At 40.7% G+C, this 214802-nt stretch overlaps 2 protein-coding genes across 10 annotated transcripts in view; one reads left to right on the forward strand and one right to left on the reverse strand.

The window, feature by feature from the left end:
• Positions 1 to 15144: 15144 nt before the first annotated feature.
• On the forward strand, positions 15145 to 164268 carry ARHGAP22 (Rho GTPase activating protein 22). 5 transcript variants are annotated; one of them, XM_027672265.1, is made up of 10 exons: positions 15145 to 15690; positions 35705 to 35904; positions 45243 to 45330; positions 126837 to 127013; positions 145799 to 146006; positions 149767 to 149899; positions 154557 to 154630; positions 155615 to 155736; positions 158449 to 159352; positions 160871 to 161176. In XM_027672265.1, exons 1-10 carry the CDS (start codon positions 15657 to 15659, stop codon positions 160881 to 160883), a joined length of 1953 nt encoding a protein of 650 aa, XP_027528066.1. In that variant the 5' UTR covers positions 15145 to 15656; the 3' UTR covers positions 160884 to 161176. The 5 variants fall into 5 exon arrangements, with proteins under 5 accessions (XP_027528066.1, XP_027528064.1, XP_027528065.1 ...); XM_027672263.1 differs by lacking the exon at positions 160871 to 161176 and adding an exon at positions 163538 to 164268 and having other exon boundaries at positions 15149 to 15690; XM_027672264.1 differs by lacking the exon at positions 160871 to 161176 and adding an exon at positions 163538 to 164268 and having other exon boundaries at positions 15151 to 15690; positions 126837 to 126965.
• A 6411-nt stretch (positions 164269 to 170679) lies between these two features.
• The window catches only part of MAPK8 (mitogen-activated protein kinase 8), a 137691-nt gene continuing 93568 nt past the window's right edge, over positions 170680 to 214802 (reverse strand). Inside the window, exons 1-12 of one of the 5 annotated variants that reach the window (XM_027672268.1) lie at positions 214713 to 214797; positions 193753 to 193919; positions 190964 to 191093; positions 189699 to 189757; positions 189440 to 189578; positions 184547 to 184712; positions 179857 to 179928; positions 177834 to 178016; positions 176922 to 177046; positions 175892 to 175955; positions 174189 to 174266; positions 170680 to 173210 (exon numbers count right to left, since the gene is read on the reverse strand). In XM_027672268.1, the coding sequence (XP_027528069.1) occupies positions 173065 to 173210; positions 174189 to 174266; positions 175892 to 175955; positions 176922 to 177046; positions 177834 to 178016; positions 179857 to 179928; positions 184547 to 184712; positions 189440 to 189578; positions 189699 to 189757; positions 190964 to 191093; positions 193753 to 193874 (1284 nt within the window). In that variant the 5' untranslated portion in view covers positions 193875 to 193919; positions 214713 to 214797 and the 3' untranslated portion in view covers positions 170680 to 173064. The other 4 variants (XM_027672272.1, XM_027672271.1, XM_027672269.1 and 1 more) reach the window with 4 other exon arrangements.

The following is a 214802-nucleotide window of genomic DNA, read 5'->3' on the forward strand; positions in this document are numbered from 1 at the left end:
CAAAAAAGCACTATAAGCTCATTGACAACATAAGTGAACCTAGATAGCTATGGGCTTGGGGGAAGATTATTTCTCAGTTGTCTAGTTGCTTTTTTTTGTTTCATACCTGTGAAAGGCTTTGTAACTATTTTGTAAGGGGAGGTGGAGTTCAAACATTTTTACATGGGAAATTCAAGTGTTTCCAACTGCTTCTCCCCAACAAATTTATGGTGACCTTGAGAATCAGTGAGATCATGGCCTTAAAGTGACTGAAACCTGAGGGCATTTTATCCTAGGTGGTTAAAGTCATCTGTTTCTCTTAACATCTACTTCACTCAAATGCTTGAAAAAGTGTTCAGGAGGAAAACTAACTTTCTCTTCGAGCTAGGCTGCAATTTAGCTGGTTAACATGCAGCTAATCCAGGCTGAAGACTCCTGATAAGTAATATAAACAGGACAGCAATTGCCTGTACACCACAGGCACCTTTCTTGATGCACTGGTGTTCCTGGAACAGAACAATCCCAGAGGACTGTTCTCATCCCTTCCAGCAGAAATGCATTGTATTGATAGAAAGATAAACAATAGAGGCAGCTGCAAAATCATGGGTTTAGTTCATCCATTTACAGATTATACCAGGAATTAAGCCTCTCTGTAGCTTTGTTACTAGATTTCGGAAAGCATTAGCTAAAATAAGTATAATCTATAGGGTGTTTTCCAAGAAGATACAAGGTCATACTGAGCTACCCACACCCAGGGCAGCTCCAGTGAATGTTGCATTTGGCCACTTTAGTGAGCCCCACTGAGCTCAGTGCTGCACTGGCATGGCTGCGAGACCTCTGGGCTGCTCTGAGCACAGGCCAAGCAAGCTCATGCAGCCTCTGAAAGGCTGTGCCAACATTATTTTTCTGCCTTAGGCCGCTCACATATTAGCTGATACGTTCCCAGTGGCAATCTAGCCACAGTGGAGAGATGAATGGCAGAAGCACAGAGACCAGAAGGGAATATTAATACCAACCCACCCAAAGAGAACATCGTCTTCAACTTCCTAAGTCAGAAACAAGCCTAAAAGTGTTCCATTTCCACCCTTTTACTGTCAGTTTAAAATCACAAAACAAAGGTTATTTGCAGCAGCCCCTCCATGCTGTTTGATCAGAGAGGTTTATTTCCAAGAGCCTTCCCTATCCAGTGGTACCTCCTCACTAGATGCTGTTAGGAGTCAAGCAGGCACACAGTCGTTAGTAGATTTCTAATCCACACAGCAGAGGAAGCACCATTTCTCTTTTTCATTCTGCACTAACTGCTGCTGGGCCTGAAAGTCCAGTTTCAACATGCACACCCACTTAATCTCTGCTTCACTGGAGCAAAACAGATGTAACCAAATTAGCTGCAGTAAAAATAACTCAAGGGGTAAAGACAAGCATATAGATAATGTAGTAGGAGACAGTGTCACAACGCCCTTTGTCAGTTAGGGTTGTTTATATTAAAAGCCCCTTGCACTGTGCCTCCACCTATAAAAACAGAGATAAAAATCCTTCCTTTCTTTGTCCTTTTCCCCATAGTCTCACAGGAAAAACAAAATTAAAAAATATATGTCTCCCACATACTTGCATTTGCATCTACGTGCAGGGTATCTAGTTCAAAGGAAACCTCATCTTGGTTTAAGGTACCTAGAAAGGGCACTAAAACTCCTGGTCCAGGAGCTAGCTCTTCCAACACCAGATGGAAACTCTATCTGGTAATGCAGCACTCTGATGTAGATCATGCATGTCCCAGTGGAGATGGTGTCCTGCCTGAGCCAGACATACAGTGGGCTTCCTGAGGCAAGGATTTGGAGATAACTACAAGGTCCACCTGTATCACAGCATCAAATAATTTCCCTTATGTTGATTCATGCCAAACTTCTTGCTTCTTTGCCAATCCAACTTCCACACACAAGAGGAAAAACCCTGATTCATGCTTTACATTAATGATATCACCTACACCAAAGTATCTTAATTATCTTAGTGGTTGAGAACGACTAGAATCACAGGACTTGAGGCTGCAGGTCAGTGACTGCAGGATTCTCCAAAAACACAAGTTGCAGTACATTTCAGTTGCATTAGTTTCACCAAGTGGTTTACTGGTTACAGCAAGACCAGAAATGTCCTTTGGCTGCTGCTCTGCAGTTGCCATTGCCCAAGGGGCTCATAGTCCAGCCCAACTGCAAACTCAAGTGCGATGGAGCTTTGCTGAAAAGCCTACATTTCTCTCTCTGGTAAGTTTCTCTCCTTGTAGACATAAAAAATAAAATTCAGCTGAATTTGCTGAGACAATACATTTTTCTGCTGCACATTCATAACCTTCAATCTAGTGGGGGGGGAAAAAAGTCAGTTAAACACATGTCCCTTTCAACATTTCAGTGTCCAAAAATTGAATTAGCTGCAGGTTTTTTTCCACTCTTCGCCCTTTCTTGCTAAAATCCATCATTTTTCTTGGTAAAAAGAATGTTGATTAAAAAATGTTCATAGCGTCATTTTTCATTTCTTTAGGGAAGCGGCTGTGTTTCATTTTCCTCCCCTCTTTTCAGTGGCAGAACAGAAGCTGACAGAGAGACCGCAGAGAAACTCAATGCAAAAATTTAAACCATCTGCTTAACCATCATTTTCACTCATCTTTTTTCTCAGCAAACCTTGAAATCTGCAACAAAGGATGCATTCAGTTTCTTCAGCACATCTTCCCAAAGAAGCCAAAGCAGTGGGCTATGAAGAAGCAGCAGGACTGTGAGCCTGAGCAGCTCAGCTCCTCTCCCTCTGGCACACGCACAGGGTATGCTGGGGCAGCAGGGGTATCATCTCTTTGGCCAGGTTTTCCCTGGAGGACAAAGCCCTTGGGAGGTGGGAAGGAAAAGCCAGCTTCTGCCAGGGCTGCCGGACAGCCCCAAACTGAGCCAGGGCCCTTCCTGCCCGTGACTGCTGCCCTCAGGCAGCATCACTGCCTTTGAGGAAAAGAAGGCAGGATGTGCCCGTGCACAGCCACACTGCACAGATGAGCACACTTGGGCACCTGCACAACTAAACTTTGGCTTTAAATTAAGTGGAGCTCATATTGATGAAGCCATGGGACTGGCAGCTAGTACAGACCCACAGCGTATCCACAAAGCAATGTTTCCTGTCCTGCTGCCTGCCAGCTACCCCTGGCACCTGAGCACTCTTACCAGAGAGGCCCAGTTACCCCTGACTACACTGGCACCATGAGTGAGGGGTGTAAAAGGACAGAGCAGTTTGCAGCCTTGGTCCTGGAGTCAACCTCCTAACTTGTCTCAGGAAAGGGTTCCATTACCTTCCCCAGCATTTCTGCCTGAGCAAGGCCAGGCGTTTTGCAGCCCTTCTGTGCCTCCCGGCACACAGCCTGCACCTGGGCATTGGTAAGTTTTCATTAGCAGTAGCAACATTGTTTAGTAAGTACAATTTGTGACATAAACTTCTCTATTTCAAAACCTTTCAGTGGAAATTGGAACAAATTCCCTTCATCGACACAAATCTGTAAATCAAAATGGAATTTTTTTCAATGCTTTTGTTGTTTAAACAGGAACAAATCGAAGTTTTCAACAGCCTGCATCCTACAGGTCAAGCTGCAGCAGTGCTTTTCAGCCTTTTGAAATCTGTGCAATTCCGAAGTAGTTTCCTACAAACCCTTACACAGCACATGTAAGTCTGCTGCTTGACAGCTTCCCCCTTTGTTAAACTTTTTTGGCTATGGTAAAAGTAGTTGGGGGGAATCACTAGATGATATAATCACAGAAATACCCTAAATAATTTTAAACTACATTTTTAAAAAATTCTATGCATAACTTAATGCCACCAAAATGATTCCAGAGTTATTAAAACATCAACTTTTAAAAACACAAGAAAAAAGAAGCCTCTTTTAAAAATGGGTTTGTAACAAAAGTAAAAACATTTTTGTTTGAAACTGTCAGACCCAAACATCTTGACCAAATGAACAGAATATTTTTTTCCCCAGAAGAAAGAAGTATCAAATGTAACAGTTCCTCTGGGAAACTGCTACTTTGATTAAATGTCACCTACTGACGAGAAAAATGTGCAGGAAAATTTTAAGGCAGCTTGACTGAACACATGATCTCCACACTGGAAGGCATATTAGTCTAATGAGATTGAGGAAGTCTAAAGGCTAATGCAAAATATAATTGGCATACCAATGGCATGCCCCCTCCTGTAGCCCAGATTAGCTCTCCACTACAGGATACACCAGTAATTCATTGTTTTCACGATCAACTCAAAAGTTGTTGAATTAAAGGATCATGATAGAAGTTCTGCAGGAAAATTTTTCACAAATATTTACAAATCAGAAAGTTAGACTTCAACACATAGTGCTTATCAGGAAATAGTACTCACAGACAGCTCCAGATGAAAACACAAGATATAATTTAACAAACAAATATTGACCAATAGCTATTTTCTTGGGAGAATTTGCTCTTCTCATTTTCTCTGAGGAAGAATTACCAAAATCTCTGCAGACAACAACATATTCTTAAGTTTCAGAAATTGCTACTAGTTCCTGTTTAACACCCCCTTTGCTTTTTGCAAGGATGTTGTGTAGCTTGCATAGCCTACAGCAATTCTCATCTTCATCTTGGAGGAAATAGCCTGAAGTTCAGGCTAAACAAATCCTTGCAACTCAAGTGTGAGAGCAGACATTTTTCCATCTTTGATGTGTCCCCTGCTACCTACTATTACTTTTTCTTTTGCAGTTCCCAAGTCTATCTATAAACTCCGTCTCCTGTGACCTTGCTCTCCAATAAGTAGAGACTCTGCATGTATCCAGTAAGGCTGCTTTCCCACAGTGATAAGTGCTCAGGTACCTTCAAATACCTAATAACCCAGGCTTAATAAGCTGTCACACCCTATTCATGCATAAGCCTGGCTTTTCTACAAATATTCTTCTAGCTCTCTGAACTAGACTCATGTATCTTTCCTTCTTCTTAATTCCTTATTTACAGAACTAATATTCCAATTGCATTTGGTTGCTAGGCTTTGCCATGTCATACAAAAATATGGACAGAAGGATGGGGAGAAAAGCAGTAGTTTTGCTACCTGTTATGGTCTGGTTTAAAAAACAATTCTTGAAGCTGAGTAGCTTCCCAGGGGACCATGGTTTTCTTTTTATTTTCCTAGGAAAGGACTGCTTTTAGAGTATTCAAATGACTGTTCTTGGCTGGTAAATAATAAGAAAAAATCTCCTTATTCTCGACTTAATTTATAGCCAGATCCTACATTAGTGTTTTCTTTATGCTAGGAACTGAACCTAGAAGGATACACAAAAATGTTGCTGCTGCTCAGCAGAGAGGTAATTTTAGTCTTGAAATTAAACTATGGCACTACACATGTAGAAATACTTTGTTAAGAGGCAAATTAGAGCAACAGAGTCGTTGGCTGTGTCATCATTTGCAAGCTCAGTGTATTCAGCAAAACTTGAAAGCACAGCTTTCACATTCACAGCAGAGACTGCTACCACATGGAGTAAAGGAGGAACTGATACAAGAATGCAGCCCGTACCTTGCAGAGAGACTCACCACAGGAGGGAAGTGCAACAGCAGCAGCTTTTGGTCAGATTGGAGTTCTTTTTGAATGTAGTGGGTTGACCTTGGCTGGACACCAAATGCCCACCAAGCTTCTCTATCACTCCCCTTCCCAGCCGGACAGGGGAGAGGGAATAAGATGGAAAACACGCAGAGGTTGAGATAAGGCAGTTTACTAAAGCAGAAGCGAAAGTTTGCACATGCACAAGCAAAGAGGAAAATAACAAGGTTTATTCTCTACTTCCCATTAGTAAGGGATGTCCGTCCACTTCCCAGGAAGCAGGGCTTCTGCACACAGAATGGTTTCTTAGCAGGCAACCATTGTAAACAATGAATGCCCCCCCTTCCTGCTCCTTTCCTTACCTGTTATATCTGAGCTGACATCGTATGGTACAAAATATCCCTTTGGTTAGTTTGGGTCAGCTGGCCTTGTTGTGTCACCTCCTAGGATCTTGCCCTCGACTGGGGAAAGATGCTACAGTGCTGATGCTGTGCTCAGCAGTAGCCAAAAGACTGGTGTGTTATTAGCACTTCTCTAGCTACCAATGCAAAGCACAGCACTGTGAGGGCTGCTATGGGGAAATGAACTCCAGCTCAGCCAGACCCCATACATTGCTGCCGTACCATTCCAGGGCTGGAGAGCAGTGGCTCAGAGCTGACAAACCAGCAAATTCCTGTTGCAAGGCTAAATGTTAGGATGCCAGTTCAGACACAGGGTCTCCAGGCCTGTCACTGCCTTCAAGAATTGCCTCTCTGTAAGCAGAGAAATGTGAAGGATTCACATGGAGGTCTAGGAAGGCTTATTCAGAAATAGAAATTGTTAAGCTGTCTAAAAAACAGACACCAGTCCTAAGGTGAAACTTAAATAATTGGTTTGTATCTCAGTGCATCAGTCACCACACAATACAAATCTGCTTACTTGAAAGAAGCAGAAACCTACCTTGTAAAAGTCTGGGACCTAAATACATTCAGAATGTAATCTGCAAGGTTTGCTCCCTTCCTCCAGCTATGTAGCAACAAACTAGTACCAGGAACCTGTGCTGAGACCATTGACAGAGTTACTAGTGGGGGAAAATAATGGTCAAAAGCAGGTGCATGGCTTGTATTTTATTGTGTACAGCTGGAAGAGTAGCTCAGAGATGGGATCCATCTTACAAGACATCTTAAATGCACAGATGACAAGTGTATGACTAAACACTTTGTGTAGACATCCCAGGCTCTAGTGATATTTTTATTTCTATTTAAAGTCTTGTCCTTTTTCATTTCCACTAAACTTTTATTTTCTATTTTTAGTTCATATTTTTTTCTCAAATGAGATGAGAATAAAGATGAAAAATTCAAACACCCTCCCTCTGCCCAATACAGACATTTCTGCCAGAGATATTCAGAGCTCTCCCCTTCCCACAGACCTTTTTTGTTCATACAGATCTTAAATATGAAACTGTACCTTGGAGCCTTTTAGCCTCTGCCCGAGCTCCAGAGAACACTACTTGGTTTGGGCAGTCCTAATCCTGAGCATCTTTTGTGTTGGCACCTTCCTCCCCGAGCGTCACGAGGTGGCAGCACGACAGAAGGGCTTGCAAGGAGCGCTCTGACATCAGGCAGCCGAAATCTTACATAGCTGTAGGTGCACAGTTCATTTCCACCTTCTATTTGCAGCTTCCATTTCTTTTCCTCAGACCATCTTAGAAAACGAGACAGGAGAGTGTTACAGCACAAAATAGAACCACTTACTTTCCTGTTTATTTGCTTTCAGCAATTTGAGCATTTATAGGATTACATTTTCATACTCCCACCAGCCTCTGCAATGGACAGGTTTCAGCTGGGCAGCCAGCAGAGAAGCCACTTAGAAAACAGTGGGCTACTTTGACCTTCTCACTCTAGGGACACAGATTATAAAAATGTCAGCATGTAGCAGAACAGATAAAAGATTGTGAATGGAGAATGGAACTCTGGGGGGAAGCAAATTATTTGTAAATTGTGTCAGCATTGGCAAAGGAAAAAACCATAAGGGATATTTCCATACTTTCAACACTAAACTAGTTGATGTTTTGTTTTGGAAAGGCATTTTTTCATTTAAACCTTGAACAACAATATTAGGAAGGCTACAAAAGGAGAATATAAACAAAAATATCCAGAAACAAATGTCATTTGTTTGGAATTAATGATTCTTAGAGGGTTATTTGGTTGATTTAAACAAAAAAATAATCCTATTCATACAACTTTAGTGAGTAGTTCAGTTCTTTCTGTACATCTAGTAATATAGAGCTTTTCAGTAAAAGGAATTTTCCCAAGCTGAAATTCCCTGCAGAAACACAAGCTTAGGAATCTTGCTAAGCATTTAGAACCACAGGATTTTTTGGTGCTAAAAGTTTCTGACTTTTTAAAAGAAGTATCTCTATGCAGACTCATCACATTACAGCTGCTATGAGTGGACAACCTCCTCAGTAGGCCATATCTGAGAAGAATTTGTATAAATAAACAGTTGAGTAGTCCAACTAATATCTGTTACACATATTAATACTGGGGCAGGGAAAGGGAAGAAGTATTTTTCATCTTCCAGGAAACTGGTGTAATTGTAAACAAACATTGTAACCAAAATTAAGACCACCTTTATTAGGTTTATATCTGCTCTAAAATGAATGCTGCTATAAAAGACCACAATCCCTAAATTATTTTTCCCATAGAAAAGCTGATATTAATTAAAAAAACCTAAAGCTTTTCACATTTTTCTGCAACATTTTGGTCCAAAAATATTCCCAGGAAGAGATTTTCAGATCACTCTTTTGCTTCATAAGTAATATTGCTTATATTGAACCCATTTTATTGGGAATTTTTCTTCTATACATCTTGAAAACCTTATCAGAGAGGTAGATGTTACAGTCTCCATTTCACAGGCTGGAAACAGTGACATTAAGAATTGAACTGATATACCTATGGCCACGTTCCCAGACAGTGGTAGAGCCACAAATATTACCTGGGCCTCAAAACCCCAAGTCGGGAAGTCATTAATAACTCTATTTTAATCTCATTATTTTCTTCCTCTCTGCTTAAAATTATTTGAAACGGGAGAAAAATGGGCCAGTGTTAAAATAACAGCACATTTGAAATTTTTAGCTCCCTCCTAGTTTTCACCTAGCCTCCAGTTTTCACCCTAGTTTCATTTTGAATCAGATCTACCTAAATGACTATATTTTTCCCCTGAGACAACAGGAGGAGAGACATTCCTGAGGATGCCAGTTTCAGTCCCCAGTGTGTAAAATATGCATGCACTGCTCTTTGATTCCTGCCACTAAAAGAAAAAAAGTAACATTCATTCTGCAGAGAGAGCATTCAAGTTTTAAATAATTAATTTCTGTATATCCTCTCTGAACCAAGGACCTCATTTCTTCTAGGGCCATAGGTGACAGATGGGATAAGTGATTGCCCAGGTTACTGCATTTTATGCAGCTGATTCCTGAGGTCCTGCATCTCCTGAGTAAAGCATATATTGCTGTCACTGTTCTCAAAGGTGCAGGGAGGGTCTGTGGGTATGGAGGAACAGATGAACAAGGGAGATATCAGTAATCTCTCCAGGCTTTCATATCCTACTTGTCCCAGGAATAGCAGAGAAAATCAAAGTGACAAATGTAGTTGGGTGATCAGAGCAAACTGAAGTCAGATACAACTAGAGGCATAACTGTGTAGGTAATACAATTAGAATCACAGACCTGATCACAACAGCACAGTTAACTGTGCCTGGGCCATATAAAAAACTCCACTTTGAAGTTTGATATGCTTTGCTTACATAATGCAAAATCCAAACAACGTGAACTACTCCAACAAATTCTGATCCAGCAGGTCAGTTAAGCATGTATTCTGTTGTGAAGATTTTGTGTAGTCTCTCATGGTTTAAACTAAGCTTTTAAATGCTTTTCTGTACTGGAACCAGGAAATTAAGTTCAGGGAAAATCAGAATTCATTTCACAGAGAATTTCTGTCAGAAGAATCACCCGACTGAAAATGGCAATGATGAAGGGAAGACCTTCAGCTGTGACTTCCCTGATATGACAGCAGTAGCAGCTCTGTTAGAACTGTGATGATCTGAAGGTGATTGTATAGCAAGGGTTAGAGAGAAAAGTAGAATTTTGTTACACCAAGAGATAGCAGCAGAAAACAGACTTTCAGACAGACTCACAAAAATGTTAACAGAAGGGACCTCTGGAGGTTACTTAGGCCAGCCTTCTGTGTGGAGCAGAGGTTGCACAAAAACCAGACTAACCTAGTCATCTTGAAAACCTCTGAAGACTGAGATCACCTCTGCTCTGTACGTATCTGTCGCACTGCTGCACCATCCTTCTGGTGAAAAAGTTTTTCTGGGCTCCAATCTGAGTTTCTAAGCTCCAGACTTAGGGGCATTGCTTTTTTGCTTTGGTATCTGCACTACCAAGTGTTTGGTTTTACACTCTGAAAATGTCCTTTAACTAATTGTGGGTTGCTATTAGATTCCCCCATTAGCCCCTTTGCCAGATTAAGCAAGTCTGTCTCCCTTAACCCTTCCTGGTAGGAGATGTGCCCTAGTCCTCAACAGTTTGAGGAGCCCTTATCCAGACGTGAGACAGATTTCAAGCCAAGTACAGTTTGGGAACAATTCATTTATATTTACCTTAATTGTGTTACTCAGTATTTTATCTGGCTGTAAGACAAGCTGCAGTGTCATTGCCATTCTATTTCAGATTGGAAAACATCCACTAGATCTTGTATGGAGCAGAAACAATTCAAAGTCTCTGATCTGCCCTGAGGTGTCTCCAGTAGATATTGTAAAGGCTGAAAGATTTCTCTCTGCCTCATTAATAAAGCTATCATCTAGGCTCAAAAGTAAGATAGGCACTGGTTATTCATATAACCAGTATCCATTTTATATTTAATTTAGTTCCCTGTGGAAAGCAAATGAGATGTAATACTCATGCATTTCCTTACTTTTCAGCCAAACCTAAAGAAATTGCTCCCTTCCTTATCTCTCAGCATTAGATAATCCCTGAACTAAATAATTATTTTTTCTCAAAGATATCTTTGAACTTCCAGTTGTTTCCATAGCCACTCTAGAACATCTGCATAGCTTTTTCCCTCCTGCCCCATCAGCTTACATGATACTAGAGAGGCCATCTCAAAAGAAGAACAGGGAAACTGTGCCTTCATGGTTTGAATGTTTCTTGCTATATCTCCTAAGACTTCAGTAAAATCACTGGTTACTGACAGCTGAAAGGCCAGTGGCCTTTCTGACCTGGAAAACCAGCTGAAAAACCATCAAGAGGTTTCAACTGGTGATCACTCAGCCTGTAAGCAAGGCTCATATCAAACTGAAATTCTTTGTGGTCGTTAGATACTTGTAAAGTTGTCGATTTATGTCCAATCTTCTTCAGCAGAATTTCCACAGTTCCTGTATATATAACCATTCTAACTTGCCTTGCAGAAGAAATGCTACTGCAGTTATTGATCTCAAAATGCACACCATGGTCTTTCCTTGTTTCTTTGGACTGTTTTCCATCAACTCCATTTTATACCATACGAGAGTAGTTTGTAACCAAAATTGAAATCTAAATAAACTGGATATGGAGTTCAATGGTGCCAAAGTCCAGGGTGATTAGATCTTGGGCTTTGATCCAGATGCATCTTGCTGATAAGTAAAGAGAATATATCAATCAGCTAGTTACAACAAGTTCTTGGCCTGTATATGGAAGCAGAAGATGAGGAGGAGGAAAAAAGGATATACCGTTTGATAATTGGTAGGTGACAGCATGCTGTATGTGCAGCCTGGGGAAACAGAGATCCATTCAATCCGCCTCACAACAGACTCAGTAACTTCACTGGCCCACGCACTCTTCCGTCTCAAGCACCCAACATGTTTCATAGCCTCCAGTCATCAGCCTTGGCGCCAACAGATGAATCATATCTCCTGTGAGTGTCCCTGCTGCAGTAACTTATTACATCCTCTGCAGTTAGATAGCACTTGCCAATTCCAGATCTCAAAACACTGCATTAATGTGGATGGGATCAAATATCTTGCATGTAGCCATGGGAAATCAACCAGCATTAAGATCAGAGACCACACCTCCTCACTCTCCTTAAATTTTCTGATCCCTAGGTCACAGCACCTTCCTTCATTACGTGTGCTTAACAATCAGTGGTAAGCACTTGTGATAGGCAGAAGAGTTTTTCCACATTCCAGAAAGGCAGCAGATAATTAAAAGGCACATTTATTTTTAGATTTATGTTAGAGTCAGATAGTAGCAGTTCTCTAGTACTTGGTTAGCCAAGTTATTTCTATTTTCTAGCTTAGTACTCTACAACAGACTACCATTCTGGATTTGACCAAGCAGAGGGATATAACCATGGGAGCAATGGTTTCCACCATCTGGTACAGGCTTTGTATATCAAGATCATTGGTATCTCAAGTCATCAGGGATGCCCCTCTTGATTCAGATCAGTCATTCATAAAAGCCTTATTGCCTACTGCCCAGAAGCCTACTACATTGGGCCATCTTTAGCCTAGCTCTGGAATAAGATAACCAGCAACATCCACACCCTACCTAAGGGAAAGGGAGGGACAGCACAGCACAGTAGGGCACAGTCCCCACAGTACTTGAACAAAGTAAGGATAAAAGACTTAGAAATAGCCAGATTCAATCAGGAATCCAGATCATAAAACACATTCATGATGATGAAGAAGCAGGTCTAGGGTCAAGCCAGGAAAATAATCCACAGCTGAGAGTCAGAATTAGGTAGGATAAAGATTACTAATATCAGACCCAATCCTTCAATTACTAGCTAGATACACAGCAACAAGGCAAATGTAAGGTCAAGCTGAGAATTTGATCTATAGATCACAATCCAAACTCACACATCACTACAGTTGCACTCAAAAACAATACTCCTACAAGACAGCTGAGACTAGATGTGAAACCCAAGCCTGAGCTTAAGTGGACCTATGGGCAGAGGGTGTGGGTGGTGGCCATGTGAGGTGTGTCAGGGCTGTTAAGGCTATTAGTGTACTTCAGGGCCACAACATAAGTTTCTGTAGTCTTTGTAGAGTGTGCTTAGGTGCAAGAACATCACTGGTGCTTATTGTGACTCTGCTGTAACTCCTTCTGCACCTCTACTCCAGAATTTTTCTGGTATCATAACCCCAGCCTTCAACAGCAAGGACACAGATGAGTTGTGGTCTGCAGCAGCAGGTAGGCATTATTAAGAATTGCTGGTGTTAGGACTCAGTGTGAGGGTCAGTATACAACTTCAGGAACTCTCAAGCTGGGGAACGTGCCCAGATGCCTCTTCTGGCATTCCTGACTGAATTCTCTAATCAGGGTATTTCAAACTCTCCTCGAGGATACCTTTGCTGCGTGAGAGCAGAGAACTGGTGTCACAGAACTGTAACTCTATTTTTCTCAGTTCTACCACTCCTGTAGTCGCCATAGACTATTCAGAGCTCTGTTACCTTTTACACAGGGGCTTTTTACATAGAAGGGTATATATTCAAAACCCCTCCTTGCAGGTTGATGGTTTGACTTCATGATCTTGGAGGTTGTATTCAACCTTAACAATGATTCTATGATTTTTTGTGTGTTGAAAGGGCAGATGGCAGTGGTGTGGGACAGATTCATGTAAAGAATTGACTTGGACTACAAATAAGTTGCACTCCCAGCCCTGTTCAATGGGTAGGGCCCCTGTGGGATGTGATTCTGTGGTGTTGATACAGCTGAGGAACTCGTCCCCTGAGAAACTACCTGTGGGATGGAAAGGGGCTGTGAAACTCACAGGGGAATTAAGGTAAATACAAACTATTGAGATATCTTGTCCCAATTATCCTGCTCAGTTTAAGCAGTTCAGTACACAAGCTTCAGGAATTAAACATTCACATAAGTCTGGCTCCTTCTAGACATTTGTTAGGCTACCTTTCTACTGGATCTACTTTTCAGTGTTTCTTTCAGGAAGTATTTATTTAAATTGTCAGACCAAAGCATTGCAGCCAGTATGGAACCATTTGCTTTTTTTTTAATCTCTCAGCTGGCTTGTTTGGTTTGGGTTTTTTCTCTGACAAAAAATTTACTTTCCCCAAATAGTGTATGTGAGAAATTCAGACATGAACTTCAAACCAATGCTCAAATTGGGGGAAAAATTAGGACATTTCCAAGTCTTAAAAAATCATTTAAATTATGTTTACCCTTTGAAAATTGCTTTAAGAAGGCTGAAAATGTTTAAGTCAAAGCAAAACATTTTTAACACGGTCAAACTGAATATTTCTGTTTACATTGAGAATTTTTTATTTAAAAAAACAAAACCTTAAAAGTTAGAATTTAGTGTTGAACTTGGCTGTTATTTGTTTGAATGTTTTCATTTTACCCAATTATTTATATGGGTCACATTATATAATGTCTTTTCCCCAAAGGGAAATCAAGTTTTTGTGGGAAGTGACTTTGCAGGATGAAGTGTTCCATGCTTCCCATGAGGTTAAAAGTACAGTTAATTTTATCCCTTGTCATGTTTACTGTACACCTTTTGACTTCCTGCTCAAATTGCAAAATGATGCATATAAACAGCATCAAAGCACATAAGAAATGCTAAAAATATGGAGAAAGACTTCTATTAAATAGTTGGTAGGAATGACTTTTTGATCCAGGGTTTGAGGTTGGGTAGAAAGGCAGAAGTGTAACTTCCTTCTGCTGTTGCTGGTTATCCATAGTATCAGGATGCTTTCTAAGTTTGTTGGCCAAGGGATTATCAGTTAGCTAGTCTTCACTGTGCTGAAACCCTAATACAGATGGTTAGTGGGAAAATAACTGCAAGAGCCTGTGTATTCGAAACAGAGACAGTGGTTCGGATCCCACTTCTATCCTCACAAGTGTGTAAATCTGAGTTCATGACACCATGAACTCAAAGAGTTACACTTATAAGCAGCTGGTTCCACTGGCAGCTAAAGGTCCAAAATATCTTAGCCATTGCTGCAGTCTGCACATTGAGAAGTACAATCTCGAACAAGAGCCAGAGAACCTCTTCCAGTATTGAAGATACAACTTCATGGCCAGTATTCAGTATCCAGGATATGACAGATCATGGCAGAGGAGAAAGCTGCCAATCTCAGATGCCTTTTGTCAGCATACCTCAGCAATACAAACCTGCAGGATGATACTGCAGGGCATGTACATTGCTAGGGGAATATTTACCCCCTTTTTGACACTTGCAGAAGGACCTGCTCAGCAGATGGGGATGGAGAGGAAGGAGGTTGAGCAAAGAGGAGCCCAGGATCAGGATGTGCCCATTACTCATATGCAATTATGGTGCAATTATCTATCTATATTTTATAGATACTGTTGAACAGTATCTACCTATTTCAACAAATGTTTGTCTTTTCCTCCCCCCCATTACTGACTTCTGGCTTTGCCTCCCCACCAGGGAGGGGTGAGGGTGAGCTTAGTAAGCAGTACAAATAAAAATGATGGGTGCTAAAATGTAACCCTATCCTGCCAGGCTGTCCGTGCAGGCAAGAGATATTTTTCCCTCTCGCAGAGAGCAGTAGGTCGTTTCTCCCTCAGCTCACCGGAATGCCTCCCCGTGAGGGATGCAGTGCGCAGCAGGCGGCCCAGCACGCCGCTGCCCTCAGGACCAGCGCACTTGGTATTTCTTATAATGCAGAAGAAATCACGACGAGTCAGGTTCAGCTCCTGATCTGATCCTTGTCGAGTCAAAGCATCTGTTGAGCGCGACCGGAGGAAGATGCAGACCGGGAGCGGGGATCCGCGCCGCTCCCTGCAAGCGGCACATTGATCATTGGCCGCGTGGCCAATTAGCGCCAGGAGCCAGGTCCAGCCCTCGTGTCTGCGCTCTGGTGATCTATCGCCAATAATTACCGACACACTTAATGCCTAGTTTGGATGGGAATTAATTGGAGGCTGGATAAATAATGCATTAGGGTTTATCCAGCCCCCATGTGAAGCGTCTCCCCCGAGCCAGAGCTGGAAGCGGCGAGAAGCGGCGAGAAGCGGCGTCTGAGCGGCGGTGGCGGCGATGCGCGGGGCGGCGGCCGGGCCCGGGTGCTGATGCTGCGAGCAGCGCCCAGCCGGGAGCATGCTGAGCCCCAAGATCAGGCAGGCCAGGAGAGGTGAGTGTGCCTACCCCTGCGCCTCGCGTTGTGGGGAGGGAGACCATCTGCCGGCACCGGGAAACTTCGCGGCGGTGGCGGAGAGACCCTAGCGCTGCCCGCGGAGTATCCCCCACCTGGGCTGCAGGGGCTGCCCGGCAGAGCAAGGCTGATACCCCGCTGGCCGAAGCCAGCCCTGGGGAGTTCAGCGGGAATGAACGTTCGGGGAGAATGAAGCGCAGGAGGAGACCCTGGGCTGGTGTTCACCAGCGTGGTCTGCAATTTCAGGGCTGAGCAGCAGGGACCATTAAAAAAATTGTACTCTGTCCTGGGACTCGACGGAGCCTTTTCACCCCCGTGCTGGTTGCTAATGCTGGTTTCTAACGCTGAATTCATTACAACAGTTGGAGACAGTTGTGACAAGTTTACCTGCAGCATCTTGGAGAAGCAGTTTGCTGTAGCACGTTATCCTTCCAGGGCTGGAAGCAGGAGGTGGAGATACTCGTTCTGTGTGAGCTTGTGGGCAAGACAAAAGGGAGGAAGGAAAACATACCCTAGGTTTGCAATAGCTGCTTTGAGCAGACCTCTGAGTGTTGTGTGCAGTGTTTGTAAAGCAATTAGCTGGGGCTGGGCACAGCCATTGTCTCCAAGTCAGGTCACCTGGAAGAGATGCTCTGGCAGGGGATGTATTGTGTGATCTTCACCAGTTGCTCGTTTGACATGGCGTTTGTTGATCATTGCTGCCACTCACAAACTAATGAGAGTCTCAGAGGGATACATTTTCCTGCACATTGGCAGCAGATTAGACTACTGTCATTTAGGAGCTAAAACAAACACAGTCAGAAGAGTATGCAAAGATTAGGGTATTCTTCAGCCTTGCCACCAGTATAAAGTAGGAAAAGCATCACTGCTTCTAGCTACTGTGATTCTGAGGTACTTTCAGCCAAATGTCACTTGACTTCATATATATGAAAGCAGTATTACACGATGAACAGTCCTTAAAATACCAGCAGCCCATTAAACAGCTGTTAGCATCTTGGAAGGAAGAAGCTTCTTGCAGTCTGCAGGTGTCAGGATCAGATATGTACTACCACACCCTCAGTAAAGTCATAAGTACTTATTTTTTAGTTACGCAATTTCGTAGAAGTTCAGCAAGTCTTTTGTAGATGCTGCCTCTTTGCCATCCCCCTTCTAAGGGGTGTCTAATCTCCTTTTAATACATGTGTTATCCAGCATTCCTGTTTGCTATTATAGCTCTGATGAGACAAGCTAGATGTTGTTTGTAGAGTGGTACAGGAATTCTGTATCAGCACAAGGAACACAGGGTTTCAGAATGGCATGTTTGCCATTCTGCCACTCTCTTCAAATCATCTGGAAGAGACTTAAGTTGAGCATTAACAAATATTGAAATCTAGTTATGGGATTGTAGATCCCTATGGGCTACTGATGCTTGGGGGACAAACTGTAGTGTAACTCTGTGACTCAATTTATAGGGGTATGTGTCATTCTCTCATTAATTGTGCAGTGGTAGGTTTATTTCTGAATGAATTTAGAACTTGTGAAAAGAGCTGACATGATGGGTTTTGAAACTTTTGAAACTACTTTTGCAATGGTGTGGCAAAGCACTGCTAATCTCTGGCAAAGGTTACCAAGTAGGACCTAATCCTGAAAGGTTCTTCTATAGCTCTTGTTCACAGGAACTGTAATCAGGTGGTGCTGAAGATGCTGAATGCTTCTTGAAGGTAAGAGTCCCACCCTGCGAGACTAAGGTGAATGTGAAATGGTAGATCATGCTCCCTGGTGTCTCAGTTGGGATTGCTAATGAAGGTTCAGGTAATAAATGGTGGACAAGCAAAATATTCAGAAGGCTGCAAGAATGTGCTGTGTACAGTGAGGGCAGGAGATCTGCTGCAAGCTGCTGCATGAGCTTGGCTGACTTCTCAGAGTAGTGATTGTCAGCTCTGCCACTGAGGACTTAGTTGTGTAAGAGAGGCAGTGTGAGTTCCCTGAGCAGACAGAATGAAGAGAAGGGAAAAGGAAGGATAGTCTGGGTACAAGTCTGTGGTTTCACTTGAGTGTGACAGGAAGCAGCAGTTAAGCTGAACCTAGGGATGTATTTGTAGAATTCTTGAGGTTCAAACCCCTCTGTGTGGCTAGATAACTCTGCTTCAGGCTGCAAATAGGAATGCTTCACTGACGTCTCTTTTATTTCCAATTCTCTGCTACAAATGTACCTTTAAACCTTCAATCATGACATCTGATGCTGTCATTTTTGTTTGACTTGTGGATTGTCCTTAAGAAAGCTCCTGGGTTTAAAGACATTCAGCCTTTTGAAAATGCTGAGTCTGGACTTGAGCTTGACATCCAGTGTGTAGTTCTTAATATCTTTGAAAGGTATGGTAGAGAACAAAAATAATTTGCCTTACTAAAAGTAAATGTCAAGTATAACACAGTCCTTGCTGTTCCATCAGCAACCTTACATCCGTAACTCAGAAATATGCGTATAGAGGTACATTGTGTTTTCATAAGACCTAGGAAGGTGTAAAATCTCACAGATTGAAAATCTTAATGTGTATAAATTGTCCTCTGGAAAATCATTCATCCTGGTAGGCCTGAATGGATTTTGCATTATTTTTTCATCTAGTGGTTTATGTACAGCAACTGGAGGAGTACAGGAGCCTGAAATAAGTGACTGCAATGGAAAATATCTATTTTCACATTCTTATTAGGTGATGGGGCATAGAAATACTGCCTTGCAGAGTGGAAGCAAGAAAACTTTCAGTATGGAGAGGAGGGAGAGCAGTTTTCAGACTACATCCTTCAGTCTCAAGGAATGCATTTTTGTGTCATTGTTTTTAAGAGATTAAAAATGAAACAAAGCATTTTTTCCTTGGTTTGAAAAGTCTCAAACAGGGTATACCTTCCCAGTTGTATTTAAATGTGCTTGGAAATGGAAGCTGGACTGAGTAGAAGCTTATGCATTTGTATTTTAAGGAGTGATGTGATGGAATTGCCCTCTATAGAAAGCAAGTCTGCTGGCACGATAGATTCTTTACAATAGTCTTGTCTTCAGGACAGTCTGTCTCAGCTGTAGAGGTACTAAGGATAAACCTTCTCTCCTTACTGGGACTTTGTATGACTGCGTACCAGTGACCTATTATTTCTGTTTATGGTATGCTCATACATATATTACAGTATGTTGAAAATTTTCTTCACAGTCGTAAGAATTAAACTTTTGTTTGCCTGTTTTAATTAAAACGTAGAGCCTGGAAAAAGTGATAGGAGACATTTTGGCTAGTTAGCCTGCTGCAAATGAACTGGTACTCTTCACATGCCTGTAGTAGAACAGAGGTATTTATTTCCCTCTCTCTTTTTTCCTTCTCTGAAACTTTTCATAATTCAATTTTAATGAAAAGTGGGCTTTAGCATACTTAATGTGTTTCTAAGGATGGTGTATAGTAATGCTGCCAGGAGGGACTTCAGGGGGTAAAGTACTAGTATAGCCCTCTGGGAGTGTGCACATTTACAATGTAAGCTTCACGTGCTTGCAGTGAGCACAGCTAGGTTTTAATATTCAGTGCCTTTGTAATGGTGTCATTGTATTTTTAATGAAAGTTCTGTGTCTTTGATTACAAGAGCATGAATACTCTATATTTAGATTGCTTTCTTATGGCAGTAAGGATACATGATTGCATGATTTCTCTATCAGTTTCTGTCCTAAGAATTTTTATGTTGCTCAGCTAAACTGAATCTTGTTTTCAGACTCCTTTACTTCTTTTAAATAAGATTTGGCTCCTATAAATTCAAAGAAAATTGGTGGCAGGACAGAGGAAATATAACCATATGTACACCTAGGGAGAACTGTCACTTAGTACTCAACAGGAATATATGTTCTGAAAGATAATGCCCAACTGACCATCCTAAAGACACATATTGGTTGTCCTGTGAGAGCACACATATATTCAAGGCAGACAAACAGCTAAGGGATATAGGAGTGTGTGGGGTTGTTGGGGATGTGGAAAGAACTGGGTATTTGAGCAAGATGAAGAGACAGCACCATGCAAGAGGAAAGACCATGCAGAAGAACTGGGGTTTGTGTGTATCGTGGTCTAACCCCAGCCAGCAACTAAGTGCCACATGGCCCCTTGCTCACTCCCCCACCAGCAGAATCAGAGAGATAGCTAGAAGAGTAAAAGCTGGAAAACTGTGTTCAGAACAAATCCAAAATGCAGCCATGTAGCCACTGAGAAGAACGTTAACTCTACCCCAGCCAGAACCAGCACAGTGTTGTAGACTACAGACAGTAATCAGTGAAAATCCAGACTACCTTAATTCTGCAGACTGAAAGCACATTATTTAATGCAAATCCAAGTGACAGTCATGTCACAGTAGTACACTTCGTAATCTACATGAGCATTTTAGGGTTAGAAGTGAGCTTTTGAAACAAATCTATTTCTACTCACTGCATTTTGATTGTGTCATGAAGCAGTCTCAGAATAAACAAACAAAGTAGTATTCCTTTTGGATTAAACTAGGTGGCAAGATAATTTCAGGAGCGCACCTAATGCTCTCCAGCAACTAGTGGGTGTTCCAGTCCATAGGATCAGAATAGAACTAGTCCAAAACAGAGTCCCTTGTAATGCATATGTGGACATTGGTTCCCTGCCATTAATGAACAGATCCATTCCTGATTTAGACATCTTTGAAGTTGTCAGAGTCACAAGAGTTTGTGTTCAGAACTGATACTTTTATGTTAATCCATTACTTAGATGGCCGACAATTTACTACCACAGTATCTCAGAGCTTAATAATTCAAAGCATATTTACCTTTACATGTGCCACATTTCACAGGTAACATTTATTTTCTGTGGATTAGGGCAAAACCCTAGGCCACATGTGAAGTCCAAGGCAGAACCAGGACTTGAAACTTGTTTCCCAAAGCGTAGTGTATGTGAAAAAATATTATGTTATCCTTCCATCTTATTAAACAGCTTTTCACTGGCCACGTTTTGTTCTCGCAACACATCCGACTCCATAAAACCTCACCAGTTAAGAACAGCCTAGACATATAAATGCAACCTTCAGCTTTATTTCTTGAGTAAATGGAGAGTGTCAGCATAATAGGATGAATATACCGGTATGAAATTTTGGGGGATGCCTCAAGGAACATTTTTTTCTGTACCAGAAACATTGGGTCATCCCTCTAGAGATTTCTCGTATAAAGAAAATGACATTATTAATCACTTCTTCAAGACAGTCTCAATCACGGCAGAAGGCTATCAACCAGTCATGGCTTTTGGGAGTTCTCATCTCTCCTGAGTTTTCCAGGCTCAGGAATAAGCTTTGAAAATGATGATTAATGTCATCTAAGGGAACGTGAATTAGGCATTTTTAGACCAGTGAAGGTGACCTCTCACTCTATTAGAAGGTTCTGCTTGTTCAAATTTATATTTGGCCTGGCTAGTTAATAATTCTAAATCATCTTCAATGCACTTCAGGTTCCAGGAGTTGGACCTCATGTAAGAAGAAACCCCAGAACCACAGTAGCAGACACAGGTAACAGGACAATCAGTACAAGATGCACAGCTGATATGACGCTCAGCAAGGAAACAAAAAACAGTGGTTAAAGGTGATTTCAATGAGAGAGTAAAAGAAATAGTGTGCAACTCTGTTTGTTAAAAGGGACATGGCAGACTGAAGGAATTAGAAACAGTGAAATAAATGCATTTCATAGAGACACAGAGTTAATCAAACAGTCCTAAGTGTACTCAGTCTTCTCTGTTTACCAAGGCATCAGCCCTCGAGCTTCTGGCTACTCTCCAAGTCCTCCACAGAGAGGAGGCAATCCTGCTGCCCTGTGCCCAACAGGAGTTCACCATCCTGTTTTTATATTCTCCTGGTATTAGGGACTGGTGGCACCTTTTCCCTTGACTCCTGCAGAGGCCAGCACCGTGCTGCTGGAGCAAGTCCTGGCCCTCGGGGACTGTACAGTGCAGGCAGCTCCTCAGGCTCTATTCCCTTCCAAACGACGCTTAGTGAAAGAGCCCTCCTTTCACTGGTGAATGAAAGGCAGAGAAGGGCAACTCTCTCATGTGTCTATTCCCCCTTACCAAATCACAGCTCAGCACCTGCAGCCTCTTAGCTCTATGCAGAGGAGTACCAGAGCCTCCACAGCCCCACGCTGCAGCTCTGGTTTGAGGAGCTGATGATGTACACAGCTATCCCAGAGCACGTGGGAGGCCAGCACCTTGGCACCTCCAGCTTACCAGGCAAATAATAACACCCAGTTTCTTACTCCTGGAACCAAAGTAAACAGCCCTAAAGCTGTGAACTCCTCCAAACACTTCCTTCAGCCCTCAGAGCCCACCAACATTGCTGGGAGCACACCAGGCTCCAGGGCAGGGAGCAGTCAGTGTGACTAGCTGCAGCTGGCATGGCAGAGCCACCATTAAGGAGGAGCACCTGTGAGGGGGAGGTTCACTACCCCACATCCTTAAATGAGTGATTCTTTAAGGTAAGAGAGGCAATCTCAGGAGCTGTTCTCTGGAAAGGTATGTGGGTAAAAGGCTAGGATGATGTGGTGGTAAATAGGGTTTGGTTTATGTCTCGGTTTGTGGAGGAAGGAGTCTCTGAAACACTGGGGAGGAGGAGGTGGCAGTAGCCCTGGGGCAATGTGAGTTTGGGTTTTGTCTTTTTGCTTTGGAGTAACTGGAGATGAAGCTGGTGAATTGAGTTTAAAATCCTAAGGCAACAGCACAAGGGCTGTAGTAATATCTCATGTAGAGGGAAGCATTGGGTCTGGAGCTGGTGCACTGGTGAATTAACTGCCCTGGAGGCAGTGTGAAGAAATAGGACCAGACTAAAGGTAAAGTGTAGGGGGCAAGTAAACCAGGAGGATCTGGGTGTTCCTTCTCACCATGTGCTGCCCAAGGGAGGTGAATGAAGCAGGGAGTTACTTCTGCTCCTTGGTACCAGGCCAGGCTCCTAGTATTGTGCTGCTTTCGTGCAGGGGTGCATGGCAGTGAGCTGCATTATGAGCTCTATGATGTAATTTCTTTGTCTCTGTTATCTTGATACAGAAGGAGTCAAGAAAGTGATGTTTGTGGGATTCCTCCAGAGACAGGTTCAGATTCCCACTCTTATTTTGTGGTATGTCCCATGAAGAAGCACATGATTTGTTCAAAGGTGTAATCTTCCCATTGCTGTTGAGATGCCCCTCTCGAACTGGTTTCATGGTTTGTGCTGGAGTAAGTGCTGCTCTTGGCAATAGCAGCTTTCTGTCCTTGCCTGAAGGCTCAGGCAGGCAATCACTCTCCATAGAAAAAGCCCTGAAAAGTTTGCAGGCAGGCACCAGCTTATTAAGCACAGGCAATCTGAATTTGAAATAATGAGCCATGGCCTTACCTCCTGGGGAGGGGAAAGGGCCATGAGAAAGAGCAGTAATTCAGCTCTAAGGATAGCTGGACTGTGGGAGCAGAGCACTTGTGGGGAGGGAATTAAATATTAAAAAATTAAAAAGCCATAGGCTCTTTAATTACTTGTAGAATACCACTGAGTGAGTACAGGGTAAAACTGACAGGATTGTGAATAGTGCAGTGGAAGCACTACAAATGGTAGCATCTCTCTCTGAGAGGACAGTCACCTGCTACTTTTAGTACCTGTATAAATGTATTACTCTTTGCTGCAGGATTGCTACCAGAATGACTACTTCTCCTTGCCATCTTTCCCTTTATATTCATGGTAGTTGATAGGCAAGCACAGCAGCATAAACAGCTTAATTTGTTTTCTCCAGCTCCCTTCAGTATGAGCAGGAGTAGTTTGAGGTATTATAAGGGCACACTGTGGTGGGAAGGGGAAACTCCTTGATGAGGCTGTAGTGTGAGCTGTGTGCTCATCTGGAAGAGGAAAGGATCTGTGCCTAGACTCTGCCCAGGCCTGCACATGTTGAAGGTATTTAAAACTAACATGGGGGAGGGAAGCTGCTGCTGACAGTCTTTCTAAACGTGTGTTCCTTCCACGGGGCTTTTCTTGTGCATCCCTTGTGCCCAAAAAGCAGTAAATTGTTCTTTATGAAGAGCTAAAGAGAGGAGATACTAGGTTTTCGGTATGGTCGAAAAGTGTTTCTTGTAATAGCCTTCCTCTTAAATGCAGGTGTTAAGAATTGTTATGCTTCAGGTAAGATTGTTGTCCTGTGAACTGGTATCAAAGTTACCAAAAAACCCAAAATCTGTGGTTTGGGGATGAATGACAAGAAAGATGTATATGTTGTTTCTAAGGTGAGAACTAATTTTGTTTTAGGAGGAAGAACTGGGCTGATTTCTATCTCTTTGGGTGAACTATAAGCACAGGGTTAATACTCCTTTGCAGACCTCCAGTTTACCCTATTAACCAGTGACATGTTGTCACAAATACTTCCGGGTAAATAATCTGAGTACTTAGATTCAGAGTATGAATTAGTGTAAGGATAAGGATTCCTGATTTTCTTCTGCCTTTGTCCCCCAAATCAATGCGGACAGTGTGGCAACTGTTGTACAGAGAAGGAAGCACAATTCAGTTGCAGATTGAAAACAGGTACAATGATGTTGAAACGGGCACACCAAGCTGTTGGTTCAGTGCTATGCCCTGAAAAGTAGGGTTGGAACGAATACCTCCCTCATCTTTGGATGAGGGAAAGAAGAGAAATACAATGTTATGGTTGAATTTGGAAGGTTTATTGTTCAAAGTGGCTGGGTCATCGTATCACTTCATTTTATTGCCCATTCCTGGCTAAAGGCCTTCAGAAAGTTTTCTGTACTCTAGATTATTTTTTTCAGTCCAGAATAATTTGGGGAAGTAATATCTCATGGAGCATGGTGGACAAAGGTCTTTGGTGCTCATAGCATCAGTGTTAGGTATCAGTGATGCTGGCAGGCACTGTATGTCAGAATAACATGAACCACGTGCTTGGCCTGGCACAGACATTAGTATTTATCAAAAACATGGGTGACTGGGGTGCCTCTGGCTAGTTTGAGTTGTTAACACTGCAGTGAACCTATGTTTGTGCTGCACCTGTAGTGCTGTAGAGCTGTGGTCTTGATCAGAACTCCAGTGTATTTGATGCTGTACAAGCTCAGGTTACAATCCCAGCTCCAATCTGAATGTTATCATGGTCAGCATATTTTGTTTGCTCCTTAAGCCACTATGGCTGGAAAGGTTATTAAAAATTAATAGTCATACCCATAGGGAGGATTTCAAGGGGCTGTTGCTGATTGCAGAGGGAGTACAAAGTATTCATTCAGTTTTCCTTCTGTGACCTGATTGGACTCATTAAAATAGCAGGAAGAAAAAATCTTAAATATTTATTGGAATTGTAGAAAGTTAACTTTTCTTATAGAAAGGTCTCACCTTGTCAATATAATGTAGGAATGTAAGACTGGGTGTATCAACAGAAGGGAAGAACAGAGTGGATGTAGAAAGAAAGGAATAAGACTTCTCTCCTCTGGCAGCAGTGAGCTGTAGTTCAGTGTAGATGTCCACGGAACTACGAGAGCTTTGCCAGCAATAGAGATGCCTTCAGCAGTGCTTGTCAGGAAGGCAGTTCTTACCAACCAGATGGAGAAGATTTACAGCATTCAAGAGATTCTGCCAGGGTTCAGTTGGAGTGGAGAGCTGGTGTTTAGGATTGCTAGACAGTTTTGTAGGCCATAGTATGTGACAAGTGCATGTGCTTTAGAGTGACACACCAAATAGCTGTGACCTAAATGTTGATCCGTCCTCTGAATAGTTTGCAGTGGATCCTGTTGAGAGCACTCAGAGGATGGTGCAGATAAAGGGACCTTAAAATGTGATCTTTCGCTGAGAGCAGTTCTGTACTTGGGCAACCTATCAATATGGTTTGTAACTCTGGCTTTCCAGTAACAAAGGATATGGTGTTGAATTTAGTTACACTGGTTACAGTCTGCTCATGATCAGCAAGATGAATAAGTAAGAATATGCTTGACTATGCCCCCAGCCCTATGGAAAAAGAATAAAAAAGTAGTAGACTTGAACCTGCTGTCTACTGGTGTAGATTATCATAAATCTGTAATGGAGTGGTCCTCTAGGTTCTATGTGTCCCTTTCAGTACATAAGAAATAATTGAAGCATGTGAGTATTACTTGAGTGACTAGTGTTCAAGTCATGGAACTTGTAGCTCTCTAACTTTCCCTCAAGAGTACAGGGTATTATGTTGTTGTTCCTTGTCTTCTGTGTTTATATTCATGGACTTTGAGAAAGCTATGCTAAATAGAGTGCTTAAAATATGACCTGCAGCATCCTCCTATTGCTAGGAGGGAGAGGAGACCACTGTTAAAGAAGAAAAAGATGGGAGCATGATAAATGGTTGTGTTCTGATGTATTTTGTACAATCTGTTATGGAGAAGCGGGACCCCTGGTGGCCTAGTTGGGACCCCTGGTGGCCTAGTGGTTAGCATGCAGGACTCTCACTGCTGCGACGCAGGTTCGAATCCCAGTCCCCTGGGCAGATGGAGCCTGTTAGCCCTGTGAGGCCATCCATCTATGAGAAGGTCACTCTAAACAAACCTACGTCCTGAGGACCTCACTGCCATTGTCCAAGCTCGCTTGGCCCCGGCAGATGAACCTTAGGATTAAAGGGTGGGCTCAGTTCAGCGCATGCTGTGTCTCACCTAAAAAATCCATTGCGCAGGCTGGAAAGGTAAAAGACCTTTCCCAAAATCTTCGTTCGCGAAGACTGGCCATTATTATTTTATGGAGAAGCTGACTCATGCTGCTGCATGAGTTTGGGTTTTTTGCTGTAGCGAAATACTGAAAGGCAGGCATAAGAATTGCACCACTCACTGTGATATCCTCTATTGAGAAGTAAAGAGCCAGTACTTGGGGTGCTAAATGAATGATGTCTTTATTCCTTGTCTTATCACAGATGTGTTTGCAATAGTTTCTCTTAGCTGTTCTGTATGCATTTTTATTCACATTTTACAGATGCAGCCATGCTGCTACTACAGATACAGTGGAAGCAGTAAAAGTAGAGATGGGAATGGTGGAGTTCAGCAACCAGGACTTAAACTCTTCAATGAAGAATTTGCACCTCGAATACTATGTCCAGTTCTGGGCCCCTCAGTTTAGGAAGAATGTTGAGGTGCTGGAGCATATCCAAAGAAGGGAAGCAAGGCTGATGAAGGGTCTGGAGCGCAGGTCCCTGTGAGGAGTAGCTAAGGGAACTGGGATTGTTTAGCCTGGAGGTTAGGAAGCTCGGGGAGACCTCCATGTTGGTTTGGATCAATGCCTTTGCAGCAGATCTCCTGACCTCTCCTACCCTTCATGCTTTGGTTGGTGTTTTAGCGTAGTCTCATAATCACAGAATATTTTGATTTAGAAGGGACCCCCAAGGATCATCGAGTCCAGTTCTTAAGTGAGTGGCCCACATGGGAATTGAACCCTCAACCTTAGTGTTGTTAGCACTATGCTCTAACCAGCTGAGCTTATCTCCAATCTTGGATTACTTTTGAATGTACTCCAATGTCGGCAGTACCAGCTGTTCCTCCCTACTTGTTCTACCCCACACCCGGTGTGCTGTACTACTTTATAATACAGCCCTAGCCAAATGTCCTAGTTCTGCAGAGGAGATGTAGGCCACCTCATCTGAATGCTGATAGTTCTCAATGGTTTCCCTCAATTCACTGCAGTTTTTTGGAATAGAGTCACTTCACTAGATCAGTTAATCAGTAGGTCAGTAGCAGAAAGAATCAAATCATCACCCTTCCATCTTGGTGTTTTGGGAACCCATCCAGTGGTTTGGGAAGATTGGCATGGCTCTGTGTATTTGCAGAGCACCTTTGGGAACAGCTGGTGGTGGGTTGTCTTTGCAGAAGTTTCTTTGTTGACAAGTGCGAAACCCCCCGCATATTCTCACAACCTGGGACAATAATTAAATTCTTTTTTTTTTTTGGAAAATACAAGGTTAAACTCTTTACTATTCTGTGGAGTTGAGACCTGCTGGCTTCTTGCTGCTAGTGATAGCAGCAGTTTGGGACTTCTTTGTACAATAGGTCAAAGGTCTTCAGAGGTGGATTGAAATGTCAACCAACAGATCAATGCCCCTTTACTTACATGATGGCAGCAATGGATTGCCAAAATCCTTAGCTGTTCCTGAAGTCCAAGATGCCATCAATTTTGTAACAATAGTTTGAAGATGAATTTAAATTGTTCTTAATGAGTAAAGGACTAAATTCTCCCTCTGACTATATGGATTTTTTTTGTTTTTTTCATTGTGTGTGTGGAGTTGCATTGATTATCAAACAGATTTGAGTTTTCCTTGACTTGTGGAAAGGCTGTGCGTTAACGTGTATCAGTTTGTGCTACTGTAGGTGTGTTCTCTTATGCAATAAAGACATTACCAGGTCATCAGTTGGCATATTTCACAGAAGCCTTGAACCTTTGTGTCACTCAAAAAGAGAACTAAGATTAAAGTTGATTCTTGTCTTTCCCCTTGATGCCTAAAGGTGCTGAGGAAAAAATACTCCAGAGCAATTAACTGAGGATGAGATAAGAAAAGGGTTTAATATGCGCCTAGGCATAAATATGCAAGACGCATGCCCAGGATGTGTTCGGGTGTTACAATTTATAATACTGCCCGACCAATCCAAGTTTTGTCCATCCCGTAGCTTTTGCCCTGGTCCAGCTCGGGGTCAAAGTAGCACTCCTGGGACCTCCCGTTGCAGTCACAAGGCAGGCACTCGTTGGCACTCTCTGCTGTTGCTCTCCTCCATGGACGGTCATTGAAGAAAGGAAGGCACTTTTCACAGTCGACCCCAAAGGTGTTGTGCTTGCAGTTGCAGACCAACTTCCCAAGCTCGTTCTTCACACGCTCGCGTGCCCGTTGCATTTGCACCTGCCACCCACAGCAAAGTCAGAAATTGCGTAGTAGTAAGACTTGAGAACTTTTGGGTCATTGAAAACTTCATCTCCAAATGTGTTCAGACGATTGAGGGTCACTCTAATATCTGTAGCTGTCACCCATTCCTGCAGCACAGGACTGTTGTCAAAGTGTGCTACCTGCATACTTTTGCAAGTAACTCTGATCATTAAAGTGGCTTTTATGGTCACATCACACAGGTCGCTGGAGTATAAAATTATTTTTCTTATTTGGAATGTGCCTTTTACAGAGCTGACAATGCCATTTGTAAGCTAGTGAAAAGTTATGGCTGTTGAACAACGCAAAGAAGTCCAAGATTAATTTCTTCATGCCAGTCAGGAAGCAACTTCTCTCAAAATAGTGTGTCTTTGCCTTTTGTTTCTGACTGTGTTCCATAAATACTGTACTGTAGGCGGAACAGAGGAATAGATTTTTTTGTGTTCTACAAAGGGAGTGCTGTGAGATTGTTGAAGAGTGATGCAAAGACCTGAGCCAGCTCCATGACTCTAGAAAGGGTAAAGGTAACTTTAAATGTGTCCTGCTGTGCCGGAGCTTATGGCATGGTAGAGCTACACAGCTTTTAGTACCAGATCCAGTATGTGTATTTTAACAGTGTTGTTTGGGTGTGCTAACCTGCTAGCTGGCAGGAAATCTTGCCTCCTTTGCTGCCAGGTATGGTTAGCACATTCACCCTTAAAACATGCTGATATAAAGAATATATGCAGTCTGGTGTTATTCTTCAGAAGTCCTTGGTGCACCTGCAGTTTTCCAGTGAAAAAACCACTGACTGACTGATCTGGCAGTGCAAAAGAGATGAGAGAATAACCTTTATAAAATCTTGAAAGCAGAACCTTCAGGTTTTGGACTTAGAAGTTCTGAGAGGGGATGAAATTGTTCTGGAAACAGAGTGCTGCTTCATGAAGAATTTGGGCCCCTTTTTGGGCATGCATCATCTACTACAGTATATAGTTTATTTCTTGTTAGAGTCCTTCAGGCTGGCTCAGATTCTTTGGCCATAGCTGAAACATGCTTTTTGGTCACTTCCTTGCTGTTCAGATCTTCCTTCATCCCTCTCTTAGGTATCTTTCTGCTCAAAAGAGTGTCTGTTTGGTGTGTGGGGTTTTTTGTTTGTTTTTAAACAGAATGCACTTATCTATAGGTAAACAATCTGTAACAAAAGTTTGTGCCCTTCAGTGAAGGGCTGAAAGGTATTTTTGACAGTATGTATAACCAGTTTCTAACAGCAGTTATCCCTAGTCTGAGAGTGCAATCATACTATAGTATAGTGAATTGTACTAGTTTATGTTGGATTTCAGGTTTATGAATTGGTCTTTGGGAATGCAGTTGTTCTTGCAGGCACTTAATATCAAATAAATAGCTGTACAAACAGATCCTTCCTTCAGACTTTGTCTTTTTTTTTTTTTTAACCTGGTTTGGTACTTTAAGTCTGGTTACCCAACCACTACAGAAAATACAAGGTTAGTAGACTAACATATGTAAAGCTAATTGTCTCCTTGATTTTCCTTTGATTGGACAGTAAGATTACAGAACTGCATTGCTTGTAGTGTAATGCGTGAATGTTTTCTTTTGGAAAAAATGATGGGTTTCCAGATCCATTTATTTTTCCTTTCATATTTTTATTTTGGCTGAAAGAAAAAACAAATTAAGGGAAGGAAGTAGAACATAGCACATCACCTTGCTCTATAAAATGTTCTGAGTAGATGGGTGGAGCTTTACTGAATAGAAGTGATGGAGCACAACCTGCTCTTATGATAGTGTTTCTGAATGTGGTAATTGTGCTCCAGATGAAAAAATGTGAGCACCCTTTTGTTTCTGTACAGATTGCTGCTCTGTTTACCTTAAGGGAATGAAAAGCCCTTGCCAGTTCCTTATAACTGATATCCTTCTAGTTGCCTAAACACATCTTGTAACCAACCACTTCAAACATTCTGTCTTTAATCTTTGCTTATTGCGTTTCAAGATGCTTAATTCCCAGATGGTACTGAGGAAGTGTCTTGGTTTCGTTTGTGCTTACTGATTCTGGTATCTCAGCTATCAAATTCAAACACAAATACAATTGTGTGATGGACACAGAAAAATCTAAACCAAATATTTTATTTCCTACAATTTGGTGAAAGGAAATTCAGTTTCTCCTTCTAAAGCATATTACTTGTGTTTCCAGTGAATCCTTTTTTAAGGCCAAGTTTGAATTAAATAAAATGACTGAGAATATTATTTATAGGATGTGAAACCACTTCCCTTTGTGGATAATACTTTAAACAAAGACTATATTACAAATAATTGTGTGTCACTGTGTTGTTAGACTGAAGACACACTAGAGCAAAGTGCCTTTACTGTAGGACAGTTGTTGGCCAAAATCAATTATAATGACCATATTGATTTTTAGCTAACTGCCTATGAAATTTCAAAAGATTACAACTTTAATTGATATTGAATTGTGTTGACTTGATTGATTTCCACATCTGGTTTAAGTAGGTACTTACTGAGTGCTCAAAACTCTAGTGGTGTTCAGAGCTGGGAGTGGAAGAAGGAGAGGAGAAGAGATTGTATAATGTTGCCAGGCAGGATTGAACTGGGAAAGGAGGAATGGAAAGGGAAGATGATGTCTCTGTTATGTGCATGTTCAGGGTAGAAAATAGATGTGAGAACAGGAATGTGTATGTAGCTTGGAGGCAGGTGCCCTAATAATAGGGAAATGAAGAGAATGAAGAAAGATTAGCTTTAGACAGGGCTGAGTTGGGATGGGGATAGGGATTGCTACTTCTGTAAGGATTAGCAGTGTGGCTCCATCCAATTTGACCCATTCACTCCTGGGGATATCTTTGAATTTACTATTAAAGGCATGACAACCAATCGCGGGGTTTTGGAGGGGAGTTTATTTAGTGTAGCCCCAGGTATTTGCATACTGAGTGTTGAAGCATCTCTTCACTGCCTTTGCTCATATTCTTTCTCCCATAATCATCTGGATATGAGAAATTCCATGTGTCAGTGTCACTTCCAGTCAGAGGAGTATTTTCAAGGTCTGTAATTCTGATTCTTGCCTTTTATGACTTACCATTTCAAAATGGCTTGACTCGTTAGTGCCATCTGTGGGGCAGCAGGAATATGGGTCCTGTCTGGTTTGTTGTTACCTTGCTGTGCTGGAATTGCCTTGTTTCCCAGCTTCTGAGTGAGTATGGAGTGGGTATATGGTATTTCAGTACTGTCACACTGCAAATGAATCCTAAACCTGTTTCCAAGGAGGATTTGAATCCTTCCTACACTGATTTCTGTTTACAACTTATATGTATGACTGAATCAATAATCAGCTAATGACAATGTGAAGAGCGAAACTAAATTGTGTGGTGTTATTGAAAAGGCATTACTGGATCAGAACTCTGGGGCATGTAAAGTATTTGCTGAGTTGTTGTGAGTCGGATTTATTGATTTGTTTTCTTCCTTGTGTTCTGCTGATTCCATAATTCTGTTCAATAGATGAGCATAAAGAATGTATTTCTACCATTAAGAATCAGGGGCTTGATGTACTGCATCAGACTATCAAAGCAGATATTTTGATCCCAGTAGTATGAGATACCTGCTGCTTTAGAGGAAGGCTGTGCTCATCCGTGAAACTTTCCTTCTGACCTCTATGCCATTATTGTATTCTGTGAAGCATGCAGTGTAAACATCAATGCTGTTAATAGCCATAAATAATTCCTCTTTCTAAAAATTTTTTTCTGATCCATGTTGTTGACTTGCAGATGAAGTTGCTAAGTATCTCTCTAATGAAATTAACTATTACAGTCACAATTAGAAACTAAGGAAATGGAAAGCTAAGACAGCATGAAGAATTGACAACCATAGCAATTGACTGAGATGGGGTGCTGCATAAAATAAAATAAAGATACATTCTCCCATGAGTGATCACGAAAGCTTTTACTCTTGACTAAAATAAATAGTTGCTAGGTGAACTGTACGAATAGCACTGAAGGGTGTGTGGAAGTACAAAGTAACTTACTTAGAGTTATTGCAAAGCAAGATGTTTGATGTGTTTTGTGAGGTCTGTCAACATAGATGGTAGTTTTCCAGGTACGTAAAACTGATTTCTTTTTAGGCGGAGGGGTTAAATAGCAAAGGGTGCATGTAACTATATGCAAGTGAGGAAAACTGGAAACTGATGGGACTTTCATGCTTAAGCTGGAGAGTGCTAAGGTACTTCAGTGTGGAGATGACTTAAGTGCTTACTGAAGTATGGATTTTGGTATTATTAGACTAAATGGTTAGGTTAGTAGCCAAGATGTTGCCTAGGAAACATTATAGTGCTGTTGGTAAAAGCAAATTTTTGGGATATTTGCTCTTGTAATAACATAAGTCGTAACATGAATGTGGAACAGATTCTGGACAGTCTAAACCAGATTACAGTTTGGTCACAGTTGTAAAATGTGGCCTGGGATGAAGCAGAGAAGTTTTGTTCAACTAAATTTTTGCAGGCCTCTGCAATAGAGACTCAAATGTGACCAGGGAGTTTCTTACTGTGTGTGTATGAAATGGGGTCCTCTAGGACCTGGTGGTGATGGGGGTGTGGGAAGGGGATGGGTTTTTTGGTAACTGTGTCCATCTGTGAGAGGTGCTGTGCTGCCAGAAGGGCCGGAACTAAATCCTGACGATCTTGGCTGCGTGGTGGAAAGCAGTTGTTGATATATTTACTGGAATGATAATTCCTGTCTGTGAGAGCTCAGACTACAGCACGCAAGCTTAGAGAATAAGCCTGGATACATCAAAGCCTGATCTTGAGTGAATTCTTTATTATGATTTTTTTTTTTTAATTCTTTTGACTATGTAAAAATAACCAGAATTGAGAAGTGCTGGGTTACTTAAGAGAATCCAGGGGTTGCTGGTAAACTTTGCTGATGTAGGATTAATGCTGTATATGAGCTCACGTTAAATTCAGCCAGCTATTTTAGCCAAAAATAAGGGAAGTATAATTCAAAAAAAGCTATGATGCTGCAGCAGCACTTTTTAGAATATTTCAGCTTTTAATTTACGTTTTTAAGTGAAGCTAATAACAAAATAAAAACTTGATTTCTCATAACAGGATAGTTATAAGTTGAAAGCTAATTTCTCTTGATTGAGTCACAATACAAAACCAGTTATTCACAGTTCTGTTGATAGTGCCAGAATTTACCTTAGCAGTTCAGAGAAGTGAAAAAAAAAATCCATTCTGCCTATCAGACAGGGCTTTCACTGAATCTGACATTTAAGACTAACCAAGTGATGTCCTCTTTTGCCTATAAAACTGGGAAATTGTCAGGGGTCAAACTGAGTGCCTATGGGATGGTTACAGGAGAGGTGAGCAGATCCTTAAGCCACAGTGAAAGGAGAAAGTATATGAAACTGTACAAGTGGAGATAGTGTCACTGAGACTTTTTTATAATGGGAGGACATGGTACTGTTCAGATCTGCCCTCTGCTGACAGAAGTGTTTAGTGTGTAGATGTGCTGGTTTATATTTCTTTATAAAGCAAAACATGATGGCCTGACTGCCAGGTCACAAGGAAAGTCAAAGTAGATTTTATTACAGACACTAATGGAATTTCCCTCACTGGATTACACCGAAGAGGCTCTCCAAAGATCTGACCTAAGTCCGTTATCTGACTCTCCTTATTTTGTGGTTTGCTTGATGAAAGACAAGAAAAAGGATCAAGTTTGATGTTGCAATTGTGATTATTTTAAATTATTTTTTTCTTATAATTGTTTTTTATTTCCCAAACACCACAGCCTCCAAATGATTTTTCTTTCTTTGGTATATGTTTTCAGTTTCATCAATGTGTGATGAGGCACCAGGAGCAGAAACCAGAATCGAGTGGTAACATCAAGATCATATTGTAGTTGTTTGAACCCAAAAGAGGCAAAGCTAGACAGTGCTCTGAGAGGCAGAGAGTTGCCCTTTGTTGTGACAATCTGGATTAGCTGTAGCATATCAGGGATATGTGAATTAGAAGCTTGCCTGGTTTTTAGCTGCCTGGTTTTGTTTTGTTTTTGTTTTTTACAGTGTTAATGTAAGACATCAGTGATGTAGATTTACTGGTATTGGCCTCTAAACTAACGCCTTGTTCCAAATGAGCAATTATAAATTGTGCTTTAAGTTAGCTGACTGTAGAAAATGGGAAGGAGCAGGATCATGTTAGCACTAATGAAGGAAAATGGCATGAAATATTAAATAACTATTATAATAAGATACTTCATAAATCCAAAGGAAGTAGAGGTGAAAAGACCTATAAGGTCACCTAACCTATCCATTCTAGGGAACTGGCTTGCTGCCTGCAATATATAATCATTATCTGCTACGCCAGACTAGCTCTGAATGCCCAAAACTTTAGTGCTCTTACTGCAGGCATGTGGGAAGAGAAAAGAAAGGGTGATACATTCCTTTTCTATTTCTGAAACCTTTAGTCAGATTTACATGTTTACATTTTTTTCCCCCTTTATTTCATCTTTTGTTTTAATTTTGTTTTTCTGCTTCAATGTCAGAAAGCCCTGAAGAGTGAGATGACTTTAATCATTCTGGATAGCTATGCTATCTATATCTCTTTTGTCTTTGTCACTTTGATTGACAATTCTCTTTTTGAATCTTTCCCAGTTTTTAATCTTTTTTCTTCTGGCAGCTGGGTTCACTGGCTAATCACCCCACAGTGGTAGTGTGTGGCGTAAGAATATTTTCTTATACTTTCTCCTTTTTTTCCCTTTTCTGTCCCCCCTCACCACACTTTTTGCACATCCTCATTGGGTAAATATGCCTTTAGGAGAAAGCAATATCATTATTATAGAGCTGGAAGTCAGTAATGATTTGCCACAAAGAAAGGTAGTGTGAGCAGTGGAGCCTTAGTGGAGGTATTGTGTCACTTTAGAAGGTTGCTGGAGTGAGCAGTACCAAAAAGGTGGTTTGTCTTTTGTTTGACTGTCATGAACTTGAATGTACACCCTGAAAAACAAGTACTTGCTCAAAGAAGGTAGCATCCATGTAATGCTCTATCCATGTCTGAGAAGAAGGCGTAGAACAGTTATTTAGCCTGAGTGTTTTTATTCTTATTTCTTTGTTTCATTTACTCTGTAATTGCCTTTTCAGCCCGGTCAAGGAGTTTGGTGATGGGTGAACAGATTGGGCCTCCCTCCAGACCTTCTTCTCCAAACCCTCAAGAACGTGTGCTGAAGTGTGGCTGGCTAAAGAAACAAAGGAGCATTATGAAGAACTGGCAGCAGCGGTGGTTTGTGCTGCGTGGGGATCAGCTCTTCTATTACAAGGATGAAGAGGAAACTAAACCTCAGGTATGACTTACTGGTTGTGACTTCTGTGTAGATCACAGTTACTGCTTTGATTGACAGCTCATTTCAGTTGCTTTCTATCCTTGCCAAAACCATACATGCTTAAGAAGGTTCAAAGGCAAGAGACATGGTAAGGAGACTTTTATCAGGAAAGTCATAGAGCTTGGGAAAAGGTTAGAAGGTGTTTACTTACCCACTAGGGCATGCTGACCTCCAAATCTTAGTTTGGTCATCTGTGAGACTGGAGTTTGACAGGAAGAGCTATGGAGTTCCAGATTCCTGAGGCAGGAGTGATTAACCTTGCTTAGTCAGCTGGGACTCATTATCTCCCAGCTAATCCATTGTTTGCTGAGAGGTGAACCAGCTGTGTAGGGCTGGCTTGTGTGTGTAGAGTGGGTGGATTTTGTTACTTGCTGGCATGAAGGGCTTGAGAATGGGCTGTAATATGTTTTAGCATTGTGGGGGAAGGAGAGGGTGTTGTGCTATGGGATAAAGCTTATAGAGGAGATAAAGAATTTCTTATTCATCTTCTTCAAATGCCTGTAAAATACTCTTGCAGTGTTTGAGCTAAGGTCTTCCCTAGTTGCTGTAGTAGATTATGTATCATAATTCATGTAGTTATTGTTTTGACTGTCAGACCTTTAGCCAGAGTCATTGAACAGAGGGAACATAATTGAATAAGCCAGACAATGTCCCTGTACTGCTGCCTCCTGATGAGTCAGTACAGGCATTACAGAGTGACAGCCTGTGTAATATCATCACCATCCACACGCTCATTATAGATGATTATTGAACTGCTTGATGCAGCTGTGTGCTTGACTGTCACATAAATTTCATTGTAGAGTGAGAATGGAAATGAATATTCCCCTGTGGGCCTGATATAAGTATGGTAGATGAATGAGGATCTTATATCTTGCACTCTCCTAATCAGTGATTTGGTCCATCATTATGGACAGCCTGCCCACAGAAACCTGGACCTGATGATGTAACCTGGTTACTCAGGATGCTGCAAGCAACAGCTGGATTTTGTGCTTTGGTTAAGCCAAGCACCTTATATTCATGTGCAATGGATATGGAGAGCTGGGCACTTCTGAACTGTGTTAGTGACCATGATGAGGAAGAAACTGCCTCAGTAGTCATGTTGTAAAGCATTTCTTTACCCCGGCCCTTTTGGGGCATGGGGTTGCCATACATTTATCACCATGGGAAGCAGTTTTCACAGAATCACAGATTATTATTTTGTATAGGATGATAAAGAACTGTGTCCTGACTATTCTTTTAGGAATTGCAAACTAGGATTTGCATCGGACTTGAGCTAGGACTGTATGCATCCCACAGGTGAGATGTACTTTTGGAACTTGTAGATAGCTATTGCTTGGGATTTTCTGGAATGAGAGGGCAATGGCACAGGGATGCCCACAAAGAAACACAATTGAGACCTTGGGAGATCTTTGTTACAGGCCATGGAGATATTTGCATCAGTTGATATTAATCCCTAATTTCCTTTAGCCTGAAAGGTACTCATGCTTAATTTAAGTATTTTTGTTTTATATATCAAGTGTGGTCTGCAAGCTTGTGCGCAAAAACTAAATCAGTAGCTGCACCAAAATTCCCATTGATCTTCTGCCTACTTGATTATTTATACATACTCTGGAAGAAAGTTGCATTCTTATTGTTTAGCTGATAAAGTCAAGTGAGATTTATGACATAATGTTTCAAAAGACAAACATGAAATAACAGCTTTTTGTTTATGGATGTTGCATTGCCTATTTTTACAAAAATCAGATTCTAAGAGGAAATTGCAGATGTTCTTCCCTTGATAATAATGCTAAAAAGATGGAGCTGTAATCTAATGGCAGGAGAATCACACAGGCTTTCTGGAGTGAAGAGGAATTACTCTGTGGTCTTAATGGATTGAGTACTGTTGAAGGTGTGTGCATTTGTGTGCCATATGACATAGTTGCAGTTGCACAGCCCACTCGGAGTCCAGTGTTTAGAGGGTGGACTTGCAGACGTTACTTTTCTTGAGTGTTTTCTCAGGTTGCCCCCATGAGGAAAGGGGGAAGGGAGGGCTGACCTGCAAAGAGCTTTTGATGCTCCTACTGACTCTGTCAATATATTGGTTGGTTTTTAAAGTAGCTTTGGGTTCATTTCTATTCCCAGGATAGGAGATAGCATGCACTCCTCCGCAGTTTCCAGGGGAACAGAAGCCACTGTGCAACTAATTCATTAACCTTTCTTTCAGTATTGACTTGGCATGATAAAAGGCTTTAGTGCATTTGCAGTGGGATTGAATTTTGCCCTCTAGAAAACAGCAGAATTTTCTAGAATGTGTTCTGGCCACTGGACTCCAAAGATAATGTTGTATGTTATACTTTTTTGTGCCATTTGGAATAATTTGAAATGCATCTGCATTTTTGTCATGTTGCCTTTCCAGTGTTTTCCTGTTATCTTTGGAATGCCTTCAACATGTCTTCAAATTTCAGTGAACTTCAAAGTCAAATTGTAGGGCAATAGGATTGGGAGGGGAGGGTGCTGAAAGTTTATCCTATTCTGTTGACTTATTTTACCTTAATTTTAAAACTCGCAACCATTCTAGATAAACCTCTCAGTGTGGACTTTGCTAAGTGTCCTCCTATATTGTGTCCTTCCACAATCTTACCCTTACACTAAGTAGGGGACAGGAACTGAACCTTGACACTCTTCTGCAGCACTACCTGAGGAGCCTACTGGGGATTAGTGTTGATCCTGTTCCAGTCAGTGAGCAGAGATGGCAACGATGTGATCTCCACATAACGCTTTGTAATGGGACACACAAAAGGCAGAGTGAGAGTCGCAGGGCAGCTGCATCTGTAATGTGAAGTGGGGGTCATAAAGCACAAACTTGGTGAATATTTTTATTCATTATACTGAATACCTGGAGAATGCACATTGAGAATGATAATGGGAGTTAACTAGCTGTTAGATATACCTAGTAATAACAGGACAGCTTTACGTCTCCTTCTCCAAGGGGACTGCATGAGCCTGCACATGGCTGTCCTCTCACACTATCCACAAGTTTCCTGAGCATTTCTTGTCAGTAAAATCCACCTAGTAGCTGTCTGTTTTTTCATTCTAATCTAGCGTGTACTTTGCAAGGTGAAGGAGCAAAGCTCTTCTTACATTTGGAACAGGCTGGAATGTCATCATCGTGCAACTCATTGTGGAGAGTATTATCTGCTAATGAAGATAAGTTTGGTTTGGTTTTTTTCCCCCTTGTGGAAACAGACATCCAACACCTGGAAAATATTTGAAATAACCAGATGTCATTTTTCTGTTTACTCCATCAGCAGGCTGGACTGTTGCTGTTACTCATACCTGTAGGTGCTCCTGTAAGCCTCAGGTCCAGTATGGTTTGTAGGTACAGCTTGACTGAAAAAATACATAAAGCTGCTAAAGCCTTGGTTTAGAGGTTTTGAACATGCATTAAGCTTGAAAATCTTTTGTTCATTTCCCAGTACTTTACGGTAGATGAGTTGGAGGGGGAAAACCTTCAGGCCTGGCTTCAGTCCATTACCTGGAAGGTGTATGCCCTTCCACCCTGCCCCCCACCCACGTGGCCTGTGACCCCACAAAGGAGCACTCACCAGACCACCAGGGAGAGACGGACGAAAGAGGAAGTTTATTGTGAGGTGGGGGTTTATATAGCTCTTGGGAGGGTCAAAGGGGACCAATCACAGGTGAGGGGTCTTACAAAAACCAATCAGGTAGGGAGTTAACAGCCAAATAAGGAAGGGGTTAACAAAAGACCAATGAGAACACCTTAAGGCATCTTCCCAGGACACTCCTGCCTGAGAGATAAGGGGTCTTACAGAAGGTATCGGGAAGGAGCAGCAGTGACTCTGCAAAAAGCCATCTTAACACGTGTTTAAACGACATTAAAAACTTCTGATTCCCCAGTCCATCTTTGGCAGGACTTTTTCCATACATCCATTGCTACAGTACTGACTCTAGAAGTTTTTAAGGGCTGTTATTAACAAAATGTTTCCCTCAAACAAAACCTAGCTCTAGTAATGTTAATGCAGCAATGTCTGCTGTCAGCCTGAGCCAGCAAGTCATCCTTCTTTGTCTGTGATTGACACAATCATTATTGAGTGTCCAGGTGATGAACAAGAGAGGTGAGAGAGGTCTTTTAAAAGTTCATGCCTGACTACATCTGGGAGCGTTCTTCACAAACAACTAAGAAAGTTTCCCTTGTTACATTTCCTGGTCTGAGACAAAAGGATCTGAGACAACAATTGACTTATCACTTGAAATGTGGGATCTATCCTTTAGCCTGCTTTAAATCTGAGGCAGTTTGGCTTCCATCTCTTTTACTGAGACTATGGCTAAGTCTGGTCATGGGTTAGCTTGGACTATATGATCCTTAGAATTCAGGGTTGGAGATTATTCATTGGTATGAAGCTGTTGCAGAAATTTTGTTCTGTATTTAGTTAAAATAAAGATATTCCTGTATTCAGTTCGTCATCCTTAGCCTGGGATTCAGAAGCCCATACCCGAGGGCAGATTTGAGTCCCACTATTTCCCCCCTCCAGTCTTTTAAGGATTTGTAACAGTGACTGAAGTGCTATTTTAAAGGTAAAGGTGTGAGAATTAGGATGATCAGTGTTTTGACACCAACTATATTTGTTGAGGGACTCAGACAAGTAAATGAAGCTTTTCAGTCATGTTTCCTGTGTCACAGACTTTCTTTATCAAGTACTGGCTCTAGAGAGCCTGGTACAGGCAGGATTTCTCTGTTGATCTTGTTAGGGAGAACTACAGTAATACCATTAATATATGAACACTTGTCCTCTTTAAGATTCTCCCTCAAAGCACCAAGGCCCCCAAAGGGTATAAGGTGGTGCTATCATCAAAAAAGGGTTTTGAGCCTCCAGCTTAGGAAGGTCTGCAACCTTTTGCCTGCCCCTTGAGCTGTTCAACCATCTCAGGCTCCCAAAGCCTGAGGGAGGGAGGAATAACTCGGTCGTGAGTTGACGTTTATTTCTGGAGCATGCTTTGGCATATATCAAGTTAGACTTTGGGGAATTTAAACTGATTTAATCCATCATTAATTTACTTCCCAAGCAAGATTGCTAATGCAGTCTGAGTGGCTGCTGGAGAAGGACACATGAATCTGTTTGAATTTAGTCATGTCCTTCTACCAGTGACAGCAACTGTCAGAATTGATACACCCTCCTTGTTAAGATAAATTACTTTTTTCTACCTTTTCATCTCTGTTTGTTTGGAGTTCCCCATAGCTTGCCAGGGCAGATTGGACAGCTGTGAGCTAGGCACTCTGTTACCCTCTGGGCAAGTTTTTTGTCCCCTGAAAGGACTGGTTATAGAGAGAAATCAGCAGAATTTGCTGGGGTGCAGAGGGAAAAGTGCAAGAAGCTGATCTGAAAATCTTTGCTCTATATACGCTTATGACCTAAGAATACTTTCCAGACATGGGCCTATTTTTCAGGCTTTTCTTGTTTTTCATAGATGAAGTGAGTGTCTCTCAATTTTAATTTCTGAAAAATCATTCTTCTTGGTCTTTTACACATAAGACCTACTCTTTTCTGGTTTGTTTTGCTACCAGCTCAGTTTGCTGCTGCTTCACTGCAAAACTGAATGAGGTGTGTACTGGTAAGGAAAAAGTAGCTTTACTGATGTACAATACACGTTTAATTGAAGGTGATTAAAATGAGAGTAAGAGACAAGTCACTTCAATTAAAACTTTTTAGAGAATATATGAAATCAAATATCTTCTAAAAAGGATCAAAAAAAGTGTATTTTGATTGGGAAATGCTTTGGTTTAGGGTGTTATTTCAGGCAATTTATGCCTCTGTAATCTCTTCTAAAGTAAACATCACCCTCTTGTCGAAGGTGTGTCTCACTGAAGAGGGGGCAGGTGAGATTGCACCATATGGTGCATCAAGCATGGCAAAAGTCCATTTGCTTAGTTTTGTTACAGGAGAATGGTGACTGAGTCAAGCAAAGTACAACCTTTAGAAAGCATCACAGAGTGAGAATTTGGTTTAACCCTTTGACTTCATCACTGACTTCAGTTTCCTGCCGGAAGATGGATTTTCTGAAACTCTAGCTTGACAGCATTCTTCTATGAACTGCTCCTACTCTTCACTGTAAATACACTCTCCTCCTGTATATACTGCTATGCATCTTCACCCTTCCATACTATAAAACAGCAAAAAGCTAGCTTGTATATCACTGGGTTCTGCCTAAAGTATGTGTGACCCAGAAATACATGTTTTCCAGGTTTACTAATTTAGGCTAAGGGAAAGAACCCTCCACAAAAGTGTTCCTTTTTCTGAAGTAACAGAGGACTTGATTCAGAGTCCTGAGTTCTGCTTGATTATAAATGTGAGGTTTAGGTAACCATTTCAAATGGGAATTTCTGCTTGCTTTATACTATACAATAAAGAAGGCCTAACTTTGTGGGTTTTTTGAGGGATTGTAGGCACTTGTTTTGAGATGGGTTAGTTTTGCTTAGAGGGCTTCTTAAGAGAGGACTGTACCTTAAAATAAGAGATAGAGTTCAGTTACTGGGTCTCTAAGAGATTTTCTTTGTACAAAATGTAATTTTTTTCCTCCAAAGAAAGCAGCTGTTAACATTTAAGAGAATTACATCTTGTGATGCAAAAGTGTTACCAGCTTTCAAATGATAACTGAAGCTCTGAAAGTCTGATCAGCTGGGATCAACTGATACCATATTAGTTTTTATTGCCATATTTGCAGCTTCTGTTAATAAAATAGTGACCTGAAAGTGTAAATTTACAACTGAGAATGCGTAAACATCAAGTTTAAGTTAAATCGACAAAATAATTACTTGGAATTTGATGGGTTTATTGTTTCCTTGTTTGGCTTTTTTTTTTTTTTCCCCCACCAACCAGCTTTCTGATTTTTTTCAGGATTCTTGTGTTTTCTGAACATTCTTGTCTTAGGCTATTCTGAAATACTTTGTGGTTTCATTTGTGTAAGTAAGATTTTTAAATTTTTCTTCTGCTTGTGCTACCAGTTCCCTAGGCATGTTCCATATATTCCTACAAGTGGGAGTTGTCTGAATTTCTGTATGCAGCATTAAAACTTTGTCCTATTCTTCATAAAGGAACTTTTTAAAAGAAAGAATTGCGACCCTACCATCTATCCACGTGCCCTTACTCATGTGCTTCAGCCTCAGATTAACATAGGAACTACTTCTTTTGCTCCCCTCTCTTTGTAGAACTTTGTTCTGTGGGAAGGCAAGCAGATACTTTTATTTAAGTTTTGTTCATTTTACCTCTTCGATATGGTGTCTCTAGGAGAATGCTATGTAGCTACTTTATAACTTTTGCATTCAGTATGAAGAGGAGATGAGGAGGGAGCATGAACCTCTCAGTGTACATCCCATTAAATCATTTTCGTTTCAAAGAACTACCTGATAGAAACCACACTAAGAAAGCAGTCCTGCTCAAGCCACAGTTTGAGACTGCTCCTTGTCAAAATATCCTAAGCACTGGGTAAAAGAAAGACTGAGGGTCTTGTCTTCAAAAATCATGCTGTGGTCAGTTGGTCACTGTTTGGTCCTTGTTCCTGGCTGACATAGTATTCCATGACACTATCTCTACTTTGTGTGGATCTCATGACTTGCAGTACACACAGGGCTTTAATTTGCCTGATACCCCTGAGGGATGGCTAAACATGGAAGTAGGTTGCTGAGTGTACAGTGTCATGGGAAGTGAGTTTTGTTTTGTGAAGAACAAATTTGAGTACTTGTGAGACATTTTCAGTTTCCAACAAACAACTCCTATTAAAGCAGCAAGTCTCTTTAATAGGATGGCTTGTCAGAACTGAAATGTCAACTTGTAAACCTGCATGACTTGGAGCTTATTTCCTAGCCGAAGTATTTTCCATCTCAGGCATTACTGTTGTTTTGTAGTAGTTTTTGAATGTTCTATGTTCAAAGAAAAGAGTAAAACTTAATTCCTTTACATTTAACACAAGCTGGCTCCTTGGACAATTTTAGTAGTTTTCTGAACAAAGCATCTTGAGGAAAATGTATTCCCAAGGGGCAAAGCCATAGAAGTTACACCATAATAGTTGGAATGAAAATTAACACATCTGGCTTCTTTATTTTATTGAGAAGATTTCAAAGGTCCTATGATGAGTTGTCTTTTATTAGTTAAAATTCTGGATTGTCTGTCTCATGAGACACTAATTGTATTACTCAGTTTTATATGGATTCGTTTTGATTACCAATATTATGATGGTCCAGTGTGCCTTGGATTTGGTTGTTGCCAGATCGGCTGGTGAGAATGTAATTATACACATTTACTAGAGAGATGTGTGGAAAAAGAAAATTACCAAAACAACTTTGTTCATTTTCTGTTCAGTGAAGAAAAAAATGTTCTTTGGACCCAGTTTCCATTCCAGGTCAGTTCAGTGCATGAGTAGGAACTCCTGATTACCCCATTCAATGGCTTGACTCTTGAGAGTTCCAGTTCTTATTGCCTTTTGTCTGCCTTACTGTGAGTATATGCTGAAGAATGTTTGCTGGAAACCCTTTAAAATGTCAAAGATTAAATGCTTGTTCCACTCATGTTTCTAGACAAGAACTCCCTGTGATCTCTTTTTCAACTTTACACAGATGAAGAGGACTTTATTCACTTTGAAGATACTATGTCACCAACTATGCAGAATTCCCAAACTGGAGTAGAGCATGTTAATTATGCTTGGGCTCAAAGTGGAAATGAAGCCGAATATTGGCAGCATTTGAACTTGGGAAGTAAAGGGGCTCAGGTTTCCTTCTAGGGAAACTATAGTCTTCTGGGATAAAAGGAAGTCCACTGCTTTGCAAACCTGAATTAGCTGCTTTCCTCCAGTATCTCCCTGGGAACTTCTATGTACTGAGGATCTCTGGAAAATGGTTCATTTTATTCAATTGCAGAAATAAAGATATACCTTAGAACTTCAGCCATCTTGTTGGTGACTGAAGTTTCATGCTGCAACCTGAAATTAAAGGGTGAAGGAATAGTAGATGTAATGTGAGACAAAATTATCGCAAAGGATGATTAGTTATGGAAACCAAGGCGAATCACCTCCACATGCTTGGAGTATTGTTATCCCAGAGGAAAGAGCGTTTGACCAGAAGTGTCCAGTGTGAGAGAAAGGACAAGTGAAGCAGGAGCATGACCAGCTTAATCTTTTCTTGCTCAGAAATGTGGAAAGAAGTTGGGTTCAGTCGATGAGCAAGGCTTAAATTTGCTATGTATCATATCGTCTTTTCTTTACTCTTTTGGTGGCTTTTACCTTTTCACTAATGTTTGTGTCCCTTACAGGGTTTGATATTACTGCAAGGCAATCAAGTGAACGAGCTGCCACCTAATCCTGATGAACCAGGAAAACATCTCTTTGAAATTACCCCAGGTATGCCACCATTTCCTAGTGCTTTCAACATAACATCACTTTATTCCCATCAATTCTCATTAATGATAATCAAATTGTACTGATCATTTCACTCCTAAGTGTTCTGATACACTCACCAGATTATCTAGTGAGGCTGGGAAATGGGACTTGACAGATTACATGGTGTTCTTTGTTTTGGATAAAAGTGCTGCTGTGGTATCTCATTTTCATTTCATGGTAGTTGAGATGCATAATGCTCCTTGATTTTTCTGTTTGGAGGGGGCTCCTTGCTTGGAGTGCTGTGTGGTCTCTCAAGCTGATGTATTTTTCTGGTTGTTTAGGGAGAAACTGATACAGAACACACCACAGAATTTATGGAAAAGGGGCATGCAGTATCTGGATTTAATTTCTTTCATGTATACTAGCCCTCATGTATAGTAGTTTCAGAGGTCAGGGAGAGAAAAACTCTTCAAAACATTTCTTTTTGGATGAAAGGTTAAAGAGAACAGGTGACCTGGCAGGGAAGAGAGGTTGAAATTTTATTTGATAGAAAGTATAATGATCAGTTTAGTGTAGTATTAATGTAAAACTTTTGCAGTTGTTTTAGCTCCCATGTAAATGCTTCTTCAGGACAGGATCGGTACCTCCAGTGTATATTTGAAGTTGAGTTCTCTGTTGTAAGATAGGAGCAATTGTATTCACTTTATTCAATTCTGATTGTATTTGGGAGAGGGCCATCCCTGTGCATAGATTTGAATACACTTTTGGAGATAGTTTCAGATGGCAGGATCTACAGAGAAAACAAACAACCTATTGCACCACTAGCAGTTTTAGAGCAGAGGAGTGAGAAAGATGAACCGGCTTAGTCCTTCCACAGCTCTCTCCCAATACTTGAAGACTGAGTTCTGGGAAACAAGAAGGGACACAAGTGTGACTGTGTTAAAAAATTATGTGTGTGCACTGGCTCAGTTGTGCTTTTACTCTATGGCCAGCTTCTCCTGCATGGGCTGCCTGTCCATGCTGCTTGGCATTGTCTGTTCACCCACAGTGGGGGTGGTGTCAATAGGGTAGATAAAAGTAATTACATTAGGCTGCCTCTTTTTTAATGGAAGGGACAACACTTGTCCCTATATTTGAATGTTATTGCTGTGGAGGCACGTGTGTTTTTACCCATTTCTTTGGGGTCGCTGTCCTAGTGCCCAATTAGGCTGGTTTAAAATGCCTGCATTGCACACCCCTCTTGACACAGTATCAGGCAGAGCAAGAAGAACAGGCAGTGCTGTAAGGTTTTCAATTACATCAGCAGACACCGTTATGCAATGATTTAGTCACAGAATTCTGTTTGACACACAGGAAGCTATTTGGGGAGATTTTCTTTTTCCTCCTCCTAATCACTGCACACTTTCTGTTAATCCCTTTTTTTTTCCTTACACTGCACCATGCCCTCATAGGCAGGGCTCCACAAACAGCAGGGCATTGGGCTCACCGTGTTTCTTGCTTGGAGGATCTCCAAGGAAATGGCATTCATTGTCTGTCTGAATGTGACACATCTGCATTGGTTTTCAAAGATTGTGCACTGTACTGCTGTAGAAGGACTGTGGACCTGCAATGTGAAAGCACTTGGGTTGTTGTGATTGTGAATGATCCCATGTGTTGTGGCAGTGATCTGAAATAACTGAGCCACAGAGTGGCTTGGTTGAGTTTCCTGCAGGTTTGAATTTCCTCTGGTTCTAGATGGGAATATAGTCATTCTGCATGTCTTGCTCAACCTGTCAGGCTGTATTACTGTAAGCTGCAAAAGACTGTCCTAAACTGCAGTTAGCTGTTACTTCAGTGGACTTGGTAAAGCAGTGCCATGTGGCTACTTCATAGAGGCTATACAGAAGGGTGGCAAAAAGTTACACTGTTCAGCATAGTTGTGAATCCCAGGACATTTGTGTTCAGCTTGTGGTTTTGACATTGCCCTTTTATGTGTTCCCTGGAAAAATAATTCAGTCTTAGTGTTCCACTGACTTGTCTGCAAAATGAAGATATTTATTCCTAACTTGTAGAGTTAATCCATTCATGTTTGTAGCAAACCTAGTTGCTACGTGGATAGCAAGTATTGACAACTGCTATAAATAGCCAGTCAATACTGAATGTGATTGGCACAGACGTCACTGGAGAATGTGGCCTGAAGAGTTCCCCGTTTTGTTCACAGTACATTTATTCTGTGCTGGTTTTGGCATAAATGCCCTTTCTTTTTTGCACGTGTTCTGAAATGACAGTGTTCTGCATGGCTGCCAGCCTGCAGAACACCCACATAGTGAACTGCTCTCAAACGGATGCCAGACAGGAAGGGGGGCACAAATGATCTTGCAGGACCCTAATGTTTATTTTCCATAATTTCCTATCTCCCTGTGTTGGATGAATGGCCATGATCATACCTCTGCCTAACTGTGCTTCAGTTCTCCCACTGTAAGCTAGGACTCTATGGTTTCTATAGGGATTATGAGAATTTTTAAGTTGTCTTAACTAAGTTTGGGATTTTGTGAATACAGGTACACTTGATACCTGTAAATATAGATATGGGATTTCACTATGCTAGTAAGCATCAGAGCTTTAACTAATAAAATTAAGAATGGAGTGCAGCATTGCTAAAACATTCCTAGAGCTGATACCAGCCAAGTCTGTGGTACCAGTTACCTCAAAAAATTTATTTTGTGATCAATATTTAAGGCTCTCAGCATCTTTGTTGTGGAACTGTTGGTGGGATCTTCCCACCTTTCCTCTGCTGCAAGCTGTGTAAAGCTGGACTGTGGGAGCTACTCCCTCAGAGTGCAGGGACTAGAGTAACAGCATGTCCTGTGCTGTAACAGAGCATGTATTGATTTTCTGCTGAGTAACAAGAACTAATGATGGGCATTGTGTATTATTCATGTTTCATCAAGTTCATTTTTAAGCTGTATAGAGCAGCTGGGAGAAGGGTTAACTAGGGACATGAGACTGCGGAACAGTTCTACAGTCAAACCAGTGTTAGATCTGGTGACAGGACTTCCTGAAATATGTTCTCTATCTTTTTTTTGGGGGGGGGGAACTCTTAAATTCCTGGACCCTTTTTAACCCATGCATGCTTTCCTCTGTCATAGCTAGAAGTTCAAAGTGGAATGGCAGAGTAAAATAATGTGGCCTCAAGTTGCTCTCATACTCCAGTGCAAATTAGCAAATGGGGGATGTTTTTATAAAATTATCAGGGTAGTATGAGGTCAGATGCAAAGTAATTATCCCACAGCAGCTGGTATTTATGGATAGAAATAACCAACTGTATGTTGCCTGGGAGAGGAGTCTTAAAGCTGGCAACAGAAACAGCAGCTGACTGATTACTAGGGACAACAAAACAACCTAGTGTTAGCCTGGAGTTACAGTGCACTTCAGAATGGTGTAATGCAATGTGTAAGAAGCCACAGGGATTAATCTCTGAAAATGTCTGAAGGAATATTGATGACTTAAATGCTCCTGAAGTCTCACCTTTTAGGAAACTGATGTTTTTAATTAATGTCTTATGGCAAATGGTCTGCCTAGTTTTATTCCCTAGTTTTTGCAGCACTATGAGGTGCTCAAGTTTCTCTGCAGTCAGAGATAATTCCCTGATGTAATAAGGTTTTCAGAGTCAAGGAAGGGAGTGGTAAAAAGGTTCAGAAGTTAGGAGGTGAAAAGTGTTGTCTTTTGATAGGTATGGCAAGGGTTGCTACAAACTGCTTGGAGAATAGCTTTTCTTTGTAGAACATTTGATGACTTTTGAGGATATTCTATTCTACTTCAGCATGGATTTGATGGAGAGTAAGAGAAAGAAAATAGAAACATGAACAAGAAATTTTCTATGGATTACCTGGTACCTCTTTGGCTAACATCCTCACCTGTAGTGCAGGAAACCCAAGTTTGTTTCACTGGATTTAGACCAGGAACCTAAATTTGTCACCTGTGTAGTGGCCAAGTGCCCTCAGTGACTACTGGTTTGTTGGGGGGTTTGTTTTGGTTTGTTGTTTGTTTGGGTTCTTTTCTGGGGAATATTTTAACAAACTGGTATGTTATGGTTGAAAGCAGCCTGAGAAATTCCTGACCAAAACTCATGGTACACATCTAAGTGTCTCCTTGTCACTGATGATAGCTGGTTCCTGTTTCTTGCCATAGTGCTTTATGCCAAGGTGAACAATCACAGCTCTTAGCTGAGACTTTCTGTGAGTGCAGTTTTGTAATAAGTTTAATTTTATTTAAACTGGAAGCCGCTGCTGGAGGGTTTGATCTTGCTTTCTTCCTTTCCTCTTGGGTTCTTCCAAATATCTAATCATATCTCTCACTTCAGCTCTTATGACTGTAAAACGTTTTAAGACCAGCTGGACTTCAGGTCAATCCAACTAAGCCTGAGAAAAAGTGGTTGCATTTTGTGCTCCAGTCAAGTTATACCACAAACCCTCTTTTTAGGGAGGCAGTTCAGTCCTCTTCATAATTTTTATTTTGGTCTTTTTGCAGACTCAGCCAGAACACGAATGATTGCCTATACTTGATTCACATGTAGAAGGTTATTTTCAAAACTTTACAAGTCAGATCTCTATGACATGGTCTTCAGTTAGTTATAAAGGCTGAGCTCAGTATAGGCAACTCGCCCTACAAAAAGGATTTGCATTTAATTCTGACTCTTTTAAAGATTGACCAGTGGTTGCATTATGCCAGAAGTTAGGCTGCAGCAAAGTAAAATGCCTCATCCAGGAACTTGCTGCTGGGTTTATGTAGAAGCTACTTCACTGCCTTTGTTGTGCAAAATAACAAGAAGGAAATCAAGAAAGGCAGAATCAGAAGGTGGGAGTCCTAACTCTTACAGGGACGGTAGTTGTTGTCTATTTGTTCTGTAGAGGTCTGTTAGTGTTGTTGACAGTGTCTTACAGAGAAGTTGGAGTGGCAGCTTGTTTTTCTTGTGCCAGTAGGTTGAATGATGCCTACAAAGCTGTCTGCTCTGTGGTAATCTTCTGTGTCTCAGGAGATTGACACCAACTAAGTTATGTTTGTTGCCTTTTTATCTCTGTTCCTGTTGAGATGATGTGTAATTAAAATACCTGGAGGGGAAATGAGAAAATCATACATTAAAAATCATTCCATGTTCTCTATTATTCAGTGCAAATTGTAATTCTAACTAACAGCAGGAAACTGAGTTTGCTGGTAATTAAGTTTTCTCCCGAAGTCTACAGCTGAAAACTGACTGTGCATATCTGAATATGTGATAATGTTGGTATTTAAGAGTTATATTTAGATTTCTGTGTTTTGGCACTCAGGATATTGACTAGAGAAATGGCAGCAAAATAAAGTAGTTCTAAGTCCTACTAGAAAGACTAAGACAATGTAGTTGCAGCAGTGCACTATGGAAACACTTAGCAAGTGAGCTGCAGACACTACAATGTCCATGGCATTGCATTGACCTGGACAAGAACATTGGTGATATTGGTTTTGCAGTGGAAGGCCCTGTCTAATCTGTGTTTAGTACTTATAGATGTCTGGAGTGCAACTGAGGGCATACAATTATCTCTATGTCACTGAAAGAGATAACTTTTTCAATTTTTCAATTTAAAAAGAGATAGATTTTTCCATTAATTAAGGAGGGAGAAACATTGAATGTCTTTTCTAAACTGTCTTTCCAAAGGAGTGCCCAGAATGACAAAACCGCATGCCTTCTTTGTAGTCACAGTCTGTAAAATGTTGTTCATTGTTGCCTTATAGCTTGGGTTAAAGACCTTTAAGGTAATAACGTCTTAGCACTAAGATAGTGACAGGTCCATCTCCTTGTCTTTTGCCAGATGCAGAGCCTCTTTGTATGTTCAAGTGCAGTTTGAGACTCCTTGAAAGTGTATCCTGCACTTCTCTAACTGAAAGTTTTTGGCGCGTTCCTCTTTCTATACGTTCTGCTTGCTCCGTCTCTCCTGAGCACTAGATGGTGCTGGTTCTTTCCAGCTTTTGCTTGGACACTTGCTGCCGGTTATGGTGTGTCTTGAATCACTGGAGTGTGTGTTGATCCTCCTAGAGGAAATTAGCTACTCTTTTTCGTTCATTGGTGTCTCCTCAGAAGAAATCAGCAAGCAAGAGTTCCCTCAAATTGTCATTGCCCAGCCTGTCAAGTCAATACTATGCTCAGTAATGACTATGTGGGAAAGCCACTTGAACCTAGATCTCCATTGTTTCAGGTTAACATACTGATCTGGGGGTTACTGGCTATTTAGTGGCATCTATCTGACTGTTCTCTCCTTCCCCCATTCTGAGCTTGATGCATATTTTGAAAAATAAGTTTATCTGGAGACTTTTCCTATTTTAAAGAATTGGTGTTTGCCAAAAGATACTAGTTGTTTTCCTTAGGGCTACTCCTTTCCTAACTATACCGAAACTATTTTATCCAGCTGAAAAAAACAGCTTTTGTGGTCTGTCCAGAATTTGATAACTTCATTTAGCATCAGAAGAAGTATCAATCAGCTGTCAATATTTCTAGGCTTGTTTTACAAATGCATTCCAGTTGAACAACTGTTATTTGGATAAGTTAGTGGAGGCCCTCATTTCCCTCATACTGATACTATACACTAACAACTGAAGTCTTCTGCAAGCAAGGCATATCTTACTGATTTCCTGATCTGTCCTTTCTCTCTACCATGCCACTGAATTCTTCTGAGAACATGAAAAAAAAGGCTGAACTCTGCTCTCAATTCATGTAACGTTACTGATTTCAACAGTGTTGTGTTCAGTCCAGTGGTGTATCCCTGCAGCTTGACCAATACACTTCTGCCTACTTATGGTGATGACTCATTGCAGGTGAAGGTCTTCGGACTTCATCCAGACTGTTGTACAGAAAGGTTATTAGGCTCCCTCACAGCCCTTTTCCCCTGAGGGCTGTGAGACTCTGATAGTTAAGGATGTTTTGGCTTACCTTACCTTATCAACTTAAAACATCTTGAAGGGCATCAGAAGGCACCTGCAGTCTGTAAATTGCTTTTTGCTTTGGGTTTTTTTTTCCCTAGTGTATGCAATGCCCAAGGCTTATGTTTGCATTTGGCAGCAATGATCCTGCTTCATGAAATAAACAAGATCCTGCTTTTTGTTTTATTTTGTTTGATCCCTCAGTACTCTAAGGCCCTGGGCAGTTGAAAGCAGAACTGGAAATGGGCTGTGACAGCATACATGTGTTCTGCTGTCCTGGAATTTGTGTTCCAGGAGAAGTTCTGCATGTGATCCCTGAACAGTAGCACCTAGCTGTCTTTAATGCACGTGCTGACTTTCAACAAGAATGATGGTTTTCACAACTTCAATTGCAATAGCAAGTCCTGCTGGGAAAGGATCATGAGGCTTAAGAAGTTTCATGAATAGGGCTTTTTGCTAGTGCAGATCATTAAAACATAACCTCTGACCATTCTTGAGCAGTTTTCCTTAACCCATTGTATTCCTGAAAGACAAATACAGCATAGCATTTTGTGTAGGCTGCCCTTTGGGTATAGAAATGTGGCTTTGTAGCACGATGGCACATTGCTACTGGAATCTACAAGGCACCATTTGATCCCCTCAGGTTGTCCTTTTAGTGCAAATTAGGTAAGATTTTGAATACTTCCTGCTGAGACCTTCCAGAGTGAGCTCTGCTATTGAATATTCTGCCTTGAGGATAATATATTAAGTCCTAAGGCATATGTAGTTAGTAGATGGTTTTTTAAAGTGTCTTGGTGCAAGAACAGCTTTGTTCCATAAAGATATGCTTATAAAACTGTCAACAAGATCAGTTATGTAATACCATCTCTATATTTATTGCTAGTTCGTCAAAAATCAGATTTTCAGTGCCATGTTGCAGCTTGTGTGCTCTGGTGCTGCTGTTATAGGTTAAGCTTTTTTCAGCATCAGAAGCAACTGAGTTCCTATTTGCAATAAGAGTGGATTAATTCTTCACAAGATTTATGCAATGTCTGGGGTCCCTGAGGCTAATAAAGTAGTCTTGTAGGCTAGCATGATAAAGTAAAATAAAATAGGTCACATGATATATGCCAGTGTGCTAGTTCACAGCACACACCAAATTCTAGTGGTAATGAAATAAGTATTATAAGTCAACCTTAGCACAAAGAAAACAAAACATCAAGCTAAAAGTAAGTTTACTGCTTAGGTGCCTGCCCCACAAATATTTTACCAGCTTAATAATCTTACTGAGGTGAGTTGATCTTCTAAGTCTTGTGGGATTGGGCCCTTTATTTGAACTTCATATTCTTTACCTTGTGTGTCCCTACAATACCTACAGACCAAGTGACCTGCCTAGTGGATGAGGTTGTCTACCTGGGCTTCAGTAAAGCCTTTGATACTGTCTCCCACACTGTTCTCCTGGAAAAGCTGGCAGCCCATGGCTTGGACAGGTGCACTCTTTGCTGGGTTAAAAACTGGCTGGATGATCGGGCCCAGAGAGTGGTGGGGAATGGTGCTACATGCAGCTGCTGGCCGGTCGCTTGCTGGGTTCCCAGGGCTCAGGTTTGGGGGCCAGTCCTGTTTAATATCTTTCTCAATGATCTGGATAAGGGGATCGAGTGCACCCTCAGTATGTTTGCGGATGACAGGTACTAATTTGGGTGGCAGTGTTGATCAGCTGGAGGATAGGAAGGCTCTGCAGAAGACCTGGACAGACTGGATTGATGGGCTGAGGCCAACAGGATGAGATTCATAAGGCTGAGTTCTAAGTCCTGCTCTTGGGTCACAACAATCCCATGCAGCATTAGAGGCCGTGGGAAGAGTGGCTGCAAAGCTGATAATGTGCTGATCCAGCACCTAGAAGAAAATATAATTGGGAAACTATCTTGGGTGTTTATAATTGGTGCACTAATGCCAGTTGGAAGTAGCAGCTGGCCCACTGTCAAACACCTGTGAGGGAAGGTTCACAGGCAAAATCCCCTCTGTGTTTGTTGTGGCTTTAGGGATAACTAGTGTGCTATCAGTGAGAACCAGGTTGCACTGGGCTTTCTGAACTTCATAGGGAGGAGGCGGAAATATGATGGAGATGTATTGCCTATGACGTGATATAAGACTTATACTTTGTTAAATAAATCATCATGCTGTAAAGTAACAAGAACCTAATATTACTGTAAAAGCTTTCTTTAGTCTGCTACTTTGAGTATATCTGAAGTACTGATTAGGTGTGAGAGTGGGATGTTGAAGTAACTTATATGCTTCTTTTTAATGATTTTCAGATTATCCTGTGCACATGCCTCTACTTAGCCTTACCCCTGGTTAGAGTCCTATCTGCTTGGTTGCTCACAAAATATTTGCCTGACTCTGAAGCTGCTCATAAGATTCTCCTGTGTTACGCAGGAACTTGGACGAGGTCATCTCACAGGTCCCTCTTGCTTTTGACATTTTTGAATAAAATTTAAAAGATGCAAGTTACCACAGGGGAAACAAATTGGTCTGACACCTGAACTGTTGAAAATTCAGGCTCTAAAGAACTACTGTGTCAAGAAAAATGGTATAACATGAAACAAGCAGAACAGTTTAGTTTCCCTGGTGTAGCCAAGAGAAATACATTAAAGAATGAAGCACATGCAATTTTATTACTTCAGTTTGTCTTCAGAATATTGCTTCACAGGAATTAATTTTGTGTTTGAAAATTAATCAATTATTATATTAGTGTCTTTCTCCATCAATTACTGTTGTTCAAAGAAATTGTTAATTCAAGGATGGAGGTAGAACCTTTGACATGTCTAGATACGGTATTTTTTTGTAATACAAGCACTTCTGACAGGTAGGATCCTGTAGATGCTTGGATACTGGATTTACATGCATTTCAGGACACTGGGAGCAATTCCTCCTTCCTGATAGCTTTATGCTCTGTAGAGAAGTTACTTCCACTGAATTTGAGTAACTTGACCATAGCCTGTTGATGTGGTTAATCCTTTTGGGCTTAAAGAGAGGTTTCGTGAGAGTTTTGATGGAGACCTAGTTACTAACCAGCATGTCTGTGTTTTACTTTTCTGTTGTTGATGGCGTTTGGGTTTTTTTGTTTGGTTGGTTTTTTTTCTTTTTTTTGTGTGTGTTTGTTTTCTACCGGGAATAGTTTTAACTCTCTGTGCTAGTTATCCAGGTATAGTTTCACTATAGGGAGTGCATGAGTGCTGAATACATTCTGGCAGTGTGGCTAATCTGTGTTGGATTTAATGGCATTACAACAACTTTATTCTCTGAAGTTCATTATAAGCTTCACAGCATCTCTACAGCAGCCATCACAGGAGCTCTGCTCAAGGTACTGTTGTCTAAAGGTAGTGAGGCAGCTGGGATCAGGACTATGATTTATTTAGTGTAGCACAGTCTGATGAGCTTAATCTTCCATACTTTCTTCAAGCATTCTAATTGAAATGAATTATTTCTTCAATTAGGAGGCCACAGTTCAGGTCATACATAATTATAGAGCTTTTTCTTTTAACAGACTCTGTGTTCACTTGCTCCAAGTTTATGTCTTCTGTCTCTGTTCTAGTAGGTGCTCAGACCAGTGCACACACATTCTTTCAAAATCTGTCTTTGAATCTCAGCCAGACACCGTTGCTCATCTAAGCCAAGTCCACTTAAAAAGATGCTGATATCCATGCTTCCATGGGGTATCAAAGATGGTCTGTGTAATCTTTGATTCATGAAGCATTGTTATTAGTTCTGGGGTTTGCTTTTAATCACCAACTGTCAGACAGTCATGAAAACCTGGGGGAAGGGGCAGGAGGAGTTTGATATAACAATGAAGAGAGCTCTGAAGTCAAAAGTATACAGTGTTAAAAGGGAATGTCTGTAAGGCAATTAGGAAAGCCTGTTATACCCAACCATATATTGTTTGCATTGAAGGATAACTGTACAAAATGTGGTGCTTCCCTGGATTTGGGGTTATGGATTTTAATACATGGATTTATGAGTACACTGGCAGCTGCTCACTTGAGAGATGAAGAGCCTTGTCTACATTAGGAATGCTGTCCCAATATAATTACATCAAAAGAAAGCCTGTACTGGCATATTAGTGTAATGAGGAGAAAGATTACTTTTTGTAGACACTTTTATTTGTGTTATTAAGATCAGTACGGTCTGAGCATCCTTCTGCTCCACAGAGGCCATCAAGACTCTGCTTTTACAGCATGTGGTTTGCATATGAATCAGAGAGTCAAAATGATGCCTTTGAAGGGGGTGGAGGGGGGAGGTTTGTCAGCAGAAGATGTTTTCCGGACTAAGTTTCCTGTGGTCCATCTGTGGTCCATTTTGAGTAGATAGGCCAGGCTTCCGTGACTAATTTCTGCCCCTGTGTCCTTATAGGTCTTGGCCATGGATCGTAAGGGCCATGTGTTGCTGATACTGGAGAACATGAAAGGAGATATATCTTTAGTTAGCTCTGTGACCCAAACACATCAGAGCAGGGAATAGAGAAAGTTAACACAAATGAAAATATTACACTTATGATCATGCTTAGTAAGAGAAATTTTAATCACCTTAGCCTTTGTTCCAAAGCTGGTGGAGATCTGTGAAAATGTCATAATTGTGGCTGTGGATGTGTAGGGTGACTGTCTTACTAACAGGAATACACAGGGATTGGGGTGGACCGGTGAGAAGGAATTCAGTGTCCTCCCTTAGTAGTGCTTTGAGGTCACAGTTATTTCCTCTTGGAAAGATGTTTTGCCTTCAGTTGTAATGCCATCATCATCACAGGGTTCTGCTGTGGTCTTTGATAAAAATATGATTAAATAAGGTGGTTATTTCTTAACCACCTCCAGCAAGGCATCCCAGGCTTTAGGAGTCCAGATACTTTCTATTGAGGTCAGACTTTCTCACCATTAGCTTAAAATCCTGCAAGAGTTATGTGTGTCTGTGAGCCAAAGCAGATCCTCCCTTTTATTCTAGAGGCAAGGGTTCTTTGCACTTAGTAAGTGCAAAAGCTTACATATGTTAGTAGGCTGTCAGCTCTTTTGTACACTGGGATCTGTTAGGAAATGGTTCTTTTTACAGCAGTTTAAAGTGCTGTTGGGGAGCAAGATTCATTCAGGTATTTGTGGTAAAACTGTGCATCTTACAATCTGTGTTCTTCACTGATCTTCCCCTTTGGGCTATAAGTCAGTGTGAACTGTGCACGAGCAGCTATGGATCCATGGCAGTGCCAGGTAAGAGTTGGTGATGTCAGCCAGTGTGTTTACCTGTTGCTGAAAGAAATGAAAGCACAGCACTAAGAACTGCCCCAGCACTCTAATCAACACTGCCTTTCTATTGACAAAAATGGAACAGTAAGGACGTCAGCTTTTCTGGGACCAGTTGCAAAAGATTCATTATGAAGGGACTTTGTCCATGTGTAAGGCTTGACTATTCAGGGATTTTTTTCATGCCTCCTTGGTACTTCAATGCCAGAACCCTAAAGAGCTTGATAATGCCTGCAAAGCGAAAACCTTGCGATATACTCCCCAGCACAGTGTGGCTAAAGCTCTATTGGAATTTACAACCAAGCTTTCTTTATTTGTTGATGCTTGCACCTAAAATTCTTCTGTTTTGAATTTGTATGGGAAGCTGTGAGCTTTTCGCATACAACAGATGGTCCATCAGAATTCGTGGGATTCCTTTTTCACTTCACAAGTGCATTAGGCTGCAGAGTCATTATTTGAAGGGAGGGAACAAAGACAGTGGACACCTGGGTATCTCTTAAAATATGGCCAGTGGTATGGAAAAAAATGTCAACATGCCAGTGCAAATTATTGTCATAGGAGTGTCAGAGAGTATGACTGAACTTCTCTTGGAATTATAGTGATTGGAGGGAGAAGAGAAGGTAATCACAGAATGACAGAATATTTGGAGTTCAATCCAACTCTTTGAAGTGAATGGCCCATACAGCCTTGGCATTATTAGCACTATGCTCTCACCAGCTGAGCTAATGGACTTAGTCAATTCAGAAGAACTTTTTATAAACTCAGTATCTTTTTACTCTTTCTGGATTAGAAACTCTTCAGTAGGACAGTCATATGTTTTGATGTATTATTCCTGACAGAACCAGGTGACTTTTGATCCTTTCCTTTTTTTTTTTTTCTTTTTTAAACCTTTTCTTAACAGAACTGTGCCCTATTATGAACCAACCTAGCCTGGCTAACAGAAAAGCATTGTTATATCACTTGGGAAAAGGCGCCGTGTGGGTACAAAATGTGTACTTTCATGGTGTACCCACCTCTCTTACAGTCTGGTGATATATCTACATCCAACTCGTGTTTTCTGTGCCAATGTGTTCTGTGAAGAATAGATGAACTATAAATTTTCTCTTTAAACCATGAAGGTATGATTCTTCTCTCAACAGGTTATTTTTTGTAGTTTTAGCAACCCAGAGAACTGGAGTTTTCAAAAACATTTCCTTTGCAGTTTATATTAAACGTACTAGAAGTGTGTTTTTGGAGGGTTGAGATTTTGGATGCAGGGAATGGTGGAGACTGGGGCTTGAAAGGGAAGAATGGCTTATATTTTTCTGCTCTCACATGAAAACAAGCCTTAGGGGAGGTAGTATGTAAATAGTAGTCTAGAAAACTCACTTTCTAGTTTTAGGCTCTTGTAAGAGTTGCGATAGGTCTTTAAGGGAGTTTTGTACTCTTCTACCTGTGTCAAAATAGTCTTTTTTTTTTCTTCTGAGTTCAATGGCTGTTAGGAATTCAGTGGAGAGTCACGGGGTGTTGCCAGTGTGGCCTCGCAAGCCACTTCTACTTGAGCTTCACCATGTATTTTGGAAATCATGGGAATAATCCATGTTGAATCTGACTTTTCATAAAAAGTAAACTTTTTGTTTTATTTTTCATTTTAGGAAGGCTCTAACTTGTGAACAGGAAGTTTGCCTTGATTTGTAGATTTTTTGATTGATATGGGGAAGCTTATAGTATAAAAAGTTTTGCACATTAGACAAAACAAGCTTATATTGGCCAAACTTGAAAATTTTAACACATTATTTTGAATTTCGAGCATGGGTATTAGTATGAATTGTGAGCTTTTCACAAATGCATCTGTTTCATACTGGCTGGCTCTGATCCATTGTCTGTGTAGCCCAATTCACCTGTTTAATTGTAACTATTCAAGGTGGTGTCAATATTTGTGTTCTTCAGACCAGTTTGTGCCTTTCAGGGAGGAGGGGATGGTGAGAAAAAACCCTAAACTTTATAATCTGTCCTTGTGTCTAAAAAGCTTTGAAAATGAATGTTTGCCCAGCTCTAGAGATGCAACTCTGACACATTTGGGAATCACAGAAAACATTTATCTTCTCGTAAGGGAATGCTAATAAATACCATCAGCCACCAGTGATCTGTCACATCTGGAGTTGAGAACTAGAATAACATGTTCCTCTGCCATCCTGTATTTTTTTTTAAATTGAGTTGGTTGGGTTTTTTTCCCAAGTGGTTGGCTTAACTAAAACTGAAGTCTTTACCTCTGGTTTCCAGATCCTCAGCTTGGTTCAGGAATAGGAAAGTTCAATACTCACACAGCAGTGTTTAGCCACCAGCTTTCCTTTTCAGTGGCACCCAATACACTGTTTTATTTCTTAAGAAATGGGAGGGGATGTAAACTTTAAATCAAGAATTTCAGATGGTGAAGCTGAGAGCTATGTCTGGAGAAAAAAAATGTGCAAAGTGTATCAGTCTGCACCAGTTCATTTTACAGGGATTCGTTAAGTACTTAGTGTTTTTGAAAGATCAGCCTAATGGTTTAGTACTTGAAATCCAGATTTAGACACTGAATTCTGAGCTCCTGATTTTGTAAACCCTAGTCTAAAGTTGGTGTGTGCAGTTTAAGGAGAAAACAGTCATAGTTTACCATGGATCTAGAAGGTCAAATTGTTAAGAATTATGGAAATCCCACCTTGAAAAGCTCCTGCTATATAAATTGAGTTATGTATATTAACAGAAATGAGCCTCAAGAATCTTACTGCAGAGTAAGGGGGTTTTGTTGTTGGAAAAGTGCAAGCATATCCACCTTTCTTATTGCAGGAATAGGCTGGTACCTACTTGAAGTTTTCTGTATGTAATTATAAATACATTTTATATAATATTAAAAATTTTATATAAATCTCGATTCTGTTTAACCCATACAGGTTTGGCTATCTCTGATATTATCTTGTGTTGAGTCTTTAAACCCTTCAGGTTACGTATCAGACCTTGTACCTCTATCAAACAACACATTAGGGTCTAGGATGAGAGTTTCTAGGGTTGCCTTTATATTTAGCCAAAAGATTTGGGTGTCAGTTCTGCACTTCATTAGCTGACTGCTGAGATGATCTGCCTGTACCTGACAGCATTCAAAAGAGAAACTAAGTGTGCTTTAGCCATTGAAGAATCTTCAATTTCCCATGGGATGACAGATCTAGAGATAGGACTCCTCCATCTCACAAACCAGTTATCTCAAAATGCCCCTTTTTTTAATCTTGACTATGCCCTCTCCCCCCCCCCCCCCCCCCCAAAAAAAAGGTGTCTGGTTTGTATGGCTGCATTCTGCTAGCCTGATCCCCTGCTACTTCTGTCTGGCAGGATTTGGACTGGCAGTGTGTTTGACAACAGACACATATTGGGTTAAGTTTTAGGAAACTTTGTGCTCTCTAAAGCTAAAATGACAAATGATCTGCAAAGTGCACTGAAGGTAAGCAGAGCATGAATGTCCTAGTTTATATTATTTATATGGATTTTTGAGATTAGAAAAGAGGTTTTATAGAAGAGATAGTGGTTATAGTATTTTACTTTATTAGAGACTACAGCTCTGACTTAATCACATTTTCACCTCCACTTCTTTGGTTGAATTTTCAATGAACAACTCTTTAGCTCTGATTTCACCCCCCCCCCCCAGAGTTTTGTGTTTCCTGAGTGTATTTTTTCACACTCAAGACTGACACAAACATATCAATAAGTCACCAATGCAGTGAAGATTTTTCTTAAATGGATAATTTTTTAAAATATTTTTTGAATGAACCAGTGTGAAAGAACTGCTTTGTTTTGGATGAAATTTTTATTTTGCTGTGAAATTGCAAGTGTAGATAGTTCATTTATATGCAAGCTTTGGATGGCTTTCTGAAAGCTGTCAATATTGACTTGTTTTATTGCTGAACTTCACTGCAATTAGTATTGCCATCCAGAGCAAAACTGAGGGAAGAACTAAGTGTTCTTTCACTCCATTTTATGTAATGATGCTCTTGGGTAATATCCTTACCACGTGGGCATAGTGTCACATCAGAGGTTCTTCCTCTTGCAGTGAATGCACCTGAAGATTGTTCTTTTAAATACATGATAATGGTTATTGCAGTAAATAAATCTCGGCTATTTTCATCTGGGACCTTTTAATTCCTTCAGATAATGTCACATAATCTGAAGGAAGACACATTTTTTGTCAGTTTTTCAAATACTTTGTGAAAACAAGGAGAGTTTAGAATTATGTTTCAGTAATAAAAACACAAAAATTCCTGATATGCTTTATTGAAGCTGTCAGCTTGTCTAAAACACGCATGTGTGTTTAACTCCACATCAGCCTCTGTCTGTCCATGTGAGGTGATGTACATAGTAGTCCTAAAACTTCTTAAATACTCAAATTTCAGTAACTTCTAGGTAGTCCAGGGGTTTCTCTGAGATACAACATCTAGTAACTTTCCCCACGGAGCAGGCTTGACTGCCAGGCTGGAACAGCTGGAGAGCAGGGTGCTATCTCCATACATTCTATCTACCACTGATCTGGCAGTGCCATTAGTAAATACTTTGGGTATTCTGAACTTGGAAAACTTACCCGTGCTGGGGGCTGCCTGGAGTTTGTTTTAAAATGAAATGCAGGAGTGTTGCCAGGAGAGTGTCCAGCCCCTCAAGCAGGTGGTTTACATGCCTCTTCTCTGAGATCAGATCACCCTCTAGCCAAGAAGAAAGAGTATCTACTGTTTTACAAGGGGAAGGTAATGCTTTGCACAAGAGGTGGATTTCCAAGCAGCTGTCAGCTATTGGCATTATCTGACAAGTTTAGAGGCTCAACAAAACAATTCAGTTGAGTTCTCACACATCTTTCCAAGAGGAACAAGTTGGTACTAGCAAAGCCAGAGTAATGTATTTCTTTCAGCTCTTCTGCAAGAATATCTTGAATTTCCTCTAAAATGTTTGGTGGTGATGGGAAAGTTTTCCTATCCTGTCCATCTTCCATCCTGTGTGGGATTGGGTTTTGGTTAGCTTTTTTGTGCTAACTAATGAATGCTCATGATCTGGGATTGCTCCAGTGTGCAGTTAACAGCAGAATACTCTGCAGGAGGACCTCTCTGTAGAACATTATCATAGTCTTTTGTTGTTGTTTTTGTTGTTATTTTAGATGGTGGGAGACCCGGTAGACATCTGTCCTTTAGGTTATTCAGTTTCTCTCATGGAAGTCCCTTCTGAAGAACTGGTTCAGTCTTGAGGCTGGGATATGTATTGCGAGCAGGAGCTGCAAATAGTCATCAGCTCTTGGGTTCAGGCTGTTTCTGGTATTTTAATTGTATTCAAAGATGTAGGTCCTTGTTACTTTGCTCAGCCCCCAAGCTTTTAGTTGTGTAGCTTTCTCCCCTCCCACCCACACTCTAATTTTTGTGCATTGCACACTGCAATCAAAGAATGTACTCTTCTGCAGTGTTCAGCCTGAAGAAGACTTAATCATTCAGTCTCTTGCTTGTGACATCTAACTTTTAACACTTGATCCAAGCTTTGCAAAGGCACCTGGTTTGCCTGTGAGTTGATGTATAAAACAAACTGTGTAACTATGCTGCAGTGCTTAGGGCATTGCTGTGCCTGGGCACTGGGTCTTCAATAAGCAGGGTCCCCGCTGGGTTAAGTGAAGTGCTGTGGGGTCTAGAAAACAAGCACTGAATGATTAGAGAATCAGTGAACATCTGTTCTAGGGATGTTGTTCTTTCTTTATCCCAAAACAAAACTCTTATCTTGTCTTTGTGGCTGGTGATTTAGTTAGGTTAATGCAATTAAACGTAAGTGTTTAAACAAGCCTTCTGAATATTGCTAGAGTAGTGCTGACCTTCACAAGAATGCAAGGTCCCTGTAACTCTCAGTATCTCTGTGGAGACTGAGATACATGGAGAAGTGTTTACTCTTGAGGGGGAGTGTGGTGGGGGGATGTGATATGACCCTGTCCTGTGCTGACATAATTTTGCAAGAGGTGAAATGGTCTTTCTACTATCTTTTTATGCACACTGAAGGTTTACGTTTGGTGTCTGTTGCCCTCTGGCCATCTGAGAGCAAGCATCTGCCACTCGCATAAAGCAGGCTCCGGTGGCTCTCACCCCTTCCAAAGGGCGACTGTAATTAATAAGCCGGTGCAGTTTAACGGGCAGGGAGCCATGAAGCGCTGAATTCTGCCTCGAGGCCGGCTGGAAATACGGGCGACAAAGGCGGGGAGTTCCAGGGCACCAACCTGCCCCTGCGTAGCCTGTTAGGAGCCCGGGCCCGGCTGCCCGCCCCGCTGCCAGGGATGCTGGAGGCGGCCCCGCCTGGCAGGGAGCGGGCTGGCTGGGGCTGCGAGGGACGCTGTCACCTGCCATGGGGCTATGTTCCTGCAAAGGCTGCCGTGAGGAGCCCAGAGGTAACTAACTGCCCCTTCAGAGGTGACACGGAAACACTCTTTGCCCGTGTGTCCCGGCGGGGGTGCGCGCAGCCTCGGGGGAGCGAGCGCGGCTCGGGAACCGCCGGGCGCGGCGCCGGGATCCGCTGCCTTCTGCGGGAACGGGACAGGGAGGAGTGGGAAACGAGGCCGTTTGCCCCCTCTGTGCAGCACTCGGTTTCTAGTCCTTCGGGAGGTGCGCTGACTTCTTTTGTGGTTGAGTAAAAAAAAAGAATAACAAACAACCGTCAAGAAACTAAACGAAAGTATCTCTGTGTGATCTTATACTTTAAACACAATTCCTCGTTTCTTCTTTTTCTTCACTAACAAGTGAAATCTGGTGGGGAGGGGACTGGTTCGTTGTTAGTTTGTTTTTTTTTCTTTTCAGAAAGGCTGTCAATGTGGCAACAGTCTTTCCTCGTCTATTCTTACGTCCTGATGGACTTGAATACTTTCTGAAGGGTCGAGCTCCCCTTGGTCTAGAAGAAGCTGCTTTAGGAAGCTGAGATGGTGTCTCCAACCCACTTAAAGCTACTGTATTTCTCCTATCTTTAAGGATTTTTGTTTACTTCTAAAGTGGCTCCTGGATGGATTTACATGTTGGGACCAGCCTCTGACATCCTGTCTGCTTTGGGGAAAGTTGTAGTTTGGATTCAGGAGCTCTAAGAATAGGTAATATGTGAGCCTAAAGAGAAGTGATGCTTTACTCAGTAGAAAGCGGTCTCCTTATAAGAATAGTGTTCAAGAATATGCTTGGAGTTAGTAAAATGAACTCTTAATGGTTTTAAATTTTTGACAGCTGAAAATAATTCTCTTTTAGTAATCAGAATCCTCTGAAGTTGTATTCTTGAGAAAATAGGGAAAAAATTGCTTATAGTACTAACCTTTGGGAAAAGCACCCTTATAGTCACTACACTGAAAGTATGATTCCAAAAATGGTAGCTATTTAACACTCTGGTTTTGAGACAAAGGGAAAAATAAATACATTAGTGGAAATTTGGTGAGTATGTGGATGCATCACAGCTGTGCCAGGGTAAAGTTTATAAATACACATAAGCTTCACAAAGTTAAAGAATGCAGTATAAAAATAAAGCTAAAGGAAAAGTGTGCTGATCTGAAGTAGTATCAATCACAGTTATATTAGAAAGAAGGATAAACACTGAAATAAATTTTCCCTGTCAGGAGTAGAGAAGGCCAGGTAAAGGTGTATGTAGTATTTCACTTATTATTGAGTTGACTATGTCCAGATTCTCTGTGTGAATGGATCTCTGTGTGAATTTCCTCCTAAAGACAGGATCAGGAAAAAAACTTTAGGCAAAATACCCCTGAATTTTGGATTGAGAATGGGATTTTTTCATCTGCTTCTGTTTTTAATCTGTTGAGGAAGGGGAAGCTTAGATTGGGTATTATCAAAACACATTTGTCCTAGTTCCTGGCATGAATCCAGTCACCTCATTCACTTGAGTGAAATTGTATTTATCTTCTTCGGGGAGAGCTTCTACAAACAATGGGTATTTCAGCTAGCATATTGCATTCAGGCATGAAAGAACACAGTATGTTTGTGTCAGCTTTGCACATTTGGGTAAACCTGCAGACGGTGGTGAAACCACACCATTCTCTGAGACTTGGTATGGTTGAGATGGATATTTGTGTTAAGCTGTACTTTGCCTATGAAGCCCTACTGAGTATGTAATATTAATTAACTTTTTGAGCACTTCTTTCAAGGGTAGCCTATTAAAGGTCCTGCCATGTTTTTTTGGTCTTATTTGAAAAATATATTCTTAAGTCAGTCCTGTGTAACAGAATAAATCTATCTCCTAGTTGACTCTTAAACTGTGTAGAAGGCTGATGCTTGTTGCACAAAGGTTGTGTGGCTCTATCTGCATGAAACTCAATAAGGCTCAAGTTCAATACGACTTTGCTGTTGGTACTAATGTGATCAGTGAGGTAAAAAGTCTATGCCCTGTCTTGCTGGTCAGTCACTGTGAGGGAAGACCTGAAGTGCCTAGCTGTTACTTGTATTCTTAATTGGGACCAAATTTGGCTTTGTATGAAGCTGCTGAAATTCATCTGTTCCTTGGTGCTTGGCATGGGCCCCTTTAAAGCAGTAAGCTTATTTTCCTGGGCTTTTCAGATACCTCTAAGTTAATAAGATATGTAAAGAAGCCACTAATTTGGATTGCCCATGCTGCTTTGCTTTTCTGACATTAAGGAACGGTTTAGGCTACTGCTGCACTGGCCTTTTGACCATGAGCTTCAACTAGTCCTTCTCTGCTGTGAGAATACTTTTGGCAAATGTGGGACAAGGGGTGTGGCTGGGGACCACGGTACTGATAATATGTTTTGTGTTACTGCATTTGCCCTATCTCTTGATTGCCTTTTAGCACATCAGGCACAGATAGGGCTAACTGATGACTAGATTTGAATTTCTTAGAAGTTGCCAGCTGAAGTGTCTCCCTGAATGCAGCTGGTTATCTGCAGATAGGAGAGACAAGCTTAATGAGGGGGTGGGAGTTTAGGAATATTTGCATTTGTTTAAGGCCAGAATGGAGATGGAGTGTTTTTATCCTTTCTCACTCATCTCCATCTGTCCTTTTAGTAGAATTACCCTACTGTTAAGTAAGTAACAGATTCCTAGGCAAGAATACTGAATTGTCCTTTCACCCTGTCTTTAGATTCAGTCAAGTGCTATGTGCTGAAATCACAGTGTGGGAGAATGACATGATTGCTTGTAGGAATTGGAAGGTAACTAGAAATAAAGTCCTCCTACTTCACTCTCTAGTACTGTTTGGTCCTGCTAGCCTGGACCAGACTGGAACCTGAAGCTGGTGGGAGAGTGTTTTCCATGTGCTGTGGTTGATTATTTACACTTTACTATTTCCTGAGCTTGCTTGTTTCAATGTGATTGTATTTCTTGGTGTTTTTCACAATGACAGTTGTTCCCAATCAGATGATCCAAACAAATCTTGCACTCTGGTGTTACAAAGGTTTCAGGTGACTTTCCAGGGATGCAATATAATCAAGATTGTGAGTTCTTCCTTTACTTTCTTTAATCTGGTCATCAATTGGGCCTGCTCAATTTAGTTCTCCCAGGGAGACCCCTGTGGTGTTCATTATGGTAAAAAGTTTCAAATTGGTGCATTTTCAGCCAAACAGTATTTGCCCTTTCAGTCTTGTCTGATGCCAGCTGCCAAGGTGTGTGTTCTGTTACAGTTTTGTGTTTAAGAAGGTGCAATGTGTATAGGGCTTGTAAGACTGGGAACACTGGGATAATGCAGCTTACCTAAGATACCAAAAGGATTTTAATGATGGTTGTGCTTTGTGTAAAAGGAATAGAAAAGGAAGTCTTGAAAAAGACGGTTGTATCTGTTGGGTGACCTTAATGCCTTCCAGTGCAGAAGCAGAAATGGTGAGGATTTAGGAGAAGACCATACTTGAGAAGTGCGTAATTCTTAATGCAAATAAAATATGTTTAATATTTTCCAGTCTGTCATATTGAAGTGCTTTGGGAATGTGCTCTTAGGGTCCATGATACTATCTCAGAGTCAAGGAACTAATTTTCCTGTTTGTTTGGGTTTTTTTTTGGGGGGGTGGGTGTTTGGTTGGTTGGGTTTTTTTGTGTTTTTTTGTTGTTGTTGTTGTTGTTGGTTGGTTTTTTGAGGGGAAGGGGGTTTGTTTGTTTTTTGTTTGGTGGTTTGTTTTTTGTTGGTTTTTTTTTTCCTGGATGCTTCTTGAGCTTCCACCATAACTAGAGATACCTTCTAACAGAAGTGCAGAATGAATTCTCACTAGACCTGTTGAGTAGGTTTTGACCACAATCTTATACATTGTGCTCTCCCGCAGATAGTTTGATTGGACGTGCAGTCATTTGAAGCACACAGTGGCATAGCTGCCGCTGTATTTTAGAGTTATGCAGTCCTCAAATGAGAAAGCATGTGTGTGAATACACTTGTGTGCTCATTATTTTGCACTCTTTCCTTTCTGTGAGAAACAGTTCTCTGTGATGTGACTTAAGCACTGTGAGAACAGCCTATGTTGGTTGGGAATCTATATTAAGTTAGTATGTGAACTCATTCCTCATTTCAACAAGGTGGTCAGTTTGCATTATAACCATCGTAGCAAAAAGAACTTCAGAGTCTTCTGAACATTCTGTATCCTTTTTGAAAACCCAAGATAAACAAAGGAGATAAGGAAAGAACTCACAGTCTCTTCCAAGATGGAAGAAAAAGTGAATGGATTCTCTCAGTGAATACAGCAGAGTATGTCACCTGCATGGTTCTCCAGCTCATGTTCCTTGGTGTGCACCCAAATGTGCTTACTCTTACTTTTTCCATGTGCCCATACCTACGATGGGTGGAATTTCAAAGGTATGTCTTGAGGCATGTGGGACACTTTACTTATTTTTGCTGAAATTAAAAAATTACCTAGAATTTTGAAAAGTTGAGAGATTCATTTTAGGAAAACATTATCCTGAAGTTATCTGGTTAATGGCCAATTATTACTCATCTAGAAAATTCCTCTGTGACTGATTTTGTCAATGAAAGCAAAGAGTAACCTTTGGCCTAACACAGCAGAGCTGTTCCTGTGTTAGTTGATGGAAAAGTACTGTTCACCTTTATGGTGTCTACTACTTATGCTCTGAAGAGGAAAGGAATTAACTGATAGCATTTCAAAGGCTTGATGATATATTCGGTCATTTGTCCGATTCACCATCTGTGTTTTGATATTGGCTGGTTGCTAAGCAGAACTAGTTGCAATCATTTTGTTGAGACACTGCATTAAAAAGACTTTCTAACAAAAGTTGTATTTCTCCAGTTTCTGATTACTGTAACTTGGAAACATCAGTTTCAATTAAAAAAAGAGAAGTTTATTTCTTCCTGTAAAATTAATACTTTAGCAGAAGTGCTAGATATTTTCTGTTGTCATTTTTGTCCAAGGAACTAAGTGTTGTTTTGTGCAGTGCTGGACCATATCCTTCAAAAATGAGCACATGGCATATTAATTTGAGTGGGATATAACCATGCAGGACAGGAAATGTGGTTTCAAACCCAGAAATGGTGCTGCTGAGATTCAGCAAAGCAGTGGATCGCTGCCTGTATGTAAAAACAGGAGAACTATGGAATACAGCTATGTGGAAGGTAGGTGCACAGAGTTTTTCAGTGTTTAACAACTGCATAAGCTGAGATGCTTAAGCAAGTCTTCCCTTAGTGAACAGTGTCTGTGCCCCTTCAATGAACTGTCTTTTGTGGGTTAAATTGCCTGCTGTGTTTAATCTGTACACAACTGAACTAACACCTGAAGATTTGATAACATCTGCTGTATATACAACCTCTGGCTTGTATTTACTGTCAACAGTCTTGTTACTTGTTGATCTAATTTCAGGCGTTCATAGCGAGACAGCTCATAAATGCTGCATGAACCCCTGCAGTGACATTGCTTCTGCTTTCTGTTACCACATCATTCACTCATAACAGGAAAGTTTTCTGAACTGCATGAAATGGGATTGTGTGCTCTCTCTTCTCCAACTTGTTTTATAGCCTGTATTACCTATTTTCCTAACAACACTGTTCTACTATACATAAGGGTTTCAGCCTGGTGTCCTACCACAGGTAGAACTTGCATTCCTTGTTCTTGGGGATAACTCCTAGGTATGGTGACTCTACCGCTTCCCTGGGGAGTCTGTTCCAAAGCTTAACTACTCTTTTAGTGAAGAAATTTTTCATAATATCTGCTATGATCCTCACCTGACATAACTTGAGGCCTTTTCTTCTTATCCTGCGGTTAGTTGCCAGGGAGAAGGGGCCAAGCCCCGCCTTGCTACAGCCTCTTTTCAATAGAGCAGTATGGTCTCCCTTGAGCCCCCAGTTCTGCAGGCTAAACATACCCAGCTCCCTCAGCTGCTCCTCATAGGACTTAAGTTCCAGATACTTCACCAGCTCTGTTGCCCTTCTCTGGACACACTCCAGCACCTTAATGTCCTTCTTGTATTGAGGGGCCCAGAACTGAACACAGGACTTGAACTGTGGCCTCACCAGTGCTGAGTACAGAGGGACAATCACTGCCCTGGTCCCTCTGGCCACAGTATTGCTCATCCAAGCCAGGATGCCATTGTCCTTTTGGCCACCTGGGCACACTGCTGGCTTATGTTCAAACAGCTGATAACCAGCACCCCCAGGTCCTCTTCTGCTGGGCCCCTTTCCATCCACTCTTCCCACAGCCTCTAGTGCTGCATGGGATTGTTGTGACCCAAGAGCAGGACTTAGAACTCGGCCTTGTGAAATCTCATCTTGTTGGCCTCAGCCCATCGATCCAGTCTGTCCAGGTCTTCTGCAGAGCCTTCCTATCCTCCAGCTGATCAACACTGCCACCCAAATTAGTACCTGTCATCCGCAAACATACTGAGGGTGCACTCGATCCCCTTGTCCAGATCATTGAGAAAGATATTAAACAGGACTGGCCCCCAAACCTGAGCCCTGGGAACCCAGCAAGCGACCGGCCAGCAGCTGCATGTAGCACCATTCCCCACCACTCTCTGGGCCCGGCCATCCAGCCAGTTTTTAACCCAGCAAAGAGTGCACCTGTCCAAGCCATGGGCTGCCAGCTTTTCCAGGAGAACAGTATGGGAGACAGTATCAAAGGCTTTACTGATGTCTGGGTAGACAACATCCATGGCCTTTCCCTCAAGCATTAAACCAATCATCTGGTCATAAAAGGAGATGAGGTTGGTCAAGTAGGATCTGCTTTTCCTGTTAGCTGGCTACCGATCCCCTGGTTGTCCTGTATGTGCTGTGTAATTTCACTCAAATTAATCTATTCCATAACCTTCCCTGGCATATAGATCAGACTGACAGACCTGTAGTTTCCAGGATCCTCCTTCCAACCCTTCTAGTAAATGGACATCACATTTGCCAACTTCCAGTCAGCTGGGACCTCCCCAGTTTACCGGGACTGCTGATAAATGAGGGAGAGTGACCTGGAAAGCTCTTCCTCCAGTTCTCTTAATAGTACCCTTGGGCAAATACCATCAGGTCCCATAAATTGTGTCTAGGTGGCACAGCATCTTCTAAATATTTCTACCTGCATTATGGGGGTTTTATTCTGCTCCCTGTCCAAGGATTTGTGATCTTCTCTGACCTCATCTACTTTTTATCTAGAATATTTCATACAGAGCTCAATTGATTAGTTTCCATGTGCAGTAGAATCAGTCTTTTAGGTTATTTGTGTTTTGTGTAACAATCTGAGCTATGCCTTTTGCAGAGCTTACACTTACTATGGCAGGAATTGAGGTTTCATGGAAAACTGACTTTTGTTCCGATTGTGGCATCTACCTAAACATCCATAAAAGTTCAGGTGGCAACAGCATGTCATTCCTGTGACATTAATGCACTCAGCATGTGCAATCAAGCACCTGGGCACGCACTGATCATGTGCCTGATGCACCAGTCCTGCTCCTGGCACACGCCTGATGCAACTATCATGCTAATTACACACCTATCAAATGATAATCACCTGCCTGACATGCAATAATCATGTGCCCAGCATGAGACAATCAAAAACTCTCTCCCAAGGCTTATGTGAATCTTTTATTAAGGTTTATTTCTCAGTGACAGAGACTATCAAAAATCTTTACTTAGTCAAAAGAGACTGAAGTGAACACACTGTTTTCCAGCTCTTCTGTGAGATTTATTCTAAATCTCTTGTTCTTACTGTTCTTCTATGATTCTCTGTGGTACATCCGCCCACGGCTCTGTCTGGTCTCCAAACCTAGCTTGCCATTCTAGGTGAGACCTCATTAGGGCAGAGAAGACAGCACAAAATATGCTGATTCTGGTAATAAATTTCAGAATTACTTGCCTTTCTTCAACAGTTAAATTTGTTTTCTTTTTGTTTGTATTTCACCTTACTGAAAAGCTAAATAAGGCAAGCTTTACTTTTCTTCTCTATTGTCTTCATTTTATGGTACAGGGAAGGAAAGTGAGTCAACAAAAGCTACCTAGCAAATACTCAGGAGAAGGAAAAATGAGTTCTCGTTTCCTGATGAAAGTTCAGAATAATTTTTTGTTTACTGTTACATTCCTGATTTTTTTAAAAGCTCTTTTGAGTCAGCTCAATATGATGCGGTAAAACTTTCAGTGACTGAAAAATACACATTTTCATTGGAGATATGGAATCAAATATTTAATATACATGGCAATGTTTTACTTCATGTTAGATATAGTTAACTTTTTAAAGAAAAATTCAAAAGCATTACCTAGTCTAAACTTTTTTTAATTAAAACCCCTCATTTATTTCATTTGGATTTGAAAAACCAGTGCTTGAGTATCCTGTCTTACTCTTCTGTAACACAAGGCACTTAATTAAAAACATGCTGAAATTTGTTATTTAGTTCTGTCACTTGTAATTTTGTCCTGAATTTGCAAAAGTCTGAAACAGTAAAGAAAGTATTTCTCATGCAGGGTCTTTTTTTGTTAATTGGAAGAAAAGTGTGCCAGACAGTACTTTTGAGGTCTAAAGTGTCATTGGAAACAAAGGGTGGAGGTGTGGTGAGCACAGCAGTTCCGCTGTTTTTCCTGCTGCATAAATGCTCACTACCCTGCACACTCTCTTAAAAATGACCGTGTAATTGGAGGTAAAAGTAGGTTAGATATTTGATTTCCATTCTCTTTTCTAGCCACACATCCAGTTTGCTCTGGAGCATTTATGTCGATAAGTAGCAGTGTTCTTGAAAGCACATACAGGTAAATAATTAGCTATTGCTGACTGGGATGATCCAGAAATTGTTCAGTTCATATAAATTAAGCAAATGAGGCTTCTGGGTTTTATAACCAGTGGATGATGTAGAGAAGAACCCTCTACTGAGGTATGTGGGAACTGAGCAAAGAGGTGGTATTTGGAGAAGCACGGTAGTTAGAAGCTGGCATAGTAGTCTTTCTTTTTCCTTTCTTTATTTTTCCTAAATAATAATACCACAAACTATAATCTGTATTCTAGACACAGTACTCAGACTGAAATGACAGTAATGGAGCCTGTGTCTGAGTACCCCAGCGTGCCTGTGGAGCAGTTGTGGGCTGTACTGAGCAAGGTTCAGCACCACTGGATCCCCTGCTGCCTTCTGGGGAGCCTGAAAAACCCGATCTCTCTTTATCAAACAAGAAAGCCCTGAGTATTTCTGGAAACAGCATAGATCTCACCTGTCCAACTCAAAATGTTGCTGAAGGAATGTTGCTGGTGTCTACCCTGCTGCTTCTCTCAAGACATCCTGGGATATAACCTCCAGGCTTGCTGTAGTCCACTGACTGCTGCAGGTATCAGTCATCGGAGGGGATTGTACAATGCAGCCTGTGAATTACAACCTTGTTGAAACTTCTTGGGCATGCTTGCAGACTTGAAGGAGTTAATGCTTCCGTTTCATATGTTGGAAACAGCTGTGCATCAATTGGTTTAACTGTAATTAATATTTGATGCTTCGTTCAAATGTCAGCACTGGGTGTCTTGCATCTGTTTTAGGTGATCACATTGCTGTGAGCAGCTGCTATAAATGAAGGGGTTTTTCAGATGAGTTACTGACTGTGTTTAGGGATGTGACTCATTTGACAAAAAAACCCAAACAAACCCTCTGTTGAATGTTTTTGGAATAATAATGCTGTTTTGTTTATTTTTGTTTATTCTCAAGAAGTATAATGTTAGCATTATTAGCAAGTATAAATCTAGCAACAAAAGCAGGTAGTGACATTTTTAAGGAATGATGTTGTCTAAGGCTTTGAGCACCTTTTTTTGACTTTCAGAAAGCCTCATGGTATAATCTGGCAATTCATTCCATGTAAGAAGGCATGTTGCTTTACAATGGGATAGTCCTCTCGCTGCTCCCTAAAAAATTTCCATAAGACAGGCTTTTAGAGCATTTGAACAGAACAGGACTTAAGTCAATCCTTTTCCCATCATTAATATTTAGGTTGTCAAAGAAGTTTGGACTAAGCGCAAATACAAATCATATGTGAAGCATTTTGGGCCTGTGATATGGGAATTGGCACTTTGAAATAAGATGGTAGTCTGTGTTCCAACAAATCTACATTTTAAAGCATAAAGCAAACAATTAAAGAGCGCACAAGGGGAGAATGAAGAACAATGGACTGTGTTATAGTAGAAGTCTAATAATTATTTTGCCTTTCGTAAGTGTCACAGAAAAAAGTTGAGGAACTGTTCTGATCTTTGTTCAGGATACTTTGTCGTAGCAGATAGGCTCTTCATTTTACTGCTTTAGCAGGTAACTCTTTTGCTATTTTACTAGAGACTATAAATTTCAGCAGTTTCCTCAGTGTAGGCAGTGAAACAGCTGCCTGAAAGGTAAGTTTTGCACTCTGATGAAATTAGTGCGTTTTTGCAAGGAATAAGTAATTAAACTGGGGTTTTAACCAAGATGAGGGCATGTCACATAAAACATTAGAGCAGGTGTGTGCTGTGTGGGTGATCCCATGGCTGCATTTTCTATTCTACAGTTGGTAGATGCTACATGAAAACATGGGATGGAGTTTACCATAGCTTAACCTCCTAGACAGGATGGTCCTTTTGCACTTAACAGGAATTTCTGTCGTAAAAAGCTGGTAATAAGGAGAGAGAGTTCAGAACGCTCTCTGGCAGAGTCTTTGAAAATATCTGTAAGTGATTTGCAGACTGGTTCCTGAAAGAGCAAAACCAAGGAATTTCAGTATTGCTTTAGAAGCAGTTGGGGTTGCAGGAGAGGCTCTCTCTCCTCCTACAGCCTTTGCAGCAAAAGCATTACCTCTAGACTTTCAAAGTGCAGTAACATCTCTTGACTAGAAATGAATATTCAGTTATACTATGTTGCCAGGTTTAACGAACTGAGCAAGTGAAGCTGGTGGAGAGTTGGAAAATGAATGAGATGAACTATTTCAAATTCTCCTTTTAAACTAATTCAGTTCTAACAAATCCATAAAAAGGCCATTACATTTCAGCAGAGAAGTATAATGTATGTGCCAGTTCATTAATAACCTGTGACACTGAGCTAGTAATTCAGGCCTCTGCTGTAGCTGGGAGTATGAGGTAAAATCATTGCTTCCCAGTAATTTCAGATATGGTTCCTCTTGGCCATGTCATGGCAGCACCAGCTATGGCTCAGTCACTTACTGTGAGTTGGCCATTACCAACCAAGTGAATTGGGCTCTGCTACAGGTATGACTATGAGAGGGGAAAAAAATCCTGTATGAAAGATTCCCCCCCTCAAATCTTGTTTAATGTTGTTGAATGAGCAGCAGACACACTTCACCGGTTTGATGGTTACAGCAGTATCCCAGCACTGCTTTGCTGGGATAGCCTTGTCTCCCAGGACCTTTTGTTTATAAAAATATAAATCAGAAGTGCAGTTGGTGGGGGAAGTCATTATCTTCATAGACTGTAATGTCTTATCTACTAAACTTCATGTTTTTATGAGGTTTCTGGGATATGCAGTGAACTACTGCCATCAGAATGAGACCATGTGTCACCACGGTGTTTCCACCTATGTTCTTGCCACTGAGATACTGTGGATGAAGGCTAGTAGAGGGGTAAGAGAATCTAAGGAAGTCCAGTGGTTAGAGCACTAGTTTGGGAGACCTGAGTGCAGTACCTGGCTCTGCCTCAGTCCTTGCTGTGATCCCAAACCGGTTGCTTAGTCCTGTAAGGCCTCACTTCTTATTTGTGAAAGACATTTAATGATGCCTGGGGTTAAGATTGAACACTAAAGATTGTGATATGCTCAGATACTGTCATAATGAGAGCTATGTTATTGTCACAAGTCTGTGAGATTGTATGTTGTATGAATAAATGTGTTATGGGAGAAATGGAAAGACAAGGTAAACTTTATGGGTTGAGATAAGAACAATTTAATAATCATAACAAAATACTATTCTAATAATACGAAAAATGCTAATAATATTAATATTAACTGTAATAATAAGGGAGAGAGAGAGTACCTGAACTCAAGAGAAACAGGTGATGCTCAATACAATTGCTCACCACCCACTGACTGGTACCCCCCATCCCAGAGCAGCAGTTGGTCCCTTCTGGGTAACTTGCCCAGTGTATGTACTGAGCATGATGTTCTGTGGTGTGGAATATCCCTTTGACCAGTTTGGGTCACTATCCTGCTGTAGTGGTTTGAACCAGGTTTTCCCCCTGAAACTAGAAAAGTGGTAACCCCCAGGGGGTGGTGACCCTTGGGGTCTGACCCAATCAGTGCTCCTGCAAAATATAAACATATCTCCCCACTGGAAGAGAAGCAGTGGTACTTGTTGTTGGAGAAGAGGTGGCCATGTTGTAGAGGCCACGAGGAGAAGGGGCTCTGGCCCCTTAGGGGGCTCTGCCCCCCCCAGCCCCCGGTTGGGGGGGCTGCAGGGACTCAGAACTGAACTAAGTGCCTGTGTCTGAGATGCCGAAGGAGTTTTCTCCACTGCGAGTGGGTGACGGAGCAGCAGGGACAGCAGCGTCCGAAGAGCAGTGGCAAAGTGGCAGAAGGAGGAACATAAGCCAGTATGCTGCATGGAAGACACAGAGATGTCTGAGGAGAAAGGAAAGCAGAAAGGTAGCACCTGAAAGAGGACTGAGCCAGCAGCAGGAACAGAGTTTCGCGGGGTAAAAACTGGACAAACCAAAACCCCCAAACTCGCTAGAGACCCCTCCGAGAAAGAGGAGGGGGTGGTGGACTGAGAGGAGTCCTAAAGTGCAGTATGCACTGCTGAGAGGAGCGAAGAAGCTCCGGCCTCCTGAGAGATAAGGCAGGACGGCAAAAGGAATGTGTGTGGAGGGGGTGACCTTGGGCTTTCCCCCCGGCTCCAGCTTCAGAGAAGCTGGCAGCCATCTTTGAGGCAGAGCATGGGAGCTCTGAGAAGGGGCTTGATTTCCCCTGAGGATACCAGACCGTCACGAAGACCCCCGTGCTTCGTGATATGACCATGGTGTAGCGGCCGTGTCTGGGGTTACGCAGCCCATGGAAAGACCCCCGTTTTGAAGACGGAGGGCCGAGGGGCTTGGAGACCCCCTCGTGTGTGCTGGCAGAGAGCCAGCAACTACTACTGCTGCCTGGAAGAGAAGAAGAAAGCCTGCTACCTAGAGAGAGACCTGCTGCTCAGAAACTGGAAGGGGTCTTTTCTTCTTCTTCTCTCCTGGACTTTTATTTTGAGGGAGAAGAGATTTGGCCCATTGTAAATATTATTGTCATGGTAGAGATAGATATAGAGTTAAGATTGTATGCAATGTATTATAGTATTTATTTATGTGTATAGTCTTTTGTAATATATTCCTTCCCCCATATTGAGTCTCGTGTTTTTGTCTGGAAAACCCATCTCACATGGGGTTGAGATGTGGGAGGGGGGCTAGGAATCGGAATTGGATTTTGGGCCTTTTCAAACCATGACACCTGCCTATGTTCCCTCCCAGCTTTCTGTGCAGCTCATCACTTGCAGAGCACAAGACACTGAAAAGTCCTTGACTTAGGGTAAACACAACTTAGAAGAGCCAAAACATCAGTGTGTTATCAACATTATTCTCACACTAAATCCAATAAACATAGCACTGTGCCAGCTACTGAGAAGAAAATGAACTCCATCCCAGATGAAACCAGGACCTGGGACGACAGTCAAGTAACACATGAAGAAATATAGTAACAAACCAGTAACTGATCATTTTAGCAGTGGTGGGTAATCTAGAATATTTATTTTTTTACTCTCTCTTTGCTGCAAAGTATTGTGGTTTGAAATATAATCACACTATTTTGCTCCCCATCTTAAACTATTTATGGTTCTCTGTGAAGTTCACTGGGGAGATGAAACCTTTCTACACTTCTGACTTTTCCAAGGGAAATTTGTATTAAGTATGGAAAGTTTTGAAAGAAAATCAGACTAAACACTGGAGAGCAAAATAAGAACGAAAGCTTTATTTTTCTCGTTACCAGTAGTTTTGTGAACTTTTTTGAATATCTGGTAATGGCAGGAAATTATTCCTTAGCCTAGAGAAGTTTCTTTCACTTCTCTGATTAGGTATTGGTAAGATTTGATAGTAATGACTTGTGAAAATGGTTCATAAAGTTAGTTCTTCCTTGCCTCCTACCCCTCCTCTCCAGAGTGGCAACATAATAAATGAGTCTGTCTAGTCACTTTTGGGAAGGCACCATCTATTTGTGCTTATATATAGCAAGAGCTGAGAACATGAGTTACAGTCAGGTTCAGAGATCTGCCCATATAAAATTTCATGGAATTTTATTCTTAGATATGTTAAACATTTGAAAACACTGTTGGAGGCATGATGAGTTGGTTATAGCCATCTCAACACAAACTCCTTAGGGGGGTTTCAGATGTGTTTGACACAATGGTTTTAATGTACATAATTGGAAATGGGGAGAACCACAAACCCGCTTCTAAGTTTTAGGCAAAGGATATGAAACTCAGGAAATAAAAAATATAAGAATGTTTTTACTAATTTTTGGCTTTTACTCCTGTTTTGGAGTGATCTGCCAAAAGCCAAGATTTAGTAAGGTGGTTTTGATTATGTAAATTGGATGTATTGTTTAAGTAATTGCATTTGTGTGCCTTGGAGTGTTCTACCTGTCTAGTACTAGGGTGTTACATGCCCAAGAAGCTGTCTGACCTCATGCTCATAAACCCCATTCCTTTAGCTTCCAATGTATGCAGCCAGCAGCCAACATCTATCACCCCACCTGTATACTTGGTGAAAACCCTTATATCGTACTCCTAAACTCAGGTCTGCCTATTTAGCTTTACATTATGTCCTTGCATTTTTTTGGGTGAGGTTATTTAAATGTAACCATTGGACTCTCTGGTGTTTGTCCCCGACTTTAAGGAAAGTAGTCTTTTTTTTTTGTACCTTGAGCCCTTATACTTGTCACCTGTACTGTCAGCACTAGCTGCACTTGCTTTTGGAATGAAGCCTTCCTTGTCCTGTGGCAGCTGCTGTCCCACATAACCCAGACTGCCCCCAGTGACATTCCGCAAGGTACTCCAGGGCACCGTTAGCAACTAAGTAAGGAGCAGGGATTGTCCAGTTTGTTTCCCACCACAGTCTGTTGCCCAAGATGTTTTTGCTTAGAGCAGCTCTGGGTGCAAAGGTTGGTGCTAGGATCAGAAATAGAGAAGAAAGCAATCCTTTAAGGAAAACCCTTGGACGAACCATTCCACTTTACCACTGTATCCTCATACTCTGTGAGGACTGCTTTCCTTTCCATATGGAGGGCAGCATCTTGCTGAAGTTAAACCACTTAAGCACCTTTAAAAAGGTGGAATCAGGGACTTCACTCCCATTGCCCAAAACATGTAGGCCTTTTGTGTCTAGCTCTTGAAGTAATGCTTTGAAAAATCAGTGTTTTGGCTTTCTGTGTGGGAAAATCTGTGCGCGCCAATGTGTGTGCCCTGCTGATTAGCCCACTGGGTCAGACACCCCTCCAGAGCAAAGAGTCGGACTGAAGGACGGTGGGAGGGAGGGCTTTGACTCCATCAATCCCTTTCTGTCTGGAGCTCTCAGGAATGCTGAGAAACCATATGCAGTATTGTTCCCCTCGGCATATTCTCATGTGCTTTGACTAGCTTGGCTGTAAGCAATTCAAGTGACAGGCATCCAGCTCTCCCTTGGGAGGCAAAATATAGTTCAGCCATCGCTATAGGGAGAAGAAAGATTCCAAGAAAATGAGGGGAGCAGCAGCAATGTGAAGGGGCTCTTAGACTTTACTGTCAGGGGTTTAACAATCTGAGCCAGAGACAGACTTGGGCAGTTTTGTACCTGCTGATGGTGGCAGTGACTTAGAGCCTTACTGTATGTTTCTGTTTTATGTTGTAATTTTCTTCTGGTGTTGATTCTGAAGATCCAATATTGACATGTATATGGTAGAGAGAGACTTTAGTATTGGAGAAACACACAAGGGAGTTTGGGACTTGAATAATCTTTTGAAGAAAAGGGGACTAGACTGGTTGAGAGGCTTCTTAGGCAGCTGTTTAGAGGGCTGGAAAGGGTCCCTGAGCACACTGATGGTGAGATGCTTTGTGAATTACTGCTTTTAAGCATCCTGGTTCCATTCTTATTAATGCACGATGTGTATTGCTAGATCACCTGGCAGTATAAATCTGATTCTGATCCATGTGGTCAATTCATGTTTATATGGGATTCTATATAAACACACAGGTAGAGCATGTGCTGCCACTTTATGCCTCTGGAAGTAGACTGCGTCTGATCCAGCATAAGGCAGTTTATCCTTTCACAACATTTTAGTACATCTGAACATGGCAGACAGATTTTGCACCCTTGATTTGTACTGTGCAACTTGGAGTGTTTTCTGATATAATGGAAACTGCCCTAAAACTTGCTTTACTGCCTCACAGGACAGTAGCATGTTGGCATTGCCCACTCCAATCTCTCACAATGCTGTATCTTCTTGACTATACACTACTAAGCCTCCCTCGTGAATTCATGGTGGTCTTAATTAACCAGATCATCCTCTCACTCACAACATCCCAATAATTTATCCATACTGAGTTTTGCAACCTGTTAGAGACCCAAGCTGGTGTTACTGGCAGATTTGTCTAGTCCAGGGAGGGCAGAAGAATCATCCTCTTTTGTTTCTCTGATGTTGTAGGTGAGCGGTTGGTAGTGTATAACTGAGTGACAAACATTTGAGTCAAAGAACGCAAGTATCTTTGGAAGTTTGTGGTTTCTGCTGAACAGAAGTGAAGTATACTCCGATTTCATGATTTTTGAAGCTGTTTTATGCACCTCTCATCTGTTCTCGACACTCCTTTCTGAATTATATTAAACAGGAGTAATATCATACATGAAGAAGTCTCTGCAGTAGTAGCCTTTCTCTGCTACTGGGTAAAACAAAGCATGATCAAGGTCTGTTTTCACTGATAGCTCAGTTTCCCTGGACAGAACCCTTACTGTGCTGTCATTATCAAATTATTAAGTCTGTTGTTTTCTTTTTCTGAGAATGCAGCAGTTGCTAGACTGGATCTAACCCAAGGTCTGGTGTTCTGTCTCTGACAGTGGCTAGAACCAGATGTCTCTAAAGCGATTGGGCTCTGGAGTAGCAGGTGGGAGTTAATCTACCCCTACACTAGGTTTTATTGTGTCTTTAACAGCTAGCGATAACTTAAGCTCTGGAAAAGATGTTTCAATATTTCTCCTAATTTTCTGTTGTTATAGTGAAGTGATCATTCTGGATAGTCTTGCTAGCACTAGGAATATACAATATTTTTGCATCATGAATTTTGTGGCATTTGCCTTAGTATTTTTTTTTTCCTTTTCTTTCTAGTTTGGTGCCTCAAAAGATCTGTTGCTTTTATGTGGTGGCTGTGCTCCTGTTTACAGAACTGTCGGTTCTTCCACTTGCTCTTCCTAGCTCCTCAGAGAAGTCATTAACTCTTTTTCTAATGAAACAGCAATTTTCTTCTTTATTTAAGCCAACCCAGCTGCAGTGATGGTAAAAGTGCTGTTTGCTATATACTGCTTTTGGAGGCTGCTGGGCTGAACAGTGTTAACCTGCTGTTGCCTAGATGCCACCTGGTCACTCGTTGAAGCATAATCAACTTTACCTACCCGAATGTTTTGTTAGCTAGAATTCAGTTCAGTAAAAATAGCTCCACTTCTGTAGATATATTGTCTCTATTTCACACAAAGAAAAACTGAAGCAGAGGCCAAAAATGTAGTTTTATCTTCTGGAATTTGAGCCAGGCAGTGTGGTATCTCAGGTCCAATAATGGGAACAATTTCTTAAAAGAAAAGTCTGGTTTTGAAACCTTGATCCCTTAGTTCAGCTAAGTAAGAAGTGTATTATCTGAGAATCACCAATTCTAAGAGTTGAATAGCCTCACTAACATTGAGCATCACCTAAATGTCATCACCTACTGTAGTTCAGATTCAGGTCCCAGCTGGACCTGTTTCGTTGCAAATTTTAACTAGGGTGATTACCCTACAGCTGCTTGTGAATATCCTGGCACAGGCAGCTGGAACAACAACTTGAATTTTCAGAGCTGTATTGCTTGATGAGACCTCCTGCAGCAGCTGTAAATCTGCAGTTGTTGAGTGCTCCATTGATTCAGAGCACTATGAAGGCAGAAAATAAATGATGCTGCACATTACTACAGAGTACAGGAGTAATTCAACTGAGTACAGATCTAATCTATTCCTATTTTACTGATGAGATTGCTGAGACACTGAGCAGTTAAGGGACTGACCTTCAGAAACGCAGTTCAGAACACCCACTGAAGTCAGTGGGAGATAGGAGTTCATAGCAGCTCTGAAAAGCACGACCCAATGGACACACTCAAAGTTGTGTGTCATGCCCTTGGCAGACTGCAGGAGAAAACTTGGGATTCCTGTCTCCCAGCATAGATTAACATTCAGTAGTCTGTCCAGAAAAATATGTTCTTAAATGCAATGTTGATAGATGTCTTAACCTTATGCTTTGCTGAATGACAATGCAGGTTTGTTTCTGTCTGTTCAGTTGTGGAAGGAATGCAGAGCCCCCAGAGGAGAGAGGAATCAATGAATACTTATGTAGACTAATCTAAACAAGTCCCTTCGCTGTCTTCAAGAATCACAAGGTGCACATTCTTTCACGGGGTGAATGTGTGGGATAATTTTTATTAAATGAAATATACTGAGGCAATTCTCCTTAAATAGCAGCAGTGCTTCAGGGGTCTTGGTGTCCTTTTGTCCTGGACACTGGGAAAGTTTTGCATTGAAGTGAAAACCTCCTGAAATAATTTGCTTTTGTTTTGTTTTTTAAATTTCCTTCATATTGTGCACAAAAACCCTTTCTGGGTTAAGGTGTAACATGGCTCTGAGGAGTGATGGTTTAATACCATCAGGGTAGGTGGCAATCCCTGAAACTAATGCCACTGAGTGAGCTCCATAAGACATCTAAGTAAAACTGAAGAACAGATCCAGAGGCTTGTAACACAGTGCTTTTTACTTCATCTCTTTCCTTTTAGCTTCTTTTAATTTAATTACATCAGTCCAGGTCTGTAACTGAGAAGAACTTGTGTGTAGGGCACAAAATGTGCCTGTGTGTGTGGCTTTTTGGCAAAACCTCTGCTGCTGTTAGCAGACCAGGTAAGCCACAGAATGCTGGGATGCCATATTCATCATCCCAGGAGGTAAAGCTTGCTGGTCCAAACCTGTGCCATTCAGTAGCACAATAGGTGAGATCTGTCTTCTGTCAGTCTTAAGTGAAAGCCGTCTTTAGGGCAGCAGTAGCCAGCTGTTACTGCTTGGGTCCAAATGTGGCTTGATGATGGGTTGGGAGGGCATGACAGTCTCAGCAACCAGAGTTGATATTTTAGTGGCAATTTCATAAAAGATATGCCCTTTAGTGTCCAATACTGATTCTATAGTGAATACTCTTCATGTGAATAAATGTCATGGTCACTAAAGTCAGGGGTATGGGGCCTGATAATCTGGGTCAAAAATAATCATAGAAAGGAGAACCTCCTTTAATGTGTGCTTGTCCAGGGGGATGAGGAAAGGCATGATTTTCTTGTATAGGTTTCTCCTTGGGGGGAATCAGTCAGTTCTGACATCCTCATCCAGTGCCAGGATGTTGTGTCTAGTCTGATCTGTAAGAGTAGTAGTCCCAGTAGTTTTCTCTTGTGGCAGTTTTGTTGTGTTCTAAAATCTAAATGCCAATTAGAATCAATGTGAACGAGATAATAGCTTTCAGCTGCAGCATCCATCAAGGTCTGCTCCTCTGGGAGTTTCATAATTACTACCGTATGAGTGGACTTGTTGTTTTGTGAATTGTGTGCAGAGCTAGTCGTGGTTGCCATACAGAATTTGGCAGCCATGAGAATTGTCAGAAATTGTAATGCTAAATAATGCATTAAAATAAATTTTTTTCTTGTATGTGTCTCTGTGATTTCTTCATCACTGAAACGGGATGAGCCTCTGAAAATGCAGGAGAGGCAACTTCTGCTTGTGGGTCTAGAAAAGGTTATGTACGTTTGATCAGGAATTCGAATCCATGCAAATGAACTGGAAAGCCTGAGACACACAGTATTTAGGGTCCAGTTTAGAATATGTTACAGGGAGGAGGCGTAATTTTGTATATTAATCTGGCCCATTGCAATCCTCAAATATATCCATACCTACGAAATTCCCCTGAGACATAGCTATTTAATCTACACTGAGTGTTACAGACAGACATTAACACCACATCATCATCCATGTCAGGTTTATATTTAATACTCTGGTTCATTTTGTGCAGAAAAAGAATGGCATAGAACCAGTTCGTATCTTAAATAAGCCATGCAAATGTCTTTTTCTCCTACTACTACTGGTGTTTTTCTACCTACTGCAATACATGGGTGGCAGCTTCAAAGCAGCCATTCTGTTTCTACAAGTGGATGTGTTTGCTTAGAGAGCTCTGTTTTTATCCATTGGTTTGTCCAAAACAAAAACCTTCCTCATGTAACCTCCCTGAACACTAATAGAGGGTGTATAAAAACACATATAAAAGTTTGTGGAGTCTGATGTTATCCTCCTATGGAGGAGGGTCTTTACTGCAGGGCAATGTAATGAGGAAGATGGTGTGTTTGTTGGGACGATGGAATCCAAAACTCACTCATGAGTCCTTGCTCTTGGACCTATGAGGTTGTGTCTTTTGTTGCTTGGTCACTTCTGTTCTCCCCTTTGCATTCTTTCTCCAGTTAATCAGATGCAACTTTCTGCTTCTTTATTCCTTATGCATAATTCAAGCTCTTTTGTTAAAGCTTTCAGAACCTCTGCTTCCTTATCTTGATATAATGAGCTTTCTTAAAAATAAGAGGAAAGTGAGGTAATTGACTATAAATCTTCCTCAGTTCTCCTCTGTTATAATCATCACAAAATCTACTATTCTCTTTTCAGGTAAACTTATTGTTCTGCACTTAGTATTAGGATCAAGCTAGCAAGTATTGCTGGCTGCTCTTAGTGTTAAGCTAGCAAGTTAATGCATCTTAAACTTCCATCATCCTCAGAAGCGGGATAACTTATGGGTGTACCTTTGTCTGGTGGAACTGCAAAGTAAAATGCATTCGCTGAAGAATATGCAATGGTGTGTTTATGCATCTCCCCTAAAAATGAAGACTGCTAGATATAAGGTTGGTAAATCGTGAAGATGTGCTGAGTAGAGGGTCCGACCATGACTTCAGCATTTTCACTTACTCATTGCGTGTGCACTGCAAGAGCTGCCTCTGTTCTCGTCTGTTCCTTTGAGGCAAAGACCTTTGCTTTGGTTTTATGGTAATTGCTCAGAGATATGAAGGAACAGAGAGATTACCCCAATAGAGATGAAAATAATGATATACATTTTTCCAGACTAATCTAAACATGCAGACGGTATTCCAAAAAAGTAGACACTGCTTTTGGATATATTCATTATCCTTAGCACTAATCTATGTTAATTTTCAAGTAGGGAGCCTGTTTGGTTTGCTTTGACTAGGGTTAGCCTGTTTGTTGAAGGTTTTTTATCCTTTTACTGCCTTGTTTCCAGGGAAGCCAGGGTCAATAATGATGATGCTCCTCTAGAACTGCTGCTTATTACAGTGAGGCACTGTTTCAGGAGGGTACAAAAATGCTGCCATCCAAAGTGTCCCCTCAGGATGGGGATAGTTGAAGGGGCAGGACGAGTTATTTTGCATATAAAGCATTTTCAGCCCTTGGCAATACTGACAGTGTTGTAAAGGACTTTCAGAGCAAAGTCAGACTGGTGCTGTGAGGTGATGCTTCGTGTTGTGTGTCACCCTGCTCACAGTGTGCTAAAGTAGGTAGTTTTTACACTGTCCCATTAGGGAAGAGGTGTGTTGCTTTCTGCTGCACACTGCTAATCCACTTTGCCTTCATAGTTGATTTTGGGAGGGGAAGAACCAAAACCAACAAATTCTCAGTTCCTACTATCTGGCTACCTAAAATATATGGACTGCTCTCACTTTATAGTTTCTCTAATTTCTTAGTCAGTTATTGCATCTGGGTAATTTAAAGTGCCACGTGAGTGCTAAGTCATTTTAGTGATGTTATCCTAATGGACTAGCTGAATTGTGTACATGCAAATAGCTGTTGTCATGTTTAATTGAACAGGACTGCTAGTGCTTCATAATCATAGGGAGGAGGCTACTGATTTCTGGTAGTGATTTTTCTGTTTTCTTTATTTTAGTATCTGTATTGAGGAGGTGAAACTTTGGTGTTGAAACCCTACTTCTTGTTATTGTCTAGAAAAAGTTCAGTCAATTGAAGTCTGTCACAGTGTTATGATCAAGTTGGGTTGAATGGAATTTATTGCAAGTATTAATTGTTGAAGTACAAGTTGAAGCTCTATCTGGAGCCACTATAGCAGGCAAACTTTCTTAGCAATACATGTCAATGGATATGCCTTCTCCTGCTGTGGAGTTGACGGTGGGTTTGTGGGTGGATTAGACCAGCCCACCATGCACCATTTGAAAAGAATGACTTTCCAGATTTGCTTCAAATCCAGTGAACCTTCATCAGAAGGACTCTCATAGAAGGTAGATATAGCAGTACTTAAGGACCCTAGTCATTACCTACAGCCCCAGTATGCTCAGCACAGATGCCTAGGAAACATGACTGTGTAAATGAATAAAAATCTTCAAATGTTGGAGAAAAATGGAGGAATGCTTCTTCAGACCCTAAAATAGTTAATAAACTGCTCAGGAGTCAAGGCTTTTAGCCCAAGTTAAAAAAAAAGTGTTGAATAAAAGACACATGGGAAAGAATAAATATTTTGTATATAGCAATGAACCTTTCACCTCAGTATCCAAACTGACTAGAAGCTCTAGATCAAGCTTTTTAAGCTAATCAAAGAATAAAAAATTATGCTAGAGGCTAGACTTATTAAATCCAGAGTGGCAAATTAGGAAGTCTTTATATAACGGAAGAAGGGCTCTGCCCTGATTACGATTCCTGTGGTGTTAAATTCCTGTTTCCACTGAGGTTCCCTCCTGCACTGGTTTAAAATCTTCCTAGGCTTCAATTGTTATTTCTAACAGACTAAGTTGCCTCTTAGTTTATATGCATGTTAGACAGGACACGTGCAAATATTCACATGTTGCTTGCTCACTATGTGGAGGCAGCAGCTGCAGCAGAACAGTTCTTCCTAGTGTTATGCTGGACTTGTTTTCCACATCCTTAAGAACAGTTCTTACGCTTGTGTAGGATCTAGATCTTTCTGGGTATCTGTCATGACTGCCTGGGCTTGCAATTTCCGACCTTAAAGTAGAGTATCATCAAAGTATTCAATTTGCATATGGTTCTCAAGCTGTTTGCTTGTACTGAAGCTTTCCTCCACTCTGTTAGATTATAAGGTCTACGGTCGTAATGACATTCCAGTCTTATGGGAAGACTTCTAGATTAACAATTTTAATATTTAATGCCTAAACGTTAAATAAGGGAAGGAGAGCATGAAGCAGTTACACCTCTGGTATTTAACTTCTTGTCTGCTTTATTTAATTCTTACAATCAAAATTCAGTATTCAGCTAATGGTCTTCACTTGGTGACTTACATGGGCTTGCTTGCTTTCACTTTGACATTCATTTGAAAAACATTTTAAGGAAATTGACTGCTACAACTTTTTAGAATAAAAAGTTCACACATAGAATGAAGCTTGTAAACTGTGGACAGTAGAATAAAATGGTTGTAATTTGAAGTAATACGTTGTTAGTGTGTTCTTGAACCTAAAAATGTGATACGCTAAGATTACTCTGTATCTGAGGGAGAAATTTTATTTTCAGTCTTTTGGCCCGACTCCACTATCTGTAGACTGTTTAAAGCTGCAGTCATTTAAAGATATGTCTGTCCCTGCAGTGATATGGTTGTTTTCTATCCCAGTTCTCAAGGGCATGTTGGATTAGCTTGAATAATGAATGTGTCTAATTGAGGGGAGTGGACATTGGATGTAGCTAATACAAAATAGGGTTGGAAACAAAGTGGGTATAGTGTAACCTTTGAGAGGACATACTAATTTTTCTTTTGAAATGTGTGTCATGAAAGACCATTACTACAGGTGTTGCTATGCTATGATTTTTAATATCCCATTCTCTGAGACTTCATGGATACTAAATCTGAATTCGATTCATGGATCCTTATTTTCAATTGCTTGGCAACAGATTGAGGAGGATTGATATTTGTCCTCTAATCTGTTCTCTACATCTGCATACAGAGAAGGGCCTTTGATCCTTCTCTTTCCCACCTTCCTAACTCTTTACTCATCTGCTTGTTTTTCCACATAAGTAAATCTCACTCCTACTAAAGATGAAAGCTTACAAGGGAATGAGCTTCAGAGGGTAGTGAGTATTGTTTGCAACACAGTCACAGAGGGGCAAATATGAGTATCAAAGGAGTTGTTTAAAACCACAGCTATAAAGAAAGGAGGTAGTGTGATAGGATTTGAGATTTCTGGTATCAGCACTTTGCCTGGTGCAAGTGCCACTATTAGAAATGAAAAGATGAGGTAGGAGAGAAGTCTCTGTTTTGTTTCATAACAGCCTTTGGTTTTTTTTTTCTTGTGTTGACTCAGCAGTGTGTGCTGGCTCATGCATAAAGTTGTTCGTTGAATGTATTGAAGATTTTACTTTCTGAAGGAAAAAAAGTGAGTCTCTTTTGCCACAAGAGGGAGAGCATGAGAAACGCCAGAGAGAGGAAACTACACTGTTACACTTCTGCTCATGTCTTCATTTTAGGCCCCACAAAGGGATAGGGAGGTTTTGGAGCTGAACTCCTTCATCCTTATGCCCATACTTACTGGAAAGCAAAGATGCTAGAGATGGTCAAAATCTAGCGAAGTATTGCCTAGTGGTTCTTGCATGAATTGTGATTATATCTCAGCTTGAGATGCATATCACTAAGATTTTATGAATCAGACTAATTTATTCAGCAAGTCAGCCCTAGTGCTGGAGCTGGGGCTTGGAATCCAGGGAAGAAATAACATCTATGGTTAGAATTCATCACTGCTTGTGTCTGGTTGGCACTCTGAACCCATTACTGAACCCATTTAACTAAATGGATATTGATTTTTAGTTAATTCACTATCCAACCAAGTCATGTTGATATACTTTTAATGTACTCTGACTTTAGTTATGCTGAAGGGCTGCATCTGTTCAACTGTGTTGGATTTTGTGTCAGTTTAGTTAAATATGTATAGAAGTGAGTATTGACAAGACCTAAGTGTTTTGTAATGGGATTTTGTTTTGTAAACTACTTCTCTTACCAGGCCAGGTTTTACCCCATCTTTAGTTTTTCATTTGGTGTTTGGTGATAACATTTTCCAGGTTTATCTTTTATTTTATAAAATCCAGCACAAGTGATTGAATATTAACACTCCAAGAATCAGCACTTTCAAGTCAAGAAATAGTCTTTTGTTTTGCTTTCATTTCCTTTCTGGAGATGGGCTGTAATAATAGACATCTCAGTTATTTTGTCTCATGGCATTCTTTTTTCTTTCTCCTTTGATAGTAAGTTTAACAGAGATTTTCTGATCTCATGGTATTGTGATTAACTTGCAGAGTCCGTGAAAGGCATCTGCAAAAGTTAATTGCACACACTGCTCAGCTCCTCTGAGGTGAGTGGAATATAAAGTAGAAAGCAGATGTCCTGGGAATGTGTATATTTGTGTGTGACAGGTTCAGGTTGTGGATAGTGGATTAGGCATGACACAGAATGGAGCAACGAGTTCCTTCTCCTGTCTCTACTGATGCCTATTGTGAGGCTGTGAGCACACACTGCTCTCTTTGTCTGTCTGCAATTCTCTGCCTGCCTGTTCTCTAGTCTGTTATGATGATAAACTCTGCAGGGCATGGACCAATGCTTGTTGTGGTCTAAAAAAGCCATGCCAATCCTCATTAGATACCGCTCCCTCCTTAGACTATTTTTAGTCCTTGTTTGTCTCAACCAGTTGTTACTTCTATCTTGCAGACAGCAGAGACTGCCAGCTGCATGTTTAGACGGCACCTAGCACTTGGTAGCCCAGGCTTGGTGAGCATCTTTGGTCCCTACTGTCACTCACCTTCCACCACTCTGTATTTTAGAGTGCTATGACACAATGGAGTTCTGATACCATCCAGATTTTAACTGTGGCATTTGTGTCAGCTGTTTCAGTGGTGGTAGCATCAGCCATACTTCAGTGCATTTCAGGCATCAAATTCATAAACTAAGTTGAGAGAGGCAAAGTTTGAGACATAAACTGAGGGGACAAATTCCATAGTTGCAGTGGTATGTAAATGAGCATGTTAAATTCAATTTCCTGAAAACTGAGGAGTGAAAAAAATCAACTTTCTTTAGCTAAAGTAAAATCTTCACAGTTTAGGCAGGCATATTAATTTAGGACACTTCATCCTGTATTTACAGCTTTTTTAAACTGTCAGGACAGCCTGAGGTTTCAAAAAGATTAATCCAAGGATGCCAAGCATACACCACACAGGCCAGAACATTCCCCTCCCATCCTGTTTGTTGGTGGTTCTTCAGATGTGGGCAGGAAGTGGGCCCAGGACTGGAGGGATTATTCTGTTAGTCCTGTCACTGCTATGCTCCTACCCAGAGGCTCCATAGATTTTTCCTAGCTTATGAACAAAGTGAATCTTTTAGGTGAATGAAATTCCAACAGCTCCTATGCATACCATGAGGACACATCTGGTGATGCGTTGGAAAGTGCTGGGAACACCTGCATTTGACTCTGTATGTGCACGTCCCATTATGAGATGTCACGTGTTCCTGCTGCGTGACACCTGTCATGTGACAGATTTCTAATGACACGATGGGGTGGGATACGATGCTTAAGGGCCCTTAGAAGAGGTGATTTACCCCATTATCTAGGGACATTATTGAACCTTGGGGGACACTGCTAATGACAGACCTTCAACTAGACCCTGTACCACTGGGATCTGCTGTTCATCCAGTTCTCAATCCACCTGACTGTCTACTTATCCAGTCCACACTTACTGAGCTTGCCTGTGAGGATGTTGTGACAGTGTGGAAAGCTTTGCTGAAGTCTAGGTAGGCAATATCCACTGCTCTTCCCTTGTCCGTTCAAGTAGTTGTTTCATTGAGGTTGGTAAAGCATGATTTACCTTTAATGAATCCATATTGACTACTCCTGATCACCTTCTTGTCATCCATGTGGATAGAGATGGCCTCCAGAACCAGACACTCCATCACCTTTCCAGGGATTGAGGTGAGGCTGACTGGCTGGTAGTTCCCATCGCCTTCCTTCTGGCCTTTTTTGAAGACAGGAGTGACATTTGCTTTCTTCCAGTCCTCAGGTATCTCTCCTCACAGCCTTTCAAAGGTGATTGTGAGCAGCCTAGCTCTGGTGTCTGAGCACTCATGGATGCATCTGGTCAGGGCCCATGGGCTCATGGATGTCGAGATTGCCCAGGTGTTCTCTAACCCAATCCTCCTTGACTAAGGGGAGGTCTTCTTTCTAACATTCCTTTACCCTCCTTTGTTGGGTCAGAGGTTCCCAAGGGCTGATCTTGTCAGTGGAGACCAATGCAATAAGGCATTCAGTAACTCTGCCTTCTCTGCAGCCTCTGTTCCAGGGTCCCCCCTCCATTTACGAACATTATCCTTTGTTTCCCTTTTGCTGCTGATGTATTTGAAAAAGCCCTTCTTGCTGTCTGTGACATCCTTGGCCAAATTTAATTCTAGATGGGCCTCAGCCTTCCTGGTCTCATTTCTACATACTCTGATAATGTCTCTGTATTCATTCCAAGTGACCCGACCCTGCTTCCATACCCTGTGTATTTCCTGTTTACACTTGAGTAATGACAGACATTAATGGAGGAGACTGTGAACCTTGAGTAGCTCCTATGCTGAAGAGCTGGGTCAACAGGAGATCCTTTGACTCCTGGCTGCTGCCCTCTCTCCGGGAGCTCACTCACATGCTCAGCAGCTCTAGTGCTGCAAACTGAACTTCACAGGTAAGTTAGTTTTGCAAGGTAAGGGGCATATGAACAAGGAAAATGGTGTCGTGTCCTGGAGGTGCTTGAGATGCAGCCTGTGCTTCGTACGCTGAAGTCTGTAATATTCATCTGTTTGAATTATTAACCTCTACTCCAAATAGACTTACTACTTTTTTCTTTTTTTTTAATGTGGTAACGGCTGCCCATTTTTTTGTAAGCTTATGGGAAAATCCAGTATCTCTTGAATTAGAAGTAATTCTGAAACTGTTCAGATAGCTGCACCCATTGAAAAGGCAGCCCAGCAGCCAAGGCAGTAGCAAGGGTTTGTGCCAAAGACCATGAAGAATTCCAGCTGTGAGCAAATGTGAGAGAGCAGCCTCTGGGTACCCAAGCACTGCCCCCTCCCAGCTATCATTTCTTTCACAGCTGTGGGAATGCTTAAAAATTATGGATGGCTGGGGAGGAGGGGAAAAAAGATCACAGTGACTTTCAAATCTTTGGCTGAAAGCCAGAAACGTTGTGAACACAGATTCAGCATTGCAACTATAACCATGAGAGAGATTCAGAAATGGGTTTATTTTTAAAGTGCACTTAATTTCAAGTTTCTCAGAACATAAAGCCCTTGTTGGCATGCTGAGGTCCAGCCTGTCCTGTCTCACTCTCCTGGGAGTCTCACTCTCCCAGTCTGTCTCATTGATTCCACTCAGCTGTTATTAATAGAGATCAGTTAATTTTTCATTCTCTTTCAGCTATTCCCACTACACTTTCAGTGTTTGAGGAACTTCAGACAGCTGAGATGGAAGTGAGAAAGCTGGGGTGAATAGAGAGGTTGCTGTCTCTAAAAGATGTTTACTTGCCTGGTTATAATACCAATCCTGCCCCCACAGCTTTGGAGAGATTTTAGGGACTTTCTTGCAACAACTGTGCTTAGCGAATGAGATGACTCAACCTGCCCTTCCTTAGGTATCAGTTTGAAATGCTCAGTCCATATAACTGCTATTCTTTTCAGTACAGGTATCCCTTTGGGTGTTGGAGCTGGGAGAAGAGGGATATCCAAGGCATGTGAAATCTCACTGCTAGGATTACCCTCTGTACATCCAAATACTTTCTGGGTTTAGCTTGTCATCAAAAAGAACGTTTATCATCAGAGTTAGATACTAAGTGATAAAGTTGTATCTGCTGCATGTTGGGAGATTTTTTTGTGTTAAAAAATGGGGGAGACAGTTTAAACTTTATTTAAAAATGTTATTTTTCTTTGAGTGGGTGGAAATCGTATGGGTGATTTTTCACTGAATCACAAAATGGACAAGGTGTTTTGTGAGCTCCTCTGAGAAGTATCTGAGCATAAGGAGATATTAGGATAAAAGAATGTATTTACTTCCCAACAAATACTACAATTCATCCATCTATATTTTAAGTAGTTTCTAAGAAGATCCAGAAACTCCCTGCTATTTGTAACTTGATGACAGATTTGGTTCTAGTGTGATTTGGGCAGAAACTGCCTCTTAGCTTCTGTGTAGGTGTTGGCCTGTGGGCCACAGTCCATCCAGACAATAGGTAGCATGTAGTACCACTTAGCTATAAACATATTAATTATCATCTCTTAGAAGGACCACTCCTTCCTGCCTCAGGAGTACAGTATTCAGCACAGTTCTTAAAACCAAAATATATTTCTATATAGAATTAAAAATACACATCTATATTTTTATATAAACATGTAAGTGAGAAGGATGAAAGGAATTGACTTGTAAGGGTATTTGAAATTAGATATAATAGCAGCCAAATAAGTTTGGGGGTAAACACAGAAAATTTTGAGGGACAGGGAATTAAAAAAACCCTTATTCAATGACTGTGTAGACATCAGTAGTCAATTATTTTATTTACATTGTGTTCCCTACCATACAAGGATATTGGGAGAGCAGAATCCACTCACAAGCAGTGAGGTGTAATAGATCAAGTAAGACTGCTAGAATATGAGATCAGAGTAGATTTAATCTTAAACCAGCAATGAGAAGGTGAGTCAGTCTCTTTAACTGTGACTCAAAACACAGTCTTGCCTTTACTAGGAAAACCAGTTTTGGTTGTTGCATCACATTGATTTGTTAATATTGTAGGAATTGAGCCATTGAGGTTCACTTTTGTCATAAACAGGTAAGTGGTGCATATAAATTGTAATGAAGAGTTTTAAATAAGTCAGTCAGGAAATGTGTGTGCCTCACTGCTATTAACACCAATCCAGCTAGAGGGGATAGACAACTGTTGCTGTGGCTTCCAGCAAGGGTTCCCTGCAGGCAGGGAGCAGGTGGGGGGTGGGGGAAAGCAGGGAACAATGGATTCCACATTGAATCTTTATTGTTCGGTTGTTCTCCCATGTAAGCCCAAAATGCCACCCCAGTTGTTTATGGTGGGAGAAATCTTGCAGGAACTGAAGGTCCAAGCAGGCTTGTGAAAGAGCCAGCTAGCCCTCTTTCCCTACCACTTTGGCCTTTGTTGCTCCAGGTTGTTGGCTTTCCAACCACTTCGGAATTTTTTTCTGACTTACTGTTAGTAGCATAGCCCAGTGATGCTTTCACATCCCTTTTAATAAGTTCTGCATCATCTTTTTTTTCTGCTCACTTTCATGTCTCGAAGCCATGGAGTACAGGAGGGCAAATGCTTCAGGCAGACATGATTGCCTATTCAAGATGAGGGTCAGCTTGAATTATTCCTTGCGTATATTCTCCATGGTTTGAGGTTTGGATAATGTTATCTGGCTTATTTCTGGGTAGTATTGTAGATGTTAATGCTGAAGTTCACTTATCAGATCCCATTCCAGAACATGCAGTCTTAAAATATAAATGGATAGCTTTACAGAAAATCTCAGAGAAATGTGAAACAGATTAAGAAGTGTGTCAGTGCAAGACAGTAAGGTTTATACCTGCTGGTGACAGCTACAGAACTGCCTGTCTGGTTGCAACTCAGCACACTCCATAGCAGTAGTTCATTAAAAAAAACATGTATGGTACATGTGCAGGAAGAAGGGGTAGAATTAGTTCTGAATCACATAAGTAGTTGTGATAGCCTTGCCAAACTGTTCATGTTAGCTGCATATAGGCCATATAGTAACAGAACAGCCAGTAACCATTTTATTTAACCTTGCTTTTTCACAGGTGGGTCATCTAATAATTTTGTTAAAAAGGAAAGCTTTCACAAAAGTCTGATTTTTCACAGAAGTTAGGCTTTTCACAGTTTTAGTAAAATCACTTAATTCAGACAACAGTAGCAGGGAAAGAATCCTGGCTGTGAGGCTGGGAAAGGTGTTCAGCTGGGCATACAGCAGGTAAGTGTATAACAAGATCTAAATTCATAGAGCCATGTTGGAAGAGGATTGATGAGAGATCTCTTACTTTGCAACCCAAACAGAGCTTTCTTTGCTGCTTTTATCACATACAAATTCCTTTGTAATTAACCATTCCCTGTCAACTCTCATGGTTGCCAGGGTTCATTTTTCCATAACATAGCATTGTTTTCACATAATACATTGTTTTTCATCTCCTGTGGTTATTTTTGTCTTTGTAACCTATCTAGGATTCTTTGTTCTACTTTTGTCACTGCAGTTTGCAACACTTCTACTATCTGCTATGCTCTCACACTTTTCTGCTTATAGGTCTTTATGAAGATATTATTTGAGCACTAAATAAAACATTAAAAGGTGTGTTCTCTAGGGAGAGAGAAATCTTGGAAGCCTCTAAATGGAGATGCAAACAAAAATCTGGTTACAAGACCTGAATAACAGCTGGGACTAGAGCCTCATACTGTGTGTATTTGATGAGAGGTTTAACGTGTACTGAAGAGTTGACAGTCTAAGGCTGTTCAAAAATTTAACAAGATTTTGGAACTGTTAGTACCAAAGATATAGCCATGTGATCCAAAGTACTGCTCTGATATAAATTCTTTCTGATGTTTCAAATTAAAAAAAAAAAAAAAGACATCCCCCCTCAGGCTGTAAACTAGCAGGCTTTATTTTGACTCAGATATGGTCTGCTTATATAGATATGGTCTGCTTATATCATTCCATTTTTATGTTGGATTAGGTATCTTTTCTTCTGCAGTTGACATAAAGCTGATGTAAATGCTCTATTGTGTGCTTTCCCTAACATGACAGAAATGTGATTGTGTCTGTGCCTGATCTAGCTCAGTCATGCCTTAAGTGATTTGGTAGCTTAGAGCCAGCATTAATTGTTGTGGAGCCTCTGCCACATTACACGAGACAGAAATAAGTTGTCCTCTTCACCATTTTGCATACAAGGAACTGTGGCAAAGGGATCAAAGGCACGTTCCAGTTCAGAGCAGAACTGGCCTCCTCTCTCTGAGCTGCCTGCTCTGCTGCTGGCTATTGCTTATTTTTTCTCAATTTTAATCCACTGATTGCTATGATAATGCCTTTTTGAGAAGCCCTTCTGAGTTTTGACTACCTCTGACAGTGTTCATATTCCAGACAACTTGAGTTACAGTACTATGGAATTCAGGAATTTTTGTACTTTAACAAAATCCAAACACATTGCCCCTCCTGTACTTCTGTGCTTGTTTTACAGCCTCCTTGTGGCAATCCAACCCATTTTGTCTGGAATATTTTGCCCTTTATAAACCAACACTGTCTCTGAAATCCATCATTTACAATCTTCCAGTTGATTAGTGATTAGTTGTCTTCCTAGTATTCTTTCTTGGAGGAGTGATCTGGCTCAGGCCAGTAATTACATGGATAATTACTCTTTATGTCTGCTTGTAAAATATAGGTCATGATAACATTAAGCTTTGTAGGTAGCTGGAAATTTTGCACTTCACAGTAATGTAAACTTGACCCTAGTGTTCAAACGGACTGTCAACCCCTGGTTCCTTTATGGTGGAATTTTGACAAGTATAGAACACAGTTCAGTGTCTACCCAGCAAACACAGTGTCATGTGTAGAAGGTCGTTAGAGCAAAATGAGGATGCCTAATCGTTAGAAATATTGTGTGGCCCTGCAGGTCCAACCAGCAGTCTTAGCTCTGTTTTGTAAGGTCCTGGATGGAGTAGGCCAAATACCAGAGAGTTTTCCAGAGTTGCCAGACTGGGAATTACCCACTGGCCTTCAGGAAATCAGTCTGGGGGAAGAACCGTAGAGGAAAGTGCTGAGGAAAAAGGTAGTGCTTTAGAGGACAGTGGGAAAGACCTAAAAGCTAATTCATACTGAGTGGCAGGTGAGAAGGCTCTGTCTCCTGATAACATGACCATCTCAGAGGGATGTGTAGCAGAGGTGCTCTTCCTTCTGCAGCTCCCCTCTCTAGGTGACCCAGTCAGACTCTTAGCAGAATTCGCTTGACTCCTTTCCACCAGAACAGAAAGACTTGGACAGCTGTCAGCACCAGGTTGGGGTGGCAGATCCATCCCAGACAATGCAGCCCTTATTACCCAGGGTGAGCTGGCCAGCCTGTGAGACACAGGCAACTCTGTGGAAAACATTTGTGTTGTAGGCGACTGAAGAAGTCTTACAACGCATAATGCTGGGCAACAGTGCAAAATACTGCATTTAAGCAAGAGTTGAACACAGGGAAGTTGGGCATTGTGAATTTTTAACCACACTTATCTTGCTCAGTGGATTATTGTGATATGGTTGCTGGTCTGATCCAGAGCAATATTGTTGCCTGCTCTTTTTCCGGCAGTGCTTGGATGGAGTTTCAGGAAAGGTGGCTGCAGCTGAGCAGTGGCTTCAAAAAAGCTCCTTGTCCATGCATGGTGATCTGTGTGCTGGCAGCTGCTGTACAGTGAGGCATCCTTTCAATGTGTATGAAAATAGGAAAAGTCTGAAGCATTCTCAGCTAAGGTACTGCTTGCTGTTGCCCTAATTACCATATCAGAAAAGAACTAAGCAGACAAGATGACTCCCAAAAGTGTTCCCACGCTGTTTGGTTGCAGCAGCCTGAGATCCTAAATGTAGCCACTCATAGTTCAAAGCCATGAGCCCTATGACTTAAAATGCAGACATCCTAGTGCTGTATTCTGAAACCACACTGCACACATACACTGCATGAATGGGGAAGAAACATCAAAGCAAAAAAAAATTTATGAGGAAACATTTTATTTCCCTTTTCCACCACACCACCAGCAAGATGCTGCTATCCTGGAGAAGACCATCTAACTCTGATAGGCAGTTCCAGAGTCTGAAATGCAAGAATAAGGTGGTACAAATGTAGCTTCTCTGGTGGGAGTTGCATTAGTCATCATCACTGTCATGTTAGTATTGAATGTCAGAAGCTTTTCCTACATTCATTGTGCATGTTGGCATTGGTTTGATTTCACTTTCACTTGCTTCCTGGGGGTCATCTGTCCATTTTTACTCTACACATATATGCCGTCCTGTAAAATAGATTAAGGACTTTGATCATATTCTGATATCCCTTACTCTCTTATAACAGTTTCTAAAAGGTACATACCAAATGTAAAAGCAACAGGAACAGTTTCAGTTGTATGGTTTCCATGCAGGAAGAAACTGCTTGGGTCATGAGAAGATATGATTGAAAGGTGGGTACAATAGAACTGTATATAACTGAACAGGATGGGCAAAACAAGAATAATTAGATATTCAGTACTACTCACAACACAGCAGCTATGATCACGTAAATGTTTTTAAAAATTAACAAAAAAGTATTTTTTTTTACTTGATTGTTCACAATAAGATTGCAGCTCTCCTTCCACAGTTCATTATGGGAGCTAAAACTTGGCTTCAGAATGGGATTAGACCCTCATGGGATAACAAGTCTGTTGGTAGCTGTTACGTAGAGCTGTAACATACAAATGTATACGTATTATACAACAACAAAACCCCCCACATTCTCTACTTGTACTTTTACTGTGCCTCCTCCCTATACATCTAGCTCTGATCTCACTGAATATTGCTTTCTTCTGCTTACTTTAGTTTCTTTGTTTTAACTAAAGTCTCGAGTCTGTGTGATGTTCTAAAACTTGTTGTAGCTTGCAGCATTGAGGAATACGATATATATAGCATATACCCTGAACTGAACAATTTATTTATTCCTGATACTGGGGGTTGGAATTGTGAACCAAGGTATTCCGGGCAGGTTCATTTTCCAGAGTGTTAGACAAACCCATGGGATCCGACCCGTTTGAGCCTGAAATATGAGAAGCTTTTGAATACTCCTGCTCTGGTCCTTCCTCCATCCTGAGGTCTCATCCCCCTCCCTCCTCATCAAGGGGCTGTACTTGACATAAGTAATTGATGCACTGATATCAGATTTAATGATTTCTCTGTCTAAATATTTAATTCTCAGTCTTTGAAGGAGTATCATGATAGAAAAACATGATTTTTTGTCATCTGTGGGAAGCAGTTGTTCCCCCCTCTAAAATGGAAATTGTCATTGTGCAGCTGGGTCTGAGTAATTAGCAACAAATCATATTAACCTGTTATATGAGAAGGTTTGCATCACTATTAGATATTCACAGAATATTCTGAGTAGGAAGGGACCCACAAAGATAATCAAGTCCAACTCTTAAGTGAATGACCCATATGGGGACTGAACCCACTACCTTGGCGTTATTAGCACCAAAGAGGTTTTCGGCCATGCAATAGGGGAAAGAAAGTTGGAGAAGCCTGAGTGCAATTTAAAGCAAAATGGTGATGAATTTGCATAGTACATCAAGCCTCACATCCCCCATATTCAGTATGAAAGGTGGAGAGACTGTTTCACTTTCTAGGGACAAACGAGTAAAGCAAAGTAATGCATTCTGAGAAGTCACACCTATGGACTGTGGACCCCTGTGCAGTAGAAGAGTGATGAAGATGCTGACAGTCCTTATCAATGAGGCTAGTGGTGTGAAATGTTTAGCTGGTGAGTGTTGATGGATCAAAGCAGTTCAAGCACAGAATGTGCAAATGTCTCCTGCTCTCCACCTCATACTGGGAACAGAGCTGTCTGAGTCACTGTAAGACTGTCAGCTTCAGGGCCTTTTCTGAACAAAGAGAAGCTCTTAGGGCCTAATCTAGGTACCACTGGAGAAAAATAAAATCTCTTTTTGTTATTGTTGTTTGTGGGGGTTCTATTTTTTTCTTTTTTTTTTTTTATTACTTGCCTACATTTTTTTACTAGGAAAGCAGTGATCTTAGGGGAAGAAATCTGGGGAAAAATATCAGTTTAGACTTCCTGGGGAAAATCAGACAGAGATGTTGAAATTACTTTTCAGCACAGTAACAACAAAAAATTCATTTTGGGTCATCCCAAGACAGTTTGCTGTCTTTCAAATGTTTTTAGTTTATTTTTACACTGATTGCTTTTACCTAAGTTTTTCTTCTGCTGTAGATCATATCTTAGGTAAACCCCCCCATATTTATCAGTAAAGATATTGAAATACATTATGCAAAATGCAGTATTTGATAGGTTTTAATTTAGGCCAAAGCAATTTGCATTGAATTAAAAAACTGTTCTAATCTCCTTGAAATACATCTTTCATTTCTTCTGGCTCTGTTCTGTTGTTAAGATGCTTCTGTGGATAACAGTGTAGTTAAATTACTCTAGTTGTACCAGCCTGAAGCTGAATGTACATTATACTCTTTACTGGTCAAGGGTGAAAATAGATGTCTTCTCTGATGAACACAGCTGCCTTAGCAGACGCTGCCGAAAGAGTTAAGTATCCATTACCTCTCTTCACCTGACGGTTTTGTTTGGTGTGGACTACAGGATGCATTATGGTAGCAGATCTGCAGCTCCCTTAGTCTAAACAGAAGGTATACTAAGAATGATGCTTCAGTCTGCATGCTGATACCCCTCTGGCATCACTGGAAAAGCTCCGAGTACCAATCTAGCCCTGGAGCTCAGTGAACAGGCCCAAAGGTCTCAACTGTGGCTTTGCTGGAAAGAAGTGGCGTCAGATCCTCAGCTGAGGATAAATCAGGCTTTGCTGACATCATTATTGCTGATTGAGAATTTGGCCCAGTGTTATGGCTGTATTTATTTCCCTTGCTGCACCTTGAAATACAACCAGCTTTTGCTTGATTGAATAGGCTTGTTTTCTAGCAATTACTGTTGTAATTACCAGTTCTCAAGAGAAGGTGTTTTGCCTGCTGTCAACTCTGGTAGAGGAAAAGGGAAAACAAAGTTAACTGTGAAGTTGCTTCCCTGAGGAGGAGTCATCCAAACATAAGGGATCGTGGCCTGAGTGCAGGATTAAAGGGGTGTGCGGGTCCCAGGCCAGCAGTGGTATAACCCTTAAAGAAGGTGCATCCTTGTTTAGGAGTCTTACAGGAACCTGTGCTGTCCCTGTTTCCTCGCATCTGTGCATGAAAGAGAAGTTCTGTCTCATTCTCTGCCCAGAGGAGGGATGTGAAAATAGAAATATTGAAGTATAGTACCTTGATTCTTCTGCCTGACTGTAGCCTAGAATTCAGATCCTGTTCGAAGCCAGTGACTTGCCAAGGCAGATGTTATGGTTGAATAAGTTTAATGAGATGATCAGGACTCTGTTTACCAGTGTGGCTTGCTTAGAGCAGTGCTCCAAACACCCAGGGAAACAGGAAGAAATTGTAATTAAAGGCAGCTTTGAAATTCAGTGACTGATTTGCATTTTACCATTTTATTCCTCTTTCCCCTTGCCCCTGTAAAAGCCTGGGGAGGTTTGCATGGTGAGACTGGCATTGCTGTGTTGCATTATGGATGCTTGAGGGACTGTGGAATGGCAATTGTGTAATGAGGATGAAAATCAGAGCTTATGGAGAGAAAAATAAACTTTTCCCTTAACTGGTGCCTGGAGTGTGGGGGGTTTTATCCTCTTGGTTGTACACATGGGGCAAGGTTGTGGCTCTCTTAGCTGTACTGGAGGATTTGGTAAAGGACTATGTGATGCTGGAGGGGTTGTCAGGGGCTTGTAACCTGTGGCTCTGCAGCTGCAGGATAAGAACACCCCACAGAAGATGTGCTGCTACCATATGTTGCACATACAGTCTTTCTTTTCAGCTCCCATCTCTCTGTCCTTGTCTTTATTTCATTATCCTGTCTAGAGTGGAGAGTACATGTGTCTGTGCTAAACTTCTTGCTAGTAGGACTAGGAACAAAATTGCACCTATTTCCTGTGTTGAAGCTGTAAGCAAAGGCTTCTTTCTCACTACACTTACTGGTTTAGTGATTTATTCTGTTCTGTTTTACTTGCTGTGTTACTAAAAGCCACACTTTGCCCTCCATTTCAGCAGTAAAAATGTGTTACTGAATCAGTTTGGTGTATCAGTGTCTCTTAACTAAGCACTATAGACTTACTACTTTGTCCTGTTCTGCTTTGTAAGTGCTATAGTTATATTTCTGTCCTCATTTGATTCAGGTACCAGCATAATTTAATTTAATGTATTTAATTTTCAAAGTGAATTAAGAAAAATGTAGCAAGGCTGTATATAGACCTGAATTCATATGCTATGTCTCATGTGTTTTCCCTTGAAAACCCTAATTCTGAATACTATGATCATAAAACTTGCAGCTTTCATTAATAAAGAACAAGTTTCTTACTGCTTGTGGATTTAAAATTAAGATACCAAACAGGATCTGTAAAGTCTCAAAACAGAAGATAGGTAGTAATGAAAAATTCCCATTGGTTGGAAGCTAGTCTCCTGATTTTGGTGAGCTGATCTGAAATTTATGAATGCCTGGAGCGGCAACAATTCAGAACCCAGATTGTGTTCAGGCTGGTTGACCAACAAAAGTCACTGTTACTTTAGAAACATGTCATTTAAAAATCAATTAAGAAAAAAATGCCTCCTAGAGAATGTCAGTGGACTTCTCACTATATTGTAATCTTCTGAATCAAGTGGGTTTTCATTACACCACCCACCCTCTACATCACATCTGTCCATCACATATATTTACCCTCTGTGTACTAAGGAAATAGCATCTCTTCCCCTACCCTTGCCTGCCCTGTTAAACTGGGGGGGCTGGGGGGGGAAGAAAAGTAGGGCAAACTCTGTAGCCTTTATGCAGGGAAAGTCCCATCAACTTCAGTGGGAGACTTGGCTCAGAGAGAAGTACAGGAGCCAGGCCAAAGTTTGCATTCTGGTTTTTAGGAAGTTAGTATCAGATGTTTGTAGACTAAAGCCGCAGAGCTTTGCAGAAGTGGCCAATGAAATGTCTCTATCTCAGTGGACCTCTGGCATTTAATTCCTGCAACCTCCAGTCTTTATGTTTTGAAAAAATCTTTTTTTCATTGGAACATGTTTACTTGAATGCAATGTTTGGAATACAGCCAGCACTGCTCGAATATACTCATAGCATAGGCATAAATTAAACCCCAGTTTTGCTAGGGGACTGATAAGCATGAAGGGTCTCAGTGTTCTCAGATGAATCATACTTAGCTCATCAGTGGGTGCCTTGATTTAATGAAGCCATAGTATGTTAATGTTAACACTGCAAAAAAAGCTGTAAAGTTACAGGCAGCCATGCTAACTAGCTACAAGCATTTAAAAGCCTGGGCATGAGCTCCTACTTGGCTATTCTGGCCATAATTAATGATGACAAGTATGTTGGAAAAATAATTATTTTGCTTGCTTTTAAAGACAATTACTTGCTTGAGGCAAGTGAGGGGGTGGGATTTATGTGGCTGTAATAAGCATATGTAGATGGCATCTTCCCAGAAGAATATTATAGCCACAGGATCTTTTTAATTGACCTGAGATTCCTTTGTTCTGTAGATACAATTTATGTATGTGGTCACAGACTAAAATGACCCTACTTGTTCTAGGGCAGACTGAGTTCTAAATTGCTAAAAGGAAAAAAAGACTGCCTTTATCAGCCCAATCAGCAACAGATAGAAATCTCTCCTGGTCACTTTGTAGGGAGAAGTCTTTTTAAATTGGTACCCTGAGTGCATGCTCTTTTCATCTGATAAAATAGTAGTTGGGGGTATGGAAGCATGCTGAGGTGAGTATTACTGCAGTCATCTGGTATCCTTCCTGTGTCCAGGCTTGCATAGCACAGCAGCTTTTGCCTGGCAGCCACCTGCCTGCTCATTTACCATGTTGGGCTGCAGAGCCTTGGTCGCTTTCCAGGCCAGACATGGTGGTGGAGTCAGGGAGGGAGCACCTGCTTCTCTATTGCCTGCCATTCTAGAGCATCACGTGTGATGGAGGTCGCCTCTGCTCCTCCTCCTTTCCCTCCAGTCACTGACATTCTGGCATTCAAGGGCTATGAGAGCGATGTAGTCTGATCACATAGTCTGTGATAAGGTGCTTTAACAATAAGATAGAGACTTTCTCTCAGAGTTTCATGCTAACTGTGCCCAGGTGGGAAGTAATAGCAGAAAATCTCCCAAGGCTGTAATTCAGTGGAAAATTCCATGTGTCCACAACTAATGACCTTTAAGAGAAAGCAGGAGTTTTCATGTTTGTTGTCAATCATTCCATTGTTCATCTGAGATGGTGAAATCCTCTTGGGCCACAGGAGAGAGAAGAGGAACCAAAAATCTGTGTGCTGCTCACTTATGTATCAGAAAAATCTCCTTCTTATTCCCTTTTTGAATCTTGTGGTGATTGTACAGAAGTCATAACATCTTTCCCCAGTTCCCATCAGTGAGGTGGGGAAGATGATGCTCTCTTTCTTAGTGAAGTGTTTTGAAACACAATGCTGAAATTTGTAAAAGAAAATGCAGTATGAAGAGTCGTGGGTGCTTCTGTCCACAGCCTGCTGCTTACAGTAAAGGTTGTGCTCTGCGTGCTCCACAGTCAGTTGCTGGGAGTTGAGATCTGAAGCTGGGGAAGGAGGACAAATAAAAGAGGGGAAACCTGCTAAATATATATTAATGTGGTTTTGGTGAAATGATACATAACAGAAAAATATTTAGATTTCTTGCAGTCTCAGTTCTATCTAGTCCTTTCTAAAAGCATTACTAAAGGAAGCAGACAAAGGTGAGTGAATGATAACATTTAAGGGTTTGGATCCAATTCAGTCTATTGATGTCTGCAGATTTTTGTCAGGGTAGAAATTTTTACCTGATTTCAATCTGTTTGGAGAGCTGAAAAATTAAAGCTGTGCCTCAGCAACAGAAGAGTACTAGAGAATAAAGGATAAACAGTTCCCCCATCATGAAGATAAAAGGTCTTCGGGTTCCTCAAAGTAGGTTGTTGGTGGTAGGAAATGAGGAGTAGAAGAGAAAGAGCCTGGGTTTCATTGCCCTGGATACAAATGAGAGATACAAATGTTTGTTTATATAAGTTCAAAGTTCTCCCTAGAAATTACAAGTCTAACAGGAAGACAACCTCTGCTTTCAGCTCCAAGGGCAGAGTGAGTTGGAAATGAGGCAGAATATAGGGTACTGGAGTTAAAAGCAGTAAGGTTTTGTGCAAGGTCATTCAAGGGCCAGGTTCTTAGGCATCTGGGAGGGATTATTGCATTAGTCTATATTTGACCCTATGCTAAACTGGCAGAGAAGGGAGTTCCCTTGTGGTCGTGCTGTGGTTTTACTGGGTATTTCTTTCATTCTTTTTTTTTTTCCTTTAATTTACTGAGTGCAGAGAGGCAGACTTACTGCATCAGAAACTCCAGCCTGGTGTGCCACTGAGTGTGGGACATGTCTGCTGGCAAACAGGAAGCTGGTGTTTTGAGGGCTGTTTGGGCATTACATCTTTTCCCACGTACCACACAATGATAGCAAGAGGAAGTATCATGAGGTTCAGAGATAATGCTGAGTTTATCCTGACTGCCAAATTTCTCCTTCAAAATAACCAGATTCTAGTGTAAATCTTTGTTTAGGTCTTCTGTAAGGAATTAGGAGTGATGGAAAGGTCCTACCCACCCAATCATTTCCAGATATCTATGGAAAGATTTGTGAGATTGTAAATTGTGTTTAATCTGGGAGAAAGTCTGAGTTTCTTTGACACAAGATTAGGTTCAGGCATTGTTTCCAGATTAAATATTTTGTAGATTGGTTTAACCTGACCAGTTCCTTCCGTACTCACACATTGTGGTGCCTCTAGTCTTTGGGGGAGTGATGTGTGCCAATCAGATCATGGAGGGAATGGATGTGCACACATTAATGTGTGCAAGCCTTCCAGCTTCTGAAGCAGATGGTATTGGGCCATCTCCAAGGGAGAGCAGTAGCAAGCTTGGCCCCCCATTCCAAGGTCATGTGATTTCCCAAGTCCAACCCACAGCCTGCAGTGTTTCACAGGTGGCAGTTGCTTCTGTCACTGACTTAAAGGGACCCTCTTCTCACCTCTTTTCTTTCTACTGTTCCTTTCTGCTCTATACACAGTTACATACAAACCGTTTTTTTATATAACGATGTTAACCTGACCCTAGCTTGAAGTGTGATTCAGAAGAATTGTTTATGTGTCTGAAAGCTTGTCAGCTGATTTCCAAACTATCTGATAGTTACAAAGAGCAGACCGTTGCTGGCTTGTTTGGTTTGGGCTTTTTCTGTATTACGGTACAGATACAAGAACAATGGTATCCTATTAAGTATCACAGGATTTATGAATACTTAACTATGGTGAAGTTTTTCAGATTGCACACTGAATGGATTTTCCTCAAGCATAAAACTTGGCTTTCCTGAAAAAAGCATAGTATTTATTTCTGTGCTGACAAAAAATAGTTCAAGAAAAGCCACTGCTTTCTACCTTTTGGAGTCTCAAGGCCAGGCTTCGCAAACAAAGATTTAGGAAGGGCTCTACCCACGTTTGCTACAAGCGCACTGGTGGCTAAATAGGCCAATACAAGACAGGCATGCCCGGTTGCAAACCTTTTGGAGTGCACCCCTAGCTTTTACAGTCTTCATTATAGCACTGTATATTCTTTTACTTTATAAGAATAGCACTACTTTTATTCAGATCAGTTGCTTTGCTAGTATAGAAAGCTGGCTTCAAATCTAGTCAGTAGATGGTTATAGATTATAAATGTTTTCTCTTACAAGTAACTGCTTATTTGTATCTCGGTGCAGTTATGACTTGGCAGTATCCCAATGGCTGGAATCAGTAAAAGCCAAGTGCTGAAGCACCTGTGGAAGTTTAGATCTTTTCTTTTATGCATTTTCCCATCTTCTAATCATTACACATAGGAAGATTTGAGGCATAGAAACACTAATGTGCCCAAGAATGTGCAGTCAAATTTCTGGCATTGTCCTTTATATGCCAGGGAATGAGGTGTTGTCTGCCCAAGCAGTAGGCTGTGGTTGAGTGTCTTAGAGGTAAATGACTAGGAGGAGGCAAACACAGATAAATGTCATTGCTATTAAATGTACTGTCCCAACGTTATGGAATTAGAAAGGATATGAAGTCAGTACCAAACTGCCTTAAACTCTTCAGAGGCAGCAGATGCAACGGGAATAAGACTGAATTTCAAGATCAGGTCATCTTGGTTGAATAAAACCAAAAGATTTTTAGGAAAATTAAAAGCAGCATGGTGGAGTAAGGGGAAATAAACAACCGTAATCATCTAGGGCAAAGAAATGGGATTAAGCTCTGGTTCTTCTCTTATTACCTACTGCCCAAGAGTCTCAAAGATTTTTTTAAAATATAAGCAATGTCATACTGTGGCCCAGTTTGAAAGAGAGGGAAACTGAGGCATAGGGTAGTGGGATGACTGTCTGGAATCAAAACCTCCTGAAGCAAGGCTCCTTTTTTTTTCCAGTGGTGCCTAAGAAGAAAATGAGGAGAGAGCCCAGTGACATGACAGGAGATTGACACTGATGCATTTTCTACTCTAGACAAGAACTGGTTAATAGAATCAGTTTTGGTGTGTTTTTTTTTTTCTTTTTCTTTGTTGTTTCTTTTTACATTATCCAAACCTGTTGTGTTTTTTTTTTTCTTTCCTTCTCACCATATTGCTGGTTGCTCTAACAGCTGAGCAATGCAGAAGTTCTGCCTGAAAAAATGCTTCCTCCTTATATGATACTGTACATATTGTCATGGAAATTGTCCTCATTTCCCCCGAGCACACTTTAAATAACTCGAACAGCAGTGCTAATGAGCAGAAAGATATCTGCAATCCCCACCGTGCAACTTGACATACTTTATCCCACTCTGAATTCCCTTTGCTCATCTCTGAGCATTTTAAAGATCTGGTATAATAATTTCCTTTCTCTCTTTGGTCCGTTCATTTTGGTCTTAGCACTTGGTAATAAAAGGTCAGCTTTGGCTGAAACCTTAGTGTTGCAGCCATGCCGTTTTTTACTGCCAAATATCTTAAGAAAAGCAAGTGTCTCCGAAAGGGTAAGTCATGATGTTTTTGGTGTGTTTAGTGTTGTCTGTTTTGCTTTAAATCACAGTACAGGATTTATTTTGAATTAACAAGCAGTGGAAATGGATCTATTCATACTGCTGGTCGTTTAGCACTGGGGGTTTTATTATGCTGTGTGCATTTTTGGTTCAAGATACAGTGTATGTTATTATCTTGCGTTTTACATTCAGAAAAGCCGACTAAGCGAGAGGATGTTTAACCCTTTAAACGTGGAGCATGTGTTTTGCATAGGGATGGAATCCCTAATGTAGAACAAAACCGAAAAAGAGAATATGCATTTGTTTTTACAGATAAGTTTAGTTAGGCAGCTGAGTAATGCTCTAGTATTTTTTCTTTTTCTCCAAAAGGAGCATTTTTTAAAAATCTACACTGAAATAATAAATAATATTCCTAAGTGAAGGAAAAGCATATTTCCTCTCAGCATCTTTCCCATGTCAGGCTACTTGAGTGCATGATTCCACATAGATTTTCAGCTTGGTGTTGTGAGGTTCTTTTTGTGAATTGCTGTGTGGGCTTTTCCAGGAGATGTAATTGTTTTTTTCTCCAGATACATAGAAAACTCTTCATGAGAACAGTCTGCTTCTAGCATTTTAAAAATTGACAATGTACTAAACTCCTAACAGAAAAACACATTGATTGTTCTTTTGCATGTGTCTTTATTGTGACATTTATTGTTTAGCCAGCAGTCCAGATGTGGGGTTTGCATAAAGGCAAATATCAGTGATTTCTTATAGCTGGTACATGCAGTAGTTCCAGAGAATCTGAGCAATCCGACTTGCTTACCTGGCTAGTTTTATGACCTGGAATTTATATATATGTTTTTAATATGTGCATTTCCCTAATTCCTGGTTTGAATATAAATTGTTTCCAAGGTATACATACAAGTGAGGTTTTCATCACATGTGTAAAGTTGAGGAAAATGTTTTTAAGAAATGCAAATTTGCTTTCTTTAACCTATCTTTGTGTTTACTAGTGGGTTCCTATTTTAAAAGGGGATTGCACAATCAGAACTAGCAGTTTAGGTGTGAGAATTGAGTTAAGCTGACCTGTAGCCACTGGTACCAACTATTTGGTGTTTGTTGAGTGAAATGTATGCACTTGTACACAAATTTACACAATAGTTCAGAAATTCTTAAGGATAGTCATGTCTGAAAAGTTTTTCTTAGAAAGAAGAAAAAATATTATAATTGAATTTGATTATTTTAAGTTCTTTTTTAGAGTTTTGTTGAATGTGTGTACATATAAATGCCACTTTACAATGGGGGCATAGGACAATTTTTGGCTCCCTCTTTTTGCTCATCTGCTGGGGGCACTCAGCTGACAAGTGCTTCTTTCCTGTATAGCGTGTGCCACAGTAGGAATGTCTCTCTAGAGAGGGGCTGAGGGAAGGTGGCTGCCTTACCTGTGTATACAGAAGGCATTGCAGGACAGGGCTAATGGTACAGCCAGGAAAGGTAAGGCTGGGACTTTAGGGGATGACTGAGGTAAGTTCAGGGAACAGCAACCAGTTGTACTCTGAGTCACTACCAATGTGAAAATTGTCAGCTAACTGAACTGAGGGTGTTGTCCATCTGAGCCTGTTTCTGTCCAAATCTACCTGATCTGTGAAATCCACCTAGCTGTCCAGAACACCACCTGGTTCAGGCACTCTGGCAGGGTAAGGATCCTGATTCCTTCTGACGCCCACTCTGCTCTTTGCTGACTTTTCTCCTCTTGCTTCCGGGACAGTCTAGGAAGGGAAGTGCCAAAGCATGAAGGGAGAACCTGTGTCTGAGTGGGAAGTGGTGAGATAGCTGAGCTTTTCCATGAGCTCTTTAATGTCGGTCTATTGCTGATGTTGCTTTGAAGAAGCTGAACTCCTGACAGCTTTTGAGCCACTTTCCATCCAGTTACTTAAGGCAATTCCCTTTAGCACTTTTTCAGAAACCACTTCATTTGCAGAGGGTTTTACTATCATCTGAGTAAAGATATCCTTCTGATAAGTAAGTGTGGTCATTCAAAGGCATTAAATGATTAGGGTGCTCAAAGCATGGCATCGAAAGTGCGGTTGCATAAAAACTATAGTAGCCACAGGCTCCAAAGGATCTGACCTGGCTATTCTCTGTGTCTCTGAACAGGGAAGGAGCAAGCCATCAAGAGCAGCGAGGTTTATGCATGATCTGTGATCTCTTTTCACAGGTTCAAATGACCTGGGGACAAGAACTGGGCTGTGGACAAGTTCACAGCTAGAAATATTGATTACATGGGAAACAAAACTCCCAGGTAAACACTCCTGATTCAGCCTTGAGAGGGAACTTGCCCAGATTACTACAGGAAGCTGCCAGCAGAGATGGGAACTGAAACCTGATTCTCCAAAGTTTTGTAGCCTGGGAGTTCATGCTTTTGTATCTTAACTGCTTTGTACCAGGTTGTAGCTGAAGCCTGTTTCTCTCTAAGTGAGCTTTATTCTCATGATGCGCCATTTCACCTCCTCGCTAATATTCCAGGCCAGACCTACTGTGTTTTGGATTAATTCTCTATTTGTTTTTGTGGGGGCTGAGAGAGTTTCCAGATATGCCTGAAGTGAAAAAGCAAAGCCAAAGTAGAGTGTTCTCTCTTGCTGTACATCCTTTGCTTTGCAGACAGTTGTGCCTATGGAGATTTCCCACAGGTCTCATTTGGTGATGTATCCTTAGCCTACTCATACCCTCTGGTAAACATACAGCAATGACAGATTCTGGAAAAATTCAAGTAAGGGTTCCTTTATTTTTCCTATTACCAGTTTTAATTACCATCAAACTCCTATCAGTTACATCCCCATACACACTTTAAATAAGGCATCAAAACAATTAAACTATTTATTAACCTCTGCAGCCTGTTGTTAAAACCCATTGTTTTCTCATATGACTTTCTCCCATAAAAATTTTTTGTTTTCTTTGGCCGCACCCTGAGCACTGGCTCAATACTGCTCAAAATTGGGTTATAAAATGTCATATAGTCATAATTGTCTCTGATCTGGCAAGTCACCATTGGTTTTTCACATATTTCTTCATTTCTAGTGGGCGAAAAAGAATATTTCAGCTTCGGCCAAGCCTTTTCCACTTTAATTCAAAAGAAATTAATAATGAATGTTTTATTGCCAAGTGGTCCTTACTTTTCTGCAGCTGTAGATTTACAGGACTTCAAAGCTGGATGATTAAGGTGCAGTTTTAGTTTGTATCTAGGCAAACCAAACAATCTCAACTTCAAAGGAGGGGAGTGTTCTTTAATGTTGTGGGCTCGCTCTTTGTGCTCAGCAAACGGAGCTGCTGGGGAAAATGCCATGTGCGGCAGACAAGTGATGTGGCTGCCACTCCTGGGAGGGAGTCTGTGAGCTGCTGCCTGAGAAGAGCAGCCCGCACCCAGCAACCTCAGGATATTTGATGGCTGATGATTAGGTCATTTTTGCATGATGTTGATGTGTAAGACTTTCAGTGTTTGCTTTTAGTATGCTTAGAGCTTCTCTCTCTGCGGACCTGTGGGGATGGTCATGCTAAAGGCAGGATTTGGGGCTGAGCTCTGTTGCCTCTCCTGCTTTATTCTGCCTGTGCCTGATTGTTTTCCTCCTCTGATGCACTCACAGCATGGGTTTTATACAGATTAGGGAAACTGAGAGAGGCTATCTTGGTGAAAGGAAGCATTCAATCCCTACAGCACCGTGGTTTGAGGGGTGTAAGGTCCAGGACTGGAGATGAGGATGCTCTTCATCTATGGCAGTCATGTTGAAAAGGGGCCATTCTGATTTTGCTCTTATATTAATACTTTGTCCAATCAACCACATGTCACCAGTTCAATATAGCAGGGCTAGTGGGGAGGAAAGAGGAGCTAGATAGCTCCATCATTTGGCAGACCTGGAAAGTGTGGTGGTGTGTGGCTTTGCTTTCAACTCTGAAGCCCAGGCAATGTGACATAATCCTTTGTGTTTTATTAAACTCCTTATCCACTTATCTGGTGGATGCTCCGGTTCAGAAAAGTAGAACAAAAGCCTCATGATGAGACAGAAGAGGGACTGGATAACTGTTACCTCTTGAACTGGTGAGGGTGTTATTTACAAGGACTGTTTTCTTGACTAGAAATCAGTCTTAAAAATCCCTACAAATAAGTTCATTCCACAGGTTTGGAATGCAGCAAGGTCCAAACATGCGGTGAGATATTTGGGATCACAGCAAGGCACTTGGGTAGAAGATGAGTCCACAGACAGCCTGGATCCTGGCTGCACACTTTACCATTTCGGGCGGTTGGAGTCTTCAGGAAACAGTGTACTGGACTCCATGGGCCTGGAGATATGAAAGGAACTGGCAGGGCACCACAGAGACATGTCCGTTGCTCAGTAAATGACTTGCACGGCCATGTGGCTCTGGTGCAATTCTCCCTCATCAGTATTAAAATCTGAGTGGAATTGGGGCTTTATCCAATCAGTGTCTAGGCTTTTGTGGGATCTGGGCCACTCTCTCCACAGGGCTCTGGGATTCAGCAGCCAGAGAGGCCAGCGCTGCCAAGAATCATAGTGCTCAAGAGGCAGAGTTGGCCAACACACTGCTGTGCCTCTCAATGACCCATGTGCACACTGCTGAGAGAGTGGTGACTTCAGCTCACCAGTTAAAGCTCTCCAAATAGAGGAGGTGCCAGGCAACCTCTGGAGCTGCTGAGCAAAGGAGCAGCTTTTAGAGGCACAGTATGCTCCTAATTTCTGCTCTGATTTCCCATTTTGAGAGCAGTGCTTTGATCAGAGAGTGGCCTGCGTTCCATCCAGTGCTAGGGGAACAATCTTTTTGCTGTTCAGCTTGTTTTCTCTCATTCTGTGCTTTCTGCTTTCTAGGGCTGGCACTGCCTTTGCAGTTGCACACAACCAACCTTCTAAACAGTATTCCTTGCTTTATGAGGGTTGATGTTTGAATTAATCAGGGTGCCTGAATGTGGGAGTTATGTTTTTCATTCACAACTCTGTCACTAGCCAGTATCATACTGGAAATCAGTTAGTGTCTCTGTATCTCTCTGTTCTCTACTGTTATGGAGGAATTTCTCAGTGTGGAATTTGAAGGCTTTTTTCTTTTTTTTTTTTTTTTTTTAATACAGAGAAGGCATTTTCCCACTAATGCACAATATAACCTTGAAAAGCAATTTCAGTATCTCTGAGCCTGTTCTCCCAAAACACTAAGATTTAATTCTGTCTGAAAAGCATACTCCAGCAATGGGGTTTATTTTTTTATTTCTTTTAATTTATTTGTTACTAGCTAAAGCATACACTGAAATCACTTCTGCTTTCATATCCTTGTCATAAGATTGGCTTGCAGTTACTGTTGTGTGACTATTCCTTATCTGAAAAAGGCAGTCCAAGCTGTGTTAGATGTTTTTAATTGGACAGAGAAGTAATAGAACTGGACAGAATGAAGCTGATTTAGGATAAGGTGTATGATATAAAGAGTTCTTTTTACTGTCAGCCTCCTGAGCCAACAGTAAATTATGAGAATCAGCCTTACTCATATTTAGACTCTAACATGGACAGGACTAGAATATCTGCAAACAGGAACACTTAAGGGTTACAGGTGTTTAATAATGCATTTACATATATGCTCATTCATTATGATCATTACATACATATAGTGCTTTCATAATTAGGTACCCAGATCACCTAACTTAAATTAAATAAAGCAAGAGAATTAAAACTTCTCTCTGGAAGGCTGGAGGAGCTGTGTCTGTTTGACAAGTGCTTGCAGATTTACTTCAGAGACCATAGATAGAGTTCTCTGTTAAAGACAGATAACTGGCAGAGACCAGATTTTGAAGACAATAATTTACTACTGTCTTCGATTTCTGCTTTCACGTGATGGACCATTTAAATAAAAATACATAATAAAATGTAACTGTCTGTGTCTTTAATGCTAGAGCAGTGAAAGTGGCTGCAGTCACAATCTATACAAGCTTATAACTCTGTTATTTTCCCCCTCATTTTAGATTTGTATCTCCTTTTAGGGACTTTCAAACTCACCTCATTGCTCTCAAAAAAAAAAGTGCAAGGGAAGAGGAGGAGCACTCACCATGCTTCCCTTGTTCCCTCTGTTACATGACTGGGGCTCTGACCAAATCACGAAGCCATAAGTACCTTTTTTTTCCCCCAGCCTTGCAGACCATTAACCCAAATGGTTCTTCGATTTCCAAACCATGTCCTCACACCCTCTGGATACCACAGCTTCACTATAGATACATAATTCATTATCTGGAAAGCTGCTGTTTTAATGTAATATTAAACAGCCAGCAGCTCAGCAGGTGTCCCTAAGGTAAGGAAGGCAACATGCTGCTGGCAGCAGCTGCTGCCTTCAGGCTTATCAAGATTTCTTTGTTTTGAAACAGAAGCTGGAAGGCTTTTTAATATACCCTGTCATTGGCTGAGCAGATCCTGGTTGCTGGCTGTTACTCTGCTTTTGACTACAAAGACAAAAATCCTTATAACACATGCTGCCTGCAATGGCTGCAGACTTCTGCCTTCTCAAGGAAGGAGCAGGGTGAGGAGAGAGAGGAGGCTCACGAGGCAGATACATGTGCCCTATTTCCTGCTCGCATTTTTCTTAGTGGACCAACTGGGCTCAGTATATCTGTGCAGCAACCCCGCTTATGCCAGCATTGTTAGAATGGGCTTTCTGCTTCTATAAGCATAAAAATACTCAAATATACTGCCTATAGAGAGCATTCCAAACAGTGAGGGTGATACTCTTCTCGTCTCACCCAAGTGCTAGTTCTTTGTGGCCTAAATCTGTGTGTTTACATTTGATTTATGTAGTTAATACCACTCTGGCAAAAGCAGCTCAACTGCCAATGCTAATATTTCTGTTTAAGTAATATATCACAAGATGCATGGTGCAAGGCTTTTTTATTTCTTGGAATAAGAACTTGATCTTTTGTACTTGAACATCATAAAATATGTTGGTGGCTAGGTTCCCCCAGAGTATGTGTGTCTTCAAAGGACCATGTGTAAACTGCATGTGATAAACCTCTTCTGTTCCTTTACCTGTTACTTGATTTGAAGCTTAGGGAAAGTGGAGGTTTTTCATAAGGTAACATTTCTTGCTCTAGAGGTAACTGAAGTGTAGTTACAGAGTTTGGCTAGCCAGTGTGAACATCCGTGCTGCAAATATGCGCTCACACCAGGAGAAAGTTGCACCATCACACTTGATTACTGTACATACCGATGGTAGTCTTCAGGACTTTTGAGGGGTGTTCATGTGAGTTGTAATGCTGAGCATTTGTCTCCTTTCTGTGCTCCTTTGTGGAAATTCTTAGTTTCTCTTGTTAGTAAAGAGACTGTTACTTTGCTAGGACTGCGACCTAGCTTTGGTCAGCCTTTGCTTGAAGAACGACAGACCTGTAAACTATCAAATAACATAAGATGGTTTGAAGGACCTTCTGGCAGTGTAACAGAGCTCTCAGTAGGTGACTGTGTGCTTTTCTAAGGAACTCTGCATGCTCTTATAGTGGAGAAGAGGCTGCTGATCCAGGTTTTCAAATACAAGGATTTCCCTTCTGACAGCTAACCATTCTGGAGGAAGACTGTCAGGACAGAACACGTAGACTACAGCACATTGCAGATCTAGGAAGACAGAAGAAGTTCAAGAATTTCTGCAGGAAGGATATCAATTTACTGGAGTTTTCCCCAGTCCATGAGTACTGAGACATACAGACAGGACTGTGCTGTACCAGCTCAGAAGCTGTTGTTTGGAGGAGCTGGACAGCAACAGCTCAGTGGCTGATTGACTTGGTGCTGATGAACTGTCTGCACTGTGGGCGTGGAAGCTTGCACAGTAATGCTTGAGGCAGTTCTGCTACGTTTGATGAAAATTCTGAATAGTCCCACATCATAAATAGTCTTCCTCAAGCAGTCATCCTGAAACGTGGTCTCTCATGTTATGCACCTGAGCTTTACTCTCTGCCTCTAAAATATAAAGGTGACTGTCTTAGCTTGTCAGCTGAGACATTAGCTATGTGCAGGCCTTTGACCTAGGATGGAGGAGACATACAAGCATCAAGATGGGATGCAATGGAAAAGTACATCTGTATGCAATAGTGGCAGTGAATGCTGCAAGACAGGACTTTCATTGGGAAATCCAGATTCTCAGAGGAAAGCATTCTGTACAACACTCCCTTGAATTTCAATGGGAGCAAGTCCACCAGCTGAAGACGTCTCTTAGGATGAGTTGTTTACCTAACAGGCTCTTTTCTTCTCTTGTTTAAGTCTGATCTAAAACAGCACGTTTCTGGAAAGTGAGGTTATATCAGCTAGTGATTAACTACTTCAAAGGAACTTTTATGGACATTTTGATAATGCTATTAACTAGGAGGAGTCTGTTCATTGCCAGTGAGTGTACAGAATTAGAGCTGACTCTTCGAAGGATTGTTCTGCTCACAGTTCACTGGCAGTTGTCCTAAAGCACAAAGAATATAGGTCCTTGCTTTTTGCATTACCACAGCCTGGAGTCCTCTAGCCATCCACACTTGTGGATGTTCTGAGTGGCTGCAGTGCTGAGCACAAGTGACAAGTGTGTAATTCCCCTTTTTTTCCAATGAGCACTGTTGTGACAGGGAAGAATTCTGTGTGTTAGACAGTCAGGTTTAGAAGATTCCTTGGCTACTCCATGCATAGCCAGGTACAGGAGGAGACTGCTCTAAAACTGTTAGTCTGTGCAAACTATAACAAGACTACAGACTTGGATCAGAATATCCCTGAGCTCTTAAAGTTTGGATGTAGAACAGTAATACTTCCATATGCATTGTCTCATCATTAGTATTGGCCAGGGTTTTTTCAAATTTGCCAATGTTTTGCCAAAGGCCTACAGTATATATGCCTTTGCATTTCAATCCTTTTTCTGCATTAATGTGACAAATAGCTTTGTTTTTTGTAAAAACAAAGTCTGCAACTGTTGAGTCCTTAATGATAGTCCATTAATTTGCTGCTGCCAAAACTGTGCTTGTAAAGCTTCAGTCACTTTACTAAAGAAGATAATAACATTTGTAATTGGTTGGCTCGAATTTCTGCAGTACTCTGTATTCATTCTACAGAGAATCAGCGTCTTTGCAGGCTCAGCCAGAAGCTCTGGCATCTGCAAACCAAGCTGTACCAGCTGATGGCTTCCTTTCCATTCTTCTTAGTTCAAAGTCCAGAGCATTGGCTAAGATGGGAGACATGCAGTCCTTTAAAGATACGGTGAGGATGCCTTTGGTTTCATGGTGGATTAGATGCAGGAGAAAGAAAACATAGGCTTTTGAGGGGTGAGGAAGAGGAGTAGGTGGTTGTAGAGAGACTTATTTAAAAGGCGCATGAGAACCACTTCATTCCTGTCATTGAGCAGACCTGGAAAATGTGAACTCAACAGTTCCAAAAGAATGCAGAAGTTGCATGTTATCTCTCCAGTATGAAATTGTTAAAGAAAAATAGATCAGGCTTCACCATTCTAATGTTATAGTAAGTAATTAATTGTCAGGACTTAAAATTTTCCTCAAGTTTTGTCTTCAGTGTTAAAGATTTAAAGAAATTTATGAGAATTACCAAATTGCTCGTGGTTGCATGGTAATGGATAAAAATTATCCAGTAATTTTCATTCAGATTTTTCAAAGCATGAAGTATCATCATCTTTGGTCAGGAAGGAATTTCCTCCCTTATAATAACATGTAAACATAACCACAGTTGGAAAACATAATTTGATACATTCTTCAGAAGCATTGAGCACTTGCTGCTTTGGAGAACCACATGGAACAATGTGGCCTGTTATGCATAGATGTGCTACTATTTTCTGAGTCTTTCATACATATATTTGTAACTTTTTTTTGAACCCTCAAATTCACAGTTGCCTTAATTCAGATGTCTCCTGCAATGTGCCTTGTAGGGACAGACACACAGCTTCTGACAGATGGCTGGCCTAAATTGCTTCCCTGTGAGTGCGTGGTTTCTGCTGGCCTGAGAAAAATTCATTTCCCTTCCATCCAAATTGGAGGTCAATGAAATGACTGTAGGCACGTAGTGCAGGCAATTCCACACTTTATCACCATTGAGGACTGGGCTCATTGTAACCTTCTAGATCTCAAATACATTGAGGAAAGACTGCAAGGGTTAGTCTTCTGGAGTGGAAGAAAGGAGGGTAAGGGAAAGCAGTTGATACAAGGCTGTCTATGGAACATGCTGGTGAAAAAGCTGTGCAATCCTTTCTTGTTCCCCCTTGTCATCCCCACTTGCCATCACCAGGTCTTTTTCCACAAGGGGAAGAAATAGTGGGGTTTTTTTGGTTTGGTTTGGGTTTTTTCGCCCCCTAGCACACCTCTAGAGAGGGATAGAAGTCCTTTTGTCATTCTAAGACCCTTCAGAGGTGAACAGCTCCCTAAGAGCAGGTGGCATGTCAGACAGATTCTGAGGGAAGGGTTTGTGAGTTTCTGGAGTTCAAGTTTGAGCAAATGGAAGAAACTGAACTGCACCTATGCTTAAGCTCTCAAGGATTTCAGTTTCTTTTCCAGTAGGAACTTTGTCAGGCAAAGGCAGAGTTAGGCAACACTATACCCTAAATATTCTGCTTTGTCAGTAGATATGGCTGTAAGAGGCCACTGCACAGTGAGAGCTCCACCTAAAAAGCTGCTGTCTCTGTTATGATCCAGGTTTGGAAGTGGACATGCTCAGTCTCCACAGTAACCTATCAGGAAAAATTATTTGAGTCAAGAGCCAGAACAGTTTAATTGTCATTTGTTTGACAGTCTAACCCCTGAGGCGTCGTTGGATGTAATTAGAACATTGGTACTCTAGAATTCCCACTCAGGATGAAACGAACAAGCAGCAACAGAGGTGAAATGGTGTCATGCAGCTCCTAGAAATTGCTGGTGTAGTACTTGCTCCTCGTTAATTATGGTTGATCAGTTCCTCTTTGGCATCCTCCTTGCTGGCCTCCTAAACTATCTGTGACCATGTTGGAGAGTTTTCATCTCTTGCTGCTAGCTAGTAGGAGCTGATAACAAAGCAATAATAATACAGCTTGCTTATAGGATTACTGCATGGAATTGGGAGCACATTTCACAGTCTCCTGAAACCTCTCTAGTTAGGGAGGCAGTGTGATCGTTGTTAGTATCTGTTTCTTTTAAGGAGCAAAGTAATTGTGGGCAGAAGCTGGGGAGAATACTACCTGAGCTGTGTTGATACAAGTGAAACGCTTTGTCCTTGGAAAAAAATGTACTTAACAGTTGCATGTTGTGCCTGGGCTCATCTGAACTCTAAATATTGGGCTGCTGCAGTAGAGGTGACTTTCCCTCGTTGTGAATTCACTTTAGCCATGATAAACTGTACTTTTGGGCCACAGCGAGCAGCACATTCCAGGCAACATGGAATGTAGTCTCTTCTCTGAAATTACAAATCACTGAAAGCGAGGAGATGTGAGACCATTGGTGTACTATTACAATAAATATGTTTTAATGCCAGAAGTATAACTTAAAAATAACTGAAGCTTTTTTACTGAAACTTCTCACAGTTCAGCTGAGGCCAAACAAAGCACATTAAGAAAAACTCAGCTCAAGTAGACTCAAACATTACAAAGCACTGAACTCATGTAAGCAGGTTTTACAAGCAAGGGTTCAAGGTGAAGTTTGTGTGCAGTGCTACTTACTTTCCCTTTAAGAGTACTTGAAATTATTTTTCTCTCTTCCTCTTATATTGCATCTTTTTTTTTCTGCTTGCCATAGTTCCTGGGGTATGACATCACTTACCAGTGTTTAGCCTAGCTGGAATATCTCTTGGTTTATTTTCAAGGCATTGGTTTATTTGAAGTGATTGGTAGTCCTTAACAGTTCTTCAGTTTAATAAATAGATAAGTCTAGACTAATAAGGCCACACACATTATGAAGAAAGGCATCTCCAGGCAGGAGAGTCAAGCTAGCAGGTACGATTTTATGAATAATAGGCCAGAGTTTAAACTAAATCCTCATTTCTTCAGTATAGTTTTAGTAATCATACACTTGATCCTGACAACTGAAACAGATCTCTAGCCTTAGGTTTGTAAAGGTTTTCTGTAGTCCATGTACCTGTATAGAGAAACTTTATTAGTGACTCTGTTCATGTTAAATCTTGTCAAATTTTTTGCATAAGAAACCACAGTTCTGAGGTCTGATCTCTTTGTTGGTGCTTTTTTAAAGCAGCTTAATGGCTTCTGAAACCACAGAAGGCATGGGAGGGGAGAAGAGATCACAGGGCCTTTAGATTAGTTTATAGATGGCAGTGCCTTTGCCTACTTTTGCTTTATTCTCTGGGATGAGGTCTAAGATCTGGGATCTAAAAATCATTTATGGACTCATGAAAATCCTCTACAATGATTTTTAACTGAAAATTTGATCATCTTCTACTGGTAGCGATCATTAAACCTGTTAAATTGAAAAATGTGTAAGGAAATTAGGCATTTATATTTGACTGAGAAGTCAATGAGATTTTAGTGTATGCTTGTAAATCCTGTCCTTAGAAAATCTGAACCATGTCAATTTATGAGCTGAACTTCCTCAGTACAATAAAAGGTTTTTAAGATTTCCCTTTCCTGATTGACACAACCAAATGAATGTTAAAATCCTCTCAAACTCCTTCCATACTGTGGAAATAAATCACCTTTCACCTACAAAGGTGCATTTTTCCTTAGGAAGAAATGCCACCAACTTTAGGAAAAGTTTTCCATTGGAACTGTGACACAGTGAATTTATTTTGATTCAAAGCTTCTTTGTTCGCACTGCACATGACACTAAATCCCCATGCCTTGTATTTTCCTAGTTTTGTACGCTTTTTAAAATACGATCATACATTTACTCTCTCAGCTCCAAATCAACTTCAAACTCATATATTCCATATATAAATATATGGGTGGATGGGGTTACATAGATAGATAGATATAAAAAAATCATGGCAAGCACACAGTACTGTTTTCTGTACAGCTTAATTCTTCACAAATCTTACCCATACTGAGAAAACTCCAGTTTTCCTTATTTTTATCTCTGCCTCTCTGACTGCTTCAGATTTTTCTTGCTGTTATTTTCTGTTCTCCAGTAGCCTAAATGGAGCATTTCAAGATGAGTTTCGTATGCACAGCAAGTTTTTCATTCTATTAAAGAATCATCCAGAAAAAAACAGCAACAAAATAGTAGAGTTGTTATTGGTTGTAGTGAAGTTTAAAATTGATGCTGATGGCAGGTTTACCCAAGATTCAGTTGTGATAGACAGGGTCTATCTCTGGCATTCAGGCTCTTGAAAACCTTTGTTTGGGGTAGAGAGTACTCAGGATAGAGGTTCAGCATTAGCTGGAATCAAAGGCAAAAAGACTGAAGAAATGGAATTAGTCTTCAAGAGTCTATTCCAAGCAATCTTAATGAACTTTTGCTTACTCACTGATATTTCTTTTGTCTCTTCTCATAATCCAAAGATCAAGACTGGGTTTGGTTTTTTTTTTTTTCCCTGCTGTGCTCAGGAAGATTCCCCCTAATAGAGCTGCCCTTAATCTTGACATAATTCATCTCATTTTTCACCTTCTTTCATTATCGGGGAGATCTTTGAGCCCTGAATACTGATACTCACCTTTAAGTCAATTGTAAAGAGCAAGTCAGGGAAGATGAATCACTGCAATTGTTCTGTTCAGCTATGGGTGCTAGTTTTTGTCCATTTGTCAAGATCTTTGTTGCTGCTTGTCTGCAATCAAAGGCTTCCTGTCACTACCTGTTCTAGTACTGAGGGCAAACACGTCAGCTGGGCCTTGTGTTACCCACCAGCCACCCCTTTCACAATTCAGCCTTGAACTGCCATTTGCCTCCCCGCATGCTGCAGCAGCACACGGCCAACTAAATTTCACTCTTACTGAAAATAGTAGAGTTACTATCCATGCCAAAGCAATACAAACATATAATCAAGCATGTAATATATAATACAAACATGCAAATATATATATACATACACAAGTTATTGTAATTGTGTAACTTTTCAATAGTGTTGATGTAATGGCAATATAGAAACACATCAGTAAGCGGAATGACATAAGAAATGGGTGAAAGGCAAACCAGGTGGGGGGTAAAAGGAAGAGAAATTATCTAAGCAAAAAAAAAAGAAGCTGCCAACTTCAGCAGAACCCAAGAGCATCTTTACTTGAGAGTATAAAAGTTCCTCCTTTTACATGCAATGGGGCAGGAACATCTTCTACATGGAAGTCTAGTCCTGTTCCTCTTGAACTTTTCCCTCAGACAAAGGGGACCTAAGGTTTGGCTTCACAAATGATCTTAAGAAGGTCAAGCTTGAGTAAATGAGGTTCAAGGCAAATAAAAAATTCCAACTCTTCTTCATTGCAACAGCTGTATAAAAGGAGAGATGCAACTGAATGTTTGTTGCAGGTTCTTTGAACCTGCAAGGCAGGACAGGTAAATATAACATAATGGCAGCCTTCTGCTTTGCACTTTCCAGTGAATGCATACCAGACTAAGGATGGTCAAAAAAAGAAGAATTTTCAGTAAACAGAGCTTTGTAGATTGTGATTCCTGCTTCTGCATCTGACCTTCAGCAAGTTGCTTAGTCCCAGTCTTTCAGTATTTAACCTTCCCTGTTGTGGGGCATGAGGGAGAGCTGAAAGGAGGACTGTTTCTAAGGATTAGGAGGTGGCACATTACTCTGAGGTGAATGCTATATGGCTGACACTAGCAGGAGATGGCTCCCAGGCCACATGAAATGCAATTGCAGAAACAGCATAAGCAGGTGCAAAGGAGAGCAGTTCTGCCAGCTTTAGCTAGTCTGAGCCTGGAAGAGAGAATTTGTGCAGTGCAACTGGGGGCCTAGAGCTATGCTGTTCCCTCCAGGCAAAGATACCTACCGTTGACAAAGATACCTTAAGACAGGGGTGGCAAAGCACTGAAGTCAGCTGAAGTCAGCCCTTTTGATGGTGAGCAGTAACAAAACAAGTCCCTTAATCTTTCTAGGCTCTTACGTTTACTGTATATGCTTACATGGTTGCCATCACCTTTCCCAGTTTCTGTACACCCAGATGGGAGGCAAACTGCACTGCCAGCTTGCTTAAGTATGGAATCTAGTGCATCTTGTACAACATGCACTGCAAGTCTGCAGCAAAGCAGGCAACTGAATGCAGGATGCCCTGGTCATAGGCTAATGCTGAAGCAGATGGACTATTCATCCCCAAAGTTAAGCACCCTGTTTCTGCCACATCTGTTGAGGTGCTTGCACTCTGTGTTTGCAGACAGTTATATTTTTCTCTGGTCTGGAGATGGAAGAAGCTTTGAGCAAAAGGATTGGAATGTCTACCTATGGCAACCCTGAGCTATGCAGGGTTGGTCTCTGAGACCCAGTCTTGTTTGTATGGAAGCTTGATTAAAGAAGAGCAAGAAGTTCAAGGGTGTGAAAAACCCTTGTCTGTGTTTAAAATCATTAAACACATTAAGCACCCTGTTATGGTGCTGAGTAGCTAGAGGCCTTTTTGGTTCACAGAGTAGAAGTGGTGCTCGTGTGCTTCAGGGTTGGAGTTTAACAGCAACCATAGTAAGAGCTGAAGCTCTGTTAGTGACAGAGAAGATGTGTGAATGTAGTAGCCAAATATGAACTTCATCCTGCTGTGGGAAGCAAAATTAAAATTCCATCTCCAAGTGTTTCTAGGCAGGAAGGTTTGAAATTGTTTTCCTAAAACAATGTCTAAAGTCTAGGGTGTTTGAATTGATACAGTGTTGTGTTGCCAACTCAAACCTGAAATCCATAAGGAGATCCTTTCCCGAGCCCAGAAAAGAAACCATCTATGGATTTCAGGTAAAATTCTGGACTTCTGAAGAAGGTGCATGTGCCATTGTTCATTGTTTTCTTGGGGATTTTTGTTGGTTTTGGTTTTTGGGGGTTTTTTTGTTGTTTTTCTAAAGAAGATCTAGGTGTCTGAATTTAGTAATTTCTTATTCTTTTGACTTCTAAGACTCAAAATGTGTTGAATATTACCACAATGTAGAGAGATACGTCTGAACTCTGCCTTTTGGGGATCTCTCGTTCTGCTTGTTGCTTCAAGGATGTAGTGAAAGGAACCAGCCATGTATGCAAAGGAATACAAGTAAAATGTTACTAAAAAAGAAAAATGTTTCCAGGTGGGTCTACAAACTCTGCCACTGCAATATTCATATCATGCTAACACGTGATGCTTTCTTGAAGAAGTAGTTCTGAAGTGCATTCTTGTTTCTAAGCTGGCCTCCGTGTGTGGAGTTGCCTTCATTTGCTTGTAGTTACATGTCTAGTCACTACTGACTCTCCCACAGGCAAATTGTAGGGTCATGACCTTGCTCCTATTTAAAGTTTCAGTGGGGAAAGCCAAATGTGGAGGAGCTGTATGTAGTGTTTGGCAGAATCTCAGGTCTTGTGTGTACAGGAATCTTTTTTTCCCATCCAGATTTTACTTTTTAGAGACTCAAATAGAAGTATAAATGTGTTTTTTTTTCCTAAATGATTTCATGAAAAATGTCTATGAAGGTTTAGAAAGCAGCTGGCTTGTCCAAATAATATCTTGGGGAAGGGGAATTGTAATCAGGTCCCTATGGTGCAGTGATTCTTTGGGAAGATGCTGACACCACTTCTGCAAAAGTACAGTAAAAAGTCTTCCTTGTCTGTTTATTGTACTTCCTATGGCAATCTTTATATGGGTTAGTTCAGCTGTCCCAACTAAATTTGCAATCTATGATAAATTCTGGTCTCTTTTTGCCCTTTGTGGTGTGAGTAGGCAAGATCTCAGCTGGTCCCTTTAAACTTAAGGACAAGGTGTGTTTTTTACCTTGACCAAGCTCAGTTGTTTGCTGATGGTATGACCCATACAGTAATTGTTTTTTTGAGACTGTTTCATTCCACTGAAGAGCTAGCTTGAGCTCAGGCCATCTATCTGCCAGATGCCACATCCTGAACCCAATTTCTTATGTGCATTGAGGGCTGTGGAAAGCCTCTTTGTTGCTATCATATCTCCTATAAAATATGTGATTGTGAAAAAAGGCACAGTAATGGGTCTGCTGGGTAAGGTACCTCTGCTTTCATCATGAGGCTGAGTATGTTGGTAAAAGATTTAGGCGGTGACAAGAGTTTCCCAGACTGTAATTTCCTGCTCTGACTGTTCTGTATGCAAAGGATGAAGTATGTCATCCTTGCAGCAGAGTAAGGTGGAACATTGATCTGTTCAGATGCCTGCATCCTAACCTTGAGCTAGAGAGCTGTTCTGCTTCATATATCTTAAAGAATGTGAATAATTCAGTAAATTCAAAATGGGAGACTGTCCAAGAACATATTATGAGGGAAAAAAAGCAGAATTTGGATACACGGGGGATAAAACATCATGGCTTTTGTTTCTTAAGCTGAATGCCTAGTCCCAGGTGGCCGCTGTTTCTCCTCTTTACTGAAAGACTGCCTCAATTTCCCAGTTCAGTGAATAGCTTCTTGGAGAGCCACAAAATACTTCCCAACATATCTCATTTTACCACTTTTGCTTTGCAAATCAACATATGCTGCTGAGTGTGTTGAGGCCAGAAAACAATTAATAGCCAGAAAAAGTACTTCCTTGGCTTGCAGGCAGCTCCCAGATTGTTCCTTTGCCCAGATTAGAGAGGATTTAAGAAGCACACATTCTGTGTATGCTAAACCAGCTCTGCAGAAACCACAGCATACCATCATCCTGCTCTTATCTCTGAATTCCATGGACAGGCAATCTCAGCTGCTCAGCACAGGCTGGCAGCTTTAGCTTGCCAGTAGGTGCTGAAATCCATGTAAGTGTGGAAATGATAGTGACACAACGGCTCAGATGTTATCCCCTTAGCAAAGCCAAAGCAGTTTCCATGGTGATGGAGAAGCTCCAGGCCCCCAGTGATGCAGCTGCTGTGTTGGATGGGATCAGTAGCCTTTTCATACAGAGGCTGCTCTTGTAAAACTTTTGTGTGTTTATGTGGTACTCAGTCATAGGTTGTATCCAGCTCTGGAAAATAAAATGAGGGGTGAGGGGAAGATTTAAATTGACTGAAGTGAGTGCTGACCTTAAAAGGAAACAGGAAAAGAAGGGTGAAAATGTTTCAAGTCTTGAAGTATCCACAAGTGACACATGCATGTGACAGCTTCAGTGGATTTGATACTCTGGTCAGTACTTTTCTGAGATGTTGCGTGCCAACGTTAGTAGCTCCTGAAGTTCTTGTGTCAAGTGGAAGAGTCAGATTCATATTCCCAGGTCTTAACTTTCTTCTGAATAGGATTCAAAATCAGAATGGGTCTCTTTCTTTGTATTGAGATTAGAAATTCCCTAGGACTTGGGAAAGTGGATAATCTTGTGACTTCTGCATCTGAAGCATTAAAATGTCTTACAATTCCCTTGGTCCCCTTTCTGGGTAATAATCTCTCAATGTCTCAGCTCAGGTATGTGGAATTAATTACATACTTTTCCTCTGGGATCTTACAGCCTGTGCTTTCACTTTCTTATTGCTGAGACAGCAGATACAACATCTCCAGGTTCCCACACTGGAAATGCCCATTTTGCACTTCTGCTTTGATCTTCTATTAACCTGTGCTTTGTGGGTGCTGCAGCACATGTGTAGGAATTGTGTGTAAAACTGCTCAATTAAAATAATAGTTTGATCATTTGGACCCAGATTTTTAGTGGTTTTAAGCATTGGTTGCTCTCCTCTGAAATAGGTACTAAAAGAGATTTGTATTCTGTCTTTCAGGTGGTGCAGGGGACCGGGAAAAGATGCCTGTCAATCATGAGGCTTTCCTGCTCATGGCTAATTCCCAGAACGAAATGGAAGATTGGGTAAAAGCCATCCGACGGGTTATATGGGCTCCATTTGGTGGAGGTATTGCAAATAGCTCACATGCACATAAATTAAAACATTTGCCTCAAGGTAAAACATATTCTTGTGATATTAGGATATGTGTAACACTGTAAAATCACTGAGATGTCTAGATAAGCTCTTGATTGTCTGGAGTGTTTTGAAGCAAGGAGATTGGGTTGATTTCACCCCCCCCTCCTCCTGCCAGGGGATGGACAGGAATGGAAGGGCACATGCAGACTGTATAACTGACTCAGAAATGGGTGGTGATAACAAACATATTGCTATTGTCACTACTCAGTTCTTTACAGCAAATTATTCTGTGGAGCTTTTGTATCCTTATGGACATGAAGGAGTCTATCCAGTTGTCTCGGTTTTCTTCCATAAGGGCAGATGCCCATCTTGAACATCCATACCAGCCAGAGGCAGCAACAATTTTAATCTAGTTAACGTAGGGCCCAGTTGAGAAGGCAAAGCTTTCACTGGCTTTAGTGGGGGTTGTAGCCTGAGGAAGAACAGGGTCAGGCTGAGTGAACACCTGTAAGGTAATACAGCTGCTGACAATTCCTGTAGTTAAAATGAACAAAAAATCCAGACTCTTGGTATTGATATTGTACCATAGTCTTAGAATTCTCAACTCAGTAGATTAGATGGGAGTTGTTTATGTGGTTTAGCATAGAACAAGGGTTCATAGTTGTTTTCTTCTGAGTTCATGTTAGTGACAGCAGCTGCTGGCTTGGTACTGGACACTGGGCTTTGAAGTGACTTGCATGTTACTGATGGAGTTCATGCAAATAGTGTTATCATATGCAGATAGTGCTGTCGACATCTTTTGAGGGGTACAGATAAAAAAGTGCCAGATAAGGGTTAGGTAATACAATTACTTTTGCAGAAATGAAGTTACTAGTTTTCCTGGATGTAGGGGTGAGAAAAGTGACCTTGATGCAATTGAGGGAGGCTCAAATACCACAAGGTCACTAAGAAGACCTGGTGTTTGTTAGTAGCTTTTATCTTGTTGGGTTTTGGTTTGTTTTTTTTTCCTTTTTCCTTTCAAGTGACTCTTGAAATTTGGAGTTTCTGTGTAGCAGCATTTGCTTTGCCTGGAGGAGATAAAATCTCTACTGATGCAATTTTTTCCTAGATCCTTCTTTCACTTAGCAGAAAGGGCGTATGTACAAAAGTTTGCTTGTATCTGATCTGAGAGGTTGTGTGTGATGCTGTTGTGCTGTGGGCAGAACAAGCCCTCTTCATAGCAGAAACGGGTCTACCGTGATTTCTCCTCAAACATGAATCTGTGCTTGTTTTGCTTTCACTCTGAATTCCAGTCCACAATGAAGGGTCTTTTAGTCTCTGAGCTCAGTGCAAGTCTTCCATCAGAAGTCTCAGAATCTGAGTTGGTATTTCTGCGGCCATTTGTAGTGGACCTTATAGTGTGTATTTTACAGCTTTGCAATGTGCATCCAAGAAATACTGTGAGGAAAAAGGAGAACAGTCATGACAAATGCTACATGTTCTAGCAACAGCCATCTTTAGGGCATGTTTTGTCAGCACTGCGGGTATCAGTGCAAATTTGGCTTGTTTTTTTGCTCATGTTTTGAACAGTCTCTTGAAGTAGTTTCAGAGCAAACATCTTTAAGTATTAAAATAATAAATAATTAAAAATCCCAATATTTTAAAAACAAAAACATCAGAATGGCATAAAAGTAGGGATGGACTTCCTTTTTTTTGTTTGTCTGTTTAAGGGGTAGTATTGTCCTAATAAATATGCTATTCTTCTGTACCTCTAAACTTCTCTGCAAAACTATCAGATAACATTTTGTTTTTTCTTTAAATGAGGCAGATACTGTTACTCTTACACTGATTCCAGGAACTGGGACTTTATGAGATACCATAGAACCATAAAATGAAATCATGAGGATGTGGAAGTGGGCAGGGGCACTACAGCAGTGCAAGGGGGAATACAGCAGCTTCTGTTTGTTACTCTTTTCACATGCTGCAGATTTGATCTCATTCCATCAATGTCAGTGTAAAGGCTGCTTCGGATGTCAGTGAGAGCTGGCTTAAGCCCTGTGGAAGAGAAGCGCTGCTATTTGCGGAGTTGGAAATAAGTGCAATTATATATTGATTTTTCCTGTCTGTGGATTAAAACTACACAAGAATATGGGTACATCCCGGACAATCAGTCTGACCTGAGCTCTCTGCCTTAATACTGAAATGCAGCAGACTGAGGCTAGCTTGGCTATGCCTGCTTTGTAGTCCAAGCTGCACGGGCAGATTCTTATGCTGTGGTCACTTCTCTGAGCTGACAGAAGTACTAAACACTGTCAGGGGTGGGTTTTTTCTCCCATTGCAACCATGGCTTCCCATCAGGTTTCATTTTGCTCACACTAGTGGTTACACAGCTGTGCAGTAGGAAATGACCTGGCAGGGAAAAAAAAGGGTGGAGGATTAGTCTGAAAGTAGATTGATTCCTTGGTCCTGCTAACCATGCAGCTGCAAGACTAGTAGTTCCAACACAATAAGCACATGGGGGAGAGATGATGGGGTAGAGGAGGGCATGCTTGTTCATTCTGATTGCAACCCACACTTAAATTGGCTTAAAGAACTGTGGAGCTGCATCCTCAGTTTCTTTGCACTTTGCAAAGAATTCATAGGAATGTCAATAACTATGAAACAGTGAAGATGTTCAAACCAATTTTTCCAAATGGTTTTTAGGCAGTCTGGAGAAATGATCAAACTTACACCTTCTCCATCAGAATCAGAGCAGGGCAATTTCTCTGAGTGAGATTGCAGCTTAATTCAAATGTGGGAGGACAATAAACATAGCTGTCTCTGTTTTAATTGAATAATTTGAACTCTGCTTTGCTACCACCACTAATTGGAGAGCCAAGTCTTATCTATCAACACTATTTAATATATTAAGCTAAAGGGAGGAATTAAAAAGCAGGCTTCATTATTAATATGCAAATATCCAGCCCTGGAGAAGGTTGATATGGTGTAAAAAAAGAATTATGCAAAGATTAAAGGGAGGGGGGGCTTAACCACACTGTAATCTTTGCTGATGTACTGAAGAAACATAAATAAAAAGGGTTGAGGGTACCTTCTTATATGTTGCTGCGAGCACATGAACTGTGCTTAAAGGTCAACAGCAAAGGCTTCTTAAAATAAAACAGAAAACTCCCCAAAGCTGCTGAGGATCCCAAATTATGAATAGGAGACACATTCAGCTTTAAAAGCCATATGGAATGTGTTCTTTGAAATACACTTCAAATGTGGCTTTAAAATAAAATCCTAGAGTTCCTGAGTCTTTTGAAGAAGAGCTGTCTTGTTTACAGGGAAAATAATTTCTAACAAGTTTCCTTGAGTTTCAGGCTCCTTCATTCTTGAGTCTAGCCCATCTCATTCAGACCAGAAGATTTTGTAAACTGAGATTTGAGAGTACTCTGTATGTTTTGATTGTCTTTAAGAAAAAAGTTTGTCACAGTGACTTGATAGAAGTAAGTTTTGGAGCACATTCTGACAGAGGGTGATTAAAACTGTTTCCTGTGGTCCTTTTTACTTCTGTGACAAATTTTTGTTCCAAGTTTACACCACTAAAAGCTTATCTGGAGAGTCCCTCTGTGTCCTACAGTCATGCTGTTCAGCAGCTGTTTTTTCATGTGGAGTGCTTGTAGCAGTGCTATAGTGCTAAATGCAAAGGGTTTGTGGCCATAGGCTTGGGTGAGAATGACCTTGCTAATGTCCTCCAAAGGTGGATGCATTTGGTGTAGTTGGGAGAGAGAGGAGGTCATTCCTAGCTCTGTACATGTAGGGTGGGGCTGTGCTTCTAGTCTGAAGAGGTACAGCCACTAAAAGGAAATCCCTTGTCTTCTACACACCTCTCAGTTGACACTCCTTCCTTATTTTTGTTTCCATCAGCTGTAGAGCAAAATGTGTTTAGGACTGAATTTTTGGCCATGAGATACAAAACCTGGGCTTTTTGGTGCCTGAGTTGAAAGCCAAGTGGCATAACTCTATCTCACAGCTCAGCACACAGCCAACACTCCATGGGGACAGAATAATTCTCTGTTAATCTTGATTTATGTTTGTGTTTGTTTTCTTCTGTTTACATATTCTGTCTTGCCATGAGCAGTTCCTTGCTCCTCTGCCAGAAATACATGTCTTAGCCCCTTTCTTTCTCCATTACTTTATCCTAATTTCTCCTCCTCCTCATCCCAAGCTTTCATCAGTTACTTGTGATGCAGGGGAGGTGAAGTAGTTGGAAGGGATGTGTTTCCCTTAGGCAAACATGGAGAGCTTTACCCTGTGACAAAGTAATTGTGTTGCAAGAGCTTCAGGAAGTTTCTCTGCTCAGGAGGAATAGTCACTGATTAACTGGTGGGGTCTGAGGAACTGTCCACTGAGGAAGCCACTCTACTATCGTTAATTCCATACATCTTTCCCATATAGATAAACCATGATGTGTGGATTCTTTCTTCTTCTGCCAGCAAACAGTGCAGAGAATGTTTTGGGGGTTTTTTTGGCAACCAGGGCCCTGTGCAGACCATGTCTTGTATTAGGGGAGAGCTACGAACTAGAGGACAAGTCTCTGAGGTGTAATTTAATTCCTGGGTCAATGTCCTTATGGGTAAATGGAAGACTAGACCTACATAGGCCTAATTAGGAATCCTGCTTTGGATGAGTAAATGTCTTTCAGATAACACGTGCACGAGAGCAAACATGACCTGTTGTGAAGGGTCAGGTATTGTATTAGGTGCATACCCACCTGGATGCCAGACTGTTTAGAAGCTAGGATTAAGTTTTGGGAGATTTGAGTTTAATTTTTCCACCTGTAAGATGGGAATTTTCCAGTAAGAGCATAATAAGCATAGAGCCATATCAGTGAATTTAAGATGCTAAGATACCACAGTAATGAAGAGCAGAGAGGTGGCTTCTGTTACTTGCCCGGTGTGAAGACAGAGAAGAGGTTTCTGCTCCCTTTCTTGCTAGTGGGCTCCCCCTGACTGACAGTCTCAAGTAGGATTCCTGACTGGGTCAAGAGGCGCCCCTTCACTAGGTGTGAGGGTGGGCTTCCCTTGTGCAGGCTCCCCCAGGTGTGTGGGGAGTGACGTGGGGTGTTTGTTGTGCCTGACAGGTGCTGTTATCTCTGCACAGAGATAGCTGGCGCCTGATGCAGCTTATCGCTGTTTGCTCTTTGCTGTTGTCTAATGCTGGGAGATGGGCCCAGCCAAGGGAAGAGGAAGAGAAAGATGATGGGGGTTATGAGTTCAGATATTTGCCCAGGACTAGAGGATGCATGAATCATCTGCAAGGAGGTGCTGGTTAGCCCTGCCCCAGGCAAAGGTGTCACAAGCAGATGGTAGGCTTTTGGATACAGAAACTGAGATATAGCATGTAACTAAAGTGAGTTGGGAGCGGATCTTGCTGCTGCAACTGTTTACAACAGAGAAAGTTTTAAGATCTAAGATCTGATTAAGTTCTTTTTTTAAATTTATCTCTGTCAGATACATCTGGGTCTTCTATGAATGCTTTATGACCAGAATATTTTACTGTCATATTACAGCCTTGAGGTAGGGAAAGGCAATTGTCCTCATTTTCTGTAAAGGAATAATCTGAAATATTGAGCAATCGGCTAACTTGCCTGAGGTGACAATGACTGTCTGTAAAAGAGCTACTCTGAAGGCAGATAGACTGTCTGGAACCCTGGACCTTGACCTTCTCAGAGGTATGTTTGGAAGAATCCCATGGGATATGGTCCTGGAGAGAGGAGGGGGGCAGGAGACCATGTTGATTTTCAAGGATTACTTCCGTCAAACTTGAACAGCACTCCTCCTTGTGCAGGTAACTAAGCAAAGGTGGCATGGATGAACAAGGAGCTCCTGACAAAGCTCATCTCCTACAAAAAAGGAAGCACAGAAGTGGAAGCAGGGACTGGTGACCTAAGAAGGGGAATGCAGAGAAACTGAGCATGCAAGAATAGACTTAGGAAAAGGACACCTGTAGCTGAATTTGGTTAGGGATGTGAAGGGTAACACTGGGGCCAGTACTGTTTAACAGCTTTGTTAATGACCTGGAAAATGGGACAGAGTACACTCTCAAGCAAGCTTGCAGATGATATTGGGAAGAATGATTGGTGTATCAGATGATTGTGTCCTCATTTAGTGGGGTCTCAGCAGGCTGAAAAAATGAGTGAACAGGAACTCCACGAAGTTCAACAGAGAGTAATGCAAAGTCCTGCACCTGAAGTTGATGAATAAACATAGTCAACAGTGCATGTTGTGAGCTGACTGACTGGAAAACGTCTTTACAGAGAAGCACCTGGGATGCTCTTGGACAAGTTGAACATGAGCCAGCAATGCACCCTTGTGGCCGACAGATTCCTGGGCTGCATTAGGAAGAGCATTGCCAGCAGGTTCAGGGAGGTGAGCCTTCCCCTCAGCACTGGTAGTTTTTTGTCCAATTCTGGTGTCCCTGGACAAGAAGAACATGGGCTTATGGGAGTGAGTCAAGTGAAAGACCACTAAAATGATTAAAGGATTGTGGCAAGTAAAATACTAAGAGAAGCTGAGGAGGCTGGGATTGTTTAACCTGAAGAAGAGAAGATGCAGAATGGTTCTTATCAGTGTGTATAAATATTTGATGAAAGGGTCTAAAACTAAAAGCAAAAGTGAAGCGTGTCAAGGGCAAAAGGTGTTCCTTACTGACTTTTGAAGATCTTAACTTTAGAAGTCAGATCCTGCTCCCCTGCTCCTTGCATGTATTTCACCTTTAAAGCTGCTGGGTCAAAGCTTTCAGTGACATTCAGTATTAGAGCCTAAGCTGGTCTGGCTTCTGAGTGGAGATCATGCAGTAGCCTGGTCAACACAGAGCAAAAATGGATATTCTTGGAGTACTGTGTCAGGGCTTGACAGGAGGGAAAGTCACTCGCTACTGGTTTCAAAAGCCCCAGGCAGCAGCACGAGTTCTGCACTGCAGCACCATCTCCAGCTGTCATTAGCCAACTTAGTTCTGGTGCCTCCTGAAGGATAATGCAGTTTGGCATCAGGTGAATGAATTTGAAGTGCTTTATCTGTTACCGTGGGCAGTCTGGGGCACCAAAGAGCAGGCACCCTGAGCTGGGGAATGACAGGCAGCTTCTCGGTGCCTCTGCTCAACCAGATAGCAGGTAGAGAAAAACTACAAACAGAAATGACTTGTAACATTTCCAGGTGAACAGAGTAAAGCTTTTCATGGGATTTGCTTGATGGAACTTCTTTTGGTTGGGAAATGCTGATTTGATAAAATGAAACATCATAAGGTTATGTTTTCATTTGAATGAAACTTGTGCTAGGAAGGGTTTTTTGAGCTCAGGGTAGAATTTTTAATACAAGCTCTTCCCTGAATTGGTCTTGGATTCCAGAAGTTGTATAAGCAATTAAGATGTAAAATGTATCCATCTGAATCCATTTCCTAAAAAAAATTACTTTAGAAATGTTCTTGGAAAAGAGAAAATGGCAGGAAGGTCTGATGGATAAAATGACACATCTAAGGAGAATTTGAACAGTGCACAGTGACGAGGTTTGAACCAAAAAAAATTGGGTTTCCTGTAGAGCACAATTGAAATGTGAAATTCATTGTCACAATAAAAATAACATATGGATTAAAAAATAAAATTATTTGTGTTCATAGAAGATCAATCTACCTGGGCAATCAAAGAAAGATTTTGGAGGTAGTCATTAGCTTCATATGCCTTGTATTGTGAGGAGCAGTTCAGCTTTAGATAAAATACGATGAAGCTTGTGTTTGCTTCAATAATGGGTTGCTTTCCTCTTCTCTTCAGCCATGGAGAGGTGACAGTGGCTGTGCATTTGTCACGCTGTTGGTGCCTGCTGCCTGTAGCACTTGGTCTGACCAACACCACCCCCTACACTGGTGGTTTCTCGGTGAGACCACTCCTGTAATCATTAGATTTGTGCTTGATGTCTGAAAGCTGACAGTCCTTAAAACACTGATGGTTCTCACTGCACATCCTGGCTGTGTATTAATGGGACAAACATGTTATTGTGATGTTTCTCAGCTTGCAGGCAAGTATTTTAATTTCTGTGTATTAGTCCTTTGATGAATGTTATGAGGATATGTGATTACTGAATGAAAGGGAATGGTAACCTGCTCCTTGCAAGTTGCAATTTTAACCATTTAGGAGTCAAGAACAAATAAATCCACCCTGTCTCTCTTTTCCTGTTTTCTTTCTAATGTTATCCTTCTACCCTCCACAGTTGCTCCTTTTTTTTCCTCTTTCATCATCATGTAATTGGACTTGCAATTTCCCCTTCATGCCTTCTGAGTTGCAGGTCAGAGAAGGGAACATTCAGCTCTTTACCTCTTCTAGAAGTGTTCTTGATAGGCTAGCAAATTTACTGAAATGTTTATCCACTTAACAAATTGGAACTAATTGCCATCCTTTCCCCAAGCACAGCCAGTCAGGTTCAGCTGTTGCTGGAACTGAGATGATGTTATTGCTTGGGTGGTGAAGCTATAAGTTGTGCTTTTTATTGATTGAAGATTTAAGTTGGTTGGTGGAGGATAAAGAAAAATATATGGGAATTAGGTAACAGTTTTTGCCATTGATTGCGTTTGACCATACAAAAAAGTGAAACCACACACAGTTTACCTGGTAGTGAGTTTTACAATTGCAAGTTAGAGACTGACAGAGGTATTTCTGATGAAGTTGGAGCTGGATAATCATCCGGTGTGTTCAGTGTTGATCCTATCTGCATCTCGGTGACTGATTGTGCTTGCGTTTTCAACCTTGGCATATGGGAAGTCTTGGGATGTGGAAAAGCTGCAAGACATAAACCTGTTTGGTTTTCTGAATGGGTAAAAGTTCCTGGTGTGCTAAATTCTGGTTGTGAGTCTAGATCACAGCCCTGCCAGGTTTCTAGATGGTCAGAAATCCAGATAAATCATTTCATTCTGTACTAAGGATGAGGATCAGCAACAGGTTTCAGACTCCATGATCCTTGCATTTGAACCCACAGCTGGAATTCTCATCTATCTCTAGTGATGAAACACTGGTGGCAACAATTATACTATGTCATAACTATTTTTTAACTTACTTATACCCAGAATTTTTGTAAAGTTTTCTGTGCATTGGAGACATCAACATGCAGCACACTTGAAAGAGATGATCTGCTGGTCAGGGGCTTTCTACAGACATAGCTTATGACAGTGGTATGGAAGCTCTTTTTTAAACATAGAGAGACATATGCAAGAGTCAGTAAACAAAAAGGTTCTGTAAAATATGATCTTAGGTTGTGGGGAGAAAGAAGTTTTCCAGGGCACGTTTGTCCAGATCACTGCTTGCTAAAAGGCATTTTTTGTTGCTCTTGATGTTTTGTTCTCTAAATACTCTTCCCTTTGTTTAGAGAGAAACAGAACAATAAACACAGGGGGTTGGCTCTGGATTCAGAATGCCGTGGTTAAGTGATGTTTAGGTTTGTTTATCATCTTTTCTCAGTGAGCACACAGTTAAAATCTCAATTTTAGAGCATAAACTGGTCAGAGTCCAAGGCAGGGTAATTTACTGTGTTCCTTAGACAGTACCTTTTCTGATGTGTTTTGGAGAGCTGGGAAGACACCTCACACAGGTTAGGCAGAATTTGCTGTCATGGAAGAGTGAGTATAGCTATTTGCTAATCTTTAACCCAGAGTGAACTGTTTTATCAGTCAGTAAGCAGAAGCCTGTTTATTCTCAGAAGATTTCATTTCACCAGTAAAGGTGGAGACCCCAGCAGGTGAGGGGTGTGGGGTCATAATTTTTTTTGGAGAAGGTTCTGACCAAAGAGTCTAGGGAGGGAGGAAAGTGGCAGGGAAATTTTCTGTATAGAGGACATACTGCTGAAGTCTTTCCTGCTGGGTTCAACTTTGTGACTGATGATCTGTAGCCAATTCACTGCCAGCTTTCAGCAGATATAATATGTTCAAGTGCCTGTGCTTACCTGAATTAAAAAATGAGCCTGTATAAGGCTCAACCTTCTTGAAAATAAGGGAACTTCATCTCTGGTTTTAACTTTGATACTAGGCCCTTTCTGTACAAATAGAGCAATTTCCTAGCTCTGAACTCCCTCAGATCCGCTTGAGTGCATTAGCTAATACTCTAAGCCTGTATCTAAAAATACCCACACCCTATGGGCACTTGCTAGAGCTGTAGAAGCCAACAAGTTTGCTGACAATCAGAGATGAGAAGGAATATTTTCTGAGTTCATGCGGGTTCACCACTCCTGTCTGTTGCAACCAGATTCAAGACTGAATTTCACCTGAGTTAGATGTCAAGCTGAAAACATGCTTGGATTTTCAGAGGTTGTGTGAGCTGTAGTGAACTTCCCAGCCAGTCTCAAGGCTTGTAGTGACATATGTAGGCAGGATGCTTTCTCTGTGTTCGGTAACTGCAACAGAGTAACTGCAGTGGTGCTAGGTCATGAGAGCATTGCTAGGATTCTGTCCCTACAATGACACTGGGAAAGAAAATGCCTCCAGTTTCCCAGCAGCAAGTTCATGCGAGATTTACTGTCTAAAAAACCTAAGCTCTTCTTTAGAAAATAAGATCTGCCAAGTGGTAAACTTTTCTACAGTTAAACAACTTCATACAAGTGGGGAAAATGGGAGTTCAATCTCCATTACTCCTTTACTCCTTGGCACATGTGTATGGGGAGATCTCCAGGTGAAAACTACCAGATGGTAGTTTATACGCAATGTGGACAACTCTTTGGATTTTATTGCAATTCTTGCAGTGTCAAGTATACTTTTAGAGTCTTCAGCCTCTGCAATCCAGTGATTATGTGTGTGTCTTGGATTTCATTGTTGAAAATGGGGTTAACAGAGAAAGCAGGATCCAAGTATGACCTGGAAATTCAACAAGAAGAGAAATTTTATATTTATATATATCTATATTGTGTTTATTCCAGTCTCATCATATTCTATAGTCTAAGTCACAAACTTTAACATGTTTTTAAAAGTATTGAGAGTTGTTTCATGTAAGAAGATAGGTGGTAACTGGAGAGTGCAGCACAATGTTGCTGTCACAGGACACCTATAGCTGCACAGTTACCTTGTGCAGGGAACAAACTGAGGCAGCTGCCATTTTCTGCTTTAGTTATGATGCTTCTGTGAGCAAGCGTGTGCTCCAGCTTTTTTCTCTCACCAGAGATTTGTGTTTGCTCTTTGGAAAACTCAGAAATCTGAGTTTGCATCAGTTTCATCATCTTTCTTACAACTCATAGCATTATAGGCTCTGGAGAAGTCTAATCATGCTTTGAGTCATGCTGTGCCCTTGGCCACAGAGACACTGTGAATTTCACAGGTTAATTATACTTTGGGTATAGCAATATCCATGTTAAACAGCACGACTTTCTATTTCATTGGATACTTCCTTGATTCTGTGTTTTGAGAGATGGAAAACAGAAATGGAGAAGTGAATGGAAGAATAAAAGTCTGCATTTGCTATCTCCTGGGCTCCTATCCCAAATACTGAGTCTTAGGCGCTATAACGTTATTAACAGATGGGACACATTTTGAGATATTATTCCAGAGAATAGTGCCAAAAATCCTGGTGGTGTCTCTGCCATTTAGAAGAGTTAGCACTGTAGGCAGGCTCTCCCTAACCTGCAGCCTGCTGTGTTCACAACAAGGGAAGAGAGGATAATTAAAGGGTGAGGAATACCCAGGATCTTATTTGTACCTTTTGTTTAAGGATTTCCGTCACTTTCCAAATATTCTATAGTGCGCTTTAAATAGTGTCTAGTGCATTGTCTGAGCTTCTGAGTCTAGGTGTGCAATGCCATGCTACTCAGGGTATACCTTGAATATCTGAGGAATGTCTTCCTACCTTGCCAATCATAGAATATTTTGAGTTGGAAGGGATCCACCATTATCATCAAAGTCTAAGTCCTGGCACTGCGCAGGATAGCCCCAAGAATCACACCATTTTCAAGAACTGGAGCTTTTGATCCTGGTACTGCCTTCACCTGTAGTGAGGGGGTACTCTTTTCTTCAGGAGCTTTTTGGTCAAAACAGAGAATGTAGAGAAGTTTGTTGTGGAACAACACTGTCTCACTGACTGGAATCTCAGAGCTTGACTACTGGGTCAGTGTCTTCTTTGACACGTGTGTTCGAGCCGGGCCACAGTGTAGCTAAGAAAATGGTGGGCCACTAAGTTCAGGTGAATGTGCTCTATACAGTGACCACAGACATATTTTAATAGTTGAAGCAGATGAGCAGCTGTGGACAGGGATAACTTTGTTGTTGTTTTTGTTTTTTCCCTGCAGAGAGAGAAGAAGTTAGCTAAACTTGATAAAATTACCCAGAAGCTTTGTGAAAATGGTTTTGGGTGGTGGTTGCTGCAGATTTGTAGTCACATGAGTGCATTTTGTGAATGGGATGGGGAGCTGACCTCTGTATAACTGCACGGGGCATTGTGTGATAAGCCTTTTTCTTAACTACAGGCTTCTTTCTCTGAGAGCAGGAGCTGAGGAGGTGAATATTTTCCTGCAAGCAAAGTGACTGGGTATTGGTTCACATATAAGGAGCTTTTAGTTCATTCCCCTACCAGTTATTTAGCTGAGATATTAATTGTCAGACAATTTCTCTGTAAAAAGCTAAAACAGAGGCTATAAGTACCAAAAAACCTGCACAGGTCAAGGACTGTAGCTTTTCCTAAGCTTTATAAAACTTTCAAACATGTCCCAGAGCTGTGGAGGTACTCTTAGAGCATGCTAAGGCTTCTGTGGGGAAATGTTCCCCTCCAAAATGAGGTTTCTGGTTCTGGTGCTTTGCAAGCAGATCAGGGGCCAGACCAGGGCACCAGGTTGCCTGCAGCACAGCTAATATTGCCTGTATCAGGAAGGGATCCAGAGTGTGGCATGCAGACGGCAACTGTTGCTCAGCTTTTCCAGCTATCTAGAATAGATCTGACAAGCAATTAGAGCATGAATATATTACAGAGCCGATGGGGGATGCCTTTGTTAAAACTTGTGACCCATACTTAGCTGCTGTTTACATTGGCGGCCGCTTCGAGGGTGGGCAAGACCCTACCTGCCTGTCTTTCTCCTCTCTCCCTCTCTGTGCGGAACGAGCCGGGGAGCTCTGCATCTCATTGGATATTTCAAATGCTTTCTGCACAAGTCATAATTAATGCCGAGTTGTGGAGCTAAGACCAGATGTGCTGCCGAGATTATCTCCCAGGGCAGATCGGCTGCTCTCCGCTCTGAAGCGCTGGGTGAATGGAAAGCTGCCAGTGCTGGGACCCAGAATGTGTCTGATGCCTGAAGTCAGGACTTTCTTTCTCTGCCGCTCCTGCTGTCTGACACTGCCTGGTTTCTGCTTGAAGCTCAGCGCCTGTCATGTAGCAGAGTGCTGCACAAGAACGAGAGGTATGAGATGATTTTCCAGAGTTTAGATTTGTTATGGTTTTCTTCCTAGAGGAAAAGCAGATATTTGAGTTTAGCCTTAGACAGAAACTAAGAATCTAAGATAGGAGCTGACTTTACAAAGGGGGAAAGAGTGGGAAGGACAGAGTCATTGTCCCATGGCCAAAAATACTACTGGAGACCAAGCTAGCATTTGAAGATAGTTCTGGGGAGGAGTGTTTCTCTTTGCTTTTAGATAAAATATTTAAATGGATGTATGTGATTGAGAACAATCAGCTTCTAGTATATGGAAACTAGTCTTTGTGTGGAGTGTCAGAAGACACACAGTTCTACCACATTTGTGTGACCATGAGCAAGTTATTTCATAATTTTTTCTTGATTCTTAATTATCTGTTGCTTCCTTTCTTTTCCCTCATTCTTGAATTCTTTGGCTGGCTGGAATGCTTAGTTGTTCAGGACTATCTTTTCCTTAGGTACATATGGCTCCTACCATGCGATTCTTTTTTCTGTTGCTGCTGCAGTAATTCACATAGTGTGTGCTTGGGTGGGCTAGGGGAGGGGAAACAAGTTATAGGTTTGTATGTGTTTTGTGCTGTAGAAGCAAATGCATTTCCGAATATCTGCCCATGATCTGAATACCTGCCCAGTGCTTTCATGTGTGAGAGGGACAGATAAATGGGAAAGTAAGAATGAAAGTGGGAAGGTTAAAGCAGGCACTTACCTGTGCAGGTGAGCACGTACACAATCTTTATATCCGTAAACTGCCTGTCTGTGAGGCACCACATGCGTGCGCGGGTGTATGTTCTGTTGTACAGCAGCATCCAGGTGTAAGCCTGATTATCTTCCCACACATCTTTTAACGTGTGTGTAATAAGCTGTACATACAGCTGACGTAGGTGTGTCTGGACTTTTCCCCCTTTAAGCACATACGGAGTCCTCAGTCCTCCCCATGAAAAAAATCTACTCAAAAACTGACTTTATCTCTGTCTTTAGTTTATTTTGGTTGAAATCAGAGCTCTGAAGAGGAAAAATGTAGCAGAGAGCATATATTTTCCTGCCCACTGCATGTCTGGACAGCATAGCTGAATGTATAGGCTTTGTATGCCTGGAGCTGGTGGGTGAGCTATTCAGGCCAGGACAGAAAGCCTGTCTGTGTCTTAGTCAGTACATCATTCCTGGCTCGCTTTTTCCACAAAGAGTCACCTAAATCTTTAAAGAACAGAGGCAGCTTGTTGGAGTGGAGGAAAGAAATTCTGTAGCTCTGCTAGCCCATTTTTTTTGTATCTCTTGAATCTTTCTGAGATTAAGGATGTGGTTCCAGGCATGCTGGAGTTTTTTTCTGCTTTGAAACCAAACAAAAGGGCCTAACTATAGATAAGGGTATGACAAGGAAAGTTAACCCTTAGGTTGCTAGCAATCTTTTGGCTTTATTTCCAGCCTAATTCTGTCTGGAGTGTGACTAGATGGCACTGGCTCCCCTTCTTCTGAATGAAGAAAAAGACTTTAATGTCTTCCAGCGGGATCATCAAATGGAGTGAAGCGCTGCCAAGTTCAGTCTCAGCTGCAGGCCCCAGTGATTAAAAACAGGCCTGTGCCTCGAGGAACCGGCAGATGAGGCTGTGTGTGACTGGCTCCACATTAGCTTTTCCTTGCAAGGCAGGGCAGTCCCTGTCCGACACGGAGATGCTGTCATAACCTGGTAGTTTCAGGGACATTTTAGAACATAGTTTGACAAGCTCTTCTGAGACCTGACTGAGGTGAGACGAACACTACAGGGCTAGCAGGACACCGCTTCCTCAGTTTGCCCTGTTTAGCCCTGGGAGACTGAAGTAGGCGCATCTGCTACATCTGTTCTCAGTGTGGCTGAGAGAGCCCTGGTGATAATTCTCCTGAGGGCAGGCTTCATCAAGGTCCCCCAGCAGATGCCCACATGAAAGATTTCTGCAAGCCTGGAACTATCAGCATCTCCTGCTCGCCTTTGACAGTCCCTTTCCAGCCCCATTCCAAAGATAGCTCTTAGCTTCCTCTTTTTATGAACCTTAGCATTCCCTTTCTAAGCCATGGACAAGTTCTGCAGCCACTGCACAGATGAACAATTTCTCCAAGGCCAACTTTCCAGTCCCACTCTAGCTGCAGCTCTGTGCTTTTTCTCTCTAAACACCAACCATAATGCTCTTACTGCCAAAAGACTCGGCCTGAGAGCAGTCTTTCTTCTGAGCAGTATCTGTGGTGGTCCTTGTCTGTGGCTCAGCGAAAAAAAGTAGGATAAAGAAAAAACAGAGATGCAGTGTAACTGGAAAAATGTAACAGAGGAAAAGTTGCAGTTAGCAACAGACTGAGCTTGGGTGAAATATTTGGTCTGTGCAATGCTTGGTGATCTTCTCTAGTGCTTCCCCGGAAAAATTAGGATTCAAGGTAAAGAGAAAGGCATAGATCTGCAATTGGGGTTGGGCTGGAGTGGGGCTGCCAAACCAAGGTGGGAGGCACCTAAGAGAGCTGGGCTGGGAGAAGTCTTTCAGCCTGGCAATGGCTTCAGAGTCACCTTCCCACAAAAAATGACCTGTGCGGATTGTGTGATCTCACTTGCACAGCCCTTCAGCACACACTCACACAAGAAGAAATCCACACTTGTGCCAATTCCTTTCACTCATCATGTGGTGGATAGGTCAGCTTCATCCTCAGTCATGTCATCATGTCAGTTTTGGTCTCATGCCTTTTTTTTTTTTGTTACCTGTTTGAAATGGTCTGGAGGGAGGTGGAGCAGTATTGCAGTGTAAGAATATTTCAGTGCCATCGTTTCCTCCAAAGATTGTTGTTTTTATCCAGGAGAAAAAGGTGTTACTGACCTCAATGTGTGAGAAGGGGGAAAGATGGGATCCCCAACATCTGGATGTGCAGCAGACAGTAATGGTGATGCTGTGCTTGTGAAGGGTCCATCTGCTGCTCCATCTGAGTCTCAAAGCAGGTCCCCCTTCTATCTCTGTTTCCTGAGCATCACATTCCTTAATCTCTGTGTCAGTGGTCTCTGTTTGACTGTAGTCCATTTGTTATTCGGAAGTCACTCACAGGTTGATTGTACCTACAGAAAGCTACAGCTGTTGTGATCCAAGTTGAAGGCAAGGACTGATGTTGCCTGAAATGTATTAGAGCATGTTGCTGACCACAGACCAGCCAAGGCTCGGGAAAAGTAGACAAAGCCTCAGTGGAGATTATGCGTGCAGTTGTTCTGTGTGTGCTTGCTTATGTGTCTGTCTGACACTGCCTTTGTTCTTGATCTGAGTTAAGTCTAGAACACCAGAACGTGAGCTTTTAGAAAAACATTATATATGTTTTATGCCTGGGGGAATGCAGAGCATTTACTTCTTTCCCACACTCTTCTCTAAACAGACACATTAGGAAACAGGGCTGTGATTCAACAAGTAGAGATCTGAGAAAATAGGGCTGCTATTGCCCTGCTGCTATCTACCACAGGCTGACCTCCCTGAACCTATATGTCTTGCATCTAGAAGAGTGAACAACATGTATCATTTAAAGGAAATAGATATGCCCCATCATGACAGCAGGGATTATGTGATGAGATTACCAAGCAACCTGTGCAAAAGCAGGAAGACATTCCCTGTCCTAGAACGTGACTTCAGAGACACCCAACTCAGTGAAAATTCAAACAGATTAGAAATGAGAACTAGTAAAACCTTTACTCTGCAATAAATCCAGTATATACAGTGATAAAGATAAGTCGCTCCCATGCTCCAGGGCATGCCCTCCTGCCAGGATGAGGGAATTTCCTTTGAGACTTTTCATGGCCCTCCGGCTTTGATACTATAATGCAGTTGTGTAGGCTGTGGTGTAAGGAAGGTTTCTGTCTTCTGATGTATAACAAACAGGCAGGGAAAGGAAATTGGAATTCAGGATCCTTCTTGAAGCTTTCATTCAGGGAGTTGAAACTGATAACAAAAGGTTTGCTTCACTGAGGATTCAGCAGGGTTGGACTGAAAATAGAAAGCAGGTATGGTTTGACATGGTATCTCCTATGAAGAACAGTGAACAGGCATTAGGAAGCTTCCTGCCAGAAGTTATCAGCCTCTTATGAATATAGCACTAAAGTAAAAATGGAACACGTGGTCACTAGCAGGAAGGTAAGTAGAGCCTTAAGAAATGACCAAATTCCCTGGCCTGGTATAAGCACATAAGTGCAGCCATTAAACACTGCTTCTGGCTATTGGTTGTGGAACAGTGTAACTCCAATATTGCATGCTGCTTTTTTTTTTAAAACTGCAGGTTTAACTGCTGAATGAACAATCTGAAAATCTTGATATCTGTAGAAAGCTTTCTCTTGCTTTGAGAAATCTTTAAATAGAATTTCCTATCTGCTATGGTCTGTTGTCATCTGAAATTCTGGGATTCCCTCACTTACTGAATTTTTATGACCAAAATGTGATTAACTTGGATGCTGTCCTCCATGACTCCACCACACACTGTAGGGTGTTAGAATTTCAGAACACAACTCAGTGACTGTCCTTTTACATGGAGCAGTTTCCTAGTGGCAGGAATTGAACTAAGACCTCTGGCTCTTACAGCCTGAGCCCCTTGTTGTTCAAAGATCTGGTGCCAGTAATGGCATTCAGCAGCTGGTATTGGCCAGGAATTTCATGTTCCCCGAAGAAAGAGACCATGCTTCATACTTGATGATGTGTGTCTACAGTAGATATGACTTTAGAATTAACCTAGGCTGATCTGGTTTTAGGGAATCTGGTGATTTTGATATTTTCAAGCTGCAAGAAATATAGCGCACACTTTTTAGTAGAAAGGGCAATGGATTTTGCATGCATTTTACTGTTTGTTTGTTTGTTTGTTTTCATTCAGCAAGTTTAATTAAAGAAAAAGATACAGAAAGGGTCTCTCAAGATGGTGGGAGATTCTCACAATAGCCATTTCTAACGTTGACAGCTGTACTCTGCAGTGTTAGCAATCCCTTCCTAGTGGGATTGCTGCTTGTAGGGCTGGCTGGCTGCAAACTACTGGAGGGCAGCTGTGTGAGAAGAGCCTAAGAGAAGCGTGCATGCAGAAAGGAAATGTGTCCCGTAAAGTCAGTGTAGCCTTTGTTTTGGTCTTCTTAGGACAGAAGATGCAATAACAGTATAATTACTTAATTCAAACTCAGCACGGATGTGGATTACTATAAGCATAATCTTAAACCCACCTTCCTTGTGTATGAGATATGAACTAGCTTAGGGCAGAGAACAATTTGAAGCACTCTTAAGAAGAGGAAAAAAATCATTCATCATATAATTCTTGCTTTTAAAATAATTTTTTTCTTCAGAGTCTGTTAGAAACTGGGCCTTCACAGAGGCTCTCCCCTCCATGTGAAAGTTTCCCCTCCTTGTAAGCCCTGAGCAGTAGCTCAAGAGGAGTTTAAGCTGACACCCAGATGTCTTTCTTGCTCTCTGCTGTCAGGGATCTTTGGACAGCGGTTGGAGGACACCGTACAGTACGAGCGGAAGTATGGCCAGCGCTTGGCCCCACTCCTGGTGGAACAGTGTGTGGATTTTATTCGGGAGCGAGGTCTTACAGAGGAGGGGCTCTTTCGGATGCCTGGACAAGCCAACCTTGTCAAAGATCTGCAGGATTCTTTTGACTGTGGAGAGAAACCCCTTTTTGACAGGTGAGTTGACATCACCAAATTCAGGCTAGTGTATTTCTGACATGTAAAATCTGGCAGTGGCTATCCTTGCAGTGGCTATCCTGGCTTATGTGTTCTTTCCACACCATCATTCTCTTTATTTAAAATGCTGATGGAGCTTTCTCCTGCATGATGTTGGGTGCAGAGGCCTTTACTCAGCTCAATGCTTGAGCAAAGGGAAAAATGAGCTCATTAATCTATACGGGGCTACTCCAGTGTTTCAGCTTCAGCATGTGTTGAATGACATTGCTAGATTTGGGTGCAGGGTACTGTGCAGTTGGTGGGATCCTCTCATAGAAAGGGGTATGACGGGGTGAACTAGGTATTTCATTGCTTTCAGATGTTGCATTCTCCCTTGTCACAAACACAGCAGATCTGCCTGGGGCAATAGCTCGACTCTTCCTTTGTCACCAGGTTTCAGAATAGTCACCACCATCTCACACATCTTCCCTGTTATGCCAGAGAGTGTTATGCTCAGCTTAGTATCCGTTCCCACGGGAAGAGTGTCAGACCTGTCTCTGAGCGCTCCATCCAAGGGCAGCCAGGGAAGGGGCAGCTCTCAGCTCTGCTCTCTCTACATTGACCCTGAGCCCAGGCAGTCAAATGATCAGAAAGGTGAATGTTCTCAGGGCCCTTCCAGTCAAATCCTGTCCATACCCTGTAACTAGTATTTCCTCTACTCTGTCACATGTACATGCTACCCAGAGTGAAGGTCAGCATTGTGCTAACCTTAATAATGCTTTGTGAAATAGGGCTGGACTCTAGCAGAGACCATTCAGGGATATTTGGATCCAAGGCCATTTTGTAGATCTGGCCTGATCCCTGTCTCACAGGTCCATAAGTGAGATCAGATCTGGGATCTTGTCTTGGAGACCTGGCATCATTTCTTGCTGGAACTCACTAGCACCATTTTTCCAGGTGATGCAGGTGGCATCTGATATATTACCAGCACATTAACCTTAGGGGATCACTTCCCTTGGACCTGCAACCAGTCTCAACATTGCCAATAACTTCCCTGCCTGCTATCCAGGAAGAGCTAGAACTCTCCTGCGTGGGCAGAAACAGTGTTTGGTCTCATCTTGGGAAGAATTTCTTTGGAGTTTATTTGAAACATTCTTCTAATTCTTTCCTTCCCTCAGCTTCCCAGACCACCCATCCTCCTTTCTTTGATTCTTAACCACAGACAGTATTTGCTCCCTAAATGGATGTGTCAAACATTGAGAAATATTTTCATGAAAAAATAAGTTTGAAATCATTAAATTGTCTCAATCTTTTCTTAAAAAAAATCTTTGTATTTTTAATTGAATGTCTGGGTGTTCTTGTTCAGATTTAGAATTATCTTAATTGAATGCTTATACGCATTCAATTATACTCCTGTGGAACAGGAGTATCTATGGAAGGAGTTAATTAGGAATGACAGTTTCAATTTCATGTTTTACTTTAGTGTTATCTATACTAACTTCATTGCTACAAAGATAAGCCAAGCCTCCACCCAGTATTTTTAAAGCAGAATAGAACCCTAAAGATGATCTCGTTTCAACTACCCTGGCATTGGCAGGGACACCTTTCACTAGACCGGGTTGCTCAGAGGCCATACAACCTGGCTTTGAACACTTCCAGGGATAAGACATCCACAGCTTCTCTGGGCAACCTGTTCAGTGCCTCACCACCCTCAGCACTGATCTATTTAGCCAGTGCAAATGCCTATGGAAATAAAGGTGCTTTCTGCATCTAAGTCTCCCCTTTAACTAGAGATCTCCAGAAAGGAATGCCTGCCTTTCAGGTAGTCGATGTGTGATATGATAACTGAAGGTTCAGTATAGAATTCAAGGAAGCAAGCCTGGGGTACCTGACTGGCCTGATAGTTGAGGGTCTCCCAGTTATTGCCTTTTGCTTTTTCCACAGTGTCCACTGCAACTTGCAGACCCAGCTCTCTGCTCTTGTATATGTATAATCTATCTTATGTATATGTATAGTCACAGATAGGAACAAGGGAGAGGCAGTTACACTCTGGTTAAGTGAAATGTTCCTCCTCCTAGCTAACATAATTTTCTCTGTGTGTAACTAAAACTATCTAGGTATGACCTGGGATACTTAGGCAACAGAAATGTAAAATCTTTATGCTTCTTTCCAAATCAGGTGTAGTGAAAGGAATATCCTTTCTTATTTCCTAGTTGCAGTCAGCACTTGTAGGTGTCTTTTGTAACTACAGTGATCTTCCAGACAGTTAGAGCCTGTCTGCCCCATGGTGGATCAGATCTCTGTGATGACTGATAATTAAAATATTTATTTTTAAAAGGCTTGCTTTTCCAATTTGGCTTTTTAATGCATATGCATGTTCTTATGAAAGGCCAGGTGTTGCTGTTTTGGAAGCACCTACAGCAGTCTGCTCCTATTGCACTTTCATGCCACTGAAAGTTTGGCTGGATTTCACATGGCATCGTGGATGAAACAGCTACTGCAGCCAGCAGCCCTGAAGCTGTAGTCTGGGCTCTGCTGCTCAGTGATAGTCATATCCACCATCCATGCCTGAAAGTCTGCACTAAAGAAAAAAAAAGAATAATGAATAATGGTACTGATCTCATTTGTAGAATGTTTATAATCAACTGAAGAAAACCAGTGTGAAACTGTGGTATTCTCAAATATGATGGAGCTGTTTAATAGGAATAGCTTTAGCAGGATTAGAAGCAAGTGGTATCTGTTGTAATTTTTCCAGTTTTGTTTTAGCCGTGTCTTCCAAAAATGCTTAAAAGTATACTAAGTAGAAGAGATTCAGATTTTGGATAGAAGAGAGATTTGAAGTTCCCTTGCCCAATGTTTATGATGTGTTTTTCTCTTCTTTGAAGACTGCCATAATAATGGTGGGTAGGGAGGAGCTGGTGACAAAACCTGTTTAGACTTCCAACAGCCAAAACCTTTGAGGAGGTCATCTGCAGTGATTAACAAAGTTGTAAAACAGGAAACTTGAAATGAGGGAGAGGTATTGCCATACACCAAAAGCTGGATAGCTGGAAAGGGAAGAACAGGTGCATCTTCATCATGCTATCTAATACCTCAAACCCAACTTAAAGCAAAGGAGAGAAAAGAGGAAAAAGAAGTTCTGGGATTAGGAGAGAAAATAAAAGCTGATATCCTATCATAACAGATGTGCTAGGAAATGCCAGATACCCCAGTATGGGGAAGGGGATGTGACCCACAAGCCAGGCAGCCATGCCAAATGGCAATAGAAGACCTGGAGGAAATACAGCTTCCTCCATTTTTTTCCTAACGATTGACCAGGACACTTGGGAGCCTGGCCCATCACATGTATGTGTGTGCTGGCTGGGGAGAGTATTGGGAAGGATCAGTGGGAGGCCAAGAGCTTATGTTTCATGGAATCAGGAGCTGAACTCTATTATCAATGCTGTGTGTTCACTGTGCACTTGCCTGGACTGTATTGCTCGCATTCCTGATCCACATTGGCTGAGGAACCACAGTGCCACCCTACCTGAAGCAGTATCATGGGCATATCCCTTCCACTGCCAGTGTTGCCTCAGGTGCATTTATATCTTGACAAAATGGGAGATTTCCCTTGTTTCCAGGTAGACCCTCCTGTCTAGTACAAACACGTTGTGAAGAACTTCCTTCCATGTGCCTACTTTGTCCCTGTCTCTAAGAGGGACCTTGATGCACCCCAAGTGAAAGGCATCAAACTTTGCAGTAGTGTGGGTTTCTAAATTTCCTTCCCTCTTCTCTGTTGCAGCAACACAGATGTTCACACTGTGGCGTCCCTCCTGAAGCTTTACCTTCGAGAGCTGCCAGAGCCTGTCATCCCCTTTGCCAAATATGAAGACTTTCTTTCTTGTGGACAACTACTCTCAAAAGATGAGGGAGAGGTCAGTGATCCTTCTAATCTGCCTCCTTCTACATCAGAGGTTGTTCCCCAGACTCAGTGTAGTACGAATTTTTTTTTCTCATCATTCTTCAATCTTGATTTAAATCAATGAAGTCCCTGGGAACCTTCCTCTGAATTTTCCCGAAGCTGTGAATTGGGTGCTATTGTCACAGGCTACTGCTTGAAGCAGGAGCTTTTTTGAAGTCAGTCTTGTAGCCTAGTGCTTCTTTCTTCTAAAAAAGGTGTTTCGTAGCATAATCAGCAGGAGATGCAAGGTAGGAAGGAGGTATGGGTTCCTTTCCCAGCCTTGCTGTTAACTCATTAGCAGTCTGTATAAAGTCACTCCCTTTTCCTGTGTTTTCCATTTTAAATATCAGAACAACATATTCTGCTTCCCAAGGTTTTTCGTGGATGAAACAGTGATCAGTGCAATGGCCTTTGTATTTCTTAGAGTAAAGGCACTACAAAAGAGCAGACTATGCTATTATCCCCAAATGGGGGGGAAATAATGCTATGAATACTTTGCCAGAAACTTCTTATGATATTCTTCTCTTTGGTTTCCAGGCAAGGGAAGGGGCTGACAAAAATCATCAAGTCTGTGGCAATCATGGAAATTTTGATTCACTGCTTGAGAGGAGCAGGATAATTTACAATATGATTGATTGATTGGTTTCATCCATATTGTTCTTCTTGCGGTGATACCTTAGTCCTTTGCTAACTGCAGAGGCACGTTGGATCTGGTCTGATGCGGTGGAACTGTGCCACTTTCTAAAACAGCAATTTAAAGAAGCTGTAAGGGCTGTTTCTGGTGTCTTTCCTTCGCTAAAGAGGCAAAGGCCTGAGGGCTTGTAAGCTGCAGTCCACAGTTCTGTTTTCTGTGTGTGGTCTCAAGAGCATGCTCATCTTTGTCTTTGGTGGGATTCTGTTCTTCACTGCGAGTCTGGAGTTCACCTTCAGTTCAAGTGGCAGAAGGCTCTGGGGAGATTGTCCTTCATGATGCCCATATGAAGATGCTTGTTTGCGTGCCTCAAATGTAGCATATGTGGTAATATTTTATGGTTAAAAGGCAAGTTTACTGCTCTCAACACTCAAATGATGTAACCTCCAATCAGCTCTGAGAAAGCAAATTTCTGTGCATAGCACAGTATATTACCACAGGTGAATATGCATTTGCATCCTGGACACAGCCACATCAGTGTGTCAGTGCACTAGTGTTGTCTTTTCATAGGTAGAGGTATGTGTCTACTAACTCCAAAACTTGCTCATTTTCTGCCTTACCCTCAGTGAACTCAGGCATCTCTGCAGGGTGCTGTGTTACAGACCACACAGCGGTTATTTCACAAGAAACAGCAGTACTTCTGAGGCAGTAGAGCTGGTTTCATTTTGGTCATAAGATGTGCAGACTGAGAAGTTTTTGATCCATTAAGCACTGTTGCACAAGAGTAGAGACACTGCCAAATTGGGCAAACATAATTGTATATCACTGCTCAGCTTATTAACTACGTTGTTTGCCTGATTTTGCCTGCACAGGCTGCAGCAGATTGGGAAGCAACATCTGTGTTGCTTCTGTGGGAGCAAGGTCAGACTCAAATGACTTGTAGTGCAGAATTCTCTTTGGATGAGAAAGGTGATGAGGAGCACTAGATAGCCAAAATGAAAGCTTACAAAATACAGCATTGGTCCTAGCACAGAGTTGTTTTGTTAAGCTGCTGTTGTAAACATAAGCAATTTTTTTTTCAACAAAATCTGGAACCTTAACAAGGACTGTTTACTTTTTCAGAAAGGAAGGTGGAGTGCCCACACCAAGGGTGGAGATGCTGTACGTGCACAGTAGCATGTGGAGCAGAATGTAGCACAAAGTCATACCTAGCCTGTGGGGCCTGACTTGCTGCCTCCCACATGGAAAATCCCCCTGCCTAGAAACTGTGGTTTCATTGAAACCATAATTTGTAACACATAATGATAAGCAGGGAATTTAAAAATCAAAACATATTTATTAAAGAATAAAACATTATTTAAAACAATTATCTCCATTGTTGTCACTGTTAAAACAGCATGGTGTTTACTTTGAAGTACTATTTTGTTTTCATTTTTTACTTGGAACTTGAAATATCACTTTCTTTAGTTTTACACACCCACTCTCCCCCCCTCACCCAATAAAACCAGAATTGCTCAAGGCAAATTAGCCATTCGAATAAAACTTTTGGCACCTCGTGCTGCTACATTGTGATTGTGGATAGAAATTACTATGATTTTAGCTTGGCCTAACTCCAGCACTGCGCTAAGCTTTCCATTTTTCATTCAAATTGCTTTTCATCTCTTCATTCTGCATCCAACTCATCTCTGGTATTCAAATGCAAACATAAACGTAACAGAGACCTTAGATTGTGCTGAGGTCTCCAGGTATCTCAGCAGGACTGCAGCATTAAAAAAGATTTGATTCTGATCCCGATTGATTTGGAGGAGGGATCAAAAATTAAAAACAATTTTAGAGAGAGATCTTCAAATTTCTAAAAAGTCATTTGAGTCTGAGCTGATTTAACATGGTAGTATTCAGCCTTCACTGCTACCTGTACTCTAGAGTTGCACAGCAGTTCAGTGGATTGAACACATGGCTTTGAGTTTTTAAAGAGGGATCTGCATTTGGATGAGCATCTAAAGTTTTACTAGTTTTCCAGCCAAACTAGAAGCTCCAAATTGGTGCTGATCTGTTACACACAGTGCAAAACCCTTGGGTTTGGGATAATTCGTTGGAAAGCAGCATTTTCAAGGAGATAAGAGTTATCACTGCAAAATCCCACGATGAATAACAGTGCAGTGCTTGTGTTGCTTGCTGGGCTGCAGCCATAGCGTGGTCAGTGCTATTTGTTAATTCAGCGGTTTTGAGCTTGTGTTTTCCTTTACGCTTTCGCTGTGGTGTTACCAGGCTCGGCCTTCTGCCCTCTGCAGTTCAAGTGGTTGGTGGGTACAAATCTGTGGCACAGCTTATAAATGCTGCAGTAGGAGAGAAAGCTTTTTTTAACCTGGCAGGTGTTTCTGCCTTGATAAATATGAAGATACTTTCTGTGTAATACCATGTTTGAGATTCCTTGTGACAGAGCATGAATGATAAATTTTTAGAGCCTTTTCTTCTTTCAGGTAGCATCTTGTACCTTTAGGTCATGTTCCCTGCTGTTCACAGCTGCCTGCAGTTTTCTGTTCTAAAGCCTCCTCTTGCATCCAGTGGAGCTATGGTATTTTAATTCAGAGCACTTGAAATATAGTGCCAAATACCATCTTGATTTCCTTATTTGAAATAAATTGGGTTACAGAGCAAAATTCAAGAGGGAATTAGGTCTGTTAGCTCACCCATTTCTAGTTCAAACTTGTCACTTGAAAGCTGGTTGACCTGAACAACTGACCTTAACCTTCACATCAGTAGCAGCTGTTCTTAATTCAAAAATTTTCAGAAGTTAAAAAAGAGGATTGCGATTTTCAAAAGTGACTGGCCTTTTATTGGTGTCTCCGTTGTTGTCACTGTTAAAACAGCATGGTGTTTAAGCTAAGGAATTAAAAAAAGCCTGCTGCTTTTAAGAATTATGTTTTAGGTTTTTACTAGAGAACTCTTTTTTCTTTTTGTAATGGGACGTACAGAATAAAGAAGTACCTATACATTTAGGACATTAAGGAGAAAGGCAGGAATAGAGACTGCTCTCTGGATCTTTCTGACTTATCTGGACCAGAGAAATCAGGAAGATCTTGCAAAAGTCTGGTCAACAGAATTCCCTCCCTAACAGTCCTTAATAAATTGAGGAGATTTTGAAATGAATGTCCAACTGCACTTTTTTGGCTCCGAACCAGTTGCTTCTGGAATGTCTCCATCATTAGTTTGCAGCCCTCTGTCATTCATTAGCAGCTATCACTCTTCATAAAGGTGCTTTGGTGTCTATTTTTCTACAAAAGGTTTAGTTGTCCCCAAAAATAAGCAAATATCCAGGACAACTGCAGCATTGACAGGAACAAGCAAATGATACTTGGGACTGTAGCAGGACAGTAGCCTTCTGAGTCAGAGGTTTTCATTATATGATTTAAATAGCTTCAGGATTTTAAGTCATTCATTCAGTTGATGTCTCATGTTACGTTTTAATGTGAAAACAGAAATTTGGTGAGGAAGTATGTTCCCGATCAGAATGACTGCAAATGGATGTAATTAAAAAGGAGGTAGTTGAATTGGAGTGTCATTTAGCTTTTTCAAGAAAAACTCTCCTGTGCTCCAGTTGAGCATTACTGCGATGTGTTTGTACTGCACTCAATGCCTCAAAGTTTCAAATAGGCCACGTCCTGCAAAGGCACATCTGCTGGTACATTGCCACTGATGCCAGTGGGCAGGCTTTGAAGGCTGGCAGGCCTTACTAATTGAAGGCTTCTACATCAACCATTAAAGTTGACTGGAGGATTTCCACTGAGAACTGAGTCAAATTCTGGATATTGGGTTTTTTTTTTTTTTGGTAATGCACAATGCATTAGATGACACCTCTTTTAAAGCAAAGCGTCCTTGTGTTGTCATCTGTTGTGCAGCATTTGGCCATGGAAAGAGGACTTTGTAGTACTGAAGGAAAGTCACGTCTGCTTTACAGCATTTACATTAATCTCTCCTTCTTGATTTTTCTGTCCCTCAGGGCACCCAGGAACTGGTTAAACAGGTGAAGAATTTGCCCCAAGCCAACTACAACCTCCTCAAATACATATGCAAGTAAGTGAAATTAATTAACACTTGGAAAAGTCTTCAAGTTTTGTGAGGCTTACATGCAAATAATATATTCTTAATGTATGAATATTCAGACATCACTTACGTGTAAGTTACTGCTCCTATAAAACATTCAGAGGTGAACGAACAGCCTGCCTGAAGGAAGCTCTTGGTTTATCCAAGAGCATCAGCCAAGCAAATTGCTGTCACCCACAGCCTTGGCAGCAGGCACGAATGATACCAATGTATTATATTGTTTATTTCAGAAGTACTTACAGACCACTAAAGAAAGACATTATTTCTACGTATTGCACACTTGGAAGATTTATGACACAAGCTGAGTAGCAGATGCAGTCAGAACAGCCAGTCTGACATCTGCTCTGGTTTGGAAGTGTGGTTAGGAGTAGCTTCCTCTTGGATTCCAGGGACTCCACAGCCTTTTCTCCCCTCAGCTCTGTGCTGATTCTCCCAGTTTTTTGGGCTGCCTTTTTATCTGGAAGTTGGAATGAGATGATCTTTAAAGGTCCCTTCCAACCCAAACCATTCTATGATTCTGTGATCTGTATTTTGTTAGATTCAAGCCCAGCCACAAAGTTCTTTTCACAGGCTGCTAGTTCTAGGACAAGGAGAAGAGTGAAATGTCTTTTTAATTCTGTTATGTCTGTAAGTGAAAACTGCCTGAAGTCAATCTGTGTAATTGGAGAATTCCTATAAAAATGCAAAAAGCTGTCCTTTCGGACCCAGTAGAAGGCTGGATCCCTGCTGGATGGGTACTTCTGACAGAAACCATCCTGTCTTCTCTAGTTCATACACTAAAAGGGATCTGGGGTAATTACTGAGTATTTAGGCTGCATTAGTCCCCAGAATCATTTCAGGTGTCAGGGTTGTATGAAAGTAAGACTAAACTGTCCCTGCCCCAGAATGCCTATAGTCTTAGAAGTTACTTATTATTCCCCTCCTCCTTTGATTTTTCTGGGGGGACTTTTCAAGGTTCCTCGATGAAGTTCAGGCTCACTCCAGCATTAACAAGATGAGTGTCCAGAACCTGGCTACAGTATTTGGACCAAATATATTACGTCCCAAAATGGAAGATCCGGTGACCATGATGGAAGGTAGGTACTGCTCTTGTGAGACAGCACAACCGCTGTGCTTTGGAGCTGTAGGTCACGCATTTGTTGGTAGCTGATCAGTAGCTGCACAGTCAGAATAAGTCAAGCCATCCATCAGTGCCTATGAAGGGGGTGTATTGGTTGACCTCTCTTACCCCATTTGCTGCTGGTCTGGGAGTGTCTCTCCACTATGTGGAGATGCCTCTGCCACCTGGAAACTCTTTTTGAACCTACTGCTAAAATGAAAGCTCCCATGTTTTTCAGAAGGACCATGCTTAAATACTAAACTGCTATCATTTAGCAGTGGTGCATTTCAGTGGTTCTACAGCAACCTGTAGAGAACATCCAGGCCACAATGAGAGGGCTGTAATTTTTGCTGTGCCACAGTGGCTATAACTAGGTGTCTTAGAAGTGTAGTTTTCTAAGCAGACTGTATATGGGTCAGAACTTCACAGAATCCAAGAAATGAGTTGAAAATCACTGTTAATTTTGGATGTAAAAATCTGAAACTTTAAAATCATCTGCCTCGATATGGGTCAAGTAGGCTGACACTAGGGCTGGGAAGCAGCTCCTCTCCCGGGTGGCACTGGAACACAGCTACTGTGGTGCAAGCTTTAGTAGGGTCTTTGCATTGAGTTCTGTGGGCTCTTGGCAAGCCTACACAGATGTGCAGCAGTAGGCACAGATAGAGATGCTGTGCCCAGGATGTTTGAACTTGGCTCTGGTGCTGCTCCTGAGCTGTAGGGGACAGCTGATGTGGTGTTCTGCGTGATGGAAGTCCTTCACAGAACACCAGTATTGTTATGCCGTAGTAGCAGCAGTGCCTTTAGGTCTGCACAGGTGATGTGCAGATGTTGCCCACAATGGCAAGTCACTGTAAGGAAAACTTCAGAGCATGACCTGACATATTCTAGTTGTTCAGGGATTCAAAGCCTACCACAGAGATGTGGGCCATATTATTAAGGGTAGATTTGAGACTTCCTCAAAGTGTGGAAGGTACAAAAGTCCAGGGAGGAGAAGGGAGTGTGGGAGCAGATGCTGATTATTCAGTATTAGAGAGGTGAGGACAGCTGAAATCAGCCTGTGTGTGATGCTGTGACTTCCCCTAGTGGCCACCGGCCCAGCGCTGGTACGGCTCTCACAGCCTGGGCCAACAGCATGCTCTTTGTTCAGCTGGCACAGGTGACAAGTCTGGGTTCAGTTCACCTCAGGCATTTCATTATGCAGTTCATCTGATGGCAGAGGTGCTTGAACTGTGTGTAGGTGCACGGGTGCCACAGATGCTGTGGTCTCCTGGTCTCTCCTAATCATCATCTAAAAGCACTACAGTGATCTGACCTGGAATTCTGTATTGCCGTAGATCTGAACTGTAGAAAAATTGGGATATGTAGGCTGGATTTTTTGACTTAATCATTATACTAATAACAACAGCAATAGCAATGTTTTGTTTAATTTTTAGTTGAGGATAGAAGGTTGATTTAATAACAGAGAAGTGTACAGACTCAATTTTTTTTAGCTTCAGGGTAATTTCAATCTGCTAAATAAACTGATAAAGTAAAATACTGCACCCAGATCTTAACAAAAGCGCTCTAGTTGTGTCTCTCTTCAAATTTAAACCACGAATTTCAAATAGAAATATCTGAAGTTTGACAGCTAAATTGTTAGGAATGCCCTTATCTTCAAGACATTTATTTCTCTTCCTGTGTTCACAGACATAAAATAGAAGTGGTAGGTGAGTTCAGTACCTCTTGCTGTCAGGCCAAAATGTCATCATTAAAATCAGTCTTTTGTCTTGAACCCGTGAGTATGTTGGTCTTATTCTCTATTTTAGGTAATACTTAAAGATAGAATGGCATATTCATTCTTTTAAGGGTTTTTCTCTTTTGTAGGAAGTGCTTTGTTTTAGGTTTGGTAAGTGTGGTGTTCTCTATTAGTTCATAACAGTTGGCTCCACTACTGGAAAACAATGATAGCTCATTTCTGTGGATTTAAATAATTGCAGGTACTTTCTGCACTTGCTGTGCACCTTCTGTAAGTGTGAGTATCATGCAGATGTCAGACTTTCTGCAAGTTTCTCTATACACTGAGTGCAGCAGAAACCTGAGCTGAAATTTCTGGTTCTTCAATAAGCTGTAGCTCTGGGCCTGTTCAGACTATAAAACTGAGTGCAACCTAGCTGTTTAAACCTGCTGGTTTTGGAAGCTGGACAGAGAGATGCTTCATCCCAGCCAATAGGTTAGTGTGTTCAGGATCTGCCATGCATCCCTGCATGGGGCTGCACTATCCTGCGTGGATGCAAACACTGAGATTGATGCTGGCTCTGAAGCCCATGCCTGGTGTGGTACAGACCTGCCCTGTTTTCCAGGTGTCCTCCACCTCTGTCATCCTCCAAGGTCAGTTAAGCTTCCAGCCTGCTTAAGCAGGTCAGTTTATTAATCATTGCTAGTGATAATTTGTGCTCTGCTAGTCAGCTACATTCATGAACTGAACTGAGACCCGCATCCTTCACAGTCGCCCTTTCCAGCAAAAGCAATGACTCCTGTTCCTTTGAAGTCCTGTATAGAAAGGCCCAGAGTAGCTCCTTGTGCAGACCCATTGAAAGGCTCGGCAGCCACAGGCTTCAAAGGAGCTCATGGGATATCCCACAGGCTGGGGATGAGTCTCTGAGGGCTTTTCACCTCTCCTCAACTGCTTGCCTTTGTTTTCCACCCACAGGCACCTCACTAGTTCAACACCTGATGACAGTGCTGATAAGTGAACAGGGACGAATCTTTGCTGTTCCCCAGGCAGATGTGCCAGGGAGCCAACTGGAAATCAGGCCTGTGCGGCAGCGCAGTACTGTGGAGTGGATCTCTGAGGAGGACGGGGAGGACAGCAGGTCAGAGAACAGTGCTCCCAGCCCCGCTGATTTGCCTTCTAGCAATGTTGTGGCACTGGAGGCCACCTCAGGACCTGCAGTGAAAAACACTCCTCCAGAGCATAGTGGCAAATTAACTCAGCCTGCCACCAGCCCCAGTAAAAGAGTGCAGACACTGCCTCCATGGAAATACTCCTTCCGCCAGCAGGGAGCACGGTCTGTGAGTCCAAAGCTGGGCAGCTCATCCTTAGATATCCCCAACCTCTCCTCCAGCGGGAACTGGTTGATGAACGGACTGTACTCACTCCGAGGCCACCGCCGGACAGCATCTGGGGAGCGAGTTAAAGACTCATGTTCCTCCCAGAGACTCTCCACTTACGACAACGTCCCCTCGTCCAGCCTGTCCCTCAGCACACACAGCATGGCCAGCACTACATGGTCAACGTCGTCATGTGAGATTTCCGTGATGGACTCAGTCAGCAGCTGCCCAGCCTGCCGGGCCAGTGACTCTTCTGCTTTAAGCTCTCTCAAAACCGAGTGGATAACTCAGGGCTCGCTGTCTCAGAGCGAGGGCAAGACTGCAGACCTGGAAAACAGCATGGACAGGTTTGATGCATGCAGCACCAGCAGCAGTGAACAGAGCGATCCAGCTGCAGCTTCCCGAGACTCTGTCCAATGCTCCAGGGCCTTACAGAGCTTGGTGGTGGAGCTAAAGACAGAACTGAGCAAACAGAGGACTGAGTATGAGACTAGTATCAAAAGGTAATGTCATCTGCAGGGGGGACAAGGAAGTTGTCTGCCAACATTAGCTCTGTCTGAACATGAGCTCTGAAGGGTATCAGGATCTCAGACATGAAGTTTGGGTTTAGGTGACAGCAGATCTGGTCCTGCTCTTTCCTCACTGCTCTCTGAATCCAGCTTTTCTTTCTCTGATCTAAGAGGTCATTTAAAAAAAGGGGATTTCTGCCATAAAGGGAAATCCAGTATTTCACATTCTGTGTTTTCAGTGGAAATGAGTACTGCACAGGTAATGCCAAAGTCTGCTCTTGGTGTCCTCAGAGAAACAGAAAATCTTGGAGGGAGGAATTGGGACCCAGCATGGTCAGGCCTCAACAAGGAACTCTGTTGGTCTGTGCAGGTGCTGGTATTTGTACCAAATCAGTCTGAAATTGAGGGCTTCTTGTTGCTTCTCCCCATAGGAACATTCTTGAGGAAACTGCTCTTGACTGTTTTGCAGTGGATTTTTTTGTGGTTGTTGGGATTGCATCTCAGCTACAACTTTTTCTGCAGCCCTTTTGTGTTAAACTTCTAGAAACCTTGCTTTTGTTTTTTGGTGTAAAAAGTGGTCTTTGGCTCCTGTGGCAGCCCCTGGCTTGGAGTAGCAGCGAGCTGCAGCTTGTGCAGCAGACAGCGAAGTGTGTCATCATTTGCCCAGTGGTGTTTTCTTGCACAACTGCTGGTGTTATACTTAAGAGCTGAGCTCAGAAAAATTCCTCCAGTTTTCAGGAGAGCTGTGTGTGAGGATGGGGCTGTTGTAGGAAGCAGAAAGTATTAAGAACTAGGAAGTCCTATTTATTCATTTGTGGGAGTTGGTATATTAGGTTTTATGAGTGTATGTGCTTAATAGAATGACTTTCAGGCAAGCACTCAGGGAAATATTCACATGTAAGGTAATTCCTTTAAGCAACAATATATGTTTTAATATACAGCCACATGCAAAACTACACACCATGTTATAATACAGAAGAATATTGGCCTGGGCTCTACAACACCAGCACTTTGCACTGTAGAAGGGCTGTAGTCCCATTTTTTACTAATAGTTTAGTTCTCAAGGTTTGTTGTTTTTTTTGTGTTCAGGTGTTACTGTTATACTCCTTCAATTACTAAAACTCTGGTAGCATTTCCATACCTCAGTTTACAGTCAGTCTCCCAAACCTGGTACAAAAAGCACATATGGCAGTTGGCATAGTATAGCGCAGCACAGCTTTAGGCTGCATTAGTTGCCACTTTTTTTCTTGTTAATTAATTAATTTCTCAGAAATGTATCTGAACTTTGATGTCTTCCCGTGGGCCAACTGTTAAGGCAGGAATTTTACTTGCTACCCTCCTGCTTTATTTTATGATTTCCTATGGTGGTGACCTGCCAGCCTCTGCAGCATTTCTGCCTTGTGCACTGTCCTGCCTTGGTGTGTGAAGCTGAAAAGAAAAAGAGGCTGTGTAGCAGTCTCAGTTCCATCACAGAGTGGGAGAGAAGCCTACCCTCACCTTGTTGTGTTCCAGGTACAGGAGCTGATGAGAACATCACCGGTCGCTAGCATGGGGTGTTGAAAAAGGTCTCTGAATGAGTGTGGTAGTTCATGGCTTATTTGGATTTTTTAGATGCCCTACTGATGCAGAATGGAAGGAGATGAGGGTATGTGCCTTGCATTTAATTCTGCAGAGCTGCTCTGGCAAGCCTTGATGCAGGGATAGAAAGTAATAAACAGAAACACGAGGCTGCACACTCTTACCTGCTGCCTGGGGGAAGAGGTGGCTTTCCACCTCTTATTACTAAAACTGCTCCAACAGGGCCTTAAGCTGTGAACATCAGGGGCATCCAGGAAGACCTGTTCTTCATTCCAGCTGTTGAGCAGTTCCAGCTGCTTCAGCTCTAACACCTGCCTTTCCCCTTCAGCTGGACAGGGCAGAGAGCACTATGGCTGGAGGGGAGGGCTGTAAATTGCCCAGGTCTCACAGGGCAAAGTAACTGAGGAAAATGCATAATGAACTAAGTTTCATAAAACCAGGCAAGATGCAATCACAGCCTTTATGTATCAAACAGGATGACTCCAGCTGTTCAGGATTACAGCCTGAAGGATTGTGCTGTCAAGTCTAAGAATTTCAAGCCAAGTTTTTCAGCTCTCAAAAATTTTGCAATGTTTTTACTACATCTGCAGCAATTTACTTGTGAAAAAATATGTTCCTTTTGAGACTGCATGAAAGTCTGTTTCTGTGGAAAGACAAGAGCTAACTAGCAAAGAAGGGAGGCTGCTTAGCAGGAAGAATTTAGGCTGCCTCACTGTCTTTATTTTATTGAAGAAAATTTAGTCCCCAAAAATAATAATTTATTGCTTTACAGTTGTACATGTGCTTGTGTGGTTTGCAGAACTCTGTGTGTGTAGCAGGACAAGTTTTAATGAGAGAATATGAGCTTTTTGTTGGCACATAAATAAGTGGAGGGAAAGCAGAGTCACTACCTGCCTGCGGCAGATGTAAGGAACATTTGCTGATGGAAAAGCTGTTATTTCTCATCATTGACTGCCCATTTTCTCTCTCTTAGTCAAAGGGAGGCAAGTTTTATGGCCTTCCTGTAACTAGCCTGTTCCACAGCATTTCTCCCTCAAGGTTATTATAATTATCAGACATTCTCTGTTGAGTTTCAGTAATTCATGTTTACCACCTGGACTCTTTAAGAAAATGGAAGTACCTTGGAGAGGACTGCTATGTTGTGTATGTAGAAATGCATTAGGTACTGTTACCCTCTGTAATTCAGAACATAGACAGCTAATCTAGGCTGCTGTAGCTGACCCCTAAATTTAGTGGTAGAAAAATGTAATTGGCAGCTCAGAGCTGTAGAATGTAACAAAAATGCTTTAAAGTGTGTGTGTGGGGGGAAGCAACTCAGCTTCAGAAGAGTCCTATTAGGCAAGAAGCCACAGCTGGCTGGCGATAAAGGTCTGCCTTCACCAAGATGGGCCTTTTTTGCAGAACTTGGTGTAGGTCAGTGCACCTGTGTGTGACTTTCTGATTCATTGTGGAAATTGCGACAAGGATCCCATTGCCATCTTTACCTGTGTGTAAAACAATGTAAAGGAACAGCTCAAGGGGACAAACTGCCCTGCCTGCATAATTGCATCTTGGCCAGTCACAAAATGGAATTCAGACCCTTCTGGCACTGCCAAAGCCCCCATTTGGTTTTCGTTTGTTTGTTTTAGTATGGAGGCAGTAGCATGCCCTTGTTGAGTATAATTTACTCTGTCTAAAAATAACCTGTTCACAGTTTCACAGGAAGGTCAGCACCCCAGCTTCACAGCTGGGTATCAGTGAGAGGGGGGAGTGGTTTCATGTTTGGGGGGTTTTTGGTGTTTTGGTTTTTTTTTAATTATTTTTAAAAAATTTATTCTATTTTAAATGGGGTACACTTTTCCTAGGAAAAGCCTAATTTTTAAAATCATATCCTAGTGATCAGAAATTCCTATCTGAAAATATTCCCTCCTCTTTATTAACATCATAACTCTGTCTTGTGATTAGGAAACATGACAGAGGGGACAGCAACTGCTTTGCCTTCTGCACTTCTTTCAAGTCACAAAACTGTGAACCTTGTTCTTTGACCTCCTTAGTGAAAAGTTCTGAGTCTTGCACCAGGGTTTTGTGCCCAGATTAAATTTAAATACTGTTCTTCACATTCTTCCTCACATGACATGTTGGGGTTTGTAAAATCTTGTACCCCACCCCAAAGTCAACAACAAACTTTACAGAAAGACCATTAAATGGATGGTGAGGAAGGACTCTGACCTGATCTCCAAGGATGTTGCTCTGTACTGGATATCCATATGGAGAAACAGTATCAGGATGAAAACAGAGGTTAAAAGATTATTTCAGAATTATATATTTGCACTCAGCCTAACTGAGGAATATATCTCCTCAGACATCCAGTCTCGTGCCCTAAAGTAAATGTTGTTTTCTAAGATTTGAGCATATTTTCTCAAGATACAAATAGAGAAGGCTCCAGCTTTCAAGGAGTCTCTGCCCTTAAGTTCAGCATTAATGAAATGGCAGTTAGAAACTAAGAGAAAGTTTTAAAGGAGAGAACTAAGTGGGACAACTTAAATTTATTATAGTTACTAGCTGTATTTATCCACCCACCTAAAAAGCTTTTTTTTTTTCTCTTTCCCCATTGGTTTTAAGAATTGAAGAAACAAGTGCAGACCTGAGGAAACAAGTGGTTAGGTTAGAAGAAGAACTGGACCAAGAACGAAAGAAATACACAATGCTGGAGATCAAGCTGAGGAATTCTGAACGTGCTCGTGAAGATGCTGAGAAGAGAAATTACCTCCTGCAGAAGGAAATGGAGGAGTTTTTTTCAACATTAGGATGTTTAACTCTTGGGAGTCAAAGTGCTAAAGTCCCCAAGTAGAACAAGCACAGAAATTTCTATTTCTGGCAAAATGAGTGAAAATGCACACTTTTTTCTGGTATACTCATGTATCATGAGTAATTCTACAGTGATTGTGCTATTGGTGACACTTGCTCTGTTGTCTTTACATGTGCTATAGTATTTGGGCCAGCTGGGAAAGTGTGACCATAATGCCTCAAAGTTTAGATGTCAGATGGCCAGGAAAGGGGCCCCCTTTATATCCACAGAACAAAAGACACTCTTCTCCAGAGTTGTCCTGCCATCTTTGGATTCAAATGCACCATCCTTTCGCTGGCTCAAGGACAGTGGAAAGTCCTGCAGTGTGGGTGGATGGCCAGAACCGATGGACAGGCTGAGCCAGGAGATGAGGGCCTCCTGCACTTGTGCTTGGGGAGATGGCAGTTCCAGTCTGGCACCGCAGCCAGTGGGGTTGTTTACCAGAGGGATTCTAATGAGGTGGTTTTCTCCCCACTCCATATATAAAGTTTGTTCAAATTTCTCATTCCCAAAGTGGCATTATTTTATGAAGATACTGTGAAAACAAAATCTACAAAAAAAGCTGAAGATACCAAAATCCTGACAATTCACTAAAACGGTCCCTTACCTGCCAAACAGTTTGTGTTTCATAAAAATGCAACTTATTAAACTGTATGTGATTAATAATCAGATTGGCTACACAAACTCCATGGAACTTTAAATATGCACATTTTGCCCTAGGTATCTGGGGGATTTTTGAGCCAAAAATAGACCAGTATTAGCTGCAAGAAAAAAAAATTTCATGAGTTGATTTATGTCATAAAGATAGAATATGGAATATCAGTCATCAAGGTAGAATATGGAAGATTCTTATCATCAAAAGACATCCAACTGATCCAGCTGCTGAGGGTTTTTAATCTATAAAACTCTTAATAGCAAAACCTATGGTAAGAGAAATTAGTGCAATCGGGGTGGGGGGCATTGGGGTGGTAGAGGGAGAAGGGTGGGGATCTCTCTTTAACCTTCCCTGGACAATTTACACTTGGCTGCCTTGTATCACTTCTCATTACACTAAGTATAATTTTTTGTTGGTGGTTCTCACAGGGAGATGAGGGGACAGGAGGAATATTGCAAACAACCTGTCAGCCCAAGTTCATTACTTTTACTAAGAAAAAATCTGTTAGAATGAAGCTGTAATTTCTGGTAGATACCTGCCAGGGCTGACTTCCCCTCCAAGGGATTTTGAGAAGCTCTGCATAGCATTTGTAGCACCCTGAGCCATGTGGAGCCTGCACACAGAAAATTGTTTCACCAGATTCAGCTTGAACTCTCACCTGCCAGCCCAGCACTCACAGCACTGTTCACGTTTTCTTGGCACTTTATCTTTGACAGCTGAGGCAGCTTGGGAGTCTCTAAGGAGAAAGTTTTTGAACAGAAAAGTGTCATGACAACATGAACTGGCTAAAGGGAAAGTACAGAAGGAGCAATGCAGAGCTTGCTTTATTTTAAGTATTTTAAAAAAATGCCCTGAATCTTGTTTCTTACTAGAGAAGACTATAACTCATTGACTGGCAATAACCTTAGAATGGGCTTTTTTACATACCAGCAGATAGTACACCTTTCAGTAGCGACTTTCTCATCATCATCTCACATCCAGGTATTTCAGTATTTAAACATCTGGATGTTTACTTGTTTTTGCTGCACTGTAACACTTCTTTCTATAAAAATGTAAATAATTGAATGGGAGCAAACCCCAGCATTTTAAACTAATCTCTTCTGGATAAGACAAGTCAAGCAAGGTGGTACAGTAAGCTGTGTGGATGGGTCAATTCCATTACTTCAAAGCTTTTTTCCTCCTTCCCAGGCTCTCCAGCAGCACTGGATTCCTTCCTGCCCGTGGCGTGAGGCAGCAGGTACCCGTCTGTTCAGCAGCACCCGCCTGCCACCTGCAGGCATGAGCATCACCCCCACCTTCCTTCTCCATCTCTGCCTTAGGTTATTAATGATGGTCACAAGTGATCTTGCTTGGAATAGAATGGCCATTTAAAACAGCAGCATTAAGATGCATAATAACGTGAGAGAGAAGCAGTTGTTGTAACAATGATTGAGCTGGAAGAGCACAGTGTGTCATGGAGCTGCAGTACCAGGCCAGTTATCACAAAATAAACCTAAATATTGGAGGGTGGCCTGAACCAGGGTGTAAGTAGAAAATCAGGACTGATAAAAAAGGAGTTTCTACTGATAACATTCAATACAACTAGGAGTAGCAACCAGGGTATTTTAATGCCCTCTCTTACTGCTATCTCAAAAGTGGAAACCTTCCACTGTATCCATCCTGACGGCTCACACATCCCTTAGACTATTTATATTGCATTATCTCCTATATCTATCAAGTGCAGACTGCTCCCTTTAGTTTGGGAACACTACAAACTTGGGAACTGAGCCATGCTGACTGGGAGATTAAACGTCAAATATGCAAGACAAGCAGTGAACAGGACTGCTGGCCAACTCTGTAAGTATTTAACCTTAGGTAACTGCTACATACAGCAGAACTGGGGAACAAACCTACCTATCCCAAACCTTCAGCTCCAGGACAGGACAATCTGTCAGATCTGTAGCAGTAAAATCACTCTGGCATTCAGGATAAAATCAATTCTTCTTTTCAATGTCACAAACGAAACAGTATACACTCAAACTGATTAGTAAAACTAAACAGTTCCAGGTTGACTGTTGTGCTCCAGCATCATCTATGCCTCTTGTTCATGAGGAATAAATTCCAGCTCCTTTTGAAGATGAGACACTGCAGTAAACAAAGCCTGCAAGAAGCTGCAAACTACCCAGTTCACACTAAAATTCACAATGGTAGGATGTTAACTCTTAAGTGCAGCAACAGGACTATGTTCATTTCCAGACATGGGCAATTATACAAGAAATGGGAATCCACCTGTGCTGTTGTACACAACCTCATGGAACACTATGCCCTTATTTGAGGAAGATGATACACTCTTTCCTAGCTTTAATTGCTGTTTCCCTACTCTTTTCCCACCACTTCATTTCCCCATATCAAGCATCCTTATTTTGCAGACCTTTCGCTCATTACAGCCCCTGATTTAAATGTCAGCTTTCTTAGCAAGTGTTTACAAGATACAGGTTGGTAATATTATTTAACATAACAAAAGGTTCCTGGAATCAGGTAGAAACATTTTTACCATAGCTTCACCTGTGGAATCTTCCAGTATTATGAAACATCCCTCCCAGTATTTTGCAGGGAAAAAAGCATAAAAACTTTTCAGTGAAAAAAACGCAGCACAAGCATATACTTTAAAAAAAATCCAAACAGCAATGCTTCAGAATAACAAAAAAACCCTTCTGAAGGTCTCCATGTAATTTCTGACACAAAAAGGAAAATGAACAGAGGTAGCTCATCAAATCATCTACGTTCACCAGCGAGTTCCATTGAAGCCAGCAGCACTAAGGAGTGTTTCAGTCTTGAGTCACCCACACACAAATCCTGGGCAGAGCTAAGATTGTCTCTCCAGCCTTGCTCTGTTATTAGCATATCATTTGAAATTGGCTGCACTTTATGCTGACGTGCAAATAAAGAAGAGCATTTGTGAGTCCTACCACATTCCTAGAAGAATGTCTCACAAACAGCTGGCCCAGCGAAACAAAGCTGGCTGCACTGTACTGCAGGAGTCACAGTCCCTCTCCCTCGAAACTGTACACGGACACCAACAGCACAGCTCAAGGGCATCTGCTGTCTTTGTTCAAGGAAACACCCACACCTTGCTGGAAGTGAAGGCAACCAAATGCATTATGTTAGGATTTACCCACAGCAGAGGGGCCTGCACAGGCAGCGAGTGGTCTGGGCACACAAGTCAGCTCTCCAGAAGTCAGATCCTTCAGGCTTCTCTGAGACTCAGTTCTAGTCCCATACACTAGACAACCCGTGGCTTACCTCTTTCTGCAGCAGAGGGTCTCGGCAGCTGTATTTCCAGGAAATAAAGTGGCTAGAGCTGGCAGCAAGGAGGCAAGAACACATTCCAAGTGGTCACAAAGACACGTGGCTGTTAACAGTCTGTGGCACATCCAAAGTCAGTGGGAATGGAGAAACGGAAAAAACACGTCACTTTGCCCATGAGTGAGCTCACACACAAGACAGGACTTGAAGTACCATTAAAAACCAGATGAATTCTCAAGAAGTACTGACAATAATAAGATTTCAAGTGCAGCCTTATTATGCAATCCATATGAAACTGTTCTAGCCTAGCAATGAAGAAACACTAAATGCATAGTGGTCAAACTTTTTTTTTTCTTTTTTATTTAAAATATCATTATAACCAATTGACATACTAGATAACAATGTATACATTCCAGTGGTGCACATGTAATGACCTATGGCATGAATGAGTAAAAAAACCCACAATGTTCTCAGTAATGCCCCACCAACAGCTTATTTGGAGGGAATAAAGGAAAAGGAAAAGCAGGAAAAGGTATCAAATGTGGGGAAGAAAAAAGAATTACAGTTTTCCCCAGTATTTTTAATGGTGTATCTTCTACTTCATATTTCTTGGGAAATAATAAAATTAAGAATATACTTCAAAAGGGGCAGAAGGAATGATCACAATAATTGGGGTGGGATTTTTTTTCTCAACTTTAGTAATAAAAGTTAAAGAACTCTCAAAAATAGACTAGATATTGGGCCTACAAAAGTAATTCATCTGTATGCAAAGCTTACCAAGAATTATTCCTTTTGTAAAATGTAAAGGATGAGCTGACATTACTAGTAAGCTATTTTTACCCTACAAAACCAGACTACAATAATAAAATCACCAATTTACAGCTAACACAATATTCTAGATGTACATTACTGTACACAAGCTATATATTACACATGAACATCTTACGTGAAATATATAAGAAACATACTTACTGATATTGTCTCAACATTGGCCAATAGGTTTGTTTTTCTAAAGGAGGTGTATTTTTCTATTCACATTCAGTGTAGTTCCAATAGCAAGGGTTAGCTTTGCTTACTTAAGAAACGTAGAAAGTTTGTGTGAGGTAGTTCAAGAAAACCTAGCTTAAATTTTTAACTGCAGAATTAGAAACACAATGTGACCTGATTCATAACACATTTCTGTAATGCAGACATATCTAAAGAGGAGAAAGGAGTGAAAGAGACCACTTAAAATACCACTTTTATCCAGTGCCCTTAACTAAGAATAAATTAAATTAATTGAAAATTTGGGTAGGCAGTACAGTCTCATCACATTTCTTCACTAGAACTCTTTCTAATCCTACTAAAAAATGCAGACAGGCTCTCCTTCAACTCCAATCAACCTAATTATGTAAGAACCAAACCACTGATAGGAAAATAAAATATAACAGCATGGAGAAGCTGCTGCCAACAGCAAACAAAACCATTTCTAGAAACCATAATTCACTCCCTTTAGCAACCTGAAAGAGTAAGACTGAGTGTAAGTTGAACCTTCTTCTCCCCTTTCCCCCATAATCTTAATTGAGAAACTTTATCACACACTTTGGATTATTGGCTGGGTAGAACCATCCTCCTGTAGGAGCTTTTTGACCATTTTTCTTCATGCACTGTTGAGCTGAATGCCACATCCATCCCTCCCTCCCTGCAGGTGCTCAGTGGCTCCACTGACCATTCCAAGAGGATTGCACGGACCATCTCCGTGGGACCCTCGGACAGCGAGAGGTGCTACTGCTGTGGCCTGGCACCCCCTCAGCACCCACCCTGTGGTGGGGACGTGGGGACTACACACAGACACAGACCCAGACTCGGACAGACACGGTCATAGGCAGATACACCCCCCCAAACATACCCATACACCCCCCTGACCAAACAATTGATACTCTGTATCTAGATGGAATTCCTATCCAAAAAACATACCACTGCATACAGCACAGCAAGAATCTTCAAAGCTAAAATCCCGAGCAGTGCAGCTCACGCAGGGCAAGTGCTGTGTCTGTTGAGCAGAGCAGAATGAACCAGGGCTGCCCTGGACAGTCAGGCTGAGTTGAGAGTTTTGATCTGCCAGCCTAGCTGCTCCCACACACCAACACAGTGAAACATCAGTTCTGACCCCACTGTTTTGCATCAGCAAAAGGCCTTACAACACAGTACTGCAGCACACCATCATGGTACTCGTTCCCACCCGCCCCCCACACTTCTATTTCAAATTCTTGAAGAACCTAGTTCTACAAAAGGAGAGTGCTGTTTTATCCTTGATGCATGCCACAGCTCTGACTAAAGGAGGTGGAAATCAATCTCACTATTATTGCCCAACTTTTAACCTCACCTGACATAAGAGATCAGACAGCTCATTGTAATTCAATCCCTACCAAGTCTCCAATGGATTAGAACAGCCCTAGGAAGTTGCATGCACTCTAGTGAAGCCCATTGTCATGAGAAGATTTTGAAACAGTCTAAAATAAAGCTTAACAATACTTTAGGAATAAAATTGTACAGTGTACTGGACAACATATAATCCAACAAACAATAGACAAAGACAGCTCAACTCCAGTTACCTATTTGTTTGCTATCTGTGGCGGTGTACAACTATCGCTTAAGTAATTTTATATTTCAACAAATAAAAAGGAAAGTTAAGACTAGGATGTTGTTGTGATAATTTGGTGACTGAATCTGACTTTCTTATCTTCTTTGCCACCATTAATTTGCCTAAAAATGCAAGCAATTGAAAAAAAAAAAAAAAAAGAAAATGCAACACTACTATGAAGACAGTGCCAGAAGTGAGCTCTAGGTTTCCACAGGCAAAGCTCTGACCTAACCAAAACAATCCCTTTAAAAACTGCTCACTCACACTGCAACGGGCTGCAGGGGACAGTCCCACCTATTCATTAAACCTACCGTGAAAGAAGAAAAGCTCAATTCTCCTTAGAGCTTATGAACTCATTTCAGTGACTATTTTATTTAGGACACTGGAAAGTGATACCAAAAAGTATTTTTAAGTTTCAAAATATTTCAATAATCACTGTAATCCAGAGGAGTCTAAAATAAATTTGAATACGAATTATATTTACCAAATTCTGTTTTTAACAGCACTTAGAGGCATCAGAAGTTGCTTTTGTCAGTCTTAACTTCATTACATTGTGTTGACCACACTATCATTTGACCCTATATAACAACAGAGAACTGTCATATGACCAAAAATTTTGGCTTAATTCACAGCTTAAACTTTGATAAAAAAAATTACAAAATAGACTGTTCTGTTGGTCTCCGTTCAACTTGAGCACATTTTCTACATTCCAGTGCTAGATGAATCCAAACATGTCCTGCCTATTCCAAGGTAACACAATTTGGCAGGATCCTGCAAAAATAATTGCCTTAACAAATATGGTTTAGGAAAGCAATACTGAAATATTAGATACAAGTGAGGAAAGCAAAATTACATGCACAAAGCACTTACCAGCAGTCTAGCCAGGCCAGGAAAACAATTGTGCAGTTTATCAATTTAGTCATCTTTGAGACATTACCATTTCTTGTAAACCCTGCATGTTTTTTAAAAAGACATGTTAGATATCAAAAGCATTACTATCACTTCTATTTTTCTGAACCTTACTGTAAAGACAAATTTTCCTCTTTCAGTTAGAACTTCAAAAAGATACTTATTTAACCCAACAAGCAGAAGGAACCACACTGAAGACCATCAGTCATTCCTGGATGACTTCTGTAGCCAGTTACATTACTTGCTTATGCTCAGCACCTGACAAGACTTCTGTATTTATGTCCATTTTCGTGAGCATTACTAATTTAAATTGCTCTTCACATCCTAATTCACTACACGAAATATGCATCTACACGAGGCAATCAATTATATAACCTAGCTTCACTAAAAATCTGCATTTTCCAAAGGAATAAATTCTGAATGATTGTTTAACTCAAACTTAAGTCAGTTATACATAAATCATTCTGTAAATATAAAATGTAAACAGTTAAAATACTTCTGTGATGAGCAGCACCATCTTACATGACTATTTAGTAAATGTTCTATATATCTCAATATATCTTTTGTTTAAAAAGTGTATTGAAGCCTGGAGCTTCGGTGATGAAAACTACTGAATATTTATGACTTAAAATGAACCATTGTTAAGATTTCTGCTACACTGATCTCATGGTGAAATGAAAGAGATAAATATTAATTTATACAGCACTACTTCTCCCTCCTTTGGATGGCATATATTGCTCATTAATGCATTAGCTACAGAAATCCTGAGGTTCTCCTACCACTTAATGGTTTTTAGCAATCAGTATTTTTGGTGGAGAAAGAGTAGCTGAAGTTTTGCCCCTATTGCATTCATGTCATTCCCTCTTTGACCCAAAAAGCACTCGAAAAGCACTCGCCCTAGTAGACAAAACCAGTAAGAACCACAACTCCCAAGAATCACGTCTTATATGAAAGTATAGCTACAGCATATTCAGTTTCCTTTTTGTCAGTCTAGACATCCTGGATACACTTTGTTTTGTGTGTACAAAAACAGGCTACAAGCTAAAAGTAAACAGTTTATTGGCATTGCAATGTATTATTCATGAAGTATCCTTGGGTTTTATGGTGATCACAAGATTTGGCATGCCACAACTCTGCAGAAAACATCACATTACTTTACTAGGCTGGGTATTTCTGCAGCTTTGAAGATATGATTTGCTTTCTTATGTTCATAAACCCATTCACACAATGTTATTTTGCAAAGGATTTTTTTTCTGTAAAAAACTCACTAATTGTTGCTTTTGCTGAAGTATTATAGGCAAGTGGCCAAAATAAAAGAGGATTTTTTTCACTGCCAGCACCACAGTAGTATGCCCAAAACTACAGCTGGCTGCACTGAATTCTCTCCCCCTCCACCTAGACCACAGATGTATGACCAAGCATAAAACTCTGAAGGATATCATGAACAAAACATCTGGAATAAATTCTAATTAAAAAATTGAAAACCTATAAAATCTTAAATAATTCATTATATGGTAATGACCACAACATTAATATGTGCTTTGATAAAACAAATCTTACAAATTCAGTAAAAAAAGATCAGCAGCATAATAGTAAAGCAAATATGCAGATTTTAAAACCACAATAAAAATTATCAGGTTTAATATTTTACAGTTAATTACAGCAAAAAAGTGGCTGCTTTTAACACAACTTACAGTTTGAAATTACAGCACTTTATGATGAATTCCATGATTATTTTTGAAAAAACACTCAAAAATACCACCAAATTTTAAAAGTGCCCTATTAATGACTAAAAGGACCCCCCTCCCACCCCCCAAAAGACCAAGTAGTCATCTACAGCAACCCAGAGGTCCAGCTGAGGTTTCTAGACTGCTGTCTGTATCAGAGGCCAATGTTGGATCTGTTGACATTGAAGACACATCGTTGACAGATGATGATGAAGATGGATGTTGAGAGCCATTGATCATTGCTGCACCTGTGCTATGAGAAACAAAACAGCAAATCAGTTGCAGATACAGTTGCACAGTTCAGTACTTGCATTAGTCTGTCTTTTCCTAATGGCCATTACTTTTCCCTGTTTTGGCAAGTTTAAAGAGATGTGTCTCAATCCATTGTCAAAATAAATAAAACCCACAGGTCTTTCATGGGGGGTTTAATGGCTGGTATGTCAAGAACCACAGAACTCACATGGCACAGACAGCTGCCAAATCACAGTAAATGCTAATGGTTGAAGGTTAAAAAAAAATTTAAAAAATCACAAAGCCAGTAAGGCAGAGCTAAGATACCCTAGAAAATGTTGAGACCCTAAGCTAGAATGTATCTACATATTTTGATAAAGAAAGAAGGGGCTTGGGTTTTTTTTCCCCTCCCCTTGGGGCTGGGGAATAGCTGGTGCCCAGCCACATCACATCCATTCAACCTCAGATACCCAGGGATTTCTCCGAGTCTGAACTTCAGTGAATCCCAAGCAGAGTGAGCAAGGGCAGTCCAAGTGTTGTCACAAAGCTTTATCAAGAATCAGTTAATGGGCACATTCTTCCAAGGCCAGTAAAATGAAGTGCAAAGTACTTCACAATTTTCCAACCTAGAAATCCTGTTTCATTATTTCCAAGATCTAAGTAGTGGTTACATCTTATCTGAAACTGTACCAGCTACACATTACACATCTAACCAAACTATAGCAATTGAGCACCAGTACATAACAGCATGTTTCTTGAGGACTGAAATGAATGAAGCACCAATTACACAGAGACAACAGAGGGATTTAGCAGACTAATAAAGAGATGTCAGCCCCCTATATTCCACTCAAATATACAATATCTCAAAGAGAATTCAAGAGGTTTGGTGATTTAAGAGCCATATTTTTGAGTTACTTTTGGATGTCTTGAACAGCTTTACTCCCTCCTGCCCTACAACTCCTTGAGCTTTGTACTGTGCTTTTAATGTAACCAACCTAAAGGGGCTGGTTGGCCGCGTATAACCCCATTCTTGGTTCTCTCCTCCAGGTCCATGACTTCCTTGTATATCAACTCTGAAAATGCAGAGAAGGGAAGGCAAAAAATGAATTTGCAACCCCAAGACTGGAACACATCTCCTGTTAAGATGTACATTTAAATTTCACAGGTTTATTACTGTTCAGAATTAGTTTTGAACGCCAGGTTGTAGCCTACACAGCAACTGGAAAGTGATATAAAATTGTACAGTTCTTTTCTGTTGGAGCTACAATGGCCTAGCACTCTTGAGAACACACTGACATTGCTCTAAGGCTTTTTCATCCAGGCTGCTTTGGGACCTGAGGTTAAACTGAGTCTTAAGGCTCGCTCAGTTTTTATCATTGGCTTCTTTGGTACAGATAAACTTGATCAGCTGTCTTCAAAGGAAGAGCTAAGAACAAGCCCAGACAGCATTGCCATAACCCCAAGGCACATTTGCCACTAAATTTCCTCAGCAACAACGTGTAAAAGTCCAGATCACCATGAAATGGAACATAATGTTAGCATATAAGACTTATAATTTCAAGGGCTATGGGAATCTCAAAAGTAAACACCATATTGCTTGAAATACCCTCAGCACATCTGCTTCAAAAGGGAAATAACTTTGCTTGGAATGAGGACGGTAGGAGAATTTCCACGATTCTCCTTATCTCTGTCTTTACAATTAAAATTCAGTTTTTAACAGAAAGTAACCCAGAAGTGTGATAGTACTGAATTTTACAGATTTGTGCCCATTATTAGCCAACACAATGAAACTGTCAAAAATTATTCATAAAATATTTTCCTTTCTTCTTTTTCCTCTGGGGATATCAAGGTTATACAGGTCTAATATCCCTTCCTAAATTTTTTCAGTACAAATTATTAGATTGCTCAATGCACTAAACTCTTGCTTAAATGCAACTTTTATAGCCTGCACAGCAATCTGGACTTTTTTCTTAGCACTAGAATCTCTGCAATAATACCACACGTTTTAGAAGCAATTTCAAAATGAAGCACAAGCTTTACAGGTTACAAAGATGTTCCTCTTATACTTACCATTTTGTACCTCATATATATGACCAGGAAATACAGATACTAAACCAGTACTGAACACTAAAGATCATGCTCTTGGAGGTATGAGTCTTATGTCATACTACAATCCATTCCAAACCTCAAGCCCAGCTACTTTCTCAGGATCTCACAGCTAATAACCATCAGCATCTCCCACACCAGCTTTAACCTCACTATCTTGCCCATTACTCCCACTCCTTATGGCTTCTTCTTACAAGTCCTCTGCTTGATTTTAAAAGAGCAGTTCTTGCTACAGTGCTCTTCATTTGAAGACTAGTCCTTCTAATTCAGACTTATTTTGCTTAAACTCCTGCATCTTTTTCAGTTTTAGCTGTTGGTCCAGAAGAGTTAACCTCCCTAAAAATGCTGTCCCTATGGTTTGCAAAAGGTGACTGAAATGAACAGGTCTTTAGTTCTCTACAAAGGTTCAGCACCTACAAAGGAAAATGTTTAGTGTCCCAATAATCAAGAAGTTGTGAAGCAACTGATCTATTTCCTTGCCATTCCAAGCAGGTAAAGTAAATACTATTAGGTTGCTCAAAACACTTCAATGTAATCACTGGGGCCCAGCCTACTCCCAAAAGCCTTATTTTACTTAAAATGTCCTTCTTACCTTTCCATTCTTCTATCGTGTGCTCCCTCTCATCTAACTGCTTATCTGGTATCTTTGGTGGAGGCTGAAAAACAAAACTAACTCATCATAGAGCAATCAAAAGGGATACAAAACCAGTATAAATGGAAAATGAAATTAACCACTCAAAACATTAACCTGTTTTTAAAATACCATATTTACATGATCATATATTTCACTCAGACTTGGTCTATTTTCTAGATGCTACTGCTTTAATGTTCTTCTGAATAAAAAATTTGCTTACCTTACTGTAATAATTAAAATAGAAACCGAGTATGGTAATAGAATAGAAAAATGGTCTGGTAAAAGAGCTCCAAAGTGCAGTCTCCAGCACAAGCAGACAATTTTAGCTACTTACTGTTAATTACTACATTTGCCATCTAACTATTACAGATGATCAGAATTCTAATTGCTCCATTTACAATCAGGCATCTTTTTCTATTCTTAGTGGCAATCACCAACCACCTTTCTTTTTTAAAAAATGACACTTCTTATAAACTGATATTGCCCCAAAACTAATTTTTTAAGAAAAAATTTCAACTAATCCTTTTGTTCATTAGTGTTAACAATTGAAAACTCAAGATCTTGTATTCTGATTTTGCTGGAACATTAATTTCTAGTTTAAGAGGACAACCAATTATTACAACTAATGAAAATTTTTCTTTTGCCCAGGAATAAATACCTCAGAACCCCATCAAGGGCAATCAAACCACACTGAAAAAGTGAAGCTCAATAAATTAGAACCCTATATAAAAGATTTTAGATGCATTACTACATGTTCAGGAGATTATATGCAATTGTACGAACAACAGAGACCAGTACTTTAGTCCAAGTTTATCTTAATGCTGTTTCTAATAAACACATCTATAGATGTCAATAAAAATAATTATGGCTCAGTTAAGTTTCTAGTGAAATGTGCAACAATCTTCTTTCAAGCAGCTGTATCAAGCATCACAACAAGATGGCTTTAGTACAGTACCTTCCTAAGCAGAGACCTAAAATAAGGACTTACAGCTTCTGCTTCTGATGGATCATACCAAACATTGATGTATGGGTGCTGCAGGGCTTCATCCACAGAGATCCTTTTAGAAGCATCTATAACCAGCATTTTTGATAACAAATCCCTTGCTTGACTTGCTGCAAAAACAAGATTTTCTGCTCAGACTAATGCCATATATAGAGCACATAACACAGTATTTCAAACCTCATGAAGAGGTCCAGAGTAAACAAATTCCAGTTAAAAACTGACGAAACCCTCACATAATTTAAGGTTTAGGAGAATGGCCCATTTGATGCGAAAAAAAATTGAAGAAAATTACACAGGTGGGAAAGGGGTTGGACATGTTTCACTACAACATTTTCAGCATACAGTGTCCCTTGGTGTGACATCCTTACATGAAACAGCTCAGCTGGCAGTGCAGCCTCATCTGTAATAGCAGCAGACAAGCACCTATTACCCCCTCTGTCATGTACTGTCAGTGACAGAAAATACAGTGAGTCTGATTCCACTGAGTAGGTGACTTAAAACCAGTAAGTTTCTGAAATAACTACAGGATATTTATATATTATGAATATAAACTCCTTATATGCATCCTTAGAGAACAAAGATCTACTCTGCCTATACAACTTCTATTCCAACCTCCCCCCACTTTTCTCTAAATCATGTTGGCATCTGTCACTGAGAAGAATGTAGGTATTTACGTCTCTTTATAAAGACAGCTCCAAGAATAGGAGCTGTTTCATGAAAATATGTAAGTGGAGGTAAGCATATGCCAGCACATTCATCCATTCTCATGATATAAATCTTATATATTTAAATCTTTAACGGGATGATTTTATAGTGAACAAAACCAAGTCATTTCTGTTCAGTATATCACAGTTTTAAAACTTTTAAAATATAAAACACCCAGAAGATAGACCTTACCTTTAAGTTTATTGTGTTCAGAGTCAGCTGGGAAAAGGACATCTGGAAAGAGTTTTTCAAAACTATATCCAGCATATTTAGGTCTGTTCTCCACATAAGTTCGGACTGTAGGCTGCAATTTCTTCATAAATTCGGGGCATGGTGTTCCTAGCTGCTCTATAACTTTATTCCATTGATCAATATCTAAGGTTATGCAGCTAAGAAAAACACTGTGTCTATATTAAAACCACATGAAATAACCAACAGAGAAAATACAGAAAATTATAATAAAATATCAAGTTTATCATCACAAATTAGGACTATACTCTTAGAGAAAACAGTGAAACAAAGCAAGACTATGATAGCGTAGTCAAGGCAATGTGAATTTTACTCAAATAATAATTAACTAGAAAAGGATATACTTCTGAGAAACAGAATATTAGAAGACTCACACAATGTATTAAACGAATTTAAATTAAGGCCTTGTTTGGGTTCTGGAGAACTCTCACTTCCTGGTCTGAACCCACATTCACAGTAGTGGAGCTACTACACATCACCAAGGCACTCGTGACAATTACCCCACGTAGGTGCTTTGTCCTTTGTTCTCATCTCAATACCTCACCCCAATCTGGGGCAACCTCTTACCAAGGATGTGCAACACTGATCACCACTGGGCACAAATGGATGAAGTCTGGGCCCACAAAGGTCAATGACAATATTGTCAAAGACTTGAATGAAGAAGTTAAAGAGTTTCAAGGATGCATAAGGAACATCTTAACTGAAAAGTCTGCACACCGTAAAGGGAGATTGACCAGTTCACAGCAGACGAATTTAATACATGTTACTGAACAAAAAAAGTAACATTTGTCTCGGGAATTCCTAGTTGCAGATGGTTAGATACTGGGAGAGAGCTCATATAAAATTTTATATACCCTTATCTCATTTGTATATTCTCCTCAACTTTTATTTTCAGCTGCCATTAGAGACTGGATACCAGACCACCTAAATCTTCCATGGGTTGTAGCAGGGCTTCTCTTCTGTTCTTAAAACTTAATAACAGATCTTTATATAAGAATTTTCAAGCTCTACAAAGTTTTAGTACAGGTCTTGACAAAAAAAGTATTTACACTGTATGGCATTGAGTGTAAATTGAAAAGCCATGCTAGCAAACCAGATGCATAAAGCAAAGCATGGTGCAGCTCATGCAATGACAGAGCTGTGTGAAAGTAAAGATGCCCTTGATCTCCTCACTGTGTCTCATAATCTTGACCCCATCTTCACCCCTAAATGGTACTTAACAATTTTTAAACAGTAACCTCCAGCAAAAGCAGGAAATATTTCTGATGGCATCTAAAAAACCTGGTCTGTAAGTACTAGTAAAACAAATAAGATGTCAAACATCAATTATTTCCATTAATTTTAGGGATGATCCAGAGGTTTCAGTTCTGTTTGTTTGGAGTGGATTCTTTGTCTGAAATAGTGTTCACAGGAAAACCCATATAGACACCACCAAGCCATTCATGGAATAGAAAGACAGAAATGCCAGGTATTTCTGAAAGCTATTTGCAGGATAATTTCTGCATACAAAAATATAAAATTCCAGAGTGTAACTAATGAAGATGATCAGGAATTTTTTGTGAACATTTTCTATAAAATGCAAAGAATAATAACTGCTAACACACTCAGGTACTAAACAAGATTAGTAAGTTATTACATAAAAATAACCTCCAAAGTAAAAGCCAATGCATGTGAACCAGTAAAACACCACCTAAAACAAACAAATAAAATTTGTCTTAAATGTGACAACATTCAAAAGCAATGACAGGCACTATATTAAACTGGAAAAAGAACAGAGAGGAAAAAAAAGAAAAAGGAAAAAGAAAAAATAAGTCTGTTTGCCTAAGTGGTATATAATGAACTTGCACTTTGAAAAGGCAGTTGAAAACCAGTATTTTAAAAATTAGAACTACCTTAATCTGGAACTATATAGCTGCAGTATCTTTTGACCTTTTACAACTACATCCTAGGCCAAAGGTAAGGATACGATCTGTACCAGGAAATAAAACACCACCTTTGATCATTTCTCCCATGATGCACCCAACTGACCAAATGTCAACTGAAAACAAAATGCAATGATATTAACATAAAAGATAGTTATTAAAATAAAAGAAATAAAAATATCCAGACACACACATACACATGAAGTGACTATAAAAAGCATGTGTAATGTAATGAGTGAAGGTGAATGTATGCTAACTACAGGACCAGCAGAGACTATGTCCTACTGCTAGGTGCAGCCTGAATATAAATGAAGTTCTTTTTTTTTTAATAAGTGTATCACAAGAAAAATCCATGTTCATTTAATAAAAAAAAAATAAAATTGTACAATATGCATCTTCATGACACAACATCAATAAAAAGGTTAATCACTTCCTAACTAATTCAACCTGCTGCAGCAGCACAAGGATACAGTCCCTTCCTGGAAAGAGGATTTTGTGGCAAACCATTTCGCCCATAATGCACCCCACAGACCATAAATCCACTATGTTTGTAGCACAAAAAGAAGGAAAAGCAAAGCAAACGGTCATTTAAAATTAAAAGAAGCATAACATGACTGCATCCTATAAACTGCAGAGACAGCACAGGAAGAAGAGCAAATCTTTGTATTAATCAATGAAAACACCTTAAAATACACCATGTGTAAGGATTAGCTTTTAACTGTCTCAAATACAAGGCAGAAAAACATCCTTTTGTTTAATATAGTGCTAGAGCAAGAGCTTGAGCAGAGAGAGAGAGAGAGAGAGACACAAATCAAGCAGAGTAAGGCCCTTCTCCAAGCTCTGAAGCTTGCAAAGCTACCTCCGCCAAGAGACCAGATTCAAGTACCAAAGACAGCTTGATTTCTTGAAAGTAATTCCACTGTAGTTGTATGAATAATTCTAAAAGTAGCAAAGTAAATTGACCTGTAAAAATATTGCCTATTGAAACAGTTCATGCTTTTTAGGATAATTAATTAGGTATTACATAGAATTAAAATTTGACATCAAGTATTTCCTAAAAGTCAGATTACCATGCATCTCTCTCTCACTTTAAATAAAAAGCAAACAGAATCAGTAAAAGATCACTTAGAATTTTAGAGGATCAGTTAATGACAATGTTAGTACGCTCCTAGAAGATTTTCAGTTGAAATCATTTGTTTAAAGATATTTTTCCAGTTATGCTGAAATAACATCTTATACAAAAGAAAAACTCAAAAGCAATTTTTTTGAAATGAAATATGCATTTTCTACGTTACCTTAAAATAAATTACTCGAAAGACATACTTAGAGATGCACAAGTTTACTTTGTACAGGTATGCCAATTTCTTTTGCAGTTGCTTTCAGAGGTACTGTTAACTCTGTATGCAAAAGTTTTCTTGAAGTCACAATAATTATATTATTATGAATACTTTAATATAAAACATGACACTGGAATTTCAATTAAACAGGTAAGAAGGGGTTTTAAATGAGAACAATTGTATACTAAGAATCACATGTAAATGTTCTGATAGAGCTCAACAATGTCAAGTAAACAATGTTGCTTCTTACTGAAAATATTCCTTCTCCCTCATTTACAAGTTCCTCTAAAATAGTATCTCAATCATATGATAGGAGATCTTAGTTGTGCATATTAATAGGTCAAAATTAAGGGCCTGGTTCATTTAAAAATGATTGTCAACATTTTATGATTAGTGCTGTTTTTCCCTTAAAAACCCTTTTCAAATATTTAAGTACATATTATTTGGCTCAGAGATCCAAAGATTTGAAGCCAAGTTTTGCATTTGACTTTTTAAATAAAATTCTGAATGTTGACTTTTTGACCTGCAAATCAACCTTCTGCCAGTCCAAGCCAAAATATACCCAAATCTGTTGTAATCAGGTTGTGTCCAACACAATAAAGTTACTATCCTTCTGGTCACCCTGCAAAACCAAACTTGAGATGTTTTGGGGTGTTCTGATTTGCTGCTTTCATTAAATCAAGAAGTCTCTAACTTTTTTTATGAAGCTAAACTAATTTGTAGACTGAGGACTGCTCCTGTGAATACTTCTATAGAAGACCAAGTAAAATGAGTAAAATCTCATTACAGATTTGAAAATATTTTTAAAAATCTAATGCTGCCATAAGGACTCCATTGTACTCTTAATAACCCTGTTTGAAGTGAACTATTTTCTATAACTCTAGGAGAAAAAAAAACGTGAAAATTAAGTTCAAACCCAATGTACATAACAGGAAACTTAAAAGTAGTTGTTTCAGAGGGTTTAGGGCTTTCCTTGCTTTTCAGAGCTTCCTTTCTGATAATCATGCACATAACTGTGCATAAATCTAAATACATTAAGGTACATGTGCATGAACAGTTTTGGTGTCCTTCAGTCCTTGAGTTTCATTTCTGGATTTTGCAAGGATTGGTTTCTCAATATGATATACCCAAATCTCCTTCAGTAATAAAACCCTATGCAGAAGTGAACTCTATATAATCAGTTTGGGATCTTTGCTAGTTTTAAAACAAATATTTTGTACGTGAGTAACAAAAGAACACTACTCTGCAGTGCGTATCTCAGTCATCAAAATAAAAATTGCAATCCTCCCACATCAGTTCAGCAGGGCACTGAAACACCCTGCAACCATTAGTTAACCATCAATTTTCAATATTTAAGTCTATATTAAATAAGTTAACAGTTAATTTAACTATTGGTTTAAGGGGGCTATAACAGGCATCCATACTAACAGGTTGGGGCCTCTGGACAGCCCATGGTTTTTACTGTAAGTGCATCCTTGATACCTGTCTCCTAGTCATGGGAGCTCCACAAACTCCTGAGGTGGCGACTGAGAAGAATAACAGCCTATGTAAATACTGTAAATGGCCTTTTAATGAGAACAGTACATGTGGAAATGCAGACTGTCTTCAGACTCAGTCCATAGATTTACATTCTCCAGAAGTGCCTGTCTAATTTCAATAACCATGTATTTGGCTCTGGGAAGACTCGACAGTTCTTCAAATGAAAGCAAACTATTATTTATGTTCTGCTGCACAAACAAGTCGTGTGTCCTTAGGAACAGGATTGTCACTACCATGACAGGATACTCTGGAACACAATCTATTCAACACCAACAATAACCTAAGCAACCTTTTAGTGGAAACAATGTTTCACACTTCTGCAACTCACAATTGCTTACTATTTAAGAGAAAAATCTAAACTGGGCAAGCGAAGGAAGAAAACTTGTGATTTTCATTGTATCAATTCCTCCTGTAAGGCAGCTTCATGACTCAATATTACAGTTTTAGGTACTTTTATCTAGTGTCCCTTAAATGGCCAATGTAAAGTCTTGGGGGAAAAAAAAGACAAATTTGCAAACCTAAAAACTTTAGGAGTAAAAAAAAAAAAATAACTCGCTGTACTCAACCTGTGACTTCTAAATCACAGGCCAGCCATGGAGGCCACTTGAAGGAATGTACATCCTCTCATTCATGTTAACGATCCAGACAGAAATAAAACCACAGCCTTGCAAAAATTATCTACTCTCATTCCTTTGAGCTGCCCTCTTTCATTGTTAACACCATTTACACACAACCTGAAGTCACTGGCTGTGACTATGCAGTTGCAGTTGCCAGGCAGGTTTGCAGACTATATTAGGAATCCTGAAAGGCAGAGCAAGCCCCAGTTGTGTCAGTAATGTGAGGAGCCACACCTCACATCCCCAGGAGACAGCTCACCGAGCCTAAAGCAGCAGGGCATCTCAGAGCCTTGCTGGTGGATCAACAGAGGGTTTAAAATACCTCCAGTGACCTCTGGGCACTGTGCCTGCCTGAGCTGGAAACAAGGGAGCGGACTGGCCACAGTGACAGCTGATCAATGAAATGGCAGCAGAATCGGGGCTGCTACAACAGGAATGCAGGAATGACACATCAGTTTGTTTTCCTAATGGGCACTGGCTGTTTCATTGAGAAGGTGCAATGTAGCTGATTGTGTGTTTTCCTCAAACGACATAGCCCTTCCTTATTTTCTTGTAGAAGATAGAGACAGACAGACTGGCCACAGAGCAAGTATAAAGAGAAGGGAAATGTATGCAAGCAGAGTGACAAAGTAAAATTTCCTTGGAATCTGTCATGGACCTCAAGGAATCTATGATGCTTCGTGACAGTACTCTCTGTATTCTTGTCTCAAGTATATTATTGACTTCAGCAACATTAAGAACTGAGTGCAACAGGTTTAAAGAACGCGGGTTTTAATTAAAAGAAATGCCACAGTAGGTAGTCTCAGCTTGTTTGTTTCTCAGTAGCCTTTATGCTCCCTACATCCTAAAAGGCCATACGGAATATAGTTATTCAACATTCAATTTAGTACACACATCTACCGATGAATTACAATTTAAATCTTCACCAGGAATAAAGTCAGGTGAAGGTCTATCAAGGTACATAACATATATTAAGAAAATATATTTCCAGTTCTTATGGATGTCACTTGTTATTTAAATTTTTAAATAAACAAGGCCCTCAATTTGTTCTCCTATTAAATGCAAACATTTTCTAATGGGTTGAGTTGAATAAACAATTGGTGTATCCAGAATCTGCATTTTGATCAAAAGACTAATTTATAAAATTTCTACAGCTTGAAAAAAACATTAACATGTAAAATGTGGTGTGCCAAACAAAAAAAAAAATAAAGCTATGCCAAAGAAAGACTATATTTGCTGACCGTTTTCTTTGTATCCCATCCCTAGGATGACCTCTGGTGCTCTGTAGTAACGAGTCACTACATAAGGCGTCATCATAAAACTAGTTCCTGCAGTTCTGGCCAGTCCAAAGTCAAGAATCTTCAAAGTGCAGTCTGACTTTACTACTATATTACTGGGCTTTAAATCCTTTAAAAAGAAACATCATATATGACTGCTAAGACAAGCACAAAGTACTCTGTGGTTCACATTTTAAAAATATAATATTGCTAACATTATACCCCACACATACAACTAGGTTATTGCTATAACTGCAGTTTTTTTCCCCTTGCATTAACTCATGTGCATTCAGCAGACTACAGAATTAATTCCTTTTTTGTGCTTGTAAATTTATATAGCAATTAGAGAAGGATAATACAACCAGCATTACAAGATATGTTAGCAATGTCTGAAATAAATTGAGGTTAGTAAGAAGTGTTAGCTCTGAGGAAAGGTCTAGAAACTGCTCACTGGAACAGTGATTATTACTATGATGCAGAACACAAGTAACATAACAATTGCTGAAATCATTTGATACAATAATCATCTTGATACAAAAATTATTAGAATTATAATATGAATGTAAAAAGTAAAAGCTTTATTTGCTAGTTGAGGTTACATTACCTCTTTTGAATCAATGTTTCTCTGAACAGGAAGGAAATCCCCATGCCTACATAGTTTTAGTTTCCCATTTAGGATTTGGTTTTATACTAATTTTGGCAACCAAACCCAAAAAGGCACCATTGAAAAACTGCCAAGAATTAACACAATCATTATATTGCAGTGAAAAAAATTGAGTGGAGCACTGATACAGTTTCAGATCATCATGGTAACTATTCTTTTCACTTGAATCCTATTGACAAGTGGCTTTACAAGATCTATTTATACTACATTGGCATACTCCATCATCATCTCAGGAGGATCTTACACACATTTGAATGTCACAGAGCAAATATTACAAAGAGTAACTTCTTTGCAATCATAAAATGATTCACAGCACACAGGCCAACAGAGATAAGACTTAGATCTTTCCTGCCTACACTCTACTGAGATTAATGAGAGAAAAACCTGGCAGAGGACGCCAGCATTTGAGCTGCAGGCATTTGATAAGTAGCAATATCTGTCACTGTTTCACAGAGACTTAAAATTGGCTATCTGCAAGATTTATGTAGTTTCAGCAATCTCCTCATAAAGCTAAGAAAACTGCATTAAAGAGAGAGGAAATCACAAAAAAGAGTTTCAAAACAATAGAATTTTAGTGAGCAATTAAAAGTCTCGCATATATACATATTCATACATGCACTTCCAAAACACTTGCACAAGAACTCTGCAGACAACCTTGGCTTAAAACATTCTCAAACACCACAAATTAATTCAAGTCCTACAAGGAATTCCAGTCATTTTAATACATATGTTTCAGATTCTGCTACAGTCTTGTTTATTATCAGCTTTATTTTTGCACAATTCTATTATTTTCAGGATGTTCATTGCAAAATCCCAGGTGCATGCTTATGGTATTAACTATACTCATCCTTCTCAAAGCTGCAGGATTAACACTCAAAATGTTAAAATATCTTCCCTTTACAAGAGAAAAATCACTACGAGGACAAAATGCAAAAGCTTACAGAATGCTGCCCCTCCTTAATTTCTGAACACCATGTAGCTGTCATGAAACCTAGGATCAAAATGATGAAGGCCAGACTTGACTTAACGCTGCATTCAAATTCATGCAGAACCCATATCTCTTATGTTTTAAATAAACACAAACTCAAAACTTCCTTTAAGAGTGATCAAGTTAATTAGGCCGTATAAATATATCCAGAACCTACAGCAGATGTGTCACTGAACCTTAAAAATGTAAAATGTCAGTGCTTAGAAAACTCATGGCTGTATCCCCATTAACCAGACAGGAAGACAGGGACATCTCTGGAGGGTAACTCATGGCTTCTTTGGGCTTTTCCCTTATTAAAAAAAGATTTGTGAAGGGTTTCCATAATTAGGCCCCTTTGTTAAGTACTCAAAATCAGGCAGAATTCCATGTTTCAGAGCCCCCATGCAAGACTAATGAGACACTCTGTGTCCCTCAGCAAGTCAGTGAGGTACAACTCTGAAATGCTGATCATTCATCCCCCTCAGATTATGAAACAGAAGTGAACGTGTACTTCTACACTGGCTGGAAACTGCATCTCTGCAAAATGTTTGGAACACAGTAATGTTCATTTGCCAACATCTGCTAAAGTCAGTGTAAAGTTACAGTCAAATCTTTACAGAGATTAAATTTTCACCCATTGATGTGGCAACTAAATATGCCCCCTACAACTCTTCCAGGGGAAATTGACTGAAACTCGCTTTGTGTTTGTTCTCTGCTTCATTCCATGCCTCTAGTTCACTAGGAAAAAAACACCTATTTCTATGGCAAGTACTATCCAGTGCTATAAGACACATACACAGATTGCTGTGATTTCAGTCATGCAGTAAGGTTTGAAAAAATTACTGAGATGCTGAGAGTCCCACAGCTGTGTTAGAAGCTTAAGAACCCAGTTAAAAAACATGTGAAACTACCAACAGCAAAAAAGCTTAAAGCTTTAGAGAACACTAAAGTAGTACACTAGATCTGTAGCCAGAATGCTCCACAGGCAGCCACAGTAGTGCAGGCTATGTTTAAGGAGTTTCAACCAAGTAATTAGCTTTGAACTTTAGTGACAGTGGTGCTTAGAGCCCAGAAGAGGGATATAAAGAGTTACTGCTGCAGCCACATGGTCCACGGAACATATGTCCCTTTTCAAGTATGCCCTCATTGACTTGTGAGGTTTTGTTTAACTTGTTCCACAGAGAAACAGAATTTTGATACTTTACACCTCGAAGTGTAAAGGCACAAAGCACAAGCAGGTGATGTTCTGCCTGAACATACTTAATCTTCTAACAAAGTCTGAGAAGAAGCTGTCAGCTGAAAATCTACCAGGAAGACATGCAAGTGAAATGTATCTGCACATGTCCTTCAAAAGCATTCATGCATACATATGGTACTATTTACATAGCAATTGTACCCGTAGTCTCTTTGGCATCATTTATCCCTGAGCAATATGAAGCATTTCAAAGACTTAACCTGCATTTACAGAGGCAGGAATTCTATCCTCAAAGCAATCTTTACTCCTGCCCAACAACTACTTGAGTAGTGGTTCCTTTTCTATAAATGTACAAATGTCTGTGACTTCTACAGGATCAATGTTCACTCTGCAGAAGTAAAAACCATCCTGAAAGCAAGCACCATTTCAGAAGGTCCCTCATGCCTGCACTAAGATCCACAGAGAGATATTCGTACATTACCTACTCCATATGGACATCCATGGATGTCCATACAATATGCCATTTTTCCAAATCCAAAAGAGACCTAGGAAAACCCACAGCAATTAACTTGCATACCTAGGTATTGAAGAGACCAGGAAACGTGAAGCTGCATACAAAACAGTTATTTCAAACCCAAAGGCACATGCATTAGGACACAAAGGGCTGCATAATCTCAGTCATATGTAACATAATTACCCCAACACTGGTAAGTGAAGCAACCTTGTTTTCCCTAGCATTCCCATAATAATACAAGAAGCCCACTGATTTGTTTCAATGCCCACGTGCAGCCCAAGCAGGACCAGGTACAATGTCTGGTTGCAGGTGATGCTTTTCCCTACTCTTCCTCGCCCATCTCTTTCAAACACAGCAGTTCAGGGAAATCGCACGCAAGAAACTTCACCTCCGTTCCCTGAGCTCCTCACTGGAACGAAGCAGCTGATGAGTACGAAAACTAGCTAAGCAAAAGAAAGCAGTGTTTGGCCACTCAAACTGTATTTTCTATTCAAACAATTGTCCCTGTTCCCTTGGGGAAAAAGCAGCAAACTGAACACTAACATCAGACTGCCAGATCCAGCCTGCAGGCCATTCAACATCCCACTCAAAGTGTGGTGAACCACTGACCTGGACAAGCATCCTACCAGCAATTCCTGTGGTGTTGCCTGTGGCAATGACAACATTGCTGAGTATATCATCCATGAAGAAGACGATATGGTACTGATTGAAACTAACCCACACGACTAAGTTTAATGAAATCTTCTGCATCCCTTCAGAATGGAAAACTTCTCAAACTCTCTAAAAAAGTAACAATAAAAATGTAGTATTGTAGAAATACAAGCTTACCATTTCCCAAACTAACAATTTCAAACTATTTAAAAAAGTTGTAACTAGACAATCTCAAGCAATTTTTACACTATATACAATTATATATGAGATTTTTAACTTGAGCAGGCAACCTTAAATTCAAAATTTCTTGACTGGATTGTAACATGGATGCCATTTAAAAAGCAGTAGTCAGTTTTGCCTGTGGGCAGTCTGAATGCTTTGTGACAGACAGGTGTAATGCAAGCTCCACTTATAGGTCTTTATCATCTGTTTGTATCATGACTTCAGGTACTTATTCATTACTCTGCTAGTTCAAGATGAGAAATAAAATTGGCAGTTCCTTCTAAAGATGAGATTTCAGGTTTGGTTACCAAAACAATAAAGGCAGAGATGCTTTCAGATATTCTTTCCTGTCATGACTACTAAAATAGAACATTATACAGAGGAGGTAATGTAACTCACTGCAAAAATCTTTTATTTGCTCTGTGCAGATTATCATCAAATCATTCAAACATTCAAAAGGTTCATTCTAGAATCACCCTGCAAAATGGTAAGTGTGATGATGATTTCCTTTCAGCTTTCTCTCTCAGCCTATGGGACAGGCTATGAATCACCTTTTGTGATCCTATTTCTGATTTTTTTTATCTTTTAAATACTCAAAGCAAAACCAGGTGCAATGCAAATTATACACAGTTTAGTTCACTTACCCTATGAATAATTCCAGCTGAATGAAGATGTTTGATACCACACAGCATTTGATAAAGAAGATAGGACATTCGTTCATGGTCTAGCTCCATCTGAATCACTTGGCAAAGATTTGCATCCATGAGCTCCATCACAATGTAGCTTATGAAGAAAAGAAATAATCAGATAATACGGCTATTTTATTGTATTTTTTCTCTTGCTCATCCTTTGGCATGAATATTTTGAAAATAAATTCTCAGATTTAGTTCAAATCAGACTTACACATCTTGAAATTCTTCCAGGGATTTTTGTGGTGTGAACACATTCAGTAGGCCGATTATCTGTCAGAAGGGGGAGAGGAAGTGTAATTGCACCACAGAAATAGCAAAGTTGCAGAGTCAACTTTTCAAAACTATTACTCTGATATGAACCTCCTGGTATGCACTGAAGCTCAAGATGCTCAGTGGCTCAACCACGCCTAACATGTTGTAGCAGATACCAATGATTTTAGAAGGAGTATATAATCTATAGACACTCTGTGTGCGTTAACAGGATGACATTCAAAGCTTAAAACTGAAGGAGGTTAATCAGTCTTCCCTTCCTCCTACTTTCAGTTTGAAGAGACCTGGTAAGATTTCTATTGCATATGAGGAATAATAAAATTAAAACCTGACAAAGGCTCCCTAAAAGATACCACTTTGCCACTGACAGAGGTGAAGAAAAAACCCAAATGGAGAAACAATTCTTAGAGCTGATTTAGGACACTTCCCAGTGCTAAGAATGGATGGGATGTGCAGAAACAAGCCAAGATACTACTCAACAAGAGTCAGGAAGGCTTATAATAGTTTATCATCATACAAATTATCCTATTAGATGAAACTTCCTTCAGAGAATCCATATAAGCCAACCCTATCTGAGAAAAGTTATAAGATTTTCCCATGAAGCTAGAAGACAGAGTAAGTTTTCTATGACTCCCTACCTCCCTAGCGGTCATCTTCCTGATGGGGAATTAAGAGGGAAAGTGAGGAAGACTGAACACAGCTGTCTCTGAAGGAAGAAAATGGCCAATACCAGCCTTTTGTAGTTCAACTCTGATAAATTTATCACTTATTCTCTTCCCATTTCTGTGATCTGGTCTACTGCACAGTTTCATAAGCATAACACAGTTACTGTTGTCACAACACAAGATTCCAAACTCATTCACGCACCAGGAAAAAAGAAAGAAAAACCTATTACAGCCTTTTTCTTTTTCCTCTTATGTGTCTAGCAGCAGCAACAGAGACAAGGATGCACTTACCAATCATCCTCCTCTTATTTGACAGCTGCATGTAAAACACAGCAATGTAACACTGACTCCCTTCCTGATTTTGAAGCGGGGGCAGGTATCAAAACCAGTAAATAATAGCTCTTCTGATACATCCTTCTGTACTTATCATGGAGATACAACCATGCAATGAAAATCTCCCCTGAAGTCACTTCCTTTTACAAAGAATAACCTTCTAGTTAAATCTTTAACATTTGGAGCAGGACAAGGACACTGCACTCACATTTTTGTGATTAACGCACTTCATAAGAACAAGCTCTCTGTAGGCTCTCTTAGCATGGGTTTGGTTCTGAAACGGTCGGCTTAACTTCTTGATTGCAACATTCCTTTCAAGGATGGCATCATAAGCTGCACTGTAATTAAAAATAACATTATTACATCTCTAGCACCAAGGTCCTTTAAGCTGTGGCAGTTGCAACCTTTTCCAGATACTTTGTATCATGTCTGCAGAAACCCCAAATTTCCAGTGTTACTCAGCTCTAGGGAGTGTAATAAAACAAAGTGCTCTCGTATGCTGAGTGATTCAAAATTTAAAAATATTTCCCAGCTTCAGAGTATTAACACATGACAACCTCTAGGATTTCTGCTTCCAAAGATATTGAGTTCTTGCCGCTCATTGGCACTCAGGAACAGATTGCCTAAACAAGGTCCAAAATACTTCAAACATGAAAAGCACATCCATTTTACACAAAATCTTCACACTGAAAAGAAGGGAAAAGAGTGGAAAAGTAGGTTATATAAAGGTCCCATGCTTTCACTTATGTAGTTGCTTAATATCCTGATGACAATGAGAGTATCAACGTCAAAACAAAAAAGTCTTAAGAAAGCTTTAACATCTAGATGTCACTGGTTTTAACTTGGTAAAAAGAAAGAATAACATTTTGATTGCAGACTAATGTCAAGATTGTCATACGATTCAGTAACACAAGCTGTTTAACTGATGAAGACTGTTACTGGGGACAACTCCCTTACATATCACATTTCCATGACAGGAAGGCTCAGCTTGCTTTTCCTGTCAGAGCTAATACAACAGCTGACTACCATGCAGACTCAGGAAATATTTATCAGTTACTAAAAAAGTCTCAGCAGGGAAAATATTGTTTTCTTGTCTCTTATCAAGAAAGGTACTCAAACCTAATGAAGAACATCTGCCAGCAAACAGTAGCATCTATTAAATCCCAAACGCACTACTTTAAAAAGCAGATTGTCTATACAGTTTGTAGGCTTTAATGATTTTTATTTTTTTATCATCAAAACCTCTAGTCATTATCTAAGGAAAAGAAAATGGGAACAACATGTACAGGTAACTTTCTTGGTTTACATTTTCTACTGTATCTGGAATTCCTCCACCTGCCCCCAAGATAAGATAATGCTCTTCTCTTATGAAAGAGCATTCAAGAGGTGGCCAGGAAAGACTGCCAACCTGGGACTCCTGTACCAGTATTTAAATTTCTGCATCTCCAGTATATAACAGCAGCCTTAGAGCCTGTTTCAATATTAGGCCAACTACTCAATATTCTTCCAAATCAAATTGGATCTATTCTTTTTTTTTTTTAAAAAAACCAACAAATACAGACCAACAACAACTAAAAAAAAACCCAACCCAAATCACAAGAATTGCACCATATCTCCTTCAGACATGGACACGATTTAACCACATGAGCACTCCAGTCCTCCTCAGGGTAAGCAGAGAGGTTTAACTAAAAAGGCTTCCATTACCACTACCAGCAAGTACAGAGTGGCACTAGAGTAATTACATGGTAATTGTTTTGGATCTCAGCTTTAGGAAGATAAATTTGGAAAACAGGCAGTAACATATGACTGGCAATCAGAAGGACAGTTATAACATCTAAAGCTTTTGGTGGCATTTCTATAGCAACTAAACAAACTCGTCAAATGACTTGTCTACATCCTCAGTATATTAACACACATGCAGACAAAATTCAGATCAGTTTTTCTGATGCTGCTACTTAGAGACCAAATAATCTTAATGCCAGAAGCTACCAGTTCAAAATCAAATCTTTCTAGAGTACTGGCTTTCAAGTTTTCATTTGCACTAAGCACACTCCTTTATTATTAACGCAACATGACAAACATGAATTAAAAGTTAAGACACAAACATGAATTAAAACCCCACCCATACCACAGAATCTCATAACACTGATCAAGTCAAAATCAAGGTAGTAGAGAGGTTACAGGGAAAAGTGTTTGAGATTATGCTTTTCCCTTCCTTTCTTTTTCTTGATGTTTCTTCTGTATTTTTACATACCTAGTTAGCATCTTAAAGAATTACAATAAATTCAAAAATCTGCAAGTTCCTGTGCTATCTACATCCTTCTCCTCAACATTCAAAAAACTTGCAAAAAGCTCAAACCAACATTTCTCTTTGGGGCAATGCCACTGCACAGGAAACAGAGCCTAAAAGCAGCTTGTTGTCACCAACTTAAATCAACTGGACACTTTTCAGTCCACAAATCAGAGCTCTTATTCAAAGAATTATACTGTCAAGTCATAATTTTCCTAAACTGCATCCAGCATTTATAGATTGCAATGATAGTCAGCATCACAAATGCTCACTAACCAGGTATTACAAACTATACTGATTACAAAACTAAGTGAAACAGACTCCTAACAAACCATTTCAAGAAGTACAAGCATTTACAAGCAGCAAATATTATAAAGAGTATTTCTCACTTTTGTTTCACTGTAAGCAGTGTGGATTAGGATTGGTTTCTTTATCCAGTTTCCCCCCCCCCCCATTAATTTACAGGATTCAGCACAGTTGGTTGAATTTGCACAAAAGGGCATTGACTCAGAAACTGGAAAGGACACGCACCAAAAAGCAACAGCAATAGCCCTTGCTAAGGACAAATGACCAACAGTTACCATCACTATTTTGCCTGTAGAGGGTAGTTCTCCACATTCTTGCTCAGCGACACACAACACCTGAAGAACCCAAAAAATTCTGTTAAGGAAAACTGAAGGTACACTTATATTTTAAAGAAACCTTACCATACTATCCCTTGTGCTCCTGATCCTATTGGTTTCAAATTTTGATACCGTTTCAATACAGTGAAAGTAGAGTCTCCAATTTCAACGCTGTAGAAATTGTTGTCACGCTTGCTCCTACTCATGACGGCGACTTCGTTAGTTCACTTCATCCAAATTTCGCTTCTGGCCTACGAAGAGACAAAATTTGACAATCTAAGATTTTACAACTGTATGTAATCTGACAAAAGGCAAAATTCCTTATAAGACACAAAAGACACTTCCCAAGTAAGTCCCACACTAAAATGTAAGTTATTTTTCATGTCTGCGGGAATGAGATAGCATGTGTTTGAAATGTTTCATTTTTAGGAGTGTTCGTAAGATAAGATTCTAGAAGGGCAAAAATAATAGAAAGCCAAAAGTGAATGGATGGTAGCAAAAATCTTAGGTGGGAATGACAGAATATCAAAAGGCAGGAAGCTACACATCATCCAGAGAGCTCCAAGAGTCCTGCCATCCCTTCACACATACACGTACAGCAAGGGAGCTGCGAGGAGCCAGACGCTCTCCAGAAGTCCCATCCAACCTGAATTACTGCATGAGTCCATAAATAAAAGAGTGACATATCACGAACAAGTCCTCCAGATATTACAATCATCAAAATACTCTTGTTCACAACTACCAAGAATCCCTGCCACTGATGTGGAAACACATACAGTCAGGCCAGGCCAGAGAAGGAAAACTGGCCCGTCAGAGATCTCACATATGACCTCCTATGAATAAAAGTAATACTCATGGAAAGAGAGAATAAGAGCAAGAGAAAAGGATGTATATTTCAAAGTCCCCTCATATTAAAAAGAGGTAGGCTTACTGGAGGGAGCCAAAAAGACTAATTTCTGAGCAATACATGACACCATCCCCAGCTCTTTCTTCCCTATACCTTTTATCATTATAGTTTTGGATTCTGCCACTTTCTCAACACTCTGTTCACAGATGTATTTGCACGCAGTTTTGGAATAAAAATGCCCAACAGACATATAATGACAAAAAAACCCATCCTGAATTACGAAAAAGAAAATTTATTGTGGACGGTATGAAATCACCTAAACAAATTTTTGAAAATCAGAAAACAAAGAATTAAGACAATAATTCATGTAATCTTACATTTAATCATTAGCTGAGAAAAAAAAAACCAAAACAGGATCTTGAGTTTATCCACTAAAACTGTATTAAGATCTAGTGACGTTGAACAATGTAGGATTAGCTGGAACAGCTCAGTAAATAGAGCTCTGCTGTTTGGTATCCGCATCAAGATAATGAAAGTTTCATACTTCACTTTGGATAATTCCCCTCAAACAAATGCAGGAAGGACTGTTCCTTTCCCTCCAAGGTTTCCAGATGAATGCTGACACCATTCTATTTAAAGGTCAATATTTTGAATAGCCAAAGCCAAGTGTTTAATTGAATTTTCTTTCAATTTGGTAAACCTCATATGATCAAAGAGTGAAACAAAGCAAGTATAGTTTAAGAAAAGGATCTTGAGAGATAGTATTCTCTTAGAAAACAAATTCTTTATATTAACAGATTTTACCTACAGATTTTACACCAGACACAGTATTATAACCAAGCAAATTTTATTGCTTAAAGTTTTGTCATCTGCTACAAGTGCAAAACTGTAAAACATGCTTGCCAATATGGACTGAGAAACTTGCATTTGCTAACTATTTTATAATTCATAATAGTATTTTACTACACAGCAGCATATAAAAGAAATCCTTGTTTATTTTTACCATGGTAAAAAATTTCTGTGTAATCTTCCTGTAATAAAGCTTTAACTCCATTATGAATATATAGCTTGGCAGTCACCTAGGTACTCCCTATCACCAATTTATCTCTCTGCTACAAAGATATATGAAAAGAAAGCTTAAAATTTAAGTCTAAGCTTCGTAATTCAAAGGTCCACACTCTGGACTGTCATGGGTTTACTGGTCTTCCCCCCGTGGAGCTGCAGATCAGCATAAAGAGAGGTCTTAAAAAATATGTACATATGCCCCTTGCCTCCAGCCCTCTGGTATTCCACCTGGCCATTACAGCTTCCTCAGACTGACTCAGCCCTGACACCCATCTCCTCTGCACCCCTCACCTCAATGTCTCGTAACTTCCACACAGTTTTGTTCATCAACCATGAGAGTGTAAGTCTCTCATTTTATAACCAAGTGTACTTCTACTCAGTGCTTTGCTCTCACTCAGCTCAGAACCCCTTGTGCTCCCTGTATCTTCATCTCACATGAAAGCATCCTCAGAAATGCCTGGTATTGCCAGCTCTGTAAACACAGCTCAGAGAAAAAAGCCAAAGACTTAATTTTTTCCTATCTATTAATTTACTGATGACTAGTCTTATGAAGACTAGCTTCAAAGATCCACAACACCAAAAATCTTAGTCTTTAAATATTAAAGCAAGTCTAAATTCAGAAATTGTCAGACTTTTAAGAATCTTAAACGATGTATGCCTTCAATGTCTTTCATTAAACATGATTAAGCTATATCAGATAAAGTTGCCTGCCTGAAATTTGACATTTTGTTCATTTTCTAGAAATTTTGCAGAAGCACATATGGAAAGAGAGGCAGGATGCAGACTCCAGATTTCTATTATTAATGAGGAAACTAATAATACATTTTTCCCATTAACTGTCAACTTGCTGGAATGCTGTCAACTGTCAGCAGGGGAATAATCCCACAGAAAACTTCAATTTTCTCTCACACATCAACCATTGTGCCTTTCCTTGAAAATACTGTGCCTAAGCAAATTTCAATACATGGCAACCTTCTACTGGCAGCCCACAGTTAGTCAAAACTGAACCCTAAGATAGCACTGTGTGTTTGGCATATTAATTTACCAATTCTTCAGACTGCTGTAAGTACTATTTACCTAAGGAAGCACAACAAAAATGCAGGAATTGAAAGTAACACTATATCCATACCCTAGGAGATCTGCAAGGCTGTGCATAAGTTTTATTCTAAATTCACTAACAGCAACTAGAACTCAACAGTCCTGCAGGAGACTTCAGATGGTCAACAATTTCCACTCATCACTTCTCTACAGCCTGATACAGTTGTAAAATGATAAACACAGACACACTGAACATGCAGCTCCATGAAAATGCAAGTAGCACATACCTATAAAAGTATCATGGCTAACCTTGAGAAGTATGGACATTCATAAAAAATGTTTCATTGACATGTCCTCCTCCTCCAAAAGTGAATAATGCTACCAATGAAGATTGACCAAAATTCTTCATCCAGCTTTAAAATAAGCATATTTAAAACAATAAAGAAACCATGTATAGCAACATTCATACCCAAATATGCAAACATTTGACACGTACCTTAGTATGTCTCAACAAGACTGTTCTACATAAACTTGCTGGCTTCAAGGTATCTCGAGGATAACATAATGCTGTATGTCAAGACTAAATTTTGCCTCTAATACAGAAAGGATTCAATTTATTAATCAAGATATGGGACAATGTATGGACACTATACATTAAAATGACTTTCCAGTACAGCTTCAATACACTGGAGAAACAGATGGTTTGGGGACAGAAAGGTGGGGTGGGAAAGAGAGGAGCTAATTCTTTGCGCACACAGTTTTCAGTTTAAAAGCCCTACTTCAAGTGCATTAAAAACCTTAGAAATGGCCAAGCTTTAGATAAAAAAACAAAACTCACAATGCAAAATTATATAAACAATAGGAATATATTTAGTAAACTTGTCTTTGCAGAGTGTATAAATTGATTTCTTTAGAAGGCAGAGAGAGATGGCTTGCTGCTCATTCCAGACCCTGCTTTATTTAATGCTTTTTACACCTATGATGCCACCGGTCAATGCTCAAAAGGGGCCCTCACAGTAACAGAGCTTCAGCTCCAACCAGCACACTGCAAGGTGCCCAGGAGCTTAACATGTTTGAACCAGAGCTGGCACCAGCGTGGCTCAGTCGAGGTTTACTCTGTGCAGAGTTTGTGGTACAGGCAGTTATCACACCAGTCCTCACTGTGTATTTATGGTTGGATTTGAGCAATCCAACATTTAGCATTTAAAATCAATCCAGGCTCATCTGCACCAGGACTCCATATATCTTTAGCTGAAACAGCAGGCAACTAAAAACTTGCTCAGCTCATGAGCCCAAAGTGTTATGCACCTGAGTTAACCACAGAAAGTTTATGTATCCACAATTAGAATTTAATTGGAAAACCATGTGCTTTCCACTAGACATATTAGTATTTACCTTCTGTGCAGCACCATCAAATGCTACTTTCTTGGCTATCACACCTGCTAGCCTTCACATCAACTAGATACCAAGACTATGCTTTTTAAATCAGACATCACTTTAAAAACCACACACAATTATGTACAAGGTTACTTTGCTTATGCAGTGATCTGAATGCATGCATTCCAGGCACACAGAGGAACAGCAATGGAACATGTTTTGTGAAAGAAAGGATATCTCAGTTTAAATAAGAGCAGAAAATATCTTACAACCTCTTCTGTACTTTCCCCTCACTAGAGACAGTAACAATGAACAGGAAAGCTTCAAAGGCTGGATTAAAAACTGACATAAAGGATATATTTGAGAGATGTCTCTTCTGTTCAGACAAAGAAATGGAACCCAAGAGATAATTTTCCACTAGGGACATGGAAATAGAATTGGCCCGAATATTGACAACTTAAAGGGTGGAGAAACATTGGCTCTGTACACCTAAGTCTCTAAGACTGCCCTTAATTGCTGGTTTATACCTTCACTAGACAACATGATATGAAAATCCAGGATTCAATCCATGCTATAGTGTATAACACCTTATTCTAAATATCGTTTTATCCAAGAAATTATCCATATTCAGGTTATTCCTACTGCAGTGAAGAGGTATAGCAGAGAAGGTATTTTCATACCCCAGTACCTTGAAATGCAACAGAATACAAGAAATGAGAAAAACCTTAGGCAGGAACAACCAGCATTAACTACAAGTTTTGCATGAAATCAGACTTGGTTTTCATGTTTACCGTTTCTAAAACAATGCTTTCCCAAGAGCAAGCATAAGTGGGCTTAGTCTTGGAAGAAACTCAGGATGCTAAGCCAGCAAACAGTCTTTGGGGCAAAAGACATATCTCAGGTATAACAAAAACACCAACTAAGACAGCAATCTGTCTACACATGCTGAAGACTGTGGCCTCCTGGGCGAAACTGTTCTACAGTGAAAGGATATTATTACAGTAGCTGGTCAGAGGTAGGACTGACAAAAGATGAAGACCATGACACTTAAAGAGATGCAGAAATGGAAAAAATAGTTTTAAAATAAAACAGTTGCATATATTAACACATTAATTAGCAATATAATCAAGATAGTATAATGACATAACTCCATATCAATGATGATTCAATAACTCCATTTAGAACGCACCCAACACTATGAAAATGAATATACTGCAGGAATGTATGGCTGACCTAGTAAAAGCCAACAGTACTTCAAGTACACGCTAGATTGCTACTGAATGCAAAACAAATGCACAGTGTTTATAAAGCTCTTGCATTAATGAATTTTATTTAATTTCTTTGTGAAAATACAGTTCACACATAGCTGATTTGTATGCATCATGTGTTCGTGAATGCTTGTCTAATTTTCAGCTGTCATGTTTAAAGGCTTCTGGACATCTGCTAAATGGATAGTGCAAACACAGCCTAGTTGTCAGATACACAAGAAAAAAAATGCTTCAAAGGCTCAAATTTAGGAAACGAAAGAATTCTTTTTCTTAAAGGTAACTCTGTAACTCTTTCAGTTATTCACAAAAGTAACCACGCTTTTAATAACATTTTCTTTTTCCATGCTGCCTTTGAAAATGAATGTTGTATTTTGCAATACTTCCAGCTCTGCTAGATGCTAATGCAGATAGGGAATTTGGAAAAAGGAGTTAACATCAGCTGGCTGAAAACTGCAGCAAGATATTACTAAACCATTACAAATGCCAAAGATGTCTGAAAAACCTAAAGTTTATTCTAAAATGAGATATTCTCACTGTTGACTATAGGATTTGCATGGCTTTCAAATTACACTTTCGCAGATCAGATGGTTTTAAGCTGAACAACTTCCACACAATTGCCTGAACTACTACCAATGCTGACGCATTTCATGAGGCCTCTGGCTGATGTGTAAAGGACATGGAAGTGCCTTGCATCTCATCTAATGTATGCCTGCATTTTAGGAGTCCTCTGCCTGGCTCACACCACTCATGGGAGGAGTGGTATAGCAAAAAGTCCAAGTCTACAGCTTGATCCCAAAACACAAATGTACTGGGGTGATTCTTACATAGCTCAGGTCTGAAGTGCAGTGCAGGTGCATTTCTTAAAATAACAGTACATTTTAAGACACCTTTTGCCCACCAAAAAGTCAAACTTCACTAGTTACAGATTCAGTAAAGCAAAGGTGGATACCAGATCTCAGTGTTCATCCAGAAAAGAAGTACTGAGGCAGGGGAAACCTGCATAAATGCAACAAGAGCACATTTAGATTTCTATGTTATGACTTGCTTACTACTTTCAAGGTCAAACAGAAAAGGGTAAGTCACTTCAGTTTGCTTGAAGACAAGAGATTTAAGACCCATTTATTTTTTTTTTAACTTTAGGACTGTTACATTTTCTTTTTTAGTAGCCGCTTTCATATGGAATATTTAAAACAATTACTTGATTTCCTAGAGTCTGTTGAATATTTAACAATAAACAGATGGCTTTCTCCATTAAAGATAATTTCAAAAAAGATCACAGGTTTGCTATAGAAAAATAAATTTGGCTTTAAAACAAAAAACTTTTGAGTACACAATAGCAAATGAAGCTCAAGAAAATGTAATATGGGCTGTTTGAATCAAGTAATTACTTCACTGGTTCAAAAAACATCACTGCCAGATTGATAAACCTCTTGGAAAGCCTTACAGCTCTCTCTGTTAAACTAACTCTGTTCTCAGTAGAGTTTACAGGAAACAACTACATAGAGTCCTAAATTAATAAACAATGAACAAAATCCATTAATACTAATGCAACCTTTGCCATGATTTAGTGTTGCAGTTCACAGGTTCATATAGTGACTCTAACCACATGCTTTGGCTGGATCACATGACGACTTTTTCCAGTCGTTGAGGAGCCTACTAAGAAGGGGAGGACATACAGGGAAATAAACCATCCTCTTCTCCACTCCAGTGGTCTTTTCTCGACTGGTTATTCACCTTATTACAGTTTCCACAAAAGATAACCTATTTGAATGCAATTGCAATAACCTGAACTGAATTGTGCATTCCAAAAATCACCTGGAGCCCCATCAGCAACAAGGAGGTGCCTACCACTTAAAGAGCACAGGTTCACCCAGGAGCACTGGCACTTCATATTGAATTCCAATTCAAGCCTGTTCCGTGATGCCTCTGCCATCTATGGAATAAAGTCGCAACATTAAGATGAATGTAAGCTTTACCATTAAATACAAAACAATCCCTATATAGGATGGTTGGGATCACAGGAGACTAAAGCAGGAAGCACGTTTTCCCTTTGAGAAAGAAGATCGGCAAGTTGCATTGCTTGGAAAAGAGTATTTACATAAAAATGGCTTTGTAAGCTACTTGTAAAATATCCAAAAGTCAGCATCTTGTTCTAAGTTCTTAACCTGGCAAATAAAAAGTCTATACTTCTTTCTTCATCAGTTATCAGTAACAGTTCCTTCAGAAAAATCTAAAATTCCGCTAAATTCAAGACTTCATATTGCCCACAAAAGAGCATTCCAATGACCCATCAGCATTCCTTGAAAGCAGCACTCACAAAACAAGTCTGATAATCTGATTTTAATCTTCACAAGTGATGTCCTTCCCCAAATACCAGCTGTTTGGAACAGACAAGTAATCCTATTACCTTACATATAGGGAGCTTTCTTGCAACCATCATCTCCAGATATAAGTATATAACAAGCATAAAGTGCCCTCAAGAGTCATAAGGTACCTATGAGTTTTTACCTAGATGAGTAGTGACTGAAGAGATTTTCCAGATCCTGAATCAAAGCAGAAATAAATAATTAAAATTTACAAAGGCTAACATGAAGACAAAGCAGAGCCTGAATCAGTGGAGGAAGATTTGGACAGTGTTTTTTTACTCCATGTGTGAATGGAGAGTGAGAATGATGCAGGAAACCAGAATCCAAGTGCACTGAGGATGAATTAATGTTCAAGGGAGACACCAAGGCTGCTGACAAATGCTAGTCATCTTCTCAAAAATTATTCAACAGAAATCCAGGCTCAGCCCTCTATTTTTTCCTCTTGCAAAACTGGGTGAACTTTTACCTTTAATACTATTATAGTAGAATTTGATAGGCAGGAAAGGAGAAAACTTCATAGAAAAACAACCAGCAACTTTTTATTTTTGAGTTACATTTAGCAAGCTTCCTGCATTTTAAATCTTTCCCAGCCTAATATTTACTTACTGTGTAAACTGGAATGGAAGGGGGCAGAATGCATCCATAATATTTCATGCTTACTGAAAACCAGCTTCCAGCTTAGAGACAGACTAGAAGTCATTAAAAGAAAAAAAAAGCACATAAAAATATAAATAAGGATAGCAGGTGCACGTTTCATTTTTCATCTTAATTAAACTGACCTGCTCCTTCTTCCAGTTACTTCAGTCAGTGACTGACCCCCATGCAGGGGCCATGACAGCAGCTGCAGCTCCAGGGCAGAGCGCAGGTAAACAGCCTGATCTGCAAGCACCACTGGCACTGGGAGCTTCCTTGTTTGCTTTAAAGGGAGGGATGGAGATGAGAATTATTACTGGCAGCCAGGCAAGGATCTCCCCAGGGAAGAGCAACATAGTTATTTCCCAAGCAGAGCTTTCAGTAGCAGCTGCTGGCAAATGCAGCCCCTTGAGTTTTCCCCTTTTGTATTATTCCTCATCCTCTCTTGAAGAAAGCAATTTCAGCAAGGCTGAGGAAAGACACGTTCTGTGGTGTCACTGAAGCTAGGACACCCTAGGGATTATATTTGCAGGGTGAGTCACACAGGCAAGAACTTGAAGCTGGCATGTTCTCTAGCACTGCTCTTGTCAGACTTACCTGATCAATACCAGAGCACCTCAGCCACTAAACAGTGGAAACCTCACGCCAAATGGTTTCAAAAGTCACAATGAAAGGTTAATAACAAAACCAGGAATGAGCTCAAACAGTTCATTTTCAACCTTACATTTTATGTACCAGTGCTGAAATTCCCTGCATCAAATTATGTTTAAATACAAGGAAGGTTGAAACACCAATCAGTCACAGGTTACAGTCACCAGTGCCAAAATGCTAACAGCTGAACCTGAAACTGGGGAAACCTGAAGTTTTTCTATTGGGCAACCAGAACTTGAGCTTTTCTGCTTCCATGTCTCAGGGAATTTCAAACAGTCTCATACAATGTCAGAAGTAACTAATGATTCAGAGGCTGTTTAACAGTAAGGACAGACCTATGACTAGAAGCAATAAAATTAAGACTGTAACTACAGAATACTAATACTGACATTTGTCTATAAACAGGTAGTGTAAGATCACATGTAAACACAAAAAACAATTCCTGTTGTTAAACACTGCTCCAACCAAACCATTTCCTAGCACTGCTGGGTCAGCTGGCATGGACAGAACCACCAATGCTCCAACAGCAATTTCACACACTGCTCGCCAAGGAGCACAGGCAGAGAGTCAACACGTCCACTTTACATCCCATTTCCCTCAAAAGCTCAAAGCATGAATTTATGCAAACCAAGTACCAAATACCAGTATTCTCTAGTCCTGGCTCCTGAACTGGGGTCAGCAGCATCGACTTCAAATGCTGAACCCACAATCACAACTTCTGAGTATCCCTTATAAAAATCAGTATTAAACTGCTACACACATTTCTAAAGAGAATTCTCATACTGTAAAACATCACTCGCAAAACATTCAAAATAAGAAAATCAATATAATTTCTGGTACTACTAAAACAGTTTTTTTTTTTAATATCAAATTCAATTCAGCTGAGAACTGAATTTTTTAGTCAGATAAACACACCAGACACCTTGCACAAGCAGGAAAATGAAGAACAAAGTAATAGATGCATCCACAGTAAATTACCCACAACTGAGTTTTGCAGTGATTTTCTTTTCAAAACAGACATACTTCTGCTTTTTATCAATAAAGTTCTTATTGAGAGGATTACACTTAATCCACCTTCCTCCTCTTGAACCTCAGTTTCTCTAAATGTTAAAGCATTGCCACATAATGCCATTAGACTATAAGTTACAGCCCTCCACTACAAAAAAATGCATACAGTAGTCATGCATGAAGATTTAAGGTGTTGTTTGTTAATGGCACAGAGAAAACAAAAGAGATCACCCTAAAGCATGGGAAAAAAGCCACATGGGCTGCATATTTCTGTTTTAACTGAAGTCAGGCACTTTCAGTGCTACTGAGTTTTATCTCCCCTTTACAACTGTGACTAAAGCAGCTGGTCACAGAAGAAAATTATTCAGATTGTTGGTTTAGCGCCTGCCTGCCAATTAGGTAAAATATACATCACAGACACCAGTAGCTCTAACTTTGTAATATAGGAAGCTAAAGTAAAACAGAATTAAGATTCAGAAAATAGAGAATGAGAAGATAAGTCAAAATGCATAGACTTCCAGTAGCCTGAAGGCAAGGGAAGAAAGATGAATAAGTGAAGCATGCTATGAGCTCCATGAAAAGATATGAAAATTTGTGCTTGCTTATATCCACCATTCCTTCAGCCATCTCCCTCTTCTCTAAGCAAGCAGGGGAGTCTGCCAGTCTGTGACAGGGAAATGAAACCTCACATTTCTTCATCATCTGTGAATATCACACACCTGGAGCTATACAGATACCAGGTTTCTGGAATGTAATGTTTTAAAAGGTACGTAATCTAAACACAAAGCAACCTCTACAGAAAGCCACCAGTATAAACATTTAAAACATCCTGAAAACTGCATTAAGAGTTACAAAGTTTAGGATTTACCCAAACTTTACCGAGTTGATTTTGGTGACAGACAAATCAGCCCTGGTTATTCAAATCAGCAGCAAATAAGACAGCAGCACATGCAACTTCCCAGCATTTCTCACAGTCAGGTTAGCTCCTACAACACAGCTGCTCTGGAATACCAGCGCACCCTCTCTGGAAAATCTCACCTGTGGCCAATAGCACTTTGTTAAAGTATGTATCCTCACCAAGTTATAGATCACTTCTGAATTAGTTTATTACAGTGACACTCTGCTGCTATATGGTATTCTGTACTACATGATTTCCAGGGGTTTTTATTTTGTGATAAGGGTACATATGACAAAAAGATTAACACAGGAGGCTGCAAAATGAAATGATGCGTTTTTAACAGAATACACTGCAGAGTTCCTCTATTCTTAAATATTCTGTTTTTCACTAAGTGATTAGACATCACCAGAGATCCTTTTAGGTATCTTCCTTCCCCTTTAAAACAGGTTTTCGATTCACATGCAGGGAGGATGTAAACGAGGCAGATAGCCTGCAGCATGCACTAGTAAACAGTTGTAAACTGGCATTTCTAACGATGAAGATTCCCACTCTACCTTTCCTCCCAAATTCTTTTATGGATTCCTGAACTGTGACTTTAATTAATCATAAAGACATTTAATAGGTAGCATTTTTCTAGAACAAGCATTATCAGAATGATAATGCTATACCTACCAAAAAAAAATAAATCACTAGGCAAACACACTGCTGTGCTGCATTTCATAGGAAGGTACCTCTACAGCTTCTTCAGTGTAATGTCACAGGAAGCTCCACTACAGATGGTTCCATGATAAATCCTATTATCACAATATATGAAGTAACACTTTGTGTCTTGCAGGTCAGTTTTGCATTAGAAATCATAAACCAGAATGGCTCCATGAAAAGACAACTTATATAATTCTACAGTTTGGCAAAGAAGCTGTTGTGACAGCAGATTAAAAGACTATTCTTAGCAAAACTCTCCTTTTCACAAATAATAGGGTAAGACAAGGATCTTCCAATTCCTTAATCCTTTTTCTAACAAAAGATTATACAAAAGGATGGTAGATGGGGAGAAAATCAAGATAAAATTTTTTTAAAAGGCTTCAAATATTCAGGTTTATCTCAGGGCACCATTTGTCAGTTGAATTTGTATTTTTTTTAAAACAATTCTCTTAAAATCTGAAATCAGAGAACATTCAGTAAAGCAACAGTTCAACAAGCTGTTCCATTTTAAGCACATGATTTAACTGTCAGAAGTGCAATCTGAATGCATGCTGCTGGACCCAGAAAACAAGTTAGATCATAATCCTGCCTAGATTATGACTGAGGCCACTGCATTCAAGGGAATGCCATTCCATGTTGCTGTAGATATCTTCCTTTTGCCAGAAGCACGTCATGGCCCATTCAACTTATTCAGATACTTGAAAAAGCTTAACCATAAGCTAACTTGAAATTCATGAGAAAAGAATAAACTACTAATCTTGGCACAACACTGTTTCAGCTGACTACCTCAGGGAGTGCTAATTCTAACCATTCCACAAAAATGTGCCTGCATATGTCAGCTCTCTGCCCATCCAACGACCACTGGAAAAGCAACAATACAGAACAAACAGGCAAACCATCAGCAAAGTAAACCATTAAATATGATTCAGAGTGCTTCAATGAGATCTGCAAAGTTTAGAAGCGAAATCCCATTCTAGGTTTACTCTGGAGGTAGAAGGAAATGCTTGTTCTTTAACCTCTTGCAGGGGAAAATGAAAATTAAATGTTTAAGCAAAAGAAACAGATCAAACAGTTCTCTAATTCTTTTAAAGGACAACAGCAAACAAAAGATACCAAGTGACCTAAAATAGTAATTAAATATCAGTGATCAAGAGGACAACAGCTACAGCACACTAGAGGAAGCAAGGATTTGCATAACAGCTGGGGAAAAAAGTTTACAGAATGTTTAAAACTACATTAATTTTAACTTTAAATCCCAGCTACAAAAACTTAGAATCCAATTATGAATGTGCTACTTTCACTAATTCAGGCATTTATCTGTAAAGTACAAGTAGATTAATGTGCTATGAAATCCTGTCTAAAGTATTTGGCATAAAATACCTCTGTAATAAGAGCTTTAGAATGGAACAAAAATCTCCAAAACAACTATGACAATTTGAGCACTAACAATTCCTTCAGATACATTACTTTGCACAATAATTTCCTGGGAGTGGGCTGGGAAGGAAGGCAGTACATTTCAAAATAAAGACTTTACTTTCCAGGTAGTTTGTAGGAAACTCCACCAATCATTACTAATGGCAATACAGTCTGTTCTGTTGTCCCATTTCTCTTAGACCTCAGTAGCGTCTGATACTCTGCCTTAGCAAAAAAGACAGAAGTGTCCAAAATAGTAAGAGTTTGAGAATTCCCATACTTTACACAAGAAGAAAACCACCCTTTAGAAGCACTGCTGTGCACCGTACACCAGTGCTGGTGGCCACGCACAGTTGTGAGGAGAAATTTTCTGAAGAGAACTAAGAAAGAATTTCAAACAAACTAAAATAGGGGGAGAATAAAGCAATTCTAGTCACATCAAGCATTTCTGATTTTCCCACAATGCCATGCTAATATTAACCCTTTTTATAATAAGGTTATAAAGCTTGTTACAATATAAGCTTATTACAAACTGCAGTCTTCCCCCTTCCCTCATCTTGACATATAAGTGGCATAAGAACCTTGTAATGCTTTTCTAAAAAGCAGCAAAAGAAACCCAGTCTATTGTTCAACAAGGATGAGTTTTGCGTGGCAGCAACTGTGCAAATGGAAGTCACCTGCTGCTGGAAGGTTTCACTGCTTTTTAGATGAGCCACTGCCACACAAAAGACCCTTGCTATTGCTGTGTGTCTCCCGTGTATTCACTTTTTGGCATTAAGTGAAACAAGTGAACATAGCTCACAGCCTTCTAATAAAACTTTTTAGCACCACTATTCCTGCTCTGAAGGCGATCAGGATGTTTGTCACCATACCAATCACAATGAACGATCAAGAATTTATCAAGATTTATGCTGGCTGGCATGTCAACCATGGCATTCACTGTTACTGTTTTCATAGTAAAACTTAAAATCGGGATTACATGCTCAAAACTATGTACTTTTACACCCAAGGTACTGCAAGTAAGCATCATGACTTTTACTTACTCCAACATCATCTTAGCATTAAAGCTACTAAAGAACACATCTAGGGTTTTCAAGGATGTGCCATCCCCAATATTGGATTTCCCACACAATTCTCTCTTAGAGTCACACATAAGCACCTGTATTCACATATTTAAATACCTACAAGTACACACCAGGACAGTTGCTTTGTTAAGATACAAAACACTCACTCTGGGTTGTAACTTTCTGTTCTGCTCACCTCCCTTTCCCTAAGATTTCTTGTTGACTTTGCTAAATAGACAAATACATAAGAACTCGCAGAAACAAATGAGGTGCAGGAAAACGTCTTCTCAAGGCAGCACAAGCATCAAAGACAACAGCACAGAGAGATTTATGATTCTGACATGGCCCCTTATTTCTTTCTCCCAGCAGCTATTAGTCCTGCCACCTCTCTGCAGTCATGAACTGCTATTGTGATCCATTGGAGCTGAGAGCTGGTTTGCTCCATGAAGTCCCTTGCTGAGGTAACCACGTTTCAGCTGAGAGTAAGGAACCATCACCTACCCAGCAGATCAAAGCCTTGGAGCAGCAGCTGCCAACATGCTCCTCTGCTACAGAAAGCAAGACATGGACTAACTTCAGCTGGCTACAGGCTGCTCACTGCCAGCTGTTTCTTTGCAGATGGGTTTTTGTGTTCACCAGAGTGATCACAGGCATAATAGGCACCATAACCATTTTTTTGTTGTCCTTTATGCTAAGCCTGCAAGCAATTCTGGCCTAGTCAGCTGGAAAGTTCAATGCAGGGCAGAAAAATCAGTATTGCCACCAGCAGACTTGAACTAAGATGCTTATCACATCTCATTACTTTTCCCTTCACAACTTCTAACACAGTTCTGGGCCTTGTTTATCTACATCACCCTGCCTTTGTTTTGCCAACTTCCTCAAGCTACTTGGAAAATAAAGTTTTAAAATCTCTAACAGTAGAATCATAATATGGCTTGAAAGCAACCTCTGGAAATCATCTATCTGCCCAAAACAAGTAGAACTTCAAATCTGTATTTCTCTCAGGCTGCTCTGAACCTTGCCCTGTCTGAAGTCTCCCTGGAGGAAGACTCCGTGGCCCCTCTGGGCTCTTGATCCATGAGAGGGGGTGTCTGCTGCACCAAGACATTCATTTCCTTCCTGTCCTTCTGAAAGTTCCATTTGCAACCTTGACTCATCTTTTCACTGTACACTTTAGAGGTGAAAGTGGCTCCATCACCTCTCTAACCCACTTGCTTAAAGCTGGTTAAATACAGCAACTGCATTCTCCCTGAGCCTGCTCTTCCTCTGGTTACAAACCCAGTCCCTTCTGCACCCTCAGGTGCTCTAGACTCCACTCAGTGTTGGACTCCCTTGTTTGTCTCTCTCATACAGTACAGGGGTGTGTGATCTACTGAGCAGCTCTTCAGTGGGGCTTCACAGTGGCTCCACAGATGGGAACAGCTCCTCCCCAGTACCCGCTGGTCAGGCCCTTTCTAGTGCAGCTCAGCAAGTAATTGGCCTCAAGGGCTACAGAGGCACGTGCTGACTCCTGGTCAGCTTCTCATCCAGCAGGACCCCAACTCCTCTTCTGCCAGCAACCGACAGCTGAAGAATCATTTTCATTTTATAAACTTGAGCATTTCCATGACTTTGAGATCCCAGTGAGAAACACAATACCTACTGTTCATCCTTCTGATTTCACAACAAGCAAAAGACCAGATTGGGGACATTTCAACTTTTGCTCAGCAGACTAAGGGACAAGGTAAATGTTTGAATGGACACAGACTACAATGACGGGAACACACATTTTAGCCAGTTTGTAGTTAAACGAATAAATATTCGGTAAAGACATTTTTCTGCACATGTATTGTATCAAAAAATGCTAGGTATAACGTTAATAAAATTAAGTAATGGAAGGTTGTTAGAGTTGTGTTTGTCTTTTTTTAAAAAAACCTCAAAATCAATAATCACAGTAAACAGGCTGTCCAGTAGCACTGTAAAATTAATGTTTGCCCTTTCTGTTTATTTTAAGTGTACACACATATGAACACATACACAGTATTTGCTTTGTTTGCAACACAGAATACCATTAACGTGAAGTATATTTTCTGCCAGTCACCATTTTAGCATTAGTCTATAATATTCAGCTAAGAAAAATTAATAAGCATCCTGTCTGTTCACATAACAAGCAGCATTTGTCCAACAATAAAAATGACAATACGGGTAACAGTGGGGTTTATTTTAGTATCAAGCTTACAGGCAATCAATTTGGACAGAAAAAGAACCAAGAATTAGTTTTTAATCACATAGAAGAAAAAAAGTATTTAAAGGTGAGATGAAATGTGTGGTTATTAATTATATGCTTGGTACACAAAGATCATTATCTCTTCACACATAAATCAAAGAAAACCTTACAAAAATATTTTACAAAATAAATAACAGTCAACGTAACAGAACTATATGAACAGCTAGTTGGGAAATTATCCATGCTGATCTGATTCAACATCAGTAATGAATCTCTTTCTCACAGTTTGATGCAGTCAGCTCCAGTCTGTTGGAGAAGTTCTCACTCAAAGGCTTTGTAGAACCTACAGCAAGCAAGCTGCTATTCCCTGCTACACCTATAGCTATTTATTTCTCATACATTTCAAGTCAATGTATTGGCAATGTATTCTACCCATCACCAAGTCATCATGTATTTCCCAGCATCATGTTCAAATTCTTTTAAGACAGCACATTTCTTAAAAATATCACCATTCACTAAGAAGGCTACAGTTCTGCCACAAGACAAGCTTATACAGATGTCTAGTACTAATACAATTCCACTAAGTATTTGGTAAATCCAAGCAACTTCAGAAACTACTTAGTGACCTACATCTGCAGTCCCATATTTTCAATAAGACTTGTGATAGAAAAAGAGTAGATTATTTTGAGCTTTCTCCTGAAGACTTCATGTATTACTGAGATATAATAAGCCTGTGAAAAGCTATTAGAAGTAAAGCTTTGAACATTGAATTAAAAGCTGCCCCTACCAAGCAAAAAACCCTAAAAGATAAATGCTACATATTTTTGAAGTGCCACAAAAGATAACTGAGCACTTGCATTCCTTCACATAAAGTAGTCCTAAAATAGTTAATATTTTTTTCTTCACATGGTATTTAAAGTAGAAAGCACAAACAGTTTTCAGTACTGGGAAGATGCATCTTCTACCCCATTGCCCTGTCTCAGTCCAAAAATTTCCAGATTACTTTATTTAAGGGCCCCTATTGATAATACACGTTCTCTGAAATGATTAATACAGCTAGGTGTGGAAGAGGATGTCCATCCACACCAAGCTACTGGCACATAACTTCTAGATCAACAATCATTACCAAATGGATACTCATCCGCAATTAATTTTGGGCTCTACAGCACATTTAAAAACCAAAATAAACTTCTTGTTCAGAATGCTTTTCAGTAACAGCAGCAGAAGTCTGCAAACAGATCTTTAAACTAGCACTTCTCAATATAAGAGGTTTGCCCCCTCCCACCACTTCAGTCTTCCAGCAATCACCACTTGATCTGTGAATACCTTTGTGCATATCCCTGACCGACAGCAATCCTCCCCCGCCCAAGCAACCTCCCGGTCTTCCAACCTTGCAACGGCACAGCCGTTTGGTTCAGACACATGAGGGAATTAATCAGGTTGAAAAATAGTCCAAGAGAAAGATTTTTTTCAGCTGGATCAGTTAGGTCCTTGATCTATTTTGCCACGCAGCAGCAGGGAAGGAGGAACAGCAGGTAACAGAAACTGCTTAAGCAAGGCAGCCACTGAACACAAAACTATGGTGTGGTGTCACAGAAATATATACACTAAGTCCTTGACTTTTCAGAGCAATTATATCAACCAAGTATCTTTCACCGACACTACAATCTTTGTTAAAAAGAACATACACAAATAAAAGAGACTATGACTGTACTTTCATACAAATACACCTTGTAATAGAGCACTGAATGCTTCTTTGAATGCAGCTGATCTTTTCATGAGGACAGCCAGAAAGGACCTTTATCAAATTGAAAGGCGAATTTCCAGCTCCATATAAACAAGGGGATTCTTGAAAGATTTGAAAACTAGATTTTAATTCTTAAATCATAGTAAAAACGTTTTCAGAATTCATGGCAAAACTGTGGAGAATTTCACTGCAGGCAAGCAACATAAGTAGTCTCAACTGGATTTTTAAAGAGCTTTCAAAAGATCTTTCATAACATAAATAGAAGCCTGTTTCTGCAGGTTTTGAATTAAGGACTAAGGTGTTTTTTTTTTTTAAAGGGAACATTTACAGCAATACAATACATTTAGCCTTTATTAAAAAAAACTAGGAGCAAAACAACATTCGTCTAATTTCCAAAATGATACATTACATATATTAAATATAACATACAGTAAAACTATATACACAGAGCCCTTTTCTTCCCCCGGGGGGAGGGGTATGGTAAATTAAATTTAAGAAATAGCACACCATACTTATCAGCAAATTATTAGGAAGGCCATTTGTATTTGTTCAGAGTACTGGATCAATCTTCAGAAATGAGGAGGTGCATCCATCTTTTAAAGAATAAGCATCCAAACAATTTAGGCAGTTGAGAAAGGATAAAAAAGAAACCAAAACACATATACAGTAAATAAATAGCCAGGTAGGATTATGATCTCAAATACTAATGCATTAGCTCATTGTTTAAGAAAATAAACAAACAGCACATGAAATAAACACACCAAATCATTTCAGGTATGTAGCAGGCAGAAAATAAATTCAGCTGTTACCATCTCCAAACATTTATTCCCTAATTTTGCATAACAATTCACTAATGTAACAATTTTACCTAAAGCACTTGCAAAGGAGCTTATACCTGCACACATATAAAGCCAGCAAAAGCCTTGGTCCCTAAAGAGCAGGGTTAAACTTAAAACACAAAAACCACATGCAAAAGGCAACTCTACTTCTGCCTAGAACAAGCAGAACTGTAGGACTTGGAACCCTATCAGATCCCCTCACTAATATTTCTGACCTAGAAGTCTCCATGAAGTATATGGCAGCCCTCCAGATTACTTTGAATCCTTACACAAGCCAATGGTCCAAAAGCCTTGGGAACTTTTGCAATGGAAGATATTATTAAAATTCCTTGTTTCATAGTACGACTTTGTACACCCTCTGCAACTCTGAATTGCTCTCAGTTCAGCAGGTGCTTCTCTCTCTTCTCCTATCATACTTTTGCCTAGCTGGCCCTCCTGAAAACTATCAAGATCCGGCAGGCAGCCTGTAACGTGTCTGGTCCCTGCCCTGGCATCACATGTCCTGCAGAACTCCAGAACAGCATCCTACTGTCAAACTAGCCTGTGTTACACATTTTCAAATCAAACAGGGCAAAAAGGCAAGATGGCTGCTCCCACAGACCGAGATCAAAGCAGGGGACTATCTGAAATTCAACATTTTTATTAACTACTATTAGAAGAATAAAGAGTTTCCTTCATCATATGCAAGGAATGCTCAAATAAGTCAATGGACTCACTTCAACAGCATTCTTAAAAAAGGTTTGGCCCAGCTTCATTTCATGTTACAGTTTAAACCATTTCCAAGTTATCTAATACACTGATATACCTACAGGCACATACAGACACACATCATGTACTATTCAGGCCTAGAACTGCATTTGCTGGCACCTCTAGAACTGAGGACCAAGTCCTCTGTGACCTGTAAGACCATTACTGGTTAAGTCTCCACACCTGTAAGTAAAACCCAGCTGCAGTGAGCAAGCTTGCTCAATTCCACATGCATGTGCCCTAGGGCAAGTAATACTTTCCATCCCCGAACAAGCATAACACCCTTTGTGTTTATATTATCAGATAGGCCAAAGCGTGTAGAATTTTTCGATTGCTTGAAAGTCGTCAGCAAGCCTGATCTGTACAACACTGAGACTTAAAACGACACAATACGTCCAAAACCATTACTGTAGTTGGGGGGGTGGAATAAATAATCAAGTGGCATTTGTTTTTGCAGATTAGAGGAGCTCAGGTCAAACTTCACTGATGGAACTACTCCAAGCAGAAAGGCATAAAGAAACACGCTTTGGGAGGAAAACTGGAGGTAACAACACAGAGAAACCAAAGAGCAAAAGAAATTCTGCAAAGAGACAGTGGCTCCTTTTGTAAGAAATGTAAGAATTCAAAGGCAAAGGAATCAAAGACGCTGCCGGTCACCCCCCAGCCCCCGGATCTGGAGCAGTTACATTATCCCAGAGGAATATTTTTATGCTTTAAGAGGCAGTTCTAGGAGCAAGGTCACGGTAGTTGACCACGGAAGGTTGCATTCCCCCCGCCTCTCCCGCAGAACCTTCCTTCCCGCAGACGAGAGGCCATCCCGGCCTGCCCGGGTGCCCCCGCTCCCAGGAGGAGGAGGAGGAGCCCCGCGCCGAGCCTCCTGCCCCTCCTGCCACACCAACAAAGAGGCCCCCGCCATTATCCACCCGCACATCCCCAGACTCCCCAGCCCCGAGCACACACGGGGCCGGAGAGCCGCGCACCGCCGCCCGCCCCCGGGCAAGGGCACGGGCCGTTCCCGGCTCCTTCCCGCGCGCTGCCCGCCGGAACGTAAACAAAACGCCCGGGCCGGGGCCGGCCCCGGCCACCGCCGCCCTCCCGCCCGCCCGGCTCCCGCACCGTGCCGACCCCGCTCCGCGCCCCCACCGCCGCTCCCGCGGGGCCGCGGCTCCGCTCACCGCCCGCCGCCTCCGGCCTCGGCCGCTGAGTAATGAGCCGGGGCCGGGCCGCGCTCACGCACCGCGCTCCGCCCGCCGCGGCTGCGGCTG

This window comes from Neopelma chrysocephalum, unplaced genomic scaffold, assembly GCF_003984885.1.
Source record: "Neopelma chrysocephalum unplaced genomic scaffold, ASM398488v2 Primary Assembly neopelma1_97390, whole genome shotgun sequence".
NCBI lineage: Eukaryota > Metazoa > Chordata > Aves > Passeriformes > Pipridae > Neopelma > Neopelma chrysocephalum.

Excerpts from the sequence above, each read along its gene's own strand:
- ARHGAP22 (XM_027672263.1), top strand. The coding sequence starts at position 15,657 with ATGCTGAGCCCCAAGATCAGGCAGGCCAGGAGAG. Across the intron at positions 149,900-154,556 it reads TCTCAAAAGATGAGGGAGAG|GGCACCCAGGAACTGGTTAA; the intron begins GTCAGTGATCCT and ends TCTGTCCCTCAG. Across the intron at positions 154,631-155,614 it reads CTCCTCAAATACATATGCAA|GTTCCTCGATGAAGTTCAGG; the intron begins GTAAGTGAAATT and ends GGACTTTTCAAG.